The sequence below is a fragment of the Mirounga angustirostris genome, unplaced genomic scaffold (genome assembly GCF_029215605.1).
Source record: "Mirounga angustirostris isolate CCGP_5_RB_7025 unplaced genomic scaffold, mMirAng1.0.hap1 SCAF_2, whole genome shotgun sequence".
NCBI classification, from domain to species: Eukaryota; Metazoa; Chordata; class Mammalia; order Carnivora; family Phocidae; genus Mirounga; species Mirounga angustirostris.
In genome coordinates, this window is record NW_026991710.1 from 87,513,635 (window position 1) to 87,801,992 (window position 288,358).

At 36.8% G+C, this 288,358-nt stretch overlaps 1 protein-coding gene and 1 non-coding gene across 2 annotated transcripts; one reads left to right on the forward strand and one right to left on the reverse strand.

The window, feature by feature from the left end:
* Positions 1 to 75,152: 75,152 nt before the first annotated feature.
* DKK2 (dickkopf WNT signaling pathway inhibitor 2) lies at positions 75,153 to 173,567 on the reverse strand. Its single transcript, XM_045880626.3, has 4 exons — positions 172,659 to 173,567; positions 81,224 to 81,374; positions 79,763 to 79,918; positions 75,153 to 77,549 (listed from the first exon to the last, which is right to left on the reverse strand). The coding sequence occupies exons 1-4, from the start codon at positions 172,878 to 172,880 to the stop codon at positions 77,299 to 77,301; spliced, it is 780 nt and encodes a 259-aa protein (XP_045736582.1). The 5' UTR covers positions 172,881 to 173,567; the 3' UTR covers positions 75,153 to 77,298.
* LOC123849059 (U5 spliceosomal RNA) lies at positions 124,540 to 124,654 on the forward strand. The gene has a single exon (XR_006791904.1). It is a non-coding gene; the product is annotated as a U5 spliceosomal RNA (small nuclear RNA).
* Positions 173,568 to 288,358: the final 114,791 nt, after the last annotated feature.

The following is a 288,358-nucleotide window of genomic DNA, read 5'->3' on the forward strand; positions in this document are numbered from 1 at the left end:
TCTTAAAATAAATCAACAATGAAGTTTGGCACATTGATTGACTCTATCTCTCATGAACTATTTCTCTGTAGTATGCAATGCTGGTTGATAGCATTTTACTCACAATAGAACTTCTTTCAAAATTGGAGTCAATCCTCTCAAGCCCTGCTGCTGCTTTATCAACTACGTTTATGTAATATTCAAAATCCTTTGCTGTCATCTTAACAATATTCACAGCATCTTCACCAGGAGCAGATTCCATCTCAAGAAACCACTTTCTTTGCTCATCCATAAGAAGCAACTGCAGCTATCACATCTGCAGCTACCTCCTCCACTGAAGTTTTGAACCCCTCTTAAAGGTTGGAATCAACTTCTTCTAAACTCCTGTTCACGTTGATATTTTGGTCTGTTCCCACGAATCATGAATGTTCTTAATGGCATCTAGAATAGTGAATTCTTTCCAGAAAGTTTTCAATTTACTTTGCTCAGATCCATCAGAGGAATCACTATAGCTTTCAAAATGTATTTCTTAAATAATAAAACTTAAAAGTTGAAATTACTACTTGATCCATGGGCTGCAGAAAGGATGTCATGTTAACAGGCATGAAAACAACATTAATCTCATTGTCCACCTCCATCAGAGTTTTTGGGTGACCAAGTACATTGCCAATGAGCATTAACATTTTGAAAGTTGTTTTTTTTTTTTTTTCTGAGTGGTAGGTCTTAACAGTCAGATTAAAATATTCAGAAAACCATGTTGTAAACAGATGTGCTGTCATCCAGGCTTTGTTGTTCCATTTATAGAGCACAGGCAGGCAGAGTAGAGTCAGCATAATTCTGAAGAGCCCTAGGATTTTCAGTGGCAAATGAGCATTGGCTTCTACTTAAAGTCACCAGCTGCATTAGCCCCTAACAAGAGAGTCAGTCTGTCCTTTGATGCTTTGAAGCCAGGCTTTGACTTCTCCTCTCTAGCTATGAAAGTCCTAGATGGCATCTTCTTTTAATTGAAGGCTGTTTCATATGCATTAAAAATCTATTGTTTATTGTAGCCACCTTTATTAGTTATCTTAGCTAGATCTTCTGGATAACTTGCAGCAGCTTCTCCATCAGCACTTGCTTCACCTTGCACTTTAATGTTATTGAGACAGCTTCTTTCCTTAAACCTCATGAACCAACCTCTGCTAGCTTCCAACTTCTCTTCTGCAACCTCCTTACCTCTTACAGCTTTCATAGAATTGAAGAGAGTTAGGGTCTCACTCTGGAGCAGGCCTTGGCTTAAGGAAATGTATGCCTGGTTTGATTTTCTATCCAGACCACTTAAACATTTTCCACATCTGCCTTAAATCTGTTTTGCTTTCTATCATTCACTGGAGTAGCACTTTCAATTTCCTTCAAGATTTTTCCATTCACAGCTTGACTGCTTGGCACAAGAGGCCTGGCTTTCAGACTATCTTGACTTTCCACGTGCCTTCACCACTAAGCTTAATCATTTCTAGCTTTTCATTTAAAGTGAGAGACATGTGACTCTTCCTTTCACTTGAACATTTAGAGATCATCATAGGGTTAATAGTTGGCCTAATTTCAATTTTTTTTTTTTTAAGAGAATAGGAGGAGGAGAAGGAGAGAGATGGGGAGAAAGCTGATTAGAGGAGCAGTCAGAATACGCACAACATTTATCAGTTAAGTTTTCCTTCTTATACGAGTGTGGTTCTCAGTGCCCCCAAACAATTACAACAGTCACATCACAGATCACTAAAAAATGAAGTAGTTTTAAATATTGCCCAAATTACTAAAATGCGACCCAGAGACATGAAATGAACAAATGTTATTGAAAAAAATGGTGTCAATAGACTTGCTTGATGCAGGGTTGCCACAAACCTTCAATTTGTAAAACAAGCAAACAAACAAACAAAACGGCACAGTATCTGTGAAGTACAATAAAGCAAAGTGCAATAAAATGAGGAATGCCTGTATTTCTCACAGTCTGAGATCATGGTATCAGCATGATTGCATTCTGGTGAGAGCCCTCTTCTGGGTTGCAGATGGCCAAATTCTCACTGTACATTTCCAGAGTGGAAAAAGAGTGAGCGAGCTCTTTCTCCTCTTTTTCAGTTAGGACAATAATCACACTTATGAGGGCTCCATCCTCATGCTCTAATTACCTCTCACAGGCCCTACCCCCAAATACCCTCATATTGGGGATTAGTGTTCGACACATGAATTTTGGGGGGACACAAACATTCAATCCTTTACCTGTGTGAATCCTGTACTCTTGATGTATTTTTTTCCTCCAGTATGAGTTTTAATTGGCCTTTATTGCTCAAGGCCTTCTTGGTTTTATTTTATTTATCAAAGATAAAAAGCTTATATCCTTTATTCCAGAAAATGTTGGAATATTTCAAGTATCTGATTTCCTTTTATTCCTGAAACCTGGCCAGTTCCTTTCTTTGCTCATATCTTTCTTCTATCACCTTATTTGTGTGCAACCAAGACACACTAATAATATAGCTTCCTAATCTCTTAACCTAAAACCATGAACTAGGGGGGCCTGGCTACCTTAATCAGAAGAGCCTGTGACTCTTGATCTCAGGGTCATGAGTTCAAGCCCCACATTGGGCCTATACAGCTTACTTTAAAAAAATACACACACACACAAACTAAATCAATAGATTACCTGCCTTCCAGGTTGTTAGAGGTAACACTTTACCCTAATGTTTTGCATAGAATAATATGGATTGTCATCTTTCCAGACTCTTATAGAAATGTCCTTGGTACCTAATGCTCAGCACCAAATTAATGACATATTAATATTAATATTAACTTAACATTTTTTATTAGAACCCTATTTCTGGCACCAATTTCTTTATCAGTCAGTATAGCTGCTATGCTGTGATAACAAATGATCCAAATAGCTTAGTGATCTACCAAAAAAATTGTTTCTTGTCATGTTACATATTTATTTTGGGTCAGCAGCACAAACTCCTCACTTCAGGGCTCAAGCTGATAGAACTGACTCATTTCTGGGGCATGCTGATGTCACAGCAGAAAAATAAAAGAGAAGGTAGTGGACAAGACTACAGATCTTACAGCTTTGGTTTAGAAGTATCACAGGTCACTTCCATTCATGTTCAACCAACCAAAGCAAGTCATATGGCCAAACCTTATGCCATTGGGGCAAGAATGTACTATCCTCCCATTGAAGAGTGTTTTATGGGATGGACTTTGTTGCGAGCAAAAGCAAAAGTTTCAGAAGATAGCATGATATTCCACAAAATTTTTTAAAAAATGAAAACACCAGGGCACCTGCATGGCTCAGTCAATTAAATGTCTAACTCTTGGTTTCAGCTCAGGTCATGATCTCAGGGTCATGATATCAAACCCCTGGTTGGGCTTCATGCTGGGCATGGGGCCTGCTTAGGATTCTCTCTCTCCCTCCCTCTGCTCCTTCCCCCTCCCCACCACCCACTCACATGTGTGCTCTCTCTCTAAAATAAATAAAATAACTCTGGGAAACAAACTGAGGGTTACAGAAGGGAGGCGGTTGGGGGATGGGGTGACCAGGTGATGAGTATTAAGGAGGACACGTGTTGGGATGAGCACTGGGTGTTATACGCAACTAATGAATTGTTGAACACTACAACAAAAGCTTATGATGTGCTATATGTTGGCTACTGAACATAATGAAAAAAAATACACAAAGTATTTCACAGAAGAGGAAATATAAATAGCCTACTATATAAAAAGATGCTCAACTTCATAATCAGTGAAAGGCAAATTAATATCCAGTGAAGTATCATGATAAACTTAATACATTGATCAATATTCAAAGTATGACAATAGCAAATTTCAAGAAGATATAGAGCAGTGGGGACATGAAATCAATTGTTAAGAGTGTAAATTTGTGCAATAATTTGGCATTATCGTGTAAATGGAACATGAGCATGTTCAATCCTAGCATATGCACTAGAGAAATGATTGCCCATTTGTAGAAGGAATCAGGGAGTAGTGTTGCTAATAATAGCAAAAAACCCTGCAAACAACCTAAATATCTATTGATGGGAAAATGGATAAAGAAAATGTGGTATAGTCAGGAATTGGACATTACATAGCAGTGAAGATAAATGAATTTGAACTTTGTATGTCAAATGGTTGATTCTTAGAAAGCTAATACATTAAGGAAGAAAGTCAAAAAGACAAAAAAGATACAAAAATGTGTGTTCAGGGCGCCTGGGTGGCTCAGCTGGTCAAGTGTCTGCCTTCAGCTCAGGTGATGATCTCAGGGCCCTGGGATTGAGCCCCACATCGGGTCCCTGCTCAGCGGGGAGCCTGCTTCTCCCTCTCCCTCTGCCCCTCCCCCCACTCATGCTCTCTCACTCGCTCTATCTCAAATAAAATCTTAAAAAAAAAAAGGTGGGTTCCCAATACAAAACTCAAAACCCAGCAAAATAAGTGGTTCAACAGCATAAACACTACATATGTTAATGGAAGCATAAAGAAAAACAGGGGGCAGAAGCAGACACAGAGTTTCGGTTTAAGGGTGATATTTTATTTGAGTTGAGTGATGGGATCATAAGTATTTGTTTCCTTATTTTTTTTCATAAAAATCTATCTACATAGTAATCTGTATCTGTCATAAATATTCTTTTGTGTATATAAACAGTTCATAGTAAAAATAAATATAATTTCCTAAAAAAGAAATAAAATAAATAAAAAATAAAAATAATGATAACACCTAATACTTGTTTAGCATTTACTATGTGCTAGGCATTTTTCTGAGCACCTTATCTGCATTAAGTCAATCAATTGTTATAATGACACCATTATGTAGGAAACAGTGCTATCCCTATTTAATAGATGAAGGAAGGCACAAAGAGTTGAAAGGTTATTTATGTGAAAAGTCACAAGACTTACTATACTCATATTGGAACTAGGATATCTAGTGCTAGAGTCTGGGCTCAAACATTATAGGATATTAGCCCTCATTAAGCTGTTTATATAAGTCATGCACACACATTTATAGGTCTATTTTAATATAATTTTATAATAAACATAATTTTCCAAATTTTTCATCAAGTGTATTTTTCCTTATGACTCTTCATATTTTTACTTGTAGGTCAAAAGTGGCTTATCTGACCAAAGAAATTATTTAGAAAAAAGTTTACCAAATTATCCTATCATTCACAAATAAGTAGAAATTATTTAGAAAAAAAGTTTACCAAATTATCCTATCATTCACAAATAAGTATGGCCCACTGATTTGCTAGTAGACAATTCCAGAATTGTGTTGTAAACCTGAATTCAGTTTTGTTTTATACTTTTTTTTTAAAGATTTTATTTATTTGACAGATATAGACACAGCGAGAGATGGAACACAAGCAGGGGGAGTGGGAGAGGGAGAAGCAGGCTTCCCAGGGAGCAGGGAGCCCAATGCAGGGCTCGATCCCAGGACCCCGAGGTCATGACCTGAGCTGAAGGCAGCCGCTTGACAACTGAGCCACCCAGACACCCCTGTTTTATATTTTTTGTCATCATAGATGAGGAATTTGATATGAATAGGAAGAAAAAGAGGTTTCAAATACCCATTAAATCCATGAACAATGTGTTCATGCCCAACTTCTAATGTATAGTTTCTCAGGAGACATTATGCTATGATCTTATGATCTTTAAACATCAGGTTCTCAGCATGATGTGAAAGAGGAATGATTAAGATGCCTCTAAATAGCAGCATTTGTGAGATATCTAGAAGAATTTATAGTACAGAATGCAGATATAGTTTATTTTAACATCATCTTTGAATAGGTTAGGAAAATTCTTTTTGAATTTTTTACTAAGTGACTTCATTAAGTCCAAGTCTCTTGACAACTAATTCCTACTAAAAGATCCAATTAGGCAAACCCTTAGCAACCCATAAGACTGTACATTCTTACATATGTTTCTAGACAGCTGAATACATTTACATTGGATGGTGTGTGTATGTGTGTGTGTGTGTGTGTGTAGAAGAAACACTGCTTATTTATTCATAAAAGTGCAAGTCTTCTTATTCAAAACAGACATGGATTGAATAGCTAGCTGCCTGTTAGACACTGTACTAATTTCTCATTCATGAATTACAATTGGTTTAATGGAAACACAGGAATGGAATAGACTGAAAGGTTTATTTGGAGATAATTAAATCATATTTTTATGAAGATATTCACATATTCTAAAATTCACACAGCTGTTCATGGGTACAAACCTCAGGATATATGTGAAATATGCACCTGTTTTAAAGTGGCTGTTTCAAGAGGCACTAATTGAGCTGAAAATAAACTACGGCTTCATGGTTTAAACTACAGAAAACACATTATCCTAGAAAATTTTTGATAAGAGTATATTTAATCTAGAATTACACTAAAATTCATGTCAATATGGCTACATTTTATATAGTAATGAGAATAATATATTCTATATTGCCTTAGGAAGTTTCTTATCCCCAAAATCTAGCTTCATCATAATTTATACATAGAAGCTTTGCTAATGATTTTAGACACTATTTTATAAAAAAATGTTCTTGCATTCTCCACAGTGATATATATGCATATCTTTTTTCTTTTTTTTCTCTCCGCTAACAGCAAAACTGTTTTACTACTTTGACTGCTGCTACATTTTATCTTAATATAGACTTATTGTTTGCATTTTATCTCTTTACGTTTTCAAATGAGATCTTATTTACTTTAATGGAATATAGAAAGCATCAAAAGAATGATGTTTGAAAGGCAAGAAATATGGAGAATAGATCATACTTCAAACCACTTCATAGTGTTCTTTTAACACTTACAAACATTGGAAAACACAAATGTTTAGGAGTCATAGTCAAGATACAAATCCACCTAAGGGACATATAATTTTGGACAAGATACTTAACTTCTATAGATTTCTACATAACTTGGAAGGAAGAATAAGTAGAAAAAAATACATTGAATACATGTAACATTATGTCCAGAGCATATTAGGTTTAAAATAAATGTTAGTTTTATTTCCTAAACATGCTTATCTAATTCAACAATTTAAAACAAACAAACAAAACAAAACAAAAAACAAAACCACTTTTTGAAAACAGCAAATGAAATCTTATGTGAACTCTTACATACAAAACAGATATGAGCACATGTGATATGATCAAAGTGTTAGCAGGAGCAGAGAACCCTATCAGCTCATTGATCATTGGCCCTTCTTACTTTTATCTCCTTGGATTAAACACACGCTATCATGGAGATAAATTAATCAATTTTCAGAATATTTAAGTACATCTCAAATGAGTAGTGGAATTGTAGAGGTATTGAGATTTTACTTTATTCAACAAACATTCTTTTATATCTCACAGGATATATCACTAGCTTGGTGATTTCATTCAGTTTTGTTGCTTTAAAACTATCTGGCAACCACTTAGGAATTTATATCTTCAGTTGAAACCAGCCTCCTAAATTCTGGTCATTATGTAACTGCCTTTTTCACATCTATATCTAGATGCCCATATATATCTCAAAATTATCCAAAACTACCCTTCTTTATCTGAAATGATGATAAGAAACTTAATTTGTATTTCCCCAAAAGCAAAATCTGACACAAGGATTAAAGCAAAGGAATTACATTTGAGAGGTAGTCATAGAGGAAGGAGAGAGGGAATGAGAAGATTGAGTCAGGACAGGAAGAAAAGTCAATATAAGACTGTGCTATTGAGGTCACTGTTGTGGATAATAGGGCTCAAGTCTATCAGGATCTTCTGAGAAGCAATCAGAATGCCTTCATTTGTATGTCTCCTTTGGAGAAGTGTCTGTTCATGTCTTCTGCCCATTTCTTGACTGGATTTTTTGTTTTTTGGGTGTTGAGTTTGATAAGTCCTTTATAGATTTCAGATATTAGCCCTTTAACTGATAAGACATTTACAAGTATCTTCTCCCAGTCTGTAGGCTGACTTCTAGTTTTGTTGACTTTCCTTTGCTGTGCAAAAGCTTTTTATCTTGATGAGCTCCCAATAATTCATTTTGCTTTTGTTTCTCTTGCCTTTGGAGACATATCTGGTAAGAAGTAGCTGCGGCCAAGGTCACAGAGGTTGCTGCCTGTGTTCTCCTCTAGGATTTTGATGAATTCCTGTCTCACATTTAGTCTTTCATCCATTTTGAGTCTATTTTTTTGTATGGTGTAAGAAAATGGTGCAGTTTCATTCTTCTGCATGTGGCTGTCCAATTTTCCCAACACCATTTGCTGAAGAGACTGTCTTTTTTCCACTGGATGTTCTTTCCTAATTTGTCGAAGATTAGTTGACCATAGAGTTGAGGGTCCATTTCTAGGTTCTCTATTCTATTCCATTGTCTGTTTTTGTGCCAGTACCATACTGTCTTGATGATTACAGTATTGTAATACAGCTTGAAGTCCGAAATTGTGGTTGTGATGCCTCTAGGTTTGGTTTTCTTTTCTTTTTTTTTAAGTTTAATTTTATTTATTTTTATCTTTTATTATGTTCAGTTAGCCAACATATAGTACGCCATTTGTTTCTGATGTAGAGTTCAATGATTCATTAGTTTTGTATATATATATATACACACACACATATATATAGTAGAATATTACTCAGTTATCAAGAAGAATGAAATCTTGCCATTTACAATGACGTGGATGGAACTAAAGGGTATTATGCTAAACGAAGTAGGTCAGTCAGAGAAAGACAAATACCATATGATTTCGCTCATTTGTAGAATTTAAGGAACAAAACAGATAAACATAAGGGAAGGGAAGGAAAAATAAAATAAGGAAAACAGAGAGGGAGGCAAACCATAAGAGACTCTAAACTATAGGGAACAAACAGGGTTGTTAGAGGGGAGGTGGGTGGAGGGGTGGGGTAATTGGGTGTTGGACATTAAGGAGGGAACTGGATGTAATGAGCACTGGATGTTGTATACAACTGATGAATCACTGAATTCTACCTCTGAAACTAATAATACAGTATATATTATTCAAATTGAATTTAAATAAAAAATTTTTAAAAAGGAATGCTTCAGAAATTTTCCATCTGAAGGATGAGATGATGAAGCATTTATATACTGGTTCCTGCCTCCCATTATTGAGCATCACCCACTCTCCTACCCTTTCTGCATTTACAAACAGGTTAAGTAGGCTCTTGTAGTTTCAGAGAAGAGCTTAGGACAGAAACAGAAAGGTACACTGTGAACTGTTGAGGCAGAAAGGGTCACCTGTATGGTACTGTCAACCACATGTGTGGCTAAATCAGAGGTTGGCCAAAGAGCTGCAATATGGAAGCATTTGGAACATTCCTCCTTATTCTGCTCAGATCCATGTGCATTCAGCATTAAATCCACCCTGCTACTGAGTTTTCAAGGTGGTGGTTGGCATAACCTCTATGTACCACCAGCACTAAAGACAGATAATAACTGACTGAAATCCCCCAGATGAGCCATCCCACCTACCTGGTTTTTGACTGCTAACTCTGTGGTGGATATTCTCTGGTGGGCACAGACATAAGACACAAATATCTACATGCTTTCTATCCAGATTAGTCAGAGTAAGGGTAATATCTCACTGATTTACAAATCAGAGTGAGGGTACTAGAAGAAGGCTTTATGGAGGAGGTGATACTTAGAATGGGCCTATTAAATAGGTTTAGAGTAAAGAAAATAGATTTCTAGGGCATATGTTGAGCTTTAAAAAGAATGAAAGATCTGAAATTGGTAGAATATATTTGGGGCAGAGTAAAGAGACTTATCTTGAATAAACAAGAAGGAAATCAACTTTGACAATACCCCAGTCATAGAATTACACACAAATACCAAAAATTGGTTTTGTTCTTGTTCTTATTTTAATCTTCTTCAGAGTAGTCTATTCAAATATTTTAAATATATCAAAGTTTCCCTCCCACATGTGTCCCCAGTCTGCCTTGGTACTTCCGCCTTTATTAGCAACCATATCTTATCTTAGTTTCTGGTCTATTCCTCCAGAGTTTGTTCATGTAAATAAAACAAGCACAAAAAACTATTCTTATTTTCTCTTCCTTTTACACAAAAGGTGAATACAAGACATAGTTTTGCACCTACCTATTTTTTACTTAATAGTGTCTTAGAGAATTGTTCTATTCCTTCCTTCTCTACCTCTTGTATATAGTCAATAGTGTTTTCTTTCTTACCTTTGTAGTATCAAATGTGCTTATATTTCTACGTGATTGACCAATTTTAAATGATAACTTTTGATTCTCAGATATTCAATAAATTTACTCTACCTATCACCTTTTTATTCCCTTTCCCAGTTTTTGTTATTTTTTGTTAACTTTTGAGCAGTGTATTGTATAAACATTCATGATCTGTTCTGTTACACTAATCTCTTGGGTCTTGGTTCTACAGTTAAATATACAAATTCTCATCCCAGTCCTTTGCATTATTTTTGCAATTATTTCTTGGTTAGCTGAAATTCACCTTCTAGAAGTTTCTTCAGTAAGATACCAGGAAAAATATTTTCTGTTTTCTTGCATTTTCAAAACTGTTTGTAGTATTCTTCCTTGAAAATAAGCTTGCCTGTATATAAAATCCTTGGATCTTTATTTCCTATTGTGAAGGTGTGTTACTCTAATTTAACCTCCATTTTTCCCTATAGCCTGATCTTTTTGTCTGTATGTCCCACATTTCTTATTGTTTTACTTGTGGTCTATTTCCTCTGGTGAGCAACATGCCTTTTCAGAATTCAAGTTCTTTTATGTCAGTGAAGTTTTCACATTTGAACCTTCAAATATATCTTGTTCAGGGAATTGGATAATGTATATTCTTAATCTCCTTTGCTTATTTTCTATGTCTGCTGTTTCCCTCAGCCTTTTGTAGATCTTTGTTTTTACTTTTTAAAAATTCATTTCTTGGGGTGCCTGGGTAGCTCGGTCAGTTAAGCATCTGACTCTGATCTCAGCTCAGGTCTTGATCTCGGAGTTCAAGCCCTGTGTTGCACTCCATGCTGGGTGTGGAGCCTACTTAAAAAAAAAAAAAAAAGACATTCATTTCTCTCATTTTCATTATCTGTGTCCTTTACAGTGTTTTATTTTTTCTTTATTTTTTAAAGATTTATTTATTTGTTTGAGAGAGAGAGAGAAAGGAGTGAGAGCTGGGGGAGGAGCAGAGGGAGAGAGAATCTCAAGCAGACTCCCTGCTGAGTGTGAAGCCTGACATGGGGCTGGATCTCACGACCCTGAGATCATGACCTGAGCTGAGACCAAAAGTTGGACACTTAACCTACTGAACCACCCAGATGCCCCTCCTTTACGGTGTTTTCAACTGTCTATTCTAATCATTCTCCTTCAAATATCATCATTATTTCTACAATGGTTGTGTTTCTTCCTCTTTCCTGAGTTCTACCTGTTTGCCACCTTTTTTTTGACTGATCCTCTTGACTTCACATCTATTCCCTGAGCTCTTCCAATTTTAGTTTTCATTTTAGAGGAAGTTGAATCATTTTGATTTGGAGTCTGAAAATATAATATTTTCATCTCCTCCAAAAGCAACATTTTTTCTGTAAATGTTCCTCATCTATTGGTAACTTCTGGAATGTACTGAACCTCTCTGAAATTCTTCTCTATACCTCCTCTTGCATATTTTTGTTTGGCCTCAGCTGTTTTGGCAGTCCTCTGTAGAAAGTAATGTGTGTATGTGTATACACATACACACATACATACCTATACAGTTTTTTGTTGAAAATGTAGTTTGCAGATTTTCATCCATTTTCTTGTTGATTTTTTATTCATTCCAGGAGTAGAAGAAGAAACTGCCTTATGCTGCCATGTTCTTGTTGCATGTCTCAAATTTTGATTTCTCATTTATTATTTCTGAATTCTGATATGAAAATGTGGCTGTCCCATTGAATTCAATTGAATGGTAATTAAATCACAAGTATACATGAAGTATCATGAAAAACTACTATCCTGAGTGATCTGTTCATTATGCTAGGCAATCTTAGAGTAGGAGACTGTCTATATATAGGACATATTAAATGTTATTTTCATATTTTCAGTATAACAGTTAGCTATGCTGAGGACAAATGGAAGAATGTAGATCTCTTAGAAGTTCAATTTTTTAGTACATTTTTCTTAATGAGAATGGTAGAAATGATTAATTACTTGTTCTGATTCACAGAGAAGCCTAGAGGACCAAAATAGCCAATTTCAGTATTTCAATGATTGTTTACACTGATGAAGCCTCTGTATGAATTCCAGTTGTTGACCATATGTGCAGTGATTTTCATAAACAAAATACTTTTCTTCACTATACTTAAAAATATGTACAACATATGCAACCAAGACTTTTTTTGGTCAGTGTGAGAGGCTATCAACACCAGTTATCTTTTTTTTTTTAAAGATTTTATTTATTTATTTGAGAGAGAGAGAATGAAAGACAGCATGAGAGCGGGGAGGGTCAGAGGGAGAAGCAGACTCCCTGCTGAGCAGGGAGCCCGATGCGGGACTCAATCCCAGGACTCCAGGATCATGACCTGAGCCAAAGGCAGTCGCTTAACCAACTGAGCCACCCAGGCGCCCCAACACCAGTTATCTTTAGTGTTCTTTAAAAAAAAAAAATCATATTATGGCATTAAGTACAGGAGGGGCAAAAGCCATGAGATTTGCTATACCATGGAACTTCCGACTTGTTTGTGCACAATAGTCATCTGCTACATGACTGGAATACCAGCTAACCACAAACATTATTTTTTAATTAGCAGGCGATCCAACTACTGGAGTTGGAAAAATATTTGGTAGATCCAAGTATAAGATTGTTCAAAGTTCAATGAGAAAGAGAAACGGACTCAATAATTTCATAAGTGATCACCTTCCCCTTGATTTTGTATTATCTTACACCTGCCTTAATGTCGATATCCTTCTTACACATGGTTTTAGTTTAAATTTAAATGAATTAACCAAAGCAGCCAAGAAATTACATTCTTTTGTTTCCTTAGCCTCTCTCTATTTAGTGAAAAAATAGTTAGAACTTAAAAGAGGATGGTTAAAAAGAACTTTTGACCAAAAAGGGTAGTAGATGTCATACCTTTTCTAAAGCTGTACAATTTTTTTTCAAATGACTCAATGACTTTCCCAAGAGCAAATCTGCTAAATATCCTGAAATTGAGTGAAAACCACATGTGAGAAAGAGGTAAATTACACTAAATGACACTGGAAAATAGTAGAGTACAAAGTTCTCATTCAAAAGCCTGGGAGATGAAAAAATTGCAAAAATGTTTTCAAATTATTAAATATAAATTATTGCAAAAATTAATGTTTATGAAGAAGGTTTTTCTGAAGAAAGTATTAGTCTTTTTTTTTTTTAAGATTTTATATATTTGTTTGAGAGAGAGAGAGGGTGTGAGCAGGGGGAGTAGCAGGCAGAGGGAGAGGGAGAAGCAGACTCCCAGCAAGGAGCCTGATATGGGGCTCAATCCTAGGACCCTGGGATCATGACCTGAGCCAAAGGCAGGCGCTTAACCAACTGAGGCACCCAGCACCCCAAAAGTGTTAGTCTTAATCATAGGAGACATGACTATGCTAGTTTGTGGCTATTTTTTCTTATGTACTTAATGTTGTATGAAGTTGCATATAAAATATCTGTATTCTTAAGCCAACATTATTTGTTTTATTACTGTTAAGTTTTGAGGAATAAACATAAAAGAGAGCTTTTCTTCTCAGTCTAACAAGTACATCATAGATAAACATCTAATCATTACACATTTGTAATAAAGAGAAATGGTGGTGGGCAGGGCACTGAAGAAAGAAAAATATTTATTTTATATGAAAGGCACAAATATAGACTTTCCATATAGTATCTCATTACATTAACAATATATAAAGTTTAAAATAGTATCTGCTGTGTAGCCCCAGATGTATCATCCCTCATTTCCCGATAAAATATCTATAAAGTCACAAGGAAAAAGCTACAAGTTTGCTAAGTGAAATAAGCCAGACACAAACAGAAAGATATTGCATGATCTCACTTACATATGCAATCTATAAAAATCAAATTCATAAAGGAAAAGAAGGTTGAATGGGGTTATCAAGAGTAGGGGTGTGGGGAAAATAGGGAGATGTTAGTCAAAATGTATAAAGTTGCAGTTATGTAGGATGAATAAATTCTAGAAATTTAATTCATGACATAACTACTATAGTAAATAATATTTATAGTATATAGAAATTTGCTAAGAGAGTAGAGCTCAGGTGCTTTCACCACAAGACAAAAACAAAAACAAACTAATAAACACCAAGATGATGAATACCAGGAACTGGTTAATATATCCACAACCTATGGGGCAGACAGAACCAGGATAAGAACAATTTCTCCAGATCTCATGGCACATCTGGATATTTCCTCATGCAGTAGAACCCACGGAAGAGGGAAAGACTCCGTATTTCTAACACAGCCTTTGCCAGCTGAATAAAAGACCTAGGGGACCCCTCTTATTGTGAGGTAGGTGCTAGTTGTTGAGGAGGCTGGATTCTGTCTATAATCTGTATCTCCAGATTCTTCTATTTGTTTTCACATTCATACAGGAATGGCAACTCCAAGCAAATAATTGGACCGAAAAGAGAGGAAATATCAATGGCATTGTATAGACTTGATCGTCATATAGTGAGAACATAAGAAGACTATTGGTTGCCAAATAATATTATTTTCTCTCTCTCTCTTTTTTTTTTTCAAAAATTAAGAGTACCAGAGAACCAGGTATGGGGAGAGAAGGAAATAGTATGTCTATATGGCAGACTCTCTGGTGAAAAAGAAACTATGATATTAACTTGCTCTTTTGTTGATGTGAGGTCACCTTTCAACTAAGTCAAAATTGCTACCATTTCTACAGTGCTTAGTATATGCAAGATGTTGTTCTAAATCCTTTATGTAGGGCACTTGGGTGGCTCAGTCAGTTAAGCATCTGCCTTCGTCTCAGGTCATGATCTCAGGGTCCTGGGATGGAGCCCCGCATCAGGCTCCCTGCTGAGCAAGGAGTCTAATTCTCCCTCTCCCTCTGCCTGCTGCTCCCCTTGTTTGTGCTCTTTCTCTCGCTCGCTCTCTGTCAAATAAATAAATAAATAAAATCCTTTTAAAAAATAAATCCTTTATGTACATTAATTAACTTACTTAATTTTCTTAGAAACTTTATGAGGGAGATATTGTTATCATATTACTCAAACTTTACAAATGAGAATTGAAGCATAGAAAAGTAAAGTTCATGGAACTTTCATAAGGTTCATGAAAGTAAGTAGTGAAATTTGGATTTGAACCCGAGCAGTCTGGATCTAGTGTCTGGACTCCTAATCATGCAATACAGAAAAAGAGTCTTGCACCAGACCCACCTCAGAGATCCACCACTTCAAAATTTGTAAAGAATAAAATGTCATTGGAATCAATAAAAAATATATGACAGAATATGAGAAATGAAATACCATCTTAGTGAACCAGAAGAAGCCACCTCAGAAATTGGTGGAATAGCCACCTCAGAAAATTAACTCCTGTGAAACCCAGATGAAAATGTTAAGAGATTATATGGAGTCTTTAATATTGAGTCTGAAGAGAGAAGAAAACTTAAAGTCACTAAGTGAGGACAAAAAAGAGAAAAGACAGTAAGATGGGGTGACAAGGGTGGTGGGAGATTAGAAAGTGTTTCAAGAAAATCTAACTTTAAATCAGATTTAAAATCCATGCTACATGACATACTGGTACTATATACAACTTAATAATTAAGAGGATAAATTCGAGTGTGTTTGCAAAACATGAGTTGAAAATTGATGCTTCTGGAGAAAACATTAGGCCAAGTGGAGAAGAAGCAATAATCAAAGATATGTATAGAGAGTGTTTTATGAGATGGAAAAAAATACTTGATGAACACTGAAAGTGTTCTCCATGTTTTATGCAAATAAAATATAATCATTCCAGATTCTTAAAATAAATGTAAAGTACATCTGCCTTTTTTGTGAACTCAAAGAGTTAAGCGCTAAGAAGAATTATCAATTTTTTGTCAGTTAAAACCCATTCCTAAAATCATATGGGCCTGGGCCCAGGGCCAAGGTGATGATAGTTCTTCGACAATATTTCCCATTTATTTTATGTTTTGGGCAGCCTATTTTTCCTTGCTCAATATTGGTCATTTATATATTCTAGAGAAACATAATGGCAATCTTAATTTTCAAAGTTTACAGCTGAGTTATTTTACATTTTAATATATTTTTATAATACAATTCTTCATATTTGTGGTCATGTGCCCTTTCTCATCCCTGAAGTTATACTGTAGTTCTGTCTTTTCATCTGCTAGCTATTCCAGAGACTTGTTTATGTCATAGGTCTTTTCAAAGAACTAGCTTTTAAATACAATTAGCAATTCCATTGTATTTCTGTTTTCTTGTCTTTTAGCTTCTGCTCTTATTTTTATTACTTCCTCATGGGTTTCTTAAGCATGGCTTTTGTGGGGTGGAGTGCTTTTACTAATTTCTTGAGTTGAATGTTGAATTTTTCATTCTTTCTTGATTAATATGAAGAGCATTTAAGGCTACATTTTTTTTTTCTCTTGGGCTGAATCCCATTATTTGTAGTACAGTTACAATTTTAACTAGTGTGCAATTGCAATTTTTATTTTGTCAAGGACACAGGACTTATATAAGATAGTGCTACTAAATTTCCAAATGGATAAATACTCTGTATGCTTCTTTTCCTTTTAACTCTTCCTATATTTTCCTAATTTTATTTCACTGCGGGTGGAGATATATACAATTTATTGAAAGATATTCTTTCTGACCTAATATATAAAAAAATTTTAAGTGTCCATGGGAGTTAAAAAAAGGTGTGTTCTTTGTAGGAGTCAAAGCATAACATATAGAGGATTATATCAGTTTTATTTATTATAACATTAATCTTCCATGCATTCTATGTATGTAATGGATATCCCTTCTTACAGTTGAACAAAATTAGCTTCTAATTTTCTGTTTTCTGATTTCTAGTGTTTTTCCCAAAATGCTTGAGGCTGATCAAGTAACCACTCTAGATATGCACATTCAGAAATCAAAATACACCTACACATAGTTTCCCCTATTGTTAATATCTTGCATGGGTGTGGTATTTTTGGTATAATTGATTAATGAATATTAGTACATGATTATTAACTAAAGTCCACAGTTCACATTAGGGTTGACTCTGTTTTGTACATTTATGGGTTTTGATAAATGCATAGTCATGTATTGACAATTACTGTATCATACAGAATCATTTCACTGTGCTAAAAATTCTTTCTACTCCACCTGTTCATTCCCTTACTCACCACCAACCCCTGGCAACTACTGATCTTTTTACTGTCTCAATCGTTTTGCCCTTTCCAAAATGTTCTATAGTTGGAATCATACAGTATGTAGCCTTTCCAGGCTGGCTTCTTTGACTTAACAATATACATTTTAGATTCCTCTGTGTCTTTTTGTAGCTTGATAACTCATTTCTTTTTAACACTGAATAATATTCCATTGCTTGGATGTACCACAGTTCATTTACTCATTTGCTTAATTGACAGTTTGTTTATCTATTCACCTATTCCAAGCTTTGACAATTATGAATAAAGCTTCTATAAACATCTGTGTGCAGGTTTTTGTATGAATAAATTTCCAACTCCTTTGGGTTTTAATTTTCAATTCCCTGATGACATATGATGTAGAGCCTCTTTGCATATGCTTATTTTCCATCTGTGTTAGCATATCTTCTTTGGTGAGGCATTATGCATTCAAGTGTTTTGACTATTTTTAAATCATTGTTAATTTTCTTATTATTTAAGTTATAAGAGTTCTTTGTATATTTTGGATACAAGTTCTTTATTATGCATTTGTTTTGCAAATGTTTTCTTCAAGTCTTTTCTTTTTTTTTTTTTTTACAGTTAAAAAATAATTTTGTTGAAGCCTGCAGTCACTTATCTAGCAAGAGACACTTGCTGATTTATCATCTCAAGTTATCTGACATTACTGGGTTGAAAAATCAAGATGTCCTGTTTTAAAATGGCTGCTAATGGTTGTGGTATTCCATTGATATTAATAATAGCATAGTAATAGTAACAATAATAAAAGCAGTTGGGCTTTTTTTGTGTTCTGCCAGGCACTGTGTTAAGTGCTTCACATACATCATCTCATTTACTCCTTGTAACAATTTTCTGTAGTAGTTACTACTATTATTTTTATTTAACAAGTGGCAGCATTATAACATGGAAAGGTTCTGTAACTTTTCCATAAGAAAAGGCTTTTGGACATCAATGTAGTACCTGGGGAAGAGCTGCATACCTGATACCCAAATTGCAGCCAATGAAAAAGCTCTAGATAAAGTAGGTGAAACTTTCCCCCTTTGTCTGAACTTTAAAAAATCAAGGTGTTGACTTCTGACAGGTGGGTGCTTAAAGGGTAAATATAGTTTCTAATTATCTTTTAAAATGTTTTTACAAAGTTTACATTCTCATTTAGCTTTTAAATAAAAAGTTCTGAATAAATGGAAGATACTTGTTTGAAGATAAAATGACAGAACTAAAGGAATTAGAAATTCCTAATTCTAAAAGGACTAAAGTATTATCTAAAGCCAGTTCTAAATGACTGATTTTCAGGAACTGACTAACTCAAAAAACATTTAACTGATTGCAAAAAGAAGCTATTTAACTTCCTTTGTTAATTAATTTAATTGAAAAAACAGATAATTCAGATTGACTCAAAATTATATGATCAATATCAAAAGTATAAAAGGAATCCGCAACAGCAAGCCCATCAGTTTTGAAGATGGTATAACTCAGTGGCCAAAATGATTCAGAACATGTGAGCTTCCAAATTTGAAGAAGGCTTCATCTCCAAAATTGATTGTGTAGAAGAAAGTGTTACGAGTTTATGGATAAATGTAGGTTATTGTAATTAGGAAAAATAACTTGGGTTTATTTAATATACATTCTTCTTTCCATAAGCAGCTATTGGTGCAGTAATGAAGAGCATGTCTCTGGAGGCAGAGTCACTTAATCTTCCCAACCTGTTTCCTGGTCACTAAAATTAGGATAAAACTAATATATATGAGTGTAGTTATAAACACTAGCTGGTCTAAAACATAGGAAATACATTTAATATAATTCCTGCCACAGGGCAAATACCTCAAAACAGCAGCTATCATTATGAGGTTCATTTATTTCGTTTCTGGATCTTACTAAGGGAGGTGGTATTTCCTTCAATCTGTCAGTAGCTACAATGTAAGAAAGGTATTGCAGTTCTAATGTTCAAACAAGCATACTTGACCTTTTGGTGTTTTAAGAACTATCTTTAAAAAAAAGTAGACAAATGCTGTCTGATTGCATTGATTTTTTTTTTACTATTGAAACATATATGGCATAACTTTTATGAAAAGTGATTTATCTGTGTGTTATACAGATGTGTATTTTTTTATTGCTAATACAACTATATCTTATGTGCAATTAAGTTTGACTGAATAGATTTTAAAATGTACTTTCAAATAATCTATATGGAACTTTATTGTTTAGTTACATTTGTTTTGCATCCATTATCTGTAATTTATACAAAAATATAGTTGAGTAAGTATGATATCACTTCCCAGATGAGAAACATGAAGCACAGAAAAGTTAATGGTTTACCAAAAATCACACAGTTTGACTCTGCTGGTGCTGGAAATTGAACACACCTTTTTGGTCCCAAAGCCCCTTATCTTTCTACTGTATTGTTCATATCTCACATATGAATATAAACTTTGTGTAAGAAGTTTATTTTCGGAGGGAGGGGGGAAAGATGGCGAAGGAGTAGGGGACCCTATTTCAGCTGGTCCCCGGAATTGAGCTGGATATCTACCAGACCACTCTGAGCACCCACGAAACCAGCCTGAGATGTAAGAAGATCTGGATCTCTACAAACAGAATATCCCAGGCGGTTGGTTTTGAGGTATGAAGCGAAGAGCCGTGATTCTGCGGGCAGATATCGGAGGATAAGCGGCAGCGGGAGGGTGCCGGGCTGTGGGGATCCTACACCGCCGGTGAGCGACAGCCTCCTGCACTGGGGATGGGGAACAGACTTGCAGACCGGTATCGGCAGGGAAAGGACTTTAGGGCAGCCCCTGGGGTGGAAAACCAGACCGGCGGGGTCGTGCGCAAGCGAACCGCAGCCCCCCGGACAGAAACCGGAGCGAAGGTTGCACGTACACGAACTGCAGCCTCCGAGAGGGAAACCTGGTGCGCCAGGGTCGCACCGGTGAACTGCAACCCCCGGGGGTGGAAACCCCAAGGCGCGGAGTCACACAGGTGCGTGCGAACTGGGAGCAGTTGGCGGTTTTAGAAGCACAAAGGGCAGAGACGTGCCCCGACCTGGAGGCAGGACTGGGGGCGCTGCGGAGGGGCGCACAACCCAGGCCGCTGCAGTTTATAGCAGCAGGGACAGAAACGGAGACAGTGTGGCCTGGAGAGCCCACTGAAGAACAGACTGAGGTCTCTCTGCTCTGAGGCAGAGGGTTGGAAACGGTCTCTTCTGCTCTGACTCGTGGAAGAGAAGCTGGAAGCCGCCAGGGAAAGATGCCAAAGAACAATAGCCCCCAAAACTGATTCCCGCTGAGCCCATCCCCTGCCACAGGGGGGCAGGGCAACTCCGCCCAAACAGGGTTGCCTGACTAACAGCGTGGCAGGCCCCATGGGCAGAAGACAGGCTGGGAAAACAAGAGGCCAGCAACCCTGAGGTCCCAAGAAAACAGATGCGTCTTGCTTGGGTTCTGGTCAATAATTTGGACTCTATACATTCCCTCAAACACCCATCAACAGAATGACTAGGAGGAGGAGCCCCCAAAACAGAAAAGACTCAGAGATTATGACTTATGCTGCAGATTTACAAATGGATGCAGATATAACCAAGATGTCAGAGATGGAATTCAGGCTAGCAATTGTGAAGACAATGGCTAGAATGGAGAAATCAATTAATGGCAACATAGAGTCTCTAAGGGCAGAAATAAAAGGTGATTTGGCAGAACTTAAAAGTGCTATCAATGAGATCCAATCCAATCTAGATAATCTCACAGTTAGGGTAACTGAGACAGAAGAGAGAATAAGCGACCTGGAAGACAGTATAATAGATAAAAAGGGAAAAGAGGAGGCCAGGGAAAAACAACTCAGAATCCATGAAAATAGAATCAGAGAAATAAGTGACACCATGAGGTGTTCCAATGTCAGAATCATTGGAATCCCGGAGGGAGTGGAGAGAGAGAGAGGGCTAGAAGATGTATTTGAGCAAATCGTAGCTGAGAACATCCCTAATCTGGGGAATGAAACAAACATTCGAGTCCTAGAGGCAGAGAGGACCCCTCCTAAGATCAAGGAAAACAGGCCAACACCCCAGCATGTAATAGTAAAACTTGCAAATCTTAGAACCAAGGGAACCATCTTAAGGGCAGTTGGGGGAAGAGAGTCCTTATGTACAGAGGGAGGAACATCAGAATAACATCAGACCTATCCACAGAGACCTGGCAAGCCAGAAAGGCCTGGCAAGACATATTCAGGGTACTAAATGACAAGGACATGCAGCCAAGAATACTTTATCCGGCAAGGCTTTCATTTAGAATGGATGGAGAGATGCAGAGCTTCCACGACCGGCAGAAGTTGAAAGAATATGTGACCACTAAGCCAGCCCTGCAAGAAATATTAAGGGGGGTTCTATAAAAAGAGAAAGACCCCAAGAGTGATCTACAACAGAAATTTACAGGGACAATCTATTTAAAAAAAGGTCTTCACAGGCAACATGATGACAATTAATTCATATCTTTCACTAATCACTCTCAATGTGAATGGCCTAAATGCTCCCATAAAATGGCACAGGGTTGCAGATTGGATAAAAAGACAGGACCCATCCATATGCTGTCTACAAGAGACTCATTTTGAACCTAAAGATACATCCAGACTGAAAGTGAAGGGATGGAGATCTATCTTCCATGCCAGCGGACCTCAAAAGAAAGCTGGGGTAGCAATTCTTATATCAGACAAATTAGATTTTAAACTAAAGTCTGTAATAAAAGACACAGAAGGACACTATATCATTCTTAAAGGGTTTATCCAACAAGAAGATCTAACAATTGTAAATATCCATGCTTCCAACATGGGAGCAGCCATATACATAAGCCAACTGTTAACCAAAATAAAGAGTCATGTTGATAACAATATGTTAATTGTAGGAGACCTCAATACTCCACTCTCAGCAATGGACAGATCATCTAAGCAGAAAATCAACAAGGAAACAAGAGCTTTGAATGATACATTGGACCAGATGGACCTCATAGATATTTATAGAACATTCCATCCTAAAACAACAGAATACTCATTCTTCTTGAGCGCACATGGAACTTTCTCCAGAATAGACCACATACTGGGTCACAAATCAGGTTTCAACCGATACCAAAAGATTGAGATTATTCCCTGCATATTCTCAGACCACAATGTTCTAAAACTGGAACTCAATCACAAGAAAAAATTTGGCAGAAATTCAAACACTTGGAAGCTAAAGACCACTCTGCTCAAGAATGTTTGGGTCAACCAAGAAATCAAAGAACTTAAACAATTCATGGAAATCAATGAGAACGAAAACACATCGGTCCAAAACCTATGGGATACTGCAAAGGCGGTCCTAAGGGAGAAATACATAGCCATCCAAGCCTCACTCAAAAAAATAGAAAAATCCCGAATTCACCAACTAACTCTACACCTTAAAGAACTAGAGAAAAAGCAACAAACGATGCTTAAGCCACGCATTAGAAGAGAAATAATTAAAATTAGAGCAGAGATCAATGAATTAGAAACCAGAAACACAGTAGATCAGATCAAAGAAACTAGAAGTCGGTTCTTTGAAAGAATTAATAAGATTGATAAACCACTGGCCAGACTTATCCAAAAGAAGAGAGAAAGGACCCAAATTAATAAAATTATGAATGAAAGGGGAGAGATCACGACTAACACCAAGGAAATAGAAACAATTATTAGAAATTATTATCAACAACTATATGCCAATAAACTGAGCAATCTGGATGAAATGGAGGCCTTCCTGGAAACCTATGAGCTGCCAAGACTGAAACAGGAAGAAATTGACAACCTGAAGAGGCCAATAACCAGTAACGAGATTGAAGTAGTGATCAAAAACCTCCCAAAAAACAAGAGTCCAGGGCCTGATGGATTCCCTGGGGAATTCTACCAAACATTCAAAGAAGAAATAATATCTATTCTACTGAAGCTGTTTCAAAAAATAGAAACAGAAGGAAAACTTCCAAACTCATTCTATGAGGCCAGCATTACCTTAATCCCCAAACCAGGCAAAGACCCCATCAAAAAAGAGAATTTCAGACCAATATCCCTGATGAATATGGATTCCAAAATCCTCAACAAAATCCTAGCTAATAACATCCAACAATACATTAAAAGGATCATCCACCACGACCAAGTGGGATTTATCCCCGGGATGCAAGGGTGGTTCAACATTCGCAAATCAATCAATGTGATAGAACACATTAATAAGAGGAGGAAGAAGAACCATATGGTCCTCTCAATTGATGCAGAAAAAGCATTTGACAAAATACAACATCCTTTCCTGATTAAAACTCTCCAGAGTATAAGGACAGAGGGAACATTCCTCAAGCTCATAAAATCCATCTATGAAAAACCCACAGTGAATATCATCCTCAATGGGGAAAAGCTGAAAGCCTTTCCCTTAAGATCAGGAACATGTCAAGGGTGCCCACTCTCACCACTGTTCTTCAACATAGTACTAGAAGTCCTAGCAACAGCAATCAGACAACAAAAAGAAATAAAAGGTATTCAAATTGGCAAAGAAGAAGTCAAACTCTCTCTTTTTGCAGATGACAGGATACTTTATGTGGAAAACCCAAAAGACTCCACCCCCAAATTACTAGAACTCATCCAGCAATTCAGTAATGTGGCAGGATACAAAATCAATGCACAGAAATCAGTTGCTTTCTTATACACTAACAATGCAACTGTAGAAAGAGAAATTAGAGAAGTGATTCCATTTACAATAGCACCAAAAACTGTAAGATACCTCGGAATAAACCTAACCAAAGAGGTAAAGGATCTATACTCTAGGAACTACAAAACACTCATGAAAGAAATTGAAGAAGACACAAAAAGATGGAAAAATATTCCATGCTCATGGATCAGAAGAATAAACATTGTTAAAATGTCTATGCTACCCAGAGCAATCTATACCTTCAGTGCCATCCCGATCAAAATTCCAATGACATTTTTCAAAGTGCTGGAACAAACAATCCTAAAATTTGCATGGAATCAGAAAAGACCCTGAATCACTAAGAAAATGTTGAAAAAGAAAAACAAAGCTGGGGGCATCACGTTGCCCGATTTCAAGCTATATTACAAAGCAGTGATCACCAAGACAGCATGGTACTGGCACAAAAACAGACATATGGACCAATGGAGAATAGAGAACCCAGATATGGACCCTCGACTCTATGGTCAAATAATCTTTGACAAAGCAGGAAAAAAACATTCAATGGAAAAAAGACAGTCTCTTCAATAAATGGTGCTGGGGAAAATTGGACAGCCACATGCGGAAGAATGAAACTCGACCATTCTCTAACACCATTCACAAAGATAAACTCAAAGTGGATGAAAGACCTCAATGTGAGATAGGAATCCATCAAAATCCTAGAGGAGAATATAGGCAGTAACCTCTTTGACATCGGCCACAGCAACTTCTTTCAAGATACATCTCCAAAAGCTAGTGAAAGAAAAGCAAAAATGAACTTTTGGGACTTCATCAAGATAAAAAGCTTCTGCACAGCAAAAGAAACAGTCAACAAAACAAAGAGGCAACCCACCGAATGGGAGAAGATATTTGCAAATGACACTAGATAAAGGGCTGGTATCTAAGATCTATAAAGACCTTCTCAAACTCAACACTCAAAAAAACAAATAAGCAAGTCAAAAAGTGGGCAGAAGAGATGAACAGACACTTCTCTGAAGAAGACATACAAATGGCTAACAGACACATGAAAAAATGTTCATCATCATTAGCCATCAGGGAAATCCAAATCAAAACCACACTGAGATACCACCTTACACCAGTTAGAATGGCAAAAATGGACAGGGAAAGAAACAACAAATGTTGGAGAGGTTGTGGAGAAAGGGGAACCCTCTTACACTGTTGGTGGGAATGCAAGTTGGTACAGCCACTTTGGAAAACACTGTGGAGGTTCCTCAAAAATTTAAAAATAGAGCTACCCTATGAACCAGCAATTGCACTACTGGGTATTTACCCCAAAGACAAAGATGTAGTGAAAAGAAGGGCCATATGCACCCTAAAGTTCATAGCAGCAATATCTGCAATAGCCAAACTGTGGAAAGAGCCGAGATGCCCTTCAACAGATGAATGGATAAAGAAGATGTGGTCTATATATACAATGGAATATTACTCAGGCATCGGAAAGGATGAATATCCAACTTTTACATGAACATGGATGGGACTGGAGGAGATTATGCTAAGTGAAATAAGTCGAGCAGAGAAAGTCAATTATCATATGGTTTCACTTATTTGTGGAACATAAGGAATAACATGGAGGACATTAGGAGAAGGAAGGGAAAAATGGGGGGAGGAAATTGGAGGGAGAGATGAACCATGAAAGACTATGGACCTGAGAAACAAACAGGGTTTTAGAGGGGAGGGGGGAGGGGAGATTGGTTAGCCCGGTGATGGGTATTAAGGAGGGCACGTACTGCATGGAGCACTGGGTGTTATACGAAAACAATGGATCGTGGATCACTACATCAAAAACTAATGATGTATTGTATGGTGACTAACATAACATAACATAATAAAATTAAAAACTACAAAAAAAAAAGAAGTTTATTTTCATGGAAGTAAAACATGCATACATTGGAAAAACTCCATTATGTAAAAATTTGCCAAGTTAAGGAAAGTCTCTAATTCATCTCTCAGTCATTTTGCATCTTGTCTGTCTGTTTCATTGCCATTGTTATGAGATCAATCTGATCATTGGGAAATTTCAAATATAAAATAAAATTGGATCAATATGCTGTAAAAAAAGAACTATCTTTTTCAACTTCTCCTACTTTATTTAATAATTGATTCATTTAAAGAATATATTGGTTCCCTACACTATGGCATTCACCATTCTTTGTACTATAGTGACACATATAAATAAGATACTGCCCTTCCACACTTCCAGTGTTTTTTGTAACATATATTCTATTGGAAATTAAGTTAAAATCCATTTTGTGTGAAGACTTTTACCATTCCTCTTGAGATAATTAGCAATTCTTTGGCAGAGGCAAATAGATGGTGTGGACAGGGGCAGGGATTACAAAATTAAAAAAATAGATTTAGCTACTTTAAAAATATTATGTTTGCTTATTTCACTTTATTTTCCAAAAACTTTTTTAAAGGATTTTTCTATTGTCATTGATTAGGAAATTGTAATCTAAGATATTCGTTTGTTTCTTTGTTTTTTTAATAAATGGAAGAATTGTCATTTACTGACTTTATACTTCTATGCCTTGTTGTTTCAGGAGAGCTCACTTTCAAAGTATAATTTTGAAGAGATTATTAGTTCTCTGACAGTCAGATTCTTAAGGCTTCCTCTCTTTTCCTTTCTTGCTTTTGTCCAAGAATGCAGCAGTTGAGTGATATGCCAAAGGGATATGGACCTTTCTGGGAGAAATATGACATAACATTCCTTAATTTTCAGAACTATAGATATAGAGTTTTTTAGCCCTATCTGTCCAAATCTGAACTTCTACTTCATTATGGCATTTGATATATTATCAGGAACCAGAGGCCAGGTTTGAAAACTTAAGGGGATTTCATTTTAACTCTGGAACTTGACATTTTAAAAGCTGAAAATGCCATAGAGTTTAAAGTAATTGTCTCAATGCTTCTAAGTCTTGGTAAAAAGCTTAATTTACAGAGAATGCTGACTTCCCAAATGAGTCTCAAGCTACCTTGGTATTAATTCAATTTTTAGTCCTTAAAATCCAGTCACAAGGCAAATGTGAAAGGAATTTTTCCAAACTACTCATTGCTAAGAAGAAAGATAATTTAGAGAATGTATGCCAAAAGTAATTTACATCTCTAAGGAAATTTGATCAACAAATTAGAAGAGAATTAAAGCCTTTAAAAAAGTAAGATGACTACAGTGATGTTATCAGAAAATGACACTAAACATAGCATGTCTTCCTTTGAATGGATCATAATGGAAAAAGATAACTGGGGGAATGACTCAAGAAGCAGGTAGGGAACAGAGCAATGTTGGTCCCACAAACATGGCCTGCCCAAGATTTTTAGTGAACTAAAAGCAACAGAGATGTATGTCTGTGTGTTGGAAAGCAAGAACAGCCCCACAGGTTGCTGCAGAATGGGCTTGCTCAGCTTTTTCACCCAGTAGGGTAGCCAAATAGTCCTAAAGTCATATGGTGGAAGTCATCTACCAATAGTACTCAAAACCACTGCATATCCTCTTACACCTATTGCCAAGTGGTTGCCTTTAAGTCTTGGTTTATATATTTATTAAATGTGTCATTCTTGGCAAATCACATAAGCTCTCTAAGGTCTGATTTCTTGATCTGTAAAGTGGGCATTAATGCTTTACCACATAGGCTTTTTTTTTTTAATTTTATTTTATTATGTTATGTTAATCACCATACTTTACATCATTAGTTTTTGATGTAGTATTCCATGATCCATTGTTTGCGTATAACACCCAGTGCTCCATTCAATATGTGTCCTTTTTAATACCCATCACCAGGCTAACCCATCCCCCCACATTACTCCCCTCTAGAACCCTCAGTTTGTTTCTCAGAGTCCATAGTCTCTCATGGTTCATCTCCCGCACTGATCTCCCCCCCTTCATTTTTCCCTTCCTACTATCTTCTTCTTTTTTTAAATAACATAATGTATTATTTGTTTCAGAGGTATAGGTCTGTGATTCAACAGTCTTACACAATTCACAGCACTCACCATAGCACATACCCTCCCCAGTGTCTATCACCCAGCCACCCCATCCCTCCCACCCCCCACCACTCCAGCAATCCTCAGTTTATTTCCTGAGATTAAGAATTCCTCATATCAGTGCGATCATATGATACATGTCTTTCTCTGATTGATTTATTTCACTTAGCATAATACCCTCTAGTTCCATCCACGTCATTGCACATGGCAAGATTTTGGTTTTTTATGATGGCTGCATAATATTCCATTGTATATATATACCATATCTTCTTTATCCACTCATCTGTTGATGGACATCTTGGTTTTTATGATGACTATGTGACTCTGTAGGTTTTTTGAGGATAGGGTCTTGTGCCCCTGTTTGCAGCTCTATCTCTAGCACCTCATCTATCTTGTGAGACCATAACTAATTAAAGACACAAGATTTTCTTAGCCTTGATTTTTAATAAAGGAACAGGAACCTCTGGTAATTGGTTCCTTTTACCAATTACCTCATCCTTTTTGTTGTCTGATTGCTGTGGCTAGGACTTCTAATACTATGTTGAATAGCAGTGGCGGTAGTGGACATCCCTGCCGCATTCCTGACCTTAGGGGGAAAGCTCTCAGTTTTTCCCCACTGAGAATGATATTCGCTGTAGGTTTACAGCACCTCATCTGGAAATCACCATTTATGGTGCACCTCATCACCTCATCACCTCATGAGGTGCTTGTCACAGAATAGATGCTCAATGAATATTTGCTGAATGAGTGAAATGAAAAGATAGCGAACAAAATAAAGTATTTGAGCATGACTAAAAGAATTTAAAATCCTATAAAAATGCTAATTATCATAAAAAATTCTTCAACCAAAACTAATACACAAAATCATATCATTATTCTTTTGCCATGTTTAAATTGATTTGCTGTAATTTCATATATGAAAGGGTTCTTTAGAAAAGTGGTGAAATATTTTCATTAAATTCCAGTCATCAGTCTACAAAAGAAAAAATATGATGGCTGTCAATTCTCCTGATTTAAATGATGGTGTTGGTCAGCTGGGGGCAGGAAGACATTTTCTTTCACAGCTTATTATATAATTAAATGTACTACAATGACTATCTGGTTTCCTCAGAAGAATATGGCATTGGACTGACTCCAAATACTGAGTAAACATTGTACACCAAATCTTGCAGGGTTAGAAATCTTCTCTGTTAATAAGTCTTGGTTCCCAAAGCTACATCACAGTGGAAACTGCCTAAAGAGATCACTTGCTGGTCACAAAAATGTTTTTTGTTGTTGTTGTTGTTCTTTAAAGAGACAATTACCAGAGGTTCCTGTTCCTTTATTAAAAATCAAGGCTAAGAAAATCTTGGGTGTTTAATTAGTTATGGTCTCACAGGCTAGATAAACTATATTTTAAAAATTCAGTAATAATCTTGTTTTCTACTTTTCAATTTCATTAGGAATCCTATATAGCCAAAGTCTTTTCAGCATGAAATTAATACTTATATACTGCTGGAAAATTTTGCAACATTTTAATGTTTTCCTCCAATTTAATGTTTTTCATACCCTATGCATTCATTTTTCATTCATTCAGCAATGTGGGTATCATCTGGTAGCCCAGATCAATGTTTTCAAGTTCCTACATTTTAACATGATATTTTATCTTGTGTCTGCTTTATTTTGTAAGACTTCAGATACCCATTTTTGTTTACAAAAATCTTCATATTATTTGATTTTTACTTGCATCTTGAAAACTCTTCACATACCTTCATTTACATTAACATAATATTTTTCAGGAAGATTCTTACAAAAGATGTAAGATAGATAAAAAGACATATAAAACCTGGGCTGCAAGGTTGGTTCAACATCTGCAAATCAATCAACGTGATACAATACATTAACAAAAGAAAGAGCAAGAATCATATGATCCTCTCAATAGATGCAGAAAAAGCATTTGACAAAGTACAGCATCCTTTCTTGATCAAAACTCTTCAGAGTGTAGGGATAGAGGGTACATACCTCAATATCATAAAAGCCATCTATGAAAAACCTACAGCGAATATCATTCTCAATGGGGAAAAACTGAGAACTTTCCCCCTAAGGTCAGGAACACAGCAGGGATGTCCACTATCACTACTGCTATTCAACATAGTATTGGAAGTCCTAGCCACAGCAATCAGACAACAAAAAGAAATCAAAGGCATCTAAATCGGCAAAGAAGAAGTCAAACTCTCACTCTTTGCAGATGATATGATACTTTATGTGGAAAGCCCAAAAGACTCCACCCCCAAACTGCTAGAACTCATACAGGAATTCAGTAAAGTGGCAGGATATAAAATCAATGCACAGAAGTCAGTGGCATTCCTATACACCAACAACAAGACAGAAGAAAGAGAAATGAAGGAGTTGATCCCATTTACAATTGCACCCAAAACCATAAGATACCTAGGAATAAATCTAACCAAAGAGAAGGATCTGTACTCAGAAAACTATGGAATACTCATGAAAGAAATTGAGGAAGACACAAAGAAATGGAAAAACGTTCCATGCTCATGGATTGGAAGAACAAATATTGTGAAGATGTCAATGCTACCTAGAGCAATCTACACATTCAATGCAATCCCCATCAAAATACCATCCACTTTTTTCAAAGAAATGGAACAAATAATCCTAAAATTTGTATGGAACCAGAAAAGACCCCGAATAGCCAGACGAGTGTTGAAAAAGAAAAGCAAAGCTGACGGCATCACAATTCTGGACTTCCAGCTCTATTACAAGCTGTCATCATCAAGACAGTATGGTACTGGCACAAAAACAGACACATAGATCAATGGAACAGAATAGAGAGCCCAGAAATGGACCCTCAACTCTATGGTCGACTAATCTTTGACAAAGCAGGAAAGAATGTCCAATGGAAAAAAGACAGTCTCTTCAACAAATGGTGTTGGGAAAATTGGACAGCCACATGCAGAAGAATGAAACTGGACCATTTCCTTATACCACACACAAAAATAGACTCCAAATGGTTGGAAGACCTAAATGTGAGACAGGAGTCCATCAAAATCCTAAAGGAGAATGCAGGCAGCAACCTCTTCGACCTCAGCCCCAGCAACTTCTTCCTAGAAACATCGCCAAAGGCAAGGGAACCAGGGCAAAAATGAACTATTGGGACTTTATCAAGATAAAAAGCTTTTGCAAAGCAAAGGAAACAGTCAACAAAACCAAAAGACAACTGACAGAATGGGAGAAGATATTTGCAAACGACATATCAGATAAAGGGCTAGTATCCAAAATCTATAAAGAACTTATCAAACTCAACACCCAAAGAATAAATGATCCAATCAAGAAATGGGTAGAAGACATGAACAGACACTTGTCCAAAGAAGACATCCAGATGGTCAACAGACACATGAAAAAGTGCTCAACATCGCTTGGCATCAGGGAAATCCAAATCAAAACCTCAATGGTTTCACACCAGTCAGAATGGCTAAAATTAACAAGTCAGGAAATGACAGATGTTGGCGGGGATGTGGAGAAAGGGGAACCCTCCTACACTGTTAGTGGAAATGCAAACTGGTGCAGCCACTCTGGAAAACAGTATGGACGTTCCTCAAAAAGTTGAAAATAGAGCTACCATACAATCCAGCAATTGCACTGATGGGTATTTACCCCAAAGATACAAATGTAGGGATCCGAAGGGGTATGTGTACCCCGATGTTTATAGCAGCAAGGTCCACAATAGCCAAACTGTGGAAAGAGCCAAGATGTCCATCAACAGATGAATGATAAAGAAGGGGTGGTATATATATACAATGGAATATTATGCAGCCATCAAAAGGAATGAGATCTTGCCATTTGCAACAACGTGGATGGAACTGGAGGGTATTATGCTGAGCGAAATAAGGCAAACAGAGAAAGACATGTATCATATGACCTCACTGATATGAGGAATTCTTAATCTCAGGAAACAAACTGAGGGTTGCTGGAGTGGGGGTTGGGGTGGGAGGGGTGGGGTGACTGGGTGATAGACACTGGGGAGGGTATATGCTCTGGTGAGCGCTGTGAATTGTGCAAGACTGTTGAATCTCAAATCTGTACCTCTGAAACAAATAATGCAATATATGTTAAGAAAAAAAAAAAAGAAGATAGCAGGAGGGGAAGAATGAAGGGGGGGAAATCGGAGGGGTAGACGAACCATGAGAGACGATGGACTCTGAAAAACAAACTGAGGGTTCTAGAGGGGAGGGGGTTGGGGGGATGGGTTAGCCTGGTGATAGGTATTAAAGAGGGCACGTTCTGCATGGAGCACTGGGTGTTGTGCACAAGCAATGAATCATGGAACACTACCTCTAAAACTAATGATGTAATGTATGGTGATTAACATAACAATAAAAAAATTTAAAAAAAGACATATAAAGAGAGAATAACTAGATCTTGTTTTTTTTCATCTCTAAAACTATTTCTGCTTTAAGAAAATAAATTCAACAACTCCTTTTGGCCAACATAAAGTAATTCAAATATGAAATCGAAAAGTCAATACCTTTTCTAATATGTATATGTACATGATTATATGTCTGATGTCTTCTTTTTTGTGTACAATGTGTTCTATACCAGTAGGAGTTTTTTGTTTTCCAATATAATCAGAACAGTGCTTTATAACCTATGGGTACATAGGGAAAATTTAATTTATTCTACTTTAATTAATCCCTAATTTTCAGTGTTTATTCTGTTCATTCAATGGTACATGAACTCTAAAATACCTTCTCTTTTTTTGGCAAGATATGTAAAATATAACATTTGTCATCTATTTATCCAAAAATTTATACTATCATATTTTGTGATTAAATTTCTATGATCAAATCTATCATACATATGGTACATAATTAACAATTTGGACTTAAGAAAAAATTGCATTTTCTTTGTCAGCCCACATTTTTTTCACTAACTATAAGTAAAGAATGGGCTTTTCTTATTTATATAAAGTCAGTAATTTCCTATCCAATTTTCAATTTTTACTTGAATTTTAATTATTTCTATGTAGTTCATAAAAGGTTCTATTTCTCTCATGACAGATTGTGGAAAGAAAGATAGGTTTTATTTCACTTCAGCCAAGATGATACTCAGACTAGATATCTTCTGCATCTCATGCAAGTATTCTCCTAGTCTAAATATAATATTTAAAAATATCTCTATGTGCTTATAGGCAATGACTGCTTTATTTTAATTTTTTATTCTTTCGGAAATCTAAGAAGTAAATAGAGACCTGCCTCATGGACTTGAGATATATACCTAAGGTATAGACTAATCAAGTGACAAACTTTTCTATTGTATACACAACATATTGTTAGTTAAGATATCAAGAAAAAATAAATTGGCTTTGATCTTTTTCTTTAAGTTTCTGTAATATTCTTGAAGTGTAAAGCAAAAAGAAAGAGAAGAGAAACTTTGATATATGAGAAGTACGTTTGTACAAAATAGGAGCAGTCTTCTGGGAAAGTCTTCCAAAGAAAGGAAAGGAAAAAAAAAAAGTGGGTGTCAAGAAGGAAAACAGCAAGAGTAGAATTAGGTAATCACAGAAAAGTTAAGACAAGGTGAGGGAAAGAGCAATCATGTGATCAAAGGAATGACCAAGAAGTAAGAGAAAGACAAATACTGTGGAGTGGTGGAGAACATAGGGACAATACAAGAAATCAAGAGGCTCACAATCCAATCTTGGCACAACTTATTCCTGGCTACTACCTTTATTCCATTTATAGATTCAGCCTGTATTGTGATACCCCTAGAAATTGGGAGTTGAGTGAGATCAAGATCATCTTTCCCCAGAGAAAAAGACCTTGAAACCAAAGAAACTGAAGAGAAAAGGACTCCGTAGGGCCTGGGCTTCTACAAGGCATTGCATACTTGCAGATGAGTTTAATGGTTGAGCTCCTCAGAAACGAGGACCTTGTATTTATAGTGATGCAACTGGAGACACAAATGCCTAGGGACTGAGCGGGTTTCAGGAGTGGAAGCTTGCCCTGACAAGTTGGCTTGGAACTGCACTTATCTTACAGATAATCCAGACGGTCATGGACCTACCCTATTAGAATGAAAATGGCTGAAGTGAGGGAAGTGAGGGAAGACTTAGAGTGTGCTTTCAGCTTTAAGTACCCCATGGCACAAGTCTTCAGTTCCTTTAGTCTCTCCATGGGTCTAAAGGTGCTTTGTGGTAAATCAGTATGCCAGAAGTCTCCACATCTATTGGGTTTTACTCAATGGATGAGTAGGCAGGGGTGACTATTAACTTAGTATTAGAACTAAAATTAATCTGGAGTATGGATAAGCAAGACTCTGGGGGAGTCATTATCTGTCTTCCAGATCCGGGGTGGAGGGGGGATGGCAAGGAAAGTATGGGAGTAACTGTGCGACTGAAAATATTCATATTTTTTTGGCCCCAATCCAGATCCTGACTAATAATTTTGAAATGCTGAGGACAGAAGTTAAACAGGCATCTAGATCCATGTCCACTAGGGAGTCCTTGATCAGCTAGTGATGGGCCAGCAGTGAGAAAAGTTCTGAATCTTGAAACCAGACCAAGGAAATAAAGTCTAGTGGGTCTGGACCTATTGTAGGTACTATTGGAGGGACGGAGTCCAGAAAAGGATAAAGGGCAAAGGCCTTTAAGATAATTTAGGTGAATTGAAAAAAGAAGTGGAAAGAGATATGGTTTGGTTAGAGGAAAAAGGAAAAGGAGCAATTGAATGCATGTAGTAGAGAAAATAAGAATTTTGTGCCAAAATCCACATGAAAAGTAGGTGTGGATATATTTCATGATTGTTTCTTACATGCACTGTCTCAAATAGGATAAGTGTTTGGGCAGTATCCCTTATTCCTGAACATTACAATAAGATGAAGCTTAAAATTGATTAGAAATTTTGCTCACATCAACAAGTTGGTGTTAATTTTTTGCTGTTTAACTGTTAATAACTTTCATTAGCTATATATTTGTTAACCTTCAATAAATTCATCATTTTTTCATTATTATAAAGGTTGAATTAATAAATCAAATTTTAACTAGAGAATTCTTAAAATTGTAAACACTCAAAAGTAAAGTAATACTTTTTAAAATGCAAGGAAATATATATAAGGAAAAAGAATAAAAACAGAACAAAAATAAATGATTTTTAATACCCTGGAATATATATTTCTGTCTTCCATCTATGCATATGGATGTGATACAGATTTTATAAAAATCATATTACACTATAAATACTGTATAACAACATACCTTTTTCACTTAATATGTTTTGCACATTTGGCTCTGCAAATATAAATGCTTCTATAGTATTATTTTCAGAAGCTTTGTGGCATTCCATCCAATGGATAACATTTCTGCCAACCTATGTAAAAGTTTAACTTTTCCAATTTTTGCTATTATATGAAACAGAGAACATCCATTATATCTACATTTTTGCACACATCCCTAATTGTTGCCTTAATGTAAGTTTCCCTGAAGAGAAATTAATGCAAAATGGGCCTACAGCCAAATCTCCCTCCAGAAAATTTTTAATGATTTATAATCCCTCTAATAACATATGAAAACACACAAGTGCATGAAGAAGGGAGTGAATCATCAGAGGGTAAACAGTGGTGATAAACCCTCAGGGGACTCCAACTATCCCCTTGTTTTTGAATTCATACCCTATATAATCTCCTAACCTTGAGGATGGGTGGGCTCTATGGTTTGCTTCTTTCTCATTGGGAGAATGTGGCAAAGGCAAAAGGATATCACTCCCATAATTGTTACATTTGGTATATAAGACGCCATCTTTCTAGCCAACTAGAGACTCTATGCCATGGCAGCTTGATTCTTCCAAACGAGCAACAAAGTGGCAATGTTGGAGAAGCTTATATAGTAAGGGACTTAAAGTGACCTCTAGGAGCTAAGGATGACTTTCAGCAAGAAACCATGACCCTCAGTCCTTCAGCTACAAGGAAATTAATTCTGCCAATAACCTGAGGAACTTTGAAAGCCTTTATTTCCTTAGTTGAGCCTCTGATGAGACCATAACCCTGGCTGACTGCTGGATTGTAGCCTGGCAAGGTCTCGAAAAAGAACCTAGTTAAGTAGTGGCCAGACTTCTAAGCTACAAAAACTGTGTAAGGACAAGTGTGTGTTGTTTAAAGCCACTAAAATTGTGGTAATTTTTTATATAGCAAGCAGCAGAAAGCTCATACATTGATCAAACTGTCATTTTATCCATTTACTTATTTATATCAATATTGACTCGTGGTTTCTTACCCTTTACTGTCATTATTTATTTTGACTCTCATATTGTCCCAGATTTGGTCAGTGTGAACCACTCCAATTGGGCTCTGTCTCCTTTTGATATCCACCATCATTTTTGATTACCTCTTTGCTTTCTGGCACAATGAGATATTCCAGGATCATCTTATACTTCTCTTACCTACTTTTGGAATCAGCTGTTTTCTCTAAGGACCCTTGCTTCTTCTTGAGCAGAGAATAGATTTTAGAAACCAAAATTTGCACTCAGTGTGTGCTCATCACTGTTGGGATATCACAATGTCACTATATACATATCCATCTACATCTACTGGAAATTAAGTTCACATTGATGCCTCAATACCTCCAGTTCCAATGTAATACTGTGAGACTCATTCTAGCTGTATCTTTCTATTTGTTGCCCCTTCCCAAAAGTGGGAAACCCAGCTCTCATTATCCATAATATTTACATATTTGATCAATCTCCCTGTATGTAACTGATTTCCTTTAGCCACTGTCCCTTTCTCTTTACAGACACTGTCCTAATCTCACTCAGTTTCTGCTATGCTTTCCCAAACCTCTACTGCTGCCTCCCCACCCTGCCTCCCCAACCTCTTCCTGCCAGCATGGACATTCTCTTATCCAGTTTGAAATTTGAATCCTCAAGTTTTAGGCTTCCCATCCACCTGCTCCCATATGGATGCCCTGCTCACCCCAGTTGGATTCTGTCACTCCAAGTCAGGTCATCCTTCCATATGGATGCTGTCCTTACCCTACTTGACTTCTGGCTTGCTATGTTGGGCAGCTGGTATGAATGAACACCTTCTCATCTCACTCAAGTTCTAATAATGCATGCCAGGCCCTCCTGCTTAAATCCCCTCTTCTCTGTCTTCAGGTTCTGATGCCCTATAGTGGGACATTCCATTGGTTGGATGATTTTCTAAGACAGTTTGGGCTTTGACACTCAGCTCTGGACAGTCCTCCTATCCATATTTATTTTCTGATACCCTGACTCTGTGGGGATGCTGGACTCTGATACCTTACAATAGTATGTTCTAATGCATTAGTACTTTCTAATGCATAGATATCGGGGGTTTCAACACCAGGACTGGCAGCTCTTCTGTGTAGAAGCTTTCCTCACCCTGTTTGGACACCTAACACCTCAATCTAGACCACTATGACTCATTCCTTCTCCCCAGTGCAGGCACCTACCTGGCTCAGTCTCACCTAATGGCTTTGAACTTAATTATTCAAAGAGAGGGAGGAAAGAAGGAAAGGCAAATTAAGGGAAGAGAAAGCTAATTGGAAGGAGAATGAGAAAAAGAAGAGAAATAACTATATATCTTTGATTCTATTTAAATAAAATCTCAGAATAAATATCATATGTTAGTATGTGTAGTGATGCTATATATTTCCAGGCCTTATAAGCTTGCTCAATTTAAATACACATAAAATTGTTAAAACTTTTAGCCATTCTGACACGTGTGAGGTGACATCTCTTTGTGGTTTTGATTTGCATTTCCCTGATGATTACTGATGTTGAGCATCTTTTCATGTGTTGACCATCTGTTTGTTTTCTTTGCAGAAATGTCTATTCATGTCTTCTGCCCATTTTAAACTGGATTGTTTGAGAGGGGATTGATGTTGGGTTAAGGCCTTTATATATCTTGGATACTAACCTTTTATCAGATATGTCATTTGCAAATATTTTCTCCCATTCAGTAGCTTGTCTTTTAGTTTTGTTGGTTGTCTCCTTTGCTGTGCAAAAGTTTTTAATTTTGATGCAACACCAATAGTTTATTTTTGTTTTTGTTTCTCTTGACTCAGGAGACATATCTAGAAAAATGCTGCTATGACCAATATCAGAGAAATTACTGCCTGTGCTCATCTAAGACTTTTATGGTTTCAGGTTTCACATTTAGGTCTTTAATCCATTTTGAGTTCATTTTTGTGTATGATGTAAGAAATTGGTCCAGTTTCATTCTTTTGCATGTAGCTATCCAGGTTTCCCAACACGATTTGTTGAAAGGACTTTTTCTCATCGCATATTCTTGCCTTCTTTGTCAAAGATTAATTGACCATATAATTTTGGGTTTATTTCCAGGCTCTCTATTGTGTTTTATTGATCTACATATCTATTTTTGTGTAACTGCCATACTGTTTTTGTTACTACAACTTTATAGTATATCTTGAAATCTGGGATCGTGATGCTTCCAGTTTTTCTTTTTTTAAGATTACTTTGCCTATTTAAGGTCTTTTATGGCTCCAGATGAAATTTTGTATTATTTTTTCTAGTTCTGTGAAAAATGTTGTTGGTATTTTGATAGAGATTGCATTAAATCTATAGATCACTTTGGGTAATGTGGACATTTTAACAATATGTGTTCTTCCACAAGCTTGGAATATCTTTCCATTTGTTTGTGTCATCTTAAATTTCTTTCATCAATGTTTTATAGTTTTCAGAGTACAAGTTTTTCACCTCCCCTTGGTTAAGTTTATTCCTAGGTATCTTATTATTTTTGGTGCAATTGTAAATAGGATTGATTTTTTTTTTATTTTTCTTTCTGCTACTTCATTATTAGTATATAGAAATGAAATGGATTTCTGCATATTGATTTTTGTGTCCCACAGACTTATTGAATTTATTTAACAGTTCTAGTAGGTTTTTTGGTTGAGTTTTTAGGGTTTTCTATATAGAGTATCATGTCCTCTGCAAATAGGGAAAGTTTTACTTCTTCCTTACCAATTTGGATGACTTTTCTTTCTTTTTCTTGTCTGATTGCTGTAACTAGGACTTCCAATACTATGTTGAATAAAAGCAGTGAAAGTGGATATCACTGTCTTCTTCCTAATCTTAGGGAAAAGCTCTGAGTTTTCCTCCATCGCATATGATGTTAGCTGTGAGTGTTTCATAGATGGTCTTTATTACATTGAGGTATGTTCCCTCTAAACCCCCTATGTTGAAGGTTTTTATCATGAATGGATGTTGTACTTTGTCAAATGCTTTTACTGCATCTATTGAGAGGATCATATGGCTTTTATCATTTTCTTGTTGATGTATCATGTTGATTGATTTTAGAATATTGAACCAAACTTGCAGGAATCAATCCCACTTGATTGTGGTGAATGATTTTTTTAATGTATTGGTGGATTTGTTTTCTTAATATATTACTGGATTTAATGTAAAATATATTTTGTTGAGGATTTTTGCATTTATGTTCATGGGAGATACTGGCCTTTAGTTCCCTTTTTTTGTAGTGTCTTTATCTGGTTTTGGTATCAGGGTAATGCTGGCCTCATAGAATGAATTTGGAAGCTCTCTTTCCTCTTATATTTTTTGGAATAGTTTGAGAAGAATAAGTGTTAAGTTTTCTTTAAATGTTTGATAGAATTCAACTGTGAAGTCATCTGGTCCTGGGCTTTGGATCACTGGGAGTTTTTTGATTACTGATTCAATTTCATTGCTAGTAATCCATCTATTCAAATTTTCTATTTCTTCCTGATTAAGTTTTGAGGGGTTGTTTCTAGGAATTTATGCACTTCTTCTAGGTTGTCCAATTTGTTGGCATATAATTTTTCATATTATCTTATAATCCTTTGTATTTCTGTGGTGACACTTGTTATTTCTCCTCTTTCACTTCTGATTCTGTTTGAGTCCTCTTATTTTTTTTTTTCTTTTGCTGAATCTGGCTAAAGGTTAATCAAATTTGTTGATCTTTTCAAAGAACCAGCTCCTGGTTTCTTTGATCTGTTCTATTGGGTTTTTTGTTTGTTTGTTTTGTTTTGTTTTAGTTTCTATTTTGTGTATTTCTGCTCTAATCTTTTTATTCTTCCTTCCTTCCTGTGGTTTTGGATTTAGTTTGTTCTTCTTTTCCTAGCTCCAAAGATTTTGGACCATTGTGTTTTCACTTTCATTTGTCTCCATGTATTTTTTATTTCCTCTTTGATTTCTTGGTTGACCCATTCATTGTTTAGTAGCATGTCATTTAACCTCCATGTATTTTTGTTCTTTCCAGATTTTTTCTTGTAGTTGATTTCTAGTTTCATAGCATTGTGGTCAGGAAAGATGCATGGTATGACTTCAATGTTTTTGAATTTGTTGAGGCTTGTTTTGTGGCCTAATATGTGATTTATTCTGGAGAATCTTCCATGTTCACTTGAAAAGAATGTGTATTTTGCTGTTTTAGGATGGAATGTTCTGAATATAACTGTCAGATCCATCTGTTCCATTGTGTCATTCCAAGCCACTGTTTCCTTGTTGATTTTCTGTTTGGGTGATCTATCAATTGATGTCTGTGGAGTGTTAAAGTCTTCTACTATTATTGTATTATATAAATTACTTCCTATATGTTTGCTACTAGCTTTATATATTTGGGTGCTCCCATGTTGGGTGCATAAATATTTACAGTTCTTATATCTTATTGGATTGTCCCCTTTATAATTATATAGTGTCTTTCTTTCTCTCTTATTACAGTCTTTATTTTAAAATTTGTTTTGTCTGAAATAAATATTGTTACCCTGGTTCTCTTTTCATATCAATTTGCATGGTAGATGTTTTTCCATCCCTTCACTTTCGATCTGCATGTGTCTTTAGGTTTGAAATGTCTCTTGTAGGCAGTGTATAGATGGATCTTGCTTTTTTATGAATTCCATCACCTTATATCTTCTGATTGGAGCATTTATCCCATTTACATTGAAAGTTTTTATTGATAGGTATGTACTTATTGCCATTTTGTTACTTGTTTTATGGTTGTTTTTATAATTCTCTTCTGTTCGTTTCTTCTCCCTCACAGTTTGCTGGCTTTCTTTAGTGATATACTTGGATTCCTTTCTCTTTATTTTTTGCATATCTATTACTGATTTTTTATTTGTGGTTACCATCCTGTTTGTATATAACATCGTATGCACATAGCAGTCTATATTAAGTTGATGGTCACTTAAGTTTAAACCCATTCTTTATTCCACCCCACCCCACCCCTATTTTAGGTATATGCAGTCATACTGTACATCCTTGTATTTTGTAAATCCCTTGACTGATTTTTATAGATATACTTAATTTTACTGCTTTTGTGCTTCCTACTTTTCTTATTCCTACTTGTGGTTTTTCCTTTCCACTCTAAGAATTCCCTTTAACATTTCTTATGCAGTTGAGTTAGTGATGATGAATTACATTAGCTTTTGTTTGAAACTCTTTATCTTTTTATTCTAAGCATAATTCCAGCTTTATATTATCTATCTTTGCTGGATAGAGTAATGTAAGAACATTTTATAGTACCCATATTATAGCACATATAATGTTGTTACAATAATGTATAATAAAATATGTTTGATTTATTTCTTCTAATAGAGTTAGAGAATTTCCTAGAACAGCTTGCCTAATTTACTTCAAGACCAATTAAAATATGCCATTTTTATTTTTTACTTTTTAATTTTTTAAAGATTTAACTTATTTATTTGAGAAAGAGAGAGCACGAGCAGGGGTGAGGGCAGAGAGAGAAGGAGAGGGAGAAGCAGACTCCCCACTGACCAGGGAGCCCTACATGAGGTTTGATCTCAGGACCCTGAGATCATGACCTGAGCCAAAGGCAGACACTTAATCTACTCAGCCACCCAGACACCCCTAAAATATACCATTTTTAGTCCACAAAGCATGATATATCTGTTGAAATGTAATATATGGACTCTATCTTTTCAATAAATTATTTCAAACTACTCAAATCTGTACTCTCAGAACAGACTGTGCTCAATAAAATCTGTTTCCTAGAAGTAAAAGTATGGTAAGAATAAAGTAATAAAAAAAAAACAATAAAGGGAGAAATAAGCAAAATTGTGCAAGGGCTGGAGTATAATGAAGTTTTTACTGGAATAAGTGGTGCTAACTGTAACTTGCATCTGGATGGTCAAGCCACAAAGGAATGATGCAATCAATGATAAAACTATATATATTGTGACATAATTACTTTCTTACCCTTCTTTTATCTTGGTTTCTTCTTTTTCTAAGATCTTTGTGACATGTATAGTGTAATTCATGGTAACTTTTATAATGATAAAATTTGCTGAAATGTTTTATATGGAACTTTTAAGTAAGGATAATATCCTGAAAATGCTTCATTATGAAAATCAGCTTTTATTTCCAGACTATTTATTGCATCTTTAAAGTTTTTAATAAGTATGAATTTTTAATGCTGGGATTTGGATTGTTTTTAATTTTTTATGTTTTTATGGATATTATGCTTGATTTTTATGAAAAATTAAGACCGTTATTTAGGGATAATAATAGTATTATTTTTGCCTCCTTATTTATAACTAATAATGTTTATCATTTATTCAGTAAATTTCAGGCACTTGAATTCTTTCTTTATTCCTTTTGAGGTAGACGCCATCGTTATCCTCCACATTTGCCAAAGAGGAAGATGAATTTTAGAGAAGTAATAAATCCATGGTTACAGAGTCAGGAAATGGTAAAGCCACAATTAAAATTCAGGTTTGTCTGATTCCAAGGTCGATGATTAGCTACTGCACTATACTGTCCTAGAAGAAACTAGTATTTTTTTAAATCTCCATAATTGTGATTTTCTACAGGCAAAACGGTAATAATTGAATTTAAGGGTTTCTTCAATTATAAGAACTATTATTATTATAGGTTTTAGAAATAAGTGTTCTCGGGCATCAAGGTGGCTCAGTCGGTTAAGTGTCTGACTTTGGCTCAGGTCATGATCTTGGGGCCCTGGGATTGAGCCCCATGTTGGGCTTTCTGCTCAGCAGGGAGCCTACTTCTCCCTCTCCCTCTGCCTGCCATTCTGCCTGTTTGAGCTCTCTCTCTCACTGTCTCTCTGTCAAATAAATAAGTAAAATCTTAAAAAAAAGTGTAGGTCTAGATATTTTTAGCTAGGGTTCTGGCTTGCAAGTGACATAATTTAGGCAAAATAGGAGTTTGTTGGTTCAGTAAAATCAGAAGTTCAAGAAGTAAAGAAACAAACATGTAGCTGAGGATTTAAGAACCAATAGAACATGGAACTTGATTACTTTCATTAGCTTCCTTCTCTCACAGTGCCCAGTGGCTTTCTCTACAAGGTTGGTAACAAAGCCTTCAGCAGTTCTCAAAGTTTGTGTTCCACAGAAGAATGTTTCCAAGCTTACACCTGCAGAACTAAATCTCCTCTTTCATTTCATCTCAGTAGTCCCAAAATAGAGCTCTATAAGATACACATCTATTGTTTTGCCTACCTAGTAAATTCCGGTAAGAAGATACTCTTGTTTCATTCACTGTTTCCTTCTGGTGGGGATGAGGAATTTGTGGCAACACTTCCTCATCACAGCAATCCAGGCTGACCTAGTAGTGTACTCCATCCCTCTAGAAGCAGTGATTACTCTTAGGTAAATATATAATCCAATTAGTACAAATCAGAATTATTTGGGGGAGGATTGATACAGATGACAGATGGGGGAATTGGATGCTATCTCCAACTGGGAAAATGAGTTCAAAGAATTATTATAAACTTATGCATGTTGGGACTTATCCTTTTTGCCATTAAGAAAACACCTGCCTGAAAATAAAGTCAATTTAGAGGAAAAGATGAGAAGGAGATGAAGAGAAGTAGTGTCATAATGACATTGTGGAAATCCCCGGATTCAGTCATGTCAAGTCCATTTTCACCCTATGCTAAATGCTTTAGTAAAAGTGGCTCAGAAATGACAGGGAGTTGAGTCGCATGAGTCTAAAACTGGTCCAACTTGGGTCAGAGTTCCAGGCCACAATGTCACTATGTAGAAAGTAAAATAAAAACCAAACCAGCTCTGGTTAAAATACAATGAATGGCTTGTTTTTATTAAACTAAGCCCTCTTTAGAAAAGGACCATAGATGCTAGACCAAGTACATAAAGGCATTGGAGAGCAATCAACTCAGGAGAACTTTAGGGATGACAGTACTTGAGAAAAGAGAAGCACACAAGTAAGCTCCCCATTAACCTCACTTATTCTCTGAAGACAATTTCCACATTGTGGGGCAGGAGAACAGAGCCCAAGCAGAAGGTCATCTTGTTGGCTGAAGAGATAGAGGTTGGCTGCTGTTTGAGGAACAACACTGAGGAGAAGAGGAAACAGCAGAAAGGAGACTAAAATCTCTGTGAACATTCACAGTGAGTCTTTTGCTGTTTTCCAAGATTCACACGTGTAAGGCAGAACTGCAAAAAATGTAGTCAAAAATAACAATGGGGAGGATAAAGAGCCAATGTGAGAGTTCACCTGTGTGGCAGTAGCAAACAGAGATTGTAGTTCAAGGTCTACCCTTGTTTGTGAGTGTTATGAACTTCACATAACTGTATTTCAGTGGAGATATTGGAAATGCTCCGCCCTGGAAGGAAGGGCAAAAACCTAAGAGTTAGAATCACCCTATAGGACCAAGAGCTATATCCAAGGTGTAGGGACACAAATAGATACTTGATAATAAAATTTAAGAAAAGGAGAACAGTCTAAGAGCTTTCAAAGAATAAAAGCAGATCACTTAAAGGGCCCTGGGTGGCACAGTAGGTTGGGTGTCGAACTCTCAGTTTCAGCTCAGGTCATGATCTCAGGGTTCTGGGATCAGCCCTATGTCAGGCCCCACTGTGCTCAGCACAGAGTCTGCTTGAGACTCTCTCTCCCTCTGAGCAACCCCTGCCACCACCATGCCCCAATCTCTCTCTCTAAAATAAATAAATAAATAGATCTTTTTTTAAAAAAAAGCAGAGCACTCAAAAGAAAATAAGAACTAAGTTGCTTTATTAACAGTGACTTGGGGCATACCAAAAAAATTAAGTAAAAACATAAAAAATGTTCAAAATATTAAAGGAAAAGAGTACCAAATCTAAAATGATATAATTGGCTGTTATCCTTTTTAAAATTTTTTGGTTTATTCAAGTATAATTAACAGTTTCATATGTTTCAGGTGCAACAATATAATGATCCAACAATTCTATACATTTCTCAGTGCTCATCAAAATAAGTGTATTTTTAATCCCCTTTATCTGTTTCACCCATCCTGCCATCACCTCTCCTCTGGCAACCACCAGTTTGTTCTCTCTGTTTAAGAATCTGATTTTTTGTCTCTTTTTTCCTTTGTTTGTTCATTTGTTTTGTTTCTTAAATTACACGTATGATTGAAATCATATGGCATTTGTCTTTCTCTGACTTATTTCACTTAGCATTATACCCTCTAGGTCCATCCATGTTGTTGTAAATGACAAGATTTCACTCTTTTATAGTTGAGTCATATTCCATTTTGTGTGTGTTTGTGTGTGTATGTGTGTGTGTATTTCACATCTTCATCCATTCATCTATTGATGGACACTTGGGTTGCTTTCATATCTTGATTATTGTAAGTAATGTGCAATAAACAGAGAAGTGTGTATATCTTTTCAAATTAGTGTTTTCATTTTCTTTGAATAAATACTCAATAATGGAACTACTAGATCATATGATAATTCTATTTTTAAGTTTTTGAGGAAACTTCATACTGTTTTCCACAGTGACTGCACTGGTTTGCATTTCCACCAACAGTGCATGAAGGTTCCTTTTTCTCCACGTCCTTACCAACACTTATTAGTTCTTCTGTTTTTTGTCTTGTTTTGTTTTTTTGTTTGTTTTTTGTTTGTTTTATAATAGCCATTCTGAGAGTATGAAGTAAAATCTCATTGTAACTTTAATTTGCATTTCCTTGATGATTAGTGATGTTAAGCTTGGTTTGTTGTGTGTTTGTGTGTGTGTGTTTGTGTGTGGTTGTTGTTGATTGTTTTTTGGTTTGTGTGTGTGTGTGTGTGTATCTGCTGGCCATCTGTATGTATTCTTTGGAAAGATGTCTATTCAGGTCATCTGCCCATTTTTTAAATTGGAATTTTTGGGGTTTTTTGGTTGTATAAGTTATTTATATATTTTGGATATTAACCCTTTATTGGATATATCATTTGCAAATATCTTCTCCTATTCAGTAGGTTGCCTAGCTGTTATCCTTTAAACAGAAGGTCAATATAAAAATATTCCCAGAAATGTTATCATACAAAGACCCATTCTGAAACCTTTGGTGTGGGCACTCTCTATTAAGAAGGAGGTCACAATGACATGTGTGAGAAGTGATAGTGAGCATCAATTACACACACAGAGACCCCCCCACCAAAAAAAAAGAGGAAAAAAAAGAGAAGGAAGAAAACTTACGTAACAAGAATATAAAAAAATCAGACAATTCTGGAGGATTAGCAGGAAGAGGTGTTGACAAAAAAAGATAGGAGCTTATTTGTTTAGATGGAAGATATAGGTCATGAGAAGTTTAAATAATTGGTAAGAAAAAAATGGGTCTTACTAAGTTTGGGATAACCAATAGCAAAATAAAAAAAAATACATGATTTTTAAACTAGCAGAAATAAGAAAATGCAATCTGTATAATGGAAATAGTAACCCTCACTCAGGAAAGAAAGAAAGAAAGAAGAAAGAAGAAACAAAAGGAACAAAAGGAACATGGTAAATGAAAGTATGATGCTACAAAAAATTTCATTACAAGATTACAATGTATTATATATATTATTACAAAATATATTACAAGAAATCTAAATGAAACATCAAAATAAAAATCCAAGATTGTCCAATAGAATCTAGGAAAACGAGTTTAGCAATATCTTGTCAATCAGAGGATATATATACTTTTTAAAGATTTTATTTATTTATTTGAGAGAGAGTGAAAGCTAGAGAGAGAGCGAGAGAACACACAGAGGGAGAGATCATGACCTGAGCCGAAGGCAGACACTTAACTGACTGAGCCACACAGGTGTCCCAATCAGAGGATATATTTAAATCAAAAGAAAATATAAGCTAGAGAAAATGAGAAATATGTACTGAGCACAAAGAAATATGTGGTAGCAATTATACTGTAAGACAAAATGGAATTTCCCCTATTACTAGGGGAAAAGATGTTTATAATGGTAAAATAGTAATAATGCTAGTGAGACTAATACTAAAGAATACATATAAAGTGACTATCATATGTCAGTTGTTGTTCTAAGCACTTCACATACACATTTAATTCTCATAACAACCCAAAGTTACAGGTACTCTTATTAGCCACATTTAATAGAAGAGAAAAGTGAGGCCCAGAGGGGTTAAGTAACTTGCTCACAGCCAGAAAGTATTAAAGCCAGAATAAAACTCTGGCACTGTGGTTTCAGATTATATACTATTATCTATTAAATATACTAATCATGAACACATATGCAAGCAAAAACACAGAAGATTTAAGTAATAAGTAAGGATATTGAATACATAGAGAACTTCACTTTCACCAATAAAATATATGTTTTTTACCCTTCATACAATATTAAAAAAAACTCCCTCATTTTTCCTCCAGCTCTCACATTTCTTCTGACCTGTGTACTTAGCTTATGAGTCAACATCTTAAATTTATCTTGTTGAAACTTATTATTACTCCCAAACCTACCTTACCCATCCTATACTCCTTTCTTCTCTCACTCTTTGCATCTGATTTATCAGAAAATCCTGTTTGCATTGCCTTAAAAATATATTCACAATCCAACTACATTTCACCACCTTTACTGCAATATCCATGATGCAATTCATCTTTACTGATTATCTTGATTATTGCTATAGTCTCCTAACTCTTCTCCTTCCTTCTATCCTTGGCCCCACTGAATGGCCAGTGTTTAATATGTGAGAATCATATCACTCATGTGTTCCAAAACTTCTGTTGGCTTCTAACTCTGTCAGAATAAAAGCTAAAGTCTTTACAATGGTCTACAAGACTCCATCATTTGGTCTCTACTACCACATATTCCTTGAAGAGTCTGGATACATTTCTACCACAAGACATTGCATTGCATGGGCTCTTTCTTCCTGGAATGATATTTTTCCAGTTATCCCAATGATTAATTCTCTCATCTCCTTTTGTTTTCCATTCAGTGTCATCTTTTCATTGAAGTCAACCTTGATTATTCTATTTAAAATTGAAATCTAGGCACCTGGTTGGCTCAGTCAATAGAGCAAAAGACTCTTGTTCTTTGGGTTGAGTTCAAGCCCCACACTGGGTCTGAAGATTACTTAAAAATAAAATCTTAAAAAAATTAAATTGAAATCCTACCCCACTTGACATTCCTAATCTACTTTACCCAACTTTGTGTTTTTTCTTTCCCGTAACATTTCTATATTTCATTTATTTATTATCTATTGTTAATTTTCTTTTCCTGTTAGAATGTAAACTCCATGAAGAAAGAGATTTTGTCTGCTTTATTTAGTAATTTTTCCCAACTGCTTAAAAGAGTGCCAGACACAGAGTACTTATTAAATATTTGTTGCATGACTAAACATAAAGCCATCAAAAATTAAATTTTGAAATGCCATATAGAAGCCTAGATATGTTAAAAAGAATGAATATTATTCTGTATGTGTTCTTTGATCACAAAACAATAAAATTAGAAGTTAATAATCCAAAGGAACTTTTAAAAAATCCCTAATGTCTGTAAAAAAGTAAGTAACATACTATGAAAAAAATCTTTGAGTTAAAGAACAAATCTTTAGGGAAATTATAAAATGGTAAGAACTGATCAAAAATGAAAAGACTGCAGTTGAAATTTATTATACACAGCTAAAGCAGAATTTGGAAAGACTATACTATATAAAGACTATACTATAATTAGTCATAAAGCAATAAATATTGAAATAATGCTAATTTCATTTTGAAAAAGAGCAACAGACTAAGGCCAATGAAACAAGAAGAATACAATAAAATTAAAGGCAAAAATCATTTAAATAAATAGAGAAGAAGAATACCAAAGTGAAAGATGGATGAAAAGTCAAAACTTTAGCAAGATCTTTTTAAGATAAATCTTGAAGATGCAAAGCAAAAATATACCAGGAAAGGGGAAAGTAATCTCAGATACAACAGAGGTTTAAACCTACAGAAAGTATCCTTCCTAAAGGAGGAAATGTAGATGAACTTAGATGCATAGGATCAGGAATATGATATTGATGTCCATCATCACAATTACTTTTTAGCATAATATTAAAGATTTTTACCAACTGCTATGGTCTGAATGTTCGCATCACTCCCCTCCCTCAACATTCAAATTTTGAAATCTGAATGTCCAATGTGATAGCGTTAGTAGGTGGGACCTTTGGGAGATGATTAGTTCACAAGGGCAGAACCCTCCATGAATGACATTTAATGTCCTTAGGAAAGAGATCTCAGAGAGCTCTCTTGCCTCCTTCTGTCCTGTGAAGACACAGTGAGAATTCTGCGACCTGGAAGAGAATCCTTACCTGACCATGCTGGTGCCCTGATTTTGGATATCCCCCCTTCAGAACCATAAGGAGGAAAGTTCTACTGGTGATAAGCCACGCTGTTTGTGGTACTTTGTTACAGCAGCCCAAATGGACCAAAACACCAAGCATTTAAGAAACAGGCAGAAGGGGTTTGAAGATCATAAGGGAAGAGAAAAAAAATCTATATAGATAACTCAACAAACAATTTGTTAATAATAATTAGAGTTCACCTGGATGAAAGTTAAACTTAGGAAACCAATGACATTATCAGCAGTAAGCAGCTAGAAAATAAATTTTAAAATGATATTCCATTTATAAGAGAATTTTAAAAGTATATCACTTTTATTAAAAATAATAAAATTATAAAATAATACACAAAATTTCTCAGAGAAAAACATTAAAAAGCTTAAAGAAAGGAAATGAAAAGATGTTCAACATAATTAGTCATTAAGAAAATGCAAATCAAAGCCACAAAGAGATACCAGTTCACATTCACTAGGGTGGTTATAAGAAAAAAATAAGAACAAGTGTTGGAGAGGATATGGAAAAGTTGGAATCATCATACCTTGCTGGTGGGAATGTAAAATGGTACAGCTGCTATGTAAAAAAACTTGACAGTTCCTCAAACAGTTAAATGTAGAATTACCATATGACCCAGTAATTCTACTTCTCCAAGATAGAAAGTTAAAGAATTGAAAACAGGTACTCAAACACTCGTACATGAATATTCATAGCCATGCTAGGCATAATAGTCAAAAGGTGAGGGGAAAATATCCATCAACAGATGAGTAGATAAACAAAATGTAGTGTATCCACACCACGGAATATCATTCAGCCATAATAAGCAATAAAGTACTCATATTTGCTATGACACAAATGAACTGCGAAACCATTATGCTAAGTGAGAGAAGACAGACACATAAAGTCACATCCTGTAACATTCTGTTTATATGAAATATCCAGAATAAGTAAATCCATAGAGACAGAAGGCAGATCCGTGGTTGCCCAGAGATGGGGACAGGCAAGAACAGGAAGTGACTACTTAATGAGTGCAAGGTTTTGTTTTGGGGTGATGGGAATACTTGAAAATTGCTAGTGGTTCTCCTTGCACTGCACTGTGAATGTACGAACATCACTGAATTGTGTGTTTTAGCATGAAATGTTATGTTACGTGACTTACACCTCACTAAAAATAAATTTTAAAATAATAAAGAAGTAAACATTAAAGGACTGAAACGTTTCTAACTACATGGAAATATGAACCATGTCTATCGATGCGAAACTTTACCTTGAAAATGTCAACTATCTACAAATTGTGCATAAGTTCAACTCCACAGTGCAACCAATTAATATCCCAACAAATTTTTATATGGAAGATGCAAATAACAAAGAGAGGAGACTTATTAACAGCTATTAGGACATATTAGAAAGCCATAGTAATAATATGTGGCTTCCACCCAGAATGTAGAAAGATGGAGAAAACTTCACTCCCACTCTGACAAGAAAACCCCAGAATATCATTATTGTCTTTCACTCCTCAGTGAGCTGAGATTGCAGGGTGACCTGTTTGCCCCTACTCTAAAAAATGACAGGTGCCCTAACTCCTGTCTGAGTACATGAGAAAGACAGCACTGACATAGAAACGGTAGGACGAATTCGCAATTTACAAATTGCTGAAGGCCAAATGTGGGCAAGTGTGAAGGTATAAAATCCTCAGGCTAGTATGAAGGGCGAGTTGGAAGCTTCAGGTACAGCAGAGTTTGCACAAATTTGTAGGTTCTTCATCACGGACTTCAAGTAGGCACTCCGAAGAAAAACTGAAAGCCAGTCAGGAAAGGAAGAAAGGTCCTGTCAGTCGTGCAGGCTTGAGGAAGAGTCATGGCTCTGCTATGGGAAAAACACTGAATGTGCCAGACTCTTCCCATCCACAGAGCCAAAGACACAATGTTGCCCAGCGGGAATTCTCCCTTATGTGATTGTATATTCATTGTAACCCCAACAAAAATTCCAGAAATTGAAACTTATCCTAAAATACAAGTAGAAAGACAAAGCAACTAGAAAATCCAAAAACATTTTGAAAAGGGGGGAAATGAACACACATTTGATTTCAAGATTTACTCTAAAGCCACATTAATCAAGGCAGTGTGGTATCAGCTTAAGTAGATATAGAACATCCAGAACAGTGGAACACGATAGAGAATCCAGAAACAGACCCACACCTATGCTCAGTTGTTCTCAACAAAGGTACAGAGGAAATTTACTGAACACAGACAGTCTTTTCAACAAATGGCACTGGAACACTTGGATCTCTGTATGCAGAAAAATAAGCCTTGACCTATGCATACCTCACAACGTTTACAAAAATTAATTTAAAATAGACCATAGGTCTCATTGTAAAACTCAAAACTATAAAACCTTTAGAACAAAACATAAAAAAACCTTTGTGACTTTGAGATAGGCAAACATTTCTGACATACCTCTCCACAAGTACTATCTATAAAAGCCAAATTTGATATTTTAGGCTTCTTCAAAATCAAACATTTCTACTCTTCTAAGAACATTATTAGGAAAATAAAGGTCAAGCCATAAACTGACTGAAAATACTTGTAAAACCCACCTGTGCCCAGACTGGATGAATAACTCTCAAAATAGTAAGTAAACAAACAATCCAATAAAAAATAGAGGCAAATAGTTTCAACAGACTTCACAAAAGAAGATAGAAGGATAGCAAGAAAACACATGAGAAAATGCTCGATAACATTAGTCATAATGGAAAAGTAAATTAAAATCACAATCAGTACCAGTATTCGCCTATTGAAAGAAAAGAACGAAGAGAAGAACCGAAGACAAGAACAAAAAGATAAAGAAAGACTGAAAAGAGAACTTGACAAGATGATTTTTTAAAGCGTTAAGTGAAAAAAGTAAAAACAGAGTTAAAAAGGTTAAAAGAGAGAAAGCTGCATAATTCCCACCACTGTCGAGGATTCTGTAATTTGAGACAAAGCATTTCAAAAGCTGATTTTCCCCCCTTCTGGGATCTTTCTAACGGCATCTCAATAAAGCTTGAAGAGTTGAAATGCCGTATCTGTCATCAGTAACAAAACCTTGAAGATTTTTTTTATTTATTTGAGAGAGAGAGGAGAAAGAGAGAGAGCACAAGCTGGGGGAGAGGCAGAAGGGGAGGGAGAGGGAGAAGCAGGCTCCTCGCTGAGCAGGGAGCCCGATGCGGGGCTCGATCCCAGGAGCCTGAGACCATGACCTGAGCCGAAGGCAGACGCTTAACCGACTGAGCCACCCAGGCGCCCCCCAAACCTTGAAGATTTTATGATGACGTCTAACTGTATTGTCCTTTACATGTTCCCTGAGCCACACTTTCCTTCCTACGCATTCTTCCCCCTTTCCCTGTTCAGAGCTGAACCTTACACATACACCATTGCCCTCTGCTGGACGAACTTTTAGCGTCCTATTAAAAGTAGGCTCTAATTTTCCAGAGCTCTAAAGTTAAACTCATGTGTTACGATTAACTCAGAAAATAGTATCAGCATTACTTAATGTAGCCTCTAAATAGAATTGGGCACTGGATTACATGGTGACATTTTTTCCCCTTTATTTTAGTTCAGAAAGTGTTAAAGTAACTCAATGGAATATGTTCAAGGAGTTAGTCTAGTTTTCTGTTTCAGTTGTCCAGGCATATATACGGTGAGTTTCACTTTGTTTGATGATTACTTGGGATGTTGGTTTGTTTCTTTAATTTAGTAGAAAGGTTTGACATTGCTCTTCTCAAAAATAATAGTATCTGCGTTAATTCCAACTTTGAAATCTGAATTCATGCTTCCCATCTCATATACATTAATATCCTATGCTCTTTATCCTCTTGTTAAATCAGCTTCCGACACTGAGACTCATCCAAAGATGGCAATTGGCTTCCTGGGAAAAGATGAATTCCTGGGAGTGATGTCTTCATTATTCTGCGGCTACTTCCATCTTAAATTGTCTTTTGGTTAGTGTCAGCTACTCAGCTAAAGTTGCCAAATTCTCTCCTAAAATAATATTGATATCAAATAACCATTACTAAACCATTTTAAAGGTAAAGAATTATGATTTTTAAAAAGATAAAGTCATGAGTCTCATAAAGTTTAAATTTTCTTAGTTTTTTTGACAATGGACAATTCTTAATTGTTTTTCCTGACTAACATCAGGAAAATTGAAAGCCTGGAAAGAGCTTTCAGAATTTAACTCCCTAAAAATGTTGACTTTGAGTTAAGTATACAATTTTCCATAGGCTTTGCTTGTTAGCTTGCTAATTTATTTTGTTGTATCTTTAAACAAATTTTAGGAACTGTAGATCATGAGCTGTTTTAGTGTCTGCATCCTATTAAGGTCAAGCACCCCTCCTCCACACACTTAACTGAAATGTCATGTGCCAATGACATTTCTCAACACAGTTGTTTTAGTTCTATTAAAAACTAATTGTAATTAAAATAGACAGTTCCAAGGCTCCAGACTTGTGGATGAGTCAGAAGATGAGTAATGATCTGTAGTAGGGAAGGTTCTTTCTCCACAAAATCTTCTGCTCTGATTCCTATGCTCCTATATGCCCACGAAGAAAATCTTAACTAAGACAAAGGCAGAAATGGCCAGACAGGCCCTGAAAGGAAATTAAATGACAGTATTAAAGCACATTGATTGAAAGAATAGAGCACGGAAAAAGGAGACTCTCCAGGGGTGAGATGTAAGGAACCAGTTGTGGGAATGACCTGGATGAAGCATTAAAAACTTCCTGCATCGGCTTTCAAAACATGTGACGAAGATGGCCTTTGAATCTACTCGATAGATAGCTCTCTAAGGTAGTTTATATGAAGTTCTATCTAGCAAAAGGAAGGTGATTTTGGAGAATCTATATTTAATCCCATTATGGGAATAACATTGAAAGTTTGCTGTTTACCCGTTAGAGGGTTCTGAGACTGTCCCTCTTGATATATGTACTTTACTGACTGACTGCCCAGACATAGTAGCTGTGCTAAAGTTGCCAGAAACTGGCTTGGTATAACTTCTAAAGAGGGGCGGTAGAAGTTCTATTTGATGAGATCTTTTTGTTGTTGGTTTGGTGAGCTTCTTTGCCACCTTGTTTGATATTGTTTGGGGTCAAATTATTTTGAGGTCAAATATTTTCCCAGTATCCTCTGGCAAGAAACTCTGAGACTAGGGGAGGGAGTTTGTGGGGGAAGAAATGGAGATCTTACTAAAGTCAGACATAGGGCTCAAGAAGGAAGGTGGCCACAGAGAATTCAGTGTGATAACACACATCCTCAACATGGCAACAGACGCCTAATATTAAAATTTACTAACTCATATGACACATTCTATTGGATGTTTAATTTGCTTCTCAAGTCCATAAGACGAATACAAGGTTTCTAACTCATTACATTTTCTAACTATAATTGAAACCCAGTCTAAACATTTTTGTACTTTATTTCTTGGCAGCATGTTTTCTATTTTTAAAACCATTGTAATTAAGACTAGATCCCATTCTTTTTCCCATATGCCATGAATTTATTTGATTTTCAGGATTATTTGCCATCCATACTTGGGCTTTTTGGCATTTTCACCCATTCTTTTTCACCCCAGCTTCTCAGTGTGAAGTCTGAGTCAGGGTCACTCTGCTCTATAGGGCGACTAAATGTCTAAATCTCTGCTTTTTGCCAGATTCAGATTGGGTGGGAAAGCAAATCCACAAGTGTCTCTGGCATCTAAACCAAGCCTCTGGCATTCAGGAGTTGATGCTGGTCACATATGTTAAGCTGGGAAACATATTTCCCAGAACGTCCTTCCCTGCATGGATCCAGGTTAAACATTTGAATAAAATCTAGAAATAAATCAGAGATGAAGCAGATCTCTTTGCACTCAGATGTCTTTAGGGGGGAGATTTAGAGATGGCCATCAGGTCTGGTTTATCCTCTCTGTCCTCTGCTGTATGCTCAGAGCTTCCCTACTTCAGGTCCTGCTGACCAACAGTGGCCTCAGGGCCACCAGATGCTTGGCTGGGAGTCCACAGAAGTGGGGGCTACACAGAAAGAGGAGCTTCCCATAGGCCTCGCCATAGATTTCCCCCCTTCATGGACTAGCATGAGCAGCTGGGAATACTTGGCTTCTAGAGTTCCTAGTCTATGTTCCAGACCTTCATTTCCCATCTCTTCCCACAACTGACTAAGATATGATTATTATAATGAATTTTCTATAACACTTTCATTGCTTTTCTGCTACCTTCACTGAACACTAACCAATGAAATGGGACTTTGCCCATCTTAATTTTTTTGAAAAATTGGTTCACACTGTCATAACACTTTTCTCATTCTCTCTTCTATTTCTTCAGTGTTTCAGGCTAGTCTTTGTGAGGGTTCCTATACAAACTTTTCTGATAGTTAATTCCATAATACTAAAACGGCCACCACAACCACAACAAAGCTTTCGTGAGGTTTATTCCTATTATGTGATGATCAAAATTTTCTTTACAAAAAGGTTTAATCAGAGTTCTTCTATTGTAGATCCAAATGAAACCTTAACTGACTAATATGAACCAATTATTGAGGGAAAAAACAGTGACCAAGACAGATATGATCACTACTTATGAAATTTATAACCTAATGACTGATTACTAGCAAATAAATAGTCAGTAAAATGTAGTGCAAAAAGTGTTATGATAAGAAAGGTATAGAGGTAAAGTAGCATCCTAGACCAGTGGAAGGAAGGGTCAAAAATATTTCCTAGCCATGGAAAAGAAACCAAATGTTCAATAGCCCAAGATAAGAGGGAAATGACACCTTCCTTAAGGAAGTAAATGTGTTTAGTATGCTGAGAACACAGTCTGGGTGGCAAAAAGCAACAGAACAGGAAACAAGAGGTAAACGGGGAACTTTCAAGCTGTATTATTCTAAGAGTAATAGGGACTGATTATAGGACATTAGTCAAGGAAGTCATCTAACTATATTTTGTTGTAGAAATATTGCTGTCTGCACATGAAGAAATGAATTAGAATAAAGGACAGATTAACTAGGAATGAAAATGAAGACAACACAATCAGCCAGGGAATAATCTTGTGGATGATGGCCTCAAACTAACAGATAATCTAACAGATAACTAATAGAGAACTTAGGGGATTTTGTAATTCACTGAATATAGGGGAAAGTAGCAATGAATGATGACTTCCAGGTTTCTTGCTTGGGCAAAGGGAGGGTTGGTGGTGCCATTCACTGTGGTAAGAAACATAAGGGATCATCTGGTGTTTGCAAGGGAGGTAGAAAGATAATGAGTACAGTTTTCTATAAATCAGGCTGGATGTGCCTGTGGGATATCCAAGTGATGTTATCTTAAAGATGAAAGGCATAAGAAGAGATCTTGGCAGTAGATGGAGGCTTTGGGTTTATGATGGACACGTGCTGTTGTGGCATCCATTCTCTCCAGCAATGGAATCCTCATTTCTCTGAGAAATCAACACCACTTCACTCTCAATCTATGTTACTCAAAAAGAATAATAGCGTTCACAGGCTCTGAGGGTGAACACATGACCCATACCTGAGTAATTATAGTCATAATGACTGGTTCTGAAATGGCCAAAGGACTTAACTGATCCCACGAAAGTCAGTTCAGAGCTTCTAATAAAGCTATGGACAAAGAATGTTGCATTTTCTACTTAATTGCTAATCCAGAAAGAGATACACATCTGAAGCTGCTGATGATGACTTTTCCCCCAGATTTGGGGAAAGCCTACCTATAGAGGAAATAAGAGCTTAAAAATAGAACCTTGATAGAAAGGACAAGTGATTTCTCCTCCTGCTACCTTCTCCGTCCAGGTTAACAGCAATTCCATCATTCTGATTGTTCAAGACAGAAACAGTTGTGTCAATATCAACTCTTTCTCTCATATGCTACCTTTAGTTTTTCAGCAAATTCTCTTGGCTCTGCCTTCAAAATATAGAGAATTCAATTACCTATTTTTAAAAATACCCTGTTATGGATCATTGGCCTCCCAGCCTACCTTCTGCAACATGATTTTACTGCTTTTTCCATAAACTGATAGAATTACTTTCTAACCCTTTGAATCTTGACTGGCCTTTGACTTGCGTTGGCCAATAGAATGTAGCAGAGGTGGCTGACAGTTCTGTGGCCAGCTTACAAAGGCTTGGCATACTCCTGCTCTGTCTCTTGAAACCTTGCCACCACCACATGATCAAGCCAGGCCAGCCTGGTGGAGGTTAGAACAACATGAAGAGGGGAGGTCAGACATCCCAGCTGAGACTGTCAAAGGCCAACCTACAGTCAACCAATCTTCCAAAATATGGGATGGCCAAGATGAACTAAGCTATCCAGCAGCCAACCCAGCAGATGTGTGGGTAGGCTCAGCAGAGACCTCACAACAAAGACATCCAGACTACCTAAAGATGAATGAGTGATAATGAATACTTATGGTTTTGAGCCCTGAGTTTTGGGGTGATGCATTCATTAACTGGTCTTTCTGATTCCAACTTTGCTTCCTTTATACTAGCCACCAGAATAATTTTGTCAAAACATAAGTTAGATCATGATGTTCTTCTCCTCAAAACGCAGCAACAAGTCAGATTTCATTCAGAGTAAAGAGCTAAGGTCTTTACAAAGGCCCAAAAGACCCTGCATGGTCTGCCCACTGGCTACCTCTCTACTTCTATCTATGACTGTCTTTGTCACTCCCTTTTCTGCGGCTATCTTGTACTCCTTGCAGTTCTCACACCCTCTAGATTTATTCTACCTTAAGGTATTTGCACTTGCCATTCCCTCTTCCTAGGATGCTCTCTCTCCAGCTACCCACATGGCTTACTCCTTTAGCTCCTTCAGAAGATCTTGACTCAATTGTTACTTTCTCAGTGAGATTTTGCCCTGACCAACTACTGAAAATAGTAACCCTACTCTATCCCAGCCCTCCTTATCTCCCTCCATGCCTTATTTTTCTCCCTATCACTTACCAGCATCTAACATAAAATATATTTTGGATACTTTTCAAATTATTATATTATTAACTACATGGTATCAGAGATTGTTGTCTATTTAGTTCACTTTTCTATCCCTGATCCTTAAATTGTACTTGGCTTATAGTTGATCTTCAATAAAAGCTTGTTAAATGAATAGATACATTGAACACCTTTATAATAACTATGCCTAGGCTTTTTGGGTTTTTTGTTCAATATATACCCTTTTTTGGAAATTCATTTGTTTTATTTGAATTTCTGTCACTAGCCTCTGAATGAGCCCTGATCAATCAGGAGTTACCATCGAGTGGATGAAATCTAAAGCCAAAGGATAGGACAAGATTCCCTGGGAGAGTCTGTAAAACGTGAAGGTAAGAGGATCTAGAATCCCAAAACACATCAAATTTTCCAAGCAGAAAGATAAAAGAGTAGGAGCCTGCATAGGAGATTAGTATGGAAATCAAGAAAAGAGAAAATTTCAAGAAGAGGGCATACAAAACAGTATCAAATAATTTACCAACAGACCAAGTAAAATACAAGTTGGAGAAGCTGACTGGATTGTCATCTTGTACCTTTTTGCTTAGTGTGTGATGTTTTTGTGTGTGAATATTGTCTAGGGGCTCTTTTTCCTCTCCATTATAGAATTGCTTTTGTAATTTTTTTTCTGATTGCCTGCATTCTTATCACACTGGGATTGAACCCCTCCAAGGAACTTCTGAGCTCTGCATCATTTGCTTGTAGATAATCCATTTGGATTGGAACACCAATGGAATGGTACAATTATAGAGACTAGAATCACTTCATCATAACTGACCTTGCATTTCTTTCCATATATTTTTGGAGCTTGACCCATGGACAAGAATCATTCATCCCAGCCACTTACAGTGACTTTGGGAAGAATTTGTTTGTTTGTTTGTTTTCCTTTAGTAATTTTAGAAACCATGGGGACCACATAAGGACTCTATAAATGAATACCACAAATTAAAAAAAAAAAAAAGAGGAAAACCAGCACACAAAAAAACCCCAAAACACTTTATAATGGAAAGTGTTCACTTTTAAAGATGAGCAGCTGGGATTTCCATATCAAGCAATCAGAGCTAAACCCCTGTGTATTAACGCACTAATGTATCCTAAAGATTTTTAACAAGTGTTTTACAGTGGGGTTGTGCATGTTCTCTCACTCTGTCTGGGAGCCTTCAGGTGCACAATTTCTAATAAAGATGACCGTGGCTCACTCTTTCTCCTACCCAAGGGAATAGTTCTGCTGAATAAAATTTCTCAGCTTATTCATCACTTCTCCTTGAGGACTCTGATATGAAGGCTGCACATGAAATCATTCTATCTTTCCAAGTGATAAATTTTATGTTTCTTTATGTTCCCCAAAGACAGCATTAGGTTTTGGGAAGTACTCTTTCAAAACCCGAGTCCCCTGGAATCACAGGTCAGACTGAGAATAGGGTCCTGGCCACTACTTCTCCAGAGGTGACCACCAGAGTTCCTTCCACTCATTCAGAGATGAAGCCTGTCGGTAGGAAGGAAAAGATGTGTCCCAATAGCCCTGAGTATTTTTTGACACAACAAAGACTGCCAGTTGGACCAAAGGTCCTTCAGTTACGTACTGGGAACTCTAGTTCTCTGGGAATAGTGCCAAGACCACCAGACTCATTGAACTCACAACTTTTTACCATCACATCATCAGAATGAATTCCTGTCCCTCTGGTCAATATTGGATTCCAACCAGTGGGAGTCAGGTGAAAGGTTACTAACTTAAAAATTACTTTGATTTTTTTCTCTCCCTCTGACCCCTTCCCATCGTTCTAGTAATTAACTTGCATTTATCACTTCTTAATGCACATTTGTATATCACTGTATACTACAGGACTGGTTGACAAATGTCTGTTTAGCTCTATATGGATGTGATCATTTAAGTTGAAAAATTTTAAACCTATTTAAGAGGGGTTAGTTTATAGGAAAACTTTACAAATAAAAATAAAAAGTAACTTTAAAATCTGACTCTCATGCTGCATGTATATAAGTAAAAATTTCTGACTCCTCCTGTGGGTCTTGTCTTTCTGAAAAATTAAAACTTAAATAGACACTGTAGATTTGTTGCCTTGGCTAATTAGAGTAATGCCAATGGAGAATAATTATTCAGGGTGAGAAAGTAAAATCAAGTTCAAGGACATATTAGATTCAATATAAATCACCTATACCTGCATGAGTAATGATATATCTCAAAATATTTCTGCTGCAAAATATTGTCAAATTATTCTGCAGTATCCCATAAACTACCCCCTTCTCCCTAAAAATGTATCCCCCCTCCAAAAATCCAGCGTAGAAAATGAGCATCTTCACAGGCAAGGGTTTTGACAGCAATTTTCTTTATTATAGTCAATAAGCAGTTACTGAGAACCTATTTTGTGTTGGAAATACAGTTAGAAAACAACTTCTGTTTTCCTGAACATAAGTTTAACTGAATCTTTTCCGCCCCCTAATGATGCTGAGCTCACCTCTGCTGGTGAATTGAACGGCATAGAGAAGACATAATGGGGGAAAGTGTACTAATGCTTTCAGATTTAAGGTCTGAATAAATTCAAAATACCCCGTTTTTAACAGTACCACCTAAAGTAGCTGCCCAAAATACCTAAGTCAACCCACAGCAACAAAACTGTGTTAATTCATGGAAAGAAAAGTGAATATATATATTTTTTTGCCTGATGTTTATAGAGGTACACAATGGATTTTTTGTTTCCTTGTTTAGATTTGTCTTACAGATCAAGGAAGTTGTTTGAGATTTTCCAGACAGTGCGGCACGTCTCCTCCAGTCTTTGACCTCTCTTTTTTGAAATAAGAAAATTGCCTCCATATTACTATCTAACATAGATCAGAATCGTCTCTGTGCCAATAGAAATAGTTGCTCAGCAAGGATCACACCCACCCGCCTAAGAACCACTGTGATGGTATCTGGAAGGGTACTCACTCGGGGCTGGGGGAGTCCTGACCCATCCTTGCCTTAGCCAAGTCTTTGGCCTGTTCCCAGAGTGTGCTTTCTTACCTGAAGAAACAGTCCTGGTGTTTTCTAAGTGGAATGCTTCACAGGGAGCTGGGGCTTCTGGCTTCTTTTCCTACCCACACCATCAGATGTTACATGGAGTAACCTTCTTGTGAGCTTCTCTCTGATGATGTGTAGATGGTTACCCATGCTTGGGGAAGTGGTAGGATGTATGTTTAATGTTCGCTCCAAGCATCTGGCCTGAAAGGGGTTGTGTGCTCTTTGGGAGAGGAAGGTTAGTACATGATGTCATTGCTTCCAACATATGCTCAGATGTTAAAAAAAAAAAAAAAAAAAAAAAAGAAGGGAGGCTAACTAAAGCAATACTATTTTCTTGGAGGATGTTGTCAAGGATTGAAGGAAGGGTGTGCGGATAAGTAGGTGGCAGGTTGTTTTCCTTCCATAAAGCACAACTTTTGCATCATATCACTCTGACAAGTGGAATTTAAAGGATATTTCCAGCAAGGTGTGATGCACATTGGAAATGTTTGATGAAAGAACACGGGGAAGTGATTAGGAACCTGGAAATATGGACTTGATTTGAACCCTTGGATGAAAATCCTCTTTTCTGGGTTGTTTCCATGACTTGTAATATTACAGTGATGACATTTGCATTCTCCAGCCCAGGATTAGCTAGAGAGGAAGTAAGGGCTCAGTTCAGTTGCTTTAGTGAGTACATAAACCATAACATCTCCTGGAAGATAAATCTAATTAAAGGATAGTAAACCCTAAGTCCATTTGCCTCTCAACATGGGTAACAGAATTATACACAATTGTGACATTTGCCTGGATAGAGAGGAAATTTTTCTTCATCGTCATCTGCATCCTGGTTTTTGAGTTGAAAGAAGTCATAATTTTCAGATGGCGATGTCAGATCCGTTCCCACAACAGAGATTAGACAATACCACAAACACAGATTTATGGTTTCATGGGAGAAATCTCCTGTTCTCAAACATTTATCTTTAACAATGTGCTACTGGCAGGAAGAGAGAGCCACCAGTTGCACGCGAAAGATATGGTATTTTGTTGTCAATGATGAACAACACACAGACATGGATCCTAGTTGCTTCTGTTGTGCCCGCCCCCACTCAGGAACCCCATTCCTCAGCCATATTGAACATTAGCCATTAGATGTCAAACACACATGAGATGAATGGCATCACCATCTGTTTGTGTAAGAGAATTATCAAATATTTATCACAGTGAACAATAAAAACATGCTCCTTTGCATTTCTAGCAAGGTAATTTCTATATTCAAGAATTAAAGAACTTTTTTCAAATCGATATTTAAGTTAGGGAGACGGAAGCAAAAACATTACTTCACTTTCCTCCCCTGTAAAAAGGTGAGATTTGGCTAAAACATCAAAACCCCTTCTAGCTTTAAAATTATTCCATTACACAATTTTTTTTAACTTGGTAAAAGTTGCAGGTTTTCTAATACTGCCATCACACTGAACTTAGTAATTTCAGAACAAGTCACTTTAAAAAACTATTGTCCCCATCTCAGCCTTTTACAGTGACTTAGTGCTTTTCTGTGTGTACTTGTTTCTTTAAATACTGTCCTGTTCCAAAAGGACTTGAGGGCATTTGTGAATATGTACACAGTGTAGTAGGATGAAATAAATGTCTGATAAAAGTAAGGCAAAGAGGAAATAAGGGATGAAGTTAGAGTGAGGATAGCAGTAATGCTTTCATAAAAGTTCCCTTGTTTCCAGGAGCTGAATCTTATATTTGGATCTCATTTTTCCAAAAAGCCGAAATGAAATGGGAAAATGGTACCAGTTACAAGATTTTAGTTTCTCGAAAGCAGTAGTTCTCACAATGTTGTCTGAACATACTTGAGGATCCTTTAGACCCTTCAGGGAGCTGCAAAGTGAAACTATTTTCGTAATAAGACAAAAACATCATTTGCTTTTTCAATTTCATTCTCTCATGATCACACGGTAGAGTTTTCCAGAGGCTGCATGACCGTGACCCAGACGGCGCGAAAGCTCTGAAGGTTGATGGAATGTGTGCTTGCATATGCTTAAAAAAATTTTGTTTTACTTCCTAACGTGGTAAGTATTAATAGATACAGCCCACATAAACAAAAGCACTTGGAGGGCCCGCCATCATTTTTCAGAGTATGAAAGTGTCCTGAGAACTGCCGTTCCAAAATATGAACAGTATTCTTTGTTTTCCTTTTCCGTGTATCAAAACCTGAAAAATTCCTTTCACAGAAGTTTGATATTATTTAGTCTTCTTGATTATGGACAAATGAACAACTTTCAGATTATGGAGGATATATTATAGTCGTCAGGAGAGCAGTAGATCTTACTGTTCAAAGCTCCTTTGAGGAACTGATAAACACTATGAGCCCTCTCAACCACACATAACAACAGACACACACAGCATTTTACAAAGAATTTCATAACATTTTGAACACCCTGAAGTCTGTCTGTTGATACTGTGGGGTTCTAAGGCTCTAAAAGAGTCCTGCAAAAGGACAGAGAAAGAAACCCAGTTACAGTGGTTTCCCGTGACTGACTTCCTTAAATTGTTTTACAATACAGTTTTAAGGTAAATTTGGGTAATAAGATAAAGAGAAGTTTAATGAATAGTGGTTCCTTTTTCTCCTCTGTCTCTTGTCATCTCTGTTTCCCTCCAAAGCATAAATTAAGATGAATTATTTCTAGTTATACTCGAACTCAGTCAACAGCAGAAAAGAATATTGTTTCTGGTCATGTTGGTGCATGGGAGGTTTTGCAGGCTTACCTTTCTTCCTTAGATCCCAAAAATGATAACCTTAATTACATAGCATACATCCATTTCCTTCAAATTATTCTGATGATTGGGTGTCTGGGTGGCTCAGTCAGTTAAGCGTCTGCCTTCAGCTCAGGTCATGATCCCAGGGTCCTGGGATCCAGTCCCGCATCGGGCTTCCTTCTCGGCAGGAAGCCTGCTTCTCCCTCTCCTCCCTGCTTGTGCTCTCTGTCTCTCTCTCTCTCAAATAAATAAATAAATAAAATCTTAAAAAAACCCACAAATGTTCTGATGCTCTCATAGATTTTAAAAACTTGGCTACATGCAGATAGGTGAACTGACATAGAGACTCTCATGAGGACCGCTTAGTTACAAATACAGCTTCTGAATTCACTAAGATGTATTTATTGAGTACCTCCTGTAAGACAGACCTGGGCGCTGCAGGGGCTATTTGAATACAATATGACACTTGGCTGAGACTCAACTAATGTATAGGACATAATTCATAAATGAATAGGCATTATATATGTGGGAGATAGTGTAACATGATCAAGCATAATGGTTAAAAAGAATGTTCTAAATGCAGAAAACTTGGTGGGTATAATATTTACTCGTTGTATGGCTTGTCCAAATATCTTAATCTGGTCCACTGAATTGGCATAAAGAATAGTACCTGATGCATAGGTTATTATGAGAATTAAATTTAGTAATGCATATAAAGTACAGAGATAAGTGAGTGTCGTGTAACAAGTGCTCAGTACATCATATTACAGAAAATGCTGTGGTATGTGATGCAATGAAAAATCCAATATGATTTCGGAGAAGGATAGGATCACCAGGAGTCAGAAGTGTCTAAGGGAGAGTTCATGAAAGAGGTAAGACTTCAGCTGTGGGGCTACTAAGTGGAGTGGGGAGTTATAAAGTTCTTGGTGCACAATAAATTTAAAATATAATGGAGGAGAGAGGATCAGCCCCAATACGTATAAGCACAAGTGTCAGAAACATGGAAAGAATGCTGGGGTCTCCAGAGATATACATAGAAGTGCTAAAACACAGGCAAGTGAAAGGGATAAAGAGTGGGCGTGAGTTATTAAAATGATTGGAATGGAGCTAAGTATATTGCACTACTTATGGGACCAGATTGTTCCATTCATCCCTCCCAAATTAAATTTCACTTTTCTCGTAGGAATCTTTTGTGGTTAATGGTTCCAAAGGGAGGATTTGTCTTTTATTTTATTTATTTTTGAGAAGAACACACCTTAGGCACACATAAATGCACACACATACACACCCACACCCCCAAATGAAGCATGTTTATGTGCCCTTTAAGATATTTGTGGTTTTGTCTCTTCATTGAAAAAGTTAAAAAAATAAAAGCTCAGGAAAGGCATTTTTGGAAAAGGCTCACAAATACATTTAATGGAAACAGAGATATTTCTACAGAAAAATTTCAGGGATATTCTAAAGTAATGATTTTGCAATTCTTTGCCGAATTTTTTAAATGCTCATGATGATATATCCTGGCTTTGTTAGTGCACTTTTCCTCATTAAGAACCCCCATTACTCTAATTAAAATAACACCATCTGGTTTTAATACTGCACAATAAGTCTTCTACCCCTTAATCCCATGGCTGAAGTAACATTCACAGTCTGGACCATGGAGAAGTTATGTGGTATTAGTTCACTTGCAGCTACAATTTATGGATTTGCTGGTGGAGGAATGGGAGAGATAGTGGTGCTGGAGATTTAAAAAAAAAAAATAGGTAGAGGATCCAGAAGAAAGAATAAGATACTAGAGCTGTGGGCATACATGATAGATCCTCTCAAAATGGAGACCTTCACATTCTAAAGAGAAGACCTTTTTGAAGAGATAGCATGTGATGGACCTCTACAAATCAATTTCAGGTGGGGGGTGTATATGGAAATTATCCTAGGGCAAAAGGACTGAAGGAAGTGTGACTTTGATGGAAACAACCTTGGTGAGTTCAAGGAACAGAAAGAAAATAAACCCATCTAAATTGGAGCGACAGAGGGGAGAGAGAGATAGGAGACAGGTCAAGAAGGTAAGCAGAGTCCAGATCATGCTGGATTTTGAGGTTATTCTGAGGTAATGAGAGATTGGGTATTTGTAGCAGAGGAATATGTGACATTTCTCTTTTTTCTAAATATACAAGAAAAAAGCCCAACTGCAATAAAAAAAATCTCTATCTCTATCTCTATCATCTATCTATCTATCATCTATCTATATCTATTTATCTATCTATCCATCTATCATCTATCTATCTATCTATCTATCTATCTATCTATCTATCTAGCAATAGATGTTCAAAACACCAGAGAGAGGTGGGAACCAAAGAAAATTAGAAGTTAGAGAACTCCAACCCCTCTTAGCTCTAGTCAATCACTGATGCCAGAAACGAAGGCCCAGCATTTTCTTATAGTTCATGGTGTTTTGTTTGGCTTGGTTTTTCAGAAGAATCTAGAAATCCAGATTTTCATGTAAGAACTTTCCATTTTCTCAATGTTTGCAAACAGGACAAATTTTTCTAAAATTAGGATTTTCTAAAATACAAGCCATCACACACACAATTCAAGTGTTCAGTAGACAACACTAAACATGTATGGAAGCCAGACAAAGGATGGGACTTGATAATTTGCCATCTTTATGATGTTACATCTTGACTTTCAAAGACTGTGAAGGAGAAGAGTGAAAAGGAAAGGCAGATTAACATTTATACCTAGGTATCAGTCAGGGTCCTGGCAGGAAACAGATGGCAGACAGAGACAGGTCACTGGGGAGAGACTGATGAAGGTGAATTTATAATGATGTAGGCAGTGTTCTGGAAATGCAACATGGGATGTTAATGCACTCAGGGCTAGGATCAATAGGAGTTAGCATTTCTATGCCTGAAGGAGTCATCCCTGAAACCTGGAGAAGAGTCATAAAAAGGGTGCTCATCACCACCTATGGCCTTTGGTGGAGGAATACAGCCACTATCAGACTATGCCATACCAGGTGAAGAGCCAAGAGCCCTGTATTCTCACGGCCAGATCCTCTTCAAGTGTCTTCCTTAGCCAAACCCAGGAAGGAGTTGGAGGTTTAGGGAGCCTACTCATGCAGTTGATATCAGTCAATCTCCTGGGACACAAGAGGGCAAAGAAAAATCATTGGTCAGGTACTTTTTTTTTTTTAAGTGATTTGAAGTATATTACAACTTAATAATTGTATCAATCCAAGAAGCAATAAAGATTTTTCCAACCTTAGGACATTTTTATGGAAACCACTTACAAACTAAAAGTTGTGGGTTTTTTTTAAAGATTTATTTATTTATGAGAGAGAGAGAGAGAATACATGGGGGGAGGGCAGAAGAAGAGAATCTTCAACCAGACTCCCTGTTGAGCACGGAGCCTGATGCAGGGCTAGATCCCATGACCCTGAGGTCATGATCTGAACCAAAATCAAGAGTTGGATGCTTAACTGACTGAGCCACCCAGGCGCCCCTGTGCCTTTCTTTTTTAAACAGCGAATTATGGTCATTACACAAAGTATTTTTTTACCTCACTCTGATACAGTATTTATTTGTAAACTGTTATATACATATGAGCTGTTCTTGTTAGCATTGTCCAAAATACTAACTAGGTAAGTTTGTCCCCTGGGAAGAAATCAATGAGGAGAAATATCTGCTGAGGAGAGAGTGATATACTGTTAGCCCTAATTCCAGCACTAACTACTATGTTTTCAGGGAAATAGGGGAACTGCTTTAGGAAGTACTCAGTAAATCTTAGAATGAAGAAATAGTTACGAAAGATAGACTAGCCTCAGCTCTGAAGCTCATGAGTGCTGTGTCCGTAGGCGAGCCACAGAATTCCCATAATCATAAGTGGGGTGCTTATTTCCAATGGAAGCAGCATAAGCTAATCAATAAGAGTGCAGACTCCTGCCTCACGGAGAGTCAGGGTCTCAAATCCTGACTCCAGCCCTCTTGGCTATAGAGGGGTTGCTCTGAAGAATGACATGAGATGAAGTAGAGGCACTGGAAAGCCAGTACCTGGTCCATAGTAAGCATTCAAGAGAGACAAAAGTTACAAGCATATCGTAAGGAATAAAGTATCACACTTAATGGCATTCCGAGGCACCGTAAAAAGTGCTTATTATTATCATTACTATTGTCTATATCCTATGGGAGAGTCCCTATGAACATTCTTCTTTGCCAATGGATGATGAGATAAGACCTGGGTTCTTGGTAGATGACCTGAAGAATACGAGAGGGATGTTGAACTAGCGTAATATTCTGTTTGGATAGACCCTAAGTCATTGGCTTTTCTGTGAATCTCCCATCCCTAACAGCCAGTTTTCACCCAATGAATCCTTCTCTTTAAATTCTTCTCAGGCATCAGAAAGGATGAAATCTTACCATTTACATCGACATGGATGGAACTGGAGGGTATTATGCTGAGCGAAATAAGTCAATCAGAGAAACAATTATCATATGGATTCACTTATATGTGGAATATAAGAAACAGCACAGAGGGTCATAGAGGAAGGGAGGGAAAACTGAATGGGAAGAAATCAGAGAGGGAGACAAACCATGAGAGACTCTTAACTATAGGAAACAAACCGAGGGTTGCTGGAGGGGAGGTGAGTGGGAAGATGGGGTAACTAGGTGATGGGCTTAAGGAGGCCATGTGATGTGATGAGCACTGGGTGTTATATGCAACTGATGAATTACTGAACACTACATCTGAAACTAATGATGTACTATATGTTGGCTAATTGAATTTAAATTAATAAAATAAAATAAAATAAAAAATAAAATAAATGCTTCCTTTGACTTATTTCAAGCCTATCAAAACAAAAGTATTTTCAAAGAAAGTTCACATTTTCGGGTGCCTGGGTGGCTCAGTTGGTTAAGCAACTGCCTTCGGCTCAGGTCATGATCCTGGAGTCCCGGGATCGAGTCCTGCATCGGGCTCCCTGCTCAGTGAGGAGCCTGCTTCTCCCTCTGACCCTCCCCCCTCTCATGTATTCTCTCTCATTCTCGCTCTCTCAAATAAATAAATAAAATCTTTAGAAAAAAAAAAAAGAAAGTTCACATTCTCTTGTTCCCTGAATATTTTCTCGAATTGCCTCTGCCTGTCCTCCCAGATGGTCAACCTCTTCAGTCTATCCCACTCTTAACACTAGCAGGTTTTTCTTGAGATTGTTTTTCCTTGTTAAATAATAGACACCCATTCTCTTCTGAAGCCCTAAAACCATTTTTGAGCAACTTTACACCCACTAAAGAAATAAATCCTGGGGCGCCTGGGTGGCTCAGTTGGTTAAGCGACTGCCTTCGGCTCAGGTCATGATCCTGGAGTTCCTGGATGGAGTCCCGCATCGGGCTCCCTGCTCGGCAGGGAGTCTGCTTCTCCCTCTGACCCTCCCGACCCTCCCCCCTCTCATGCTCTCTCTCTCTCAGTCTCTCTCTCAAATAAATAAATAAAATCTTAAAAAAATATATTAAAAAAAAAAGAAATAAATCCTAACTTTTAAGTTGTATTTACTGCTTTTATCTTAAGGAACGTTTTGCGTAGCCTCCTCACATTTCTCCACAGCTAAGAATGATTTTTAACAGTCCCAAACTGAAGCCAAATGGAGTATTGGGGAGTATACTCTCCATAGAGAATTCAAGGTCCCTTGATACGTGTAAAAATGAGTTTTGCTGTGTATTCCTCTCAGGCATTATAAAAGGTAGCATCACTATATTTGGATCTTGGGAAGTTAAAAGATGTGGATGTGTGTTAAGTAGTTTGAACATTACTGTGAAATTTCCTTAGACATTGCTTGGTTTTCCTGTTCTCTAATAAGCTTGAAGTAGGGCATACAATTGGAGAAAGAATAAATGGGCATTGCAACAGAGAAGAGCACAGTGGTAAGGAGTGATAGGCAAGGTAGGAAAAGAAATGGAGGATAAATGATCTCAATTTCATAGTCTGCCTGAAAAGCTTAAGTGGGACTTAGAGTATTTTATATGCATTAGCTGATCTGATGTTCTCCATCTGTTACTAGCCCCTGGAGGCTGACTGGCCATTAAACACAGAATGATGACTGGTGTAGCAGGTGCAGTGAAGTGGGAAGGTGTGGAGCAAATAAAACAAGTCCATGGCATCTATAAGAAACGTTGACCCCCAGGAAATTTTAAAAGGTTGTGCATTGTGGTATTCATGACGTATGTGTGAGAGGTATGATGGCAAGTGTATTTCTCAGGAAAGTACTTCAATTACTTGCATATTGTTATTTCTTTAGAATTCCCAGGTCCTACCCTCTACAATTACTTAAAACTCGAAGAGAACTATGACTTGCTTTGACAAATTGCCCTTTACTGCAACTCATTGGCCCAAAGTCAATGGGAGTGTTGCCTGGGCTACACCCTTTGCTTCAATAATTTTCTAAACCTACTGCTGTGAGTCAACCATTCTCTTCCCGTAAGTTTTCCTTGACACTGTTTGACATCTGTATCAAATTGAAGTTTCTTATTAGCACCTTTTAGGATTTCTAGCATTCCACTTGATGTCTTTTTCCTACATTCTGGCTTAAAACTCTCTGCTCTGTCTCTGTGCTCTGGCCCCTGTTTATTCCCTTTTCTATGTCTTCCTGCCACCCTCTCATTCTTCCGTTTGTCTGCAACTGCTTTTCTTAGAGCATCCAACAAGTTCTCTCTTCTTGTTGACTCAGTCTCTCCTTTATATGATTTATTCTCAAGCTCTCAAGATGGCTGGTGAGAAATTTGCAAAGGGCAACTTCCTAAAGAGCTGTCAACATTATATGAGGGCAATTCTTCCTTTAGATATTAAATACAAAGGTGCAATACAGGAAAGAGTTTTTTTTAACCTTTTTTTCTTATCAACAATTTCTCAATGATCTTCATCCCTGGGCTGGGCTAGAGAGACTCTGCATCCAGTCCAACAGCACAGCCAGTTGGCTCTACTTCCAACATACCTTAAATCCAACCATCTGTCGTGACCTCCGCCTTACTTTGCAAACCTAAGCCACCAGTGCTTCTTGCCTGGATGACCTCATCTCTTCTCTACACAGTAGCTTGCGTAAACCTTTGAAAACCTGTTAGCTCATGCCACTCCTCTGCTCCAAAGCTCTCGGCAGCTCCAGCTCTCTTTCAAAATAAAAGTACCTATGAAGGTCAATAAGGTTCTGCGCAATCTGACCCAACTCCTTCTCTAACCTCATCTTCCCTCTCTCTCCCCTTGCTCATCCTCTCTGAGTCTCCTTCTCAGGTTTTTCCCAATGTCAAATGTTTGCCTGTGTTCTTCTTCCTTTACGGCTGTTTCTCCAGACATTCCCATTCCCAACCCCTCACTTCACTCAGGTTTCTACTCATATTTGCCTCCTCTAAGAGATGCCCCCAGCCCCACAGAATCTGTTTCTTTACCCAGCTTCAATTTTCTTCATAGGGCTCCTCCTCTGTCTCCTATAGTATTTATATAATTTTTATTTAATTATTTTCTGCCTCCCAGCTATTGCCCTAAAAAAAATAATAACTGGAATGTAAAAGCAATGAAAGGATGAACTTTTTTGGTTTGGTTTTCTGCTTCTATCGAATGTGCCTGCAAAGCTGCCTGGCACATAGAAGACATTCTCGGTGAGTATGTGTTGAGTGAAGGAATGTAAGTTGGGACTGTCTTCTGGGCCTCGGGGCACCATTTGCTAAAATAATTTTCAGGAGTATCAATAGCAATTTTATTTCAGGAATGTGTTGATGTGCTTCTACAGCTTGAATAAATGCAGGGATGAGGAAATAAGTAATGCATGAAGTAATAGAAGCTGCCATTATGGCACACCCCTAAAAAAGATCAACTTACAAGATACTATGGAGGCCACATCACCAGACCAAACATATTCTCAAGCACTGGTGATACTTTGAATATGCCAGGTGTGTAAAAAAGAAGCCCCAGTGAGGCTAATAGCTAATGGTGAGTTTCTAAAGTTGACCAGTTTTACGTGAAGACAGTAATGCCTCAAATACCACTCACTCTCTAAAAGTAGATGGAATACACAGGTGGATTCTCCTCCCAGCTTATCATATGGTAAACTATATAGTGCTGTATCTAATATCTCGGTGGGATGTTTTTCCCAAGTAAGTTTAAGTACATAGGTCCTTGGTTCCAGAACTGATTTGGATTAGTTGACTTTTTTTTTTATTAGTTGACATTTTTAACAAAACAAAAACATCTATCTTCTTTCACTCATATTCCAAGCATCTTTGCTATTGTTCTTGATGACACCATGTCCTAGATTTGTTAACAGGGTATTGCCTGGTATATCTGTCCTAAGAGCTAGAGATTGCCTTATTTTCTAAATGTGGTGACGTCTTTGACTTAATCAGATATATCCAAAAATTGATTGGACATTATTAAAAATTATGTCTCTCAGCAGAGCCTGGATGGCTTAGTCAGTCAGCTCTTGATTTAGGTCATGATCTCAGGGTCCTGGAATCTAGCCTGAGGTGGGTTCGGCTCTCAGCAGGGAGTCTGTTTCTCCCTCTGCCCCTCCCCCCACTCATGCTAGCGCTCCCTCTCTCTCTCTCTCTCTCAAGTAAATAAATATAATCTTTTAAAAAATTTAAGTCTCTCATTCCAGTGAGATACTGTCCTGGCCGTAGCTGCTGAAAGAGTCCCACTCTACACAGGCATCAATAAACCCTCCAGCTAAGAGAGAGCAGAATACATCCGGGATTAAGAAGGAAAACTTTAGCCATTAACTTGAAGATTTTGCATTTCAGTTTCTTTGGGCTCCTTATTCTAAAGAGGAAGATAACAAATACAGACTTAAAGTTCGTTGGACTTCAACTTATTTTGACTTTAACATGCAATAGGGCTTAAATTTTGTGCATTAATTTCTCCTTGGGATTTCTTAATGGAACAGGATTTATATTCAAAAGTCTTTGGGTTGTTGGAATTTTATGATTGCAGTACTTTTTATACATTATCAGATACCCAATGTGTCATTTAATCTAACTGCAGAACCACTGATAGATTTTGGTGGATAATATGATAGACATAATTTGAGATGCTAAAAAGAAAGAGGAGTTATTTTTCCAATCCTGAGTATAGTGTGGTCTTGGAGTCAATTGAATTAATGAATTATTTTCATCCATCTTGCCATCTTCTGAGGATAAAAATCTAAACTTTCCACCCCTGGTCCTGAGAGTATACATAACGGAGTGACTGACATTGGGGGGAAGACCTCATCAGGTGCTGCTTTAGTAGATAGCTGATCTATGGTGGTATGTTCACCAGAGACAAATGGCTATGTACAATGTGTTAAGAATATAAAGATCTGGGGAATGATGTGGGGGAGGGGTTTCTTCCTTTCTAGTTCTTAACATTAGTTGAACGTGGAGTGTATAATAATCTTTGTCGCTATCCCTCATTCACTCCTTTCATGTGCTGTGAATTATCCAGTAGAATTTCAAATGAGATTCTTGAAGGAGAAATGCATAGTTCTGTTCCTTCCCCACCCTTCTTTGGCACAAATTGCCAGAAGAAAATGTATCACTCTGTTCTGCCCATCCATGCAGTAAATTTTATAGGAGCTCCCACAGATAGAAATGATGTTGTCTGGTGTTGTCTGAGAATGGGCCACTTTCTAGTATCTTGCTCTGGAACCTGGCTCTTTCTAGTATCCTCTGGCCTACGCTAAGCTACACACCACACTCTCCGATAACTTTACCAACCTAGGGTAATCTGTCATCTGCCTCCCTTTCTTTTTTTCTCAAATGGCCTGAATTTGGGGGGGTGGAGAAAAGTGTAATTGATTGTTTCCCCCCTCAAATCCTAGGGCTATGATAAGGCATTGTGTTTCTTGGCTAAAAGGGAAGTCAAGACAATTTGTCAGTTTTCAGAGCATCTCCCTGAGCTCAGTGGAAAAGAAAAATATCACCCATATGACAGTTATAGTCTAAAAATACACTATAGCTAGGAAATACAAATGCTCTCAATTTGAGGAAGTGGATAACTATTTAAGAATAACTATTTAAGTGACTAATTAGAATAATGTGGGAGTTATTTCAGCAATGCTTGAGGTATCTTCAACTCTGACCTCTAGCTATGGGACTGTTTTAGCTTCATTACGCGGCCATAGCTACACTTAATCCATTCCACTGTCGTAGAATGTTTATTTTCCACATTTCTAGCCCATTAACATCTCTAATACAACATGGGCTTCTACAACCACTCCCAGTCTCAAAATTGGTGAGTTCTGTTTAACAAACCCTCCTGACATCTCTGTGTTTAGGAAGCAGAGGAAAGACTTTCCCAGGAAGTGGCTTTGAGTTCACTCAGGGCCAGGTAACTCAGTCCATATCCATATAGGGATAAAGATATTTTGTAGCTGCTTTGTGCCATCAGGGAATGAACCAGTATGCTAAGCATGTTGGCATCTCTATTTGGGGACATTTTAATCGGGGTAGAAGATTATAGGAAATAGGCTAGGTGACTTCAAGTGTTTTGAAGAAGTTTGTGGAGAACCCTTGATCCAAGACGTTCCAGAACACAGAGTAAGAACAAATGGGTAGAAAGCACAAGCTGGGATATTTTAGTTTAATGAAAAATAACTCTCTAACAATTACATCTGCCCTGCCATGAATAAGCTGCCTTTAGTACTAGTAAACTGCCTTGGATCATCTCATAGTGAGGTCATCCAAAAGATTCCTACCCCAACTGTCAAATCAGATCATCCATTTGAACTCTGAGAATCTGTGATTCTGTGAAAGTTTTTCTCATAAGCAAAACACAAGGAAATTTGAATTCCATTTTTGAAGGAGAAAAATTTAATATATTTTATCTTATTATACATTTTCCCTAAATTACAAAGTCAAGAGCTGCAAATATATTCTGCTACAAAGCTTTCTGTAAGAAATATCTCTATAAGAAAATACATCTCATTAACATTTCCTGTAAATAAATTACTTCAAATAATAATGTTGGGATGTACATAAGGGAAATAATGCAAAAACCAGATTGTAAATGTGATTGCTATGTAGGAAATGTTTGACTGAAATGTTCCATTTTCATGTTGCCAAGCTTATAGAAACCTGTTTGCACAAACTTTGGTTCTTGGATAGATTAGCTTATAATTTTTGTTTTAGCAGACATGTGGAAAAAATGTAAATCTTCAGCACCCTTGTAAATGGGTATGGGAAGCTGAAATTCTTAATAGACATGCAGGCTCAGATTCAATCTCTGCTGGGAAAACTTGAATTTGAAACTGCAGAAGGGGTTTAAGTAAAAGAAAATTAAGGAGTGACTTGCAGTCTATAAGAGAAAAGGTCAAAAGTAACAACTATAAGATAACTTTTTTGCTTTATGCTCTAGACATAAATATTTAGAACTGAGTAAAGTAAAAAAAAAGTAATAAAATGGTTTCAAAGAATTTGGAAACTGTGGTTTCTATAGGTTAGCAATATGTAGATTTTACAAGTTATTCCATTTATATTTTTTACTTTCAATGGCTGCAGTAAAAGAGAAACAATATCTTTGGCAAAAAAACAGCTGTTGCAGAGAGAGATTGGTACAGAAATTTCAGATGGTGCCATCGGCAAGTTAGACGTTTAGGGAGGACCCTGGAACCTTACTGTACTACCTGCCTTGGGAGTCCATGTCATGAGACCTCCCCATATTATTTTAGGACCTCGAAAAATATAAAATAAACATTTTGAGGCCAACTGGTGACCTACACAGAACTCAACTGCATAGTAAATATTGTGATAGCAAATCCCATGGAAAACTTCATTTAGGTTGTGCGGCCTCAGGCTTCAAATATGAATAGTCAGTTTGTGCCTCAGACATATGATCGACATGTTGCCCAAACCTGGGCACTTGACAAAGTTTTGTCCATTTCCTTTGTGTCCCTCAGTGCAGCACAAATGTAGATCAAGTTTCTATTATCAGCTTTTCCTCAATGTACTGCTGCGTGTGTAAAGAATAAATGTATTTACCAATCTAATCCTACCAAATATGGGAAATGCCAAAGCTTCAACAAATAACAATCTATTAGCGTTGATTCTGTATCTTGGACACCTTAAAAATTTTTGAAATCTGTGAAATTCTGCTCTGTACTATTCACAATTAATTGGGATAGTTTGGAAAATAAAATATATTCAGGGTAGGAATCACATACAATCAAGAAAAGGTGCAATGCCATTTCTTTAGAATGTGAATGGACTGTTTTTGTCTTATACAAAAACATTCTTGGGAATTACCGGTGAAAATAAATTTTTGAGAAATGTAACTAAACAGTTTAAAGCGAAACAACTTTGGTTTTTCCTAAAGGTGTTCATGAAAAGACTTGCAATTATTTTGAAATTATTTGGAAAATACTGACTGCTTTTTTTCTTATCTACCAAGGCCTTTCATTGAACCGTAGAAGTAGTGTTCCAAACCAAAAGGTGATTCTGTGTTGCAAACTACCTATGTTCCATGCTTTCATTTCCTATTTAACAACTCTTTTCATGTGAAAGCCTATTGTATGCCAAGGGACTATTTTGCTAAACAATAACCTTGAACTAGAAATATGGCTTTTAGGTTATTTCTATAGGCAATCACCAATCTGAAGGACACTGATCCTCCAGCACAACCTAAACTCTTGGAAAGTCATATGGTATTCGTCAGTAAGTTTCACTGTGTGCTTTTTTTTTTCAGTAATAGCATTTTCACAAATGTGTACATTATTTACATAAACAAGTTGCATCACGGGAATGCATCGGTTGTACTACATTTGTTACCTCTTTCTAATCTGCTTGTTCTCTTTTCCTTTTTCTCTCTCTGTGATCTCTATATTCGTATTACATTCTTTATGTTAACCATTCTTCTGAGATCCAAATCCTATTTTCCACCATGCTATAATGCATTAAATACACAGATTCACAGTCTGCTAGTGATGATTTTCCTCAGAGGTGATCATATCTTCTGACACACGTGGAGTCTGGCTTTGGAGGAATAGGTGGCATCTTTCCATACTTTACACGACAGGCCCTTTGCGCAGTCACACCGCTGGAAAATTTCCAGCCCATGAGAGCCCTTCTTGCGCTGTTTGGTACAGACTTCCCCCTGATGGAGCACTGGTTTGCAGATTTTGGTCCAGAAGTGGCGAGCGCAGCAAAACCCTTCGATGCAGTCTGATGATCGTAGGCAGGGGTCTCCTTCATGCCCTACAGAGATGATGACCAAAAGATATTACCATGACACTATAGGAAAAAATCCTACTTTGCAATTAGAAGCACATACAATATTTTTATTTATACTGTCTTCCATGGAGTTATCATTTATGATGGCAAGTCTTGGATTCCTATCGATCGGCTCTCCCTCTAATCATGTCAAGCCATTATTGTCTATTTTGATTATTCGCTGTCTGAATGTCAAGCTTCATGAATAGCCGAGGACTGTGCTTCATCTTCTCTTTACTTCGGCATGGTCTGCTCTTAGATCTTTCTCCGATCATTTTTTTTTAACGAGGTGAGTGAAAAATAAGCAAAGAAAGAGAATTGCTTTCAAAGTAATTAATTTGATACCTTCTTGGGAGGTATAAATAAACTCTGATTCAAAGAGAAAGCTGAAATTCTCAGGGACTCCTAAAACCCTGCCTCAGGGTCTAGCCAGGAAAACAGAAACTTAAGACAGAAGATGTTTAATGCAGAGAACTAGGCACGCAGGTGGTGGCAGGACTAAGAAGGCCCAGAGGATGGTAAAGCAACGGAGCAGGAAGCCGCTACCACATTTAGGCTGAAGGATCCAGCGGAGAAGGTCATGTCAGAATCTGGGGCCAGGAATCGCTAGCTGGGACTGGAATCCCAAAGGCCCCCCTGACAGGGAGCCTAGGACGTGCAGTCTCTAAAGAGCTGTGATTCAGAGCAGAGTAGAGAAAGGGCAGACAGCCCCAGGGTCAACAAAGAACCCATCCTTAAAAACATGTGGAAGAACAGATCTGGATATTTAATTCAGAAAAAATGACTAAATCAGCAAAAGAGCAAACACACATCACAGCTGGGTTGATGTGTCACCTATATAAAGAAGGGGTCAAAAAACTTCTCTGTATTTTTGCCAGATTGTAAATATTTAGGCCTGTTAGGCCATATGATCTGTCACTCCTCAATTCTGCTGTCACAAAAGCAGACATAAGTAATGCCTCAATGAATAGGCAAGTCTGTGTTCCAGTAAAACATTATTTTACAAAAACAGGCAGTGGGACAGACTTGGCGCCCAGGCTATACTGTGCCTATCCTGGTCTAAAGGATTGTCTGTCAGCCCAGATATAACCAATCCCACTGTGTGATATGGTCATGACCCACTAGGAGTTCTTCCTAGTTGCCATCAGAAAACTATACATAAAACTATATAAAAATATTAGTAAACTTGAAACTGTATGGTGACATAGTTATCTATTGGAATAAGGAAGGATACTCATGTAATGACAAATGCATGTGAGTTTGGTGGAATAGAAAGAGGAGATTGGGTAAAGACATAGGTCTTCAGGGAGCATAGACGGGATAATTAAAGAGGAATTGTTCATCTTTTTAACGCTATCCATTTCAACATTAATATTCCAGGTCTGACTAATAGGTCAGTTATTCTCTAGGATACTAGCTCTGCAGAACATGAAAATGTGGGGAAAAGTTTTTGTGGTCAAGAAATATGGGGACATACAGTGTTTAAAAAACTGAACCAGTTTTCCTCACTGCTGGGCTTCTCAGAGCCCTCAACATCCCAATTGTATAAAGTTCCCAAACTGGGAGATGCATTATTACAAAACTCTTAAACACGGCACACTTTCATTCACAGACTGTCTTAAAAGAGTATTGCTCCACAGAACACACTTGAGAGAAGCCTCCTTTAAAGATGGACATGTTTCATGCCCTTAACATTCTACTATTAGTAATAAAGATCAATAATTTCATGCTTTCAAAATTTACTGTTAGTGATTAGGCTTCCCAAATATTTTGATACAAGTAAGGGGACTTTATGACCATATATAATCCCACTAGAAACCAATTATTTTTGATAAGTTGGTCTATGAATAGTATATTATGTGGTTGTTTAGTGAAATTAAATTTCTGCAAAGGTGAGAAAATGATTCAAAAGCTTAGTGATTTAATCATATGACTGCAAACATTTAAAGGCAGGACTGTTTAGAAAATGGAATGATTGATCAGGGGTGCTGCAATTCTCATAATATATATTTCCTAACAATTTAAGATCTCTTAGAAACCTCCAGCATCCTCAAAAGAATTAATACATTCAGTTAAAATCTTGCCAACAAAGTATCTTCCTTGTATTTTTTCTAAAACCAATGCAATGAATTATCAATATTTTAATTTTACTTCTCTTAAAACAAGAAAAAGTAAGCATAGAGCTACAGATCGCTTACCTTTTATATGTGACATCTTAGTGTGTGGTCTTCCTAGATTCTGCCATCCCAAGTCATGGTTTGAGTAATGACCATGGTTTCGATCTCTGTGTCGAGTGCCATCCAGAGCTGGGATGTGAGGGGTTAAGATGCTCTCAGTGACAGGGATGCAGATGCCTGGAGATGGCAAGTAAGTAGTTAGACTTATCCGATTCTATAAAGTGTGATTCTTACCCAAGTATTGTGCTGATGTGAGGAGTGACGCTATCTCCTATCCATCTATCTATCTATCTATCTATCTATCTATCTATCTATCTATCTATATCTATCTATCTATCTATCATCTATCTATCATCTATCTACCTATTTATCTATCATCTATCTATCTATCATCTATCTACCTACTTATCTATCTATCTATCCATCATCTGTCTATCCTCTATTCATTCAGCCATTCATTTATTTACATAAACAATATTAAATCATATTATTTAATATTAAATAGAATTAGTTTGGCCTAAGTCAGTCTTCCTTAATTTGAATCTCATCTCAAGACCAAGTGTCCATGGGCAAAAATAGGAATAAAAACATTTCATTATGTTGTGAATACGTGTGTTTAGAATAGTGACTTAGTAAGTATTAATATTAGCTATTCCTACTTTTAAAATGCCTGGCCAGACATCCATCTTCAGGATCCAGGTTCCTTTGTTCAATCAACAATACCACCCTAGTCTACATTGTAAACATCTCTAATGGTATGAGGTCTTCTTCCCTTCACCTGTCCCAGCTACTTCCAATAGGACTCTGCCCAGAGGTCAGGAGCATGCATATGGAGAGGAGTCTGATTATCTTGGTTTATATGACTAGGTTTATGTTTCAGATCACCTTCTGTAATTATTTAATGGTTTTGTCCTGTGTTGTCTGTGGTTCTTCATTTCATCATTAATGCTGAATTGTATGCCTAGAAGTTCATTGACATTGGGTGAAGTCATGCTTATGGAAAGGCTGGGGAATAGACCCATGTGTCTCCATTTGGAGGAGCCAATCCCTCCCTCACTATGAGTGTGGTGCGTTGGGTAGGGGGGGCTTTAAAAGAAGACACCCTGAATATAAGAGCCGAGGTATGAAACTGGAAGAGGGACACACGACTGTATTGCTCAATCACACCAGGTTCTTTGTTAGGTCTTTTGCACGTATTCACTTATGTGTTTATAGCTATTCATGTACAACACTTTGGCATGGCAAATCCTGGATTGCCATAGAATATAAAATCTAGAAATATAGATCAGAGCTCAGGAAAACTAGGATTTGGGAGGTAATCCAAGTAATTGTACACATAGCTAAACCATGATCCAATCCCTGCCAGTTTTGAAAGGCTCCTTGCATTTCAGGGGTCTGGCTAAGGGGAATGTAGTCGAATTTGCTAGACACGCCTCCTACAGAAAGAGGAAGAGGCCCGTCGACACTGAACTAGATCTTTACCATTATTGCAGCGGGTACCGGGACAACACATGCCATCTCTGTGGCAGCGCTTCTTTTTCCTTCGACACACCATGCAGGCCGAGGATCCCTGGTGGGGACTGTGGCAATATCTCCCAATTTCACATTCCTTATCACTGCTACAAGGGTAGGCCTGTCAGAAAGTGCAACAACACCAAACGCAAAGTAGATTAGATTCCGTCACACCTATCAAAGTTACTGCAGCAAATCATGATGGGAAATAAATCACAGCAGGTTTCTCGTCAAAGGAAATAGGCCATTGAAATCACGTTCTGAGCACAGAGCCTACAGAGTGACACTTCCTTAATCGAGGACCCTCTAACTACTGATTGTTGATGGGGACAAAGATAAAGTTGATGCTATTCCTATATTTTTGTTAACACGACTTTGGAGTGGGATTTTGTGTGGATCAGTAGAGCTTTTAAGAGTACCTTTGGGGGCTCAGAAATTGTTGCGTCTGTTATGTTGCCACTGATTTATGGTGTAAATGAAACAGTGAGCCTCACTACTCCATTTTTCATCCACTGAACTGAATGAGGGGAAGTTTAAATGAAACAACAAAGGGCTGTGTTAGAAGCTAGAACACATCTCCTGCCCAGTTAGGGGACAAATACATTCAGAGTGACTCCCCACAAATCCTGCCCGTGAGGAGCACAGCAGAGAACCACTTCTGGAACCATTTGAGGTAACAGGCTGTTTGGCACAAAGAAATCAAGGAGCAGGGTCCTCATTCCAAAAGCGGGTGATGAGCAGCAGTGGGGTTCTAAGCGGTCAGAGAAATGCTCAACTCCAATGACATCGTGTGCTTGAGAAATAAAAAGGCAGGCTCTTTACATACAAAAACAGCCCTATGGGCTCTGGCGCCTTCAACTTATACAGAAAGGACCTGGTGCCTCTATTTCTCACCACGTGAGGCTACTTAAGCCATGCCCTAGATTATCTCCCAAAATAAAAATACATTCTCCAGTTATGTACTCCTTGCCTCTTGGAAGTTTTCAGGACACTTAAAATGTCCCTGTTTGCAGAGGCAGAGTTGAGAAACTGAGCTGCCACGCCACATATCAAACTTCCTCATATTTTGAAGCCTGTTGACAGGGAGACTTATTTATAAGTTGTTTTTCTTTTCTTTTTGTAGCTCTTTCCTGTTTTCAGAATAATGCATGGGTTTTTTTTTTAATTGAAAAATACAAAAAGTAAAAAGAAGCTATGTAGCTGTTTTTAAGCACGCATAAAGGGTATGAATGTAAACCTATGGGCTAAAGTTTTTGTGACTCTCAAATAATTAGTGGGATTTGAGTTCTTTGCTTATGAAATGAGGTTTGGTGACCTTGGTCTGCGCGCATGGTCTATTTCTTTTCCCCTTTTTTCTCCCTCTCTTACACTCTCTTTCCTCCTCACCCTTCTGCTATGTGTGGCTACCTTCAGTGTCCCCGTGCTTTCTGTTTAGATCTGATCTTCTTCAGTTTGACAGAGGAAATAAATGTTAAGCTGACATGTGAGGCTGAAAACTCTACATGTTCTATGGGGGAAAAAATACACTTTCAGCATCATTACAATAGAAAAATCACGAATTTTGAGTTGCAAGTGCTTTTGAAGGATTGCATAGTGGCCATGTTTGATGCCTACATTATAATAGGAGCCAGATAGAGCTATAAAATGAATTTGCATATTATTGTCCCTTTCTGGGTCTCCATCATTTGGCTTAATGGAGAATCTGAATGAGGTTAAATTCAGAGTATTAGGCCATTTTTCAAGAATCCAAGACTGATGAAAACAAAACAAATGTAATTTCCCGCCTTGCCACACTCTTTCCCCCAAGCACTTTACTCCCTTCATATTTAAACCCGTTAATTTTAAGTGAAATACAATTCACATGTTTCTGATTCATTTACATTTATTTCATCAAATTGTTTTGCAAGAAACATTTGATGTCTTACAAGTTTTTTTTCTTCCTCAAAAATAGGACATGTTCTTTCAATGGAAATACACATGTGCTACCTAAAACATCATGTGCAATTTGCAACACAAACAACAAATCTTCAAGGGATTCTGAATATAGAATAATACTTGATTCCATTCCTTAAAAACACACACACACACACACACACACACAATAGTCTATAAGGTAAAAAACAAGTTGATTGCTAAAAGTAGCAGTTCGTTTTGCAGAAAATTGTGGAAGACACATCATTAACTTCCCATTCTCAGTTTGTGGGCAATGGAAAATGCTTGAAATGGAAAATATTTGATGCATGGGGCTCCTGAGTGGCTCAGTCCATTGAGCATCTGACTCTTGGTTTCAGCTTAGGTCATGATCTCAGGGTCATGAGATCGAGCCCCACTATGTGCTCCACACTCAGCACGGAGTCTGCTTGAGATTCTCTTCCTCTCCCTCTTCCTCTGCCCCTCCCCCCACTTGCACACTCTCTCTCTCTCTCTCTAAAATAAATAAATAAAATCTTTTTTTTAAGAAAGAAAATATTTGATGCAGATGATATTGCAAAAAGTACTATATTTAGTAGCCCTTTATCTGAATAGGATCACAGTAAAATCCTCACAAGTTTTTCAGAGGAAAGCTCAGTTGGTCTAAGAAATAAAATATATTAAATGACATGCAGTTTTATTATGCTATTTTTGTAGTTTTATTTAAAGCCAATTTAAATAGAAATGACACAGGCAGAAAAAATATGCAGAATTTTTTGTAATGAAAGATTATTGTTAATGTGATCTTGCACTTGAAATGCAATCCCAGAACATAACATTAAAAGCAATTCTTTGACAATTAAAATTTTAATATTTGAAATGCAAGGTTATATTATATAGCTTCTAGTATGCTTATGAAACTCCTTGCTCCAATAAACAATCCTTAAGTATGAATAAAATCAAAAAGTGATAGGACAAATTGATGGAAGCAAGTTTTAGGGAAAGCGAAGAAGACGGGAGCATGCCTTACCTTCTGAAATCAATGTCTCCCAGCCCAGATCTACTCGGCCATATAGTTTCCTTTGGCATAACCATTAGCAACAAAACACAGAACATGAGAAAATATGGATCTGAACCATTAATAGCAATTCTCATATTTTCAGCCTAATACATTATTTTTCAATAAAGAGCTTGAAATAAGACATTTTCATCTCAAGGATGAGGGCTCTGCAGCTTGCTACTGTTTCTTCCCACATTTCCCCTTTAAAATGTCTGGAAATTCTATTGTAGTAGGCATAGAGAGGAAGGGTGGCAGAATGGGAAGAAGGGAGATACGGAGGGAGGGAAAGAGAGAGAGAGAAAGGAGAGGGAAGCACATGGTTAAAGTAGTTTTGGAGGATCCTGAAGAACAGATGATCATGGCATTAATAGGCCACTGTAGGGGATTATATACATTAATAAAAGTGCCATTCAGAAACTTTCCCATAGAAAAATCTTTATTTTCCACTTACTTTGGCCTCAAAAGCCTGTTGCTGTTCCCGTCTGATGATGGTTTTATGGCAAACAAAAAATGAATTTGAGTATCTTAGTCTAACTTTGCATTTAACAAAAACAATAATATGCTTCCCTGTTACTTATTTGTAGAAATTAATAAGAAGACCGATTTTTTTTAGCTGCTATGGAAATTATTAATAGTGAATTGGCATGGTTCTTCATTGACTTGTCTAGGTAAACAGTCTGAGGAACAGTGACATTTGGCTGCATAAGCATCCAGGAATACTTGCCTTCATGCAAAATCATTCATGACTTAGCCTCAGTCACAGTTAGGAGATGGATTCATTTGAGACACTTAATAATAGCAGATGATGGGCCATGAATTAAGAATATACGAGAGCTGTCCATGATCAGGCCAAAAAACAAAGAAGTTTTGCCCAACCCCCTTTCTAGGCTAAAAATAGTTTCTGTAAATAGCAGCACTAGTTATCATTACAACCACGACAGGAACAAAAAATGAGTGAACGCATTGGACACAGCTTGAAAATAAAGTCCATCAAAAATGAGCATTTCTTTTTAGTATAGAGGATTTTTTTTACATCTATATACTCTGTGCTAATTTGGAATCATTACTTAAAATTTTAGCAATGAAATAAAGAGAGGTTAAGTAACTTCTGCAGATAAGTCCTATGTGCTCAGTAGCAGAGAATTTGGGGATCCAGGGTCCTGCCCTAGCTTTCAGGCCTCCCTGCAAGGTATGATGACTAAGAGCATTAACTAGTGATAGTTTGTTGTATACATAGATAAGGAGTTTTCAGTGCTGACCTGTGTGCCGAATTTAGAGATTAGAAAAATAAACTTGGCCACTTCACTCTCTAGAGGCCTCCAAATACCAACAGCATGTCCTGGTGCAGCTGTTGGAAAGACAGAATACTGGCGGACAACATGGGCAATACTGTAAACAACATTTTCTCATTTCATTTCTTGACAACAGTTTTAGGTCCATTTAAACTCAATGTAATCAGAGTTACAAGCAAAAGCCCATCATGCAGTTAGTGATAATTAAATAATATTCTAATGAATGAAATAAAATGAAATGTTACTCCATCTTATTTGAACTGAGACTTTTTTTTTTTTTCAATTATTCTCAAAACTGCAGGGAGAAAAAGACCTGCTAATTCAAGATTAAGATTCAAGGTGGAATTTATTCTTATTTTTCAGGGCTGCCCATCCCTTAAAAGACACAAACGCGATAATGACAGAATCAGACCCCTAAGAATAATGACATAGAAAAAAGTGTTTTAGGCATCTCAGCAGCACCGGCTATTGAACAAACCTTTGGCCACAACTAAAACCTTAGTGTAACTCCTGAGTTTTCAAAATAATGACATTGTTCCTGTTTAATGATGGGGAGAAAAAAAAAAAAGAAGAGAGAAACATCACATAGTGTTCATGTGGGCTGGCCACCCATCCGGATTCTTGCAAGACCGTCCTAGTTTTGTTGTTGTTGTTTTAATCGGGACAATCCTTTGTCCCCGCAAGCATTGTTTGTAACGATCGGAAGTTTTCTGGAGCCAGAAAAACACCATCAGCTGGGCAGGCAGAAGAAAGCCTGCAGGGGGACGACCCAGCTGTGGGAATAAAAAACATTTAGGGTGAGTGGATAGAAGGAGGTAGCAACAAAGGGCTGGGGACTAGAATGTCTAGAATGTCTGGGGTCTCAAAGACAACATAGCAGGAGGTTGGCAATTACATTTGGAAAATTGTTGCCATCACACTGGCTCCCCCTAGGTCCTTAAAGAAAAGATTAATTTCCCTTGCTCTGACGTTCCATCTGATAGTTCTCTGTTTCAATGTATCTGCAAGGTATGCTATCCTTTAAGGTGGTAATTGCAAAGTCAAACCTTAAGACTGCAACTTCAGGAGGTACAGGGACATAGAACTCAATCTGGCTGCCAAAGGCTGTGCCACTGGATTTTTCCTTTGTCCACAATTACCTCTAGGGGATAAGGGTGTATCTTTGAGGATTCCTGAACATAAGGCCAGGAGGATTGAGCTACATTAAATTGGAGGGGAGAAGTTCATGGTGTTCTGGCTGTTTGCCACAAGTTCATGAAGGCAGCTGTTTGGGTATTCATTCAATATCCAATCATTGTTTATTCAGCATTTATTTACTGAACACCAGCTACAATCCAGACACAACCAGTTCTGTGATCTACAAATGTTTTCCCTGCACCATCCCTAAAATAATTTTGAAAAGTATATATCCTCTCACACATCTGACATGTAAAATCTTTCAGCATAAGTTTAGTTTGTTTTATGAATATGGCAAATAATGTTTATAAGATGAAATTCACAGTAATTTGACATGATTCAATAAAATAGCTTTTACCTACCTGATTGATCAATGCATACTGATCCTAAAATAAGTCACAACATGGTCATGGATGTTTTTCTTTGAGAAAATTAGTTTTAGAAAATGTCCAGTTAAATTTTAAAATATACAAGTCATCACAACTATTTTAGATGTTCTGTATCCAGAATTTTCCAGCCAGCGCCAAGCTTCACTTTTAAAGAATTAATGACAAGACAAGGAAAGATGTGTTTAGGATGCCCTAATCAACTGTTAAGAACGTCTTTGTTAAAACCAATACTCCAAATTTTACTTTAGTCTGTCATCCATAAAAGGTTTTATTCTGCTGGTTAATGCGGTATATCAAGATTTGGAATGCATGACGATGTTGCCTTTCTTTCCACATAAAATGGCAAAAGACTTACTGTAAACACAGGCACATTCCCAGACAATTTTAAGAAAAAAAAATCATGGGAGTTAAGGATATGGAAATTGATTCCCTGAAAACAATTCATGCTGTGCACACCGTGGAAAACCTTTGAGTACCTTTTCCACATATTCATTTTAGGGCTGGGGTTGTTAGATATTTGGTTTTTGACACAGAAGTTCAGAGCTGAGAGAATTCTGCTAATGCTGCCTGGATCATAAGTTAGGAAAGATGGATCTCTGCCAGTGGTCTATTAACTTCCCCAATATATTCAGAGAACCTCACTGAAATCCTAAGAAACAATAATTGTATGAAATCAAGGCAAGGTTCTCCCTAACTTGGGTTGCTCCACCCTCTTCTCTGTTATCTCATTAACCAGAAAGGAGATTCCGGGGAATTCTCCACTTTGAACACAGAACGCATTCTCAACAGTAACATGTACATTGCTGCTTTGATCATGGGGCAAATGGGCAAAGCTAACCCTTTCCATACAGTCTCAGCACCTAGAGAAATCGACACTTTGTAGTTTACCTGATTTTTTTTTTCATGTTTTTGACCCATTTTCCCCTTATGTGGAATAGATAGGACAAAAACACTTCTGTTCCATGCTCAAAAAGCAGCATCTCCAGACTGTTTTTGCAGCAATGGTTGGAGAGACCTTTATACTCCATATATAATTATAAAGCCCTTTGTAATTTGGCAATTGGTGGAGTATAATTGTTCTAAACAAAACGGAGGAAGAAACCACACAATTTCAAGTTTTCTTCCAAATCCCGGGTCAAATGTTTACAATATAAAATTTTCAATGTAGCCTTACACATTTTCCTGACCTCATGACCTTCAGAAAGGTAACATGGTAGGAAGAATTTTGGAGTCATACTGCAGTTTGAATGCCTCCACAATTAATTCATTGTTGTAAGTTACTTAACAGAGTCTCAGTTTCCTCCTTAATAAGATGGATAGCATTCCTACTTTCAGCAGCGTTTCCCTGCTTACCTAATCTTTAAAATCTCACAGGATTTCTTTAAAAACTACTTACTCACAGACTCCTTCTCACAGAGACTCTAATTTTGTAGAACTGGATATGGTCCAGGAGTCTGTATTATTAATAAATAATATTGGTGATCATAGATAAGGTAAGATAGGGAAACACTGCTCTATAGAATTGTTGCAAAGATTGATGCCTCTCGTATACATATCATACAGAAAATATCTGGTCCCTATGAGATATGGACCCAATATTATCTCTCAGATAGACACGGGTCTAAGTGGGAAATTGGTTCCCTGACACATGAGTCTAAGTAAGAGATTCACTGACAACTATTTCCAGACAGGTTCATCTTTACTCCTACTACTTAGCCACTGTGCTTAGTGATAGGCTTGAGAATTTCTGAAACTATATGAAAAAATAAAGTAACGCATAACAAACACACCAGTGTACTTTGGGAGAAATACAGTGCAGACTCAGAGCTGTCAACACACCCATTGTGGCTGGATTGTTTCATACCCTCATGTGGTGTACACCTGTGTCTTGTTGGCAATATACAGCTTTGCAGTTTTCTTTGCATCATGTATCCTGGGGTCTTTACAAAAGAAGTACCTTTCCTCCCCATACCAAGTATGATAAATAGATGATGTGTGTTTTTATTATTTCCTATTTCTTATAGAGCATCGAATTCCCTTGCCAGCGAAAAATCACATTCAAAATTCAAATATTGATGTCCAGGTAGATATGAAATCTTAAGATACTTTCAAATCGCTGTTTATGAAAGACCTTCCTTATGATTACAGAATAGGTCAGTGTTGGTAACTATTTCTGAGCCCAAGTGTAAGCACTTGTGAATTTTAAGTGTTACATGAGTTTGAGCCATTTTTCACTTGTAATATCATGGTTTATAAATGAAGATAAAAAAAATCCAGTGACGATATAGGTTAATGTGTGTGTTAATATACATACGTTTGTGTGTGTGTGTGCATAAGTTCTCCAATGTATTATTTCAGGAGGCACACTTAAGAAATATGAAGCAGAATTTACCCATGAGAAGGTAGGACAGAGTTATTGGGAACTGAGAAAAGAGGAAAATTTTTGTTTCCATGTAAAGTCCTTTAAATATTTTCTAATTTGCACTAGGTGTGTGTATTATCTATTAAAATTAATACAATATTTAAAAGAACTAATCTTCTGAGATTCAAGGTGAAATTTCTTATTCCTTGCTAATTTATGCTTCATAGCTTTGTATTAGGAAGGCTTGAAAGAACTTGGGTTTCAAGTTTCCAAGAACGTGAAAGAACCAGGACTTCTTGCAAGAGTATCAAGAATCCAGACTGAAGTTTCTTAATTAAAAATTTTCTGTTTTCTTTCATTGATGTCACCTTATTAGCAGAATCAGATTATTAATACATTTAAATTATATATAAACAATCCATTGTTCCAACAATTACTTAATTGAAGCAATGTTTATTTTCTTATTCATTTAGTAGAGACCATGCAAACTTTACACTTCTCCAATCTCATTTAATTCTCTTCCATCTCCTCTAGGAATTAGGCTAGACTAATAATCACATGGCCACTTGCCACATTCTATTCTGATTTTGAGGAAACAGTTGATAGAAGACAATAAAATTGAAAAATTCATTCTTTTATGGTTGGGAAGATGGAAAAATCACAGCAATATATATATATATATAATCAATATTCGTTTGCAGTGAAAAGACTCAATTTCTATTTAAGAACTACTTTAAGCTCTGTATAAATATTGCTTGAAAATATAAAATGTTACCATTCAAATTTAGAGTCATAAACAAGATGGCAGGCAGCATTTTATCCCTCCAGGTGTGCTGGGAGGAGAAGCAATGACTTGAGAAGAAGCATGGCCCAACGTGATTCCTCAGAGGGTTGGAGCAAGAGATTTACTTAATCATGATAGACACAAAGATTGACTTGACTAAAAACCTTTTGATTAAAAAAGTAGGGTGCAGGGGCGCCTGGGTGGCTCAGTTGTTTAAGTGTCTGCCTTCGGCTCAGGTCATGATCCCAGGGTCGTGGAATCACCCCTCATCAGGCTCCTTGCTCAGCTGGGAATCTGCTTCTCCCACTCCCTCTCCCTCTGCCCCTCCCCCAACTCATTTGCCCCCACACACGCGCTCTCTCACAAATAAATGAATAAAATCTTTAAAAAAAAAAAAAAAACTATTGATGGGCGCCTGGGTGGCTCAGTTGGTTAAGCGACTGCCTTCGGCTCAGGTCATGATCCTGGAGTCCAGGGATCGAGTCCCGCATCGGGCTCCCTGCTCGGCAAGGGGTCTGCTTCTCCCTCTGCCCTCTTCCCTCTCTTGCTCTCTGTCTCTCATTCTCTCTCTCAAATAAATAAATAAAATCTTTAAAAAAAATAAAAAATAAAAACTATTGAAAAAGGAGAAAAAAAGGAGGATGTAGAGGTGGTTCACAATTTTAACAAGAATCCTGCCTAAATAACTCATGTATTTCTGGCTCTGCCATTTGGAAGAAAATAAACAGTAAGTGTGTGAAGACTCTTGAACTGAAACCACTAGGACATGACACACTACTGACCTATGGAGGGACTAAATTGCAAGTTACATGTGCAGCAGGGTGAAGGACTTTAACTCCTGAGCTTTGGATAAGCCAACTTGTCTTTTACTAAGAGAAAGGAATGGAAGTCATTTAATCCATTATTTTGCCATCCCAGTTCTTTCCCATTTCCCAGCTTGAGTCCTTCTCTAGCTATCTCTAGCTAATATTTATATAACCTATAGAACAGGTTAAGAATCTGTGCTCCATGCCCAGTCTTCATTTTTATTTTTATAGAATGTTCAGTTGATGGGACAGGTCTCACATAGATATTCACATGAGAAGCACTGAAAACAGACTCGTATCATCATTTCTAGTTTCCAAAGTTGAGGGCAAACTGTGTTAGAGAGAGTTGGAACCAGTCTCAGAGTCTCTAACATAACAGAAGGGTTAAAGCCTCTGGGTAGAATAGCTGCCTGACTTCCTGATGGATGAAATTACAAAAGCTAAGGCTACTCATTTATTTCAGACATTTGCAAGATGATTGGGTTCAAAAGCCCTAGCTTGGAGAGTATTTTTATTTTTAGGGTCTAATAATAGCAATTATGTGACCACATGTTGTTTATTAAAATAAAATGCTTTTCCAAAAAACAATCGATATCTCAAGACACACGTGGTCTTACTTACCAGCCTTCTACCCCCATGAACCAATTTAAGTTCTTATTGTGTGGAAGAAGGAAGAGAAGTTCAGCACACAAGGACAAAGGAACTTACTCAAGCAAACAGCGTGGCATAAAGACATCACTCATTGGTTTATAATCTACTTCTATCAAAAAATTCTATTTAAATGCTTTGTTACAAGATTGGAAAGGGAGGAAGTTATGACAGATTCTTTGGTTTGTGTGACCCTGGTGTTCAAATATCAGCCTCAGAAATGTGGTACATCTTGTGATGACATCCTCAATGTGTTAGTAATCCCAAAGAAAACACATTGAAGACGTTGGTCCCCCACGCCACCCACATCCCATACATCTGCTTTGGTGTGGTGACCAGCACATTCTCCATAGTGCAAGGGAGGTCAGATGATTTGTAACGAGATGAAAAAAATGAAATCCTGTCTCCAGGCTTAAGTCACTTCCCCTCCATCCCTCGGTCCTTCCAGCCTGTGCAAAAAGTATGCTCCTCTGTATCTCTGTTGCTTCCTTTATTGGCCCTTGTTCATTACTAAGAATCCCCAGATGTACTGGCATTGGACTCTTCTTAACACCTCTGTGTCTGGCTCACATTCCACACTTTGGAGAAAATACGGGGCTTTAAAATGTGAGACGGGGGAGGGAGGGTGGGAAAGAGAAGTGGAGCGCAACTAGGAAAGGGAGGACCACCCTCACATACATGGGCCCCGGGGACCGGGGTAGAGCCTCAGCACAACCCCAGTGCTGTTGGCTAGTCAGAAGTCTGGGTGAACAAACGGAATAGAACTTGTTAGCCAAATGGCTAATAGGGTTTTTATACAACTTTGCTAGGGTTGATCTGTGATCCTATACTTTTTTCAAATATTTTTTTCCCTCTCCTGCAACGCTAAAATGTTTCTAGAACTATGTTTGGAATGCTATCTGAAATCTGTCCTGTTTGTCTGGACTGAAGGAGGCCGCTGTACACGCGCCAGCTATATGGGGCCACTTGCACGCCCGTTAGCCACACTCCCTCAGGACCAGGCACTTGTACACATTTTTCTTCTGCCAAGAATACCTTTCCTCCATTTACTTCATCATCAGAATAAATCCAACTCACCATTCAGAGACTATTTCAAGTAACTTTACTTTTGGGAAATCTTCTGGGCTGGCTCCTCACTTCCAGCTGATTTGGATGTTCCATTTCACCTGCACCCTGTTAATACCTCAAGCTCATCTGTACCATGATATAGATCATGCTCTGTTACATTCTTCCTCTGCCTTCTTTATACTCTTTGATTACAGAAATCATCTTTCACCTCTGTATCCCCAGTGGTCACATCATGCCTGGAACAACAGCATTCTGTATTTTGTTCAGTAATGAATTAATGAATGAGGTTTTGTTGTTAAAGTATTTGGAAATTTGTACAATGAATTGCCAAAAATGCTCACATAAGTACCAATCAGAAGACGGTTAAAAAAAAAAACTTGAAAATTAAATGGTGATATTTTTATACATTTTGAAATGGATTTTTAAAAATCAGCTAGGTTCTACATAAGCCATTTATCACTTAGCACTAAATCGCTAAAGACATCATTACATGTTTCAGAAGAAAAGAGATTGGCTGATGAGTAATTTTCCAGCCAGCAACTTAGCTTTGTGTTTCATGTGGAGCCTCAGATTCACATTTTCAAGTACGATCACCAGCTTCTTTATATTACAATTCCTGTAGCTGATGATATTTTTCACATGTAAATTATCTAAAGTGAAAAGTGGGCTCCTTCATTTCTAAGTGGTATCAGTGGTCTCTGCCAGAGCCATCGTGCTATCCGAGTGGCCCTTCATAGCAGTGACTCTGGATCTCACCTCTTTCCTAATTGTCCTCAGGCCACTGTTTAAGCCTACTGGTGGGTTGGAAACTATGACTCTGAGTACCTCTTAGGATCAGACGAAGCTGGTGACACTCCATCCTAAATACTTCTTCTAACTTTTCTTTGCCTTTAGCTCTTAATATTTTTCTCATTGGTGGATCATATCTGTAGTGTTCATAGTTAATCCCACCACTATGACATATTATTGCACAGAAGCAAGAAGGTGACTGAGTAGTTCATGATGGCTTCCTTTAGACATCTTGGAGGTACACAGATGGAATACTAAGGGGATCCAGTTACTTGAGATACCTTGGTCCCAGCAATATAGCAACCAGAGCATAACAACGAAAGCAATTTTTCCAAATGTGCGCCTCATGGAATGCCCCACCAAAGCATTTATTGGATTTCTGACTTGTTTATGATCCTAAACAAATTGAACTAAACAAGTTTCTCACAAGCCATGTTAAATTAGTTAAGTCTCACGGGCATGTCAATTTTTATCAGAAAACGTGGACAGTGCTTTTAGATTTTGAACCAAATTGATTTCAAATCGTGTCTATAGTTCTTGCACAAACCCATCCAACTCTCCTCATTGTGCCCACACATCAGAATTTTAGAGATACCCGTACACTTTTCACACCTACTCCCAAGTTTATAAACTTAAAGGAATTTATGAAGGACTTTATTCAGCCTAAGCTAGGTGCATATTTGGCATTTGTAAAATGATGAGATGGGCCTATTGCCTGGGCAAAGAGGTAAGAAATAAGAACTCTACTTTCTAGGTTAAATTTTCTAAGTTGTATGTTTGCTACATGTTTTGAGTCCAGGCAGGGATGTCACTGTGTATCTTAAAAAGTTGAGTCTCTATATGACTCCTGTACAGTTTAGCTTCCCAGTCTAGAGACTAGAGTGATTGGATCCCCTTGTTCTGTAGAAAGAGGAAAGACACAGCCACACCTGGGCACAGCAGGTATCAGACAGGGTGGATTACGGTCTGACTATAACATTTCCTGGGTTTAAATGAGATCACCAGAACTTCATTCACACAAGCAAGTCAAGTTGTTTCCACATTAACATTGGATGAAGTGATTTTTATTACAAAAACCCAGCACTAGCCAGGCTCTTTCTGAGGGCAGATCAAAAGCCTAAGGATCTGGTCATGTGCTGCTTTTCATCTCCCCTCCTTGAACACAGCACTGCCTAATGCATGCTGATCAAATTCTGCCTGGGATTTTAAACAGGATGGTCTGGAAAAGCCAAGAATAAGCTCTTGAAGTAAGACTGCTCATCTCATAGTAACGAGGGCTGGAGCTGTAATTTTGTACATGGTACATTGAAAACTGTTTACAACTTGCAAATGATGATCCCAAGAAACATTAGAATGCCTTTCTTATAGAGACACATTAATAACTAACAGCAAATTTGCTAAAAAGTCCAGTTCTGCTTTCTGGGAACCTTCCAAAAAGAAATCACAGCTCTTTAAAACACAGTTTCACAGAATGCATCAGTTAAAAGAGTAATCAGCCAGTTACTGATTATAGAATAGAAATTAATATTAATATTTAACAATAACTGTACATAGTTATTTGTCTTCAAAGTAGTGAACTCGTTAAGTATTAACAAATTAGCTCTCTCTGTCACAACTGCCAATATGTGTTTGGAGAACTCTACGGAGAATTTTATTTAACATCCATGTGTTCTGTTCTGTGTCCTGGTAGTATCTGCAGGGCGATCTTTCCACTGTTAGATAAACATGTTTGGATGTACAGAGATGGGGTAATAATGCACACCCATGTCCTGCTGTCGGGCCAGTTTGCTGCTGAGTCCTCAACCAATACCCAATCAAAGGCAAAAAATGTGTTTCCAGTGATAGAGCAGTATGGTTTTCATTGAGGACAGACTGCCGAAAATAAGACAAAAATTGTCTGGGAATTTGGGTGCTTAACCTGGGTGTGGTGAGGATGACTTTTCACATTTCTCACTAGAGTTCAGTAACTCTCCACATAACCTCAGCCCAGCCGTGGATCCTTAAATCCACCATCTCACCAGCCAAAAAGACTCCTCCTGCTAACACACGCCACAGTTGCTAGAGCTACTCTACAAACTGCACATATTTTCATGAGACCCTGAAAATAACAGGCTCCTGGAAACTACAGATATTTTGCAGATGTGCTTTCCACAGAAATGACTTCACAATTCACCTAGGTACTTGATTGGTGTGTCCCTTTATATAAACGAATGAAGACCATTCTTCATTACAAATCACAAATTTTGATGGCAATCATTTCCCCTTGATAATTTCCAAAACTATAAGCACTCAAGAATTCTATTTACTGGATATTTCATGATTTTAAGGAAGTGTTGTTAACTTTCAGTTTTAATAATAGTACTGTACTTATTTTTAAAAAGTTCTTTTCTCTTGGGGTGCCTGGGTGGCTCAGTTGGTTAGGCAGCCGACTCTTGATTTTGGCTCAGGTCATGATCTCAGAGTCGCGAGATCAAGCCTCATATTGGGGTCCATGCTCAGTGGGGAGTCTGCCTGAGATTCTATCTCTCCCTCTCCTTCTGCCCCCCCAACTCCTGCTCTCTCGCTCTCTCTCAAGTAAGTAAATAAACCTTTTTTTTTAAATAAAAAGTCCTTTTTTTCTTAAAGAAACAACTGAAATATTTGTGGATAAATAATATGATGTATAGGATTTATTTTTAAATGCCTTGCAGAAAGTGGGGATGAGTTGGGCAGTGTGGATGAAGCAAGATTAGCCATGAGTTTAAAACATGAGTTTAAAACAATTGAAGCTACAGGATGGGCACGTAGGGAGATTCACTCATACTATTCTACTTTTGTCTATGTTTGAAATTTCCAGTAGGAAGAAAACTAAGAACTCCTGTAACATAGGCAGAACTCTTCAAGGAGCAGCCAACTCCAGACACTTATCTGAAATCCCTTGGTTCCACACATGGAGCACAGGCAGCATCCTGACAATGTGGAGTCAAAATTCTCTCCTTCTCCTGATTCCATCCTCACCTTGGAGAGGCTCAAAATACAACCCCTGATAAGACTGCACCAGGCTGACAAGACCTCTGCTGGTGTGAATAAACTTCTGAGCTTCCCCGAACTGGATTATTCACAATTTACTAAGCGGAGGTGGCTCTGCGTTCATTGTATTCATGAATGAGTGCTCCGGTCTCTGATGTTCCAATCTCTAGAGTGAAAATTATCCCAGGAGCCCACAGGAAAATACCCATTGCAGGCCATTGCCATCCACTGAGTATTTACTGCCGGGCTGCTAATGTAGGCATCTTAGGGGTGGTAGAGAGGCATAAGACGTGGTTCCTGCCCGTTAGAACATCACACGGGGCAGAAACAAGCCATTGCTCGTTTGGGTAGTCACACCCAGGTGGTAACGATACACTTACTCTCAGCCCATCTTTTCAGGGAGCACACAGGAACCCCATTATCTTAGAAAAGGCAGACAAGAGGAAAGAATCGATAGCAGACTGAATGGAATTTCCTTAAGTACATGGAGTTTCTTAATTTTTTTATTTTGCTTTTGGTTTTGGAAGAACTGGAGGAGTATGTAGGACCAGGAGGTGTAGGATTGTATCTCTTGACGCCAGCTACATCAGGTGCAGCTGGTATTCCCCTCCGCCCACCCCGAATTCATCCCATGGCAGCTGCTTTGGGAAGTACGGTAAAGATAAAATGTTTTCTTTAAAATGCCACATTACTGGGCGCCTGGGTGGCTCAGTTGGTTAAGCGACTGCCTTCGGCTCAGGTCATGATCCTGGAGTCCCGGGATGGAGTCTCGCATCGGGCTCCCTGCTCGGCAGGGAGTCTGCTTCTCCCTCTGACCCTCCTCCCTCTCATACTCTCTGTCTCTCATTCTCTCTGTCTCAAATAAATAAATAAAATCTTTTTAAAAAATTAAAAAAATAAAATAAAAATAAAATGCCACATTATTTGGCAACACTTGCTAGATGTCTAATTGAAATGACAGGGCTCTCTGGTTTTCAGGAAAAATAAAAGTAGCTAAGAATAGTCACTCTCTGAATAGCCTTCCCACAAACACATCTGTAGAGCACCTTCTGGTTGGCACAGAGGCTTCAGGCACATTTCTCGCCGGTTAGGGAGGTGAGCTGGGTAGGCAGTTCTTTAAAAATCACTGATGTGAAATTCACATACTCTAAAGTTAACCATCTTAAAATGAATAATGCAGCGCCCTTTAGTACATTCGCAGCGTTGTGCAACCACTACCTCCATCTAGTTCCAAAACATTTCCGTCACTTCAGAATACACCCCTTCCACCCCAAACCCATTAAGCAGTTTGGGTAGGCATTACTAACTTCAGCTTTACAAGGGAGGAAGTTACTCAGCTGCTGTTAAGTGACTTGCAGAATGTAAATGCCCCATCCAGAAACAGAACCCTGATTTTCTTTTTTTTTTTAATTTATTTATTTGAGAGAGAGGGAGAGAGAGAACGCGCAAGAGGGGGTAGGGTCAGAGGGAGAAGCAGACTCCCCGCCGAGCAGGGAGCCCGATGCGGGACTCGGTCCCGGGACTCCAGGATCATGACCTGAGCCGAAGGCAGTCGCTTAACCAACTGAGCCACCCAGGCGCCCAGGACCCTGATTTTCTAACGTTGCACTCCTTACCAGACGAGTGGTTCTCAAACTTTAGCCTACATCAGAATCACCTGGAGGACATGTTAGACCATGTTAGATTGCCGTGCTCCGGCCTCAGAGTTTCTGATTCAGTGAAGTCTGGGGTGGGGGCTGAGAGTTTGCATTTCTTTTTTTTTTTTTTAAAGATTTATTTATTTTACAGAGAGAGACACAGCGAGAGAGGGAACACAAGCAGGCGGAGTGGGAGAGGGAGAAGCAGGCTCCGCGGAGCAGGGGCTGAGAGTTTGCATTTCTACTAAGTTCCCAAGTGAAGCTGATATTGCTGGTCCAGAGCCCACCCTTTCAGAACGCTGTGCTACACTGAGTTGTCTAGTCTCCTATGTTCTAATCTTAGATTTTGCTAATTCAAATGGGGATGTTATACATTTAAACAAAATAGGCTAATAGGAGGTGTCGGCTTTCTCTGCCTCACAGGCTGGATGAACATCAAAATGAAAACCTGCAGGTAAAAGCACTGTCAGCTTAAAAATTACCATGTAGATTAGAACCTTATTCCTTGCTGAAAATCAGTCTTTTTTCTTAATTAGCTAAGCATATTATCTCTTCCAGCATGCCCGAGAAACTGAAAACTGTGTAAAGTTTGAACTTCCAAAATGCCAGAACGAGAGCTATCCCCTAGCACGGGTCTGACACACAGTGCCTGGCAAAGAGTAGTCATCCACTGTTGAATGAATTAGTTTACATATCAAAGGTAAGAGGGCTTCCTTAGCATGACTTGAGGTGCTTCTAAATACAGGGCTCTATGGCAACAGATACTCTTGACACGGAGGACAGAGCTTTACACACAGGTTAATTCCTACGCAAGTCAGGTTTCATGCCCATGTCATAGTCTAAATGCACTGAAAAATCTTACAGGCACCGATTGGCGCACCCCTCCCCTCCTGGATGTCCGCATGAGTTGATGCCAGTGTTTCAGCCTCAACCCCAAACCACTTTCTTTGCCCGCCCCTCCCCCATGTGCGTACATGTGTACAGATGACAACTTGTAATACAGCCAACATATACTCCAACATCTGCCTACCAGATCTGTGCACGCCCTCCTGGTCACTTAGCTTGAGGTTGGGTGAGGAGGAGCATTGCAGGAGAGTAAACGGTAGAGCTGACAAGGTCTTGTTTCTAAAGTGCTGGGATCCTTTAATCTTCTTTCTTCCTTTGATGTCTGAGATTTCCTTCTTTATGCAGTGACACTGGGACTAAATGAAACACCAGGAAACCATTTACCAGTAAAGGGTGTGTGTTACAAACACCTGCAGAGCCCGTGGTACCAGGTGACTTGAATTACCCACACATTTCTAGATCTCTGCTCCGTGGGTGGGTGGCTATTTTGACTCTTTTTAACTTTGGGCAAAAAGATGATAACTCTAGTCACACTGCTATGACTTCTATTTATTTTATGTCCAAATAGCAAACAACGGCAGAAACAATCGGGAGGGAGAGGGAGAAAACCCCCTTTATAGCTCTGACGAATAATAAGCAGTTGCACATGCAGGATCTTTGTACAAATGGTTTTTTGACTCAAACAAAAGAGATAACGTATTGTGGTCCAAGTAGCTGACGGCTAGGAGACTAAATTCTCCGTTCAAGTCCTGACTGCCATCCGTTCGTTGTTAGCACATAGGTTTTACACATATCATGGTGAGCTTCTGGTTTGCCATTTGTAGAATGAAGGAAATCATGTTAAAAAAAAAAAGTTTTACTTTGTTTTTTTGTTTTTAATAAGCTAGCTGTTGCAACTAGCAAAAAATTTACCCATTTTCCAGGGGCGATTCGTAATTAATCGGCTTCTTTTTTTGCATTACAGAAATAATATGACACCTCCTTTTATGGTTTGTTTCACCTAGTAAAACAAACTAGATATTGAAACAGAACATTTGATAAATGCGAAACAGCATCACTGTTAACACAGCCTGGCATTATGAAAAATTTCTAATCATAGCTAATATTTACTGAGAATTTACTATGCACCACTCTGTGTTAAGTGCTTTACAAACAACAACTTGCCTGGGAGGATCCTGCATAGTGTAAACCCTGTCTTGAATTGCAAAACCTTTAACAATTCGATTCCAAATTGGAATGACAAAGAAGTCCCAGGAGATACATGTTTTGTGAAAACCCGCATGGGAAGGGATGACTGTCCAGATCTTCAAACAATGCTGCAAATGCTGCTTCGTTTCTTCTTCACGGCAGTCTTCCCCATCTCAGTAAATGGCAAGTCTACAGTGGCGGCGGTCAGGCTGAAAACCTTGGACCTAGCCTGGATTCCTCTTACTCCTAACTTCAAATGCATCAGCAAATCCAGACAGCTCTATCTTCAAAGAGTTTGTAGAATGCAACCCTTTCTTGCCATCTGCACTGCCGCACTCTGCTCTGAGCCTCCCACCCTGACCCTCCCTCCCATTTCTTACCCCACTCCATTCCCAACACAGCAGCCCTAGTGGGCCCGTTGGAATGGGAGCTGGATCCTGTCAGGTGCTGGGAAACACTGTCCATGCGCTTTGCGTCTCATTGGACACGACAGCCCGAGCCCATTCTGCTTGACATGAGCTTGCTCTGTGCTTCTTTCTTGCTTCTCACCCCTTTCTTGGCTCACCCTGCTGCAGCTACATTGGTCTACTTGCTATTATTCCTACACACCAGGCGTCCTCCAACTTGGGGCCCAGCACTAGCTCTTTTCTTTGCCTGGAAAGCTCCGCCCCAGAAGCCACATGGCCGACATCTTCCTATCCTTCAATCTTTGCTCAAATGCCACCTTATTATTGAGGCCGTCCTGACACCCCACTCCACCGGTCTCTCGCCTCCTTTACCACTTTATTTTCCCCTATTTATAGCATTTCTTACCTGCTGACATCCTATATAGTCCTCTTCCAGTTGCTTTTCCTTTCTCTTGTGAAACTTTGTCCCACCGCCAGAATGAATTGTTTTCCTGAGTTTGACTAGTGAGAGTTTTGTTAAAAAGAGATCATGTCATTTTTATTTCTTCCCACCCACTAGCAAATTTTCTTTCCCTTGAGAAAATCTCTTATTAAAAACCAAGTCTCTAACAATGCTCTTTTCTCTCTTTCATTGGCAGTTTCTTGAAAGAGTGCTTTACACTTGTAGTCTCCTTTTTCTGGCCACTGATATATTTCTTAATTCATCATTTAACCTGAAATCTGATGCTACCAACATGCAGAAACTCATCAGTCCTGGGTATACTTACCCTCTAACAGCTCAATTCAAGGCATCATTCTCTTACTCTTTCTGCAGGACCGGCTCGTCTTTATAAACAATCATTTTCTCCTGAGCTTCTGTCACACATCATCCTGGTTCTTCACCTTGTTTTACATGAGTCCTCTACTCTCTCACCTAACATAGTAATTCTAAACAGCCCTGGCCGGCCTCTGACTTTAACTTTTCTTATAGAATCTTGCACTCCAGAATCCTACCCACGTCTACGGCTTCGGCTGTCTTGTGCAGATGGCATTCTACACGATGATGACTAAAGCTTGTCCCTTGTGACTCCAGACATTTCCCATTCACTGCCTGACATCTTCTGGATCTCTTCTGACACCCTAGGTGTTGTGACTTTACATCTGCATTCACTAAAATGCAATCGGTACTATCCCTTCCTCATGATCTTCCTGTTTTTCCTTAAACATTCTCCAAAAAGGTAGAAGGAGTGTTTCAAAACATTTGAAAGAAAACCAGTAAAACCTGTGACTAAGGGAGTATGAGATGAGACGAAAGAGGGAAGGAAGTTAAGCGGTGTTCAGAACATTCTTAACAATAAAGTTAAACATGTTAAACTCTAACATTTTATTTTTTAACCAAATATGAAAAAACATTAAAAAGCTCCTAATTCTGGGTGATGGAAGTCAGGGACTTAATTATTCTTTGAAATTTTTAGTGTTTTAAAATTTTCTCCAAAAGTATTGGCTCTTAAAAAAAGTGATATGTCTACCATTTGGGAAAATATTTGCATTAAATGGAAAGTAATATAGTTTTTCTAAATGCCATTAAACAAACATGCAAGTCTGGAAATAGCTACATGTTTGGTGTGGCATTGAGTAAACAATAAGAAAACTAAATCTTGGATTTAGATGTGAGCTTTGCAATTATTTAACTCAATATGAAGATTTTATTCAGCATCTTTAACAAGTAGCCATCCAGCCTTGGCTCCAGTGAGGAAATTATGACCTCGAGGGGCTGTCCGTTCCATTTTGGAAACAAATTCCAGAACTGTTCTTCCCTGTATCAAGTAAAACTCTAATTCCCTTTCTGTTTCTGCACAGTTTTCCTGTTTCTACCTATTAAATCTACTCACCACAAGTTTTACACGCTGATTAGTCCAGTGGTTTTATTTAACTTTCTGTGATTACATCTTAAACCACAAGAAAGCCTCCATTTGGCTTTGGTCAATGCCCTTAAAGGCAAGGACGTATTTCCATTTTAAATATTCTGATGTCACCTAGGATGAGAGTAGGTATAGCAGAAATTTTTCTAACCAAAGAACTTGGGAATTTAATGAATTTTCCAACTTAAGAGATGAAGGTGAAGAAAAATCACTATGACTCTGTTAACAACTTTTTGTAAATAATCAGGTCCTGTGCCCTGACAAATGAAGAGTAATGTTGATACCAAAACTCTTTATTTGTATTAAGGTTATGATTTAAAATGGGCACTACTTCAGTGTCAGTATGTACTCGGTGAGTCCATAAATTACAATCTTCTCAAAAATAAAAAAGAGCCTCAAATCCTTCAAATATAATGATACCATGTTTAATACCATGAAAAAAAATAAGAAGTTAAAAGTTACTGGTCAACCACTTCTAAGGGAAGTCTCAAGCATTTTCTAATCCTTGGATACCTTACAATGAGCTTCAAGAGGCTTAACTGAACTGATAATCATGGTTACCACTTCTGCTAGGATTCACAGAGACTCCAAAAAACAGTCTGTTTCTGTTAGTCCAAATTCTCCAAAATTTAATCAGGATCTTTCATCTTCCCAACATGTTGGTCAATTTGCTTATAAAAATAATATAAAACTTGGGGCGCCTGGGTGGCTCAGTTGGTTAAGCGACTGCCTTCGGCTCAGGTCATGATCCTGGAGTCCCTGGATCGAGTCCCGCATCGGGCTCCCTGCTCGGCAGGGAGTCTGCTTCTCCCTCTCCCACTCCCCCTGCTTGTGTCCCCTCTCTCGCTGTGTCTTTCTCTATCAAATAAATAAATAAAATCTTTAAAAATAATAATAATAATATAAAACTTAAACTCACAATCTTCATTTTATTTAATGTTGGGGGGATAACATGATCTTTTATCCATTTTCTAAATTCTCCGATATATTTCTGTCTTTTGCAAGTTGCATCTAATTTCCTGCTTTAGCGTAGTTATTTCTTGGTATTCCTCCTAGGTAACCACTTTTATTTTGTGGTATTCCCATTTGTGTTTCAACTCCTTATTCAAATTTTTCTGTAGACAACCAGCTGTTAAGCTTAAGAACACCAGATGTTAGTGTAAGATTTGAGATGCTGTTACCAGGACAACCAGCATTGAGTGCTGGCCATTGCCATCACTGTGTTCACTACTCCAAAGAGGGGATTGAGCTTCACCTTTCTCTATGGAAATAAAACAGACAAAAACACATTCAGAGCACAAATTTAAATAGGTGGCTAGAACACCCTTCTGGTGTAAACCCTGTTCATATCTTCCCAGTGATTCTGCTCTACATGAAAAGAACAAAGTAACAAGTGTTTAATAAATAAAAAATGGGAGACAAAGAAGGCTTTAACTATAACCACTTGGAGGATCAATTACATTTTGATGATTTTCAAGACTATAGATGAGTTGCCTCACTCAGTAGATGAAAAGGGAAAGTTTTGAGATTTCTCATCCCACCTTCCCTTCCCTCAGATGCTCAGAGGCTACTCAGATTTCTTTTCTGTTTTCACGAGAGGTAATTCCTCACATAAAAAAAGAAATCCTACATTTAAGTCTCAATATAGCCCAGCAAAGAGATAAGTGAGAATTCAGTGTTCCCTGCAGGATGGGGAATATTTGAGCCTCCTCTGACATTCCAGAATCACAGAATCATAGGATATAGAATTTATGATAATGTAGCACAACCCTATCACTTTCAGGTAATGAAATCAAGTATTTTAACTTCAAATCTGTACAAACTTTATGATTCTAGTCAATTTATCCATAAGCTCTTAACATTTAGTTTTCTTATGGCATAAAAATCCTGCTGTGCACTATGGTGAGGAAAATCCAAGTCACAGCTAGAGTCTAAGTATATCTCCTGCAAATTATCAGCCAAGCTGCAGTTTCTACAAACACACAATGTAACAGTAACCACTTTTCTGTTTACTACACCATTGAGTGGTCAAATGAGATAATATGTTTATTAAAGTACATTGTGAATGTTGTAAAAGTGTTAGTATTCTCAAATATTTACATAAAACCCCTAAAATAGAAAAATCATCTCTGATGGAAAGTTCTCTCCTCTCCCCTACAGAGCCAAAGTCACCACTGTGCCAGCTAAAATTTCATAGACAAAAGATCTAGGAAGTAAGCTGTTATTTAAAAGTGCTAGGACTGTGCATATGAATTTTGAAGTTTTGAATTGTTGTCTTGGTTGATTCATTTTCCCTGACATAATACTATCATCACTTTCTTATATTTTCCATTTGGAATACCTAAAAGTTTATTTTTATTGTAGGAGAATAAGAAAGGAAGAAGAGATGACTGCTGTAATCTCATTTAATCAAGATGAAATACATTCTCTAATACACCACTCCATTATTTCAAATGACAGCCTAAATCAAATTTGAGAAATGCCCATTTTTATGTGACAGAGAAAAGCAAGTCTTTGGCAGTTCATGGGATACAGAAACCACCAACAGTGTTAAATAGAAGGCATGTCTGTACAAACTGGAATGGAAACATTTCCAAACAACGTGGAGGGGTTTCCCCATTGTGGAATATGACCTCACAGGTTCATAATTAACAAGATTGCTTTACTTCAATTGGAGAGCCTTGGGAAATTGCATAGTGAGGCAACTTTGCATGTCTTCTCAATGGAAATTTTTTTATTCATAAATCAAGTAATAATGAACAAGACATAGTGTGCTAGATTTTAATGTTAAGTATCTTTTAAAATAACAACTTACTGGAAATGTCATGGGTTTTATTTTCTCTTTTAATGTACTTATGCCCTCCCCAAAACTAAAGACTGAGTAGTTTTTATGCCCCTCTTCCTTACCCATATCTTCCTCCTATCCTTCCAAAGTCAGAAAGGTAAAGTATCTGGGTGCCTGTGTGGCTCAGTCGGTTAAGCGTCTGCCTTTGGCTCAGGTCATGATCCCAGGGTCCTGGGATCGAGCCCCACATCAGGCTCCCTGCTCAGTGGGGAACCAGCTTCTCCCTCTGCCTGCCACTCCCACTGCTGTGTGCTCTCTGTCTCTCTGTCAAATAAATAAATAAAATCTTTTTTCAAAAAAGGTAAAGTATCCGTATACCTAAAACTCTTTCAAAGTAAATGTACAGTGGATACATTTAAAAAATAGATTCATCACTGGCTCCACTTATTAGGCTAGAGCATGAAATTTGGGGAGATTTTATAGGTTAGGCAAAGGAACCACTGCGCCAGAGTGTGTGTATCAGATAATTGTTCTCCCTTCCGTGGAATCACACCCAACACAAATAACACATCATCCATGAAATCACCACAATTCATCTTTTCACACCTAATAATACCAAGGGAGAAGTCAATTATTAATTTTTTTTCTGGTAAACGTCAACAATTATCTGGTGTACCATGGAAACCTTTGGTGAAATTGCAGCTAAACCTAGATATGCCAAATATTTTTTATTTGTCATAATCAGAAATACAAAGAGAGCAAATGGAAAACATTTCTTGGTGGTAAACCACTGCTATTAACTACAGAATACTGATAAAGAGAGAATTCCTATGTTTAAGTTGCATCATAGCCCAGGGAAGAGTTAAATGGATATTGCCCCTCTGTGAAGCCCTCTCTTCCATGTCCTCCTTCTACACTCAGCCCCAGAAACAGAACTCCCACCCCTGCCCCCAATTGAACTCATTTCCCTTTATTGCATTTGCACAGTCTACTGTGGTTGTTTAGAATTTTCCCTAAAGGCAAGTAAGGTGTTTAGCTCATCTCTATATGCAACCTCATGATACAATTTTTGGTGCAAAGAAGAGAATCAGTGAATAATTATTGAATACAGGAATTCTGAAGATAATTTAATCTAAGGAGTAAGAGAATGTAGTCACATACATATTTTTTGTAGTCCATATTTTTTAAGATGATACTCTCCTAGGATTTTTATTTTATTTTTTTTAAGATTTTATTTATTTATTTGACAAAGAGAGACACAGTGAGAGAGGGAACACAAGCAGGGAGAGTAGGAGAGGGAGAAGCAGGCTTCCCGTGGAGCAGGGAGCCCGATGTGGGGCTCGATCCCAGGACCCTGGGATCATGACCTGAGCCGAAGGCAGACGCTTAACGACTGAGCCACCCAGACGCCCCTCTCCTAGGATTTTTAAAAGGAGCAAGAACTCTTCAAAAAATTTAGCTGGCCACGTCTATTGAAGTAAAAGAATTGAGAATTTATTCAGAATTGTCTGCGTTGCAAAACTTTCTTGCAATTACTATGATCTAGGATAGAAAAGATTGATAACACGATAATGTACATTAAAATGTATATTAGATATATAAATCATATATAGATTGTATTACAGGGTCTTTGGAATGGATTGGTTTACTTTTACCTTTGTTGGTAGCTTTATTAACAAAATACAATTATCCCAAGCTCAAGTATGAGCAGTAATGGCATTCCTTTTTTAAAGAATCAATCAAAAATAGATGCAAATCTAAGATCTATGAGAATATGCCTGGATTACACATTGCCTATAATTTTGCAAGATTTGCACATCTATTCAAGAAACAAGTGTGATACTGTGACTCTTAATCTCCCATCTATAACTACCCCCAAACCACACATATAAACTAAAAAAGATAAAGTCCTCTTATACTGACACTATATATGTGGTAGGCACTGTGAAGGAAGTCTGAATTCATGGATGCATGCCTGGCATCATTTTTAAAGGTTATAGCTTGGTAAAATTTTAATTAACCACAGAGGACAAAAATTATGCATTTGGCCAGGTTTATGCTGTTTCTAATTTTTTGTATACAGTTCAACCAACTGTCCTCCTACCCAATAGATTCAGTTTTCCTCATGTTCTCACCATTCCTTAAATAAAAAGGTGACCAGAAAGGTTATTATTAAGAATTTAAGAGATGAAAAAAGGGGCACCTGGGTGGCTCAATGGGTTAAGCATCCACCTTCTGCTCAGGTCATGGCCCTGGGGTCCTGGGATTGAGCCCCACATTGGGCTCCCTGCTCAGTGGGGAGTCTGCTTCTCCCTCTCCCTCTGCACCTCCCCCCCCCCCGCTCATGCTTCATAAAATCTATATTTAAAAAAGATGAAAAAATGGCATTAAATGCAGATAAATTGTTTCCATTTCCCTTCTTAATAGTTGATCATATCAAGCAGACATTATTTTGGAAAGCCAAAAATATATGCCTAATACTGTATTTGACTTTCTAAAATCGCAAGACATCTAAAAAAAGATTTTATTTGCCTGTGTGGGAAAATATTCCAAACATATAAAACGGTTTTCCTGGTGGATTAGGAATGAAATATCCCAAATCTCCACGTCACAAAAATTCATTACATTAAGCTGTTTTTATGAGTGCCTGATTGCCTCACATAAGTTTATGTTCTTGATTGATCTCATTCTTTTTTCTCAGAGACTCTAGAAAATTGGTCTCCCATGCTATTAAGAAATGATTGGCTTACAGTACTCAATGCAAGGAAATTACTCCTTTTCTTTTCATGTAAATCTCTTCATTTATCTGGGAAGTCTACTTAATTCTTTATGCCTATTTTTTTCAAATGACTCTTAAGAGGATGCAGAGATTAAGTGGGACCTAGGTCACAATTTATAAAAAGTTCCCATAAATAACTTCATTCTTAGAACAGAATGGTTGCATTTTAATGGGAATTGGAATATGCCTAATAAAAAATAAGGTAAAAATAAAAAAATGAGGAAATCCATGGCAGTAATAGTTTGCAAAAATGGAAGATATTAAAAAAGTTATGGTTGGCAGAAGTTCACTCTTCTTTCTCTTATTCCTTCATTCATTCAACAATTTCATTTACCCCTTGAGAAACCAATTTGCCCTTCCTACCCTAGAGTGTGTAGATATTCAATTAAGCTCAGACACAATGAAGGTCAAGTAATTTTTAATATGTGATTTCTGAGTTTGCTCAACATGTCATCAATTTATGAAACAATTTGTTCACTGGCATGTAAACTGAACTGAGGGGGTGCAAGCTTAGACAAAAGGATAAAACTAGTTATGCACAAAAAGAAGAACTTGGATGTCTTGATATCCATTATAAATTTATTTTATAAACAGTGATTCATGTCTCGTTAAATTAATGGCCAACTAGCCTTAAGATACACTGCCTAAAATTTCAAAATGTTTCATATTGACCTTCATATTGTTATAAGATGTGTCAACTTTCCTTCACATCAGTTATAATTTATAATTAGAAAAAATGCTTATAGCTAATTAAATTCTCTTTCCTATGAGTCTTAAAAATAATGATTAATTAAATTGTAAAGGAACAATGAAATGGGTAGGTTTGTATTTTTCCTATTTTCTTCTTCCCTACTGGTTTCTTCATTCTACTGTCATTGGCCTGTTCCATGTGAGGAAAAGGATTTAATACTATGGTCACTGTATGTTTATTTTTCATTATAATTATGCATATGTGTGGAATGCAAGCATTTGATATTTTCCTCTTTTCATATGAATTTTTCTCTTTTGACCAGTTAATATATGAAGAGGTTAATTCCATTTAAACAATTCATCTATTTGTTAGAAGCTTAACTAATAATTTGATAAAGGAGGATGTTTATATTAAGTAATAATTTTAGTTTGACACTACGTATGAGTCCTCATGCCATCTCACCTCCCCTTTCTCCAGAAAATTAAGAGTTGGCTAAATTTCTATGTGTTCTAAAACAGTAAACCTAAACTCCTTAAATCTTTCAGAAAAAAAGTATTTTGACTTTGCTGAAAAGTTGGTACATGTTGTGGGTTGTCTCTTTTACAAAATTTTTAGAGTTGAAAAATATTTAATATTTAATTATAGTAGCTATGTTTTAACACCATGTTAGTTTTCCTTAACTTTTAATCTTATTAAAATTTCTAAGATCTTAACATTTTCATAACAAAATGGTTCTAGAATTCCAAGAGTCAAACAGCCATATAACAGTAAATTTTAAAATGTTTTAACCTTGTAAAGAAATTTCGAACTCACGTTTGCAACCACTGACCACTTGTACTAAAAGAAAAGAAGAGTTTGCTAATAGTAACAGTCACAGACTTTCTTTGTAAGCATGGGTTTTCTCTTTCTTGTGCTTCTGACATGAACAATTTAGTTACAATAATTTATAAATTAGACAACAGTAAACCCCTTATGCAAATTTATAGATATTCAAAATATTTTATAACTTTTCTATTGAAAAAAATTTCTCACGTAATTTTGCCCTTCCACTATTTACCATACAGCTCAGGCAAATACAAAGAAACAAGCTATGGATTATAGTTGTCCCCCTTTATCCACAGGGGATACATTCCAAGACCCTCTGTGGATGCCTGAAACCATGAATAGTATGGAACCATATATACTATGTTTTTCCTATACATACATACTTATGATAAAGTTTAATTTATAAATTAGGCATGGTAAGAGGTTAACAATAAGAACTAATAATAAAATAGAACAATTATAATATGCTATAATAAAAGTTATATTAATGTGCCCCCCCTCAAAATATCTTATTGTATTGTTCTCACACTTGTGAGATGATAAAATGCCTACATGATGAGATGCAGGAAGGTGAATGACGAAGGTATTGTGACATAGTATTAGGCTACTATTGACCTTCTGACGATATGTCAGAAGGAGGATCATCAGTTCCTGAATGTAGCTGACTGCTGGCAACTGAGAACACAAACAGCAAAACCACAGATAAAGGGAGACTACCAGACATAGCACAATAGTTAAAAGGCTGCAACAGACCTGGATCCACCACCTAAAAAACTGAATGACTTTGGGCAAGTTACTTCACCTCTCTGTGCATCTGTAAAATCTTACCTCACGAAATTTTTTCTAAGAATGATGTGATGTGATATATATAAAACACTTCAGACAATGTCTGGCACTTGGTAAGTACCATGGGTGTTAGCTAGTGCTATTATTATTATTGTTGTCATCCAGACAAAACTTGAGAAATTAAATCCATAGACCATCTCCAAGTCTTAGTTGGTCAAACCGTTATTTATTTTTTTTTCTCATCAAACAATGAACTAGTTCTTAACCAGAGGTCTCTGAACTTGGTTGGGAAAATATGACATCTTTATTTTCACTAAACTCTAACTACATGCCCTTCAGTTGTGAATGCACACAATGGATCACAGTGTTATTAGTATCTGTGACTTTGTCAACAATAGAAATTACAGATATATTCATATCACATTACACTGGTTATTTCTAGATCTCAAAATACTGTTTCCACTCATTGCCATTTTAAAATTATGGTAGCTATTAAAGATAGAGCTAGATCTTGTTTTTCAATATATAAATAAACACATCACAAATTTGGTTAATCGTATTTCAATATAAATGATGTTTCTCTTAGTTCTACTATTTTATTTAAACGTTATTCTGAGAAGGCATCCCTAAGTTTCACCAGCCTGCAAAGGAGTCTTGTATAGTTGACCTACTGATCAAGTACATGGATGGAAAGAGTGATCTTTATTTATTCTCTTCTCTTTCCAGTTCTTAGATGAATGTACAGATATACAACAAAATGACTAAAAGGGTGAGCAACTAAAGGAAGAAAAGATAACTAAAAACTGCTTTATTTTGAAATTTAAATTAAGAATATGAATTGAATTGCCAGCACTCCAACTAAAAACTTGGAGACTAATAAAGCAACTTGGTGTTTGTGATGGTGTGTTTTGTGTTGACTTTGGTAGGTTAATGTACTCATTTAATCAAGCACTGATCTACCTATGTGTTGCTGTGCGGCACTTTGTAGATGTGATTAACATCTATAATCATCTGACTTTAAGGAAATTATCCAGATTAATGGGAGTGGGCCTCATCCAATCAGTTGAAAGGCCTTAAGAGGAAAGCCTAAGGTTTCCCAGGGAAGAAGAGATTCTGCCTGAAGGCAGCAGTATCACCTCTGAGTTTCTAGCCTGTGGATTTCAGACCTAGTTCCACAATCATGTCAGCCAATTTCTTTCAAAATATACATAGAAATAGACATATAGATTTATATGTTTCTGGTTAATATAGATTTATATGTTTATATCTATGTCTAGATAGATACAGATATAGATACAGAAATATGGATATAGATCTATATGTCTGTATCTATATCTATATCCATAAATATATATCTCTCCTATTAGTTCTGTTTCTTTGGAAAACCTGATTGATTTATGTTTATTACTACTCAACCTTGATTTAAAATAGAATAAAGGTAAAAGATAGAAAGCTTTTTCTCTTCCACATTTTTCTTAAACTCCTTTGTCCTTTTTACTTCATCATAGAATTTTATTTCTTAACATTTAAATACCACCAAAAAAGCAGTTTTAAAGACACAAAATAGAAATATACTGATATCATGTTTTGTTAATATCCAGATAATTAATATGTATATTTTTGGGAATAGCTAATATCAACCATTATGTTAAAACTAAGGCAACATATCTTTTTGTGAGCCTAATGAGTTATTTTTAAGTTTGGCAGGAATAGGTTTCCTAAGAATGTCAAAGCCAAGAGTTATGCAGGTCTTCTCAATTAAAAAGCAATAAAAACTATTCGAAACATCCCACCAAAAATAAGATTTAATACATGCAAGCTATTTTGCTTGCTTTTGATCTTTTATATAATTCTTTCAATTTTTTCCAAAGAATATTAATACCACTGAGAAGTTCTTCATTGCATTTGAAATCCAGTGAAAAATCCAGTGATACATAAGTAATTTAAGATTTAAAAATAACTTGGGAAAATGTAAAGGCTTTTAGTACAGAGTTTCAAATGAACTTAGATTTAGATCTTTGTAATAAGACATGGATAATTAATTTAAGGTGATGTCAGGTGATTGAAATTATGAGAAAATGACCAAGTAGTTACTTAACACAATAATCTGCCAAAAAGCAGTAGCTAATATACTGACTCTAGTAAAAAGTTGCCTTTTATGACATAATATTCCTTCACCAAAGAAAAACAGCAAATGTTAACCAAACTTTGGAATCAGACTCTGAGCTTAAAGAAGCATGCAGTTCATTCATTTTCTTCATACACAATGGAATTTATGTGGGAATATGCATGATAGGCCAAAATGTGCGTAGCCTTCCTCTCAACTCCAGTCACAAGAGCAGCAACTGAATGCAACCTCCTCAATATCCTGGGGGTTTTCTGAATAGTAGCTAACTCTCCATCCCTTCCAAATTTTCAACCATTCTAATTTTCTCAAGAATGTACGTGTGTTTTTTATTTAAATCTCATCTGCTAGGAAGTAAATTAAATGTCTTGACCATTGTTCACAAATAGTCATGTTTGAAAGAGCATATTGTAAGCCTCTGGGTTCTTTCTTTCTTTAGACAATATGCATGTTAATGAACAGCCTGCAAGTCATAATTCTCTGGAGGCTGTCTCAGAACTACCAGGCTTTTCAGCCATAGGTTTCTGATTAATAATGGATTACAAGTAGAAGAAAGGTCACAATAAGGAACTGTCTTCAAAGAATTATTTTTATTATTAGAGTCTGTTCGTGTAGTACAGAAGTGCACAATTTGTAAATTTTTTTAAATTTTAAAGGCGGACTGCTTTTTTTTTTTAAAGCATTACAAGCACTGATAGGGACAAGAATTGATGACAGTAAAGTGTCTTGGTGGATCTACTCATTCATACATTCATTCACTCACTCATTCAACTAATAAATATTGAGCACTTATCCTAAATCAGGCACCGTGGGAGGCGCTGGCTTCACAAGGATGGAAGAAGACAAGCAATGTTTTCTTATGGAGCTTGCTGTTGGTGGGGTAGGGATTAATAAATATGTTAAACTTAGATAAGTACTCTGAGTGAATGTGGCACAGTGTTGTAGACGCACATAGCAAGAGAACCTCATCCAGATGAAGGGTCAGAAAAGGTTTTTCAAAGAAGTGATACTTGAGCTGGGATCTGAAGGATGCCTAGCAGCTAACTAGTAGAAGGGAGAGCCACGCTGAGGAAAGTTCCAAAAAGTGGAAATGGTTTGTGTAAAGTCCCTGTGGCACAAGATAGCATGGCACAAAGAAGGATGAAGTGTCCCAAGGGATGAGAGCAAGGTGGTGATCCAGTGAGATGAGATCTAGTCAGACATTGGTTTATTCTAGAAGAAACAGGAAGTCACAGAAGGATTTTGAGGAGAATGATGACATGATCCTAGAGCACACATCTGTCTTTCCTGCTGGGGGTTTTGTTAAATACCAGAAATGCAATGCCTGACACTTAATAGAGTTGATAAATAAAAGAAAGAAAGAAGGGGAGGGCAGTGAAAGGGAAACAACAGAGAACCAGACAGAGTAAGTGGTATAGATCTGGAGATACCTAGGTTAAATAGAGTCCCCACCTCCACTGCCTTGGCTCCTCAACTTTTTCCAGAGCTTGTCTCATTTTGGTTGCTATCATCATTTTTATAGATGGTGTTAATAAGGCCAGGATAATTAAGTAACTTGCTTAGGTGATACAACCATATCAGCCCTCTCTCCAGCATCTTAGTGTGTGTGTGTGTGTCTGTGTGTGTCTGTACGCATACCCACACACATACATCATTTTCTATCTCTCCACCCAGACAGGTTTTGATTGTGATTAAGATTTAAAGTAAGGGTCGGGGCGCCTGGGTGGCTCAGTCATTGAGCGTCTGCCTTCGGCTCAGGTCCTGATCTCAGGGTCCTGGGATCGAGCCCCACATCGGGCTCCCTGCTCGGCGGGAAGCCTGCTTCTCCCTCTCCCACTCCCCCTGCTTGTGTTCCCTCTCTCACTGTGTCTCTCTCTGTCAAATAAATAAAATATTTAAATAAATAAATAAATAAATAAAGTAAGGGTCTAAATACTGGGGCCATGCTTTATATTCTTAAAATTATCTTTTAATTCAAGTTGGTGTGAAACACAGTGTGCCCAACAGATAGCAGAAATGCATAATGCATAAAATGGACTGCATAATGAGGTAATTGATTTCTCATTTCCCTATGGCTTTCTGGGCAATTTGGCTTTCAATGAGTTGGCAAGATTCCTGAGCTGTTATCACACTTGGGATTTACAGAAAATTAAAGAGCTGCCTCTCGTTGTAGTTTCTTCAGGTTAAGAAGAAAGGAATTAATATTATTGACTCCCCCGCTGAAGAGAAGATAAAAAGACACTCCCTCAAGATATATGGTCAGATTCTTCCTCCCTTTCCCACATTGCCAATTTGGATTTCACAAAAGTATAACTTGGTTAACTTAGAGACACTCCCAGAGTAAAAGAAAACTACTCAAGAAGAAATTTTAGCATTTGACCTAAAACAAATCCCAGTTCCTTTCTGGAATTAAGTTGAGTACTAGGTTCCTGGAGAAAAAGGCTATCCATTTTTTTTTAGGAGTCAATTACCCCAAAGTAGCAGTTTCATGATCGTTGCTTGGAATTGAGTCCTTGCTTTCCTCACTCTGTCTCTGCTAAAACTTTTGCTTCCAGTTTGGGATCTGCCCAGGTCATCCCAGGTACTCCCACTTCTTCTTCTTCAGGACTATTTTCCTGGGCTCCTCACTCTTAGGACCTATTCTACCAGTAGTGATGATGCCCCCTTTTCCTCACTTCTCCCGTCCCATGTTTCCTAGCCCTCTGCTCAGGAAATTCAGCCCCATGCTGACTCCAAAATTTAAAAAGTTTTACTCTGAAAATTAATTACATAACTTGTACCAAGTATAGTGTTTAAGTGTGTGTGTCAGGAGGTAGGGTGGGGAGATAGCTAAAAAAAAAAAAAAGAAGAAGAAGAAGAAGAAATATGTTTCCTCTGTGATATACTTTCACCCTCTGTTGTTTTCCGGTTCTTAGTGATACCACCTTTCAAAGCTTTTGACATTTACTTTGAATGCTTGCTTCAGGTGTGAGTAATATGCTACCGCTTTCCAAACTCAAGAATGCAGGGAGGAAAAAACAACTTGGAATGATTCGTGGTGCCAATGGAAAGGAGCTGACAAAGAAAGACGCGGAGTCCTCAAGAGCACAGAAACATCTCCAGGAGTTCAACTTGATCAGAAGCCTCCCCCACCCTCATTCCAACCTTCCTGTCAGCTCCACTATGGGGGGCCGGACCCCAGGGACAGAAGCCCTGGGGAACTTCCTGTGTCTGCTTCAAGCTGGCTGCAGAACAAAGGAGGGAGATATCATGAGTTGGATAGAACTTTATGAAAACCCAGCCACTGTGATTATTTTCCTCAGAACACGTATTTTTGAGTTTGGGTCAAACATTAATGTGCTCTAGCCAGGTGTCTGGGATTTGAATCCCAGTTCTACCACTTTTCAGATACATGACCTGTAACAGTTAATTTAGCCTCACTTTTCCCACTTATAAAATAGGGGCATTATTACTCTCTACTTCACATGGTTATCGAGAGAATTAAATGAATCAATTAACATAAAGAAATGAGAACACTTTCTGGCACTTTATGGAATTGCTCAATTAAGACTGTAAATAAACAGAAATTTTGGAAGCCTTCCAACTGTGTATATAACAGCAAGCATGCAACTGTAGGCCATTTAGAAACGAGTAATGGTTATCTATCTTTGCCATTGTCATTCTGAAGATTCAGTGAGATGATGTATGTGAAAATCTCAGCAAAACAACTCAACAGTTGCTATTATTATTATTACCATCATCATCAATATCATCAGCATGTATTACTTTTGTTAGTTTGTCAGCTGCTATGTCGGCACAGGGCCTATTGTACCCATAGAATGTTAGGATTGTGGCAAATCTGGCATTGCTGATCATTGGAAAAATCTTTAATCAAGACAATTCAGCTCCAAAATTTCGAGTCAACTCCTAATACCCATATAACTAGTTTGTATCTAAAGGGAGGAAACATGGCCACAATTTACATCCGACAGCATTTCTTAGGAAATCTTGCTGCTAAATGCAACTGACTACTTCTTCGAGAAGGACTAGAAAAGTCAAGTCTTTAAAATGTTAACACAACTATTTAGAAACAGGAAGAAAAAGGAATCAAATAGCTGTTGTTGTTACGTTTCAACCTTTTAAAATACCAAACTAGGTTTTGTTTTGTTTTGCTTTGTTTTGCTTTACAGAAGTAAACATTTGTTTGGGTGGCCATCTTAGAACATATTCTAGCACTGACTTTTGTCACAGTGTGCAAACATTTTCTTGCTTTGTGTTTTCCCTGGGTAAACATATTGAGAATGTGATTTTCCATATGTACCCTGTCATTTGCATTACATTGAGGGATCTGATTTGTCTGAGATATGCAAGATCCCTGAGTCAGGATAAACCCCGCCACTAACTTTCTAAATGATATTGAGCTATTCCCTCTGGATATCCAATTTCTTTGTTCACAGATCTCTTTCTCCTAAAAGAAAACCATGTTATGTTATTCCTCGTGCTTTCTATATTATTAAAGCAATAGTAACTGCATGATTCAATTTATTTCAAAAATGATTATTAAAAAACTTACATCTATACTCTGTTTAATGCTGGAGGAGGAAAAGACCAGAAGATTAATGGCACGCTGATGAGACAGAGCAGAGAAACTCCTGCCCCTGAGATCATCAAAACCAAAGACATGTGCACAACTACCTATAATGTAGGCCAGACCACATAAATGTTAAGCGATGTTTTAAAGTATTCGGAAAAATAATGCCTTAACTAAATAAAATCACCCTACATCCAGAGTATGAATGATGCTGTTATTACTTATTTCTACTGTCTTCCATCTATTTTATAGTGTTCTTTGATCCATTCTTTGCATTATTCTTGTCTGAAAGTAATATTCTTGATATGTTTAATAAGGAGACCCCTCCTTTGGTCCTAGATGCCGTGTCTGCTGATCAACAAAAGCCACTGAAGGACTTAATCCCTTAAGCTTGGCACTGCATCAGTCTGGAAGTAGTTTACATGCAGAGTCCTTTGGAGTAAATACTCATTAGAGGTTCTGTTGGCTCACTTGGTCACCCACACTTTGCAGTGGGTGGCCCAGTTGGTATCCTCATTATTTTATTTTCCACCCTTGAAAAAAATCCAGCTGTAGCAACCTGAGACTACTTTCTTTGGTACTCTAAATCCATTGTGACGGAGCGTCCATTCATTTGTGATGCTAGTTAATAGGTACAAAGAAGTAAGTGCCTCAGGCTGGTAATGCTATAATAATTTTTTTGCTAATACACCTTTTTCAGTGCAACCTCCTGAAATGCAATCTGATCACTTCAAGGATAATTCACTAGTAATTTCTCACACCTGAGAATTTAAAGAATTGTGTCATCTCCCTTCCTCCCTCTCTTTCTTCCCCCTCTCCTTTCTACCACCATCTTTACACAAATGAACAAACCAGTTCACAGAAGCAAAATTTATCAAAGTTAGTCACAAATTACAGAGCAAAATTCTTGCTTTTTCACTTATTACTTAAATAGATCTTTACTACCTAGAGCTTCTTGATTAGTACTTGGATCAGAGAAGCAGAGTTTCTATAATGCCATCCTTCCAGATTTAGCAATGAAAGTTTTCAAGAGAAAAAAAATCAACTAATATTTCTTGACTGCCTATGAAGTGCAAAGCAAAGTGCTGTGAAACTACAAATAGGATAAACATGTCTTCTTCTTATGGAGCTTTCTTGTTATAAGGCCAGTATAGGTAAGATGGTACTTTTTTCCTCATGATAATCATGAGCATCTGCAGAATACTTATAATAATATCTACTGGATGGGGTATTTATCAAGGCATGTATTCAAAACTTAACATATATAAACCTTTAGGGCACCTGAGTGGCTCAGTCGGTTAAGTGTCCAACTCTTGGTTTCTGCTCAGGTCATGAACTCATGGATCATGAGATGGGGCCCCCACTGGGTTCCCCATTCAGCAGGGAGTCTGCTTGAAGATTCTCTCCTCTGCCCCTCCCCCCACTCACCCTCTCTCTCTCAAATAAATAAATCTTTTAAAATAACATATATAATGTTCTCAGAACAATTGCTAGCTTCTTTTTATAGCTACGAATATAAGAGAAGCTATTGCATTCTCAATAAATTAGCATCAATTTTCAATAAGAAAACATTTAAAGTTTTTAATTTTAGAATTTATAAAAATAAGATTCTTTGGTTAATTTCCCTGTGGATGATAGGAAATGTAGTGGAGATACTGTGTTAGACCATGAGGGAGTATGACCATCTAAAAGATGTTGGGCATTATATTGTATATTTGCATCCATTACCTCACTTACTACTCAAAATGACCATGCAAGTTACATACTGTTTTGTCTGTTGCACAAAAAAACTAAAACATGGGCCAACAAAAGTTAAATAAAGAGCCAGGATTTGAAGGCAAGTTCAGCTGGCTCAAAAAGTCACATTTTTCTCATTCCTTGAGTTCTGATCTCATCTTCTTCAAAGACAGGAAGATTGTAGGAAGCATCCTGTCATCTCTGTGCAAAGTTATACAGTATCTTGGATTGTAACTGCTCCTAAGATTTAATAACTGTAGAAAAAACAACCAGCAAGCTATCCTCCTGTGTACCATAAATAGATCACTCCATGGTAAATTACATACTTGTGACTTATCCTAGAAGGAGCCCCACGTCGCTTTTGGACAGTGTTGCTGACCAAAACCATAAGGGCTCACACATGTTTAGGGTCTGCTCTGCTAAGTGTGTAACACACTCAGCTAACACTGTGCTATTCCCAGCCTTACTACCAACTTACTCACACTCGCTGCACTTGTGCACGGATTCACTTCTGTCTTTTCTCATCCATCACAGTACCCAGACATTTGTTTGCTTGTTAAACCTTGACACTTAACCACATAAGACTTGTATACATGGTCAAATAGATTCATAAGGGGAAAATTCATAAAACTAGTCACTTCAGTTTATTATCATAAGTCTTAAATTATTCATCCACAGACCTACACATAAAATTTCATTTTTGTCTATATTATGGTTTCTGGTACACCAGTCTATATTACAGAAAGCTCCTCCCACCTAGAATGTGATAAGCACTCTGAAATGGTTTTAATTTTAATAAGACAATTGTTGTAGAGCTATACATGTTTGTTTTGTTTCAATGTGATTTGAAACTCAGCACATTCTGAGGCACTAGTACTATTAATTTCAACTGAGACTATATGGTTGTATATCAATAATATCTATACATCTATATATTTACATATATAGTTATATACCGAAAGATATATTTGTATGTACATATATATACATGCCCACATGCATATGCCTGTCTATGTGGTATCAAAAATTAAGTTTAAATGTTTAGGCTTGAAACTTTGAAACTTAAGCTTTTTAACTTTTCTGCATGTTATATACTATTATATCATTATAATGTCTACTTACACACAAAGTAAAGCCAATGGAAGACATGTAATTTGACTTTTATTCAGCATGACACTATAAATTATATCAGAATTATAACAAGTAATAATTTTGGACACAAGTAATATGTTCTCTAGTCTAGATGCTTTACTCTGATTAAAAAGATAGTTACATGCTAAATTCCTTGTAAATAAGTTCATGGAACATTCATTCATTCATCAACAAACTTATTAAACAGATTCTATGTGTAAAGGCAAATAAATGTACTGTGGTACTGTTGCTATTTTCAGTAATGCTACCAAAAATAACTAGGTACTCTATACCAGATAGTGCAGAAGGCACTTGGAAAATGCAAAGATATCTGAGAGGTAGTCCAAGCCATCATAAAGTTTATTACCTAATAATATTAAGTTAGTGCTCTACCAATTTTTTTTTTTTAAAGATTTTATTTATTTATTTGAGAGAGAGAGAATGAGAGACAGAGAGCATGAGAGGGAGGAGGGTCAGAGGGAGAAGCAGACTCCCTGCCGAGCAGGGAGCCCGATGCGGGACTCGATCCCAGGACTCCAGGATCATGACCTGAGCCGAAGGCAGTCGCTTAACCAACTGAGCCACCCAGGCGCCCCACTACCAATTTTCTTTAAAAAAAAAAACACATACATGGTTTCATTTTATCCTTATGACAACAACAATATGAAGTAAACGTTATTATTATCTCCCCACTCAAAGATGACAAATGACATGAGCAAAGATTCAATATGGGTCAGGATTCCAACTCTTAAATGTGCTGCTATTATCAGAAGGTTAGCCTATACAGGAAAAATGGACGGAATCAGTGCCCTATGGATTCATGAAGAAGTGGTCTGAATTTTTTTTAAAAGTGAACTGAAGCAACAATAAACTTATTGCGATTTTATGTTGACACATTATGCAAACAAGTATTTTAAGCCTTTGGGAAATTGGGAAAATAAAGATTTTTCTTATAAGCCACTACATTGTATCCATTATTCAATCTAAAATCTTAAAAAGGAATCACACAAATGGAAACATTCTTCCGTCCTATTTAAAGCCTAAATCTTTTAATTCTTTTGGAAGCTGTTGTGCATATAGGGTCCAGGTACAAATAGGTATCTTCCCACAGCATTCAAAATGTGTTACAGCGCATTTATTCCCGTTGTATTTGAATCTCCTACTTTTTAAACTATGATGTCAAAACTGGTCTGTCATCCCTGAAACAGAGAGCCGTGTTTTCTCTGGACACTGATCCTTTGTTAGGGCAATCATCCTCACTGTCCTTTGCCTCCTTCATGGTCTTGAACTATTTGAAATCTTGCCTCCACTTTAAAGTTTGCTGCAAAGCCCATCTTTGTTGCTCAGTGATGCTTTCCCAGGCCCACTCCCAACAGAAGGGACTTTTCCTCTTCACTGAACTATTTTGTTTTTAATCTTTATCATTGATTCTCTTTATATGACACTTATTTAATGTATTTATGTGTTTTATGTATATTCTTATCTCTTCAGGTAAATTATAAATTCTTAGGGATCAAAACTTATGCAATTTTTTGTCCTCTAAGGTTATATCAGCAACTAGGACAATTTTGGTATACTCAATAAATACTGGGCAAATCAATAAAATATTGTCAATAAATTCAACATAAATATCACTCTAATGACACATTTTGTAATTCTAATATCACATTCTACACAATGAATATTCAAAGATTTGGAGTATTCCCATGTGTAACTGATAAAACCTTATGAAATGGCATTTATTCTGATCTGTAATTATTTCATTTATATACTTAATTTCTTCCTCCTTCACTAGAATAAGACCTCCATGAAAGCAAAGACCTGTCTACTTTGTCCAGGTAGGCAGTGGGGGAAGGACAGAAGAAGGTACAGGATCTGTTTGCATAAGTTACTGTTCTCACCACTTTTGTTGACTGGAAAGTCTCCTGTGTCCCATTTCCTAGTATCAGGGCCTCCTGATACAGCAGAACAGGAATCAACCTAGAGGAATTGGTGTTGCTGACATTGGGTACATAGTATAACAAAGAGAGGACTAAAATATTCTACCTGTTTCCATCTCTCTTTTGCTCATTAATTAACATGACAACTATGAAAGTACATAACTGGACCAGTAAAATGTCGATGTAGGTGTTTGGTAAATATAGAAAAAATGTAAATTCATGACTTCCATGGACATGTTGAGCATCCAACTTCGTAGCACAAAGGTGCTGAAACCTTAGTTTACACAAAGAAAAACGAGCCACAGTGAGATTTTGTAGATTATATAAAGTAGTAGCCAAAAAGAAAGAGAAAAAAGAAGGGAGGAGGGGAGGGAGGAAAGAGGGTCCTTTTAGGGTAATTAAAAAAGTTCAGTGGAGAAGTTGCAGTGTTTTCAATAAGTAGTACAAGAGTAACTGGATATCCATGAGGAAAAAAAATCATAATTTTGACCAAAATCTCACACCTTATATAAAAATCAACTCAAAATCACAGATTTAAATGTAATTATAAAACTCTACAACTTGTAAGAAAAAAAAAAAGTAGGAGCAATTTTTGAGATCTAGGACTAGGCAAAGAGTTCTTAGACTTAACACCAAAGTATAATCCACAGAAAGAAAAAAATGATAAATGGACTTCATCAAAATTTTTAAAATTTTGTTCTATGAAATTAAAGCAAGTGACAGAGTAGGAGAAAATGTGCAAATTACAACTGCAACAAAGGTCTAGTACAGAGAGTATATAAAGAACTCTCAAAACCCGACAGTAAAAAGACAATTCGATTAGAAAGTAGACAAAAGACATGAAGGGGCATTTCACTTAAGAAGGCATACAGATGGCAAAATGCATCTGAAAAGATGTTCAACATCGTTAGTTCTTAGGGAAATGCAAATTAAAACCACAGTGAGATATCAGTACGCACCTATCAGAATGACTAAAATTTTTTTAAAAAATCAGTGACAACACCAGATGTTGGTGAGGCTGCAGAGAAACTTGATCACTCGTACATTGCTGATGGGAATGAAAATGGCACAGGACTTGGGAAAACAGTTTAGCATTTTCTTTAAAAAATAAAAATGCAACTATCATATGACCCAGCAATTATACTCCTGGGCTTCTATTCCAGAGAAATGAAGGCTTCTTTGTTCATACACAAACCTGTGCACAAGTGTTTATATATTCCTTTTTCATTATTGTGGTAATATACACATACCATAAATTTTACCATTTTAATCATATTTAAGTGTGCAATTCAGTGACATGTAAGTACATTCACAACACTATGTAACCATTACCACTACCCATTTTTCCAAACTTTTTCATCAACCCAAATGGAAACTCCATACCCATTAAGTAATAACTTCCATTTTCCTCTCCCTTTCAGCTCCTGGTAACCTCTAACTCTCCTTTCTCTCTGTATGAATTTGCGTATTTTAGGTACTTCACATGAGTGGAATCATACAAAAGATGTCCTATTGTGTCTGGCTCATTTCACATAGCACAATGTTTTCAAGGTTCATCCATGGTGCAGCATGTATCAGGATTTCATTCCTTTTTAAGGCTGAATAATATTTCATGCTATGTATATACAACATTTTCTTTACCCATTTATATGTTGGTGTACATTTTGGTTGTTTCTACCTTTTGTCTATTAGAAATAACACTGCTATAAACATTGGTATGCAAGTATTTAAAACAGATTTATTCTCAATGGACAAGAATGGGAAACAAACCTGCCTTTCAACAGGTCAATGGTTAAACAAACTGGTATTCCATGCAATGAAATATTACTCAGCAATAAAAAAAGAATAAACTATTGATACACACAACCACCTGTTGTGAAGTTCCAAAAAATTCTGTTGAGTAAGAAAAGCCAACCCCCAAATATTATATAGTGTATGAATCCATTTATGGAACATTCTTGAAGTGACAAAATTAGGGCGGGGGAGAGGTATACATGACTATAAAAGGCAACATGATAGATAACTGCAGAATGGAAATGTTTTGTATCTTGACAAATGTCAAAACCTGGTTATGATCCTGTACTATGCTTTTGCAAGATGTTACCACTGGCGGAACCTTGGCAAAAGTTACCCCAGATCTCTCTATGTCACTTACTACAACTGCATGTGAATCTACAATTATCACAAAACAAAATGTTTAACTAAAACAAAGGAAGAGAGAAAGGGAGGGAGGAGGGGAGAGAGGGAGGGAGGGTGGAAAGGAGGATGGGAGGAAGGAAAAAAATCTCACTCAGATATACAAATATATATACAAATTCAACCTGAGTCTCTGATGGGGCACAGCTCCCTTAGACCTGTCAGCCAAGTCTCTTCCACATTGCCCCCAGTGGCGGCCCAGAGGCACCGTGTGAATTTTAAGATGTTTCCAGAATGGAAAGGGTGATGACTCAGATTTCAGTTTAATACCCACAGTGAACTGCACACAGTACAATTACAAAATGGCACTATTTTAAATTTCTTTCAACTATATTTATTTACAGAATTCCCTGAAAATTTTTTGCAGGAGCTATATCATTACACTAAATCCCTACCATCAGTGTAGAGGAGTTTCTCTTACTGGGGTTGTGTTATGGAAGCAGAGGGCATACTCTGTTCCTCTTCATATTGTATACATATTTTGTCTTTTACTGAAGATTTATGATGAGGGAAATAACTTTGAGTCTTATGTTAATTGTTTGAGGCCTTGCTTTGACAGTGCTAATTGTTTAGTTTTAATGGAAGACATTGTTGTGAAGTGAAAGCAGAAGTTTAAATAAAAAAAAATACAGTGTTTGTTCCTTTTAAGTTCCTGGTGGTGTCATGCAGTCCCTAAGCAATTTTAGGCCAAATGTAACTAGATTCTTTCTTAATGTTCTTTAAAAAGTTACAAAGATCAATGCACACTGGCAATCTTAGGATGGTAAAGCAGTGTGCCACAGAATATATTCCTCTATGAACTATGTCAGGATATTAAGTGTTCTAGATTTTCTGTTTGCACATAACTGGAGAGACATATTCACACACACACACACACCATCAATGAACACATGTCAGAAGAGTCTACAGTCTCTCTAATCTGAAGCAGCTGGTGTAATATAAATATGGAGAGTCCAAGCTTCTAGGATCATCAGTACCATCATTAAGAATCAGAATCATTGGGCGCCTGGGTGGCTCAGTCGTTATGCGTCTGCCTGTGGCTCAGGTCATGATCCCGGGGTCCTGGGATCGAGCCCCGCATCGGGCTCCCTGCTCGGTGGGAAGCCTGCTTCTCCCTCTCCCACTCCTCCGGCTTGTGTTCCCTCTTTCGCTATCTCTCTCTCTGTCAAATAAATGAATTTAAAAAATTAAAAAAAAAAAGAATCAGAATCATTGATTTAAATGTTCTTTATTATTCTCTCTGTTGGGGAATTTATATCACATAGCTGTTAGCTCTTCCCCTATTGTTCCCAGACTGTCATGCAAATGTCAACAAGAGTGTATTTCGTTCATACTCTGAAATTAAATCCTTTATCCCTCAATTAGCCATAATCATGACCACAAACGACTATGATTTACCATAACTAAAATAGATGGTGCGGGATTTATTGTTGGCTTGTGTTTGAAATGGCAAAGACAGATTTTTGAATTAAATAACTGTATGCTAACTATTTGGGACATAATTACTACTTATTTTGTTTTCCATGTATCTCCATCTAATTAGATAGCAAATTGTTACAATGTCTCATTAGTAAAACTTAAAGGACTGCTGTGTGTGTGTGTGTGTGTGTGTGTATAAAACAATGCTCTTTGAGAACATGACCATTTTTAACAGAGAATAATGAACTGTATTATGAACTCTTTCTTAATGACAATTTTTTAAATCATCTTTATTGACCACTCATCTGTACTGTCACTGTGTGTACCAATGCCAATGATCTCATTTGAATGGCATAATGATTCTATGTCAAGAGTCTGTAAAACATTTCATTTCTTTTACTTGTTCAATACCCATGTCCCCTTCCTTGGTAACAGCACCCTGATATTTTATTGAAGAATTCAGTCTCTCAGGGCACCTGGGTGGCTCAATTGGCTAAGTGGCTGCCTTCGGTTCAGGTCGTGATCCCAGGGTCCTGGGATTGAGCCCCGAGTTGGGCCCCCTGCTCCTCAGGGAGTCTGCATCTCCCTCTGCCCCACCCCTTCCCTGTGCTCTCACTCCCCCTCTCTCAAATAAATAAATAAAATCTTAAAAAGAGAAAGAACTCAGTCTCTCTCATTTATTGCACCCTACCTTTCCCTGCCCTCCCTTGGCCAAGGGAAGGAATACAGGACCCTAACCAGGCCATGCAGACACTTCCTGGGAATTTACATCTTGAGTAAAAAGGCCAAAGGATGAGATTTGATTAGAGCTTTCTCATTCTGGTTGAGGCATCCTAATAACTCCCATCTAGCCTTGTTTTCTAGGACTCTGGCACTCCATCAGTTCATACTCTCCTGAGGCCCGATCCATTCTTTCCTTGGATTCTTTCAGCCACCTCATATCCTTATATCCTTATACAATAAATTCCCTTCTAAAAAATATTTTGCATAAGTTACTTAAGAGTTGGTTCCTGTTGCTTACATCTGAATAACTCTAACTGATATGTTGTTACTTTTTTTTTGCAGATAAGGAAATTGAGGTGTCAAGAGGTGAAGGAGATAGTCTACAATCCTGTATCATTTAGGTAACACAGCTGAATTCACATCTGCCTGATTTTAAGATCAGCTTTTAATCCCAGGTAACATTGCCTGTGTTTTCATCTTCAGAAGAGTTTAGATGAGAGGATATCTAAGTGGTCAAACAGTCATATTAGATCAGACCAAAGAATAAGATGGGTATAAGAGGAAGCATCCCTTGCTTTGTTACATTTAATCAGATAGTATTTATTATGCATCCAAAGAATTCCTTGCACTAAATAAGGAGTACAAAATCATGATCAGTTTGCAGTGATCCTACAGGTTCCTGTCATTCCCTTTTCAATGTTTAATGTCACACAACTGTGTACAATTCCAGACTTAACATGGGTTCAAGTTCAGTCCCTACCTGCATTTAAAAAAATGTTTTTATTTCACACCCATTTAGCAAGAGAGGATATGTGAAGTCCAGTGCAATAACTGCTAACATGTGTGTAAGCATCACTTTAAAACTCCCAAGAAGTTGTCAATTGGAGTCAATGCAGGAGGATCAAATTATGCATAGACTGGAAATAAGAATGGGAGGCAGTACTGTGACATCTTCAACCCTAAGTCGAGGACCTTCGTCCCTTTTGTGACTTGGGTACAGTTTCCATCTCTGAGCCTCTGTTTCAGAGGCTATCTGAGACTATCTAAGCGTCCACGTAGGACTCTGATTAAGGATCAAGAGCAGGAGGAGGTGAGACAGCAGCTGGGGTTGGGACTAGGCTCAGCAGAATGCAGCCCACCCAAATTGGTCTGATTTATTCCACAAAATCTCTGGCTCTCCCTTCCTGCAAGTGACCTGACAAACCACCCCTAGAAGCAACTTTTCATGGAAGTATTGTGAGCTACAGTCTTTTCTAGGGCTGTTCAAAAATGATTACACTTGGGGCCAAGGAAGAAGTAGAATGTGGTGTGAGAGTTTGGGTAGGAGGGAAAAGGAGGCGAATGACCATCTATATTGCAGGGAAAACTTAAGAATCAATATCTAGTAAAATCAACAACTCTCCCCCTCTAAATTTTGTTTAAGATGCCTTAGAGTAAGGAATATTTCTTGCTCGATGTGTTAGAATGATCCTGGGCTATGAAGTCAAGAAAATCTGGGCTTCATTTTGGCCTCCATGCTTACCAGCTCTGTGACCTTGAGCAAGTAACTTCTCCATGTCTCAATTTCCTGGTCTGTAAAATGAGGGTATCTCAAAATTCCTATCTCTCAGCATTATTGAGAGAGTTGAATTAGACAGTCTACCCAAAAATTATCTGGCATATGAAAGCTACTTAACAATATTAATACTTCCTTCCAGCTGGGGTATATTTTTGAGGACTCTTCCACTAGACCACATTGTAAAAATTGTTTAGGAAACATCAGAAGCTAAGTGTCACCTAGCTAATAGTGTCCACTAGATGTATTCCTCCAAAATAAACCTGTTTCTTTTCTCTTTAAAAAAGAGAGTGGTAAGTTAGCTCATAAAGAAAAAAATGAATTAATCACAGATTTTTTTTTTTTTTTGGTAGTGGTGGTGGTGTTGGTATCAGTTGGGCTTCACTAGTCAGAAGCTGATGGTATGTTTAAGCTGTGTATTTGAAAAGAGTATAAAGGGGCTATTTACAGGAGTATGGGCAAGGCTTGGAGTTGGAAAGTCTAATAGTGGTTCCTATTTCTAGTAACCACATTAAAAAAGTGAACAGAAACAGGTAAAATTACTCTTAATAATGTATGTAGTTTAACTCAACATAGCCAAATTTTATCTTAATATGAAACAAATATGAGGAAGTCATTAGTTAGATGTGTTTCATTTTCTTTTCATATCAAGTCTTTGAAATCTGGTGTGTATTTTATATTTATAGCCCATCTCAGTTCAAATAATGTCTTAATTAAAATGAAGCCCTACCAAAACAATAAAGTTGTATTTAATGGAAAAATGTTTTATACCATTTCTGTTTCTAAAATTTTAATTTTAATTAGTTAATTTTAACCAAATAAAATAAGAAATTCAATTCACATTATACTGCTATGATAGTCCACACCATCAAACAGTCAATAGCCACATGTAGCTAGTAGCTACCGTATTAGATGGTGCAGGTTTAGAGAAACAAAAGAGATGGTGCAGTAGTCTGAGGTGAGCAAGACAAGAAGCCATCATCTCTTTTAAGTCTGAAGAGAAAGCAGTGGTCACAGAAACCTGAATAGAGAGTCCCCTCCATCCACTTTTGGTTGAAGTACATAGCCAACTTAGATGGCTAGGAAACAGAGGGAATGAAAGGTATAAACAGCTGGACACACACTCTTCTACTGGTATGCTGGTAACTTGATTTTCCAAAAATGAAAATCCCGATTTACAACATGTCCTCGTTTCCATGGTATAAATTCTCCTATCATGGCTGATTGCAAGCTAACAACATGATGCCACTGAAAGCAGAGTTGGGGGGAAATGTGCAAAATTGGCTCTTTCCAACACACCACTGAATCTCTTCCTACCATTCTCCCCTGCTAGTCTCTTCTGATGGCCAAACTCAAGTGGTAACCAGAAGCAAGGGTGCCCGGATGCACTTCTCACAGGTCAACCTCCTTGGGCACTGAACAGATTATTGAAGGATGACAAAGAAGTGGAAAATATACTCAATGCTTAAATCAAAAAGATTCGTCTACATTTTTTTTCTTTTTTTCCTTCTGCACATATAGAAAGAAAATGACCACAAGGAAGCTGCAAATCTATGGCACAGACCTTGAAGGTAGGATGCTAAATAGGAAAGGCATCAGATGATTTCTTTTTTAGATTAAAAAATGTTGTACTCTGTGAGTATAGAATTTATGCAAAGGAAAAATGGCCTTCCAGTATAAACCCTTGGTGGATACCACTTGGGAAAAACAATCAATGGAGCCTCACAGATTATCAAGAGCCCATTTCTTTTCTTTCTTTCTTTCTTTCTTTCTTTCTTTCTTTCTTTCTTTCTTTCTTTCTTTCTTTCTTTCTTTCTCTTTCTTTCTTTCTTTCTTTCTTTCTTTTTTCCCAGTGGATTAGGAAAATTCCTTTTTTTTTTTAAGATTTTATTTATTTATTTGAGAGAGAGAATGAGAGAGAGAGAGCACATGAGAGGGGGGAGGGTCAGAGGGAGAAGCAGACTCCCCGCCGAGCAGGGAGCCCAATGTGGGACTCGATCAAGGGACTCCAGGATCATGACCTGAGCCGAAGGCAGTCGCTTAACCAACTGAGCCACCCAGGCGCCCAGGAAAATTCCTTTTTGAAAAGAATTTCTACAGACAATTATTGAAATGCTACTGCTTGGGTATGAAACAATGAGCTTATTTATATCAAGAGTAAAATTATTCAGTATATTGACAAAGTTGATGTGCCACATCAAGTGAGGTTCAGAGTCAATTATTTCAGCCTCTGTTTTAGGAATCACCCAGGTTGGTACACTTGCATTCTCCTATGACTGCCTTCACCCTTATACCCAGAAGTCTTTCAAGACCTTCCTTTTAGTTCCAGTCCTCTGCAGTAGGAATCCCGGTCTTCATCAGGGTGCACAGGTGCCTTTGCAAGCTGCATGGCCCTCTGCCTTCTCTCTTACCTTCCAGATAGTCCCACCTAGCACCACTAGGCGATTCCTCCTAAGACGCCGCTTTTTATGTCATCCCCACTGCTCAAGAACCTAAAGGGCTCTCTTTTGACTACTGAAGCAATTTCAAATTCTTGGCCTGGCCTGCAAAGAACCCCATAACTTGATTTTAACCTACTTCTCTGAAGTTTCGTGTGAGCCCTTCCATGCAGCCAGATCAAGTTATTGCAATTTCCAGAACACAGGCTCAATTGGCCACAGTGCTTCTGCCTTTTGGCCTGGCCTCTAACACATACACACACACACACACACACACACACCAGAGTATTACTGGTCCTCATCTGTAGTTTTTCAAATCCCACCCATCACCGAAGTTCTTCACTGAGGCTCTAACTGTTCAAAGCCTTCATAACCATTTGACTGTTCCCCTCAACTCCAAACCCTGAACTCCAGTGACAGGTAATTCCCTCACTCACTTTGCCACTTGGATTCTCTCTCCAGTTGTTTCCATGGACCTTGCATCACTCCTTTTTGTTTCCATCCTAATACTACACCCTAAAGTGATCCCATGGAGCCAGGAAGGTCACCAGATTTTGAATCTAAGTCACTTGCTGAACCTCTCCTCAGAGATAAGCAGCAAGCCTGAAATGACCAACAAAAAAAATGAAATGAAATGACCAACAATGAAAGACCAACAACCATTACCAGTAAATGTAACATGATCTCTGCTTGAACAAACTGATCCTATTATCAGCAGTTACATGTATGATGCCAGCCTGCCCTAAATCCTGGAATCACCATATTATTAGATGAAAGATTTGCATTAGAAGTAGCGGAAACACTAAAGGTTTGGGTTGGTTAAGTGCCCAGGTGTGGTGACGTGCCAGACTTTTCCTAAATTTATTTCAGCATTGGCAAACAACATTTTGATTGACATGTCAAATGCAACTTTGGTCACCTGAGCCCAGTGTCTCTACTGTGGTCTCTGGAATTGCTGGAGTAACATCCCTCCCCACCTGCTGCCTCTTCCCCACCTCCTGGCCATTACACGTTTGCCTAGGGGTTTGCTTCTGAATCGAGCTATTATGAAGATCTGGAACAGCCATCTTCAATTTGTCCTCTATGAAATGTTAATAGGTGTTAGTGGAGATGGGAGCATATATTAGAATAAATTTGGGATATGCTGGCTAAAACAAAGCTGTTTCTTTACAGCAGAACTTCTCAGAGACTTTACTAGGGTGATGTGAAATGTGAATCATTAAAAAGAGAATACAGTAGGTCACACTTCACTCATATATTTGAATAGGAAAATGTCCCCCCCCACTACATCTTGCCCCCAGAACATGAGAACTCACCTCATAGGGTTGTTGTGAAGATTGGAATGAGTTATTGCATGGAGAACAATTAGAACAGTGCCTGGCAGAAGATGAAAACTCTTTGGGCTTATTGCTATCATTATTGTCACAAACATGTCTAACTGAGACCTCACCAAGTGATCCTGTCCCTCTGAGAAAGAAACAGAATTGCATGTAGATTAATGGGGATCTTTTCAGGAGCTTTGAAGATCCCATACAAATACTTCACAGAACCAGTATATGACTCTCCTTGGGATCCTTTGAATCTGAAACCAGTTCAAGTGCAAGGAAGTTTATTCTCTTCCATTCTTCCCAAAGCCTGGCTAACTGGGATTCAATTAAATAGCATGGAGTAATGATTCAGAGCACAGCCTTTGGTATCGTGTTTAAATCTTGGCTCTTTTATTGGTTACAATATACCCTTGGGCAAATTGTTAAAAGGAGTGGTGCCTATAAATCTATAAAATTTGAAAAATAATATTCATCTCTCTGGCTTGTTGTCAGTAACTCAAGAGATTATGCATTTGAAGTACTTGGCCCATGCCTGATACATGGTGAAATGCTCAATAAATGGAAGTTCTTAGGTATTGCAGTAATAGACTCATTTCTTTAGTTTATTTAAACCATGAAATACTAGCTAACTTTACCCCTGTAGTCACTGCCACAGTTTCCACAAGGACCAATTTGCTTCACATCCAATAGCAATTTAGTAAATATGTAGGCCACTTGGATTGTGGACTAACTGGATTGCTGGATTAGGCCTCTGAGGTCGAAAGGGTAACTTCGTGCTTTTGGGAGCTGAACGGGGAAGACATACAAGCTCTCAGTGACCACTCCCTGGGCAGCTAGAACAGGCACACTAGATTTCATAAGATCAAAAAGCAATCTCGGAAGCAACTCTGGCATTCTCTTCTTTTTTAAAACCTATCAACAATTCCTCATATCATACATAAATGTTTAGTTCCTAGTTAAAATAAAAAGTATTCCCAAGTTCATACTTCACAACCCAGTGGTCGGAAGCTGTGGGAAAAATAATTTTAATTTTAGATGTTTCACGCAACCCGGCTAATGTTATCTATCCTGTTTGGGCAGGGAGAAAACTGGCAGGCGTCGTGAGATGGGGAATTTATGTGAGTTAATGGAAATGTTGTGGCTGACCAACAAAGGAACTTCCCCAGCCAAAATCAAAACAAAGATATTAACTTGGAAGGGGGGAGAAAGCCTGCAGCATAATAATATCATGCATTGAAACCTTATCTAGTGGTTGAGGTAATTTGGTTCGAAGAACTTAAAGAGCATTTTGTAGTTTATGGAAACTGCCAGCAGATACTGTATTTAGCAACCTCTCCACTATTAAGTTCACATGCCTCCCTTTCTTCTCACCAAGTGGGGCCATTTAACTTTCTTATCTCTGGGTTGTTACCAACCCATCTGAGATCTCTTAAGGACAAAAGCCAAGTTTTGGAGCTTGCAATGCATCCATCTCTCATTCTTCCAGGAAGGAGTCTTTCCAAAACAATCACACACACACACACACACACACACACACCATCCTTATTGCAATTTCACAATTAAACTTTATAATCCTCAATTAAATAATTCAGAGGGGTTATTCTGATTGAGCCAGCTATTGCAGATAAATAATTCGAGGTTTAGAGACCAATTCTTTTCTACTCTTTTATCATTCAGTATCATGACTTTCTTTGTGTAAATAATAGGAGAGTAACCAGGGAAGAACAAGAAGACCTTGTAAGGAACTTACCAAAATAACCCTCTCATGGCTCCCACTGGCCCCATCTGGCCCCCAGCCGCTCTCCTTTGAAGTCCTGGTGCCCCTCCAAGGACTACCCTGCGCCCCTGAAGCTAGAGCAAGTGCTACAAGGGCTCTCATTTGACCCACACATGTAGTTAACTCTGCTCAGACAGCTGTAAGGAGACGATAGCTCTTATTTCCCCGTTCGTTTTTGTAGTAAAATATGCTTATTCTGCCACCGACAATTTCTCAAGACTGGCATATTATTATATTAAAAATTGGTTTCATTTGTTATAGATAATATTAATATCATTAACAGTAGTAGTTACATATAATACTAGAACTACTACCCAAAATATTAATTTCCTATAATCCAATTTGTTTCCTCTTTCATGTTTTAAGAATTCAACATCATTAAATGTTCTATTAAAATTAAATATAGTTCTAATTTTGTTTTCTACACAATATCCTTGAGAATTATTGATTCAGGAATTAAAATATATAGTATTTTTTAATCCTTTTATTTTCCCTTAGCTAAAAACATTATTGTAAATATGTTGATTAGAGTTTTGAAAGTCTTTTTCCTACTTAAACTATATAAGAATGTATAAATTAAAATTAAACTTTATCTCGGAAATTTCACCAATGTCCTATTGTTCTTTTTTTTTTTTTTCCGATTAGATACAAATCTCAGTGGATATTTGTTCTACTGTTTTCCATGAAATAAAATACAGAGAAAGAATGTATTTTGCTCTTACTTACTTTTTGCTGAAGGAGTCTTTAAAAAATAAATTATCCAATATGAATTTTCATAAACCTACATAATGTAGGGAAAACAGACCATTCTCACATGTAGAATGAGGCCACTGAGGAACAGGATTCTATGTCCCTTTAAGTCCCCCTTTGCCATGAGAAATTTGAAAAAAAATTACTTCTATACTTCTTAGCCAGTGAATATCTGTCCCAAACTTAATTCTGTGATACTGAGAGATCTTAAAGGGGGTCAGGGAAAGCATTATAAAGCATTAAATGAGTGCATTAAAAACCAGAAAGGTCTACTTTGGAAATCTTTCACTTGAAAGTCAAATAGAATATAGAAAGAGAAAGTATATTTGTCATTCTGGATCTTCAAAGTCACGTAGTCTCTTAAGTGATAAGTATTCAGATACAAAGCTGACCCCATCTACAATAATTTACAGATCAGATTTTAAAAAGAGCCTATGCTTTGATTTATGGAAGACAGAATATGCAAATATGGGGGGAAAGTATAAACTTAGAGATTTCTTACTTCAAGTGTTCTGATAAGGATTCCATTCTATTTGTAGGAAAAGTAACTGAACGCCTCTCATAGACAGCAGATTGTAAGTTTAGTATGTTATGAAGAAAGGTTTTTGAGTGAAGTTCTTTGGAGGCCAGAGTTCTAAGGTAAACTATGAAATCACGTGGGTGTTGAATTTGACAAATCTTGGAGGGCACAGCTACCTCCACCCTCCAAGACATCAAAGAAAGGGCAACGTCTGGTGATTAACCTCACACACAAAATTACTGGGTCGTGGGCTGGAGACGGGTTTTCACAGTTCCCTCGGTGACTTGTTTTGCTAGTCTAAGAACTAGCAGGATGGGGGAAAACAGCTGCGCAGCGTTGGCTCTCTTCTTTCCGAGGCGGGTGTGACAGCAATACAATCGGTAGGTTTGTTTCCTGCTTCTCTGAAGAGCATCCGTCTGACACCTAGTTTAGCCTTTTCTGTGGTCTAAGTTTAACTCTGAAAAGCTCATTTTAATTTGACTAATAATAAACTATAAGTGATTTTAAAAATAAATCATTGAGTTGAGAGGAAGCATGGAAGTTCTCACCACCTATCATGTATGAACTGCTCCCTATAAACTGGTGCACAATCACCTTTAGAACACGCCTAGAGATTTTACAACATGAAATAGCCTTTTATTTTTTATGAAGTCTCTGATTTTTAGAAATGTTTGCCCTATGCAAAATGCAAGCTTGAATCTCTGTAATGCCTCCCCATTATTTTCAGTTCTTTCTTCCAGTTATGAAGAATCACTATCCCCATCACACTAGCTATAACACAAGAGCTCTTTCTATCTCCTCACCTCTAGTACAGGCCTGACACACGGTAGGCTCTCAAGAAATGTTTGTTAAATAAATGGCTGAATGAAAGAATGAATGAATGAATGAACAGTCAGTCACCCCATGACAATGCTAAAAATATTGCTAGACATTCCTTCCAGGTTAAAAAGTTTCAATTATTTGTTCATCCTGTAAAATGGTTTTCAGATTTTTTTTACCAGCTGTGACTTTGAAGGTCCGGAATAACAAACACACTTCCTCTTGGATGCCAGCAACAGTTTACAATAAATCTCATTTAATTCCATATACATTCTATTTGACTTTCAAGTGAAAGATTTCAAGTGAATAGATTCAATTCCTCCTGAAATATAGGAAATTACCAAGAATATCAACAAGGTTATATGGGGCCAGTCAGCTGTCTAGATACTCTCGAGTTATATTTCTTAATTGCCTTAGAGTTCAATTTTTCCTTTACCATTCCAGCTGAAAACGTTCCTTGTAATTTCATTCAAAAAAGTTATTGGAGGATGGGAACTCATTAGGTCAATAAACCAAAGCATCCTTGATAAAGGTCCGGGTAGCTTAAATACTGATTCTTCTTCTAAAAACATCTCCAAGACTCAGGTGTATTGAAATAAACATTCAGGTCTGCAATTACACATGTATGCATAATCAGTTACTCCAGCACTTTTTAATGGGAATTATACTTGCCCTTCTCATTTTAAATAGTTTCTTCTTTTTCTCTTTTATGGTCCACCAAATTACATCTGACTAAATGTACCTATTTAGTGAAAATGGATTCCATTTAGAGCATAATCTTATCCAGCTATTGTTTTCTTCTGGAGGAAATAATGGAGAACATGTGCAGATGCTTAATACCAGGCTCCTGTTTCTAGAATTACAGTCTTAAAGCTGTCAGGACTGTTCAAGAACAAGAATGATACGGAGCTCCTTCGGCATATGAAACACCGTTTCTGTGAACATTTAAGTAGGTGAGGCAGGAGAATGCTAAACAACCGGCATAGAGAGCTTGAAATATCCAAGTGAAGGGACGCTTTCTTTTCTTCTCAGTTGTCAAGACATCCTGTTTTCCCACAAAATAAAATGAATCATATTTTCTAATCTATTTTGAATGCACTGGGTTTTTCTAGTCCATTCTGTTTCAATCTCACAATGTGGTGGCCCTCCATCTGGCCACCAAACAAGTTATTTTGCTTAAATTTCTTCTGGAAGAAGAGTACATAAAGTATATCCACATTTTTCTGTCAAATTGTTGTAATTACTTTGGGTCTGCAAGGGCATAAAGGTGTATTTTCATCACTTCCTTTATTCAGTAAGGACAACCAGTCAATGTGTCTTCCAAAAGCAGACTGGATGCCAGCAACAGTTTACAATAAATCTCATTTAATTCAGTAGGTCTAGTCAAAAAAGAACAGTGATTTTAAAAACTATGATAATAATTTTAAGGTAATAATTGTGATAATAATTTTAAATTTTTTAAATTATGATAATTTTTATTATGATAATAACAATGGTTTCTCCCATAAAAGGAACAGTTCTATAAAATATCAATAATACTTCCTAAAAGTACGTGTTAGAGAGATTTGTTGTCAACTTTTCTTAAGATGAGCCATATTGTATAGCTTATAGCTAATCAGAAAAATTACCCTATATCCTGTTTAGAAAGAGAAATCAGTTTATTTGTGCAAATTACAGAAAGCATTAAATAGTAGTTCCTACTGAGGACCATATTAAAAAGCTATGTTTGAGGCAATAAAATCCCAAGTAATTTTGTTGTGACATAAATCAATCCTATTATAAGCACGTGACTTTGCAACTGATAAACAGAGCTTCCTTTTCACATACTATGTGAAAAACTTTCAGAGGAACAACTGAAGCATTAAAAATGGGGATCATTGATTTAACCAATATGCAAGTAAAGGGACTCCTTAGAGTCATCCACTTTAAGTTTCTTTAGGGAAAATAAAAGGCAGAAATGGCTACAAGGAAGCATACAAACTCTGGAATCAGAAAGACTTGGATTAATATCTGGACCTCAGTGCTTAACTTTTGTGTTCTTAGGCAAATTACTTTACTTTCCTGATGATAACCCTATTCCTATCTTCTAGATTTGCTACAAGAATAACCACTGAAGTATGTGAATCACCTCACACAAGATCTGGGTCACTGCAGATTATAGGGTTTTAAGAATGCATTAGATGTGACCCTACTTCATGAGGAAAATATTTAAATGCATGTGGGGCATGTGGAGGATGGTGTGTATGAACATCCATATGTATCCATATATCTTTGTTAAGGGAACTTCTTTCTCTGATTCAATCTTCATTTCTTTAGTTAGAAAGGATATGGCTACATGAAAGACAAATAGCTAATTAAAAAACAAGTTCAAATTTTTATATTTTTTCATCTTTTTAACTTTAATATTCTATAGACAAATGTGTCATGGAAATTTAAGTATAAACTGGAGTATTTTAAGTTGGTAAGGTTTCAACTCTTCAAATAATTATGGTAGAAAAGAATGGTGCCTGTGAACGGAAGGGGAATGTTTTGAAACCTTATCGCCATGAAAATGAATAAGCATGATGATGAAACACGTAATATAAAAAGAAATACATAAAGCGGTGATAACAGCAAAAAGAAATACATAAAGCGGTGATAACAGCATATGTAACTGGAGAAAAGGAAAGTGTGTAAGGGGGTGATAAAACAGAAATCTAAAGATCAACAGACAAAAATACTTAAAGCAATGTGCAGTTTTATAAATAATCCAAGACACATTGTTATAGATCTCATAAATTCTTACTTTTAAGAAGAACAGTCTTCTATTTGAATAGGAAATTTGCTTTTATTATGGATTTTCCTTTGCTAGTGTTATAAACTGCAGAACCACAATTCGGTAGGTTTGGATTGATGTTAATGACTAGAGATTAAATTACAGTGTTTCTGTTTAACTCGTCAACGATATAGCACTTGTTTTAATTAGAATAAAGAATTTGGTTTACAACATTGGACAAAATGATTATGGGCTTTTCAATCTTCGTAAAATCTGCACCACCAGTTTTGTAGCACTGGACACTTCACTACTTTTGGCACCCGAAACATTGCTCACAATTGAGGCTTCTATTCAAGGAGCAAAAGGGCATTTGAACCCGAATCCGTTGACTTGTTATTGGGTAACAATTTAGTATCTTCTCTTGTGTTATATGCTAATCATGGTTTATTTTACCTCTTTCCTCCTATATGCCAAGAGAGGGGTCCTTTATCAGATTTCCTACATTGTGCCCCTTTGAGATATAGCGTACCCACAGAAGTCAAAGGACAAAGAGAACAAACTTCTAGCCTATTATACACCAGGCATGATGCTGGACCCTTTAAATATATTGTTTCATAAAATCCTTATGCCATGCATATTATCTCCATTTTTTAGATAAAGAAATTGAAATTTGAATTAAGTCTCTTGTCCATGGTGACACAACTAGGAAGGTTAGATCTCACCACCTATAAAATCCGTGAGTTGAGATAAGTAGTTATTCTAAGTCCCACAACTACCTGACCTGTAGTAACTGCAACTTGTTCTAAGATCGTAGGCTTGAAGCTTCCTGGGAGGAAAAGCCAGGTATGACTGGTCTATGGACCGACCTCTCTTTACTTCTCCCATATCACATAGACAGGGCTCTTTTCTCTGCTAAAAACAAAACAAACAAATAAAAAAGTAAAAATAAAAACTTACTCTCAGCTTAGAAACATAAAGCCCCAGTGAGACCAGTGGTTGTTATAACTCCCCATCCCCAACCTGAGCAACATGCAAAGGTACATACAAAACTAAGGAAGGCCAAGGATTGCCAAGAACTGTCAGAAGCTAAGAAGAGGCAGAAAAGAACGCGTCCTTAGAACCTTCGCAGGGAACATGGTTCTGCCAACACCTTGATCTCAGACTTCTTCCCTCTCTACCTATGAGTTAATATGTTTCTGTAGTTCCAAGCCACCCAGTTTGTGGTACTTTGTTTCAGCAGTCCTAGGAAACTAATACATCTTAGTAATCCTAAAGACTTTCATCTTCCAAGAATCTTCTAAATAAACAATTTAATTCTTATATGATGATATTTATACTTGCAGGGCTAAATTAAGGAAATTGCCCTTTGAGGCAATGAAATAGGGCTTAAATCAATTAGTACTGATTGCTGTGAGGATTAAGTAATATAGTTAAAGCTCTTAGTCCAAAATCTGGCAGGTGTCTTGTGCTCAGTAAAGAACAGTGCGTTCTCTTTCTTTTTCATTCCTCTTAACCCAGGTTATTTGCAGGTTTTAAGGTCCTGGAGGGCAGAGATCGTGGCTTGCCACCTCTCATTCAGTTCCTTGTCTTGCTTATGTGTACAAAAGAATGAACTATTTTTTTAACTTAAAGGAATGAAAAACTACTGGTCTCCCATAAGGTAAGGCTTATAGCAATGCATAAAGACAATTTCTAGAATTAGCAAAAATAAACATTTCGAATTCACAACAGACAAAAACCATTGTCCTTTGGAATGGGAAAGCCTTATCATTATATTACCTTTACTGTACTACCATAGACCTCAGCTCCAGAAAACCTGCTGGTCTTTGCTGACAAGAAATATGCTCATCCAATCAAAGATAAGCAGGAAGTGAAATGTTACGTGCCATGAAAATCTTACTCAGAGCTTAATTTTTTGCACTTGGTTCATAACGACTTTTCCATCTTCCTTCAAAGAAAATAAATCTTCGATTTCAAAACCATGTGTCGGAGAGACAAAAAAAATCTGTCCTGAATTATATCATTCTGAACTAGCTACAAGACACTGTTTCTTTGCAATGCCTGATTTCACAGTGCATAGATATGCAAACAAATTGCTCAAATCTCTTAAGTCTACATTTTTGCATTCTGGAACTCTAAGTATCACTGTGTGGCTATATAGTTAGCAGACGCACTGGTTCTCCCTGCCTTTTACTTGCTTTTTCCATAAGCAGAAGCTGGATCTAATTTCCAAATGAAAGACCTCTTCACCAAAAATTTATTTCTATGAAGGAATGGCTTTATAGTGTTTGCCATTTGGGTTCTTTTATTTGGCTTTTTCATTCTCTTCAAAATGTGAATGGAAAATGTTTATCTGCTGGAGGGCTTCACATGCTTCTGCTTTGCTGGCTCAATGATTTCTACTGCCAAAAAGAAAAAGAAGAAAAGAAAAAAGGAAGAAAAAGGAAAAGGAAGAGAAAACCACTAGTCATTGAACAAATGCTGAGCCAACAGCAAAGTTGTTATGCCCTAAAAATGGTATAAAAATTAAAAATCAATCTCATTCTAGTATTCTAATATCTGGAGTTGGGGTTCTGGGTTGACTCCCTGTCGAAATGTTTACTATAGCACAGTGATTAAAATTCCAAATCCTAGAAAAGCATAGATGTATTTGAATTCAGCTGTGCCACTTACAAATTGTGTGATCTTGGACAAATTACTGGACTTTCCCCACCTTTTGTTTCCTTTTCTTTAAAATGGGATAATGCCCATCTCTTAGCACCATTATAGGGATTAAATTAGATAACATATTAAATGCTTAGTATAGGTCAGATAAGTTATCATATTCCATAAATGATTAATAGTATATACTTTACACACCTACTACAGGATTATGGATGGATTGAAGGTAAGATCCTTCATAGCTCAAGTCCACTAAAATCTTGTTACTTAAAGGTGGTGGCAGAGTTGATTCCTTCCGAAGGTGCTAGGGAGAATTTGCTCCTTGCCTCTCCCATAGCTTCTGATGGTTGTTGGCAATCTTTAGCAGTCCATGGCTTGTAGATCTCTGCCTTCCTTTTCACAGGGCATTCTCCATGGTACCTGCTATCCTGAGGGAAACTTTGAATGGAACGAGCTATTAGATGACTCAGTCTTTCTCCCCTTTATCTCCGTCAGATGAGGGATCTGCATAGGACTTGGTGTAGTCCTCCACCAAACTTTCCTCTGGCTTCACTGCCCAGGCATCATTTGCCATCATTCCAGTCCTAACAGAAGTGCTCATGCTTCAGTCCCTCACCCTACCACTCCCCCAGGCCCCCCATGTGCCCTTGGCCAACTGGAGAAGCCTTGGGATCAATCCCATCTCAGCAAGCGATCCCATCAGCTTTCACTATCATTGAGCCAAGGGCTATACAAGGCTTGGTGACACAGCCCTAAAGTTTTGCCTTGGTGGGGTTCTGAATTCGAGGCATTCAGTCATAATTCCATAGATGTAGCTTTGCCCCTTTGGCTCCTCAGCCAACCACATACACCAAATGCCTGTACCTGCAGCTTCCTTTCCTACAGAGTTGGGTTACCATAGCAACAACTCCTCATTAGCAAGGTACAACTAACATATCTCAAACTGGGTCCATCATTATCGTATCACCTGGGACCTTGTTTAAATAAAAAGTATTAGGCTTTACCCCAGATCTGCTGAATAAGAATTTGTATTCTAATAAGATCCCCAGGTAATCTGCACATCATAATGTGAGAAGCACAGTTCTAGAAGTTGTATAAGTCTTGCATTCCAAACTGAACTATTAGATGGGGGGGAAAACTCACAGGGATGGAATTCATACTCCCTATTTGTTTTACTTATTTCTTTTCTTATGAGCGATGGCCGAAATTCAAGTTGATGAAGCAACATGGTTCAATATAACTTGTATTTATAATACTATGTGCTTTGAGAGAGAGAGCAAGAATCTATAAAACAGAATGCAAGAGAGAGAACAACTTAAATTAAGTCCACCATTCCAGACCACATAATCAGAATGAGTGAAGGATTGGGTGTGTGAATATGCTATTGAATTACTCAGTTCCAACGTGTCTCTGTATTGTAATATTATGGTGTCTCATTTCACTATGATTCAAATGTTTAAAAATATACAGTTTTCATTTACTAACTACTGTACTTGGTGCTTAGGCAGATCACAATGCTGGTGATCTATTCCAGTAGTGAAGAAAAAACGGACATATATGTATGTTATTATTGATAGACCTAGCTTAGGATTCACAATAATGTCTTCCTAAGAAATTTTTAAGGGTGATTTAGACCAAAGCCCCAATTAAGAATCTATTAACATCTATTCTACCACTAGCCACAAGTCATCTGCAGTTGACAAAATATACTTCTAATAACGTTTTTAAACTTACTTCCCTATGTATTTTTTATAATTCAATAAAATTATAGAAGATGTGCTATACAAGTTACTGCCTAAGATCATGCATGCTGTAGTAGGCAGACTTAAGGCCAACAACTATGTCTATATCTTAATCTCTGGAATTTGTGAATACATTACTTCACATGACAAAAGGAACTTTGCAGATATTAAAGACCTTGGGAGGAAAAGATTATTCCAGATATTCTAGATATTCTAGAATATCTGGGCAGGCCCAATCCAATCATATAGGCCTTTAAAACTGGAAGAGCTTTCCAGGCTAGAGTTGAAAGGACTATAAAACTTGGAGATGTTTGTTACTGAGGAAGAAGGGTCAGAGAAATGCAATGTGAAAGGAAAACCTCTGTTACTGACTTTGAAGATGGAGGAAAAGGGTCCCAGGAGCCAAGGAACACGGGCAGTCTACAGAAACCAGGAAAGTCCAGGAAATGAATTCTCCCCCAGAGCTCTAGAAAGGAACACAGCCCTACTGACACCTTGATTTTAGCCCCAGGAGACCAGTGCCAAAATTCCAGATCTGTAAGATAATTAACATGTTGATTTAAGCCACTAAGTTTGTGGTCATTAATTATGGCAGTAAGAGAAAATTAAAAACAGTAAATAGAAAATTTAAAAATGTGAAACAGCAGAGAAACCTAGAAGATCTGTTTCATCCATCACAATGCCTTTAACACGGTTCTCCCAAAATATGTGGAGATATTTTGATGATGCTCTATCATCTCATTCTTTCTTCCTTATATGGTATTTGGTGTGCACCATGCTCTTAATTTGCCTATACACCCCATGCATCCCAGTTGCATCATTATTTTGAACTTGCAATTAAAGAGGTAGAGGGTATTTTCAAAGATTTTTTAAGTGGGGAGATAAAAATGCAGAGGCTTTTATTTTATTTTGGTTTTAGTTTCTAATGGACACGTAACTCCTTATTAAACAAACTATATTAGTGATCATACAATTATCAGTGGAGTTCCAAGAAGTGTCTTCTTCCACTGATTAAGGTACACTAGTTACAAGAAGAAGTTTTTCCATCTCATTTAAGAAACACTTTTGTTTCTAGAGCAGTGGCTCCCAAATCTGACAGCATACCAGAATCACTGAAGAAACTCCTCGGGAAAGACCACAGTCTGCTATTTCAAAACAGCACAATTCTCCAGAAACTAGAATCACAGTGCCAATGGGAGTTTGAAATAAATAGCACTCTTCTGCGTAAAAGAACAGTTGTAGCTTCAAAGAGCAATTTCCACATTTAAGAAAATGTTGGAAATAAAAACTAAAGAGCTAAGAAGGTAATCAAAGAGCTAGAACGTCGCTAATGAGCTAGAAGATAAATGCTGGAAATAAAAATTAAAGGGCTAGAAGGTAATGGTTTGAGCAGTTTTCTTCTGTTATTAATCATAATCATGTTTGAATACGTAAATTTGGTGATGTGGGTAGGGTGTTACAGCATGATTCAGATGGAGGAATTTCAACATCTCAATAATTTCAAAGCAGTCGATTTTTCAATATACCTAACTGAACTCCAGCAGGAAGTCCTCCCTGGTTTCAGAGCCTCTTTCCATGCTTGGCAGCACCTGGTTGTGGGAAAAAGAACACCTTCCGCAATCTCTTGGCAACTAAGAAGTTTTGTTTGTCTGGACCGAATTTCGGGGATCTGGATGAAGTCTTTAGTGACTCCCAGATCATGCTAAGTGCGCAGTATTTGTCAAGTGTTATATTCTATACGATTCATTTGATGGCTGAATTGGGTACAAGCGGTTTCCACTTTTTCTTTTTACTCTCTGCTCATCCCCTCCCCCACACTCATACTGTGTACCTGCCAATCTGACCCCACAGAGAGAGAAGTGAAAGGCCAAGTGACAATGTCTGCCTTGTGTCCTACTTTTTTGTACAAAGCAAAGCCAAATGAAAACCAAGGAAACATATACCTGTTAAATAAGAACCTTTTGGCAAAAATATTGTTCTAAAGTTTGATGGGGAAGTATACCATTTTGAGAGTGAATTGAAATGAAATCTTAACCTTCTTCATTGTAATTACTTTGAAGGGGAAAATGGAGGGAAATAAGGAGTGTTAATAGGACAAATACATCAAACATTGATAGACTGTGAAAACTTTTCAAAGAGACAGTGTTTTCAATGTTATAAAGCAAAAAAATTCCTTAAAATAAAACTTCATTTCAAATGTTCAGAGCTAATGGATAAAATAAATAGGTGTACTTTCTTATAACAATGACTATCATAGTAACTTCGCTTTTTTGAGGTTAATCATTTTTCCCCAGTGCAATAATCCTGAATTCATTTTTAGAAATAGGAGAGTTGCATAGTTTTTTAAGTTTGTCCTTAAATTGAAGTTCCTGCATGGAACTTCAATATCCCTTCTGTGTCAGTGGACTCAAGAGTAACGGAGGTTCTACTTACACTTTATATAGTCATGAAAATTTTAAGTTCGTTTTCAGCATGGGCTTAAGGAAGGTGGCAGTAAGGAAGCAGATTATTTTTTCATATGTATTGCCTTTCCTTGCCAAAGTAGTCATTTATTTCAGCACTCCTGAATGTAATTAGAGTGACTTCATTTGCAGCTCCATTAGTAAAATACACATAATTTTAAGTTATAACACTACAAAAAAAAGAAATGTTTTGAAAAGAAATCAAATACCTTCATGTGATGGTACTATGGCTCACTGCAGAGGTGGTTTTCTAACCCAACGATGCCTTTCCTTGAGCATGCTCATGGATTTTACTGTGATTCCAAATCAACACTTCCTTTGTCATCTTCAAGTGCAGTGGATCTCAAATTGGTTGCACATTGAAATTGATTGAAGAGGTTTAAAAACTAAGAATGTGTGGATTTTACACCAGATTTGGTTTAATTGGTCTGAAGGGGAGCCTGGGCTTCTGCTGATTCTAGTGTGTAGTAAAGTTTAGGAAGTGGTGTGTGAGTGGATGGAAGTCATGCCATATGCCAAGTGTAGACATATAATGGCACACTTGATAGTGTTAAGACTTGAGGTAAACAGCAGGAGGGAATTGCATGTCATTATACAGGTTTGTTAATTCCTTGGGAAAGAGCAGCTCTCAAAATGAGAAATTTCCCAAACTAGACCCCCCTATCATCTCCTGATCTTTACTCCTTTTATGGCTGCACCTTTTTGATTCAACTCCAAAGTGTTCCACTGGTTATGTCCCTACCTATGTTTCAGCCTCTGATAAAACAGGGTCAAAAGGAAATAAGTATTCTCTAATCACCACCATTAAAAGCTAAATGGACTCCATAAAAAGCTGTAGAATCATACTGCATATGATTGAGAGGGACTTCAAAGGATTTTATAATTCAACATTCATTCACTTATTCAAGTAATATTTGTTACACATCCACTTTGTGTCTGTTATTGTGCTAGACACTGGATGTACAATGGTAGAAAAGATAGGATCTTTCAATCTGGGTGGGAATGGGCAGTGAACGATAATACTGACTCAAAATATTCAGAACAGCAACAGTTATAGTTAGAATAAATACAGGGTGCTATTAGAACTTAGCAACACTGTTTTGTCTTGAGAAATTCAGGAAGGCATGCAGGCTAAATAAATTATCCAAGTAAAATATGTAATAGGAAAAAGAAGAAGCACCTTGTACCAGGTATAGATAAGTGCTCCTGTAAATCATAGACTTGTGGGTCCTTTTAGAACTTTATCTTAAAGGGGAGAGACACCATCCAATTTGTAATTTGGAAACCTCACTCCATCCATGAAGTGGAAAAGCAAAGGGAGAAAGTCAAAGCTCCTTTAATGTTTCATACATACAATACCTTAAACACACACACATGCAGATGGAACTTTCTCTAGACTTTGAATGATTTATTTAATGTCTAATTAGGCTTATGTTTATTTCAAAGTGCTTAGGGTTTAATAGTCTATGAAAGTTATAAGTCAAACAAAAATAATAGTACAGTTGGCCCTTGAACATCATGGAGGTTGGGGTGCCACCACCCACGCAGTCAGAATTCCACCTATAACTTTTGACTCCTCCAAAACTTAACTACTAATAACTGCTTAACAACTAACTTAACTGTTGACCAGAAGCCTTACTGAGAACATAGTCAATTAACACATATTTTGTACACTATATGTATTATAACTGTATTCTTATGATAAAGAAAGCTAGAGAAAAGAATATGTTATTAAGAAAATCATAAGGAAGAGAAAATATATTTACAGTACTGTACTGTTTTATAAAAAAAAATCCACATATAAGTGGAGCCATGTAGTTCAAACCTGTGTTGTTCAAGGGTCAACTATAGTAATAACATAGAAGGATTTCCTAGATATTAGATATTTTCATTTCCTACGTATTAGATATCTATTCCTAGATATTAGATATTTTACTAAGCAGAAATGTTCAAGATACCTAGAAAGATGACCAATAAATACAATCAAAACTGGACTATATAAAAGAAATATCAATACATTATTCTATGATCAAGAGCATTTGATTATTTGTAATGTCTTTTCATAAACTGCCAAACAGAATTTGTTTGCAAATCTGACAAGTGAAAATAAATATATACATCAAGTGTTATCGAAGTAGAATCAAGTGTGTCTTCTTAACTGAAATGCTTTCATATACTTATATTTTCAGTATGAAGGAATTATAGATTGCCTACTAAAGGATTAGTTCAAAAAGTAGGATTTCCATTGTCTTCAAGCACAGACAAAAAAATTCCTCTTAATTTCAAAATAGGGTATTATAACCCTATTATGCCCTTCCTTGGCTAATGCTCATTTAGTAATGTTTTGAGGACTGAAAATCTCAAAAAAATAAAATAAAAAATAGTGGAATTTAAAAGTAATGTTTCAACTGAGGAAGAACCTGGGCTACTACTCTCCACTGGCAAGAATCAGAAACACTGAAAGTCAGGACAACATGTGGGCTTGGAAAGAGGTACCTACGCAGAATCTAAACTTGCTCTGTATTTATGACATATTATTGCAAATAAAAAGCTTAAAAAAAAAACACGAAAGGGCTAGAAATGTGCAGCTGGGAGAGTAGAGGGGAGAAGATGGGTTCTTATTTTAAACATATGTATTAATTATCTCACAAAGCCAGGTAGGAGTTTGCAGCTGGAAGGGATAGAGCAAAGGAAAAATAAAATTTTGTTTCAGAATAAGTTTATGAAATCATGCTTCAACAAGGGAACTTGCAGCTGGGGGAGGGCAAAGAGACAGCAATATTTTTCAAGAAAGTCACTTTAATAAAATATGCAAGACCTCATTTTGACATACTATTGGAAGGGACATTCTTGAATCAGTATCAAAGTGGAATAAGGCATTTTGTTACACAAAAAAACAATTGTAGGCTCTTTGGCTAACAGATATTTTTCTTTAAATGAGTACTTGCTAACCAGTTTCTAAATCTCTGTAATTCTGTGGGAATTATTCTCGAATTGCAGGGAATAAGAATTTGGCTCCAGGTGACGTTTCCTCAATTCCTCAAATTCATACTTCAAAAGGATTTATTTTCCCCTACGGATCCCAAAGCATTTAGCCATCTGTGAAATTTACCATCACTTTATAGACTTAAATGAGCTGCTTTTTACACTACAACAAAACAAAACAAACCTATGGGTTTTTTCTTTCCATTTCAATGATTTACCTACAAGTAGGCTGTCTTCCTACAAGGGTAGGAAAGGGGTAACTGGATGATGTCTATACTCACAGTGTAAGTGCTCTGAGTACAGCCATGATTCTTGGTTAAAGACCATCAACCTAAAACTATAAAATGTCTAACAAGTCCCTTTAGAATTATAGTTTAACTCTTTATTAACACAGCTAAACCTAAGAGTGGGTGGGCAATAAAAAATGATAAATACGTCTATTCCTAGTTTCTAACTTGAAAAATCTACTAAGTACACATCGGTGTTTTCACATAATCTTTCACTGTCATTAATTTAAGCTAAATCAAATATTTAATTTAATCTTTCACTTTTATCAATTTAAGCTAAATCCAATACTGAATTTACACGTCCTTTTTAGGGGAGTACCAGGGTGTTTGTCTTTTTCTCTGTATTTCCAGTTCTAGGACAATACTTAACCCATAGAAGGTTCTAAATAAATTTTGGTTAAGAGAAAAAATGTGGGGTTCAACCTAAGTAAACTAGGATGTTAAACTAAAGAGAATAGATCAAGTTGCCTTCCTGGTTCACCTGTTAAGTTCTGACAGTCTTGAAAGTTTTCTGTTTACTTTGCTGCTAACCACTGGAGGAAAAAGACTGAGAATTTGCATAAGAAAGTTGTTCTCAAAGTTTTGAGTTTAAGGACCCTAATGGCATCTTAAAAACTATTGAGGTCTTCAAAAACTTTTGTTTATGTTTGTTGTATCTATCCATAATGACCATATTAGAAGTTAAAATTTTAAAAATATTTATTAATTCACTTACAAATAATAATAACCTCATTATATAGCTTATAAAATATAACCGTATTTTTAAAAACAGAAGAAAAGTGTAATGAAGCATCATTTTACATTTTTGGAAATATAACATCTGAGTAGAAGACAGCTGGATTCTCTTATCTTCTTCTGCAGTTAATTTCTTGTGATATGTCATTTTGGTTGACATAGATTTTTAAAAATCTGGCTTCTCATAGATACGTAGTTTGAAAGAAGAGGAGTATTTTAATAGCTTTTTCATATAATTGTGACTATTCTTTGATTACTAGGCCAGAACTTGACAGATAGTAGTTTCTTAAAGGTTAGTTGCAGTATGGAAACTGAAACCATGTCAATGAACCTTTCATACTTTATCACATTAAAACCCTTTGGTCTACTTTGCATTGTGATTTTTGCAACATTATGCATTGATCACTTAGAAAATGTTGTTTCGTACAGTTATGCAGACCTTGAAAGCTCTAATGTTATCATGGCAACAAATATCATGAACCGTTTTTCTTGAAGTAACAGGTTCACTTTGTTCATTTCTGAGAAAGTATTTGCCAAATACTTGCTAAGTCTGAATAACCACAGCTTATTTTTCAGTCATTCTTTCAGGTAAAGAAAAAAAAAAAAGCAGCTAGTTCAACTTGCAATTCATATATTGCAGTCGTATCATGGCATGCAGCAAAAGTACTTTATGCATACTTTCTATTTCATCACACAGACTATAGAAAAGATGGCTTCTCAAGGATCAAGATGTAATAAAATGGATTAATTTTCACTGCTTCATCAAGAGCATTCTTAAGGGAAAGGGGCATACGTACGTATGTATGTATAATTTTATTACGAGCATGTTGATGCAGCATACAATAGCTACTAGTAGTTTGGTGCTCCTATCATGATTCATGCTAAAGTACCAGCAATCTTATTCACCATTGTTTTTGCACCATCGATAACAAATTGTCAGTACAGTGAAAAAAAGAAAAATAGCATCTTAGTGTTATTATGAAAAAAGTTTTGATCTTTAGACTTCTTGAAAGGGTCCTGGGACATGCCCAGGAATCCATGGACCAAACTTGGAGAACCACTGGCCTAAAGCAATTTTTTATGTCAATAAATTAGAAAAAATTAATTTAATTTCCTATTTTGCTCTTAAAGGAAAGAGTTATAGCAGCTCCATCATTTTTAGAACAGGAAGTTGCTAACTAGATATAACTTACCATTTTTTTTAAAGATTTTATTTATTTATTCATGAGAGACAGAGAGAGAGACAGAGGCAGAGGGAGAAGCAGGCTCCCCGCGGAGCAGGGAGCCCGATGCGGGACTCGATCCCAGGACCCTGGGATCATGACCTGTGCCGAAGGCAGACGCTTAACCATCTGAGCCACCCAGGTGCCCCTAACTTACCATTTAAATAACAAAAATCATTTAAACCACTCTCTCCAAGATGCAGAATTCATCAAAAGCCAAACCACTGAAAGATCTCATATCCTATGCATATAATATTGCTGAAGGGAAAGTTTACACATAGATTTTAAAGTGATTTTAACCTGTTTTACTGCAGCTTAAGCATTATAACCTACTTTACAAGCAAGATACTCAAGGAGCAAATAAGTTAATATCACTCCCAGTAGAATCATTCAGCAACAGTTTTTTGCAAAGGTGATTAAAATGAACATCATCCAATATTTATGTTAGCTTCAGTGCTGAAACCTTAAAATTCATTATTCTCCTCATTCATTATAAGTAATTTCACCTCTATTCACTATCCTAGGAAGTTACAGCAATAAGATAGAGATACGTTTTGCAGAAGGGGGTGTTTATTGAAGCCATAAGTGCTTTTCTTAAAAAAAAAAAAAAAGTCTCTACATTCTGGGTTAGGTAGCACATTTCCAAAGCCATGATGTTTTCAAAGATGATGAGTAAGCAGGGAGATATCTAGGTTTATATATCAGGGGAATAGTCCAGAAGGTAGGGATATGTGAGAGTGGGAAAGGGGTTCATCATTAGTTGAGAAAGAAATTCATAAAATCTTTATCTACATTCTCTAAGGTCTGAGTCCTACTCTTAGACAACTTTCCCTAGTACTGTTTATCATAATGTTGCCAACATATGACCTCTAAAAGTTACTTTTAAAGTGACAACACTTTTCAGAGGACATGCTCATAGATGTCTACCGCCTCTTGAATTTCATCTGCAGATATCCCACCTGAATGGAAAATCCTTAAGTTATACTAAGATTCTCATTTTTCTTTTGTATTACCTTTAATTTTTTTTATTTTTAAATAGATGAAAATATATTTGACACATACAAAATACACTTAAGTATTTGTAAGTTATCAAACACAACTGTGAACCCATCATCCAACCCAAGAGCTAGAACAATATCAATAACTTGCCTCTATTTGGTATACCTTCCATATACTGATTCCCTTACTCCTCCCAAAATGAACACTATCCTCAATATTATTTATACTGTTTTTTTCTGTCACTATTATATATCAAAGCTTCATTCATGCTCACTTCTAGCTGTAGTTCATTTAAATATTTTCACTGCTTTATAACACTCCACCATATTAATCTACCATCATTTATATATGCATTCTCTTGTTGAAAAACTAGGTTGTTTCCTATTTTTTTTTTATATTATAAGCTCTGCTGCTATGGTCCTTTTTATACATATCTTCAGGTGCACATGAAAAAAGCACTTCTCTGGGTTGTTCTTAAGAGTGGAATTGCTAGGTCATAGCAAGTATGAATGTTCATAATTACAAGGTATTGCCAAGTAGTTGTAGTAATTACACTCCCGTGAACAATGTAACAAAGTTCCTTATGTATTTCTGCACATTTGGTATTATTAAGGTCTTAATTTTTGATCATCCAATGTGTATGAAATGGAAGGTCAATATCTTAATTTGCATTCTCTTTACTATTAATAAGATTGAGGTCTATTCAAATATTTCTTGGCCATTTTATTACTCTTCTGTCAATTGCTTGTTCATGTGTTTTTCCTATTTTTATTGGATTGTTTACCTCCCTTTTCTTTTCTTTTTAATTTAATTTAATTTCCAATATTGTTTAACTCCCTTTTAATTCATTGTTGATTTATAGGGATTTGTTGAATATTCCAGACACCAATCCTTATTCATACAAGATTTGTGCTGGCCGTATATACTCGGACATCTTCTAGCCAATGGCCTGTTTTCTACTTTCTCTTTCTTTTTTTAATTTTATTTTATTATGTTATGTTAATCACCATACATTACATCATTAGTTTTTGATGTAGTGTTCCATGATTCGTTGTTTGTGTATAACACCCAGTGCTCCATTCAGTACGTGCCCCAGTACTTTAATACCCATCACCAGGCTGAGGAATTCTTAATCTCAGGAAACAAACTGAGGGTTGCTGGAGTGGTGGGGGTGGGAGGGATGGGGTGGCTAGCTGTTTTCTACTTTCTTTATGGTGTCATTGGATAGGCCAGTGTTCTTACTTTTAATACAGTCAAATTATCTTTTTTTTTTCCTTTTGGTTAGTGCATTGCTTTAAAAAGTCTCTTCTTACTTAAAAGATATTTACTGTATTTTCTTCTAAAATTTTTATATATTTTTCTTTTTATTAATAGACACTAACCCATTTGGAATTGATTTTTATATAAAGTAAGGTAGTATTACAGTATCAGGTTTTTTCCATATAAATACTCAATTTTTCCAGCATTAGTTTTTAAATAGTCCCTCCTTCTCTTAATGATTGATGTTCCAATCTATATCTAGGCTCTAGTGTCTGTTTCATTGGTTGTCATTACCACAATATTAATTTTGTCTTTTTCATCTCTCTTGAGACACAGATACTAAGTCCTACAAATGGGATTACAGAATAACCTAAATTTTAGACAAAAGAAGATACTTTTAGTTACTGAAATGAAATACAAATTTCCTCAAATGTCTATGTACCAATATGACAGATAAATCATATTGGTAATATGACAGAATAAAGGAGAAATATTTGATATTTATGATAAAAATTGGGACTATGATAAATGGTGTGATAACAATATCATAACACCTCTTGTGTGATATCATTTCCCCTTTCCCTAAACAATAAATAAGCTTTGTCTTCCCAGAGAGTCAAATTAAACCAAAGTGATTTGAAAGTCTGAGTTTGGGAAGCTAAGTCACATCTCAATATAAGACTGTTAGAGAACATCATGGCCAATCTAAAAAATCATTCTCCTCGTGTGTTTAGTGTCCATTGCTAACTATATATGTATCATAACATAGGAAAAACTGAACAAACAAACAAAAACATTTGGAAGGTGTCAAGAAAACATAGCTGATGTATGGGTTTTGATGTTATCTTGTCACTAAAAAAATGATTGAAGAATCCAGTCTTACTAACAAAGAACAGGATTTACAAAGTATTTTGTTTTTTTATAGAGTATGGCTAATGAATACCACTTGAGTAATTTTTCCTGTCCTGGCGAAGGCCGACTCGATGATTGAATTGGTTTCCAAATTTTTTTAAAGTTCTGAATTTATACAGATAAAACACCTCCTAGAATATAAACTAATTATGTTTCTCCCATTTGTATGATGCTATTTTTCTTAGAAGGTCTGCTCTGCCCCATATGTATTTTATTCAGCTGAACTGAAATTCCCAAGTCATTTTTCCATGAGCTACTATTAACTCATACCTTTGTTGAGATGCCTGTTTTGATCTATGGAAATATTCTGAAGATACAGCTAAGGAGCTTTCCTGATGTGTGAGAGAAAGAGGTAGGTTACAGAGGAATCCAAGGCCTTTGGTTGAGCAATTAGAAAAATGGATTTACCATTAACTGAAATGAGGAATCCACGGGTGCAACAGATTAGGGAGAGGGAAAAGATGGGATTTTGACATGGTCAGTATGAAATATCTGTTAATGGAAATGTTAGCTTGGAATTTGGATATATTATTCTGAAGCTCAAGAGAGGTTTTTCCTAGAGATACAAATATGGGAGTCATTGGCATATATTGGTATTTAACGCTAACAAATCATTAAATCATGAAGAGAATGACTGTAGATGGCAAGGATTAAACATCATACTGAGACCAGACCAGGTCCTTTGTTCAAGAAATAATAAAATTAGTTTGTCATAATTTATTCTAAGTAACCTGTGTTATTTCTTAGGTATATCTATTTCCCTAAGTACTGAATTTCATAATCTGCTTTATAATGCAGTCCGGAATCAATATCAAATGGGTCATTCTTATAGAATAAATCTTTACTTCTTGGAAATAAGAATATCTCTTCCATATTGTATTATCCCTTTTACATCAATGGGAATGGTTGAATTATCTTAACACAGTGGAATAAAATCACTTCTGGGTAATAAACTTTTAGTTCCCCCTTGAGCTGAGTAATTATGTCTGCTTATCTAAAGGCCGGGTCAATCCATTTTGTAGGGCATACTTGAGTGAAGATGAAGAGCTTCCCATAAACAAGACATATTAATTTTCAAAGTTATGTTTTGTGAAAGAGAGAAAACAAGAACACAATCTAAATCTCGAAAATGTGATACCATCTATTTCCCTCATTATTTCCCCGAATGCTTTTCCTACCTAGTCATATTCATTACAAGCAGTTGTTAGGGGCAGCTGTTACTAAGATGGAAAGAAATGGAAAAGTTCTTAAATATTGCTTTCTTTTTAAAAAACAAACAAACAAACAAACTTCAAAACATCTGGGCTCTGCACTGACAAATATTTTTGGTGAGGCTGAAATAATTATGTAAGAGATTATGCAGAAGGAACATCAACTAAATTTCTTCTTTGTTGCCTACAGTTTTGAAATCGCCTTTTACTTTCACAGTAGTTTTTGTCAAATGCTATGAAAAGTTTAATGAATGTGTCTAGTTTTTCTCATTTTTAAACCCGGAAGATTACTTAACATTGGAACGTGGTTGCCTGGTATTTGCCAATGATTAGGAAAGCCACCCATTTGATGTAGAACATTTAGCTTTGTTTATTACAATAGCATTTCCCCCTCCAAGGACTTTCCCACCCTTCTGAGAAGTACCCAAAATTCAAAGAGGTGAAGGGAGGAGACATGAACGACAAAACACAATATAAAAGAGGAAATCAAAACCAAAATGTTGGCTCAAACTCTTAGAACAAACCCTACACCCTGGATCCCCGCTAAATATGAGTTAGAGGGTTATGTTATCACCTTAGTCAGAGCTGTTATTGTTAGGCCAGTATATCTGTTGTCACCAGAAAACAGCATAACCAAGTCATACCTCCCCATGGAGGAAAGTGTGGTGTTAGAATTTCAAGAAGGTCCAAATTAGGACACCTGTGTGCCAGAGAGGACCAGCTGCACATGTGGGCTGGCCAGTGCTGCAGGACGCCATCTGCTCAGCACATGGGATGCCAGTTCCTTTGCAGAAGATGGGTTTGAAGGATGGGATTCTTTAAAGAGGAAGCTCACAGCTTGACTGTGACATCCTTAGCCTTCCTCACATTTTAAAATAAACAATTTTAGGAAGAGGGGATTAAAGGCTTATGTCTGAGAGATGACAAGTAGGGTATATGGCTAGCTCCAGAAGAATTGCCTCAGAAGTTCTCCTTCAGATCGGCATTTGGCTTTTCATTCTGGTGACTGATGAAGTATGACTGTAACTCTCAGAAAATTCCAGGTGCTAAGCATGTGCACATTCCAAAAATGCTCTATGTTCTTGTCCCTGGGTTTGCAACAATCAGACCAACCAGGCAATCTCTCTCTTCCTTAGTCTTTCTGAAACATAATGAGACATTTGGCCCACACCTTGACTTCCTGATTATTAATGAAAACATGGTCAGAGAAAACATGGTGGACAATCCAGAATCTATTAAACAATTAGTGTTGATTGCCTTTGCTTCCCCCTCCCAATAAAACCAATATTTAAAAGAGTATAAATTAACACTTCTTTGCAATTTGGGGGGACTGAATTCCCCACAAACTATCTATATTAAATACTTGTTTAGCAACCTATTACCATTCGCCAACCATTAGTAATGATCAGATATTTTAAATGTTTATTTTTTCCTTTAACAGATATTTATAATCTACTCCTCTTAAAGATTATGGCAATTTTGGTTTATTCTTCAGAGATGAGAAGATAAGCACTTTGATAACGTTTCTAGAGTTTACAGGCACAGTTCTATAAAGTTGTTAAGCTCCTAAAACAAAACAAAATAAAATCTCAATATGGGGAAAATAAACTCATTCACTCTTTTTTAAGATTGGTAGGAAAACGGAAAGAAAACTTCAATTTTATAATATAGTTATAACTATATAATATAGTTACAAATAGAGTTTAGTATCATCCTGAAAAAGCAGTAACTATAACAAAGATTTCACAAAACCCTCTCAACAGATTCCAATTTGACCAAGATCAGAGTATTCACCTTAATTTTCAGGCACAGGAACAAACAACTCATAACCTTAATTGAACCATAATGTAGGCCGACTTGAGAAATTATTTGCAATTCAGATTTAATGCCACTGATCATTTTTCTTTCTTGGTTCATGTGAGGACTGTTTCAGTAAAACATGCTAGTCTGTTTCTGTACAATTAAAAAGTATCTTGTACAAGAAATGAAGCACATAAAAAAATAATCAGACACACTTGCTAAACTAATTGCATATGGAGTTGTGCCAGTTTCCAGCCTCAGTGATTGGATTATGTGTCTCCACTTCATTTTTAATTCTCCTACCCTGCCCCTCAGTAACCGCCAATCTATTCTCTGTATCTCCAAGCTTGGTTTTTGTTTGTTTGTATGTTTGCTGGTTTCTTTCTTTTTTGGATTCCATATATAAGAGACATCAGACAGTATTTGTCTTTCTCTGTCTGACTTATTTCACTTAGCATAATGCCCTTGAGGTCTATCCATGTTGTCACAAATGACAAGATTTCATTCTTTTTATGGCTGAATAATATTTCATTATATCCAAATATTCTATTTATGGCTGAATAATATTCCGTTATATATGGAATTTTATATAATTTCCATTTCTATAAACAATTTCTTTATCCATTCATCCATCAGTGGACACTTAGGTTGTTTCCATATCTTGGCTATTGTGAATAATGCTGCAATAAACATAGGGTGCATATACCTTTTTGAGTTAGTGTTTTTGTTTTCTTTGGATAAATACCAGAAGTGAAATTGCTGGATCATATGATAGTTCAATTTTTAATTTTTTGAGGAACCTCCACACTGTTTTCCATAATGGCTGCATCACTTTACATTCCCACCAACAGTGCACAAGTGTTCCCTTTTCTTCACATCCTCATGTACACTTGTTATTTCTTGCCCCCCCTTTTTTTAATAATAACTATCCTAACAAGTGTAAGGTGATATCTCCCTGTGGTTTGGATTTGCATTTCCCTGATGATTAATGACGTTGAGCATCTTTCATGTACTTTTTGGCCATGTGTACAATGGCCTGATAACCTGATAGCCATCTAAATCTCATTCATTTAAAAAAAAATTAAGTGGTCTCCCTACTAACTCAGCAAGGCAAAATCATTCTACATTAAAACTGTGATCAAATAATTCTGAATTTGAAGCTAAACCATCACAGGACCACAGATACCATATGTTGAGCTTTCTAGTAATGTAACTGTTCAGTTTTCCAGCATCTTCTTCTTGCCTGTCTTTCACAAACATTTACTGAGTGCTCTGCCCATGACAGAAGCTCATAAGGCATTGAGAAGATTAAGTGAGATAATATAAAGTTCTTGGCATGAAGTAGGTTCTCAACAAATGTTAGTTGCCCTATCTTCTAGAAGCAAGGTACCATGTATTGCTCAGCTATCTGACCTCACTAATGCTGGCTGGAGGATATTGCTAGGAGTACACTGGATAGTGACACTACACATGGATAAGCAATGATTATGACGGAAAGGTCAGCTGATTTTTCCTGCTTGATTTTGTGAGTCACAAGTAGCTCTGAGTCATGCTCGTTCTTTTCATGCATTTTAGCTGCAGATCACCACTCTTTCAAATCCTTATACTAAATCCCCTTATGATGGTTGCAATGGGCTCATCGTTAAGCCTGAGAGTCTTAAATCTGATAGCATGCATTCAAAATCAATAATTTGTTCATTGCTTTGGTCACCCTGCCTTGATTCCCTAAGATATTTTAAATGGCCCTTGAAAATTCAGAACATCTTGGTCTCAACAACTATCAGGACATTCTCTCCAGGGGCGCCTCGGCGGCTCAGCCGTTAAGCGTCTGCCTTCGGCTCAGGTCATGATCCTGGGGTCCTGGGATCGAGCCCTCTATCAGGTTCCCTGCTCCGTGGGAAGCCTGCTTCTCCCTCTCCCACTCCCCCTGCTTGTGTTCCTTCTCTGGCTGTGTCTCTTTGTCAAATAAATAAATAAAATCTTAAAAAAAAAAAACAAAACATTCTCTCCAGTTAGTCTCTGACTCTCCCAGAAATGGAGTTAAAAACAACAAAATTACTGGTGAGGTTGGGCTGCATTCTTCTTTATTGACGTTTACTAAGAACCAGAATTATATTTTTTGGTCTAACTTAATTTTTTTAAGTGTCAAGCCATCAAATATAGTTGCTCTTTTGTGTTGAAAGCTTGTATATTTCACACACTCCAGTCCAATTTGCAATCAATCACTGGGACGTCAGTGGCGTAAGACCTGAGTGCCGGCACTTGTGCTTTTAACAAGAAGAACCAACAGAGACTAAAATTCAGTTAAAATATGCTGCAGCTGGTGTGGCCAGGACCTCACTGGAATTTAATTTCGAGAAGATTTTTCTTGTTAAAAAGAAAATCTTCCCTCTGAAAAGTGTTGGGAAGATAGCAGTAGGGCAAATAAGCAAGCAAAAAAATTTATAAGGATTTCCAAAGAACATTTTGGAAGCATCATATTAATTTGAATAGTTGCAAAAACATTTTCACTGAAGTTCAGCAATTTAGCTTTTTTGCTGAAATTTTAATAGAATGTTTGCATTAAAAAATAACTTTTGACAGACCTTTTTGTTTTTCTGACTTCAGTGTACACATTTTAATTAAGTGGCATATAAAGTAATGTTTATCACCAGACGGACTCTAGGGAATTGCCCTGTGTTTGATTTGTTCCTGCCTCTTCTTTCAGGAAAAGAGTGGGTTTTGGGTGGGTAATGTGCTGCTGGCTTGCACTCATTAAATGCTTCCTGAACACCATGATCCTCTGAGAAATAGTAACCATATTACATAAATTCTGACCAGGTTCTTCTAATGGAGAAGACTTAATTACAAGATAATATAATATATATATATACTAATATATATATATATTAAATTTTAAGACCATAAACCCAACTGATGGTTTTCTACCTTAAAGCAATCAACATTGAAGGGTTTACAATTTAAACCACAATACTGATTCCTTGACTCAGATTGTCTTTTGGAAGTTTTTGGAATTGCTTTCAGAAACTACACCACATTTCTTTAACATCCTTACCTTCTCTGGGGTTTTTGGTTTATGGAAATAATATAAAGCCACTCAGAGCCAAGTATTTTAAATGTGGTATGTTAATCAGTATGTATAACATTGTTTGTGGTCATAAAGTTATAACCTAAAATAAACATGTAAACTATTTCTGAATTTAGTTCCAACAGAAAATTTAAGTGACAATATCAAAAAAATGAGTTCTCTGCAGTGACTAATTTGGAAAAATAATATTTCAGTGTGGTTGTTGGAAAAAAATCTATGACATCATTTTAAACTTGTATCTTTATCAAATTTCTTCCTTTGATGTATTTTAGCACACATTCCATCCCTCTTCCCTACCTGAGGAAGATCTTGTCCACTTTACTGAACACACCCTCTCTGCAATTCCATTTTTAGGTCACCAGACTCCTATCCTCCTACTAGTGCAACTTTGTTATTTCTTGCCGTTCTAATTCCTGCTAAGTCTACCTCTTCCCACTAATGTTTCTTTAGTGCTTTATAAATGATAAAATTAGGATCAGACCTCCTCAGGGAATAGTGAGGCATTTACAAAGGGAAAAAAAAATCAAAATTTAATTCCTTCTAAAATATTTAGAAAAGAAAAAGCAGACACCACCTTTTCACATTATCACCATAATGTCCACCATGACCAGACCTTTTTCTTCACTGTTTATAGAGATGGTCTTACTCTTCCAGGTCAGCCTGACTGTTCATCAAGGGAATCAGAGTGTAATCTGTGAAGAATGACTAAAATAATTTGATTACATTTTCTCTTAATAAGGAAGGGATCTTACATAGAAATTGATACCCAGGTTTGTTTTATTCATGCTTCGCTTAAAACAGAAAGCAGGATGTTCCCATTCTTAACATAATTAAAGTTAAGATAATGAGATAACTAAGCAATGCAATACAAGTGTTCATTCTCAGAACTCTTTGTAAAAAGGAAAACACAGCAGGTTGTCCAACTGTAACATCGTATTGGAAACAGGAATGAACCGGACCATTTCTGGGTACCTCTTTCAATCTTAAAATTCTAACTGGATTCCACAAGAAGACTGCATTTGTCTTTACAGTTACCTATTTCAAGGACCCAGCTTGGCATCTATGTCAAATGTTTGTTTACTATGATTATAGCATCTAATACACTTAAGAAGTAAATAAAGAATTAGCAAGTTGACTGATCTAAAGAATTTCATTACATCTGAATCTGAAATGTACCAATAAAAACTCTCTAGCTGATTTCTCTGGCTTCCAATTTATACGAGGTGGCAGCATGGCTCAGTGATTGGGTAGACAGACTCAAACAAGATTGCTTGGTTATAAATCCCAGCTCTTTCACTCAACAATTGTGTGGCCCCAGGGACAAAGTAGAGAGAAACAAAATAATTGATGACATTGTATGCCATGTCAAGAAGTTTGGACTTCATGCTCTAGAAATAGACATGAGATGGAGAATAGCCTGACCAGATTTTTACTTTAAAAAATCTCACTTTAGAAGTAGTATAGAGGATGGTTTAGAGATGTACAAAACTGTTACAATATTGTAATAGTCCATCAGGAAATGATTATGGTCTGAGTCAAAACAATGACAATTGGAGGACAATAAAGCATCAAAAGAGATCAATATTAAGGAAGAAGTAGAATCCTATAAATTAGAGAATAATTGCTTTAGAGCAGGGATAAAAGCAGGAAGCTTAGACTATTTTTAGCTTAGACAAATGTTTGGGTGAGATTCCAGCACTTGAATGAATGATCAGAGTTATTACATTGTTCACTAGGAAATGCCTCCTTAGCAATACAATATGTTTCCAACAGCTCTGAAAATACCCACTTTCCTGTTTGAAGAATTTTGACAAAATGTATTTCCTCTGTCACAGTCCATGTGATTTCACATCCAGACAACTTGACTACAATTGGCTATTTCCCCAAATTTTATCCATTCTGAACCCCATAACCTATAATGTGTCCAAAATATGACCCTCAGGTTTAGTTTCAGAGCTTTAAAAATATACTTACTTCTATTATTAAGACCCTTATCATGCCTTTCCAAGATAGAACATATAAATAGTAACACATCTCTGACATGATAGGAAAAAAAAAAGGTATAGAGCTCTCCTTGAATATCATGGACAGGATTTTCTAACAGCAAGCAAGAGAGCAGTTTGTAGCATGCAAGAATAAAACAAAAACAAAAACTAAGTTTTAATCAGAAAGTTGAAAGTATTACCACTGGCACTGAAATCTTTGAATAAATCCAAGAAAATCAAAACAAATAGAAAAAAACCAACAACACAAAACCAAAAAAAAAAAAAAAAAACACCTTCCACTTTCAACTTCCTACTTATAAAAAAAGACAATCAAGACAGAAACTGGATTTATGATTCCAGAATCATAAAATCCAATTAGATTAACTCATTCTTGGGTTGATTCTAACTAATTCACATTTGTCCTTCATAAATTCAGAGTGGAAAGGTCTTAATTTTGTTTTGCATAAAATAATCTCTAATGATGTTAACTAAATAAGCAATATTTTATACTTAGCGAAGAGCAAGGAAAATACAATATTATTATTATGAACTAACATTTTACTGATGAGATAACTAAGGTTTAAAGGTGTCAGGTGATTTCTTCAAGGGCAAGCATATAAAAAGATAGGCTAACCAAGTCTTCTGAATTTATGTCCCGTGCTCTTTGAGGTTCACCTTCTGTCCCACGTAGAAACTATAACCATCTTCAACTGCATTTTCTCAGAAATAAAGTATGACTGTGCACATGGCATACGCCCCAAAAGAATAATACTAATGTAGCATAACAGATTCTGAGTAAACATGTCTGAAACATCCAAGTACCACATGCAGTATAGTTATTGGTCACCTATTCCTAGAAGTGGAGAGAGGCAGAGTTTAAGTACATCTCAGGTGAAGAGGTACACCACATAGAGGCCAGAGGCTGACACACTGTTGCAGAAGAGAAAGTGGGAGAGGTCTGAGACAATGCATGCTTTTGTCCATGAAGAATCTACCTGCTCTGCTTTCTACTTCCCCTTACTGGGGCTGATCCTAAAGTGCTGCTGATCTCCAAGCATAGTACCCTGAGTTCCATGCAGGGTGAGTATCAAATGAGGCAGAGGTTTTCAAACCACAGGTTTTGATCAATCAATTCAATGAGTCGTGACCAGCATTTTAAAGAGACAGAGAGAGAGCGAGAGTGAGAATAGTATAGAACAAGAGACCAGCATAGAACAGAACAGAAGGAAAGGACTAAAATTTTGAAAATGTCTCACTGCATTACCCATCATAAGAATATTTATTTTAGAAGCTTTTTTTTCAGAGGTGTGTGTGTGTGTGTGTGTGCTGGGTCACAACATAAAGTATCTCTCTGTTCGTGCATTTCTGTCAGAAAATTTTTAAAGCTTTTAGCCTCTATCTTAAATGATGCTTGGACAAAGGTCAAGCCATCTGTGTTCCCAGAGCGCACCATTATCTTCTTCCCCTCTTCTGTGCGCTCCTGCTGTTCTTGGGCAGACTCTCTCCAGCCAGGCTTCTTGCTAATCATGTCATTAAGTACCATGACTGAAAAACTGAGCAAGGACAATATATGCAAAGCCACTCCCCTCCATTAATTTTGTTTAAATCCTACTGACACAGTTGTCATAATGACATTGTACTCTTTGATAATACATTTTGACATACAAAATTCAGAGCTGAAAAAGAGCTCTCGATATAATTAACTCCCACTAGCTTTGAATCAACTGAATTTAATTCTTCTGTAGAGGTTTACTATTATGGACTTAACAGAAAGCATTGCTTTTGATTATTTGGAAGACTTGTGTTAGAAGTCAAATAATCCAAGTTCCAGGAGAAATTCTTTTGTCACAGGCACTGACTGTAGTACATTGGGGCAGACCAGGAAACATCTCCTAGCATGGTTCCCTCCTACATAAAATGAGTTAAACGAGGTGATTTCTACTGTATCTGTCAGCTTCAACTATGCCCACTTTAGTCTGTTGTACAAAGTCTGGAAACCTGTAGATGATAAAAGCTTCTCTTGGTTCTTTCTATAAAGTTCTCCATCTTGAATAATGATGAATAAGTACATTTGAAGAATCCTCTTACACAGTTACGAAAGCACATTTAAGTGTCTGTCAGGTTGAAAGTAAATGTTAAGGTTTTTCCACACTAAAAATTAACAATTATTTCTAAAATAGCAAATAGCAAAAAAATACTCTGTGGTAAGTAGTTCAAGGTATAAAAATAACATTATATATTGTTTAAAATGTGTATGTACATATTATAATACGTAATGTTTTATAAGCATAAATTCTAGATTTGTGCACATTCTAATCAGACATGAGTTGTTTTAACAAACAGGTCTATCATAGAGAAAAAAAGTGGAGGCTATTTAAATCCCAAGCATTCAAATATGTAGGGTTCATGGGAATCTACAAGGCTTTCTTTCATCACCAGTGAGTGATGAACAGACCAGAGCATGAGAAGAATTTGGGCAATGAGACTTGATTCTTATGGCCTTTATTAGACTAACCTAGGGTACTGTTTACCAGGTTTTATTATTGGCATGAGAAATCATAAAGATTTGGTTGCCTAACTTCTGACAATTCAGACATAAAATGTATATTTTTTGATATGGATATGTTTGTTTGTTTCTGGAAAGACTTCCGAAACTGTTGAGCAGGTAAGGGGGCTCAGGAGTTCAATCAAACTAAGGGTAGATTTCTGCCTATGCGACAGATGATTTCCAAAGAAGGAAATCATATCAGCAAAAGAGAGAGAGTGGAACAGAAAAAGAAGAGGACTAAGGAAGGGACTTGAGGAAGTGCCCACATTTATGGACAGAAGATTGTAGAGGGAAGAAAAAAAGAAAGAAAGAAAAAGAAAGAAAGAAAGAAAGAAAGAAAGAAAGAAAGAAAGAAAGAAAGAAAGAAAGAAAGAAAGAAAGAAAGAAAGAAAGAAAGAAAGAAAGAAAGAAAGAAAGAAAGAAAGAAAGAAAGAAAGAAAGAAAGAAAGAAGGAAGGAAGGAAGGAAGGAAGGAAGGAAGGAAGGAAGGAAGGAAGGAAGGAAGGAAGGAAGGAATAACCCAGAAAGGAACATGGAAATATGTAGCAACAGAAGTAAGGGGATAAATTAAGTGTTAAAGGAGAGACTACAGAGTATAGAGGATGATTTTTGGAAAGAAGACCTTGGATTTCAAGAGATAAATCAACCACCCAATGCCTGTTGAGCCAAGTTTCAAAGGGTTAAGATGAAGTGAAGCTAGAATGAGCAAGTGAAGACCATTATTTGAATGTGAGCTGTCATTTCAGTTGGTTTTAAACAACAATTTCCCCCACCCATCCTCCCATTTGAATGCAGTCTTTTAGCTCATTATCAGATATAAACACTCATTGGCAAATAAGCTTGGCAGCTTGTTTCTGATCCGTTAAAAGAAATTTATCATGTACTTCAAAGAGATGACTTTCACTCTTCGTTTAACATTGTTAAAATATTTCCAAATTACCTGAATCATGAAAGAAATAGCTCAAATAAAACAAAGAAAGTGAAGGGAATAGAATGGGAATAATGAGTTCCAAATTTCTGAGTCCTCCTAGTAGGACAGCTGACACTCAAAGAGGGTTGTAAACCTTCCCAATTCTCAGCAAGCTCTCTGGGCCCCAGGCTGTGCAGAAAGTGTCAAGAAACTTGCCTTTGCAGAGGCTATCTCACTTTGGAGAATATCAAATTAATGCTGTTGGCAGCAGACTCTGACATGTTGTTCAATTATTTTGGTTCCTGTGGTTACATAACTAATATTGCCATGGCGGTTAGGACCTTCACTTACTGCGATTATATTTTAATGTCTGCCATACCCTGGCTTCTGTGTGATTTCACCAATTGCTCAATTATATGCTATTTTGCTTACTTTGTATGAGACAGTGCTGACTCACCATCCCTATGTTCACATTCGATACAAGAAATGCGATAACATATTTGTGTGTGTATTTATGTTGTCTTGTTTTGTTTTACAATTCCTGGCCTTGGTGTAGAGTTCATTTGCTTCCCTCATGGACATCACATGCATTTATATAGTTGCCCCTGCCAATTTGGCCGGGGGAAGACTGGACAGCCACTTTCTATTTTGTGCGTGAGCACTTGGCCTTACCTATTTCTGTAATGGTGGTAGTAACAATTACATTAGCACAGTAAATAAGTGTACTTTCCTCTCCTCAGTCACATAAGTGTCATTACTCTTATGGTTGCTATTGTTATTGTATCTTATTTTACATATTTTTAAAAAAGCAGAGACTGAAGTGCCTCTTTCAAAGACATTCAGCTGGTTAGTGGCAAGTCATAAGTTAGAACCTGTTTGGAAACTATAGTGTTGTAGTGTTGCTACAGATCATCTGATTCTCTGAAAGCAGCTAGGAGTCAAAAGTAAAGAAGACGTGAAAGCAATAGGAGGCTCTCACCCTAGATAATTTTTCCCCATCTAAGCAGAGTATGAGTGATGCCCGCCAAACCAACTCACAGTCCTTGTAGAGAAGTCCCTGAGAAGGCCTCTGCCTGCTGTCAGTGGGCACCTGGTAGTGCTCAGATACAGGGAGATGGATACTGGGGAGTGTGTTTTGCCATTCTCCTTTTAATGCTGTGTGACTTATACAAACTGCATAACCTCTCTGTGTCTCAGGAAAAGTATTGTTTTATCATTTATAAAATATTTCATCACTTCTAAAAATAAGGATGATAATAGGACTTGCCCTTTGAAGGGCTGTTAAGAGGCTCAAAAGAGTTAATTAAAATGAAACATCTGGAGCAATTCATGGCACAGAGTAAATAATAAATGGAACCTCAAACTATAATTTAATGTGTGTTATAAGTACTTGTAAGCCAGTTAAGGAAATGATATGTCTGAAGATCACTCACTTCCTTCAGTTCCTAGAAAAAAGAACATTCTTACTTGGAATGATAAAGCATAATATGGAGAACTAACATCTTTGAGGAAATGTTTGGATAGATCCACCATTTTAAGAAATCAAGCCTCCTAATTGTGATGCTTTGACTGGTTTTGCCACTTACTGTACTTATTCACTCATTGATTTTATACATTTGTTTGTTTTAGACCAGGGTGGGGTAGTTAAAATTGCTATGACTACGAAATATGTAACTATTCTCTATACCAAATTATAATACATAAGTGGAATCAGTTAAATTAGCACTGTAATATATTTAAAAGGATATCTGATGCACATTTGTCCCTTTTATTTATGGAGGAGAGAGAAGTAATAGGTTTTTAAAAACTTAGTACTTTTGTGCTTTTTCTGATTTCATTTCTACGTTTATTATTTGGAGCACTTAGATAAATCTAAATAGTATTAAGATCCCACAAATATAACCTGTTATACAGATTCAGTGGTTGTGGAATCAGTATTGAAGTAATAATTCTGTTTTTTAGTGCCCACATAAGCGAATTACTTGAGTTAAAATACAGCATTTCGATCTGATACTGAAATCCCTCTGCCTTAGCATTTTCTCTGATTCAGTTTACAAGGATTTATGGGATGAGCTCTCCCTAAGGACATTTGATTAGATGTTGGTATCATTTATGGCCTTCCATCATTGGTTTGAACCCAAAGAAGTGAGCAGTGACCCAAAATTGCTAGCATGAGAGACACACTGGGAAACCACTACTTAAAATATTTGGGTGGTGACTTTTCTTCCTGTGGACAGATGTTCCTATCAAAAAAATCTCCCATATTTTATATCACTTGACCTCTTTGTTTGGGAGAATTGTTTATATTTGTCCTGAAAAAAGGAAAAAAAAAACAACAATTAGAGAAAAATATGTTGCTGTTCTCTAGTTCCTGGCAAAAGTGGACAGAGGAGGAAGAGAAAATTAACTTCTGCTTACCTTACATGGTAATACTAAATTTTCATTATTCATTCCATATTTAATCTATGTTATCTTAGAGCAATCCTACACAATGCAAAAATCTATCCACTAACTGTTATTAATTTTGTTTCCTTTTGGGTTCCGCCTCAAATTAAAAAAAAAAAATGACTCAGGAAGAGTCACAGGCAGACACAAATATCGCATAAATCTTTTCAATTATCAGATAAATAACTAGGAGCAGCTTTATCTCCTTTATCGATGAATACAAGTAACTAGAAGTCCAATGAAGTAAAATGACTTTAGAGGGCTATCAGGGAATCACAGATAGAAATAAGATTGTAATTCATTTTGATGTTACATCAATATCAAAGAATGAATAGCCAGAAAAGAGTGAGTCTAAAATGTAAATACGTTGATTTTATAAAAGACCTCTATAATTTAACAGGTTATTTTAATATCCATGCAAAATGATTGTGCTGGGAAAAGAAGAAGAAGTGGCAATATTCTCCTAGAACAGAATATATCAGTTACCTTTCTATTATATTGCTTTCTCTACTTTAAAAACTGTAAGATTTGAAACATCCTGGGAGAAGTTTGCATTACAGGGGAGTACTAAAGAAGACTCTGGTAGGGTCAAAGTCACAGCTGGAGTGAGCTTAAGTAAACTTTTCCCTTGCTCTCTCTCCTCTAACACAAAAATAAAATGATAGATGCTCATAGATTATCGTTAAAATACTTTTTTTGCTATTCACAAGATCACCTTCCACTTGTATCAACTATCAATTTCTCTATTATTCACAGTGAAGGAACAGGAACCTTACTGTGGATTGTTTCAAAATCTTTCTATTTTGGAAACTTTAAATTTTGAAAATGATTTGCATTCCCGATTACACTTAGCGTCAATTGATGTCCAAAGGAAATCGCAGATATTTACTCTCTAGCAGGAGAAAGTTGGGCTGGGGTTAAAAAAAAAAAGTCATGGATAATTTCAAAAAGCGAAGTGATCACCTATAGAAAATAGACTATCTAGTTTATATATAGTTGATCTTTGTGAGCACTTTCATGAGTGTTTATGCATACAAGTAGACGTGGCACTTTTATTAAAGAAAATGCAGTGCACAAATATTAGTACTCTCTAGCCGACTCCCTCAAGCTTCTGTTTCAATGCATTTCAAGCATTCTTTATTCACAGCACAACTTCATCCAAACCTGTCCAAATGTCCAAGTTATATGAGAAAATCATAGAATCTAAATTTATGTTAAACCAGTTTTCAGCTTCTTTTTTAGAGATACATGCCAAGAAGCTTATTTACATTTAAAACATAATTATTTTCCACTGTTCTACTCATAACTTTTAACAAATATTTAAAAATCCTATAGCATTGCATTCAAATTAATCTGCTTGTCTCAAAAAGACAAAGCAAGGAGTAAAGAAGACTAAAAGAAGTAATTACAAGCACAAATCCAAAAGGTTTTCCATTTACCAAAAAAAAAAAAAAGTGAACTGCAAAGATAAATTGAGTTTTTAAATTGCTTGTTTTCAGTTGTTCTTAAGGGTGGCCGATAAAAGTTGATCACCTCAAACTCCAGAGGTGATGTCGAGCAACAGTGTACTTATTCAGAATATATGTATCCACATGATATTGGAAATTTTGTTTAAAATGCCTTTTAATTTAGAATGTTTGCAATAATCTCTTTAGAAACTGAAATACATTGACATGTATATACATTAATAAGTCCACAACTTAATTTATCCCATATACTTACACAGATGTACGCTATCTTTTAAGACCCGTAAGGAAGAGATGAAAACAGAAAGTCAGATTAAAACATACGTATGAATAATTCAGCAAAATCATTTTTGCTCCTTCTGTATCAATCACCTGAATACTGCCATATTCAATTTTCTGTCATTTTCTATCATAACTTATAACTGTATTTGAAAGCAAACCTAAAAATGGAATTGTAACACCTCTGAAGAACAGTATGTTCTCTTTCTGAGCTCTCTAAATCTTTCCTGAAATTCAAAGGCATCTTTTCCAGTACTGATTTACAAATAATCCACCTTGCCTCCAGAACAAATAGAATTCCTATACATAAGAATGTTTACTTTATATGAAAACAGACTACATTGAATGAAGAAAACCTTGGGGCCCATTTTGTCTCATTTTTACTTTTGTAGATTAGTGAATTATTAAATTCCTTCAATAATTTATTCTGCAATCACAACAAATTTTTGCTTTAATTCTCTATTCTCAAAGTAAGTCAGAAAAAACAGACAATTATTCAATTTTCACTTGAGGAAAAGAAGACCAAAGACTAAGTTTCTAAAGTGCCTACTTGAATTTGCATCCTACAGTTTCCTGTTCCTGAATCCTGTATCTCTGAAACACATACATTTCAGCATCAGCAATCAAGGATGGGGGAGGGCGAGACAATCAACTGATCAAGCCTCAGGATGACACTACTTAATTAGCTAGTTTGATCAGGTGGCACTTTATTTCCAATCTTCTCAATCAATCATATTTTTCTATTCCGATGGATAAAAATTCAGCTCAGCTACAATTCAATTTTAGATTTTTTTTTCTCCAAAACAGGATATGGCATCTTCCTGTTTGAATAGTCTTTCTAACTTCCATTCCATTATTGAAAATGAGAGTTCTAAGATTTTCAGAAACCACATAACTTGTAGAATAAAAAAGGTAAAGAGACCCATAAATATTCAAAGAATTCCTCTTTCTACTTCAAAGAAGATAGATTTTTCTATTTGTTTCTTCATAATAGTATACATTATAGATCACCTGCTAAGCAAGTGAGAAGCAGAAAATAACAAAAGATAATCCTCCTATTTTCCAGCTATCTTACTTTGATTCAACTCAGTGTTTTATTTTATGTTACCACTATCTCTCATAAATTAACATTTTCTCACAAACCGAACATCAAATCTTAAGGATATGGTATTACAGTTAAGTAAAGATAATGAAATATATTCCACGGAACCACTAGGTTATGGAGAGTATATAAGAAATTCAACTCAAAAAGAAGAAAGAAAGAAAGACAAAAGGAAGGAAGGAAGGAAGGAAGGAAGGAAGGAAGGAAGAAAGGAAGGAAGGAAAGAAAGAAAAAGAAAGAAAGAAAGAAAGAAAGAAAGAAAGAAAGAAAGAAAGAAAGAAAGAAAGAAAGAAAGAGAAAGAAAGAAAAAGAGAAAGGAAGGAAGGAAGGAAGAAAGAAAGGAGTTATACTCATTTGTAAAATAAATTTTCCGTTTGAAGACAAGCAAATAGAGTTCCATCCTCTTTAAGGAGCAGATATTTGGAGAGATAGCGAAATAGACATATCAAAACATAAGACATAAGCTAGATTCTGGGCAGCAACCCTCAGTTTAGTCCATGTAACCCCATGGCTAATGACAGTTCTGACATAACTGATAATTTGATTCAGGAACATCAAGTGTTGGGGCCCAGTGGTGATAAAAACAGAAAGTCTTTTACAGAAACTCACAGAACGTACATGGATTAGAATCGGAAGGAACCTCAAAAGATCATTGGGTCCATCCCTCTGTCCTTGGCTGAACTAAGTAAACATCTAGCTCTCTTCAACGGGAGCTGAAGGTGGAATTTGAAGTCAATACCATTAGAGAAAAGTCTTATGATTTGGATTGACAGGATCCTTTCTTTCTAAACTTTGCCTCATTTCATGATGGATGTCTAAGAGAATATAAAGTTATGTCCATTACTATCGAAAGTGTCAGGGTGTTTCGGAGGGAAGAGTAAGAGGGAATGAGAATGCTCACATAAATGTGGAGGTATATGCACATGTGCGAGAATGTGCAAAGGATATGTATGCATGTAGTATGTAGGCATATATATAGTTTATTTCCCTTGAGACCTGGAAAAAAACAACAACCTGTGATTGTAGACTTTGTATTCCTTTGAAAAGATAGCTGAAATGGTTGCCATTTCAAAGCCTTGGAAGCATTCTGGAACTGCAAAACTAGCAAAACTGTCCCCGTGAGAGGGCAGTAGGGGGCCAAGCGCTGCTAACTTTCCCCTCGCTGTCCCTGCAGGACTGGCCCTTGCTCTCACCCTTCACCCTGCTGCCTGCCTGCGCTAGCGGCAGGCGCATGGAGGACACCGAGAGCTCGCAAGGCGGCTGCCGCGAGCTCTTCAGATGAAACAAGGAAACCCAGGATCCGTGCGGCAATGAGCCACCTTCACGGGTTGACAGTTGTGCTGAGAGGTGCGCGTGCTGTTTGGCCAGCTAGCTTTCAGTTTGGGCTTCCTACAAAAGGAGCAGAAAGGGGGAGCTGTCGTGGTTCCCGGTGCCCACAAGGCCCCCCTCTCTTGGCCATTGCGCGCCGGCCACAGCGGGTGCCGAGTGTGCACGTTCGTTTTACGGTGTGTGTATGTTTGTGTAACTCATTGCAAGCGACTGTCAATCTTATATGTCTGTGTGACAGAGGGACGCCCTTTTGCAAGAATGACTCTGGGGTCCACCTTGCTATATCGCAGGCACTCCGGTCGCCCGCGCTACGATGCTGTCACTGTTACTTCATCATATTGCTCCCTCCTGGATGATTTATTTACGAGGCTACAGAAGTGAGAAATGGCGCGTCTGTTGAAGTTTTCTGTCTGTGACCTCACTTCTTTGAAGGAAGAAAGTGGTTGCGAGGGGAACAGAACCTGAAAGGGGGTAAATTCCCCCTCCAGATTGTGAACTGTAACAGTAAAGAGACCAGGATCTGGACCCAGACTGTTCGGATTGGAATCCCACTCTGCCACTTAACATTAGCTTGTGTGCCTTGGGCAAATTGCTTAATCACTCCGTAACTCAATTTCTTCATCGGCAAAATGGGGAAAAGTAACCGCGCCTAGTTCATAGGGTTGTGAAGATTAAATATATGTAAGCGCTTAGAACGGTGCCTGACCCAAAATCGTTGCTATGTGTTAGCTGCTACTAACATTATCATCAGCATTGCCGTGGTAAATCTGGAGAAGGACCATTCCCCACCAGTACACACTGGATCTTGTACCTGCCCATGTCCTCAAGCAAAGGTGGGAGAACCCTAACCCTCCCGCTCCACGCCCTCCAGAACCGGCAACCACCAGCCACCCCCACCCACGAAGAGCTGCTTCCGGGAACCCCTCCCCGCTGCGGGGCGCGCCACACCTGGGGGCGCACTTGAAAGGTTGAGGGGTGCAAAGGCAAACGACGCGCTCTAGAGCGCTGGTGCCTACCGCTCTTGACTATAGAGTGTATTGGGAGTGTTTTCCTACCTGCCCCAGGTTTTTGCCTTTCTTACTGCCGCCGAAAGCCAGTCCTTGGTATGTGCCCGCTGATCGATTGGCGGCCTGGGCAGGCGTCTCCCCGCCCAGGGAGGACTTGATGGAGTTGAGTTTGGCCCGCGAGCTGCCGAGCTGTGAGCTCTCCACCATCAGCACCGCGGCCAGTAGGAGCAGACAGCGGGACGAGTCCTTGCCCCGCATCAACGCGGCCATTTCCCGGCGAGGGGTCCCCGGGGAGGCGCAAAGCCCGGAAGGGTGCGGGTGCAAGGGGAGGAAGGACCCCAACACCGGGCCCCTCACTCGGGGTGCGGGGGCTCGCAGGCTCTGTTCCCCCAACCCAACTTGGCTTCGGGGGCCCAGCACCGTGTGAATTCAGTCTCACGCCTCAGACCAAGAGCGAGTGCGACCCAAGCAAGACCCGCTTCTCCACCAGGGCAGGAAGTTCTGCAGGAACTGGAAGCAATCAAAGGCGAGGCGCCTTCTCGCCAAGGAGGCGTGACCCGAGGTGCAAGAAGACCCAGCCCCACAGACCGCACCGCTTCAGCTGCTCCTTGCCCCGCACCACCGCGTTCCCGCCGGATCTCCGCGGTCCAGTTCTCTTAATTGGCTCTGGAGGGCCACACCGCTTCCTTCTCCTTCGGCCTCAGTTGCTTTTCTCTCCTCTTTTCCTTCCCGACCCTTTATGTCTCAACCCTTGCAGGACACAATGATATTGGGCGCTATAAGGGGGATCAGGAACGCCCCAGACCGGACCCTCGAGGTCTGAGGAGAGCCGAGGTCTCCCCCGGGCGCGGGCACAGTCTCGGCGAAGTGTCGCCCCCCGGTTCACACCCGCAGCCTAGCGCTGCCGGCGACGCAGCAATGCCCTGGGAGCGGTCGTGCGCGCCGCGCGGTCTCGCTCTCTCCGTTTGCTCTCTCACCGCCGCCCCCTTTGCTTTTTATAGCTTCCCACAGTGGGGTTTTTTTTTTTTCCTCCGCCCCCAATTCAAGAGTGACAAAGAGTGAAAACGTTTCTCTCACCCCCCACGTTCCCGCCCCACTCCTCTCCTTCCCCCCCCCCGCGCCCCCCCTCCTGCCTCTCCCTCTTGTCCCCCTCCCACACCCCTCTGCTCTCCACAACAATTGAGAAAATGGGATTCATTACCAAAGGAACGTGAGGCCTCCTAATGCCTGACAACAGCTCCAGCGGGTGGAAAGACCTTTAGAAACAGACGGAGGGCAAAAGTGGAAGTGGAGAGGGGCAGGTTGCCACCGCCCTTGGGGACCGCCAGCGCCCTTCTTTAGGTTTCCCAACCCATCTCCAGTGCTTGACTCCTAGAGGAGCCCTAGAAAAGCCCCATAGAAGATTTCGAGAAGTGAGCATCTGGGCGTTAATGCTGCGGTCTGTGTACGCTCAAGTGCCCAAGTTGGGTTTTAGTCTGTGTCTCCCGGTGTGTGTGTGTGTGTGTGTGTGTGAGGCTGCGCTATGTTGTGCCAGGGGGTGCCCAACTGACGTGGACGGGGGCTTTGGAATTGGGGAGAAGAGGACCAGAAAAAGGGGAAAAATGTTCCTATTCTCTCACCCGGGAGACGTTTGGAATTTTCTAGTCTCCATCTTTTGGACCCCCCAACCCCACGACCCCACCACACACGCAGCGTACGTTTCTGTCTCCTCGGGGTTGGGAGAAATGGGGTGCCTTGAGTAGGCTCCGAGGGTTTCAGTCTCCCAGCTCTACCGGGCATCTCCACTGTGCCAGGCAGCTGCCCCCTTTGCGAAGAGGAAATCCCAAACAGGAATGAACGGAGGCAGGGAAGGCTTTGAGATCCTGCCTTCCTCAGCTCCCTGCCTCCTCCCGAGCCTCTGGGAATTCCCAGGGAAGCCTTTCCTGTCAGCCCCCAGGCTCCCCAGGTCAGGTTTGCGTCTGAGAAGGTCGAAGGAGGTGCAGAGAGCGGCTGGGACGCGCGGGCGCGCGGCGCTTGGGGGCGCCAGTGGCAGCCGCCCGGCGGGGCGCGGAAGTATTGGCCGGAGACAGGCTGTCCCGGGCTAGCCCAGGGCTCGGGTTTGGAGCGGTTTGGCGGTTAAGCGCCAATGTTTCCAATGCGACGCGAAGGGTTCTTTGGGAGTTGCTGAATTTGTCCTTCTCAGCCTCTAACGCCTGCGCGCAGAGAAATTGAGGCAGTGCCACGAGCTGGCAGCTCACAACTAGAGAACGAAGCTGATCTCCCTAACCGCACCCTAGATCTGATCTTCGGATCCGGGTTCCTCAGGTTTCATACCTGATGCAGATGCACACCAGTGTGTACAGGAGTATACATCGCTAAGTGAGAACGATAGTGACTCTTTTCTTTGCCCCAAAAAAGGGCCGAGTTCTAAAGTGTGAATTTATGGCTGGGTTTTCCCAGACAGCACCAGCTTTGCATATTTCCTGCCCTGATCTGTGAGTCTGTCTGGCCTGGAATGCTTCCAGTTGCAGATTTTTTTTTTTTTTTAAACACCACAAGCAAAGGGGCATTAAAACTTAAGGAACCCTCTGGCATCTTTTCTTATCTTTAGATTGCCTCTATGCTTTCTTAGGGTAGAGATTTTCACATTCAATTTTTTTCCACTTTTTAAAAATATGTCTAGGAGTGGATTTGTAAGGACAAAGGAAGCATTCCAGGCACCAGTGGAGGGCAAGGAAACTCAGTAAGTACTTGCGATTCACCGTTTAACACCTTAAGGAGGCTATATTATATCTTTTGCCTTCTTTGTGATATGCCAGTCAGAAAACATTAGAGAAAAGGAGAAAATTAAGTTAGGAGACTATTGGTTTGGAATTTTTCAAGAGTATTTTAGAGCAAAAGGAAAATTCAAAAGAGAGCTAAATATGTAGGCAAGAAACCACTCTACATCCATTTGAAGGTTGTGAATACCCACCATCAGCTAAAGAAGGGAACAAATGAACCAAGAGAAAATTTGAAGATAGTTTGCCTATTTCCATCAGTTCCTCTTTCCTTACTTCCAACCAAAGTTAGATCCCATATAGTCATACCTAACTCCTGCCAATGCTCTGCTGAAAAGAAAAATGATGTCAAGCTCACCTTATTTACTCTCACAAAACCCCTCAGCTCTGGGTAGCATGATACAGATTATCTCAGAGGCTTGCTTACACAACACCCTACAAGCTCCAAAAGCAAATTTTTACACAAAGTTGAAAATCAAAGTTCACCTTTGTGTGCACAAACATTTTCTCACATACATAAAACTAAATCACACTATGGAATCAAATGCTACAACATACACCATTATACCCGAAAAGGAGGTAAAAACTAATTGCATTCATGATCCAAATGTTCTCTGTAAAATTGTATAACAGACAGAAAGACACACATAACCCACATGTAGACAAGTAGATATGCATACATAAAATCAACTAACTGCAAATAATATAATCCTTTGGATTACTCTCATAACCACACATGTGTTTTCTCATGTGTGTTTTTATAAGCATGAAGTTACACACTTCATATTCTACTTGGAAAAACATATTTTTTATGCATTTTGCAATAACATCATTAGGGAGTAAACATATAAAAGCAACACTGTACAGAAGTAAGGATAGGGTTTTCTTATTCAGAAGAAAGTACCTCTATGAACACTTTTTCCTTTGGCCATATTTTCCCTCCTTGCTCCTCCAGTCATCTTGGTTCCATCAAAAAAACCACAACTGTCTCAGTAGTTGTTTCTGGATCCTGGTTTCCTTCTGACTACTTAGCCTTAAGGTGAGCTAAGTGCATACACATCGTTGCTTTATTCTTGTTTTCTATCCCATTATCTCTTTCCCTGCATTGGTAACCACTTCCTACATAAGTCTGTTTAGCAGTTGTTCATCTGTTCACTGCATATGTATTAAGTTTAGGGTCTTGAAGATACAAAGGTGTGTAAGTCTGGGCCTTGGCTATGGAGAGGCTTGCGGTCCACTGTCAAGGCCTTGCCTCACTGAAATCTGTCTCTCACCCCTCTCGGGAGCCTTCTTCTGTTCTCATCTGCTACTGAATTCTGCCAATCTCTGTCTCTCACAGGGTATCTGGAACTTCTGAACTAGATCGAATTCATGTGACTGTGGAAATAAAAGAAATTAGAGATGTCCCCTTTTCTCATAAGTTGCACGTACACTTTTAGAGTGCACAAGGAGACAATACTCCTACATTTGTGGCTGAACCCAACGAAATGACACTAGTTGTGGTCATTTTAGGTTTGTAAGAACAGAAGTATGATATTATGCAAATTTGGGAAGGGAGAGTATATTTTAGTAGCACCTTTAGGACCCCGAATCATCTTGTCCACACAGGATGGACATGACAGACCTTCTTCTTATTGGATGTTAAAAGATTTGGAAAATATGGTTATGTGGGTTTCCCCTCTCCACAGTAAACAAGGCTACCTGGTTCTCTATTCTAGTAGTACTCGACTCTTTGGATCCTATCACATGAGAATTTCATGTTTCTCACTCTGCCTATAAAATAATAGTCCCGTGTGTTGCTGTCAATTACATTTTAAATAACCTTCAGTAAATGTTAAGTTAGCACTGGTATTGTGAACATTTTTTGTGTTTCTTGATAGGACTACTTTCCATACCAGATAGGAAAATTTGCATCTCCTATTTGATCCCTGCCATATTTTCAGCTACTAACTCTTTTCTACCTTGATTTCAGGGACAACAAGACCAGCTAATGAGAAAAGGCCTCATCACTCACGGTTGAGGCACTAGCTGTACTTGACACAATCACGCACAAGTGAAATGATTTCAGGGATTTCACAGTGAATCGATCAGAAACATAATTCCTTAGACGATGGCTTGGTTTTTGATCCCTGACATATTAATCATCTTCTCAATACTTTATCTGCCACTCAAATGAGAGAGAATTGTTGAACAGATCCCTCCCCTAACACCTGAACCCAACTAATAAAAAGTGTGCAAATATTATAGTAAAAAACGCAAGTGGATAAAATTCTATTGATTCTTGGGCATGCGAGAGACCTTTGGTGAAATGGAAATTAGAAACATTCTCCAAATGTTGAACACCAAGCCTTTCTCTTTGCAATGCCCAATTTCTGCTGGTTTTATACACTGCGGATCCTTCCTGATGGTCCACTTACTCCCATTGCTGAACTCTGGCAGGCTATTTCAAGATTCATCTTTGGAAACTACTACATTTGGCTGTGAAAGGGAAACATTTAATTCTTAAGAGAGGTTCATTGTAAGAAATCTCATCTTGGTGAGCAAGAAAACAAACAATTTCTCAATAATCTGGACCAGGGGCTTCCAAACTCTGCTTCTTAGGTCTCCAGGGTTCTAGAGAAGTTAAAGCTGCTGTATTTTTTATAGAAAGGGCTCCAGAAACATGACTTTTTAAATTTCTGCTTTTGTTATTGTTTTTATTTGCGGGAGAGATGTATTGGTGATTGGTTGGTTTTAATCAATTGTTAACTGCTACGATTTGGAAGCCATGGTGATTTAGGCAAAATGTTCTATGAGCCCTCAACCTGCCAACAACAAGATGGATTCATTTCTACCATGTTATTATTACACAGTATTTCCAAAACAAACATTAATCAAATGGGGAAACTATTGAAAATCTGGCAATTTATCCAGTCAGAAATGATTTGGTCACTTGAAGTAGAGAGTATTAAAAAATGGAAGGGCAGGGTAGCTAATCCAGTCATGGTACAGTGTGTTTGTTCCTGTCAGTTATCTGAACCTTAGACTAATGACCATGGAAAAACTTCAGCTAGAAAATAAATTGTGGCATAGATTGAAAAATAATGTGAGAACTATTTGCAAAAAATAAGAAAATAGGTTCCCAAGTGGCAATTTAAAATCTGTGTTTGAAGCATAACTAGGGCTTGGTAACAGCGACTGTAAATTGTGTTTAGTTTATTTTGGGATGATCATTTTGTAATAGATTCTACCTTTTGATACTGTAAGAATAGGCTACAATGCTCAAAAGCAATTTGAGATATGAAAAGTTAAGATATTAAACTACAGTCAGCTTAAGGAATTTTATAGGCATCTGGCTTGGAATAAATAGTGGTAATAAAAACAATAATAATAAGCAAAATATATTAAATGCTTACTATGTGCCAGCTGGTCAAGTACTCTACATGCATTACATGTATTATCTCTTATTTGGGTCCCTTAGTTCATGCCATTACAACAACATCCAATATTAAAATAATATTGAGCACAGAGTAACTGGCAGCAGAGCAGGCTCTCATTTTAGATATAATGCCCAGTTATGGCAACAATGTGGAGCACACCTAAGAAAGGAGAAAATTCCATTATTGCAATAGTACTTAACACTGATTCCCCTGCAGGAACTGAGCTTGGTACATGGCTACAAATAACATCAAGAATAGAAGTAGATGAGTACATATATTTCAGCTCTGTCCAATGTTGTAAAGGCTCTTGGAAACTGAGTGATCATTTAGCAGAGAACCAGAAAAGGCTCTCTGCTCTAAACATGGTGTCTTATTTTGCTCTTAGTCTGCTGCTATAACAAAATAGCACAGACTGGGTGGTTTAAACAACAGAAATTTATTTATTATTAAGAAATAAAATTTATTCATCATTCTGGAGGCGAGAAGTCCAAGATCAAGGTATTGGTAGGTTTGGTTTCTTTGCAGGCCACTCTCCTTGGCTTGCAGATGGCCACCATTGCCCTGTATCCTCACATGGCTGTCCCTTTCTGTATTTGGCCAAATTTTCTCTTCTTAAAAGGTCACAAATCATATTGGATTAAGGCCTACCCTAAAGACCTCATTTTAACTTAATGACCTTTTTAAAAATCTCATCTCCAAATGCAGTTATATTCTGAGAGACTGTGGGTTAGGGTTTCAACATATGAATTTGTGAGGGAAACATAATTCAGCTCATAACAGATGGATTTATAGACATAGTGCATATTAAAACATTTGGACATGTGGGGAAGGAGTAACATTTCTGGAACTCTACCAGAGTTCCTAAACTTAATGTGGGAGATGTGTCATACGTCCATTTAAAAATGTTATTTAAATTTGTCCTATTACATTTTACCTCTGGCCTGTATTAATGATATTAACTTCCTCACCGTCCTTCTGTGTGTGAATTATGGCTGAATATGAACCCAGCTGACTGAGTTTGAATATGATTGTCAAGATTCCACTGGGGCCCTGAAAAAGAAAACAAAGAATACAAGCTGTTTGCCAAGAAGATAAGGTCATTTTTACATTTAAAAACAGCACTTTGTTAATGAAAGATGGAAACAATAAAATACAGGAGTATAGGATACAAAAATGAAATCATTGTAGATCAAAGAAAAAGGAAGCGACAATCAAAAATAGAGTGATCTAGCAATCAGCAAGTTGTTCTGTTACTAACTTAATTTGTCCATTTATTTAATTTGATTTGTTCCATTTACTCAATAAATTAATAGCCAGTTGGAATCATAGTACCTTTAATTAGTTCAAGGCAGTGCTAAATATGTGGAAGCAGAGGGAATATCTGATTTCATTGAAACTGCTCATGAAATCATATTTTAATATATGTGCACTTTGACCACTTAGTTTTTAAATTATCAAGAAATCTGAGAATAAGCTCAGATTTAGTTTGGTTTTTGTTATTGTTCTTTCTGAAATCCATAAAATGCTATTTTTGTTGTCAGTGTCAAGAATATATGTGCAAATTTGTATAAATCTAAGATCAAATAAGATTGAGGAGATAACAACTGTTTGTGTTCTAAAAGTGGGTTAGCCTTGTTCTCCAATGCCAGTGTTGTATTTTAATTAATAAGAAAATGAAATTCTCAAGTCTCTTATCAATTGGCCTTTTAGGTATCAAAATGTATTCTGTAAACATGATCTTAGCATGTAATAGAACTATTCAAATTTTGAAAACTATCTTTTTGTTCTACAATATTGAATATATTTCTTTCCTCCACTTAACACTGGAGCTAGCACTGGGGCCCTTTCTAACATGATAAAATTAGGCATAACATGATAAAATAGGCAAGATAAAATTATAACCTTCTGAGTACTACTTTCAAATTCACAGAATTACCTGATTTTCCTTCTACGTGTTTGCATAATTCCAGGAGGTGATTCATTTAAAAAGCCCACAGTTGTAAGTTCTGATCAAAAGTTATGCTTATTAAAATCCACCACTTTTCATTCTTTTTAGTCAAGTGTGGATACAGTCTAAGACTGTTAATTTTAAGTTAATTTGTACACTATCTGCCACTCATTTGTAAAGCACTTTCTTAATATAGTAGACATGATCATCTGCTTTTCTTTTTCAATGGCCATTTAATATGAAAATACCTCTAAGGAAACCACTCTAAGTAATGCTTCTAAGTAAATCCATACATATGGGGGATGCAAATTGCATCAAGAGAAGAATTCCTGTCAACTGTTAGAAATGGACTTAAAAAAATCAATGATCTTACACAGTTATTATCAGTCTACAAAGACTAGGAGAGGTCCAAGTTCATGCAGCAGAGGGCAGTAATGCACATTTATCAATAGTAAGAAAGATGAAGAATTAGAGATCATTACAAAGTAACTTTTCTGGAGAACCAGTGTTAATTGAAGGGAGAGACCTGACGAAATAATTCATCTATTCTTCCCATGAAGATGTTGTAATACTTCTGAATCCTACATTTAAAAGGATTTAAAAAAAAAGTCAGAAAGATTTCCTTTACCCAACTACACACAAGGAGCCGTCTTTCTTTGTCAAAGTCGGTGCAGAGGTTGTCCATGTGGCACCAAAGTCTACTGTAAAAACTCTTCCAGAAGACTCAGAAACAAAAGCAGATAAACAATGTTGCAAATGGTCTAATGAATGTGCAGAATGCATTGGAAATGAACCACACAATTTAATTTACTGCCACTTTATTTTCAAACTGTCTCTGGCTACTTGAAAAAAAAAATGCAACAAAACCCAAGGACCTCAGTTCTTACCCTTCCTTAGCTTCTGTGACTGCCCACCACCATAACAATATTTGCATCTTTTTTCCCTGGCTCTTTAAAATGCTACTTCAACAAGCTGCCTCCCTCCTCATTCACTCTGTCCTGACTTCATCCCATGTTCTACCGCTTGCAATAAATATCAAATAAAGCAGCCCGCACACAAGGGGTTAGTGTTATTCAAAAAGCCTATACTAAAAATTTGAAGGTAGAGTCTGGGAATACATGATGGCATAGTTTTCAAACTCCTCCTATACAAAACCAGAAAGAAAAAAAAAAAGACACTTAGGATAACAAAACCCAAACCAAACAAACAAATAAACACAACCACCACCACAACCACAACAACAAACCCCACAGATGACATCTAAAGTAAAGTCAGGCAATAAGGTGAGTGAGCAAAATCACCAGTGGTTATAAGGCTCACATAATATCGATTTTTGTGAAAAATGAATTGAGGAAAGAAATGGGGCTCTAAAAACAGAGAACCCTGAAGTCTGTATCAGGTCCTTATTGAAAAGAACACAGCCAATCTGAGAACGGTAGACAAAACCAGGAGGGAATGAGTTCTGCAGGCTCTAAATTAAAAATAAAATAAAATAAAAAAATAAAAAAAAATTCCTCAATGAAGAAAAACTTAGGAAAATAGAATCCAAATGAGCAGGCCAGGAACAATTGGGACAAAAGGAAAAATTCTAGATTAAAATGAGCAAAAGGAGGAAGTAGATATCCACAATATGAGGGTATTTTTTAAATCACTTTATAAACACAATAGAAGGGGAGTGCTAGAGCAACGTAGCTGGAAAAGCTATTCTGGCCCAATCCTCTCTTGAACACAAAGAGAAACTTATTTGACTTAAAAATGGGCAATAATAAAAGATTGTGGCCCAGTCCTGTGTATATTTAATATGAGAAAAAAAGAGAATAAGGACTAGAATAGCATCCCTACAAGCAAGCCAAAAAACAATTTCCGAGAAACAATTAAAACAGTAACCTAAACTTCTAAAACATGTTAAAGGAAATTTAAAAAATTGAATCTATGAAAGAACATCATAAATCAGAATTAGAAAACTCTAATACATGTTTCAAGAAAAAAAAGATGTGAAAAAAAGATGTAACAAGAAAAATTATTTCAGAAATGACATTGAATTGGAAAGAACAAAAGAGCAACATATAATGCTTTTGAGAAATATCAGGTGAGAAAAGAGGGAGATTCGATAAATCAAAAGAAATAAGAAAAGGGATAAAAAGAGTTCAAGAAAAATGATAAATATAGAAGATAGGAAAAGAAGATCTAACAAGCTTATAACAGCTTTCCCCAAATAAGAAGCCCAAGCAATGGAAGAAAAACAAAAGCAACAAACCTGCTAAATAAAATAATTTAAGAAAGTGATCTAAAATAAAATGAACAAAAACAAAAAGATCTGAAAATACATGTCATAATATTACACAGGAGAAAGTCACCTTTCTTAGAAACATCTTTTAAACTCTTAAACTTGAAAAAAATATCTTTTGGCAGTGGGAAAAAGATCATGTCAATTTCAACAATGATGTTTTATGCGAGGTTACAATTAGGTAAAATATTTAAGATAGTCATAGAAAGAAATGTGAACCAAGGATGTTGAATCCAGCTAAACTAACCGTCATGTTCAAAGGTTCCAGACAAAATAGTTTGTGAATCCAAAAAGTCAGAGAATATTATTACAGAAGCCCTCCCTTAGAAATTTACCAGAAAATAAGATTTAGACAACCCCAGTGATTGGGGAGACACTGAAATAAGGACTGGTACTAAATATGCAATTACCTATGAAATTCAGAATACATGATGGTCTTCAGAGAGAGGCAGTATTATATAATGGCTATATGCAGTAACAAGTTATATAAGGGAGAAATGGGAGCAGAGAAAAAGAGAGATAACAGATGAATCTCCTTGTGAATATTGATGTAAAGAAATCTTACAGTAGTAGCAAACAAAATCCAACTGTCTTTTTAAACAATACACTTTTGACTAAGTGGGGTTTATTCAGAAATGAAAGTTTAGGAAATCCATTAATATGCACTATCAGTATAATAGAACTAAGGAGAAAAATAATATGATCATCTCCATTGATGCAGAAAAAGCATATAGCAATACTCAACCAACACCATTCATGTTAAAAATTACCAAATAGAATAGGAGTTATATATGTGTGTGTGTGTGTGTATGTGTATGTAAATATAATGTAAAATTATACTTTATATATAATTTTTGTATAATTATAATTTTGTATAATGTATAATTATAATTTATATATAATTTATATATTATATATAATTTATATATACTTTATATATAATATATAATTATACATTATATATAAATTACAATTTTACATTATATTATGTAATTTATAATATATATATCTCCATACATATCACAAAAGTTAACATCTTTACTTAATAGAGAATCACCTGATGCTTGAATAAGAAGGTCAGAAATAAGACAGGAATGACTAAAATCTCCAATTATTGAGCACTGTGTCATTGGTAATAGTCATTCAATTGAGCAACAGAAATCAATTATAGCCATAGAATTAAAAAAGTTAAACTATTTCTATTTGCAGATAATGCAAGTATATATCTGGAAAATATCTGAAACAAAATTTACTAAAGAAGCAGCTTTTAATCTAAATGTCCAATAATCACTAGTCCTTATAATTAACAAAAAATCATTTAGAAGTTATAATGGAAGAGAAGACCCCTTGTCAATTGCCAAAAACAAATAATACAATTCTTAGGTATGAACATAACCTGAAATGTACAAAATCTAAGTGAAAACAACTAAAACTACTCCTGAAAGATTAAAAAAAGGTAGACTGAATCAAATGAAAAGTTAGACAATATTCTTAGAAGACTTGACATTATGTCAATTATACCGGAATTAATTAATAAATTTAATATAATCTCCATAAAAGTCTGTCATGTTTCCTTTCCCCTGAAATTAGGAAAGTTGATTTAAAAATGCATTAGATTGAATAAAAAATCTTTGGGGACAGTAAACAAGAATTGTCAGGAAAACTCTGAAGAAAAGGAGTAGTAGTTGGAGACATGAAGATAAACTTTCCATAAATTAAAGCCTCTAAAATAGGCATTAATTGGTTATTGGTTCATAAGCAGACATACAGACCAATGTGACACAATAGAAAACTCAGCAGTATACTCAATTGCATAAGGACATTTAGTATATGATAAATGCAGCATTCCAAATCTGTAGGCTAAAAAATTGACTTTTTAATAGTTGATTTAAACAGATAGTCATCTGAAAAAAGGTAAAACTGGATCTATTCTTCACACTCTAACAGGTAAGTTCCAAATGGATCAAAAATTTAATTGTAAAAATAAATAAATAAAACAATGCAGGAGGTTAAACAAATGTATAGACGAACTCCTCTACAAACTGATTTTTCCATAACCAGGGAAACACTCTTCTGATTTAAAATCAAGGACTAATAAAGGGAAGGATTGGAAAATTTGATTTCATAAAGATTATCTTTTTTCATGGCAAAGATCATTATAAACAAAGCCAGAAGATTAATGATAAACAGGAAAATATATTTACATCTCACATCAGAAGCAAATGGTGAATATCCCTAACGAATAAAGAATCCCTAAAAATGGAAAAGAAAAAGTCCAATAACTCTATAAAGAAGAAAGCCTAGAGATAAGAAGAGAAAGTTTAGAGAAAAAATTAAATGGCTCTTAAAAATGTGGAAAATATTCTTATATATAATAAAAGAAATCAAAATTAAAACTATGCCAATATATTATTTCTTGTCTCTAAGATGGCAAAAATCCAAATGTTTGACAATATCTCTACAGCAAGGCTCTCAGAAAACAAGCACCATCATACATTGTTGATGGGAATACAAAATGGAATTATCCCATATGGAGGGAAATTCGGCAGTCTAGCAAAATTACACGTGCATGTTACCTTTGACTCAGTGAGTAATCCCACTTTTGGGAATCTATTCCAAAGATATGCTAGTAAAAGTAAGAAAAGACATAGACATGGGTAATTATTATGGCACTATTTATAATATCAAGGGTTTAGAAAGAATCTAAATGTCTATAAACAGGGCCTTGGTTGAACAAACTCAGGAAATATCCACAATGGAGTCCTATATTCTATAAAAAGGAATTAATATATATTTTTACATTACTATGGAGTGATCTCCAAGATGCATCATTAAATGAAAAAAGACAAGATGGAAAACTGTGTACTATCATTTAACAAAGAAAGGGCAGGATACAAATATATACCTGCAATTGTATCTCTAAGTTTTTGCTTAAGATTTTTTAAAAAATAAAGACAAATCACCACAAAAACAAAATAGAGAATAGGAATAGGGTGGAGGGGCCCATGAATATAAACTAGTCTTATTTCATAAAGTTGGCTATGTAACTATATAAATATTTTACATAACTATGAAATATTCATTATTTAATTATTTTCAATAACCAGATTCTTAGAGTTAGAGTTGGTATCATTATCCTGAGACTGTGATGTGGCTTCTATAGGACTGTAATTACTTTTGCATGGTGGGGGACCAGGGTTTTTGATATTGGAGGAAGGAGAAACAGATGTAAGATCCATGAGGTTAAGTATAAGTAAACTCTAGACACAGGAATTTAAATTTGCAGTATCACTATTAACTTCTTACTAAAAGGATCCAGGACTCTTCACAGAAAAGACTAATTGCAGTTCTGAAGTAGGAAATATATAAAATCAGCCCTATCATCTTGAAAAATCAGATAACCAGGAAATTATAAAAAATTGGGATGTCCAAAGGATTTAGGAGCCTGAAAGAGTCTCCACTGGACAAATGTGCATCAATACGGAAATTAATTGCAATATATTGAAACTCATAAAGTAGATTTAGACCCATAAATTCATAATAATATTTTTTAAAAAATCATTGGTCATCCCTGGATGATGCAAAGTAACCAGGTTATTATTTTGAAAAAATGATAAAAGAGAAAAAAATAAGCATTTATTCTGTCTTTCCTATTCTTACTATACCTCAGGATAACCAAATAAATGGTCAAGAAATTATCTTCACATAGGGGTTAATATATGAAAGATAAATGATAGAATATCACCATTTGGCAATCCCTAAGGAGTTATGGAATCTAGGCTATCATCATCAATGATTGATAACATTACAGAAATTGAGGCAACCAAAAACATGTGCTGCTTGATGGAAATACATATTACCCCTTCTCAAGTTGTCTGGCCAAAGAAATTGAACCTGAATCTGATCAAGACTCCAGATCAAAGTAAGGATTTTCAGATATACAGGAAATGGAGGAACATGTTAAAAAGCACCAAGGAGATGAACTCAGTAAAATCCTTATCAACCCTTATCATGTGCAAAACTCTACAGAATAAATGACTCCATTTTCATAAATACTGGCAAGGACAACAAAATGCAAGTAAACAAAGATGATGGAGGAAGAAATCCATAAGTTAGAAGACAATAAAGACACATTAAATTGTAATTCATGGATCTTGTATGAATCTTATTCAAGCAAACAAATTTAAAAACTTACATGACAAATATGTGATAAATTTCAAAGCTATTGTTAATTTTTAAAGTGTGATCATGGTTCCTGTGAATGAGTTTTCTTAGAGAATTCTTATCTTTCAAGGATATATACTGGAATACTTAAAAGATGAGATGGCTTTATGTGTGGGATTTGCTACAAAATAACCTGGGGGAGGAGTGAGTGTTGGGATATAAGTTAAATTGGATTGGTCATAAGTTGGTAATTATTGAAGCCAAATGATGTGTATTTGTGGATTTATTATATACTTCTCTGTTTTTATAGCTTTGAAAGGTCTATAAATAAAAGTAACAACAGCAATAACAATAACAACAATTTTAAGACAAAACCTCCAATTATACAAACAGGTGGACTTTGAAGCAAAGTGTCTTCATGAATACTGATTATAGCATTTATATTCCTCTAAAGTCTTCAAGAGAGTTGAAAACATCAAAACATTGGGTCTGTAAGTGTCCTAAAGGCCTCTTGAGGAATTAACCTCTGAAACTCTTCTGCAATAAGTTGGCTTCAGTGCCACTATCCATGTATATTTCTTACTAGGAGATGGACCTAGAATAAACATGTTTTGACTTTTTTCAGGTGGCATTTGATTTAAAAAATTCTACCCTTATATTTCAATAATAACACTTCAGACAATATATCCTGACTTACTATTTTTGAGGGGGGGGGGGGAATAGTGTACTTTTATTGGCTCAGATACCAAGGCAGTGCATTTTATAGTGTGAAACAGATAATGGTAATGCAGGTCCAGAAACTGGAGAAAAATAAAGGAGGATGTTCCAGAAATAGTTGTGTATGAAGATCATTTCTATACAAATGTCCAAAGTAATGCTATTGGTATTAGAGTTGGTTTTACAATTGAATTGAGATTTTTAAGAGGAAGTTTACATATAAGTGGAAACTTACTCAATTGGATGCCCAGGCCCCCACCTCTTTCTCAGAGATCCCCTTTCTCTGAGAATTGCCTCTCATTCACAGCTTTCTTAGCTGCAGGGCAAGGTCTCCAGGGGTCATGATGCTAAAACATCATCTGTCTCCCAGACTATAGTAGATGGATTTGGTGTCACATCTGATTCAATACGATAGTTGGTAGTGTTTGGTTCTATTGGTAGTGTTTTCTGTCTTGTGGAAAGGAAAGGAAAAAAGTGAGCAGAAAGAGATGGAAATGAATGATGGAGAGAGGAGACTTATTAGATGATGTTAGAAATGATTGGATGGATGGATGGATGGATGGATGGATGGATGGATAAATAGGCAAGTAGATATAAAGAGAGGTATAGATGGAGCAATAGAGATGAATGAATAGTTATAACATGCAAATATCTCCAAGCTACACAGTTAAGTGATAAAGGCATAATGCAGAAAAATGTAGTATAACCATGTAGTGTAACCACATATGTACACAAATTGAGTATTTAAATAAAACTCAAACTCTTAATGCTAGCTTACCATGGGCAGGGAAATAGGAGGGAGTGAAGGAAAAGGATTGGTAAATGGTGGATTTTTTTATTATATATATATTCCAATAATATTTAATTTTTGTACAGCTTATTTGTATTTTTGTTTCATTTATGTAAATGTAAACATATATTCAAGTATTACATGAGCTAGTAGAAAAACTAAGTTTAAAAATATTAATATCCAGGAAAAACTGAACAAGAACTCAAGGCCTAAAGGGAAACAAAATCTGACTTTAAAAGTAATTTAGTAAGGGGCGCCTGGGTGGCTCAGTCAGTTAAGTGGCTGCCTTCAGCTCGGGTCATGATCCCGGAGTCCTGGGATCAAGCCCCGCATCAGGCTCTCTGCTGGGCAGGAAGCCTGCTTCTCCCTCTCCCACTCCCCCTGCTTGTGTTCCCTCTCTCGCTTCTCTCTCTCTCTGTCAAATAAATAAATAAAATCTTAAAAAAAAAATTTTTTAAATAAAAGTAATTAGTAAAATTCATTCAATTAAAAAACATCTATCAATTCACAACTTTACCACTAAAAAAGACAAGTAATAGTGTAAGACCCATTTTCAGAATGTAATATTTTATTTCCTTTCATAGACTGCTTTCTTGTGTTTACTTAAGATGACACTAAATGAATTGCTATTCTCTAAGCATTCACATTCCCTAGAAGAAAGAAGCCATAAATTGTTTCACTTAGTGGCAGAGGCAGGACTGGGAATAGATACTCAGGACAGAAAATCTAAAATATATTATTGTTATCAAGAGTAGGGACTCTGATTTTCTGTTTTTGTAATTTTTTCCCAAAATACCTTAGCTCCATCCACAGGGCTTGATGTTGACAAATGTTTATGAAATAAATGGTCATACATATCATTACAATTGCCATTTGGCAAGCACACTTAGTAAACACTGAAATCTAATAAATTTTATCAGCTACTAAGTTATTCACAATGATGCAATCAAACCTTTTCATTTATTGAAGATTCAGATCAATAACTGATTTGCAGTTGCCCAGCACATCAGCAGAAAGGCCCAAATTGAATTCCATCTTTGGATTTCACTTGAGCATTATTTCCAACAAATTCCACTTGAGTTATGTCTGCACGTTTTCCTTCTTGGACGCTAGAGGGAGATTGTTTGCAGTTATCCACTTTCAGGCATATTTTTTAGCATGGCTATGTCCTTTTTATCATCATCCAGTCTGTGGCTACATCCAGTCACATATGACGGCTTCATATCCTAAGGTCCTATCAAGAAAACATATTTGTGTGGCGCCTGGGTGGCTCAGTTGTTAAGCGTCTGCCTTCAGCTCAGGTCATGATCCCAGTGTCCTGGGATCAAGCCCCGCATCGGGCTCCCTGCTCTGCGGGAAGCCTGCTTCTCCCTCTCCCACTCCCCCTGCTTGTGTTCCCTCTCTCGCTGTGTCTCTCTCTCTGTCAAATAAATAAATAAAATCTTAAAAAAAAAAACATATTTGTAAAAACACTCTTCTAATATATGTGGCAGATACCAATTTAGAAAATAGTTCACATTTATTTATAAAATGAGATTCTAAATTGAAATAAATTTAGATTTATTATTAAAATAGGTAAAAATAACATCTAACCAAAGTAGCCCACAGCTCAGACCTTGCTAATTTAATCATATTTACAAAGCAAAACACGCTTCTAAAAAATAGAAGAACTAAACTTTTAGAACCTTAGAGGATATAACCAATTTGTACTAAAGCATTTTGGTTGAAAATATATAATATCCTCTGTGTTCTCATTTCCTCTACTCTCCTCCTTGTTCATTCATCCCAACACAGCAATGTCATTGCTGTTGCTCAACCCCTAAGACACAGTCTCACCTGGGAACTTCTCACTGGCTGGTCGCTGTGCTCACAACTTCCTGCCAACAACCGTGGTTCTCATTCCCTCAGTGGTTTAAAGTCTTTGCCCAAATGTCATCTTCCCAGTCAAGTCTACTCTACTTAAAATTGCACTACATAGCCCTCCTTGTCTCTGTTAACTTACTCTATATTATATTTTTCCTATGGCATTTATAAGGTTCTATTATTCTATGTATTGTGCTTACATATTATGTGGATTATTTTTTATGTCCTCTACTCACATATAAGCTCAGCAAGGGTGAGGATTTTAGTCTATTTTGTAGATCAGTGTATCCCAAGCACCTTGATCAATGCCTATGCTTAGAAGGTATTAAATGTCAAAAGACATAATTAAGTCATCAACAATTTAATTCAATAAAACATTGCTTTGTACTTGAGTTTAGTAATATTTTTATGATTGCAGTACCTGTTATTGAAGTGAGTTCTTCCTATCCAGAAAAACTTACAAAGATAATAACATTAACTCTCTTTGACACAGAGTCTTACTCCCCAAACACTGATGGATAGCTATCATATCTTATCTTCCATGTGGTTTGCAACTTGAAATACCTTTATTTTTTTCAACACCCGTGAATAAGAAATCCTTTTGTCATTTTTTTTCTCTTCTCTTACATCCATTGTAATTTATCTGTGTTTTGCCATTGGGGTTGCAGAAGTATAAAAGATGGCTTAGAGCCGGAATAACCATAAGCAAAATTGTGAAGTTAGACCAAGTAAATCTTTGATGCTGTGCCAACAAAAATCATCTATTATTCTATCTCCCTTTGACACTGCCCCTCAGAAAACTGTTTTATCAGTAGCCATCAACTAATCTCTGCTAAAGTACCAACTCTGAATAGCTTAAGATACTACTGCTCTAAGGGGATATTTGTGTTTAAATAAATCTGGAAATCTCCAAGACCCCTGGGATCCAAAAAAATACATTTTTGTGTTAGGTAGTGGGAGGGAATATTTGGACTAAAGAGGAAATCACCAGGCACTCTGAATCGTATCACATAAAAGGTCTCAGGTCTTAAGACTATGGCTAGATGAATGATTTTTGAATTGGCGGATCCCATTTGAAAGATAATAATTATCAGTGCCTAAGAACTTACAGGTCAACAGAACATAACGGACAACAAAAAAACTGTAATAACTGAAGTGGGCAGGTGAAGTCAGAATAAAGACAGAAATGGATGAAGTGTTGGGTAGATTTAGGGGATATCTTTGCTTATGCCTCCCAGCACCATCTGTCCTCCTTCTAGTAGAAGCATCTTGGTTATCCTTTGGGAAACTACCTACCCCCATTGCTCCATTCTTTCTTCATGTGACCTCATTGGCGGACATGGGACCCAGACCTAGTAACTCAGAGCATTCTATCTCTGGTCACAGAAGTTGCTTCTTAGCAGTATGGTCAGACATTTGCTAGAAACATTAAGAACAAGAAATTCTCCTTCTGCCAAGATTTCTTAACTGGCAGGATGTAAGATAAGGGAATACCTACATGAGAAAGAAAGCTCTACAGGGGAAAATGAAGTCAAGAGACAAGAGAGAAAGATTATTACTTACTGTTTGAGCCAGACCTGAAGGCTAGATTAGAGAATCTTATTTATGAGAGCCAATAAATCTTCCTTTTTGTCTAAGCCATTTCAAGGTTGGGGTTTTTTTCACTTACAATCAGAAGATTCCTAATACATAAAAATACATATATTGAATTTAGAATAAACAAGAACACAATTTGAAAAAATCCCAGTCTAGAGACAAATAAGCATACTTTCCATTAAATTCAGGCTTAACACATGCCAGAGTTTGGGTTTGATTGGGGACAAGAAGATGTTTGAGAATTTATTAGAGAATATCTGACATGATCACTTTGCATGATAGATATCATGTAGAGAAAAAGTGCTTATGGTTTTCTAATATGTAAATACACCTGAAGATTGAAAGGTTCTCTTTCAGCAGCATGGTCAGACATGCATATATTTTATTATTCATATACTTCAGATCTGGTAATTTTATATGAAATGGAACTGCAAGAGAATCTCTTTTACTCTTTTTTTTTTTTAAGATTTTATTTATTTATTTGCGAGAGAGAGAATGAGAGACAGAGAGTACAAGAGGGAGGAGGGTCAGAGGGAGAAGCAGACTCCCTGCCGAGCAGGGAGCCTGATGCGGGACTCGATCCAGGGACTCCAGGATCATGACCTGAGCCGAAGGCAGTCGCTTAACTGACCGAGCCACCCAGGCGCCCCTCTTTTACTCTTTTGACTTATAATACCCCTCAGGTATTATTAAATTTATAAATACCTTTTGATTTTTAAATAGCTCTCAGGATTATTAGGTTGCAATTGATAAAAATTTACTCAAGCTTGCACAGAAAATTTGAAGCAGATAGTGGAAGAAATTTGATAGTAAGAGTACAATGAGCAGTCTCCCCAAGATCTGAGGGTAAGCAACAAAGCTGCTTTAGCTTGCTCACACCACCCAGACCCCAGAGCTGAGAACCAGATCACTCCCTCTGCTTTTCATGGGGCTGTCTCGTATTCTTGCCTAGCTTGGAGCTTCTGCTTCATTCTGCTGCTTCTTTCTGAAAACCACCTTTCTTTGCTGACTTGTAGCTGTCTTCTCTCCGTAACTGGATTTGGCTTTTTTTTTTTTTTTTTTTTTAAGAACCAACTTCCATTCACATCACTCCATGATCTCGGGACTCAGTTTGTCTTAGCTGGATGATTCACTCAGTTTGATCATTCTAAATTCCAAATTCCTGGTGGAAAGAATCTATTTGGATCCCTTCAGGGGCGTGGTCACCTGGTATAAAGGAGCTACCTAGGTTCACCATCCCCCAGGGTGGAAGCTTTGAGTGGGAACAGGTACTTTTCAGAAAGGATGTGAGCAGGGAAGTAATGATCAGTTTTTCTCCGGCAAAAAGTAATATAAAAACTATTCTGATGACCACAGGAATACTTACACATTCTTTCTTACTGGAGAAACAGGATAAAATCATAAGAGATGGCATTAAGAAATAAATCATAATGATTTGAATCATAAATTCATACTTCAAAAGTATTACTGAATGATTTGCATTCCATACAGAGGACTTTGGTTTGCATTAAGAGTAAACTAAAATATCTTAGAAGACTGATTACACATGTTTGAAATTATGCAGCCCATTATGTCCTACAACAGTATTACCTGTTTAGCATTCATTGGTATGTGGTATAAATATATGCAGAACTAAAGATTTTAGAAACAAACCAGAGATTACATTCACTCTGATAATTGTTTAGAGATGTTGGTTTTACTGGAAAGCTCAGGGCAGGGGGAAAAGGGAAAAAGGGAAATGGAAAAACATCAATGACTAACCTATAAGATCAATTGAAAAATTTGAAATTGTTTCTGATGTTACAATGGACATAATTTCTCAAGACATCATAAAATAATTTAAAACATATTCATATTACTATAGATAATATTTATCTAAAGGAAAGAAATTATAACCATACAAGATTGGACGTGTCTGATTTAGTTTTAGGAAATCTTTATGACCTAATATACAAAGCAATTTTGGAGGAAACTAAAGCAAAAAATCCAAGCTGTCCAAGGTCTGATATTTTTTCTGAAGTGTGACATATTGAAATAATCTCTACTAAAATGAGTACTGATGAGGCAATTGAGTAAACGATATGAGTTCAGAAGATGAAAGAGGCAAATGACGTATTGAGGACTCAATCATATAAACCATGTAAAACAGACCACGCAGTACTTGTTATAACTGGTTAGGGTTCCTATACTGCTCGGTATATTACACTTAGAAGGGTGTTTATAACAACATTTTATTAATAAAGAAAATTGGCAACTCAATTTAAACACAAAAGGGTTCTTCTTATGTTTAAAGATAGATAAAATTTTGAGAAAAAGATTGATTAAAGTAGTTTCAAATTTTTTTGTTCCTTGAAGCACGTACCACACCGTCTTTGGTTCGCTTGATCTCTTTAGTGGCCCAAAGATCAACGTTTTCGGAGGCCACACTGAGGGTTAGGAGTTGATTCATCCCTCTAATGAGTCAGAAAATTAAGAAATCTCTGACGTAAACTCTTATCAGCCTATCATTCCACACTAAGGTGAGTATTTAAGTAATCACTGTAGGAAACAACCCACGATCTGTTTATTTTTATTTTTTTTTTTAAGATTTTATTTATTTATTTAAGAGAGAGAGAGAGACAGCATGAGAGGGGGAGGGTCAGAGGGAGAAGCAGACTCCCTGCCGAGCAGGGAGCCCGACGCGGGATTCGATCCAGGGACTCCGGGATCATGACCTGAGCCGAAGGCAGTCGCTTAACCAACTGAGCCACCCAGGCGCCCAACCCACGATCTGTTTAAATGACAACAATTCAATTTCTGAGGAAGAGGACATCTTTTTCCTAATGAATGCCACATATCTTTTATAGGATTAAAAAAATGTTAGAAGTCATTTAATTAATAAAATGCAAAATTGCAAGAAAACAAAGTAGATACTTCATAAATTTATAACAGTGGTCACTTCAACGAGATAAAGCATTTCAAATGACTGAGTAATAGCTTTTGGAGGGCCAAGAAATGCTTCCAAGCAGAGATGACATTTGAACTGAAGCTTAAGGAATGAATAGTCATAGTTAAATGGAGGAAGGTGACAGACCACAGGAACAAGAGACGTTGAGCTGCAAACAACAAGGATTGCTGAGGAGGTGGAGCACAGAACCTCCCGGGGACGAATGAGAGGTGGTTGTAAAAGCAACAATCCCAGGGAAACAGTCTCTCAGGAGCGGGCAAGAGAGCCCCACTGACCTCTTTCCCAGTTTCAGCTATATCCAGTTATGTCCCTCGAAAAGTTGGATCTCCTTAAACATGGACAATGCTGAGAATATCATCAGTCCTTGCTCAAATGCATTCTTCATCACATATTAAAAGGACTTCTTATGTTCAGAGTATATGCTCACATGGCTGGCTCTTCTGCTGAAACCATGCCTTCCCAGGGCATGAATGTGTCTCAGCCGAGTAGGTATCCTTAGCTCCTAACACCATGAAGAACACTGAAGGTACTAAATAAACGTGTTTAACAGATAAAGAAGGAAACAAACACGAAGCAGTAACATTTTGCTCTTTATTATTCTTTTTTCTATTATTATTGCTATATATTATTTCCTATTTATAGTAGGACTTGCATTGAAACTTAATAAAACATGGTACCAAAACATAGCCCATTACATAATTGTCATGGTTAAAACCATGAAACGGAAACACATTGATAATTCATGGTTTAACTTCCTGATTTATTTGCCTAAAAATAATAGGATCTTGGTTTGCATATCAGGAGCACTTGGCTACTAACTAGGTATGTAACCCTGGACAAGTAACTTAACCTCATCCTTAAAATGACAATTAACATTAATATCCCTTTAAACTCTAATATAACAGGGTGCAGAGATCATTTTACTTTCAATATAATTTTAAGCATTTAAAAATATTTGCTTGTGGGCGCCTGGGTGACTCAGTCGGTTAAGCGTCTGCCTCCAGCTCAGGTCATGATCCCAGGGTCCTGGAATTGAGTCTCACATCGGGCTCCTGGCTTGGCGGGAAGCCTGCTTCTCCCTCTCCCGCTCCCCCTGCTTGTGTTCCTGCTCTTGCTATCTCTCTGTCAAATAAATGAATAAAATCTTTAAAAAATAATAAAATAAAAAATAAAAACATTTTCTTGTTTGTTATGATTCAGGATATAATTTAATTCTTAATAGGGAAATTAATTTCTGCCTTTTTGCCCAAACTGCATGTAGAAAATTATTTGGCTCTTATGATTAATATGTGGTCATATTATTAATCATTTTGATATTATATATATATTTGATATATATATCTTATTTTATTCTTTCTCTTATGAGTATAGGAAAAACTTGATATTCTAATGCAGCTACATTCGGAAGTTTATAAAGTGAAAAATTAAGATATAAAAGTTGAAAAGAAGGGAGAGAGATAAACAGAATTCAGTTATTAATTTTTATATACATACCTTAATCTTCTCAAAAAAAATTAAGGTGGTTAAACAAAACTTGGTACATAATAGTCCAAAAAACAGCCTTTCTGTATTTGCTAAATTTATCAGAGGAACAACCAAGAGAAAATAAATCTTTTAAATATCAGGCTAGTTCCTCAGGGGCAATTAAATCTGGGATATTTATATAGAGAGAGGCACCATATAGTTGGATAGAATGTGTCATTACAGGAAAAGTAAATAACTGAAACACACTCAACAGGAAAACATTCATCAGAAAAGGCAGAACAGGCAGGAAACTTTTCACCAAGAGCTTCACACTGCACGTAAAACAGAAGTAATTCATTGCCAAGAGTTTAATGATTAAAAAACATAACACTAACTTCTAAAAGTAGAAAATACGAGCACTCTACAAAGGAAACTTTTTCAAAATCACGGCTTAGCCAAATAGTTATCATTGATCACTTATTGTGGACATGGACAGGTAGACATATTTTCAAAGGGGTTGACAAAAATAATACTAATGATTCAAGAAGTCAACAATTCAGTTCAATAAGTAATTGCCACATATAATTCAAACAGCAGCTCTGAATACAAAGGTGTTTACAGCACAGCTTTACCCCCAAGTAGCCACAGTCTCAGAAGGGAGGCAGGTGTGCAAAGAAAGAAGTTAACAGTATGGTATGGTAAAGTGAAAGATTAAAAATATGCACAGGGTGCAGAGATAGCACAAGAAAAATCACAATAAGAGTAATTACTTCTATAGGGACTTGGAGGTGGGAAGGGGTAGAAGGCTTCCCAGAGGAGGGGAGTTCTGAGATGAGTAGTTCAACCAGAAGTTCACTTTCTCTTACTTCACTCTCTATATTTCTGAAAAGATCATGCTTGTTTGGAAAAACGAAAAAGGATCATCACAGCGGGGTTTGATTTTATTCCTTGGCAAGAAATAAAGGGGTAGTACAAGGGGCCAGAAATCATGGTAATTAGAGGAGGAGGGCCAGCACTTAAACAGTCATAACAACCAAAGAGGAAGACTTTTAAATCAATTTTAAATTGAATTTACAATCATTATGAAGCATTATTTTCCTCCTTATCTTCCAAAAGGATCTAAGGCTGCCAAATACAATCAAACAAATTTGTCCTGCACATTTGTTTCTAGTAAAGTGAAAATTGTTTATATAAGATGTCTCACTTTCGATAGGTGGTCAGGAGCATGACTGGTATGCTTTTAAATATTCAAAATTCATTTTCAGAATCAAAGACCTATCACATGCTCTCCTACTGTGTGCCTAAGATAGCCTCGAGGATAAAATAAAAGAAGTTGACTAATTATTTCCCAACCTAATTAAACTTACAACCACACTAGAAAAACATATGATATGATCACGGAGCAAATTCAAGGTAAAATCTTTTTACAGGTAATCTGTATGATCATAGGGAGAAAAGCATACATAGTATGCTTTGTATACTAAATAAGGGAAAAGTAATTTTTGGATAGTATTGTTATGACAATAATCAAAAGAATATAGATGCAGGTCTTTATATCTGGATTTAAAGTTATCATATATGGAGTGTCTTATGTGCCAGGCACTTCATTAAGGGCTGCATATACAGTTTTTCATTCAATCTTTATCACATCCCTGCAAGTAACTGATACTATATCCAATCTATAGATGAGGGTGAAATTTGAACCTCAGACTTACCTATCTTCAGAAGCTTCACAAAAGCACAGGATTAAATTCATGAGGTTGGCAGAAAGAAAAATGGGGGAACTTTCCATGTAGATTAAATAGTCTAAAGCAAGATGACCAAGGAATTTGACGTGTAAATTCTGCCCTTTTTAGATCTAGGAAGACAGCAAGCACTCACAGGCAACTAGTCAGGTCACTCCATGCCCTGCTCTCCTCCCCACTGTGTTTACCTTTCAGATTTTCAGAATCCATGTAAGACTAAAGTCAGACACAAGTCCTTTGACTAAGGAAGCCCAAGGATCCTGGACACAGGTTATATAAGCTGCAGGTATAGATCATATACCCAAAGAGCTCAATATCCAGCATGGTGTGGAACCTTCAAGTTTCACGCATACAAGTATAAATATTTGGCCTGTTCAACCTGAAAGAATAAAGCGTTGCATGAATAATGGAAATATTTCTCTTCCTGCAATTTTTAAGGATCTCAAGGAAATCCATTAAACAGCTAGCTTTCTCTCAAGAAGAGAGGAAAGACACATTTATTTTGACAGACTATCTCTTCTCCAGATACCTGCTATAAATTAGTAACTGTTTCCCTAACACGACTCAAATTCCCCAAACCAGAGAAGACAGTTTTATTTCTTTCCCTCATGTACATTCGTTGTCTGCATCAAGCCCCCAGAGTGGTGGTGTTTAAGCATGCCTTCTGTGACCACATTGTATTTCAATGAACCTCTTTAAATTATTGCTCAAACTCCATAATTTCATGGAATAGAATTGAAATTTGTTGGTTTGGAGTTATTACATTCTTAATTTTATAGGAAGGTGAATGTGTTTGCACAAGAGAAAGAATCTCACCATAGACAATAGATTCATTACAAAACTATTCAGTGCTTGTCATTTTTTCTGTTTGCATTCTCTTCTAACAAGGATTCTTTAATTGGACATTTTATGAAATGATAAATCATTATATATAATATGCCTGTGCCCTCCTCCCATCAATTTCCATGCTTTGCTATTTAAATTTTTACTTAGATTGTTTTCTTTTCTTTTTTTTTTTTTTCAAAGATTTTTTATTTATTTATTTGAGACAGAGAGAATGAGACAGAGAGAGAGAGCATGAGAGGGGGGAGGGTCAGAGGGAGAAGCAGACTCCCTGCCGAGCAGGGAGCCCGATGCGGGACCTGATCCCGGGACTCCAGGATCATGACCCGAGCCGAAGGCAGTCGCTCAACCAACTGAGCCACCCAGGCGCCCTACTTAGATTGTTTTCAATCAACATAAATTCTAAGTGTTGGAGCAGATTTGGAAGGCTGGCAGGACCAGTTCTGAATCCCATGGTTTTTGTAACAGTTACATTTCCTATCTTGTAAATTCTTGTGGATGACTGTGTTGTGCAGCCATGGCACCTGGAATTCCATCCAGGAGTAAGAAACCTGACAAACATTGTTTGCACCACCTCCCACTCTCCACCTCATTGTACACTCAGACTTCTCCAATATTCTTTAAGCTTGTATGTTTCCAGTCTAACATCTTCATTAATCCAACTGAGGCTGTTTCAGAATGCTCCCAAGAAACTTAACTATTGGAAATAGAGTTACCCTCAAAATGATATTGATAGTTTGAATGAATGAGACAGTCAATCTCAGAAATTTAGTATTTTAGTCAGTTTGGTCTGTTGGATGCCTTAAACAACGAACATTTACTGTCATGATTCTGGAGGCTGGAAGTTGGATATCAGGGTGCCAGTGTGGTCAAGTCCTTGGTGAAGGTCCCCTTCTTGGTTATGTCCTCACGTGGCCTTTCATTTGTGTGTGCACGTAAAGAGAGAGAGATTCCATGTCTCTTCCTCTTTTTATAAAGGCACTAATCTTCATCAAGTCCCCACCATCATAACCTAATTAGCTCCCAAAGGCCCCACCTCCAAATACCATCGCATTGAGGATTAGGGTTTCATCATATAAATTTGGGGGACACATAAATATTCAGCTCATAGCACTTAACAAATAGGTCTTTTACATTTTTATTTTCTGGAGGTGGAGGGAATATGCAGTGAATACAAATGGAAATGGCACCAGTAATGTCTAGTCCCAGTTTTCCCTTTCTGTCTGCAGGTTCTATCCCAGGAACAGCTCTAGGGACTCCTCCTAAGAATAATTGTGACTTTTGACTTATGTGATGTTAATCCCACTTCTTAACTCTTTCCTCTTGCAAAGATGAATGGGGGAGCAGGGTTGCCTCGTCGGTTGTCATCCTAACTCTATGATTCCAGAACGTCAATTGCAGCTGCCCTAGTTGGTGACCAGGGCTCAGATACTCTACAGAGCCTCTTCCCAACATGACCAACCATGCATTCCAACCGATGCCAACAGAAGAAATTATGCTCTTCGTGGTTCCACCTCTTGACTTGGTTATGGTAGAAGTAGGGGCTTACCCTTCATTGCTTATTACTTCTAAGATCAGTTCAGAGAAACAGGAACTATATTATTATGTATTAGATGACTTTATTAAGGAAGGCAATATTTACTGATACTTAGCTGAGTTTTGCCTGAGAGAAGTGAGGAGTAGAGCTGCCTCTCAAGTTGCCACCCCACAGGATAGACCTAGAGTGCCAACTATCTCATGGAAATCTTACGTATTTATTTTACTGTTATTATTTTTGAGACATTTGTCATAGAGAGATACTTATACTTTTTTTCCAGCCTCCAAGATAAAAAAATTGTAAAGATATTAAGAAGTGTCCTATACAAGGTCCATTGTCAGAAATGACAGCATGGAACTTAAAACCTTTTGAGAAGGGTTCTACCACAACCAGGAGGTACTGAAGAGGTTTTTTTTAAATTAATTCAATATGAAAATAACTCATATTTTTTATCAAGACCTCTTCATCACTTCTGAATTAAATGTTTAATTAAATTGAAATTACACTTAAAAATTCAAAGTAATATATAAAAAAGTAAATTTATCAACCAATATGGATATAAAGATCTTAAAATATCCTGATTTTGCTAAGTAAACCCTTTAGTTTTGAAGCTTCTTCCATTTTCCTGTATGTCTAAGAAATAGAAGATCTGTAGTATTATAATTGCTCTATTATTAATTCATTCTTTCAACAAACACATACTTCATACCTACTGTATATCAAACTGTTCTTGACACCTTCTTATGTAACAGTTTGCTCTTTGGTTACTAACAGTGGGTATCTTGGCAAGAAATACTCTGATTTACAGGCTTATCAAATGTATATATATGCATATTCACCCCTCCACACACACATATATATATGTATATATATGCATATATGTATATATGTATAGTACATATATCTGTATATCTGTATGTATATTGTATATATGTATATATGTGTATATACACATATATACATGTATATATATGTATATGTGTGTATATGTATACATACACATGTATGTATATATACATAGCCATATATACACACACAAATATATATAGAAACAGACATCACATACAGCTGCTATCTGGTTTTAGTATTAATAACAAGAATCATAAAGAACTATCATTTATTGAGTACCTACTACATTCTAAGAATGCCTTTAAAGACTTTAGAGGATCAAACATATTCTAACATTTAAAAATGAGAGAATCAAGTCAAAGAAAGATTTACCTGTCCAAATTTCACCTATTGAGCACAAAATTATAAGATGGCCACAAACAATGCCCCCAAAGTCATTTACTGTACATTTCAATTACAAAATCACACAATCCCATTCTTTTATCATAAGAGAATTCTGGAGGGGCAAGGAAATTGATTTATCATATTTGGATTTGAAATAACTAAAATTCCTAGTCAGTTTCTCTGCTGGATACAGTGAGTTTAAAGCTGAGGCTAATGTCAAAACTCATGCAGTAAATTGTGAAATTTGATATCCCAACAGAAGGGTGAAGGAATCTTCTAACATCAAAATTCTTTTGATGGCAATAGCATTTGCTCATTTAATTATTCAAAAATAACTGACCAGTCACTTTGTGCCAGAAATACAACAGTGAGCAAGAAGACATGGTCTTAGACTGTTGAAGTTCTGGTTCAGTTAGTAAAGAATTGAACAAGCAAGTATTAAATCTGCAATTTAGATAACTATCATGGGAAATTTCAGGATTCCTTATGGAGGGAAGAGAAGTTTCAGGAAACTTTAAGAGGAAGTAGTGATCAAAAAGTTTGGAATGTCAGAAGAGTTCTCCTTAATAAAGTAATATCGAAGTTGGAATAAGATGGATTGCATCAAATCAGGTAAAAAAAAAATTGCTGGAGCAGTGGAAGGACACTTCAAGCAAAGGGGACCACCGGGACGGAGTGGGAAGGGCTTACTCTGTTAGTGTGGTGTAGAGAAGAGCTGGGTAGCTGGAGGAACAAAGTAAAAGAGGTGGAGTATGGTGGGAGTGTGGAAGAAGATGTAGGCAGAAGCCAGATCATGCAGGCTATCTCATGGAATTAGCACTTTATTCTAAGAACAAAGGGACACCATTGAAAGGATTTACTTAGAGGAGCAACTGGAACAAAAATAACTTGAAAAGTCCAGTCTGGCCACATTATGCAGAATGCTTTGAAAGAGGAAGGAAACTTGTATGGAAATTAGAATAATCCAAGAGAACCATAAAGGACAGAAGTAGGATAAAGGGAATAAAATGACCACCAATGGACAAAAGCTAGGATGAATTTAAGGATAGGGATGAGCTGGTCCACAAGAGGTAGAATGACACAACCCCAAGCATAGCAGACGAAAGTAACAAAGTTTGTTTTTATAGATACACTCATCAATAAGAGATAAGAAGTAGAGGGATATGACACCTAAGGAATTCAGTAGTTTTGGTAAATTAGACATTGAGATTGTCAGTTAAGGATAAGACAGGACAAGGTTAATAAGAGATCTCAGGAGAATGGTAATACTTGAAATAGTTACCAATGTAAACAAAAATAATAATAGCTAATAGTTATTGGGCACTAGAGATTGTTTCAAGTGCCTAATTTTTTTTTTTTTTTAAATTCAGAGCAGCTCTATAAGTCTGAGAATTTTACCAGGGCTACTTTGGGAATGAGGGAATTTAGAGGCCAGAAAATGAATTAACTTTCCTAAAGTTCCACAAGTCATACTTGGTAGCATCAAGATCAAAATCCAGGCAGTCTGGTGCCGGAGTCTGCACACTGAACTACTGTACATAGGCAGCACAACTGATCAGTCATGGCGACACCACCAAGAGTCCACATCGTAAGTGTGTGGCAGGGCATATCTGCCATGACAGTGTCAACATAATCTGAGGTGACTCTTACACTTCCTTCCCAAACGTTTTTCTTTTCACACTGAATTGAAATATTGCAATGGGTAACATTTTCTGAAGCTGTGTTCTCCTTTCACCCTTTGTTGCTCTCTATTTTTCTATCCAGGATCTCTTACTGTTTTCCTATGAAAGATTCTCAAAAGTAATACAGTGTATTTTATTTTGTTTACCATTTAAATTTGTGATTTGAAATTATATATATATATATATATATATATATATATATATATAATTCTCTGTCTCTATTGCTCTCTCTCCGTCTCTCCCTCTGTGTCTCTTTGTCTCTCTCAAAATCTCCGTGCTTTGACAAAGTCCGTGAACAGCTGAAGATGTAGTCAATGATACCATGATCCTTGGGCTGCTGAAAGAGGCCTTGAGCAAGACCAGAATTTCAAAACTTCTCTCTTCTGGAGAAAAAAAAAAAAGTAAAATGATAATTCAGAGAAGATTTTATACATGACTTGGTTGTACTTCCCACCAAGTTCTTTGCAGTGGGTATGTAACAGTTGTATGGTTTACAATCACAAACTCATATATGCAAAAACCGAGCTTTTTTAAATTGACCTCTGACTGTGAATTTAACTCCTGCACCCCCATGCTCAGTGAAGGTGGGAAACTCAAGTCTTGTTCAAATCAAAGTAAACTCAATCCTTGCTAGATATTTCTTATATAAAGAAGTGAGTGGTTTTAATACAGATAAGAAACAAGGCAGAGGATCATAGGGGAAGAGAGGAAAAAATGAAACAAGACAAACCAGAGAGGGAGACAAACCATAAGAGACTCTTAATCTTAGGAAACAAACTGAGGGTTGTTGGAGGGGACGTGGGTAGGGGGATGGGGTAACTGGGTGATGGACACTGGGGAGGGTTTGTGTTGTAATGAGCACTGGGTAGTATATAAGACTGAAGAATCACAGACCTGTACCCCTGAAACAAATAATACATTATATGTTAATTAGTTGAATGTAAATTAATAAAAAGTTCTACTGCAGTGGGGCTGCTAAATTTGAGGTGATCTGTATTTTGTTCTTCACAATAGTGAGTGATATAGAACTGTAAGAACATTGTATGGTGACAGATGGTAGCCACACTGGTGGTGAGCACAGCGTAATGCATAGACTTGTTGAATCCCTGTGTCGTACACCTGAAATTAGTAACATTGTGTGTCAACTACACTTAAATAAAAAAATCAGTCAATAAATTTAAAAATAATAATGATATAGACAACATGAGGAACTCACAAACTGTCTAAAAGTTGAAAAATTAAGTCATGTGATTGTCTGTTCTCTTCTAAACAACCTGAAATCCCCCCCACCAAGACATGAATTCCAGAAAATGACTGACAACAAACTCATCAAAATACATTAATAAATGAATGTTCTAGCCCCTGTGCCTAAACAGTGCCTAGAAGATACAGGTCATTCAACATATATTTGTCAGATTTATAAGTGGATGAATAAATAAAATAATTTTAAAGATAAGAGTTGATTAGTTTCTTGGGTAAAATATGCATTCACTGTCAAAAAGGTATTCTTGAGAGCGGAGTTGTATGGCCTGCTGTCATTTAAATCATAATAAAATACCACCCACTTCATTATAAATGATGATTGGATACAAGTAAAAACAGAAACGTAAAACAACAATGCAAACACGCAAGGTTGGCTCAGTCGGTGGAGCATGCGACTCTTGATCTCAGGGTTGTGGGTTCGAGCCCCATGTTGGGTGTAGAGATTACTTAAAAATAAAATCTTTAAAATAAACATGCAAAGAATTCAATGGTTGTCAACAAAGCTGTTTCTGATCACTACCCTAGTTTTTTGCAGCATGCACCTGTGGGAATATACAATACCCTCCTCTCCTGCCACACAGATTAAGAAATTTTTTGAATAAAGACGTTCAATATCTTTAGCTCTGCATTGTCTTTAATCAAGACAATCATATGGAAAGAGGTGTGCTTTACTTTGTTGAATATACATAGTTCCAGAATCTCTCCACATTAAATATTATATTTCTGTTTGTGGTCATTTTATAAAAGAGGTGTAGTTCTATCAAGATCTTTTGTTAAAGGTAATAAAGTTTAAAAATGATATAATATTTTAAATATCCCATCTCCCATTTGGAAGTATCTATACTGAGAGGCAGTTCTTTCAATGAAATTGGAGTGGAGAGTCATTATACATTATCTCCAATGCGCTCTGGCCCCTCACACGCTGTGGCCTCCATCAAGATGCAAGACCACCACCACCACTCGGAAGATCATTTACTAAACTGTAGTTTCTAGTTTCCCTACAGCTACGATACATAGGTATAACTATAGCTTGCAGACCTTCTTTTTAACTTTTTTACTGATAAAAGTAAGGTCCTTTCTCACTCCACGGTTTTCTCTTTTTTTTATCTTTTTAATTTTTGCTAAAGAAAAATAACTTTGTTCTTTTTATTTTCCTTTGGAAACAATTCCAAAAGGATCGCCAAGGATTGCTTTATTTTGGTGTTGTAGCCAGAAGAATTTTCTGCTTATCTGTAGTGGCCGAGACATAAAAAGTTTCAACTAATTTTTTTATCCTCTTTATACAAAACAACGATGTATAATCTCCAGACTGCTGTGAACATGAAAGCGTGTGTCATTGATATAAAACTTCACATTTCATTTTTTCCCTTTTTCCAGCTAATCAATTAGTAGAAGGTCACCAATTAACCATCCGATTTAACGTTTTGGAAGTAGTCAAATAAAACTGGTAATAAAGGAAAAAGAGAAAATGTCATTGTAGGATGTGGTTTACATGAGATGTTTTGACCGCAGTGTTTGTAAGATAGCACAAGCATTAGTCAAGTGCAACCAATTAAGCATGGTGTTCATTACGTCTTTCTTCAGATCCAATTGTGTTTAAATCTTTGAATTATGTGCAACGGAGAGGGAGAATGTTGATAGAATAGGAGTTAGATGATTAAACTGCATAACCATTTCAATGGATTCACCCAAACATCCTCTCTCAATGAATCCTGAATGATATTTTTAAATATATATTGTTCTAGGGGAGGCAATGAGAGAAATCATCATATATTCTTTTCTCCAAGTTCCAAAAGCTGTTTAATAAAGATCCTGTCTCCTTGATGGACCTCAAACTTCCCTGACAGTTGAATATACCCTGTAACAGAGTATCTGTAAAGCAAAAATGTACATAACATGCTTTCCTCAAGCCCACATGTAACAAATAAAGATATCAAATGAACTGACATTTCTGCATTACAGTTTAAAATAACATCCTGTGTGACTTCTATATGCTGTGTTGTTAGCTCGACTTCAGATTTTCTAAACACTGGCTTTGCTTTCAAAGAATAATGTTCCAGTTCCTGTACTGAGTGTGTGGAGACTGGTTCGAAAGCTGGGGGGAAAGTTAAGAATGTGTGGGTTTTGGCTTCAGAATTAGCCATGCTTTAGTGATCTCCTGCATTAAACTGTTTCTTATTAATAGATCATGCAGCTACCCACCATTCACCCTCCCCTCTTCCCCACACACATATCTGACACATTCTCATAATCAATAGCAAATGTTCATTCTGAAAGTTTCACTTTTTTTTTCTTAAGCCCACCCGGACTTTTCATTGTGATACAATGAAACCATCAACTATCAAAATTTAGTGTTTGGAGTAAGGCATATAAAATAAGTGTATCCGGAAAGTATAGTTGATACTTTTGAAATAACATAACATTTATTGGGTTTATTCTTCTCTCCAAAGACAATGAAGATTTATCCTGAACAAACAGAAGAGAAATACATACCAAAACCCCCCACATTACTATCTATTTTAACATGGAAGGAGGTCTCAGCACTAAGTCATGCATTTTTAGCCGAAATTTAGATCACAGATACGATGACAATAAAATTTGCATTTTATTATATTGCATTTGACACTGTAAACTTTTCTCAGATACAATTTAGTTTCATTTCAAACATGTTCTAGACAGCAAAAAGGTAGAAGAGCAAAAGGCCACTCCAAGACAGATCTTTCCTTCCTTCCTTCCTTCATTCTTCCTTTCTTCCTTCTTCCTTCCTTCTTTCTGTTTTAAAGGCAGAAAAATCCTTCCCAGGACCCTCAGTAACTGAGTTCACTTAATTCTCACTAACCAGAACTGCATCATCATATGGCCACTTTTAGCATCAAGGGAGGCTGGGGAATGGGTATTTAGTATTCCACTTTAAACAGTATTTGTGGGGCACCTGGGTGGCTCAGATGGTTAAGCGTCTGCCTTCGGCTCAGGTCATGATCCCAGGGTCCTGGGATCGAGTCCCGCATCGGGCTCTCTGCTCCTTGGGAGCCTGCTTCTCCCTCTGCCTCTCTCTCTCTCTGTCTCTCATGAATAAATAAATAAAAATCTTTAAAAAAACATAAACAGTATTTGTGTTCTCAAACCTTACTGTGCATCAGAATCACCTGGGGTGCTTACTAAAACACTGATTGCTGGACCCCACTCCCAGAATTCTGACTGGGAGCAGGTATGGGGAGGGGCCTGGGAATTCGCAATTCTGTCAAGTCTTCAGAAAAACCTGCAGCCGCTGCTCCCAGAACCACACTTTGATAACCCCTGCTCTACACTGAAGGAAGGCAAATGTGAAGGGCTTTGGAAATGGTTTGTGGGTGAGCTAACTTACAGTTCCTGCCCCCAACACTTAGCCTTTGTTGTTGGATCAGAAAGTACATGTACATGAAGACTTGAGGAATCATAAGGGGAAAAGTTAGAAGAAAGTGTTGCATAATGTACAAAGTCCTAACAGCAAGTGAAAGCTTAGCATAGAGAAGAGGATGTGGAGCACAAAGCATGAGGGGGCAAGAGGTGAGGAATGAGAGGATCCAGAAGCAGGGACCTCTAGAGTTACCTAAACCGCCCAGGGCAGAAGCTGGTAAGAAACAGCTCCAGGATTTGGATGCAGATGCCTGGCACTAGAATCTCCTGCCTCTCTAATGAAGAACCAGTGAGAAATTTTAGATAAAACTTCGCAGAATTTTTCGCTGTGCAGGAAAAGATGTATCAACTTATTTATTATTATAATTTCCAAACAGTAAAACAAGACAAACTGGAGGGATAATATATATGAGCATGAAATGGTTGATATCCCTATTCAAAATCATATTTCCATCAATCAATAAGAAAAATACAAACACCCAAAGAAAATATGGGTAAGTGATCAATACTGGAAGTAAAAATGGCCAGAAAATATGAACTATGTCTAATCAAAGAGATAAACAGATCTTAGAACCTAATAGAAAAAAAAAAATGGAGAAGGTCAAGCCTTTGTAGTTCTGGGGCAGCTCAAGCTCTGGGTTGTCTTTTTCCAGCTTGGGAGAGAAACAGGTTCACCGCTGGGGGTTCTTAAAGGAAGAGCCTACTGTGTTGTCAGCCCTGAGACCACCAGGGGAGCTTTGCTGACACTCATATGGAGACAGACCATTTCCAAAAAGATAAGTCATTCTTGATCTCAGGACACAGATATTCAACACAGTATTGTTTATAGGAAAAATAAATGAGATGGCTTAAAGTTCAAAAGTAGGAGATTGGTGGGCAGATTAACTGTAAGTTATACAATAAAATGTGATCTACAGGAGGTCAGGCATGTAGAGACTACTCAAGTGGTTTGTAGCTTGGTGTGATTTGGCTTCATGGTCTCACTGCACACACTGCAATTGAATGAAATTCTTCCCATAGCCCAGGAGCTTATAAGCCAATCACAGAGTGATATAGGGAACCGATGGAATAGTATGCATCTATTGAAAATGGTGTTTATGAAACTCTCTTAAAATCTGTAAAGCTGTTTGCCTTATAAAGTTCAGGGAACCAAATATGGATTCAATTAAGAACTTTGGTATAAATTTTTAAATTCATAAAAAAATAACTACTAAAGAGAAATACAAAAATTTACATTTATATTTAGTGGCAAACTTTACAATTTTTTTCTTATGATTGTATTTTCCAACATTTGTGCAATAAGCAGATGTTGCTCTCATAGTATTAAAACTGTTAATATTTGTCAAAAGAAATCCCTATCAAAATGCTGGCAAATTTACCTAATTTCAGCAAAAATAATTGGTTCTTTTCTCTTAAGATTTTATTTATTTATTTGACAGAGAGAGAGAGACAGTGAGAGAGGGAACACAAGCAGGGGGAGTGGGAGAGGGAGAAGCAGGCTTCCTGCGGAGCAGGGAGCCCGATGCGGGGCTCGATCCCAGGACCCTGGGATCATCACCTGAGCCAAAGGTAGACGCCCAACAACTGAGCCAGCCAGGCACCCCATAATTTGCTCTTAAAAAGGGAAAGTATGAAAGTTTCTATCAATATATTTCCTTAAAACATGAATAATGTTAAAAAGATACTTACTATAATGCTATTTTGAAATCTATGCCAGTTAATAAGAAATCATTTAATGTAAGATAACAATGCCAAATAACTGGTATAAATAATGAGAAAAGGAAATCAAATTTATCATTTACAATTGACAGGATTTATACTTGACAATCCCATGAGCAAAAAACATTTTTGAAATAATAATAGGATTCATAAATGTGGCAATTTATAATAGTATATGAACAATTATTTAGAAAATACAGCCATAAAAATAATATTAGTGAGAAAAATGTTAAAATGACTAAAAAATTAGGAAAATGTTTATGGTAATTGAAGCTGGGTGGTGATTATATGTGACCAGTACCCTATAATCATTACTTTTTCATTTTTGAAAAAATTCCATAAGAAAACATGTTATGAAATGACTCAATATTAAAAAGAGTCAAGTATTAAAAATTATGCAAAAGCCACATTAAAAAAAGTCTTAAGATATACTGAAGGGTATAGAAGACTTCAATATTTAAAAATGCAGAACTCTTTTTGGAGTTAGGAAAAGGTAAATATGACAAAAATTATAATTATGCCGAAATGTCTTTTAAAATTCAATTTTATGGGGCACCTAGGTGGCCCAGTTGGTAAGCATCTGCCTTCTGCTCAGGTAAAGATCCCAGGGTCCTAGCATGGAGTGCCACATTGGGCTCCCTGCTCAGCGGGGAGCCTGCTTCTCCCTCCCCCTCTGTTGCTCCCCCGCTTGTGCTCTCTCCTCTCTCCCTATCAAATAAATAAATAAAATCTTTTAAAAAATAAAATAAAATTCAATTTTATCCCGAACAAAATATCAGCTTGACTTTTTATTGGTATGATAGAAAATAAACCGTAGGCTTTTTTAAAAATAAATATACAGGAAGACCTAGAAAACCAGGAATGAAAGAAGAGTAATGAAGTTGTAGAGTGAGCATGTAGCTCATCATCCAAACCAGGACACTTGATGGGAAAAGACACATTAAAAGTAACAGGTATTAACTGATTTACAACAGGTGTACACTGGGACTGTTCTGGTTAACTGGGTAGTATGATCACCCTAGCTACCGACCTACCAGATAGCCAGATGAAGTTTAATATTAACAATGGCAGACAAGTTAAAGGAGAAAAACCAAAAGAGCCAAATGCACCTGGGAATTTAGTATATAATCAAGGTAACACTGCAACTCAATACAATTAACAATGGATTATTCAATAATGTATTGAGACCCATGGCTGCTATTCTGTTTCCCTTTTGCTCTTTTATAGTATCTTCTACACAGAGCTGCTAGAAGGATTCTTTATGAAGGAAAACGAGTTATGTCCATCTTCTGTACATTACCTTCCAATGGCTTCCTCTCTTACTCACATGAATTAACAATGAATTCCTAATTTTCTGCCAATTTTTACATAATCTAGACACCCTCCCCAACTATCTCATTGACCACACCTCTCTTGTCTCCCTTTCAGCCACAGTAGCCTCTTTCCATGTCCTCCAGCATGCTGAGCAACCACCATCTCTGGGCCTTTGCTCAAGCTGTTTCATTTAACTGGACTGTTCTTCCTCCAGATATCCTCAAGGCTTACTCCCTCTATCCATTCAAGTCTTCACTTAAATATCATCTATCAAAGAATCTTTCTCTAAAGATCTTAAATAAAACAGAAACCCCCCATCCAATAATATATTTCCATTGTACTGAATCTCCCATACCCTGCTTTATTTTTTCTATATTTACTTATCACCACATGATATATCAAATGTATTAATTCTCTCACTCCTCATTACTCAGAACATTAACTTCATCAGTGCAGAATCAACTTACTGCTGTATTCTAGCACTTAGAGTCTGGAACATAGCTGGTATGCAATAAATACTTGTTGAAAGATTAAATGAATGAATAGTTGAATGAATATTAAAATAATGCTAAGAAATTAAAAAGGAACATATAAATGGGAAAATTACTAAGGCTCATAAATAGGCAAATAAAAACAAATACAAATGGATGATAGTATATATAAAAAAGACTGGATCTAACTCATATTCAAAGAATTGTAAATAAAAATAATATAAAGTACCATTTATTACTTCTCAGATAGACAAATATTAAAACATTGAATGAAACTCAGTTTCGATAATGGAGAGAAAAATAAGTGCCCATTTTCATACAGAGCTGGTGGAAATTATCATTGGTACAATCTCTTTGAAGGGAAATTTGGCAAAATTTACCAAAATAAAATGTGCCTATTACTCTACTTCTAGCAAAGATGACTAACTGGTATCAGATTGGTCCTCCCAATGAAACAAATAGAAACTGTAAAAAGTATATGAAATGAATGCTTTCAGATACTGAACAGAAGCCAGCACAGGACTGATCTTCAAGAAAAAGGAAAGAACAGAAATGATCAGTAGGAACACCTGGGGCATTGAGCCCAGAGGTACTTTCCTGGGTCTTGGTGCAGGGAGAACATGGTGATATTCTGAGTGAAAGCAGAAGTCAGAGTGGCAGGGAGGCTGAGGTTGCTGAATTTGGGAGGCGAAGCAGGGAAATGAGGGAGTACGCAGAAGAGTTTTGGAAGTCTGATTAGGGGTCTCCCTGAGTCTTTGGCAGAATATAAAGTTGCTATGAAAAGAGTGAAACCCCAAAGAAGCCAGACACAGGATTCAGGATACACAGGGCTGAGAGATATACAGATGTAGGTGTGCAAGAGTGGGGAGACCTTGTTGAATAACCAGGACATCCACCGCAGACCCCAGAAGAAAAGGCTGAACTAGCCCTAGAGCATAGGTTGCTGTGTACTCTCCCTAACAAAGTATAAAAATACTTGAAAGAACCAAGTTGATCTGCAAGTAACTGATCTGTCTGCCTGAACAAAATATATGTTCTAGAAATGAAGACACAAAAAACCAGATTCTCAACAATGTAACATTCACAATCACCAGTATCAAAACCAAGCAAAACAACAACAAACCTTACTGAATGCCAAAAAGCAGAAAAATGTGACCTAAACAAGAAAAAAATTAGTAATGAAGTGAGACTGAAAGATGGCAAAGATGGTAGAATTAGCAGAAATAGAGTTTAAATAACTATGATAATATGCTCAAGGATTTACAGAAAATTTTAATGAATAAAATGAGTACAGGAACCCTCTTTAAAAAATAAAGTGAAACTTCTAGAGCCAAAAAGTATAACACCTGAAATAAAAAAATTCACTGGACAGGTTTAACATCAGATTTGACAGTGCAAGGAAAATGAAGATTAATAAACTTCAATAGGAAACACTTAAACGAAAGGATGGGGAATTACGGGGTGTTCTGGAAAAGAAATGAATAAAAGCCTTCAAGACATGTGAGGCCGTATCAAATGGTCTTCAAATGTACAATTAGCATTCTAGGATGAGGTGGCCTGGAAAAATATTTGAAGACATTATGGCCTACACTTTACCAATTTTGATGAAAGTATAAATCATAGATCCAAGGAACACAAATAATCCAAAGCGGGATAAACATGCCTGCACTCGTGCACACGCATGCGCACGTGTGCACGCACACACACACACACACCACACACACACACACACACACTACACTAAGAGACACTATAACCAAATTTTTGAAAACCCATGATAGAAAATCCAAGTTCCATTAGGTTTTTCTAAAGACAAGCTGATTCTAAAATTTATATGAAAAGGCAAAAAAATCTAGGATAGCAAAAACATTCTGAAAAGAAAAAAACCAAAGTTGAAGACTTCAAGCTATTTCAAAGCTGCTATTAGCAAAACAGAGCAGGCTGACAAGAATACACAAAGAGATCAATGCAACTGAATAGAGTCCAGAAATAAACCCACATGTATCTGACCAATTAATTTTCAACAAAAGTACCAAGGAGTTCAATTGGCAAAAAAGTTTAAAAAAAAAAAAAATTGGGGTGCCTGCGTGGCTTAGTTGGTTAGGCATCTGACTCTTGATTTTGACTCAGGTCATGATTTCAGGGTTGTGAGATCCACACTGGGCATGAAGACTGCTTAAGAATCTCTCTCTCCCATCTTGCACAATTCACAGCACTTACCAGAGCACATACCCTCCCCAGTGTCTATCACCCAGCTGCCCCATCCCTCCCACCCCCACCACTCCAGCAACCCTCAGTTTGTTTCCTGAGATTAAGAATTCCTCATATCAGTGAGATCGTATGATACATGTCTTTCTCTGATTGACTTATTTCGCTCAGCATAACACCCTCCAGTTCCATCCACATCGTTGCAAATGGCAAGATCTCATTCCTTTTGATGGCTGCATAATATTCCATTGTATATATATACCACCTCTTCTTTATCCATTCATCTGTCGATGGACATCTTAGCTCTTTCCATAGTTTGGCTATTGTGGACATTGCTGCTATAAACATCGGGGTGCACGTACCCTTTCGGATCCCTACTTTTGTATCTTTGGGGTAAATACCCAGTAGTGCAATTGCTGGATCATATGGTAGCTCTATTTTCAACTTTTTGAGGAACCTCCATACTGTTTTCCAGAGTGGCTGCACCAGCTTGCATTCCCACCAACAGTGTAGGAGGGTTCCCCTTTCTCCGCATCCCCGCCTGGTGATGGGTATTGAGGAGGGCACATTCTGCATGGAGCACTGGGTGTTATGCACAAACAATGAATCATGGAATACTACATCTAAAACTAATGGTGTAATGTATGGGGATTAACATAACAATAAAAAATTAAAAAAAAAAAAAGAATCTCTCTCTCCCTCTGCCCCTCCCCCCTCTCTCTCTCTCTCAAAAAAAAAAAAAGTGCCAAAATATTGGACATTCCCATGGAAAAAAGTGAAGCTCTGTGCTTATCTGACAACACACACTGAAATTAACTTAAAATGATTTTAAATCTAAAAGTCAAAGATAAAACTGTAGAACTTATAGAAGAAACCAAAAACTTCATCCCTTAGTTTAGGCAAAGATTCCTTTGCAAAGAAAGTAACTTCACAATCATAAAAAATATTCATAGACTGGCCTGCACCAAAATTAACAGCTTCTGCTTTGAAAAATATCATTAAGATGAAAGGCTGGAGGAAATATAAAATAGCACAATCACATGGGAGAACTACTTGTCAGTTTTGTATAAAATCTATATGTGCCCACCATATAAAACACAGCAATTGCACTCCTAAGCATTTACCCAAAACAAATGATATCTGATCTCTTTTTCTATGAGTTTTGCTAGTTTTTATTTATTTATTCACTTATTTTTTAAGATTCCACAGTAAGATTATACAGTATATGTCTTTGTCTGGCTTATTTCACTTAGCATAATGACTTCAAGGCATTGTTGCTTTGTTGTGGCAAATGGTAGAATTTCCTCTTTTTTTAAGTTTGGATAATATCCATTGTATATATACCACAATTTCTTTATCCATTTAACCCCTGATGGACACTTAGGTTGTTCCTGTGTTGTGGCTATTGTAAATAATGGTGCAATCAACATGGGAGTGCAGATATCTTTTTCAGTTAGTGTTTCATTTCTTTGGATATATTTCCTAAAGTGGAATTGCAGGATCATATGATAATTCTATTTCTAATTTTTTTAGAAGACTCCATACTGTTTTCCATAGTGGCTGTACCAATTTGCAATCCCACCAACAGTGCATAAGGATTCCCACGTCTCCACGCCAGCATTTGTTATCTCTCTTTTTGAATGGCCATTCTAACAGGAGTGAGGTGATATCTCATTGTGGTTTTGATTTGTATTTCCCTAACGACTAGTCATGTCCAACATCTTTTCATGTACCTGTTGGCCACTCATAAGTCATCCTTTGAAAAAAAAAAATTAAAGATCCTGCTTGGGACCTTTGCCCATTTTTTAACTGGATTGTTTGTTTTGGGTTTTTTTGCTATTGATTTATGTGAGTTCTTTATATATTTTGGATATTCACCCCTGATCAAATTTATGGTTTGCAAATACTTTTTTTCCCCTTTTCGCAGGTTGTCTGCTCACTTTGTTGATGGTTTCTTTTGCTGAGCAGAAACTAGTTTGATGTAGTAACTTTTTATTATTATTATTTTGTTGCTTGTACACAGTTTTTTTTTAAGAGAAAAAATGAAAGAAAGAGGAAGGAAGGAAGGAAAGATGGAAGGAAGGAAGGAAGGAAGGACAGAAGGCAGGAAGGAAGGAATTGCTGACAGGAAAGATCTAAAAAATAAAATTGGCAAATGTGTATCATATTACTGAGATTCAGAAAGAAACACTGTAAATCACAATACCAACATCAGATTTATTTATTTATTTATTTATTTTTTAGGTCTGGCTTCTTCTTCTTCTTTTTTTTTTATTATGTTATGTTAATCACCATATATTACATCATTAGTTTTTGATGTAGTATTCCATGATTCATTGTTTGCGTATAACACCCAGTGCGCCATTAGATTTATTTTTAAAGTCTTTTTAACGATTGTTTCCTACAGTGGAACACAAATGATTACGAAATGTGGTAGGAAAAGCACCTGGGTGGTTCAGTCGGTTATGCGTCTGCCGTCCACTCAGGTCATGATCCCAGGTCCTGGGATTGAGCCCTACATCAGGCTCCCTGCTCATTGGGGAGTCTGCTTTTCCCTCTCCCTCTGTCCTGTCCCCCATTTATGCTCTCTCTTGCATTCTCTCTCTCTCAAGTACATAAATACAATCTTTTTAAAAATGTAATGGGGTCCATAACACTAAAGTAAAATTATGTGAGAGTTTATAACTAGGATAATGAAAAAAAAATGGAATATTTCTTCTCTTCTGTAAGCTATGATTCTTTCTGAAGAAAAACAAACATTAAGGAAGGTAGATAAAACCAACTAAGTAATGAACTACAGTCAAGCAAACTTTGATTACAATGGATTAAACCATCCTGTTTGATATGAGGTTTCATTGCTCATAATGTAAAGTTCATAAGGAATGCAAAAGTAGTAGTAGATATCTTTTTTCAAAATTACATACAATGTATACAAAAGGGTCACTTATGTTTGAAAGCCTTAAAAATTAATTCTTGAAAAAGATCCATTTCCCAATGGCATACATTGTGCAATAGATGGAGCCCAGGCTATGGCTGACAGGCAATTTATGTATATGAACAACTTTTTAAAAAGCAGCAACAGATGTTTTAGCAATTCATTGAATTATGCATAGCAACAATTGGTCTCCAAGAATCTTTGTGAAAGGGTCCACAAAATAATGAATATTATTAGTGCTAGTAATGAAATTAAGAATGATTCTATGAGTAACGATGATAAACTATGTAGATACTGAAGAATAATTTAAGTATTGTATTCTGCATGTGGAATTAAGGAGCTCTCCAAAAGACATTTTTTAAAAGACATTTTTAATGAATTTTTGTAACAAACTTGTTATTATTGTAGGTTTTTACTCAACTGGTTAACATTTTAAAATCAAATCTGTAGTAGTATGAAATAATGTGACATATCTTCAAGATACATTGAAAAGTTAAATGACATTGTTCTAGGACTACAGGGAAATGAGAGTTATTTCATTAATATGAAGGTTATCATTAGTTTTCTCGGCAAATTTACATTATATATAAATAGTGCCACTCTCTGAGAGTTGACACAGTTTCTATATGTTCAGCAGTATGCAAAAAAAATACACTAATCATTTGATATGAATTTACACTGCACTATCAGATTAGACAATTTGTGTTTCAAAATAGATGTGGAACATGTTAGTACTATTTATTGGAGAGTTAACTGAGCTAAAAAATGACTGGCCAACCGTGAATTAATCAATGCAATCATGATAGCATGTACTTGACCAGTGGCACAATTTTTGGTAAACTACTCAACCTCTCTATTGCTCAGTCTTTTCATCTGAAAAATGGAAATGGTAATAATGCATAATTTAGAAGTTTCTTTTGAAAAGTAAATAATTTACTACATGTGAAGCACTTGGAACTGTTTCAAGCACATAGTGAATGCTTAAGAAATGTAATCTCTTTTCACAAATATATTATAAAGCACTTTATTTTTTAATTTTTAATTGCAGGATAGTTGACATGTAATATACTAGTTTCAGGTGTACAACATAGTGATTCTATAATTATATACATTATGAAACACTCACCATGATAACTGTAATTATAAAGCACTTTAAATGATAGTACTATAAGGCACATTAAGGACAACTGTCATTGACTCATGCCATCATTTTCCGGGAGATTTGAACTGGAATGCTGATTCAATCTAATATTACCTCTGCCACACCAATCCATCAACTCATCTAAGAATGACAACAAGCCCAAGAATTCTGTGAATTCCTCTGAGGAGTACAATTTCTAAAATGTCTCTCTTTGTGGGTTTTTTTAGTCACATGACTAAAAACACATGTTCTGGTGATTCCTTTCTTACCCTGTCAGCCAGTTCATTTTCCATAGCAGTGCTTTATCATGTGTGTACCCTGAATTTACTCTCTCCTAACCTCATGTTTCTTAGTCCCACATGGCATAAGTCGTTCACAACATTCCCCCTCCCCATGAAAAAATAAATACAGTCACAAAATTTATAATTGCCAAGGTTAATGATTTTGTGTGTATGTGTGTGTGTGGAGCCTACTTGAGAGGAAATTTCCACACATTACCTCTCATTCCTAGTGCTTCAGAGAGCACCTGAGTTCTGCCATTCCACAAGGAGCAGTAAAAGATAGCATTTCAGCAGACAGACTGGGGAGTATTTGCTTTCAGCTCTCAGATATGAGTTCTGCTGCTGTTGATATTTGGTTTGAATCCTAAACATTTTAACATGAGATTTTTTGTTTGAGGTAAGTTTAGATTCAGTTTGGATCAACACAAATATTACAGGCAGGTTTCTTCCAAGTACACCTTAAAAGATAACATTCAGTGGGAAATACAGAATAAGCAGAAGAAAGAAAGAATAAGTAACATTGAATTGTAATTTTAACTCTGTCCACTACTTATGAGGCAACATGTAAAAAGTCTCTTAAAGGCTTCAGTTTCATTATTTGATTTTTTAAAAAAATTACTACTGTAAATACATACTACTTCTGTAATTTAAAATAAGCTCAGAACCGGTTATTATTATTATTGTTTTAGTTAATATTGTTTATCTTAGATCTATGCTCTTTACTGTTGCTTACTCAGATATTCAGCAGTCTTACCTACCTTTAAGATTTCAATTACTATCAGTGTAATCGAGAATTCTCAAGGCAATGGTTTCAGTCTAAACTATGCTCTCAACTTCTAGATCTATAAGTCCAACAATCTCTTGGACATCTCCACTTTTATTTCCTACAGACAACTAAAACTCAATAAGCACACGACTGAATTCATCAGTAGGAGTCAGCTTCACAAAGTATCCCATGTTAAAATGTCCAGCACTGGGTGTTACACGCAAACAATGAATCATGGAACACTACATCAAAAACTAATGATGTAGGGCGCCTGGGTGGCTCAGTTGGTTGGGCGACTGCATTCGGCTCAGGTCATGATCCTGGAGTCCCGGGATCGAGTCCCACATCGGGCTCCCTGCTCAGCGGGGAGTCTGCTTCTCCCTCTGACCCTCTTCCCTCTCATGCTCTCTGTCTCTCATTCTCTCTCTCTCAAATAAATAAATAAAATCTTTAAAAAAAAAAAAACTAATGATGTAATGTATGGTGATTAACATAACATAATAATAATAAAAAAATGTCCAGCCTTTAGGGGTCCTGGGTGGCTCAGTCTGTTAAGCAGCTGACTCTTGATTTCTGCTCAGGTCATGATCTCATGGGTCATGGGACAGAGCCTCTCGTTGGGTTCTGTGCCCAGTGTGGAGTTAGCTTCTCTCCTTCTCCCTCTGCCTCTGCCCCTTTGCAGGCTCTCTTTCTCTAAAATAAATAAGCCTTTAAAAAAACTCTAAAAAAAATGTCCAGGCTTTAAACTAAATATCAATAAAAGCAGAATTCACATCTAATAGCTGAGAGCAAATACTCAAGCCAGCCAAATATGGACAATCTGAGTATCAAAATAATTAAAGATGGCAATGTATTCTAAACCATTGAAAAAGAGGAATCTACAGGTCCTTAGGTATAGTAGATAGAAAGTAAATCAAATGCATGGGGGAGAAGGAGGCTTCTTAGTGCACAGTGCCAACTGATAAATGTGGAGGGAGCACTGGAGTTGGAAAATCACTTTGTAAGCAACATAGTAAAGATTGGCTCATGCAAAAATCATCAATGGATGATAAATTATGGGGGAGAGATATTTTAATGAAGAGCATATGTTTATTTGTATGTCCTGGAGTGTCTCTTCAAAAAGTGCTTATAATTGCAAAGAGGAAAGAGTAACTATCCTTGGGGAAAACAAGACAATGCCTTGATGAGGTGATCAAAATAAACATGCTCCATGAAGGTGGGTGGACATCATTTGCCTCTGAATGTAATATCCTGGGAAGGACACAACATCACTTATGTGATGTTATAACCCGGGATGCATAACCTGAATCTAATCAGGACAAAACGTCAGACAATCCTGAAAGGAAAATATTCTATTATTAAAAGGAGGAGAGGAACCATAGTCCTTAAAAATAAATAAATAAATAAATAAATAAATAAATAAATAAATAGGAAGAAGACGGCAATGACGAACAGTCTGAAGAACTATTTCAGATGAAAGGAGACTGAAGGGATATATAATGAAATGCAATACATGATCCTGGAATGGATCCAGTTCTAGAGGGGAAAAAATGTTATACAGGAATTTACTGGATCAATTGAAAAAAATTGGAATATGATGGTACACTGAAATGCTCAGTGCTTATCATTGTAAAACTCCTAAAGTGGAAAACTGCAGTGTGATTATATAAAGGGGTGTACTTGTTCTTAAAAATATATATACTGAAGTATTTAGAGATAAAAAATGTATGGTGTGAATAACTTCCTCTTAAATGGTTAAGGAATAGCTATATCTATCTATACCTCTATCTAACTATCAATTGATTACCTATCTACATTCATATATACAAAGAGAATAAAAGGTCTAAGAGAGTCTTTGTGTCATTTTTGTAATTTTTCATTAAGCATGAAATTACTTCCACATAATTTTTTTTATTTAAAAATTTTTTTGCTTTTTTAAAATTTTATTATGTTATGTTAATCACCATACATTATATCATTAGTTTTTGATGTACTGTTCCATGATTCATTGTTTGCGTATAACACCCAGTGCTCCATTCAATACGTGCCCTCTTTAATACCCATCACCAGGCTAACCCATCCCCCCACCCTCCCCTCCTCCCCTCCAGAACCCTCAGTCTGTTTCTCAGAGTCCATAGCCTCTCATGGTTTGTCTCCCCCTCTGATTTCCCCCTCTTCATTTTTCCCTTCCTACTATCTTCTTTTTTTTTTTTTAACATATAATGTATTATTTGTTTCAGAGGTACAGGTCTGTGATTCAACAGTCTTACACAATTCACAGCGCTCACCATAGCACATACCCTCCCCAATATCTATCACCCAGCCACCCCATGCCTCCCACCCCCGACGACTCCAGCAACCCTGTTTGTTTCCTGAGATTAAAAATTCCTCCTATCAGTGAGATCATATGATACATGTCTTTCTCTGACTGACTTATTTCGCTTAGCATAATACCCTCCAGTTCCATCCACCTCATTGCAAATGGCAAGATTTCATTCCTTTTGATGGCTGCAAATCTGAATTCATTCTCCTTCTCCAACACTTTCCTGCCTCCATATTTAAATGAATGATGCCACCAGACACTGGTTGACCACATAGAAACAGTGGTGTTATCTTTAAATCCTCCTTCTTTCATGTCTGTTTTAATCAACCACAAGTCATGAGGATTGTATTCATAATTATTTCTTGAATTTGTGCATTTCTTTCCCTCTCACTGCCTTTATAAAGACGAAAGCAACTGTTCCCCTCTCAAGTAAGATAATTCTTGAGGATAATCATTTCCCTTGGACTACTACAAGTTAACAATGATGCTAATCCCTGACTCCAGTCTTGACCTCCACACTTTCTTCTCCACACTGCAGCAATCTAAAGTGAAGTTCTGAAGGAAAATTCTGCTCACCTTACAACATTTTAAATCCTTTCAATTGCCCTTAGAATAAGTCCATCTTTTTGAGGACAGTTGATGTGACTCGACACTTCCTTACATTGGCAGCCCTTCCCTCTCATGTCCACATCCACCACAATGACCATGAACTTCATCTTTCTGGCTGCTAGGTCTTTGTCCATGCACTTTGCTCTGGAGCACTCTGCTCTCTTCTTTTCCTTGCCATATCCTCCTCATCTTTTTGGTCCCAGTTTAAACACCAATTTCTTTAGGATATCTTCCCATCCCACCCCTAAAACTGTGAGGTGTCTCTGCTTTGTCTTCCCTTTTCTCCCGTACTTCCCCTCTCCTTGCCCTTAACACGTATCGCTACAACTGCTTCCCCATCTGTACGTTGTCTCATTTCCTTGAACACCATCACATTCCCAAATGTAGAGTGTGTACAGCCTGACACTAAAGACTATTTTCTATAATGAATGAATGACAGTGAGGATATATTATTAGGTTTATATATATATTTTTAAAGATTTATTTCTTTATTTATTTGAGAGAAAGTGAGAGAGAGCATGTGCATGCGTGCCAGTCAGGGAGGGGCAGAGAGCGATGGAGAGAATCTCAAGCAGACTCCCCACTGAGCACAGACCCAGATGCGGGGGCTCCATCTCATGACCCTGAGATCATAACCTGAGCCTAAAGCAAGAGTTGGGTGCTTAACCGACTGAGCCACCCAAGAGCCCCAAGGTTTATATATCTTTTTAATAAAACAGCTAAAAAAATCAAGGTCTTAATAACATTTTCTTTTCCCTAGTTTACTTTATTCTTGGAATACAGTATATAATATAGATAACCTACAAAATATGTGTTAATCGACTGTTTATGTTATCGGCAAGGCTTCCAGTCAACAATAGTCTATTGGTAATTAAGTTTTTGGGGAGTCAAAAGTTATAAGTGGATTTGTGGGTCAGTGCCCCTAATCCCTTCATTTTTCAAGGGTTAATTATACCAAGGAATTAACTGGACAGTATATGCGCTATATTCTGAGATACAAGAAGAAAGATTAATTAGTGACACAAAATATGGAGTGGGTTTTTGTTACTTTAATCACACTGGCCATTCTTTGCCTAGTGCATGGAATTAAAAAAAATACTGAAGTTTTATATTCTCATCAAGGGTTATTTTCTGGGGTTGATACTGGATGTTTAGTTGGTGGTGCTCAAGTAGTGGGGCTGAGAGAGTTTCTGATGTAATGGTGGTTGTGAGTTGGGGGTGTGGGTGAAAAGGGACAGTGAATGGTGATGACCATGATGAAGCCAATGGTACTAATGATGTTGACAAAGAAAGACTCTGGCTGTTCTGGGGGTCAGATTAGGTTGCAATCCACATTTAGCCACAGATTATCATTTTGGAGAAGTTATTTAAACTCTTATTATTTATAAGATGAGGGTAATACTGATTACTATAAAGTTGAAGTAGAAATTTAATGAGACTTTTTTCAGTGATTCATTGGGTACATTTAGGCATTTAAGAAATGGCTATTTTTATTGTAATTTTACTCTTACTAATCCTTGTACTCTTCATCCTTACCTTCAGACTTCATCAAACCTCATCTATCTCTTACAGTTTAAATTCTTTGGTCAGCTTAAATCTTTCTTCACCCAAATATTCCAAGCTCTTTTCAATATGTAATAATCATTTTTTTATGAGACTCCACTTTATACATATCCTATGTCATTTAAAAAGCAGTGGAAGCCCTCTTCTTTTTATTTATTCTTGATGACTAAGAATCAGTTTCCCCTCACCCTTTGCAGCATGTACCAGTCAGGACTCTTTGGACCACAAATGATAACAGCTTGACTTAAGTTTATTTGGCAAAATACATGTACACAACACACACACATACACACACACACAAAAATAAATAAATTCATTTGTCTACTTAACTAGCAATCAGGAATTATCACAACTCTATTTAAAAATTTAAATGCATTCAAATACTCCAACCAACTCTTACCAACTATAGGAAAACTTCATATAGGTAGAAAAGGTAGCTTCCAGGAAACCCTGATGCTTATATTTGGCCAAAAAAAAAAATCGAAATGTTTCCTTCAATTTCCACTCCCTACTTCTTTCATAACAATAGAATTTTTAACTAATTATGTAGTTATTAATGTAATGGTATTATAACCAGCTTCCCTTGAAGATAGGTGTGGCCATGCAAGTTATAGCTAATATGACCTGAGCAGTAGTGACATATACACTTTTTAATATGCCTTTGAAAGAATGAGATGTCCTCCCCACCTTATTCTCTCTCTTTCCTCTGGCCATAGGCAAACACAAGGGGGAAGCTGAAACAGTCATCTTGGACCATTGCAGGATAACAGCATAGAATGAGCTTGGGCCTCTAATGACTTAGTTAAGGAGAGCTAATCATACAGATCAGACTTTTACATGATAGGTTAATAAACTTCTATTTTGTTTAAGCTAATGCCAACTTGAAGTTTTTGTAACATCAGCTTAATTATAGTCTAAAAATACAGTACTCTTCCAGTATTATTATCCAAAGGGGCAAGAACCTTCTTCTACTCCAAAATAAGGACTCCTGAAGAAATACATTGATTAGCCTATGTTGGGTCATATATGTACCTCTGACTCAATCAACATTAGTAAGAGAGTAGAAAAATATGGTCTAGGTCACACATCCATTCCTGTGCTCAGGAGGGTGGTATTATGTGTGTGATCACAAGGAGTGTGACAATAGGATTGGCAGTCCCAACAGAATCATATGGAATGGGAGAGAGCAGCAATTTCTGAAAAGAAGAATAGTGCTACCCAGGCAAAAAATAATAGATGTTCTCTAGAGACCAGAAAACGTAAGTGAAAAACTTTAACAGTAAAGTACATTTTCCTATATTTGAAAACACATGAGAAACAACAACAAACAAAGCTTTTTCTGACTGGGCAAAGTATCCCACCTTCTGAGTCTTACCAATATCAAGAATAAAACAGGTCTTAAAGTGTAGAACATCTCAGGATGACATTAAGCAATGCCCTTCTCCTTGGAACTGTCCTTCTCTTTATCTTGGAGGCTCAGTAAAAGTAAGCAAGGCTTCTAATCAGTGGTTTATCAATCTGCTTTTTGACTTTGACTCCTTTCCAAAAAGCTGGTCCTGTTTTAGCAGGAGATTTTAAAGATCATGGACTTTGGGAGATGAAGAGTCTAAATCCTCTCTAGGTTTTATCCTCTTGATGATCACAACTATGAGTACCTTGTGCACAGAATAAGGGATTTATGCCCAGCACACATAAAAGCACCTAAGGCTCTCCATGACTGTCATGTACTCTCTCACAAAGTGCCCCAATATCACATGCTGGATTTGGCAAAAAAGAATATTCTTCATAGTACTTATTTGTAGACTGCATCTTACTCCTTTCTGTTTCTTCCTAAGGACTGACCTCTGATTGATTTATCATTATCTCTCTATTTTTCCTTGCCATCTCCACTCATAAAGCCATGTTTCCTGGATACGCTTAAGGATGGTTTTATTTTTACTTTTGAGTAGCAAGTTCATGGTCTACACAGGGCAAAATCTTTAGGGGTTCCAATCAACTCCCAGAACTCTCTACAAGTAAACTGCTCCTGTAAGAACCTCCCCACATCAAGTCATTCATTACCAGGTCTTAGTCTTGTGGTCATAGCCCATTTTACATCAGCATATTCAAGAGGGAAAGGGGAGATAAACATCAAATCAAATCTATCATTTGAAATTCATTTGGTTTCTGATTCACTCACTAAATTGTGCCACTCCAAAAAGATACAGATGTTACTTGTCAGAGGCATTTAATGACTAAGAAGCCTTTCAATTCTTCAGTCAAATTTCTCAAAAGAATCTTCTAAAGAACAGGAAATGACTCCTTTGCCAATAGTAAATGAAGTTGAATAGAAAAAAGCTTGAAATTGTCTCCAAACTTTGAACCTACATTTTCTGAGTGGGTTCCATACTTGGCAAAAGATTCTCCAAATTCTATTTATTACATATTGTTTGTCTACATAGCTACCAGGATACATGTTCTGATATATGGATAACATGCTCACTTCCATTTTTTCTCACTGTAAGGTCTTTACTCACAAGAAGGCTAAATTTCTGTCTGCAAGTAAGCATGAGCAGTATCATCTAGCAATTTCCAGTTTTCCTTTAGCTCAGGAGCTGGAAGTCACTTGATTGATTTTGATAGGTTTCCCTTTAGTAACTAAGACAAGAAAACCAATTCTATTTGTAAGTAGGATCCATGATGATTCATTTACAGAAAATGACAAAAATCTAATGAAAGAAATAAGTCAATGGAAAGATATTCTGTGTTCATGAATTAGAAGAATCCATATTGTTAAGATGTCAATTCTTCAATTGACAAATTGTCAATTTGATCTATAGATTCAACATGATCTCAGTCAAAACCCCAGCATGCTATTTTGTACAGACTGACAAACTGATTGTAAGGTTTGTATTGAAAAACAAAAGACCTAAACAGACAACATAATACTGAAGAAGAAGAAAATTGGAGAACTGGCAGTACCTGACTTCAAGATTTATTATAAAGTGACAGTAATCAAGATAGCATGGTATTGGCAAAAGAGTAGACATAAATCAATAGAGCAGAATAGAGAGCACAGAAACAGACTCCAACAAATTTCATCTAGTGATTTTGACAAAAAAGCAAAGGCAATTCAATGGACAAAGGATAATCTTTTCAACAAATGACACTGGAAAAATTAGATGTCCATTTGCAAAAAAATCCAACAGACTATAAATTTAACAGACTTTCCACTTTTCATAAAAGTTAACTCAGAATTAATATAACTAAATATAAAATGTAATAGTATAAAGCTTCTAGAAGGAAACATAGGAGAAAATCTAAGTGACCTTGGATTTGGCAAAGAGTTTTGCATATAATACCAAAAGCATAATACATGGGGGAAAAAAAAAACTGACAAGTTGGACTTCATTAAAATTAAAAACTTCTCTCTGTGAAGACACTGTTAAAAAATTGAAGGACAAGCCACAGACTGAGAAAAAAAACCTTTGCAAAATACATATTGCATAAGGACTTTTATCCAAAATATATAAAGAACTCTTCAAACTCAATAATAAGAAAACAACCCAATGAAAAAAATGAATGAAATATCTCAACAGACATGTCACCAAAGAAGAGAGACAGATGGCAAATAAGCATATGAAAAGAAACTCAATATCATTTATCACTAGAAAATCGTAAATTAAGGGGCACCTGGCTGGCTTAGCTGGTAGAGCATGCGATTCTTGGTTTCAGAGTCATGAGTTCAAGCCTTACATTGGGTGTAGAGATTACTTAAAATCTCTTTAAAAAAAAAAGAAAATTGCAAATTAAAACAACAATGAGATACCATTATACGTCTATGAGAATGGCTAAAATTCAAAAAACTGACAATAGCAATTGCTGGTAAAGATTTGGAGGAACAGGAATTTTCATTCATTGCTGGTGAGAATGCAAATGGTACAGCCATTTGGAAGAAAATTTAGCAATTTCTCACAAAGCTAAATCCAAACGATTTGAAAAGTTATATCAACATATAAATCTGCATGTGAATGTTTATAGTAGCTTTACTCATAATTGTCAAAACTTGGAAGCAGCGAGGATATCTTTCACTGGTGAATGCATAAACAAACCATGATACATTCATGCAATGATTCATTATTCAGTGATAAAGAGAAATGAGCTACCAAGTCTTGAAAAACATGAACAAATCTTAAATGCATATTGCTAGTGAAAGAAATCAGTCTGAAAAGACTATATAACATATGCTCTCAGTTAAATGACAACCTGGAAAAGGTAAAGCTATAGAAACAATAAATTAACTTTTGAAGGAGAAGGGAGGAAGGTCAAACTTATAAAGCACAGGTTGTATCTTAGGCCAGTGAAACTATTTTGTATAATTCTGTAATTTTGGATACATGACATTGCATTTGTCAACACCCACAAAACTATATAACACAGGATAAACCAATGTATGAGAAGTACAAAAAAAAAAATCCTTTAGGAGGTCAGAGGATTCCAGAAAGGAGCGCAAAAGGGGTCAAAACAATCTATATTACAAATGTATGAAAGAACCGCACAGAAAAAGATACTGATCTAAGTAACTTTGGAAATGAGTGGAGTCTGTATGACTTATAAAGATAAAAGAAACTGCATAATCACTGGACTCTGGTTGATAAAGTTGTTTCCCATGGGAAGGGTAAAAAATTCTGATACTGCTATTCATGTATGCTGGAATCGAACAATTAGGTAAATGGATGGTGGATAGTGGGAGCCAGATGTCTCACTGTTGGAATGGGAGTTCAGAGATGAGGGCAAGGAGGGAGCTGAAATGATCCATGTGGTAATGGATTAGAGTTGGAGATATTAATACCAACTCTTGTTCAGCTTAATATAAATACAGAGAGTTACATATAAAAATATTTGTAGATATGTGTATATACATGGATTAGCATACAGACATATATTTCTTTGTTCGGTCAGTACAGAGTGCCCAGAATCAATGACACCCAAATAGCAAATACTTGTAGCACCCAGACTCTCTGCTCTAATACCAATAAAATGAACCAGGATTCTTTGAAGAAATGGCTGATTCTAAGACTGGGGTGGTAAAATATACAACATAAGCCTAGAGTGTATTATAGCATCAAAAAGTAGAGAAATACTAATTTTTTTCACAAACCCTACAATAATAGAAGTGTATCAAGAGTACCAGAGCCAACTAAAAGAGCCTACAATGGGTCAAAGCTGGAACATTATGAGCAACAAAACATTATAACTCAAAGTATAAAATAAATATCCATGAGTCCATTATGATATAAATGAATTATCAAATAAAGAAATAATGGTGTAAAAGAGAAATCTCCCATGCAGAATTCCAAATAATTTGTGTAGGAGCCCCACTCCTTAATATGAAAGCCATGAAAAACATGAACAAATCTTAAATACATATTGCTAGTGAAAGAAATCAGTCTGAAATACTATATAACATTCATATGACTTCCTTACAAAGAGTACAGCATGGAAAGTTGGGAGGGGGTTTGGGAGAAGAGGAACTTTACAGTGGATAAATCTGATATTACGAAAATATCATTTTACCTTTGTGGTCTTCCTTCTCAAAACCCATAACCTTAGTCTAATAATGAGAAAAATTTCAATTTCCAATTGAGGGGCATTCAACAAAATACCTGACCAGTATTCCTCAACATTGTCAAGGTCATCAAAAACAAGGAAAGTCTGAGAAACTATCTCAGGCAAGGGGAGCCTAATGAGACATGATTAAATATAATGCCATATCCTGCATGGGACCCCAAAACATTAAAGGACATTAAGCAAAAACTAAGGAAGTCTGAATGAAGTATGGACTTTATTTATAACACCAATATTTGTTCATTAATTATAATAAATATGCCATACTAAGATGTAAATAATGGGGGAACTGGTTATGGGGGTATTTAGGAAATTTCTATATTAGCTTTGCAATTTATTTTTAAATCTAAAATTGTTCTACAAAATAAATTTTATTTAAAAAAGAGAAACTACTTGGAGAACCTAAGATTAGAAAAGGATAAAGGAACCAAGACCTTCCAATACAGAAGCACCTCACAACTGTAAAAACTATCATTAGCCAGTTATATGTAATACCAAAAGTGAAAATATCTAGTCCAAATGCTTTTAACAATCAAACATCTGCACTTACATTTTAAGATAATCATTCTTTTCAAAATATCTCATTTGCTTATAACCTAAAAGTGGGTTTTAAAGTGTTTATGTCATATGTTTATGTCATATGTATGAATAATCCTTAAACTCACTGGTACAGTGACAGTCTTTCTACTATGCTAAGAACTGGCAATGTTAGTAAGTCCTAGAAATCTGAGATCTAGTTTAATAGTTGCAAGCGACAAAGCATTCTTGAATACTTGTTCAGAAGACACGCAGGTTTACAAAATCAAAGAGAAAAAGTTGAAAGCTGGGAGATAGTCAGCTGATAAGCCCAGAAAGTGGTTCAGTAATAATTTTAAATGATATTATATAGTTTTATGCAGCAGATAGTAATCTATTTTTGTTTTTTAAACAAAGAAAAAAATTAGTAATTTGAAATAAAATATGAGTGAAATTATGGAGACTTTTCATATAAGACTGAAAAACAGCTTTATACATCTCTGAGATAGTTTGACATAATTGAATGCATATATTCACTTACTCATTCAAAAACATTTATAGTCAACTCTGGATAAAATAGATTTTCAATAGCCCTAAGTTTCTAGCTGAATTACTGAAAAACAACAACAACAATACACAGATACACATTGCTGCAAAGTCAGTGACCATAAGGCAGGGCAGAAATCACGACTTTATTCAGTATCATCATTTAATTTCATCTGATGAGATCAGTTGATATCATTTTCAAAAGACAAAGAAAACTAAACAAAGGGAAGCTGATAAAGGTGGAGGCAGGTGCTTTTGTAATTCATTAGCTATATTTGTGACAGCCTTTGAAGACAGATATGACAAGCATGATTATGACTTTCCTTTGAGGCCTACATTCAATGGCAGATTAGTAACCTGATAAGGTTTCTATATTTATCTTCATAACAGAGATCCATTTTCAAATCAGCCAACACAAAGCATGGCTTCTTTTTATGTTGTTGCAACACCCTCATAGGACGGGGCCATCTGGACAGATTGGCTGGGGTCTGATGATTACTCAGGAGATGCCTGTAATGAATAGGTTACCTCTGTGGAACTGTTAGGAGGCAAAGGAACTTTTTCCTGTATGCCCAGTTTGTTGCTTAGAATAAGGATTGCTCTTTTAAGGGAGAATAGTACATTATTTTGTTTGCTATATGAATCAATGGAAAGTAAAGGAAAACAGAACTGAGCTCAGTTCTTACCTTGTTCTATGTGGTGAGAGGGAATAGGGCGGGGGTGGAGGTGTTGTCTTAAAGGCACATGTGAGTGCTCTAAGTCCCACTCCAAGGAAGCACACTCCTATTCCCTGGACTGGATAACATCCAGCTTCTTCCAGCTTGGAAAGAGGAAATGGGCTGGCGTGTGCCCCATAGAAAGATACAAGTCACTTTTAGAACATGTGAATCCTGCCTTCATCCAAGGTTTCTTCTTTTCAAGAAAAAATAACATATCTTCTATTTTGGAGTTCTAGTCAGGAAATTTTCATTGAGCACCTTCTGTATGTCACATTGTTCTGAGCACCAGAGTACACAGGTTGTCATTTTTGCTCTTTGGAAAGAAAAGTAGAGTTGGAAGAGGCAAACATGGGAAAACATGTCATGCCCACTTGAAATCCCCATCACATTTTCAGGTATAAGCTTTCCTGAGCCAAATAGAGAAAGAAAAGTCCATATTCCTGTTATTAACTTAGAGATGGAGGCAGGTCAAGAATGTTTACTGATCACCTAATGACACTTGACCAATACTTAACATATGTGCAGGAGAATTTATTAAAATATTTGTATTTCTCCTGCCATTTTTCATGTCCCACTTTCCTGGAATAGTTTCTTGCTTTAGGTATACTTGTAGGCCGTAAAGCAGAAGCTACTTGAGGTCAGTGTTTGCTTATCACTTTGAAAAATTTAAATTTATTGAAGAGAATGTACCAGGTAACTCCAGAGGCAAGGGGTATGACTCTGTGGACAAGGAGAGAGAGATAAGATTCTCAAAGAGTGGGAACAGGAGAAGGATATCTATGACTAACTAGGACCTGATGTAGGTCATAAGGTCTCAGAAACAATCATGCTATCTACCCACCAAGGCTGAATTTTAAGAATCATGGTTTCCAGTCTTGCCAAAGATTCACCCCCATTCCCCAATCAGTTAAGAAGCTAAGAAGCTGTTGCAACTTGAGGGATCACTTAGATCAGGATGACTAGCCGGATGCCCCGAACTCCATTCTGCTCTGGAAGACCCATGGCTCAACCTTGGTTAGGGAGCAAGTTGCAGAGAGAGGAGTAAACCCCATTGAAAACTCAAGTTGAAATCTCTTTGAATTGGGAGTCAAATTTCAACTGATTTAAAGGAAATGAAGAAATGCAGCCATATTTTTTCACAGCTGAATTTGAAGCTTTGTCTTCATACTTACCACTCGCAAATTGTCTTATTTAATTTTCAAAAAACTCATGCAGTAGGTATTGTTAGTTCTTTTTATCTCTTGAAAAACTATGATTTTTGTTTTGGTTCTCAGGTACACAGAGTTAGCTTGATCAAAATCCTTAGCTCATGGCACACTCTTGTCTTTGGTCCATATTAGCCATCTTTTTTGTCACTGACTTATAATTTTTTGGTTATTTTTAATTATATAATAAGCATACATGAAACCACCATTAGTAAAAGCTAGGACCTTGACATACACCTTATTACCTCCCCCAGTCATCCCTTTGCTTCCCCCTGTGCATGGTAACCACCATCTCAAATCTTCTTTCATTCATCCATTTTTTTCCTTTTCTATATGACTTTATTTTCTATATTTGTATTCTTAAAATGTTTATTTTTATTTTATTGTTTTTAATATTGTAAAAAGGATATCATGCTACATGTAAATTGTGGGGACTCACTTTTTATACTTAATATTATATTGTTATGTTTGATCTACATTCCTGGGTGGGACTATAATCTATTCATTTGACAGCTATACAATATTCTATTGTGTGACTATACTATCATTAGTCATCCCCCACCCCCAAAAAGGGCATTTGGGTTGCTTCCAGATTTCACTATCATAAACAGTGCTGCTAAGACTTTTGTGTGTACATGTTCCCTGTTGAACATTGGACTTTGCACCTCTCTTTCCCACTGCTCCAGAACCCAGCCCATGCTCTGTGCTATTTTCTGAAGAGCATTTCTAATGCATGCACCTTGGCTGGAATTCAGGGGAGTTCCACAGAACCCACAGAGGACCTGCCTCACAGAGAGGCCATATGGAAAAGCAATATGACTCTATGACAGGAAAAGGAAAAAGTACCAAAATGGAGAGAAAACAATGGTTATCATAAGTCAAAATAAGTAAATCAGTCTCCACCCTGAAGAAGTCTATGAATGTTCAATGACATGAGTGCTGGATTTGAGATAAAGCAAAGTAAGTTAGCAAGTTAGGAGTCTAACAGCCATGTGACTTATGGAGCTCAAAGAATGAGAACTGAAACAACCTCAGAGATTAGGGAGTAAGTGTCAGGAGGAGTGCAGGCTTGGAGAAGCCTGGAGAAAGGCTCCCACAACCAGCCTCTGCAAACTTAGGTTGGTATGCTTACAACCATGTATTTGCTGGCATGTGGAAGAAAGCAATATGCCCCTATTTGACACCAACCTCAGAATTATTCTTGAGCTATTTAATCAGCAATATTCGTATAGCACAACTATCCCTCTTGCATTTCAAATATTACCAGGAGAATGGAGATGGGAGAAAAGAAATATAAACCAACTTGGCAGTATCGTGTGAATCTAATTACAGAGGAAAATGCATGTAAGTAATTACTGTCATGGATGTGGCAGACATAGACCTGAGAGCATGTCACGCCACAGTAATTTTTTTCAACCTTCCCATTGCCTCAATATTCAGTTCCACTCTTAGGCATAAACTGAAAGACCCCTCATGAGGCGGTCCTTTCCCATCATCCAGTTTCCTCTAGCACCATATCCTTACAAGGTCCAATCATCCTATCTACAGAAACTTAATGCTGCTCCCCAGAATTGCCATGATTTGTGTTATGATTCTGCTGTTCCTACTGACTGAAATGCCCTTTGCTATCCCATCCACTAACTTCTAAGTGTCTCCAAGAGGCACCTCAAGGGTGAGTGCCTTCTGGTATCACTTGATCTTTCTTAGCCCTTCTCCCTCTCTCTTCTTCTCTTCCTCCATCTCCCCATCCCCATGCCCAGGCCTATGAAACAGACCATCACACTACAAATATACTTCTAGTTTGACCCCTGTCACACTTTTCCTCCCATTAGGTTTTGAGTTCCTTTAGGATGAGGGACGTAGTCAATGACATCTGGTTGGCACTCAACAGAAGTTGATATAGTAGATGTTGTAAATGCCCTTCTTTACTCACTTTAACCTGCTTAGACACCCATCATCCAGCTGCTGAGAATAATTTGGGCTAATGTCTTGACATTTGTAACCTTCTCAGGAAAACTGGCCTTGGCAGATGGGAGGCAACTTGCCAGAAGCTGAGTGAGAGAAGGTCAGCCAAACTTCTGGGGTTGGCCAATGACTGACTGCTGAAAGAGTACAAAAGCCCTGTCCCTTTCCTCAATGAGGCAAACACTGCCATAAAAGGAATGTTTCAGTGTCTGGTGCATCAGGCCAAAGCTAGACTTGCCCTGAGACCACATCCTTTCTCCATTCTTCTGCTTCTGTACCTTGCTTCCCTCATTCCCTTACTGCTTTTTCCTGAAGAGTACATTATAAAGCACATGTACCCGAATCCCTGCTTGAGGCTCTGCTTCTAGGGAATATACGTGAAGACAGTTGGTTTTTTAAATTGAATTACGTTGCACTGAGGAACTTGTCCAAGAGAAGCTGGCATTTGAGTTTAAGTCTCTATTACCAGAAAATCCCTGTTTTACTATACCATTCTATCAAATGTCTCTAATCATTGGAAAGTTGTGAACAATAATTATATGACACAGAAATGTGTATAATATTATATATAACTTAATATACAAAATAATATATAGCTCTGCAGTCTAATTTACCTCAAGAGTCTCGGTTTCTTCATCTGGTAAGTGGGGATCCTCATAGGATTGTCAGGTGGTTTAAAAGTGACAACGGGTAGGGCGCCTGGCTGGCTCAGTTGGTTAAGCTACTGCCTTTGGCTCAGGTCATGATCCCGGAGTTCCGGGATCGAGTCCCACATCGGGACTTTGTTTGGTCATCCGTAAAACGGAAAATCTCTAAACCTTAGTTCCAGCTCCAGAATTCTGTCATTCTAAAGCGAGATCTTTTTTCCAACATATAAAAAGTAAAAATAAAAACTCACTGCTTGATTAAATTTACCTAAAATAAACTCACCAGACTCAGGCCGTTTCCCCACACCAACCTGAGGAGAGAATGTGCTGACAGCCTTGGTGGGAGAGCAGGGGGCAGGGAGGGGGGCAGGGAAACAGGGTCGGGGGGCAGGGAAGCAGGGTGGCAAAACATGAAGGAAATGCTTCCAAAAGAAAGTTATTCCCACCTTCCAGTGTTTGGGTTGTCTGAAATCAGCAGCAATAAAGCTCAAGTGTCAGAAAGCAGAAACAATTTCTTTGCCTTGAGTGAAATGTAGGCTATTTCCAATGACTGGGAATTAATATTTGTTAAGCTACTGTAGTTCGAAAATGTTGTCATTTCAGAGAATGGAACAGCCACAGGAAGTGGGCCACACAGAGCGCACTTAGAGAAAGAGAAGAATATAGATTCAGTCCCTGCCAAGACGTTGAAAAAATTGCCTAGAAAAGGTCAATTTGATTTAGAAGGGATTTATACAGGTTTTTTTGTTTTTCCTTCTTTTAAAGCTCTCTTTCACTTTGCATGGCTCAGTGGAGAACAAAGAAAAACAATGTATTTGGTTTTATTTTCCCAGGATGTGAAATGCCTTGGCAAACAAAACTTCCAATGAATTTAATCAGGCCTTTGAAAGGTTGCCATATTGAAACCAAGCATCTCAATATAAATTGGTAAAAATATTTTTATACACCCCTGATAGTTATCTTCTAAACTAAATTATTATGATATACAACCCCAGGCTCTTGGCGAAATGCTAAGAATACTGCAAGGAAAGGAAAAGCTTAAATTTTTATATTTGTGAAGTGTGTTGTTCTTTTTTTTTTTAATTTTGCTTGGTCCTTTTATCAGGCATCTTATTAATTTGTATAAATCCTAGATGAGAAAACAAGTGTGTACATGTGACAGACTCACATGAAATGTGGTAAGTTGTAAATAAAATTGAGTGTATATGGAATGCAATTGAATAGATGGAGGGACTCACTATGTATAAATAGATAGGGAAGAAAAATCACATATGCATAGTAAACTGTGAAAACAGGAGTTATCCATTGAAACTTTGGTTTTTGCTTCAAAATATTTCTTGGTGTTCCATGGTTTTCTTAATAAATATTAATTTGTAATCAACAAAATTTTATTGATTCTCATTTCTTTTACAAAATTAAGCCCCTAGAATGAACAGTTACAAGGAATTTGGTCAGTCATATCATGTTGCCCCAATTGGAATTTTAAATACAAATATTTCTTAATGTATCAATTAGAAAAACTTCACATCGAAAGGAATTTTAGAGATCATCACTTCCCACCCTGTGATGCTCTACCAGTGAGTGAAGTAAGTTCTATACTATTAGTGACAGCCCAGCAGATTCTGCGCCTCCACAAAGTGTCTATGTTGAAAGGATCCAATTAGCTGTTAGTTATTTCCCTTCTGACAAGCCTGAGACCAGGTGAGTGTAGTAGAGCCTTCTTTCCAGGGCAGGAATGGTTTCACAGCCTCTTCCCAGAGGCCATTGGAGTCACAGCTTGTCTACTTCCAGTGACAGGGAATCCACTACCTCTGGAGAAAGACTGCTCCAGTTCAAAATAACTCAAATTCTTTAACAAATAAAATGGTCTTTTCCTAGCTTGGGCCCTGACCCTGCTTCCTGCCTACTACCTCTTTCTCCTTCCCTCCGGCCTCTCTAAAGACAATCTGTTCTCATTGCCTCCCCTCCCCTCTCGTTCCTCAGCCTATAGTGGGCTCCACTTCCTCCATCTGAAAACAGTGACCATTTTAAGTCTGTATGTGTGTGACTTGTATTTGAAAAATAAAAACTCAGTGGACATCTTTAAATAAAAATATATTTTTTGAGTTATGAAAATTACACTTTGAAAAAAGGACGAAGATTTTATAATACTCACTATTAGCTATCTTATGGAGAAACAGATGGCTCCTTCCCTACGAGTAAGAATATGTGTATACAATACTTTTGCCAAGCAATAGGGAGCAAAGCACATGATAACTGCATCTGCTCTTGGACTCAGCAATCCCCTTTCTGGGCATTTATCCTGGAGGTATACTCACAAATACGCAAAGAAATATGCATTTAAGAATGTCTTTGCAGCCTTGGTTATGGCACCACAATGGCAAAAATACAATAATAGCAATTGTAAATAATAACAGGAAGCAACCTAAATATCCACCATCAGGGGACTCAGTAAATGAGATACAGAAAAGCTGTATAACAGCATATATGCAGCCCTTAAATAGGATGCAATAGTTTCTGCTAACAGAAAAATAAGTGATGTTCAGAACAGTGTATATAGTAAGCTCCTCGTTTGTGTGTAAATATATAAAAGCATATGTCTGTAAGTGCATGCATATGCACATAATATTTCAGGAAGGACAGTCTAGGACCTGTATTAGGTGGTAAGCCCTGTGAAACAGAACCAAGGTGAGGGAGGTAGGCCTCACATTGAGAGCCTCACTTTATCTTTGTCCTCTTTTGCTGTTTCTACTATTTACCATGTTCTGTGATCTCTTTTATAATAACAAAAAGTAAAAAGCTCTTTATTTTTAAGTTGTTGCCCACACACAGTATGCAGTCTCTCTATAGCTTAACCTGTTGACAGTTCACATTTCCTTACCTGAAAGAGTTACATAATCCTCAGCTGTGAAAATTCTAGAGGCCTTTTTCCTTTTACAGATCATTTGTTGAACTGTCGAACAAAAGTTTTATCAGCCTTGATCCCTGAGAACCTCACTGTTTACCTTTTCCAACAAGAAAATGTCCATTTATCACGACCCTTTATTTCCTGTTTCTGAGCCAATTTCCCATTTGTTACAAAACATTTTCTCCAGTTCCATAGTGACATACCTTTTCCCCAATGGCTTTTGATGCAGAACTTTGTTAAAAGCTTTGCAAGTGGAAATAGATTACATTTTCTTTTTATCCTTTATCTACAGTCACATATGCATGTCCCTTCAAGGGAATATATGATGTGGTCAGCTCTAACTTCCTTTTCTGGAAATGACATTACTTTCTTCACTATCATTTATATGTCCAGTGGCTCCATTTTTATTTTTAATTTTCACTAATTTGACCACTTCATAATTTGATAATTTTCATAAAAGCGAAACAGATTAATGGGTATTTTCACAGTCCCTTCTGGACCTCTTTTCATAGATGGATGTGAAATTGATAATCAATGAGCCCTTAAAATATTGATATTTGCCACTTTAGTTTCCTCATTTTGCTCTCTGACATTTGAGCATTGACAGTCTACAAATTTATCAATACATACTACCTATTTCTGATTATTTGAAACTAGTTTGCCAATTAGACATAGACATTTAAATAAGATTTGGAGGAATAAGAGTGTTATACATTAATCTTCTCAAAAGATATTTTTTAAGAATGACATATGTGCCAGACATTCCAGTTGTTGCTGGGAATACTGTTGTGAGCAAAACCAGCCATGGTGCCTTCCATTATTCCATTATTAAACTTACAGCCCAGTGGACAAGACAGACATAATCACAGAAACGTATATTTACTAACTTTGATAAATGCTGTAAAGGAAAAAGAAATGCAAGGAGCTGTGAGAGAATGTAATTCACCTGGGAGTGAGGGGTGGTGCTGTGTCAGAGAAAATGAAAACAATTGTGAGCCTTTGTCTGAACCATCACTGGTGTGTATACTTGGCTATTTAAGACTGCAAGTATACTTGTCAGCCTTCCTCTGGATACCTGCAAAGGATCTGGGCTTGTTTATATGCCTACTCTTTCCTGATCCAAGCCCTGCTATGCTCATGATCATGGTTGGATTTCCTGACCAACTTCCTCTCTCTTTAACACTCTTCCCATTTGCTTGATCCAAGACCAGGAGCTCCATGTTTCTCAGATGAGTAGGGTCACAGATCCCACATGGCTTCTATGGTTTGGAAAATCAAACTTTCATTTTCACACTTTTAATCCCAGGCAACCCTTAATTTTAAGTAAACTATTTATATTGATAGTTCTGCAGAAAGGCATGAACTTCTTGACCTAAGAGGAATATCTTTTTCCTAATATCTGGTTCACTGACATTAATTTTGTCCTTATTAAACCAATTTGGCAGAGAAATCCTCCCCTAAAAATTTTGTATAATCAAGACTCAAGTGAAGAATATATTCATGTTACCTTCTGGCAATTAAAAAAAAAAAAATCTCTAAGCCAATATTTGATTCCTGGATACAGTTTAACAAAACTTTGCCTCCTATTTATAGTGAGAAATCATCTACACTGGTTTTTAAACATATTTTCATATCTTTCTTTTATGGGGTAACATGAAAAGAAAATCATTTTTCTACACTTAAATTTTAATACAAGTTTCTCTAGATAACCAGTCATGTTCCTAACTATTCTAGACCTGATGAGACATAATGTAATGAATTCATAGAAGAGGGGTGGGGGAAAAAGGACATTCCTATGACCTGAATGTACCAAGGTAAATATTATAATAAATAGTATTTATGCAAAAATGCCCCCTCCAAAATGTTTTCCTTCTTCCTCCATCATGTCCTCCATCCATCCGTTACCAATTTCCTCTTTCTTTCTTGGTCTGTTATCTCTTGATTTTCCCTCCCTTTTCATCCCTCAGTCATCCACCACCTAGAACCTTTGTTCACTCCTACTGAGACTACTACAGGAGCCTCCCTTAACTCTTCTCCTGCCTTCTTTCTCTTCCCTTTCCCCAATCATCCGATGATGTTCCTGGATTAACCTTTCAAACGTGATGGTCTCCTATGTGATTCATTATTGCCCCCAAGAGAAATTACAAATGTCTTAGCTAGCTACGTGAGGCCCTCCACTTTCTACCCTTCACTTACCTTTCCTGGTTTATCTTTCTCTGTTCTTCAAGATCGATTAAGTACCTATCTCTGTTTAACACCTCGTAAACACTTAAGAAATGTTTATGAATAAATGAAAGAATGTGCGCTTTTCCTTCTATACCTTGTTCATCCTACGAGCTATGTCTTTACATTTATGCTATATATCCAAAGCCTAAATTTCTTTTTGGCCTGGTTTTGTAAAATTCACAGTGATCTTTCTACAGTGACATCATCTTTCTATGAACTCATAGGCTTCACTGCTTCTTTGGGAAATAAGGTTCCAGCTAGCAGGGATCTCCACTAAATTTCTCTAGCCTGGCAAAATACAGTAACGGGTTTGGATGTTAAAAAGTAACCAACTAAAATCTGAAAACTGTTATAGTCTCAGCATTCTAGTAGTATCATTGATGACCCAAATGTCTCTTTTTTATGAGTCTATGACTCATTCCTCTCTGACCAAAAATGTTGGCCCAAAATACAGAGAGGAAAGATTTTACGAAATTGCTTCCATCAAAATGTAAATTATCTGCATGGATTTGTGGGCACTGCAGCCTTCAAATAAAATTGTGTAGGGATATAAGTAAAATGAGTTCAAAGGAATCTTTAGATGTGTGAATAAATATATACTATATTCTTTTCCCCACCCCCAAGGAAATAGTACACAGCCAAATCTTTTTTTGTGGATAGACTGGGGGCATGTAGTTTAGGGTCAGACATTTTAAGTTTGCTTGGATTTTAAGTGAGCCATTCAACTCTTGTTGTATCTCATTTTATAAAGAGAATTATATCCTGCTCTTCCCACCAGGCCTAGAAAGAGACACTTTACCTTCTGAACTTTTCCTCCCCCAGGTATTCTGATGTTTGAATGAGGATGAGACTGCTAAGGCACTCACTCCAGCTTTCATGCTATACCAGACAAAATAAGTCTTCTCTCTATCAGGACTTAGAAAAATCTACATTTATCCATGGTAAACCCCCTTTTCCCAGATTATGCACCATAGGAATGACCAGGATGCCATATAACCATATAGTAATAAACCATTCCTCCCCACTCCCTGCCATCTGAAGGATCCTTGTATATTATAGCTATGGTCATGTCACCACTTGGATCAAAAGTCTTATGTGGCTTCCCATTTGGGACATTCCATATAGATTTCCTAATACCCTAACTATCCAATTTACCATTTAAGGCTTTCACAGTGTGGTTCCCATATACCTGATCCATCTAATCTCTCACTACTTTCTCACTTCATCGTACCAAACTATTTGCATTCCTCTGGACACTGCGTTTGTTTCATGAATCTGCTTTTTTCATGCTACTCTCTCCACAAAAGGGTCTTTTTCCTGATTTTTTTTTAATTTTTTTTTAAGATTTTTTTTTATTTATTCGCGAGAGAGAGAATGAGAGACAGAGAGCATGAGAGGGAGGAGGGTTAGAGGGAGAAGCAGACTCCCTGCTGAGCAGGGAGCCCGATGTGGGACTCGATCCCGGGACTCTAGGATCATGACCTGAGCCGAAGGCAGTCGCTTAACCAACTGAGCCACCCAGGCGCCCCCTGATTATTTTTTAACTGTTAAAGTCCTAAGCATTTTTCAAGTTTCAACCCAATTATCACTTCTTTTGCAAAGCCTCCCTCAAGGTCACTGTCAAAGTGATCACTCCTTCTCTACCTCCTGATATTTTACAAATACTTTTATTATGGAATCATGAGAAATACACTCTTATTTTATTTAAGCCTCTGCAAGTTGGAGTCTATCTCTTACAACAGCTTGGGCCATATCCTGATGCAATAGATCTACAAGTTTAAGGGTCTAGTCATTGGGATTTTGAAGCAAATATACCACTTGCCACTGGATTTTCTTTCACTATTCTTTTTATACTACAGATAGATTTTCATTATATAAAATCACTATGCCAAAATTACCCTAAATAATATAGAGCTTCTCCTTTTATTTTCTTCCCCAGGTTGTAAATGTGGCCTAGTCTCATCCTATCTTTCTCTTATGCTGCCACATAAACTGATTCTATCTCCTAAATTCAATTGCTTCACCAGCCTTAATTAGTATCTTATGAGTAACAGCATGAGATCATAAAGATGAAAAGATATGTTCACTGTTCATAGAGTTCACAGTCCAGGGAATGGAAATACATCTAATCCAATACGGTGAGTGTAGTCTTAGCGTCTATACAAGATTCAGGGAGTATAGAGAAGGGAATGATTCATGGTCCCTAGTTTTGAGGGTCAAGGAGTGGTAAAGCATGAGAACCAGGGAGTGTTTCAAAGAAGGCAATGTTTGAACTGGGATATTTCCTAGTAGGCAATCGGGTACAAAGGTGCAGAGTTTAGCAGCAGTATGGGAACCTCAAGTTATTTTGTGTGGATGGAGCTTATGGCGCAAGGTGAGGCGTGGCAGGATAGAGGGCTAAATGCATAGGCTAGAGCCATAGCGTAAAAGACCTCATTCACTATACAAAGGAATTCAGACTTAAATCTTAAGGTTATGGGAAGACATTTAATGGTTCTAAGCAGAGGAGTTACATAAAATTAGCTTTGTATTTGGAATAAATTGAGACCAGAGAAAAAGACATCAATTAAAAGTCCCTTGCCTCCAAGGCCCCCTCCAAGAAAGAATTGAAGAGTACTGAAACTTAGAGGGAGTCACAGGAGAAGGAGAGAAAGCACCTGAAATGGGGCTGATGAAAAGTAGCAACAAAAGGTCTTGCAGGTGGTTGTTTGAAGGGAGTATCGAAGAGGATGGCTAAGATAAACCTAACTTTTTAGTTTAGGTGGCGGCAGAAAAAGCCCTAAGTTCAGCGTTAGACAAGCTGAATTTCAGGAATCTGTCTTCACCCTTGATGTGCTCATGCTGATTCCCCAAATGGCTTACTTGTAAAGCTATGCTGGGGGTGGGAGGTTAGAAATAATAAGAAGGAGTAGAGAGAAATAAGTCCACATAATCCCCTCATTCATTTGTTCTGATTCCAAATTCAAGCTTTGTGGATGGTGGGTTTTGAAACTACAGGAATAACATTAATATAAAGAGAAAGAATAGTTTTCCTTCTTGTGATTTTGAGCATACTTTCTGGTTCCCAAATGGAAACTTTCCCAAACAATTCTCCTTCTGTTGAAGGTAGAATGGGAGAACTGGTACTAGTCAAACGTTGCATATAAATCTACAACCATCTGGTTCTAAAGCCCATGCTTCTTCCGTTACATGACACTGACTATTCAAGGAATACCTTGGCTCCAGAAATCAGGCTCAGAATAATAGTTAGTTATGAGAAAACTGAAAGGTTTCCCTGTCTCTTAAGCTATAACATGCCCTAAGAAGCATTCCTCAACAGAAGCATATCTTCCAAGTGTTCAAACTCAATTTCAGAAATGATCATACCTATCTTATGCCATCCAAGAAATCCTTTTGATAATTTGCTGAGGCTAAATGAAAAAACCATCCAATCGAATTATACATGATCAAGCAGACGAATGCAAGAGTTAGGAAAAATTCCTTCCGAATCTATTTGGAGTTTAACATCTATCAGTTGGAAAGTACTCTCTACACACACTTCTCTCATTGGACAGTCCACCTGCCAGTACTAACTTCTAAGTCTTCTCAAACCTAGGAGAGGTTCTCAGTCCTAACAGAGCTGCATGACTATGAAGGACAAGAGATGTCTCTTGGAATCCCTGTGTGACAAGATCAAAATTCTATTTAAATCAAGCACAAATACCACTTAATTGGTAGATGATTATATTACCCACATCTTAATCAGCATTTTCTGCTGGTACTTATTTGACGCAGCAAAGGGCAGCAGTACCTTGCTATTTTTCCTGGGAAACTTCAAAGTGCCCTTGGCACGACCAGGGAAAGATGTGAGCAATAAAAGAAGTGCTGGGAAAGAAGCTTGCATTCTCTTAATAGCTCTAACCACACTACACAGTGTATGTCAAGATGTTAAAGAGAACAGAAACTCCTAATGCTTTGTGCAATGTATACAGTTCCTGGGCTTTGATGTTTTTGTTTCTGCCCCTTTAGTTGTACAAAACTGTCTGTTTTTCAAAAAAATCTTTTATGTATCATTACTGACCTGTCAAACATTATTTTAACTTAAAGAGTAGCTGACGCCTTGCAGTAAACCTTGAAAAGCCCCCCTGTTTAAAAACCATCTGCCTTTATGCTGTACTATCTATGGTGTGGTTATGTTTTTATTACAGGGAACATGTCTTGGAGAGAAATTTTCTACACAGGCATTTAGGTCCGAACAAATGCAGCCACGTAAGAGCCCAGACTTGGTCTTTTGCCCTGATGCTACGTGCCTGGTATCTCAGTGAGTTAAAATGGAAATTCAGAGCCTTTGCAAAGTTTAGGGATGGCAAAGGCATCTCCACATTTTTTTCAGGCCTCCCTTTTACACCCCAAATTATCCTAACACCGCTTTTTGAGTTATGCATTCTCACAAATGTAAAGCAATTATTTAACTCCTAAGTCATTTTTTCTCTTTAGAACAAATTAAACATTTCTCTCAAGTACCATTTCATTTGGCTCAGTCAAGATTCCTCCCCCTTCACCACCACCACCACCATCATCACCAACTCCCACTTTTTTTTTTTTCATTGTTTTGGCAAGCACTGACTTGATTTCCCTTCCTTCCCCCGCCCTCTTGCCAGTTTTGTCCCCCTCCTGAATTGACCGTTTGAAGTGTTTCCCAACAGCCTCACTGAGGAGGAGGTAACAATGCACAGAACTGCTGTGTGACTTAGTGAGCTTGAAAGATCTGGACATCAGAGGGAAGGAAGTGGGGGATCTGCATCCAAGAGGTTTTCTTCATGATTGAACTGAATGGAATTGTTCTGGAGGAAGTGATACATGTTCCCATTCATGGGTGGTAGGGTTATACTGAAAGGCAGAAGGTAGCAGGAGATACTATAATTGGACTCCCTCACAAGGGTTTAAAAGCTATTGCATTATCATTAATGGCATTTTTTCCATTTATATCCTGCAATTGTTAGTCATTGTTTATGAGAATACTGTAGGATTAGCCTTGTGTTTTTTGGCTTTTTTTTTTTTTTTTGGCCATTATGAGAATTGCTTTAATTGATGAGCAAGCTGGAGTCATAGTTTTCAAAGTCAGTCTTGTGTAAGATACTAAATTACATTCACTGAGATGACAGTAAATGTGGGTAATTTTTAAACAACTTTTTACATACTTTGAATAAAAGTGCATTGATTCTTAACTAAAAACTATGGGCTAATCCCTTTCCACTGAAAGCTTTCCTTATTTTATTTTTAGGATTCTGAATAGAAGATTCAAAAAGAAATTTTTTTAAAGATTTATTTATTTATTTTAGAGAGAGAGAGTGAGTGAGCATGGGGGAGGGACAGAGGGAGAGTGAGAGAGAGAATCTCAGGCAGACTATGTACTGAGCACACAGGCTGATCCGGGGCTCGATCTCAGGACCCTGAGATCAAGACCTGAGCTGAAGAATGAGCCACTTAACCAACTGAGCTGCCCAGGCATCTCCAAAAGGAAATTTATAATGACAGTGCCTATATTTGAGTAATTTTCTCTAAGATGCTCATTGATAAATTCCCCCACATTTTCTAACTGTAAGAATTCATCAGGCCTCAGGAAATTTTCTCCTATACCTTCTACCTTTCCAACATTAACACATACTCTTACCCAAAAAGAGAAACTTTAAGTGAAATCAGGGTCACTGCCTATGCCTGAATTGGATCTGAATGCAGTCCCTCTTTTTGGGTATATGGTCTATTTTTATTTATTTTTTTAAAGTTTTTATTTTAATTCCAGTTAGTTAAATACAGTGCTCTATTAGTTTCAGGTCTCTGTGGTGTTACCTTAACCTGTCTCACCCCCAGGTCACTTCTTTGTGAAACCAGAGGGTCAGACTAAATTTCTGAGATCTTGCTCTCTCTCTCTCTCTCTTTTTTTTTAAAGATTTATTTCTCTATTTGAGGCAGGGTAGGGGCAGAGGGAGAGGGAGAATCCTGAAGCCGACTCCCAGCTGAGCGCAGAGCCACGAGGGGACTCAAGCTCATGACCCTGAGATCATTACCTGAGCTGAAACAAAGAGTCGGCCGCCCAACCAACTGAGCCACCCAAGCACCCCTGAGATCTCCTTAATCTAGAGTTAACATTCCATAAACAAACAATAAATCCATGAATGAAGAAACTACTTTGAAGAGAGGAGTAAAGTCAGATGTGTATGCATGTTTTTGAGAAGTTCTGAGGTAATGCACTGAGTTTTTCATTCTTTCATCCATCCATTCATTCATTCTCATTTTTTTAGCACCAGTCTCTTTACATTCTGAGTTATAAAGATTATAGTATTCCCAAAGAACTCACAACCGAATGAATCAGCATTCACATATTTTTTATAGTCTCCTCTGTTTCCTTAGGTGCTAAGAATATATTGTTAAAGAAATGCTTTTCTACTTCTTACCTAATAATGGAGGTTTTGATAAATAAAACTCAACTTCTTAACCAAATACACATTTCTAACTATTTGAGAAACCAGTTATATCTCTGATACAATTGTGGATCAGAGAAGGAGCGGATATATAAGTAATTTTTTAAATATCAGTTTAAGTTTTAATTTTTTATTATCTCACTCTCTCTCAAACATACAAACTACTCAGCTACACATGGGCAGGGAATGTTTCATGATTCCCATAGGTCCTTTCTTCCAGAGTCCCTTTCCTCTCGTCTTCTTTTTTTAATGTCCATCTTCATATTTTTAAGTCTAAATAAATGTACCAAGGGAATTATACATTGATTTATTTTTGCTCTCTTTCCAATAAATATGTCCAATTAGTTAATTTTATGATTCTTAAGTATCAATTGCTTCTGACCTAGGTGACTTAACCTACATTTTTCTTACATATTTTTTTGTTGGAGCGTTTCTTTTACAGGAAATTGCTAAGGATGTACTTCACATGTACGTCAATAACATGCTAATAAATCTGGTTCTCTCTTGCTTCTTTATAATTATGGTGCTTCAACTGTCACCTTATTAATTTCAACACCTTTCATTTCCACTTACTTCTCTCTCTAACTTGAGATAAGCCTCTAGGAAATATCAAAACACTTACTTCCTCTTATCCCCCACCCTCCAAAGAAAAAAACAAAAAACTATAGCATGCCATAAAATCTGCAGAGAGGAACTCACCAACAATGGGAAGAAGGCATTGATTGCTTTCCATAGCCTCTAAGCGACTGTCTGTAAGTGAAGATGGTCTGCTTTATATCTACTTTGGAGATGTCTTTGTGCAACAACAGAAAATTGTTGAGAGTGTAAAAACAAAAGTTAATTTTGGCAAAAATAACCACAAGTTGATAGAATTTAAAATGTTAAGGGAGATTAGATAGAAATAAAAAAAGAAAGAAAGAAAATAATAAGGAAAATCAATGTCAATATGGTTTCAAAAGCCTTGGAAAATAATAGAAAGATGTACTAGGTAATATACTGGTGACCTGGATGATCAGACTGTCAGCACATTCATAGAGCTGTACCTGAAAACCAGAAAGTCTAAGAGCATGAAGACAATACGCCAATCTCCCCACAGAGGCTGGTTGCTTACATTGCTGTGCTGTTGGTGTTTTGTATCCAGTACAATGAACAAGTACAACTCCCAATATAATCAAAACACAATTTTGTTTTTGTGTCCCATGGTCCCTTTAAAATGTAGTCAGTGGTGGTAATCTCCTGACCCTGATGAGACCTCAAGAAATCACATGCTTTTAATGATCATGTTAGGCAATAATGGTCTTAAGGTCACTTGAAATTGCAAAGACAGGTTTAATTTCCTAAGTAAAATGCCAAATCCTATGGAATATAATTTGAAACTTCATGTAGTATTAAATATTCTCTCCTTTCCAGATGGCTACCACCTATGGAATCTGTTACAGAACAGGTGGTCAGGTTTTTATTTGCTTCCCTCTTCCCCCTCACTCACTTGAACCCTCATCCTTGCTTCCTCAGGCTGTCCACTCCTCACAGGCTCTTGCCCTTAGAGTTCCTCATCCTCCCCACTCAAGGGAATTCTAAACAGGTCGTCTCTTGCATAGATAGCACACATCCAGTTCACTGAAACCACACTGTCTGCCCCACACTCAGTAGAAGTGGGCTACGATCCAAACAGAATGTTTCCCCCTCTCTGTCATGAATTAGGCATTTTCTGATCATTCCCCTTAACCATGGTGAACGTATTTCAAGCTTCTGAAGGATCCCATGGAAGCCCCCATCACTAGGCTTGAGCTGAAGAAGGTAACACTCCAAGCCCTCCTTCTTTGGGATAAATAAGGCCAACAACCAACAATAGCATTCTGAGAACTATCATCCCTTTTCATCCTTTTTAAAATATTCCTCAAGGGTTTTAACTCTATCTAACTTGTTCTGGGACACCTATTTGGAAATTTCCTCTTCATATTTTAACACATTAGAAATTCATATCTATTGTGTCTTGATACCTTAATCAAAATACCAATTTTTCCATCCAATTATAGTCACTAATAGGGCTTTTGTGCCCGGGAGCCTGCTCATTTGGTTCAGTCAGTTTACACGGAGGGGGTGGCACTTGTTCATGGTTGCAGACCAAGGTTAGCCAATTCAAGTCCTTTCAGACAGGAACATGGGTGAATGACCATGGCCGGGTGGGGACTATAGTCTATTACGAGAATATGCCTGCCCAAAGGGAAAAAGGCCACTTGGCCATTGTGAGTGCAGTGATACCAAACTTTCTAATTTTTCAACAGAAGTTGAAACTAAAAGGTTTTTATATGCCATCTCCACATTTTTAATGTGGGCTTAAAAGGGTCTGAGGACTTCATCGAGGCTACATACTGGAAAATTAGTGGACCAGGTTCGGATAGAAGAGCAGCAGTTTTTGATTTTTACAGTAGGCTTGCTCTCAGCGTGCCTAGTTGTCATTTATAGTCATGTGTTTGGTGACTTGGGTGAGAGGAGAGCAACTGAGCAATTCAAGCTCCCCCTCTGTCCTGAGAGGAAAGCCCCATGTAGAAACCTGGAATTCCCTTCATATACAAAGAATATCAACAATTAAGACACTTGCATGCAAATCTGAAAGAGGGTAGGGTGGTGGGTAAATGTACTTTTATTGTTCAGAATGGGAGCTGTTTTTTACTTTCCTTGTCCATTTACAAACACCCAGATGAAGAAAACAAGCAGAACAGGTTTCTTCTAATCACACTAATCCTGGACTAAGCATACTCCTCTTCCTGCTTTGCTTTGACTGTTCAAGTGTTGGTGGTGATAGAAGTGTTGAAGGTCATTATCTACCAGGGGGATTAATCCCTATTGGGCGGCTGCATTTGCAACCTAAATTTAAAATGTTTTTTTCAGATACTTTGAACCAACAAGCTCAAGCTGCTGAATCTTAGATGACATCCCAAGAGCTTCAGATGGAATCTTAGATGATGTATAAAGACAGACCTCCACATGCTTTAATCCTCCACCACCACCATCACCACATATACACACATACATACACACACACACTTCAGGAAAAAATAATGTTTAAGGCAATGCTGCATGGGTTGTGGGTACAGGGGGTTTATTTTACTATTTTGTCTACTTTTGTTTATGTTTGACATTTTTTAATAAAATATTGCAAATGCAGTAGACATTTGGTTATAACAACCAGTAATACAATAAAAATATTAGATTACTGGACATAAATAATTTTTATTTATAAATAAACTCATCATATTATAATCACCTTGCCATAGAAAATCAGATGAAATACCTAATGTTGAGTCATTATCCCAAAATAAATACTTACATGAATGGTTACCCATTTTCTATTGGTTTATAATTCAGTGGACAGAGTAACTTGAACTTTATTGTGTTTTGGTTTACTATTAACTGTGTAGACAAGAAGAATGGTTTAATGAAATTTTTCAAGGGAATTCCCTACTGTAAACCTAACTTCTCATTGCTTTAAAATGCAGTATAATGCCTGGGAGGAAGTAGGGGCTCCTAAATGTTTACTAAATAAAGAAAAAAGTGAATAAATAGTAGCTAAATTAGAGTACGAACATTACACACTGACTTCTTACTTCAGGTTACTTTAGTTTAAAGTGTGTGGGAGGGTGCATGGGTGGCTCAGTCGTTAAGCGTCTGCCTTCCGCTCAGGTCATGATCCCAGGGTCCTGGGATCGAGCCCCTCATCGGGCTCCCTGCTCTGCAGGAAGCCTGCTTCTCCCTCTCCCACTCCCCTTGCTTGTGTTCCTGCTCTTGCTATGTCTCTGTCAAAAAAATAAATAAAATCTTTAAAAAATAAATAAATAAAATAATAAAGTGTGTGGGGAAATACATCTCAAGATTGTTGATTACATACTTTGAAAGCTACCATAAATACCACATACATATGCATATACATCTAATAGAGACATGTGAGCATGTGTAAAAAGATTTCTTTGCCAGCTTAGTCCTAAAAAGTTAAGATTTGTTGAAATGTATTTAATTACAACATAAAATCAAATAGTTTAAAGCCCAAACTCTTAATTGATACCAGGTGTGCTGATTTATAGCACTGAACTTGCAATGTTTGAGGAAACATCTGAATGATATGTACCTAAACAATAAACTAAAATTTTGTATCTCCATTCTTTACAGCTTTTAAATGACTTGGAACAGAGTAAAAAAAGAAAAGTTTTGGGGGCTCCTGCAGAGCAAAAATGGCTGGTTAAAACATTTCATTCTTAAGATATCTTCAAATTTGGGGCATTGAAAGGAAACATTTTTATTATAGAGTCAGAAAATGAACAGGGAGGAAACTCTAGCCAAAGCATTGTCACATTAAAACAGATCCAAGCCCTCTTGATTTTCTCCAGTTTTTCCTTCAAGCAAATCAAAGATGCCTTACTCACTTTAAGAGATCAAACTGCCAGAGATCTGTTTCACTTAAGAGCCAGAAATTTAGGAGGGGCCCAGAAACCTACCTCCATTAACAGCAGTTTCAGGAAATAAAGAGATGCCTAGGAAACCATTTTATTTGAAAGCTATGGACAGTAGAGATGTTCAAGAAAGTTTGGTTAATAAGCATTCTAGGAAGGAATATAAATAGTTGCTAAAACCAAAACACTTTTTCTAGAAAGGCCCTTTCTATTTTAAGAGAATAACTTGTATATTCATAGTAAAATACCACTAAGAACCAGGCATTCCCAATAGATTTCTCATTACAGGAATTGGTGTTCTTATTGACATCCAAGAAATTTTGTCAATGGGCAATATTTTCTGCTGGATTGGGTCCTGGAAAATCGTCCTCTGATTTATTCAAGAAGAAAAACTTTTGTATAAAATATGGGTCAACAGCTGGTATCTTGTGGGTCTTTATCCAAAGGTGGTATAAACAAGGCAAACGTGGCAAGTGTGTGTTCAAAAGAGAAAATAATACTCTATGATCTTTATGGAATTCTCCTTCAAAGACTTCAAAGTCTTAGATAAATAATGTCATGAACCAGGAGACAGATAAGGGGAAAAATACCATTCTCCTTACTTCAAGAGAAGTGACTCCAATTTAGGCTTCTCTTCAGTAAAAAAACAAAAACAAAGAAACAACACCGTATAAATCTAACGGAATGCATCCAACTGCAGCTATGTGCTTAATTTAGGCAAAACTAGTTATTTTTTTATTTGATTATTTGGGCAAAAACAAGTTATTTCCTTGAATTTCCTGTACTCCTATAGCTTCCTTCTCTCACCCAGCTCTGGACTGCCTCCCGGGGTTTCTAAAACACAACGTCGTGCTTTCATTATCTTAACCAATATCTATAGGAGACCCATATGGTCTGCACTGGATTAATTAAAGGATCCTCTGAGTGGCATTCTTCAATCTAATGCCACTCTTCACTCGTTCATTCATGCATTTATTTATTATTATATATTTATATATTATTTATTTTATATATTTATAAATAAATATAAATATATATTTATATATTATAATTTATATATTATAATATTTATTATATTTATATATTATTATAAATCATTTATATATTTATATTATATATTATTTATATTATTAGATATTATTAGATATAAATAATATATTTATATATTATTTATATATTATATATTATTTATATAATATTTATTATATATATTATTTATTTTATATATTTATAAATAAATATAAATATATATTTATATATTATAATTTATATATTATTATAATAATATTTATTATTATTATTTATTCAAAAATATCTCTCCCTACCTCTAACCTACACTCTAACCATACTAAGATACACTCTACACTCTATCACATTAAGATACTCATTCCCTACACTCTAACCATACTAAGATACTCAATATAACTTGCACAATGTAGTAGACTTCTATATTTCCCTATCTTTTCTTGTTCTGTTTCTCCTATTGGAAATGCTTTTAATTTTGTTCCTCTAATAAAAGAAAATTCTAATTCATATCAAGATGAAATTCATACATTTTATTCTTAAGAATCAATTCTTGATGGTTGGGATATTTTTGATTACTGTTTCAATTTCTTTAGTGGTTATGGGTCTGTTTGGGTTTTCTATTTCTTCCTGGTTCAGTTTTGGTAGTTTATACATCTCTAGGAATGCATCCATTTCTTCCAGATTATCTAATTTGCTGGCATATGCTTGCTTATAATATGTACTTATAATTGTTTGTATTTCTTTGGTGTTGGTTGTGATCTCTCCTCTTTCATTCATGATTTACCCCAAAGATACAAATGTAGTGATCCAAAGGGGCACATGCACTCCAGTGTTTATAGCAGCAATGTCCACAATAGCCAAACTATGGAAAGAGCCAAGATGTCCACCAACAGATGAATGGATAAAGGAGATGTGGTATATATATACAATGGAATATTATGCAGCCATCAAAAAAGAAGAAATCTTGCCATTTGCAAAAACATGGATGGAACTAAAGAGTCAATCAGAGAAAGACATGTATCATATGATCTCACTGATACAAGGAATTCTTAATCTCAGGAAACAAACTGAGGGTTGCTGGAGTGGTAGGGGGTGGGAGGGATGGGGTGGCTGGGTGATAGACATTGGGGAGGGTATGTGCTATGGTGAGCACTGTGAATCATGTAAGACTGATGAATCACAGACCTGTACTTCTGAAACAAATAATACAATATATGTTAAAAAAAAAAAAAGATAGCAGGAAGGGAAAAACGAAGCGGGGGGGGAATCGGAGGGGGAGACTAACCATGAGAGACTATGGACTCTGAGAAACAAACTGAGGGTTCTAGAGGGGAGGGGGGTAGGGGGATGGGTTTGCCTGTGATAGGTATTAAAGAGGGCACGTATTGAATGGAGCACTGGGTGTTATATGCAAACAATGAATCATGGAACACTACATCAAAAACTAATGATGTAATGTATGGTGATTAACATAACATAATAAAATTTAAAAAAAAAGAATCAATTCTTGAATCTCCATCTAAGAAAATGATCATTTCTTCCTCTGTGCTTCTGTAACAATTTATTTGCACTATTAATAGAGTTTTTATTGCACTATAATTGGTTGAATATATGTTTGTCTATTTTACTGGATCTAGGACCATGGCTTATTCATGTCTGTAACTTATACCCGAGAAGGTTGCCTGGAAATTCAATGGGCATGTGTTAAATTGAAATAAATTAGATATAGATACTTATAGAACCCACTTTTTTTATAATAAAATTAAATTTTATTTTATTTTATTATGTTATGTTAGTCACCATACAGTACATCATTAGTTTTTGATGTAGTGTTCCATGATTCATTGTTTTCGTATAACACCCAGTGCTCCATGCAATACATGCCCTCCTTAATACCCATCACTGGGCTAACCCATCCCCCCACACCCCTCCCCTCTAGAACCCTTAGTTTGTTTCTCGGAGTCCATAGTCTCTCATGTAGAACCCACTTTTTTTTTTAACATTAAGATGTTTGAAGTCGGTTAGTGTGTTTACATCCCTGTACTAGAAGGTGTGAGCATTCACAGCATAGAAAGGAGACAGGTCTCAAATTGGATTCTCTTATAATTAGAAGAGAATGGAAGACAGGTAGATGTCAATAATGCAATTCTACATCCAATGTAGTAGTTATGTTGAAACCTGATTCAAACAGAAGTCCCTGTTCTTACTATTATTCCATATGGCCCATTAAGAAATATATTCTTCTGAGATTAACATCATTCTTTCTAACTTAATTCTCTGTTGGTACCAGATGAAATATTTGCCTGGTTTTAGTACTTATATTAAGGTTCTCTGTTCAAATAATGCTGGTATACAGTTACCAATGTGGATGCTATGACTTATATATGTGCCTCTTACTGATGACTTTAGAGAGTGAGGCAGGATTTACCTTTACTATAATTGCTCTGAGGCACTGAAATGTTTCTAACACCCCAAAGCTACAAATCAAACAATTCTGAATTTCTAAATGAATCTTGGCCAGACCACTAAATTTTATTTATCCCATCAGAGAAGAATGGATCATTCTATGCCTTGAGATGTATGTGACTTCATACCTGAGTTACTCTTTGAAACAAGTTTTCAATGATCAATACAAAAAGTAATTCTGTAAAATTAGTTATTCCAAATGACTGTCCCATGGAAATTCTATCTAAAGTAATGCTGGGCCACATAAAAATATTGTATGTAGAATGTAGTCCAAAATAATGTGACCTTCCTTTGAGATGCATTTGGGACAGCTGATAGAAAATTGACCTTTTTGGGATGCCTGGGTGGCTCAGTCGGTTAAGTGGCTGCCTTCGGCCTGGGTTATGATCCCAGTGTCCTGGGATCGAGTCCCACATCAGGCTCCTTGCTCAGCAAGGAGCCTGCTTCTCTCTCTCTCTCCCTCTGCTTGTGCTCTCTCTGTCAAATAAATAAAATCTTTAAAAAAAAAAGAAAATTGACCTTTTTAAACTCTATAGAGTGACATAAGCTACTAAGATCTCTTGATTTAATGCTGAGTTTTATTTGTCAACATACTAATGAAATAGCTATATTTGAATCCAAAGCATTCCAGGTCATTTCTGTAAGAAAGCATTCAATGTAATATTGTTGTAGGATATATGGGTGATTGAACTATTTACATTTAAATGTAAACGATAGAAATTCCTTAGATAAATATGCACTGTGAGTTATGTGGTCTGAAATGCAATGAATGGTTGGTAAATCATGGAAGCCAATAAGTTGTAGAAGAAATGTCATTTGGAACACCAATATACGGGCTTCATGCCAAATGAAATTTTTACTCTCCTGGAACATGCTTCCTTTCAATTCAAGGAAGGAAGGGTAAAATGGTATGCAGGATTGTACAGGAACTTTATATCTCAGAGACATAATAGGAAAAGAAATACATCTCAAGAGACAACTTAAGAGAAAGGGGTGATTTCTCAGTCTTCCCAAGTTTCCAGAAGACTGTCACACAAATTTTTTCTACACATACAAAGTTCACTGAAGACTGGGAAGAGGGAATGAGGGGCTTGGGGGGGAATTCTTGGTCTGCTTAGTAAATCTGCTAACTTTGCAAATCTACTGGAGTCTCCAGAACATATGTAGCCCATTCAGATATAATAAACACAGAATGATAGAATATGTCTTCTATATATTTATTTTTCTTTACCTTTGAGGTGAACACTGATACAGTATTTTTTTTTTCTTTTTTAGAGTCCCACTCATGCACATACCTTTAACATTGTCTCTTGGCTCATTTGAGACAGATTTGTATTAGTAAAAAAAAAAAAAGTTCATTATTACTAAGCACACATCACTTATCCTTAAGATAAATTAACTACTCAAGCAATCTCATGGGGAAAAGGGGACACTTAAAATTGCTCAAAAGAAAAAGCATGCTTTACATGTTATTACACTAAGGAAGTGATATATATAAAATATGTATAAGAAACACAAGGAATGAATTCAGAGTCAAAGGGCATAATACATTTTGTATCTTTTATCATTCTTCTATTGAGCAATACAAACATGAAATTGTTTTTCTGCTTTTCCATCTTAGTGGTTGCTTTGAAGATATGTTCTCCTACCTCAGTATTGGTCACAGTTATTTGTGGGGGTTTTCTTGTGTCATGTTCCTAAAAGGTGCTAAAATTGATTTCCTTCTATGCAAAATTATTTTGGTACATTTTACATGTATCCCAAGCTTCAATGACATTTGGTTATCATTAAATGACTACAGTGAATGTTAGAGAGAAGCATTCCAGTTCTTATGCATAGTCACTCAGATCTCTAACTCTTTGAGAAACAAGAATTCTTTGTTCCATTAACAGAACAATAACATTCTTAGGCTTGAAAATATATATATATATAAATCTGCAACAAAAGAGTTACAAAGCCACAGTATTTCTGAAATGAGCTACCATTAATTATACATTCTGTTTCAAACTCCATGCCAATTTTCTCCTTGACAAACTACAGATAGAGATTTCCTGGCTCAGTATTTTATATAAGAAATAATAGATTGAGGGCAAGATTATTCTACTAAGGACCAATGTTACAAATTTGGTTGAATCTTGTCTTAGTCTAAGCCACTTTATGACAAAGTTTATTCATAATAACATACTTTTGTTGGCTTTTATTCAGCCTTTTACTCTGGGCAGAAACTAATGGTTAATATTGGCTAAGTGATTTCCTGGTACTGGTCCTGGTGCTCTATGCAGATCTACTGGGAGAGTCATAGCTCTTATGGGAGAATAAGGATTGGGTAAAATGGCCTAGAAACTAATAAAACAATAAAAATGGCCTAGAAAACTAATAACTTTAAAGAACATAAAAGCTCCCGTGTTCTAATTCCACCTGTTTTCTTTTTATCTCTTTCATTGATTTGTTTGGCCAGCCCAACTATGTCTGATATTGAAACTAGAATGTTCCTTCTACATGCTTATGACATGACTATGTCAGAAACTATCAGAACTCTCAAGGAGAAACTGGTTCTGCTTGCTAGCTGTTATCAGAAAAGATTGCTTAAGATCACTTACTTTAAAACCAAAATTATTTGGGTCGATTATCTTTCAAAATGTACTTGATCATATCAACACCATGTAACAAGATAATTAATTTAGTTACTTAAGCATACATTTGTAATTAGTTCATCCGGGTAGATTCACCAAGGAAATCAGTTTCTTAAAACCAGATGTTCCATCAGTGCATTTGCTATGATATTTTTTTTTCTATAGCCATGGTGGGTGGCTGGTAACTTATGCTTTGAAAATGTTCCAGTCTAAATCATCTTGATCACATTGTATGGTGAAGAACTTGGAGACTTAATAATTCACTTATTCATATGCTGAAAAAAAAACCTCAGAAACTGTTTCTTAAGTAAACTCTTGGATCTCCCTACTCTACTGGCCCACCTCGATGTAGAAATTGGGTGGCCATCTATTCAAAAAATAGTGTTGATTTTTGGTCTCATTTTCACAAGAGGTCGTCAACCCTCCTGTTCAGTTAGTTGATTTTTAAAATACAGAATCTGTCCTTAATCAGTAACAAGGAATTGTTCATTAACAGAGAACATACTTTCAAACTGTCTGCTAGCTAACTTCTATCAGAAGCCATTTGTGAAAGGAATTTCATTTCTGGAGATTGTTTTGAAAAAATGAAATGCATGTCTCTCGCTATAATTCTTGTTTTTAACTTCTGAATCATGCTGTGCTTTCAAAAAGCTGCACATTTAGACCAAATTTTCTTAGCCTCTATCAAGATACTTCCTTTGTTGTACTTTAACATTATGCCCTTGGCTTACATTAATGGAGACCCTAAAAAATGTTTTATGAAGTAGACTACTACAGTTACCTAATAATGCTATTAAAATGTCATCCACTACATAACCCAGAATCCTGCATACAAAGACCCACTCAAGACATTGGCTTGACCTTACAGAAAACTAGTGTGTCTTCTCCTTAAGTGAGAATATGATTCCTGTAAACTGATTGTAGCTCCCTCTGCTTCAGCTGCCAAGAAGCTCAGAGTTAAATTTATTAATTAAAAGTATGAAACTAGTAAGTCTTTATAGTATACATTTCTTAATTCTAAATTTTCTATGAATTTGCTTTTCTCTTCTATATTTTAATGGTCTTGACTTTTTAATTTATGCCTGTATTTCTGGATTTTCTGTATATCACTGAAAGATATCTCAAAACACTTTGTTACACATGATGGGCTCTAGCCAAAAAGAAAGAAAAATAACCAAATATCCCACAGTGTTGTAAAAGATACTGAAAAAGGTCTGAGTAGGGGAGAAAAGAAAAGATGAGATAAAGTGGTGATGGAAAAATCATTAGAGCACTAAAGGTGGGTAAAATAAAGGTAATAATGAGTGAATAATACATAGTAAGATTGAAGGAGACTCTGACAAAAAGATGAAAAAGAATACAGAGTAGAATGTCGTAAATGAAAAGAAATATAAATCAAAAGATAGACGTCTACGGGCTTGAGAAGAATAAATTGAATACTTTGAACACACACAGCAGGAAAACCATTCAAGTACTGTGGCCACTAAACAAAGCATACTGCTCCTGTCCAATGTCACAAAGTTTCTGGGACAGACCAAGGCCAGGTCAGGTCACCGTCTTTCATGCCATCATGTACATAGGCTGATTTCAATGTATGTTATGTTCACAACAGTTGACAATACATCACCAAACATTTCAAATCCAGTTATTAATGCAGTTACTCTTACTTAATATTCTCATATCCATGAATTCACTAACACAATAAATTAAAATTCAGTGAACAGAGCATTTGTTTCAGAATGCTTTGAGAGGTGACCCCCAGCAACAAATTCCAAAGAAGGAAGCATGATTGGTGGATGGAGGACATCATGGCGAGAGGATGGTGATGAGCCTTTCCTGAGCCTGATTGAGGTAGCCAGGGCTTCTCTCTCATAAGCTCTTCCCAAAGAATGCATTTGCATTTGCATTTCCCTTTTTCCCCTCAGCAGTTTACCTTTGCCAAAACTTTCAGTAAGATACTGAATTTCTAGAGCAGTGGTTGTCAAGTGTGGTCCCCAGGGGGCAGCAACAATGCCATCTTGGAACGGGACACACGGTAGTTCTGGAACTCTATCACAGAACTACCAAATCAGGAATTTGGGGAGTGGGGACCTTACGATCTGTGGTGTTCATAACACATGATAAAGCTTGAGAACCACTGGACTAGAAGAACACATGGATATAAGGAGCAGGTGACTGCTCATTCACAAGTGTATTAAATGTGAGGTAATAATATTAGGAATAGAGGCAGAGTTTGAAAAGGAGGATGGAAAAGCTACAGAAAAAGAATATAAGCAACTGATAGCTTTCCATTTGCTTATACCAGAGACTCAAATGTAGATTTGAGTGTTAATATGTTTAATTTTTTAAAGTTTACTTTTTGCACATTTGTGTCTATGCTGTTCTTCATTCTCACTTCTCACTAAAACGAGGAAGTCCAGTTTGCTCTCAGGTTTCCTGAGCAAAACCGGTACTACAACTACATATTCTCTAGACTTTAACTTACTATCCTCACACAGAGAGGATAAGTCACCCTCAGTTCCTAAGTCATTCCACAAATGATCAAGTTTCCTCTCAGTTTTAGCTCCATACAGGGATCAACATCACCACTGCAATTCAGTCACCCTTGAGGTGAGACTCTGCAGCTGTTTAAACAGTGCATGCCCCATGACAACACGCCAGTGTGGGGCCGGAAGCAAAGAAGGATTCTATTTCTAATTGAACCTCTGATTGGAATTGAAATAGGTGGTGTTTGATTTCTTGAACTAGAATTCATCTGCCTATCATAAACTCTTCAGTGGCACCACTTCTCCCTCTCTCCAAGTACTGTCACTCACAAACCCTCCTACCCTGCATTTGCTCTTTCATTGTCGCCTTTCAGTAACCATACCTGGGGTTCCCTTTTCCCAAAGCAGCTACCTTGAGCACTGAAATGTCTCCACACTGCTAAGGGGAAGAAATTGCAACCTGCTTCACCATATCTGAGATGACTTAGAGAAAAACAATGAAGATCCTTTAAAAAAGGGCTTACATGTTGGATTATTTGGCCAGAATAAGAGAAGATTAATGGATAGATTGACCACATAATTCTCAGATTTTAAATCTGGAAAACTTTTCAGAGGAAAGGAGATGGTGGCTATTACAGATTCTGCCAAGACAACTGACTCATCCTGGGATTGTTGCAAACCAGCCACATGCTCTCTGTATTAATCGAAGACCATCTGCTAACTTCAAGTGTATGAACAATTTTAATGAGAAAAAATATTTATCATTTGCTCACCTTACCCATAGAAGACCAGATAAGAATAAAAGCAGTACAGACTTTGGTTGTTATTTATGTATATGTTTATTGAGGACTCTGCTATCACTGGGCTCGTTATCTAATCATTAAACATTTGTTTATATGAATTAAAATTTCATTATCCAGCTCTTAGATATAACAAGATCATCTTGACTATTAAAATATTAATTGTAAAAATAGACACTGTGGGAGGTATAGAGTTTCCATCCATGGGGACTCACTGCCTCTGCTTATAATTAACTGGCCTAAAATACAATAGGAGCTTGATTAGCTTTTGTGTATTGTTTTAAAATTACAAGGTTATAACATAGGTCTCTGAAAGCAAAAGTTTATGGTGTTCCTTCTAGGTTCCTTCCAAATTCTACAGAGTTCAGGCTATCTTTCCACTTATTTTGAGGCCTTCTCTATAGAACTCTTCACTCAACTTGTCTGTACACTACTAAGGGTTGGATGATGGAAAGCTATTCAGGAAAGTATAGGCAAAGTAGCTCCGCATTGTTTTGTTGGTGGTATTCTTTTCACAATACAACCTTACACACTCTTCTCTGCAGAACTTTTTCCTTTGAGGCCTTCAGGATCTCTACATGCTACAAAACCTAACATTTATCTGGCAGGTCAAATTAACGACGAGATTTGACATTATCGGATTTGATCACAAAATCTGACACCATCAGAATCTTGGCTTTCGGGAGCAAGAGTCGCTATAGCATATTTGGAAGGAAGGAAGGACATACGCTATGGCAGGAAAAATTTCTCAAACAACACTTCCCCAAAATATTTTATATGTCTTTAAGAAGTACTAGAATTAATATCAGTTTTTGTTATATTTTCTTATTTCACACAGATATCTTGATACAAAGCAAGAATTTTAGGGACACCTGGGTGGCTCAGGCGGTTAAGCATCTGACTCTTGACTTCAGCTCAGATCACAATCTCAGGGTTGTGGGATCAAGCCCCATGTTGGGCTCCATGCTCAGCGTGGAATCTGCTTGTCCCTCTCCCTTTGCTCCTCCCCCCCCATCACGTTCTCTCTCTCTCTAAAATAAATAAATAAATGAAATCTTTAAAAAAAACCAACAAGAATTTTAGAATTATGAATGATGGAGCACATACTTCCATAAAATAAGAAATATCAAGGTTTATTAATAAATTCTACCTCTAAAAAACATTAAAGCACTGTAACTGGTCAATTTGGTGACATCAAAAAAAAAAAAACATTTTTATTACTATCAAGAAGTAAAATGAATTGTTAGTTCAGAGACTTTTTTTTTTTTGTCTCTTAATCTATTGACATAAAATTGGATAGATATATCCCTAAGGGTCCTGACATACACAGCATGACAGCCATGCATGATTGTGTTATTTGTTAAATATATACTTCCTCTTTTCTCATTATAATATTGCATCCAACTCACAACTAGTGCCAAATAGGTGATACAGAGAAGTAATTCCCAGGCAAAATCCCTCATGGGGTGAGATCAGTTCTGTCTGAGATGTTTCTGGAAGTCTTCACAAAGAAGAGCATTCTATAGAGAGGTAAGTAGAGAAAAGTGGAAGTCATTGAGAAAACCAATTTTTCTAAAGTAGAGATTTCATTGGGGATAATGGTGAGAGACAAGGCCAAACATTTACTGAGGTGAGATTTCCAGCAGAAGGGTTTTGACTTATCACGTGGGCTGAGAAAACCACTGAAGGTTTGTGGAAGAGAATTTCAGGGTTTGTGAAAATTAGGCTGGTAGCAATGTACAGAAGAGAACAATTGTGGAAACAAGTAAACCAGTATGGACATTATTTAAGTTATCAAAGAGTGAAGGTAATGAGGATCTAAATTAGGGTAGTGGTGGTGGTAGTGGGTAAGTAAAGGATAAATGAAAAATATTATGTAAAAAAATAATCTAGATGATATTATTACTACCATATATGAGAGTCTAATAAGAGGAAATAATTTTAAAAATTGCAAAGTATGAGTCTCCCTGACTGGGACCATTGAGATACCACTGATTAAAACAAGCAAGTCTGAGGAGGAGTTACGTGGTGCATAGAAATGGCATGTGAAACAAGAGTATTTGACCTGGGGTGTATTAAATGTGTTCAGTTGATAGGAAATCCCAGCAAAAATGTTCAGTAATCAGTTGATAATGTGAACTGGTAGAGACGTGATGTTTGAAGCTGAGGGAGTGGATCAGATCTTTGCTATACAGAGTGTCTATGAAATTGACAGAACTTTGATATACAGATTTCGGTGTTCAGGTGTACACACAGGACGAAATAGGCCAAGAAGAGAAACCTGGGGCAAAAGAAGAAGGGTCCAATAAAGGAGGAAGAGCGAGGAGAGAACTGTAACCACACTAAGGAAAACAGAGAGTACCCTAGGTATTTCTGAAATGGACTTTAATACAGGGAATTGGTTAATAGGTATTAGATCGCTGCAGGAACAGAAAAAAGATGCTGAGCCTGCACAGAAATTAGTAAGTGCGAGAAGGGGCTATTGTTTCTGAGGCTGGAAAAACAAAGGAGAAGAGGTGGTAGTGCTAGAACCTAGAATTTGGAGGAGGAGCCCAGTAGAGCTGGTGTTTGGACTTTTGGGGTAAGCTCCTTGAAGCTGGTTCTCAGACCTCTAGTCTAGCAAGCGCCAGGAACAGATGCCCGGAAGAGTGTGTCCCAATGTGTGAGGGAATACAGCGGCATCTCATACTCCAGACTTTGAAGGAAGCACATTCTTGTTACCCATAGGAGCTAAAATTGGCAAAAGAAGCTGGAAGCTGGAGCCAAGCCGGCTGTCTGCTTTTGCGGGAACAACGCTTCTATGGATTGGAAAAACAGAAAGAAAACCACTATGTTGTATATCCGAAATTAATGTAACATTGCATGTCAACGATACTCAAAAAATTTTTAAAAACAAACAAAAAATCCCTATCTCTCCGCTCACCTTCCAACCTCTCTCTAGGGCCCCCTACTGGCAAAGCCTAACGGGAAGCCAGCCGATAAGGAACTCTGGGAGAAGTTACTTGTAGAGTTCCATGCTGAGCCTCATGTAGCAGAGTAGCAAAGAGTCTATTGGAGCTGAGAGACAATAGGTAAGTAATCAGCACATCTAGGGAGGAACGTGTTCTAAGGGCCAAAGGAAAAGTGAGGTTTCAATAAGAAAGGGGAGGAAAACTCCCAACAAATGCTGGAAATAGGTCAAGGAGAACAGACCAGGCAAAGACCTTTTAATTTGGTGATTAAGTTAAATGAGATGTTCTTAAATGGGTAAGTGTTGGAGCAAATTCTCATAAAATACATCAAGTACTCTCAATGTCTTTGATTAACCTACATCAATTTTCCCATTACTTTAAGAACTTTACAAATATTAAATAAAACTTTATATCTATTGGCGATCATAAATAATATTTCAAAATATCTGAAACAAAACAAAAAATGTTGTGTCCTTCAAAGTATTCACAATGAAATATGAAATATTTTTAGTATTTTACCAAAACAGTACTGGCTTGCCCAAGAAATATGTTTATAAAATATATTCGTTTCTACTTTATTGTCACCAATACATTTTTAAAATTCTTATTAAATTCCTTCTGAGTCATTGGAAAGATCTGAGTAGCTCGTGTAAAAATGAATAATTTAATATTATGTTAGGATGCCCCTGGCACCACAGTGGAGTCTCAGCAGGAAAGAGTGGCATAAAGAAAATTCTCTTCCTCCCTCCTGCAGAGAAGAGAATTCCATCACACCATCATCTCTGCTCTTTCCTTTTCCCCCCACAGAGCCTAAAAAATCTGCCTAGAATGTACATTCCACAGTCCTCTGAAGTATTATAGTAATATTAATAAATTCCTTACATGACATTTGGACAAAAGCCAGTCATAGATATAAAAACCTAGGTGTCTCTCAGGTCTGAAATGGGTTTTAAAAAAATTCTCCATGTTTAAGAAAAAGGAAAGCTAAATTCTGCTAACTCTAAGTACAATGATTTTCATAGTAAGCCTTAGGCAACCAGCTTATGCTAAATACCGTGAGTATCACTGTATTCATTTGCATGACGATGAACATGGAACTCGTGTCATGTTTGTTATTGGAGCAGGCAATCAGAGGTCAAAAGGTACAAAATAACCCCAACTTCATGTAAAAGGAAAAAAGGTTGCATGAAAATCAAACATAATGATAAAGCCTCTCTTTTGCTAAACTATCTTCCTTTTCCCTTCTGGGCAATAAATTATATATCAAGGAGTTCTTTCAAGCCTCTGAAATGCTATGTTCTGAAGCTGGATTTCTTTATTTCCCCTACCAGTTTTTGTTTAGAATGTTATATGCAAATGTCTCACACACACACACACACACACACACACCACACACCCCCGCACCACCATTTAGAGAGATTACTGAATAAATTGCTATTTGATAAAGAAACAGGAGCACCTGGCAAATAGAGTTGTGTCCAGGTTAATCCATATTGATTCCGTAAGTCGTCTTGGAATATAAAATGTACATATTTATATATAATAGTTACTCTCTACTATTGCTGCACTGAACTATTTCTGAATATTCAACCATATAAGCCAGGTAACATTATTCTAATTTAGCACATGCAGACACTGAGGGCAAAAGAGAACCTTGCTCAAGGTCATATAGCTCTATGACATAGTTAGAAAGAAGCTCTATGTCTAAGCTCTTTCTACTAAGCTCTGCTGCAAAAAGGTCTCTTTACATTTTAACTAAAACAGAACAACTGATATGTCTGCTCTTCGGTTGTTCATATGCTGTGTGGCGTCACTGATTCATCTGTTTTAGGAAAACGATACCCTTGGGCCCATTCTATAGAACTGTCCTGCCACTCGCAAACAGCAACAGGAGGTCATTCAGAAAGATCTGGGCTGAGCTATGATAGGGAGATGACCACTGTTCTGTGTGAGGAATCCTGCTTGATACATAAGACAGAGGGACCTCCGATACTTTTAAGGGAAAATGAGTGTTACCACTGAAGACAAGAATCTGGTATCAAGGGCACTGAGGATTTAGTGCTGCATGGCTGTGGGCTGTTCCTCTCCCACTAGTCCTCACTGACTAGCACAGTGCCTGGCGTGGAGATCGACCAAATTTGTTGAATTAGTGAGCTGAAAAAAATAAGACTTGCCTTGGATTTCCAAAAACTGTTTGGAGATTCAAAGACAAGAAACCAAGACTTAAAAGAATAGGATATTTTCCTGAAAGTTGTTCCTCAGGAAACTGCATTCCAGATGTATGAGAAGAAGTTGGTGGTTGGGCAAGGATTTGTAATCATGAGGTTTTTCTGATGCTAGTAAATGATGAAGGAAATGACACAAAATTTTCTTTAATCTCAGAGCAAAGTCCTGGTTGAAAGTGTATCACATCAATTACTTGCACCCTCTCAAAATGTGAAATATATATATTTATATATTGAAATATATATTTATATATTGAAATATATATTTATGCACTTAACACTAAAACAAAATATATGTAAATTATATATATTTGTATATATACAAATAAATATATATATATATATCATGGATATATTCTGACTGAATAACCCAGTGATAAATAGTTGTTTCTCCTATGATGGAGAGAAAATATTTTGTTTTGAAAATATATTTTATTTTTAAGGTTCCTTTGGGATTTTCTAGATTGAAAAAGTGAGGGGAGGGAAAAAATCTGAATGTTTTGAAAGAATAAAAAATATTTTGGCAGTATCATCCAACATCTAAGATACCTGAAATTAAAGTTGTTCTCAGAGGGCCCTGATCTATCCATTGCAGCCAGAACTCTGATCCTTAGCCAATTGTATACACGCTCCTCTGAGATCCAAAGTGCGTCCTGCATTCCAGAAGTACTACACTGACTCAGAGCAGCCCAAATCTCCATCAGAGCAAATCACAGCAGCTGGGGTCCAGGCATATCTGTTCTAATGTGCAAAGGCTAGAAAATAATATATTTTGAAGGTAAACATACTTTATGTTTACATAAACATAAAAAGACCAATATGGTTGAAACTCAGTATCAAATCATACACTTCTAGGACTGTAAGAAACAAATTTCAAAGTAGAACCATGACAGGCCTTGGAGGTGTGCTATTTAAAATACTGTGGGTAATTGCAGCAAATAGCCCATGATTACATACATGCACTAAGCTTTGACCATGAACTGACTACAAAATGTTATCTTAGTATATGTTAAACATATATTACATGTTACATATTACACATATTACATATTGAAGAGAAAGATTTACATCATCTTTCAAACATATGTAGGTACAGTTGTGTTGAATATAATACAAACTCTGTTTTAAGTGTTACTGTATATATAGTCACTTTTAAGTTATTACACATCTTCTTAACCATTAGATATAAAAAGGGCGCAAAAATTGTGAAATATATGAAAAGCTTTTATCTTTTTTATAATGATCTCACTTAAATGTGGAATGTTTTTACATTGAGGTATAATTTACATATATTTTGTTTTAGTGTTAAGTGTACAACATAATGATTTGATATATGTATATATTGCAAAATGATTGCCACAATAAGTTTAGTTAGCATTCATCATCATGCATAGTTACAATATTTTTTCTTGTGCTGAGAACTTTTAAGATTTATTCTGTTAGCAACTTTCAAATATATAATATAGTACTGTTAACTACAGTCACCAAGCTGTACATTACATCCCCAGAATTTATTTATAACTGGAATAACTAGAAGTTTGTATCTTTTGGTCACCTTTACCCCTTTCACCCCCTTCCCTGCCTCTGGCAACAACCAATCTGTTCTCTATACCTATCTATGAGTTCAGGTTTTTTAAATTCTACATATAAACGAGATTATACAGTGTTTGCCTTTCTCTATCTGACTTGTTTCACTTAGCATAATACGCCCTCAAGTTCTATCCATGTTGTCACAAATGGCAGGATTTCCTTCTTTTTTATGGTGGAATAATATTCCATTGTGTGTGTGTGTGTGAGTTTACATATATCATGTTTTCTTTATCCATTCATCCATTGATGGACATTTAGATTGTTTCCATGTCTTGGCTATTGTAAAATAATAATAATAATAATGTTGCAATGAGCATGGGGTGTATATATCTTTTCAAGATAGTGATTTCATTTCCTTCTGATAAATACCCAGAAGTGGAATTGCTGGATCTTATGATAGTTCTGTTTTTAATTTTTTGAGGAACCTCCATACTGTTTTACACAATGGCTGCACCAATTTACATTCCCACCAACAGTGCACGAGGGTTCCTTTTTCTCCACATTCTTGCCAGCACTTGTTATTTCTTATCTTTTTGATAAGATTTGATTCTGACAGATGTGAGGGGATGTCTCATCGTGTTTTTGATTTGCAATTCACTGATTAATGATGTTGAGCATATTTTCATGTTCCTGTTGACGGTTTGGATGTCTTCTTTGGGAAACTGTCTAACCAATTCCTCTGCCCATTTATTGACTGGATTTTTTTTTCTTGAATTGTATGAGTTCTTTACATAGTCTTAATATTAACCCCTTATTAGATATATGATTTGCAAATATTTTCTCCCATTCCACAGGTTACCTTCTCATTTTATTGACAGTTGTGTGGGGAAGGTATGTAAATCTAAATAAACAGGTATTCCCCTCAGTAATTTAAAGATATTAGTCCTTTATCTTCTGAGATCTAGTGATGCTTCTAAGAAATCTTCTGTCACTGTGATTGTTATTTATTTATAGGTATTCTTTTTTGACTCTCTAGAAGCCTTTAAAATTTTCCTTTTATTCTCTCCTCTAATGTTTTGCAATTTATGATGTTTTTAAGGAATGGTTTGCATTTATTTACCTTACTAGGAGCTTGTCATGTTTTTACTCATAATCCTTTGTGACTCTTAAAAATTTGGAATCATAACATTACAAATTTTTCTTCTCTCCCCTTCTAATTTCTCCTTCTGAGACTCCTTTCAGATACATAGTAGAGCTTCTCATTTTATTCTCCTTCAATTGTAATTTGACTTTTCTCTTTTAATCTCTGAGCTGCATTCTAAGTGGTTTCTTCAGATTTACCTTTGAATTCTTTCTTTACTTATATTCAGTCAATGCTTTAATTCATCTACTGTTTTCATTATTTCAAAACTTCATTTTTAGTTATAAAAATTATGCTTGATACATAAATCTGTGTATTCATTCTATCATATAGTCCTGTATTTTTCTTATGGATTTTACTTTATTTCTTTTATCCTCTAACCTTTTAAATATACTTGCTTTAAAGTCTCTTTCAGAATAGATTCTGGTTACTCTAGTTCCTCAAATACTTCCATTTATTGTATGTCTGACTTTTTTTTCATGGCAATGAGTTTCCTCACGGACTTTGGAATTTTTATCTCTCAGCTATCATCAGTGAGGATTATTTTCCATAAGAAAAATAAGATTCCGGAAAATGGAAACATTCAGCAATTTTACTTATCAAAAATGTAAATACTGGCTTCTGCTTTCAGCTCTGACATGACTTCAGCTTGGGAGTAATAGTTCCAAGCCTTAACAACAACAACAGCAAAAGCTGAACAAGCTGAAAATCAATGGCTTTGCTGGGCATGTGAGAGAATAAACATCACAGGACAAATCTCTACCCCAAAATCTAGAGAGACATGCAAATATAGGGAAACACAGCTGAGATCAACTTAGCTGAAGCAGAAGCCATTAGACCCATAAACTGGTAAGAAAACTTAAATGCTAATTTGATGAACTGCTCGAAGTAGAATATAGACTTCCTTAAGAATTAGACTCCTAAAGATTGCAGTGGGGGTGGAGGCATACTTTCTTGGATTGTACCTCAGAAACTCCGGCATGTTCTTCTGGTAAAGTGCCAAGAAAAATCACCTCTTATTTTTGGCAGAATGAGAGAGAAAGTAACCAGTTTGAAATAATTCCAGTGTGTTTTCTATAACAAAGGCTTACTCTCAAGTGAAAAGATTTTACCAGAGCCTATCTCACATAAACTTAAGGACAATTACCCAACTCCAAACCTCTCTAGCTTTTCTGACTCTCACAAAGTAGAGCAGGTAAAGAAAAGAAACACTTGGCGAAGGTCACAGCTTAGGGATGAAGACCCACTAGATGACTGAGATTTAATCATAAGCTTATAAAACACTTCTCCTCCCCCTTCTCAACTCTTTACCATCACATCAATAAGTCTCCAATATAATAACAGTGGATTACAGTTTAAAGAGCTACAAGGCTCAAACTCTATTTAAAAAAGAGTTCTTAGGGAAATCCAACAACAGAGGACTCAAAAACAAGGACACCAGAAGAAATTGAAGGTTCTGTGGCCATTGGCTACACTAAGACATATTATATTCAAACTGCAGAGAAACAAAGACAGAGGAAAAACTCTTGAAAGAGGGCAAAGAATTAAAAAAAAAATCCCCTTACATATGTAGGAGAAAAGATAAGAATTACAGTGGATTTTTCATTTAAAAAACTGTATAAGCCAAAAAGAGAATGAGGTGAAATATTTAAAGTACTAAAAGAAAAAAAGAGTTAGGGATGTCTGGGTGGCTCAGTTAGTTAAGCATCTGCTTTTAGCTCAGGTCATGATCCAGAGTTCTGGGATCCAGTCCCATATTGGGCTCCTTGCTCAGCGGGGAGCCTGCTTCTCCCCCTCCCTCTGCCTGCTGCTCCCCCTGCTTGTGCTCTCTCTCTCTCTGACAAATAAATTTAATAAATAAAATCTAAAAAAAAGAAGAGTTAACCTAAAATTCTATGTCCAGGACAACTATCCTGCAAGTGTGAAGGAGAAATAGACTTTCTCAGATAAACAAAACCTGAGGGAATTCATTGCCAACAAACATGCTCTGCTCTGCAAGAAATATTAAAATAAGTTCTTTGAGGGGAGCACACAGGATTTTTAGGGAACTGAAAATACTCTGTGTGATACTATAATAATAAATACATGTTATTTTACATGTTTCCCAAGAATGTACAATACCAAAAAGATAAAATATGGATTTGGGCTCATTATGATGTGTCAATGTAGGTTCATCAATTGTAACAAATATGCCACTCTTGTAGGTATGGTAATAATGGGAGACTATGCATGTGGGAGGGGAGGGAGCATATGGGAAACCTCTGCACCTTCCACTCAATTTTTCTGTGAACCTAAAACTTACCTAAAATAAAGTCTTTAAAAAAGATATTTTTCAGGGAGAAAGAAAGTAATATAGGTCAGAAACTCAGATACACTGAAAGAATGGGAAAGAATTAGAGAAGGAATATGAATATAAAATAAAATGTTTTATTTTTCTTACTTTTAATCTAATAAACATTTTTTAAAGTAATAAAAATAAAATGTACTCTGTAATTATAGCAAATAGATAGCTGAAATGAATTACAGTAATTTTTAAGGACTAGGAGAGAGTAATGGGGAATACTATTAAAAAATTCCAAAAATAAAACTCCAGTACTACCCATGAAGTATTTAGTGTCATTTAAACGTAGACTTAGAATCATTAAAAAAATTTATACTGCAAACTGTAGTGCAACCACTAAAAGAAATTAAAAAGGAAGTAAATAGATATATTAAAGAGAGAAGAGAAAATTGATTATATAAATTGTACAATCAAAACAAAAGAAGGCAAAAAAATAATAAAACAAAAGAAGGCAGAAAAAGAGGGGGGAAAAAAAAGAAATGAAAAACAAGCACAACAAATAGAAAACAGTTACAAACATAGTAGATATTTACCCGGCTACATTAATAACTGCTTTCAACGTGAATTATCTTAATATACCAATTAAAAAACAGTAAGTCAGAGTAGATTAAAAAAAAGACCCCACTATATGTTGTCCACAAAAAAAACCCACTTTAAATATAAAGGCATAGGTTAAAACTAAAGGAGTAAAGAGAGATATACCATTATAAAACTTACAAAGAAAGAGCTTGACTAGCTATATTAATTTCAGGTAAAGCTAACTTTGGAATAAAGAAACTTATCAGGGATAAAGAGGGGCATTATATAATGATAAAAGGATCAATTTTCCAAGAAGACCTAAGAATCTTTAACACTTATGTACCTAACCATGGAGGATCAAAATACATAAAGCAAAAACTAATAGAACTGAAAAGAGAAATAGACACATCCATTATTACAGCTGGAGACTTGAACACTCTTCCTTCAGTAACTGATAGATGAACAGACAGAAAATCAGTGAGGATATTGTTAAGTAAGTGGACCTAATTGACATTTATAGACTATTCCCATCCAACAACAGCAAAATCCACATTCTTTTCTAACTCCCATGGAACATACACCATGATAGACCACATGATGGGCCATAAAGCATGCATACAATAAAACAATTTATTTCACTGGATGTTACATGGTAGGACCCAGGTTCCTCACTGCTGGAGTTGGGAATTTAGATAAGCATGAGAGGGAGGCTAGAATGATCCATGTATTAGATTAGATTTGGAGACATCAGTCTGAACTTACATTTAGCTTAATATAGATACAGATGATTACACTTAGAAATATTTATAGATATATACATAGGCATATAAATAATTGCATATACATGGGTTAATATAAACACATATACCTCCTTGCTTTGTTAGCTGAGAAATCTTTAAAGTAATGACATCTCAATAGAAACAAGAACACTAGTACCTAGATCTCGTTTTTTTTGTTGTTTTTTTTTTAAGATTTTATTTATTTATTTGAGAGAGAGAGAATGAGAGACAGAGAGCATGAGAGGGAGGAGGGTCAGAGGGAGAAGCAGACTCCCTGCCGAGCAGGGAGCCCGATGCGGGACTCGATCCCGGGACTCCAGGATCATGACCTGAGCCGAAGGCAGTCGCTTAACCAACTGAGCCACCCAGGCGCCCTAGATCTCGTTTTTAATACCATTCTCCTATAAAAGAAATTAGGCTTTGTTGGAAAAATGGCTGATTCTTGGACTGGACACAAAATCTACAAGATAATCCTACAGTATTTTGTGGTGTCAGAAATTAATGAAATGCTCCAAAAAAAGAAAATTACATTGGTGAGTATATCTCAAAGGCACAGAAGCCAAATAAAAGCGATCTCAATGACCTAAACTGGAACATTTGAACAACAAAAGAAATGAAGTAGTTGGACTATAACCCCACGTATAAATGAATATCTGTGAGTGCATACTGTCATAAATAATCAAATAAATATTTAAATGTGGGGGAAGAAGTAAATCTCTATTTAGAAGAATTCCAAATAATTTTTTTATTTTATTTTATTTTGTTAGTCACCATACAATACATTACTAGTTTTTGATGTAGTGATCCATGATTCATTGTTTTCGTATAACACCCAGTGCTCCACGCAGTACGTGCCCTCTTGGTACCCATCACTGGGTTAATCCATCCCCCCCAACCCCCTCCCCTCTAAAACCCTCAGATTGTTTCTCAGAGTCCATAGTCTCTCATGGTTCATCTCTCCCTCTGATTCCCCCCCCTTCATTTTTCCCTTCCTTCTCCTAATGTCTTCCATGCTGTTCTTTATGTTCCACAAATAAGTGAAATCATATGATAATTGACTTTCTCTGCTTGACTTATTTCACTTAGCATAATCTCCTCCAGTCCCATCCATGTTGATGTAAAAGTTGGGTATTCATCCTTTCCGATGCCTGAGTAATATTCCATTGTATATATGGACCACATCTTCTTTATCCATTCATCTGTTGAAGGGCATCTCAGCTCTTTCCACAGTTTGGCTATTGTGGACATTGCTGCTATGAACATTGGGGTGCATATGGCCCTTCTTTTCACTACATCTTTGTCTTTGGGGTAAATACCCAGTAGTGCAATTGCTGGGTCATAGGGTAGCTCTATTTTTAAATTTTTGAGGCATCTCCACACTGTTTTCCAAAGTGGCTGTACCAACTTGCATTCCCACCAACAGTGTAAGAGGGTTCCCCTTTCTCCACAACCTCTCCAATATTTGTTGTTTCTTGCCTTGTCAATTTTTGCCATTCTAACTGGCGTAAGGTGGTATCTCAAATAATTTATATAACTATTCCATTCCTTAAGTGTGGACTGCACATAGTAATTTCCTTCCCAAGTGTATAGTATAAAAGAGGGGGGTGGAAAACAGAGTAATGTCACAATGGAAAAATCTGATGAACACTATCACAGCCAGGTGCTCAAGGTTAATAGCATCAGTAATAAATCATGATGGTAATATACACCCTTGATGTGATATGATAAAAATAGTACTTTCCCTCTGTCCTCTTCTTCCTCCAAATTAACAACCTCAGTCTAATCTTGAGAAAAACATCAAATTCCAACTGAGGGGCATCCTATGACATATTTTACGAGTACTCCTCAAGACTGTCAAGGTCATCAAAAACAACCAAAACCTGAGAAATTGTCACAGCCAAGAGGAACATAACAAGGAAATATAATATGGGATCCTGATACAAAAAAAGATAATTAGGTAAAAAGTAAGGAAATCTAAATAACATGGACTTTAGTTAGTGTATCAATATTTTCTCATTAATTTTAAAAAGTATACCATACAAATGTAAGATATTAATAATAGGGGAAACCAGGTGAAGATGTGGGAACTCTGTATTAATTCTTTTTAAAATTTTCTATACATCTAAAACTTTAAAAACATAAGCTCTAATAAATTTTTAAAGTAAATCTTTATTTGAAATTTTTTACATATTATGGTGATTTATTCTCATTTGGGTTAATTGCAAATCCCATTAAAATACAAATCACAAATGACATCATAAAACTTCATTCTGTTATTACTTTTATTTTTTAGATGGTGAAAAGAGAAAGGGGTCCCAGTAAATAAGGAATGTCTTTCCTTGCAAAATATCTTTCTCTGATTTCAGAATTATAGTAATATTATATAATGGGAAAAACAGGCTTGCTCACGATTCTCTCAGTTACCTGTGATGCATGTTTATAGAGACCAGACAGGTCAAGTTTGCTGTTACTCCTTTCTCTTTGCTGATTCAACATGGAAAAGACAATGCTAGAAACAGAGTGTCATACTAGTCTGTAGTTGAAACTCTTTCTTACCTTTCTATTGTCAATATCACTACAGATAGACCAATACCTCTATTCTTACAGCCTAGTACATGGGACAGACAAAATTTTGGTTATAACCTAGTTGCATATAACAATGATCATGAACCAGAATAAAAATCTCCAAACATTTAGAAATATAATAAATTATATGATTAAAATCAATCAGGCAGCAAGATAAGGCAAGTTAACTTGAAATTATATTCTATAATACTTTATACAAGAAAACTAATGTGCATGATTTAAAGTTAAAAAAGACAATGTTCCAAATAATAAGATAATACCCGCTATTAGGAATCTAAAAGCACAACTAACAGAGAGCTATAATGATCTGGATTTCATAATTTCTACAAGATCAAAAATCTTAGAATTAACAAAAGGAAAACTCATTTTAAAATTTTACTTTGGGGGCCTGGGTGGCTCAGTTGGTTAAGCGTCTGCCTTTGGCTCAGGTCATGATTTCAGGGTCCGCGGAGCCTGCTTCTCCCTCTGCCCCTCCCCCGCTCATGTGTGTGCTCACGCACACGTGTGCACACACTCTCTCTCTCAAGTAAATAAATAAAATCTTTAAAAAAATAAAAGAAAATTTGATTTTGTTCAGCTCCAACCCCTCAGTTTTATGCATACTCTCCATCCCTACACTGCACAAGCCTCAAGCATCTGCATGTCATGTATAATTCCTTCCACTGGCCATGCTGTGCCATCACTGCTCATGTGATATTTTCCTTAAATGGAAGATAAAAGCACTTCCTGGTAGATGAACATGATCTTAGAACTAAAATGAACAGTTCTGAAGCCTAAAGCTACAGTCTACTGATGCTTTCGTTCACAAAGGAAACAGTCTTTCAGAAGGCTTCTATCTGATTGGGTTTTACTATATCAACATAAAATATAGTGAGGTTGGGGTAACAGGGTGATGGGTACTAAGGAGGACACGTGTTGTGATGAGCACTCGGTGTCATACACAACTAATGAATCGTTGAACACTACATCAAAAACTAATGATGTACTATACGTTGGCTAACTGAGCATAATAATGATTAAAAAAGGGCGCCTGGGTGGCTCAGTTGGTTAAGCAACTGCCTTCGGCTCAGGTCATGATCCTGGAGTCCTGGGATCGAGTCCCGCATCGGGCTCCCTGCTCGGCAGGGAGCCTGCTTCTCCCTCTGACCCCCGCCCCCTCATGTGCTCTCTGTCTCTCTCATTCTCTCTGTCTCAAATAAATAAATAAAATCTTTAAAAAAAAATAATGATAAAAAAAGAAAAAACAAAAAAAATAAAGTGTGTATAATAGTGTCTAAAATATATATATAAATAAACATATATATATATATACACACATATATATATAGTTTTATATAGTGGGGTCTACCTAAACAAATGATTTCCCATTCTCTGCTGGAGTAACAAATCAAAACTCTTAACCCTGTGCTCTCCTTATAATCTGCTAGTTTGATACTGTAAGTATTTATTAGGGTAAGCATTTACTCACTCAAAAGAAATGCTTAATAACAGGATGCTTGGATATAGCACAATAATATATGTTAATTGCAGCCTTTCATTTTTCATCATATTAATTATTGTCCATTGAACTTAGTATATAACATATGATCAAATACAGATTTGAATGACATTGCTTAACAAATAAAATGTGCCCATTATTTATTTTATGTTGCCACTGTGATATTTCTGCCCTATTATGAATATTCAGTTGGAGGAAGTTCTATGACAACAAATGAATAAATAAATTGGTGAAAATATAGTTAGCTAATTTTTAGCCTGGTTAAGAAACTTCTACCACATTTAAAACAGTTTTGGTAACACCATAATGTTTGTTTGAAATCATCCAACTCTTACAATTATATACACCAATGATATATAAAAACTATATATAGCAACAACAGTCAGGACAAATTTAAAGCGATACAGGGCCAATTTTAGAAACACAACATGTACACATACATATGTGCACAGATATTTATGTATCTAGTAGGAAGCAAGAGGCATGTTTTAAAAAGCATGCACATTTATCATGCATGTCAACTTGTAGGTCACACAACTTACTTCTAGAAAAGAACAATTTTATCACGTCCATGGCAGAGTTACCCTATACCCGCTTCATCCACCAACAGTCATACACACACAAAGAGAAAGGAAAGAGAACTAAACAGAGAAGTAGAATTTTCATTGAATTTTGTTATACTAGAGCTTGCGCAGCAAAAATAGACTGGCTACAAAAAGTAGAATAGGACTCACTCTGATTTGCCAGTGGCTGTCTTAATATCACATAAGGTTTATGACCAGCATTGTCATCTTCTTGCTACGTGATGCAGCAACACACACCAGCTCTAGTGAAATCAGGCAGGATGGATGCATGTTTTAGTCCAATTTCACTGTTGTGATTTGGTCACCATGACTAAGAAGTGATGGGTGAGCGTTGGAGCAGAACAAAACAATATTTCCTAATTTCTGAATGTCCATGGCATCCCTATCATTGTATAATGGACAAGCTTCTAAGGAATATAATTCACTCCACTCTTTCCATTTTAACCTCCATGACCCCATTACAGTTGATTTTCATGCAGGAAGAAGAATTGAATCCTCAAAATTTCCCATATATGTCAATCTAAGTGGTTTTAAATATGGTGCTTACAAATGCCATCTGCAAACTTAAGTATTTGTATAAACTTATTAAAAAGAAAACTAATAATAAACTAAAGTCACCCATGATGGTAACACCTGTGAAATAGTGGACAGGAGGAGAAGCGCTGAGCCTACTAATATTAATAGGGAGACCTATTTTTTTTTTATTCCTTGTCCACCTTTCCTAATGCAGAATTTTGAGAAAATGTGTCCCATCTCTGAATTTCACCAATGTTCCCTCTATAAAATGGAGATGGGAATACCTATTACACAGAATTGCTGCGAATATAAGATACCGTATATGAAAGTGTTTTATCAACAATAATGTGATAGTAAATATATAGCATTATTAAAACAGAAGCTCATGTTCCTTTCTTTTTGTAAGATCAGTAAGTTCTAGCAATACAGAAGTATATAGAAGTATAAAGCAATATAAAAGTATAGCTTTAGCTGTCGGCACAGTATCTGGTCTGGGTATCAGTTATTACGTGATTGAGAAACTTAGTTATGTCAAAGTTATCCATGGAAAAATGTATCAAAAGCCATTATGGGGCACCTGAGTGGCTCAGTTGGTTAAGCAACTGCCTTCGGCTCAGGTCATGATCCTGGAGTCCCTGGATCGAGTCCCGCATCAGGCTCCCTGCTCAGCAGGGAGTCTGCTTCTCCCTCTGACCCTCCTCCCTCTCATGCTCTCTGTCTCTCATTCTCTCTCTCAAATAAATAAATAAAATCTTTAAAAAAAAAAAGCCATTATGTGTGCAACCAGTGGCCCCATAGACATGCAATATGTGTTGTCAGTCAGCATGTGCTGTATTGTGTGGTGATAACAACCAACCCCAAACCCCAGGACCTTATGACAAAAGTTTTATTTCTCACTCACATGACTTTGGATGTGACTTAGCTGCGGCCCCGCCCATGCTTTGCTTTATTCCCACAACCAAGCAGAAGGAGTGGCCCCAATCTGGGAAATGTTCTTCCACAGGAAGAGGTGAAGAACAATGGCAGCACATGTAGTAGCTTTGAAACCCATGCTCTGTTAATGGGATGTGTCCATTCTGCTCACATTCCCCTTGCTAAAGCAAGTCATAAGGCCAACACGGATAGATTCTGGTGGGAAGAGTATTTCTCCCAGAGAGAAGGGCACCAGGGTAGGGCCCCTGTAACTACCATATATTTTAAACAAACAATACAGTCTTTCACACAATAGATATACTATAAATAGACACAATGATGCCCAAGGTCTTACCATTTTCCTACATAGTCATTTTTATGAATGGCCTGAAAAAAGAAGTGGGAAGCCTATAAAGAAATATTCCTCACACCCTGTCAAATGATATGAATAGAAAAGAAACACCAAGAGCATGGCAGTCTTTTTTTTTAAATCTTGCAGGTTTGAATGCTGGTCATCACCAGAACAGACATTCAAAGCTAAAGGAGAGGTGGACGGACTTTTGATAATTTCAACAAGAAAAATTCTCTTTGGTTGCAGTTCCCAGCCCAGCCTTGTCGTTTGCTATCTGTAAGAGGCAGGAAATCACTACATCAGTCTGAGTTGTCTCAGATGCCAAAATGCTATGGGTGTTCACATATATCTCAAAGGAGTTTGAGGGATAGAGGTAAAACCAAGAAGAGATCTGAAGGAAAGAGATGTACTGATCTCAAACTTAATTTACTGGATAGAATAATCACCCAGAGTGGGAAGGAAATTTCAGTGGGCTCCTCATGGCCTGTGTGGATTATGTCTTTGACAGGATCTTTGAGCCTTCATTTACCAAAGTGATTGTTTGAAAACTGATTTCTTTGCCTTACTAACCTAATGAGATAGCATATATAAAAGTTCGTTGAAGCACAGGAAAAGTATTAGAATGATTGCCATCAGTGTAGTGACGTGCAGAGGAAGCCAACCACTTCAGTTACCTCGCTTCCGCGAATTGGTTAATTTATTTCCTTGACTACAAAATTTTTCAGAGTATAAAGAAGTCTACTGAAACCTAGTCTTCTCTGGATATTTAAATACAATAAAGCTTTCAAAAGCTTTCAAATCAAGAAAAGTCCTGGAAGCAAAAAAAAAAGCATAAGAAAAGCACTTTAATAAACCTGCATTTTATTTAGAGAAAGAAAGGAAGAAAGAGAAAGAAAGAAAGAAAGAAAGAAAGAAAGAAAGAAAGAAAGAAAGAAAGAAGAAAGAAAGAAAAAAGAGAGAGAGGGAGGGAGGGAGGGAGGAAGGAAGGAAGGAAGAAAAAAAGAAAGGAATGGAAAGGAAAGGAAAGGAAAGGAAAGAAAGAAAGAAAGAAAGAAAGAAAGAAAGAAAGAAAGAAAGAAAGAAAGAAAGAGAAAGAGAGAAAGAAAGGAAAGAAGAAAGAAGAAGGAAGGAAGGAAGGAAGGAAGGAAGGAAGGAAGGAAGGAAGGAAGGAAGGAAGGAAAAAAGAAAAAATCCTGGAAGAAAAAGAATAACTCTAAAGGAAAATACCAACCTTGGGACAACTAACACACTGTGCCCAAATCTCTATGCCATCTGCTAAGTTAAGGACATGCCATTTTTAGGGTACTGAATTCACATCCAAGCAAAATAGTTATCATGACAGAAAACCTGGTTTTAAGACAAATTGTGAGGCTGGAACATATTAACATTCTTTTAAAAAAAACCCTACACCATAAAATAATGATTTCACCAGTGAAAATAAGAGCAAATAAATTCACAAAATATGTGGGCAAGATGCCATTGTACGTCTCAGCTACTTGAGTTTCAGTGCAGAGATATAGGTGGAGAACATTTTATCAAATAAAAGAAACAGAGGAAGCATCTAAAGGGCAATGCTTTCATTGAAAATATCACTCTTGACACTCAAGACCTTTTTAGTGAGAAGTCCTACCTCTTTCTCTTTACTTACTCTCCAGCTTCTCTTATCTTCAATTCTTTCTTTTTCTCACTTCATTCCTTTCCTCCACCAAGTCTTTCAGTCTATCAGGCTGAACATCATGCCAGGGAGGTTTAATGGCCTTTTTATAAGCTTTATATAAAAACTGGTTGCCTAAATACAAGTTAAATTTTTGACAAGTCTGAATTTTGCTATAGTTTAAACGTGGGAAGCCACTGGCTGATCTCAGAAATATTTTGCTATATAGAAATTTCTGTTATACCCGTGATGATTGGATTTGGCCTTTGGTGTTGTGTTCCAAAAGAGGCCAAATTTGGAAAATCTTGACATTTATGCATATAAATACCAATGTTTCTGCAGCTCCTCCAGGAAGCAATTACAAAAATATTTCCATGGTGATTGGATACACGTGATTTTGATATAACCCCACTTAACATTTGGTTTCATAAAAAAAAAAAAAAGTGTGAAGTCCACAGAGATATGCTGCAAACACATTTATGTTATTTGTTTCAACATTGCCTTCTGTAATACTATCTCTCTGTTGAGCTTCTCAGTTTGACTTTTGCCTGATATGCCTGGGTATTTGTAACGGATCAGAAGAAAGTACAGAGTATATATAATACATTTCCTATTTGGAGTCCTTTATAATCTTTTTCAAATCTTCAGGAAAATGTTAAACTGAAATCTCCTGTCTTAGAGAACAACATGTCTCAATGGAAAATACCAAACATAGATAGGCGAGAAATGGGGTTTTAATCTGCTGAAAGAATCTTTCTTCTTCATTATCTCTTAATGTCATACTGTGTTGCCCTTTAGCCAAATTTGCATGGAATTAGTATGATGCTGGCCCATGTACCATACTTTATACACATTCTGTGTGAGGAACTGTACATACTATCCAGGCAACAAGCATGAAGACAAAAAAAGCATGTGGTAAAACTCATGTCCTTTACCTATAGTGTAATATTAGTTTCAGGTGTACAATATAGTCATTCAAGACTCCCATACACCACGCAGTGCTCATCACAACAAACGGGCTCCTTAATCCCTATCACCTAATTCACCCATTCCCCCACCCACCTCCCCTCTGGAAGCCATCAGTTTATTCTCTATAGTTAAGAGTCTGTTTCTTGGTTTGGAGCTCTCTTTTTTCTCCCCTTTGCTCGTTTGTTTTGTTTCTTGAGTTCCACATATGAGTGAAATTATTTGGTATTGTCTTTCTCTGACTGACTTATTTCACTTAGCATTACACACTCTAGCTCCATCCATGTCATTGCAAATGGCAAGGTTTCATTCTTTTTACGGCTGAGTAATATTCTATTGTATATGTCAAGCTTTATTTAATAGTACTAAATGGTACTGAAATATTTAACTTGTTTTTAAATGGTCACATCAACCTATTTCTTACATTTGAAGGAAACGGGAAGATAAGCTTATGTTACATTTAATTTTTGTTCTCCTTTGAAAGTCTAAAAAATTTTATCTTTTTCAACTTAAGTGAAAGACATGAAACTGAGAGGAATTAGAATAAAAGAGATCTCTTAGAATATTTAAGCATCTTCAGTAAATTTGAATGACATTAAAACTTTCTGGAACGTCAATAAAAAATAATGTAAATACTTAACATCTAAGAATCACAAGACTATTCAAAATATTAATTCCATAACTGTTTGGCATATTTCCTAGTCATTTCTAACACACATACATGAAAATGACTTAGAAATATATGTGTATATGATATTTAAACTACCATTATTAGAAACCAACATATTGTTCTGACAAAAGTGTACAGAGAATTACCTGTTCCACTATTTACTTGGAGAAACTTTTCATGAGAATTTATTTGCATTTGTTTAGGATAATATTGTTGCCTCATAATTTCCTAGCTAAATCATTATGATAATGTATCTAATTCCAACTTGACCCTCTCTAATCAATCTTCCACACTTCTACCATTAGGGTATAACCATGTCCTTCTGCCTAAACATTTCCCCATTCTTTGTAGGATAAAATTCAAGTTGATGGAGTGCACCACTCAGAAATTTTCATCATCTGACTTCTGCCCACATCCTTTCTTACTTCCTGTCATGGCCCACACCCTTTCCCTGCCTATTTGCTACCGCCCAAATGATCACTCTCACGCTCCTTTCTGTGTGTCTTATGTGTTTATTTGCTTATATATCATTTCCTCAACCTAAAATACTCTTTCTCCCCACTTTAACCAAATTTAGTCCCAATAATTTCAAGATTCAGCTCAAGAATCACTTCCTCCTAGAAGCTTTTATGGACCACTTCTCTCGTCCTCTACTCTTATGTCCATTTCCAATTACAAACTCCTTCCCTGACATACACATAGCAATCTTTAAAACACCAATGCCAACAGACTGCAACACAGAAAAATTATCTTCTGACCTGAATTAATCATTACCTAATGCCAAATATATTCTTGCTTTGGGTTTTCTCCTCAGGACTACCCATACCACGCGCACACGCACACACACACACACGTGACACTAGCACTAGTGTCAGAGGTTAAATAAGGACCAGCAGGTGAGCATGGGATACAACTACCCCTCTTTCCACCATTTGTTAGCTTCCCATCTGCCTTCCTTTAGCCACCGAGACAAGGTTATCTCACTGCGACTTCCTAAGATTGCTATCTCATTCTCCTTACTTAATGGCCCATTTTTTGGAGGTGACATCTTCCCCTGATTAATACACAATCATCACTTTTTACTAGTGGATCTCAAAATCCTTTACAGACACCACCCCAATTCCATCGAGATGGTTAGAAATCACTGTAACTCCTATTCTCCCTGTGAGAAACATTCATATGACTATTTCATGATCAAATTACTCATTAACTCAGCCGGTATCACACAAAGACAGTAAATTCTGCCGCTACAGGTCCTGCTGCTAATCCACATCTATTTTAAGTTCTGGAGCTCCAACTAAGAGTTAAACTAGTCCACACAGAGCAAAATCAGCCACATTTCAATGTTGGAGCTTCAGTTTTCCCAAAACAAATCCCTATTTTATAAAACTATCTTCTGATTATTTGAGAATTGGATACAAGAATTGGGTTCAACATGGAAAGAAAAAAGTCCTTAACCAGTACAGAAAACACTTTTCAGCCCTGAGAGAGCCTACATAGTTTCAAGGTAAATAATGCATTTTCACAGGCACACAGAATTGGCCCGAGGCCGCAACCCTGCTGACGTTGGGTGGGAAGAGTTGACATGTGGCTCCAGTGATGGAGAAGTAGCCCACCTGTGTCAGTGTGAGCAGCATCTGGTCACACCTGTTCTTCCCAACCATGCACACCGGTCCTGACGTACTTCCCGTGCATGGCCCAGATACTTTAGAAGTAAAACCTGAGGATGCTTGAAAGGACACAAATCACTCTTTGGGGCCATATTTCCTCTAGTTAATTTTCATCTTCTCACTGATTCTACCTCCACAGAGATAATTAGTGCAACTGGCTTTACAAACAAGGAAACCAAGCTCCAGAATTAGAAAAAATTATACAGCTGTTAACAGAGCCAAGACTCAATTTTCTGTGCTTTTTATACTATGCCATGTTTTCTCATTATTCCATGTTTTTCTCAATGAAAGGCAACACAGTTTTGAAGAGAGTTTCCAGTGTTCAAATTTGGAATGTTCTCTTGGAGTAACAATTGAATCTAGAACAGTCTCTCAAAGTAACAACTGAAATCCATAATGTTCTCTTAGAGTAACAGATGAAAACTTGGGGCTCCTAGGTGGCTCAGTCAGTTAAGCATCTGCCTTAAGCTCAGGTCACAATCCCAGGGTCCTGGGATGGAGTCCCCCATCAGTCTCCCTGCTCAGCAGGGAGTCTGCTTCTCTCTCTCCTCCCAGCTTGTTCTCTCTCTTGCTATCTCTGTCTCTGTCTCTCTCAAATAAATAAATAAAATCTTAAAAAAAAAAAAAAGAAAGAAAGAAAAATCAATAATAAGGCCTCTCAGTGCAATCTTGCTCCAAATACCTCTAAGCTAGCTAGAAGAATTAAGGACAGGAGAAGAGCTTATCTGAGTCTTCCTACCCCATCATAAGGACAGATCAAAATGAGCACTCAACATCAGGTACTTTTAAGAAGAGAAATAATACTGTGAACAAAGCAAAAAGTGACACTCTTACTCCCTTTGCCCCAAATTTCTCAACCTTTGCCCCAGTTATCTCCTCCCACAGTAGATGCCATAAAAAAAGATCCTTTTGGGAAGGGACCACAATTGGATAGCCCTGATGCTGAAGCTCTGGTCCTATGCATTAGGCTGAATTTCTAGATTGCCATGTACAAATGGAAGAGATGTTGTTTACGGAATACAGCCTCTCTGCCTTGTAACAAGGCATTTCCTTGCACTCCTATCGGCTTGCTCCTCACTACTTCGTCTCCTCCTGTCCCATCAAAATGATTACCTCTCATTGCCTCATTTCCTCTTTATATCTGCTTTTAGGAGTGAGGGTCTAATCATTGATTCATCTACTTTTTCTTGTTTAGAGATATTTGTTATAATATACTAGGAATTAAAACAGTCTTGCAGTGAGGTCTTGTTGTCCAGTAAAACAGTACCAAAATTGTTTCCTTGTAACAGAACATTCTAAGCCAAAACATATTCAGTGTAGCTCTAATCACAGCAATATTCTTTAAAATATTGTCCATCTGGGGTGCCTGGGTGGCTCAGTTGGTTAAGTGACTGCCTTCAGCTCAGATCACGGTCCCGGAGTCCTGGGATCGAGTCCCACATCGGGCTTCCGGCTCAGCGGGGAGCCTGCTTCTCCCTCTGACCCTCTCCCCTCTCATGCTGTTTCTCTCTCTCTCTCTCAAATAAATAAATAAATAAATAAATAAATAAATAAATAAATAAATAAAATCTTTTAAAAAACGTATTTTCCATCTGAACCTACATAAAAGTAGAAATAGGTAAGTTACCCAATGAAAGAATTCATGTGAAATTTGTCATGCTATGAGAAAAAGAAAATAATGGAATGTTAGTAAATAAGCAATGAAGAGACTTTCTCTTAGGTATCTCCAAATAAGGCTATTTTTTCTTGCCAAAAACTAATTATATCTCTAAAATTCACTTCACCAGTGCAATACACAGATATTCACAGCAGCTGCAGAAGGCGTTTTTTATTATTGGAGGAGAGAAGAACTTTGATAGTTTGTACTAATCTCAACATAAATAAGCTGGAACTAAGTTTCTTAGAATCCCCTTCCCTGTATTTTTCTGGTATAGAGACGACCAAAAGAGAAGTTTGTTTGAGATTTGGAAAGCGAAATGAAGCTGGAAATGTGAAGTTCTGAAGGTGATTGTGCATCCCTGGAGCTTGTGAACATTATCACTAATTTGCTGGCTCTGCTTGCTGGGAAGGGGCAGCAGCTGGGCCCACAGCCCCCCATCTCTCATCATCTCCTTCTGTTTCTCTCAGTCTTCCATTGCTTCTTCTACAAAAGACCTATATTATCAAGGTTGGAGGAAGTGAGAGACACAAGTTTGTCCTCATGGGTGGGGTGTCCTCTCATGTTCTAGCTTGTCTTCATTCTCCTGTTTCGGGTCCATCCTTTCTTTCCAGTGGCTTACCTATGGCAACTTCAGACCATCACCAGACACGGGCAGCCTTACAGAAATTTCTTCACCAGATGCCACAATTGCCTGTCTACTCCCTATAATAAATCCCTTATTCCATACCACTCATGGTGGTTCCATTCCCTTATTGATGGCTGACAGGTAGATTATCATGCCCAGAGAACAGAGTCTATACCCTAATCAAAGAATAGGTAATGAGTCTCTGGCTGAATTTCAGTATCCATGCCTTGGTATAGTACCACCGCCTTGAATCTTGGCTAGCCCTGTGACTCACTTTTGACTAATTGAATATGGCAGAAGTGAGGCTCTGTGACTTTGAGACGAGGTCATAAGAAGCTTGCAAATTCTACCTTTCTCCTGGAGAAGTCACAGTGGGAGATGACAGACACTGTGTATGAAGTTTGACTACCCTGAGACTACAATGCTGTGAGAGATACCAGTGACTTTCCTGGTGCCCAAAGAAGGCAGATAAAGCAAACCTCAACCATAATGGAATGGTTCCTGGCTGGCCCTATTTCTGTTAGGAAATACAAATGGTAATGTTGCATTCACCTGCATGGATAATGACCTTGTGTCCCTATTTCTTCATTTTTTACTGTTTCTGATATTCTTGCTTTCAGTCTCTCTTCAATCCATTATACACATCATTACTAGATTAAATCATCTAAGAATATCAGACTTATTATGTCATCTGACTTTTAAATAACTCTTCAAAGGGCCCCATTGTACAGGGCGATAAAGCTTAAAATCTCTCATCGATCTTCCATCTCTATTCCCACCTCCATTCCCTGCTACCTTCTAGAGTGAACTCCCCCACTCCAGCCAAAGTGATCTTGATGTACCTAGCTATGCCACAGTATTACCAGCCCCATGGGTTTGCTTACCCTGCCCTCCAACAGACTTCGAATCTTCTGTGCACCTGCATAAATTGTACCCATCCTTCAACATCCAACTTAAATGCTAAAATTTCCTTAAAATTTCCCAGTCTTTCTCTTCTCTGACTTACTGTTACACTTATTATAGCAATCTTACTTATGTTTCTGTGTATATTTTGGGTCCCTAATTAGATTATAATTATATTGAGAAAAGATACTGGTGTTATTCATCTTCATATTTCTCCAAAGGAAAGTAGTTGTTGGATTGGTAGTTTTATTTTTCCTTCTTTATGGTCTCAAATAAAGTACTTTAAGAAAAAATAAATTGTCCTAAACCATACTGAAGCAATCATACTGACAGCTTTTAATGAAATTGTTAGTAAAACTATAGCTAGCTCAGGTATTCACACTCAAGAGATGACTATGGAGTAATTTTACCTAATCTTTATAAGCATGAAAATCTCCTTTTAATTAAAAATATTACGAACGCCTCTCATGCTACTGACTGTACTTTTGAGACAATATATAACAAAAAGCTACTCTGCATTCCATTACTTTCAAATGAATTTCTATTTTATTAATCACAGCAGCATGTAAAAAAAAAAACCTAGAAATCATATTACAATTCTCTGCAGTATATGCTATTTATTTAGCCTATAGTTAATTATTGAGATAAATACAGATTCTAAGGCATCTTCAATCAGCTCATGTCCCCAAATTTTCCTCTCTCCTATTCTGCTTCTGACATCCCCATAAGGGATTTTTTTTTAAGATTTTATTTATTTATTTGTGTATGTGTGTGAGAGAGAAAGAGTGGGGAGAGAGACAAGCAGACTCCATGCTGAGCACGGAGCCTGACTTGGGACTCGATCTCATGACCCTGAGATCATGACCTGAGCCTAAATCAAGAGGCAGAAGCTTAACCAACTAAGCCACCCAGATGCCTGGGATTATTTTTAAAGAATCATCACTGTTTAAATGTCACTCTAGAAAAGTTCAACTTGGTTTGGCAATGGTCTAGATGCTCAGAAATAGAGGAGTGATTACATGAGTTATGATATGACCATATAATTAATTTTATGGACACAAAAATATCATTAAATTTTTATAATAACAGAACATTTTTATAATGTTCTATAAAAAATTGTATATACAGCATGAACATGAATACATAAAAAAAAACTACGCGTAGAGAAAACCACCAGAGAAAGTAGATTAAAGTGTGACATTTTCTTTGTATGCCCTTAATGAGAGCATGGGTAATTATTTTTTAATCTACATTTTTAAATGTTCTATAATTAACACATATTATGGTTTCACTGAAAAAAAAGTAATACACTTAATTTCTTAAAGTTCAGAAATATTACCTAAACATTCTCTGCTCTGTGGTTCTACCAACCATCAATAATCAAATTCCCAGAAACCATCCATTCATTCAGCCTAATTCATCATTTAAAAAAATGCACTAGGGGCGCCTGGGTGGCTCAGTCGTTAAACATCTGCCTTCAGCTCAGGTCATGATCCCAGGGTCCTGGGATCGAGTCCCGCATCGGGCTCCCTGCTCTGCGGGAAGCCTGCTTCTCCCTCTCCCACTCCCACTGCATGTGTTCCCTCTCTCACTGTGTCTCTCTCTGTCCTATAAATAAATAAATAAAATCTTTAAAAAAGAAAAAAATTAAACTTATAAAAAAAATGCACTAAATGTACTGTCTTAGATACAAAGTGAAACTTTAAAAAGCTATATTACATACAATATGTCAAGCACCAGGGGCTTTAGTTCTTATAATTTGTGATTTTGTGAGCAAGCCTTTTCCACCTACCCATGGACTTGACAACTTTAAGGCTTTGATCATATTTCCTGTTAGCTTTCATGTTTCCAAGCCTAAAGCATCCTCATTTCTTGAATCGATGTTCATATAAAAACCCCTTGATCATTTTACTTATTGTTCTCTGGGACTCTTCCAGCTCTATTTTGTCTGAGAAGTGGTGACCTGGAGAATATGTAGTATTCTAGTTCTTATACAATTATAGG

Excerpts from the sequence above, each read along its gene's own strand:
- DKK2 (XM_045880626.3), bottom strand. The coding sequence starts at position 172,880 with ATGGCCGCGTTGATGCGGGGCAAGGACTCGTCCCGCTGTCTGCTCCTA. Across the intron at positions 79,919-81,223 it reads CGGTACCCGCTGCAATAATG|GCATCTGCATCCCTGTCACT; the intron begins GTAAAGATCTAG and ends TGCCATCTCCAG. Across the intron at positions 77,550-79,762 it reads TAAGATGTCACATATAAAAG|GGCATGAAGGAGACCCCTGC; the intron begins GTAAGCGATCTG and ends TCATCTCTGTAG.